Raw genomic sequence first — 236,267 nt, forward strand, 5'->3', positions numbered from 1 at the left:
CACTACTGCAAATGTCAAATGCATGTGAATAATGTGCTGGCCATTTCATTAGGTAAACCTTGTCAACAACTTATAAATATAAATTCACCCAGTCGCATGGAAACAACTCAGTGCATTCAGGCATGTAGACATGTTGAAGAAGAGCATCAAATCACTTCAAACTCAATGAGGAAGAAAGCCAATTTAAGTGTTTTTGAATTGGACACAGTTAGAAAAAAGAGAAAATATCCTGTGAGCGGCAGTTCTCTGGGTGAAAATGCTTTGTTGATGTCAGAAGAGAATAACCAGGCTGCTGCAAACTGCTAGAAAGGCAATAGTAACTCAGCCACTCATTACAACCAAGGTATGCAGAAGAGCATCTCTGAATGCACACTTATCATTTTGAAGCGGTTGTGTTACAGCTTTCAAGAACACACCAGGTGTCACTCCTGACATCAAGGCTCACCAAAATTAGATATTAGAAGATTGAAGAAATGTTGCCTGATCTGACAAGTCTTCATTTGGACAGTAGTGTCAGAACTTGTTGTAAACCGCATGAAAGCATCCATCCTGGCATGATGTAATGACATGGGAATATATTTTTGGCACACTTCAGGTCTCTCCGTACCAACTGAGCATTGTTCAAAGCCTACCTATGCACTATGACCATGCCTATCGCTTTAATAACATTAATGTACCTGGGTTAGAAAGTCTATGCATAAGATAACCTAAAATCTTTCTTGAAGCCAAACACACCTTTTCAGTACCACGTTGGACGGCCTTTTTACCTTCAGAACTGCCTTCATTCTTTGTGGCACAGATTCAAGAATCAGAATCAGAATCAGAAAGGGTTTTTATTGCCAAATGTTGAGCAGATTTACAACATTAGGAAGGTCAACAAGGTGTTTGTAACATTCCTCAGAGATTTTGGTCCATGTTGACATGATAGCATCACACAGTTGCTGCAGATATGTTGGCTGCACATCCGTGATGCAACTCTCCCAATCCACCACATTTCAAATGTGCTCATTGTCATGTTTCATTAACTCTAATCCAACGATCAAGTTTGGATGAACCAAAAATACAAAGAACTCGTTTTTTTTTTAAGAACCATTGACCAAACTACGGACAATGGAAGTGACCATACAAAATATACTACAGGAATACTTTTTCTACTTGAGTCATCCGAGAGATTTTATTTCAAATTAACTCTTTTCAGACACTGGATATGTAACATTGCTGGCTTGATGAATCTGTTAAAGTGACAACAGACTGCTACGTTCATTACAACACTGATGGGACAAGACACTGTACTTGCACAGTATTGCATACTACTTGCGAGATATAAAGATAAATCAATTGCCATACATAATGCACGAGGTTAGAGGCTTGTCATCAGCTCTTTAAAACAGAGGCCACACTGTATGTGCGATTACGGGACTTTAATCAATGGATCAGACAATCTTGACCAATCCTGTCTCCATTTTAGGGTAATTATTAAACATCAGATTAATGCCATTGTGCCACATTCATAAGTATGCATATATCTCTTGAAGCTCAGAAGTCAGATTAACAGAAAGGAGTATATGTCTTTGTTTAGGTTTAATAATCAAAGGCTTCTCAGACTGCTGTAAATGTTCTTGATCACATTACTGTTTGTTTACCACTATCAGCTGCTGTTTCGGTCTCCCCAAAGTTCTCATGGATGTTTTTGGCTTCTTGTCATGAATCTTCACATGCGCTTGATAGCCCTGATTGTAATAGAAACACTTCCCACATATCTTACACGCATACGGGTTCTCTCCGGTGTGAACTCTCAGGTGAACTTTTAGGGTATCTGCTCTGGAGTAACGTTTCCCACAGATCGAGCACAGAAAAGATCGCTCTCCGGTGTGAGTCTTCAGGTGCAAATTGAGGTTGTAAGATTGCAAAAATGCCCTCCCACACTGATCACAGTGGTAGTTCTTTTCTCCGGTATGAGTTAACTTGTGTTTTTTAAGCATTTCCATCGTGACACAAGTCTTCCCACACTCTGAACAGAGATAAGGTAAATCTCCTGAGTGGAGGCGCATATGCATTTTAACACTCTTATTATGTTTGAATCTCTTCCCACAGTCAGGACATGCGAAAGGCTTCCAGTGAATCTCGCGGTGTTCCTCTAGCTTATGTTTCTCAGGGAAGTCCATTCCACACTCCCCACACATGTGAACTGTAGCAGGAGATGCTTTAGGCTCGCTCTTCTCTTCAATTAATGTCCACTTTGGTAACTCTCCTGTGAAAAATACAAGCATGTACACAATTAAAAATAAAGTAAACAAACAAAAAAAACAAAACCTCAAGTTCACAGCCAGGTGAACTGAATAAAATTGCTCATGATGTTACACAGTGAGAGCCTCTGCTTGAAAAACTTGGGTCGAGGCATTGATTGTTTTGTTGAGTTCACACTAAGTTCTCATTACATTTGCTGAAGAAACTGATGACTCATCCTGCTATGTGGAAACTACCAACCAGCAGTTGGCTGAACGAAGATGATGTAATTGTTTTTAATTGGATGATTTTTTTTGTTTTTTTCCCAGTTGAATAAAGTAAGGGTACAGCGTGTAAAATCTCACTAGTAGATTGCTGACTGCAGTCAACTGAATTAAAAAATACTTTTTAAAAGTAGTCCGATATGAGTCAATGACTCATTGAAACTCACCTCTATACAATGATAGCAATACTTAGGCGAGTTGTTGGATATCCTGAACTTTTCTGTTGGTAAGCTGCTGCTGTTGTTAGCGGCTGTTAACCTCTGTTAGCTGCTGTTAGCCAGGATTAGTGAAACTTTCTTTGACTTTGTTGGACTCTGATGCTCAGTGATTGTGATCAAGCTGTTTATCAGTGTTGTTCACTGTCTGGAGACGGGAGGATCACATATTTAATCTGCTGACAATAATTAATTGTGACAATATTGAGAATAAATAAGCATGTTCACGGATATTTTCATGTGTTAAAAGGCCTGACTTCTGCTGACGGCTTAGAGGTCAGAGTTGAGGAGGAAGAAGATGACATTTTGTCCAGATGCTGATCATGTTTTCTCTTTCCTTTATGTTTTTGTTTCTTTGGCACCCTTTCTCAGATGATAAAACACAGTTATTGGATTGGATTGGATAATGCATTTGTTTCTCAGTTGCAGTTGCCTGCAACTGAGATAACAAACCTTGCCGACCGTACTTACAATACACAACTTCACGCTAGGGAGACAGGTCAGGCTAGGTAGCAAAAGGAAAAACAATGAAATGTATAAAACAAAAGGTCAGATCAGGAGAAAAAAAAGAATTTCTGCTCATACTGATCCTTAAAAGGAGTCAGCATGAGGAAAAGACAAAAACTCCAGCACATAAAAAGCACAAATATCACATCGTAACACCATAAAAACACAAGACAAGCAACATGGGGGGGTATGCCAATGTGCACAGCTGTTGGCATACCAGTTCAGCCTGAGAAAGTGTCCTTTCGCCCATTAGGCGAAGATCAACAGTCCGCAGCCTACGCAGGTGGCCTCGAGGGATTGGGCAAGAGAGACAGTTCGTTCTCATCATCATATCTCTTGGAAAATTGTTGTTGTTCTCGTCGGCAAGTTATGATGCTTTTTATCTTGAATCTAACGGTTGCAGACACCAATTAAAAGGACACCTATGAGTTTTTTTTCTCCCCGACTGTTGGCCTAATACAAATGTGGTTGGTCTCTAACAACATACAGCCACAATGAGATTAGGTGGAGCAGCGATGTCTATCTCGCCCACTATAGTCAAGTTGGTGGGGCAACATGGCGGCATCTACAAATCGGCGTCCGCTCTCATGCATTTTTAATGGATTTTTTTAAGTTTAGGAGAGTGCATCAATTTTTTGGAAGATGTTATTCTATTTATGAGTGAACACTATTTTTTTTTAATTAAACTGACTGTAATCTTTACACAGCTCATGCTTGTTCGACCAGTAGAGACTGCCCTCTGCTGGCACAAGCCGTGCAAAATGCATCACCTTAACATCAGTATTTGAAAGAGGAGCAGCTGTATTTTTGAAGGTACTGAAAACCATCAAAACATCAAAATGCCTAAACACCCAGGTATTCAACAAAACCGTGATACCAGTCGAGTCTACTCAGCAGTCCATACATTTTTTAACTGTTCTTTGTGCAGCTCGGTAAAAGATGAGTAAAGAGGATTTTCAACTGCCACAAACATCTAACTGAAACAGGTTAAAGTGTCCTGAGCACAGCGGGAGGTTCCTCTCACCTCTGTGAACTTTCATGTGTGTCTTGAGGTTTCCACCCTGGGTGAATCCTCTCCCACATATGAAGCATTTGAAAGGTCTTTTTCCCGAGTGAATCACGAGGTGTCGTTTCAGGGCGTTGTGCCGGGGGAACACTCTTTCGCAGGTCGGGCAGTAGTACGTCTTCTTTGGTTTACAAAGCTCCTGGGAGCTTTGTACACTGGTAGGTTCTAGAGTGAGAATTTCTCCTCAAAATACAGAAATATCAGTGTGAAGTTGTTGCACTGCATGCACTGTGTGTGTATGGTTTCCATTTATAATCAAATTATGATATTAAAGTGTGTGTAGATCTTTCTCTTATTTCAATAGTTTTCAGACATATAAAGCATAAAAAAAGGAGAAGACAGAAAATCGACTGTCTGTTACTTTTGATATCTTTCTAACAGAAGGCAAGAAGTTAAACCACAAATTAAATGAAGCTCAAAATAATATTCATATGTGTACCACAAAAAGAAGGACCATCTTTCATAATGAATGTTGGTGAAGCCCAAGACATGAACATGATTTTTAGCTTCATCTTATGCAACACATGTACTGTCTGTCAGTCTTTTTAATAACACTCCATCACCTGTGGGTGCCGTGCTGTGATCCTGTGTTTCAGGTCTGTGGTCTTCACTGGGATTTTCATCAGTGTTCGTCTCATTCCGGTTTATTTTCTTTGGCACGTTGTGATGTGAGACAGATGGCGTGAGCTCCAGCTCATACGACGGAGGTCTGGAGGAAGCCCCTGGTGTCCGGGAAGACTGATCTGCTGAACAGGTGTTTTCAGGTTTTTGCTCCTGATCCTGTGAACACACAAAGAGCTTTAAATTCTCTTGCTTGAAAGCAGTGTTTGCTGTGAAATGGTGGGATTTTAAACATCTACAGGATGCATTTTCTCCAAACCTTGTGTTGATTTCCAAGCAGATGGTAAGGCTTGTTTCCTATATAAACAAACCCATTATTATATTACAACCACTAACAAGGTTACACAGAAAACCTGACCGTTTTCCAGAAAATCATGACTAAATAATGAATCCAGTATGACCAGTGTTGCCGTCCTCACTCTGAACGTGGATTGTTTCTGCTCCTGGTGGCTGTTCTGTTTGTTCTGCATCTACAGCATCATGCACGGGGACCTGTTTGGTGACCGACTTGGGAGCACTCAGGCAGCCAGCACTGTAGGAATAAGAAAAGGTCATGAAAAAAAAAGTCATTTTTATTGATACAAACTTCTGGTTCAGAGCTTACCGAACATGTACAGGGGGAACGTAATCCTGATCATCGCTGTCATCATAGCAACCATCCCCTTTTGCCGTTTCCTCTTCTGATGTCGAACCATGTCCTTTGTACTCACATGGAAAACAAGTAATTTCCTCTGTCCTGTTCATATTTTGTAAAATGCAAAATATATTATTAGACAGTTACGACCCAATAAAACACTGATGAACACAATATACGCTGCTTTATACCCTGTTTCACATGTCAGTGCAGGCTTGCACACGCTGCTTTTCAACAAGCTGCACCCAGCATAAGTTAAATTAAAGGTGTCACGTTGTGTGCCATTTCCATGTGGTCACAGCTTCTGAAACCTTTCCATTCAGAAATACTGTCAATAAATTAAATCATCATTTTAAAACTGTGTTTTTATTAACTGAGGTTATCTTTGTCTAATATTAAAATGTATTGATGATGCAACTCTTCAACATTTGACAAATATGTAAAATTCTCAGAAATCAGGGAGGCGGCAAATACTTTTACATGGTACTGTAAATCTTGTAGAAGTGCAACATACATTTGAGGGTTAACTATTAACACAGCTGAAACCATCGCTCTAAGTTATGGAGGCATTTATTATGTTCTTTTCTCACAGCCCACATCAGAGCGAGACCAGATCAAAAACTACTACACTGACCAAATCTGGACTAGTTTATTTGTTTAAACAGTTTCTGATTTGTAAAGAAAGGCTGCTTAAAGACACACTAACAAACTGAACAAATGTTTCAAACATCATTCGGAGCTTTAATTAAAAAGTCCAACAGTGTTTTAAAGAAAAAAAAACAAAGCAATACAAAAAAAAATAAAAACCCTCACTGCTGTACTTTATTTGTTTTACTTTCTTTTCCGGTAACTGTTAAATCAGAAACTACCTTTGTGTGCCTATGTGCTTTGCAAGCCAGGGACCAATCACTTCCCTCTTCGCTATACCGTCTAGCTGTTGCGTCGCAAATCCTGCAGGACACACCCCCTGAGCCTAATCAGGAAACGCCCATCTCACAGCACTCGGTCAGTGGCTGCAGCTGGACTACTACCAGATACTCATAGTTAAAACAAAACCAAACCCCTATGCTACTCAGTGACTTTAGCTTTATGATGACGCTAACGTTAGCTTGACTACAACACGACAGTGATAGAGCACGGCGTGTTACATTTGACATCTTAGCTACCTTAAACACGATTCAAGCACAGGTAACTACCTGTCCAGCAGAAATGTGGCGAACTCTGCATCTGTTTTGAATCCTCTCTGTTCCCGTACGTGCTTCCACCTGTGAAAAACAGCTCCAATGTTTAGTCTGTTTTTGTCTCGGGCTAACGCTTTCGTTTCAGCTCGCTGGTTGTCGGGAACCTTCTCTTTAACTGGCTCTGTTGTGTTCGCTGGCATTAGGAGAAGGGGGACGGGCGTTTCGTCGCATGCTGGAGGTTGCTCCTCAGCCATTGTTTGTAAACTTTTCCCGAAGATTTGGAGCTATAGCGCATGCGCAAGGTAGAGGCGGTGCGCGGCGCGTTCACGAACCGGCGTTCTTCTCGCACTGCTGGTGTTCAGAGAAACCCCTGGTTAGAGAAATCGACGGCAGAACAAATGGGAGCTTTCAAGGAAATAAATATACTTTCTGGGTACCGGATAACGACAGGGTATTTTAAATTAAAAAAAAGAGTACAAATTATAACTATATTGAGAGCATACTGGCCAGCAACATGGAAGTAATCATGGCTATGGATGAAAGTGCTTCCCTATGCTCTAACATAGACTCTATATTAAAAGTGGATGCAGTCACTGTGACCCCTTTCAAGACATCAAGATGTACTGCATATTTTGAAACCTCAAGACTAGGTTTCAAAAGATCTATTTGGATAGGGTGACCATATTTTGATTTCCAAAAAAGAGGACATAAAGAACTTTAATAATACTTTTTGCTTAAAGAAAACTAACTATGTAAACAATGCCTTCTCTGTGCAGTTAATAAATGGTGAAATACAAAATGTCCCATAAGCTTTTACAAGTCAACAAGACCTGGTCAGAACCCCCTCAGGTAGGTAGATTGTGGTGTTTAAATGATGCTCACACCAGCATCCATCCTTCCATGCAAGGCAGGATGGATCCATGGTTTCTTGTTCTTTCCATCAAATTCAATCTACAATCTGAATTTCAAAGTAAAACTATTAGTCTTTTTAGTCATTTCCAGACAGTTCTCTGTAAACCCTAGGGTTAGATGTGTGGGAAAAGCCCAGTAGACCAGTTTCTGAACAAATTCGGACCAGTCTGTCTGGCACCAACAAGGACACAACATTCAAAGTCACTTAAATCACATTTCTTTCCTGATCTGATCTTCTGCAGGCCATCTTGACAAGTGTAAATGCACTAAGTTGCTGTAATGTGATTGATAAGCTAACCTCACGTTCAGGTGTGATTGGCTGATTGTTTCCAAGGACAAAAAACAAATAACAGTGATATTTCTAGCTTCACTGGATTAAGCTTTTGGCTTAATGGCAAATCCTTGTATCAGATCCACTAAGTCTCCAATATCTGGAATAATCAACATTAAGTTTAAGAGTTTGTTAAGACTACAATTACAAAACACACAGGAACAATTATTAGGATTTATTGTCTTCACAGTTCTAGTCACATAACAGCAACTGTGCTTAAAAAACACATTACATTTACACTGCTTCTCCAACCACTTCAGAAATTTCTCTGTAGAGAGTTAAAGGTATATTATATAACAAAAATAATTTAATATTTTCTTATTTTTCTAAAATCCCATTATTGATTATTTACCACTATCAGCTGTTGTTTTGGTCTCCCCAGAGGTCTTGTAGCTTTTTTGGGCTTCTTGTTATGAGTCTTCACATGTGCTTGATAACCCTGATAATAATAGAAACACTTCCCGCACATCTTACACGTGTACGGGTTCTCTCCAGTGTGAACTCTCAGGTGGGCTTTAAGAGTATCTGCTCTGGAGTAACGTTTACCACAGATCGAGCACAGGTGAGGTCGCTCTCCAGTGTGAGTTCTGAGGTGCAACTTTAGATAGGAAGAGCGTGAAAACGCCCTCCCACACTGATCGCAATGGTAATTCTTTTCTCCGGTGTGAGTGAGCATATGTATTTTAAGCATTTTAGCCGTAGTGCAGTGTTTCCCACAGGCGGAACAGAAGAAAAGGGAATCTCCTGAGTGGAGCCGCATGTGGATTTTAACGCCATTTTCCTGTTTGAATCTCTTGCCGCAGTCGGGACATGCGTAGGGTTTCTTGTGAGTCTCACGGTGTTCCTCTAGCTGATGTTTCTCAGGGAAGTCCATTCCACACTCCCCACACACGTGAACTGTAGCAGGCGATTCTTTAGGCTCGCTCTTCTTTTGAACTAAGGTCCACTTTGGAAGCTCACCTGTGAGGAGGAACAAATACAGTGACTGATAGATACAGATGGGCAATTAAATAAAGAAGAAACATCGTGATACACAAGAGGAGAAACTCAACGGATGCTTTCATGAGCACAACTGAATTAATCACATGACTGCTTGTGGTTAAAGTGTCCTGAGCACAGCAGGAGGTTCCTCTCACCTCTGTGAACTTTCATGTGTGTTTTGAGGTTTCCACTCTGGGTGAATCCTCTCCCACATATAAAGCATTTGAAAGGTCTTTTTCCCGAGTGAATCACAAGGTGGCGCTGCAGTGCATTGTACCGAGGGAACACTCTACTACAGGTCTGACACTTGTAGATCTTCTTCGGTCTGCGAAGCGCCTGCGGCGGTTTTATCTCTTCGGTCTTGTAAGCGAGGCCGGTGTGCTCACTGGTGGATTCTGAACTCGCACCTAAAAATTCTCCTGAACAAAAATAAATACCTGAAAATAATAATATTCAGAACATTAGTGTGAGTATGGAAGGCATCGAGCACTAGCAGCAAAACTCTGTTTAGATTACTGCTGCATTAAAGAGATAAAAACATTCTTCTGATTCAATCACGCTTATATGCAAAAATCAAAACATCAAGAGATTTTTCTGCGACCTTAAAAATCTTTTATGGCCAGCAGAGGATATTTTTATGTGTCTTGTGGATCGGATCTTATAAAGAAAAAATATGACATCAAAATAAAATAGTCTAACTTACCTGTAGGTGCTGCTTCATGATCTTGCTCCCGTGTTTCAGCTCCGTGGCCTTCCTCTGTTTTCCACTGTGAACACATGAAGTTTTAAACTGTCAGCATTTGCCTGAGCAAAGGCTCCACAGTGGAGTGGTTATCACATTTGCCCAAAAAACAAACAATGTCAGGAGGACTCACAGATCCTTTTGAGGTTGTGCATCTGGTACAAAAACTTCAACATGTAGAACTACTCGCTGTGGTGCGCTGCATGTTGAAGTTGCGGTACTTCAACATGTGGGTGTTTCCGAAAGGCACAATTCATTCTGGGTGATACATCTGGGTTTTGAACCGACATGCTCTCATATTTGCACAATACTCCAGGGTCTCCTCCCGTTAGGAGATACCCAAACCACTTTAACTGGCTCCTTTCTATGTGGAGGAGTAGCAGTATTGAATGACCGAGCTCCTTGCCCTACCTCTAAGGAAGAGCCCAGCCAGTCTTCAAAGGAAACTCATTGTGAAATGAGTTTAAATCGACACCTATGCTTTTACTTTCAGCTCTCCCCAATCTATCTGTGAACTGGTTCCAGAGCCTGAGCTATGGACTGAGGTGAGCTTGGCTACATCTAGTTGGTATCTCACAAAAGCGCCGGCTCCTTCCCCACCAGAGAGGTGACGTGCCACGTATCAGATTTGTAAGCCAAGGATCAGAGAGCCAGGGCCTCCGCCTCTGACTGCCACAGATCACCGAACACCTATGGCCTGCTCTGTGAGTTGTGGGCCCATAAGAGGATGGACCCACATCATCCTTTTTCAGGTTGAGCAACCAAATGCTTGTCCCCAAGCCTATACCCTGAGTCTGGATCCAGGTAAGACTTCAGTAAGCCTGTCCCGGGTACCCGGTTTAAAGTATAAAATAACAGGGATTATTTTGAACCATGAATCATTCCAAACTGTTCTATGAGAGTCCAATAATAAAACTTTGGAGCTTGTAATCACTGATAATAGTGTAGGTCCCTTTAAAAAGGTCCATCCTCTGAACAGACACATTAAAAATGCTGTGCAAAGGTTTTTAATGGATGTAGTTTTTCTGTGTAGCCCTGAATCACACCCCGCCTCCTTAAATAGGTGCACAGCTATCAACAGTTTAAGAAGTCTTAATCTATAAGGTGTAAATTTGCTCACTTGAAGGTGTTTGTTGGCAGCATTCCTTTCCTGGTTTCCAAGCTGATGATGAGGCCTGTTTCCTGTAGGAACAAATGACACAAAAATCAGCATAACATTATAGGCACCAAGTTACAGAGAAAATAATGACGACTTTGGTGCTTAACTTTTCTCCAGTGACTTGTGGGGATGTGTTGCCATCGTAACAAAGAAAACCTCAGGAGGATAGCACATGTCAACTTTTTTTTTTTTTGGAGAAATCCACTATCAGCGCTGTTAACAACTACAACTTCTTTAAACTACAGCATATTTAAATAAACCGATTTGCTATAGTAATATTGTTTTACTCAATACTTCAAGCAAACATATTTTAAAAAGAAAAATTAAAGATATGTAAAAAACTTTGTCAGGTTACATTAACTCAAGGCCTACTTGCCTTTCCTGTGTAAAAGTGTTCAATAACATTTTTAAAATACTGGCTTGAACTCTGTCGTGAATAAAGAGGCTGAACCAACATGGCCCCAGTGTTTTTAATTCAGAAGCAGCATTACATGACAGAAAGCTGAAAATAATCCCCATTTATTGCATACTAGGACCCAGTGCACCCACTCAGCCCAGTGACTCTCTGAAACTGTAACTTCCTTCCTTTAAAGATCTGTTAAATATTCTTTTGATCTTGAGAAAACTTCACGGGGCGATCTCGATATGGCGACTTAAAAAGCTAAATTCTGACCCACTGCACGTGCTTGAAAGGCTTGTAACTCAGACTTTTTTTCATATTGTCAAAGTAACACTTATGCTAAAGTTAAAAGACAGAGTTGTCAGAGATTTACATAATCAGTGTGATCTTCCGTTGACTTTGTTCACTGTCTTATTTCAGAGTTGCTGCCGGCAGGGATAGTAATTTCCCCATGGGGATCAATAAAGTATCCATTATTATTATTATTATTAACTTTGAAATGACAAATTTACATTGTGGTTGCTAGGCAACAGCCAAAATGACCTGGGCACTCACATGCTAACAGCAGGTATAAGTAAGACTAGGTTTGTTTGGTGGATGCTGTACACAATATCTATCCTACAAATTGGTCCAAACAAAAACTAAGTTATCAGTGAAGACCAGGCTTCATAACGATCTGTTGATGCACCCGACCCAGAGACATTTATATAAAATCCTTCTAATCTCACACAACTGCTGCTGGTGTTTAAATCAGTCAGCAGTAAATAATGGATGCGGGATAACCAGTTTTGTCCTCACTCTGGACTTTCGTTTTTTCCATGCCCCCTGGCAGCTGCTCCATTGGCTCTGCAGTTTCATGTGAAGCGTCCCCTTTGCTGATAGACTCTGGAGCATCCGAGTGCATGTTAGTTTTACTGGCACTGCCACTGCTGGAGGAACAGGGAAGACAGTGAGAAAAATGAAACAACTTTTCATGAACCTGAACTTTTAAATGAAGGGCTTACTGAATGTATACTGGAGGGATGTAGTCCTCATCCTTATTGTCACTGACGCCATCCTCATCCTCTGATGTTGAAACATCTTTGTCCTCGCCCGGAGAACACACCCAGTTCTCTGCACGGTCAACACTACAGCGAAGGAAAACGAACATTATTTCAATGACTTATAAGTTGATGTAAATATTGTGTGTATGGGAATTACGATGAAATTGAAGTCATCATCAAGTTTGAGGGATGACAAATAGCTTTGCAGTTTTATGCATACTTGTTTTGGACAAGTTGACTTTTCACTCATTAAAAATAAGCATTCCATTTACGGTAGTGTGAAGTTGTCCAATTACATATGAGACCTTGAAAAATACAAGACTGTATAGAAAAACTTCTGCAATTCTGCTAATGTACTACTTTTTAAAAAACCGTAAAAGTCTGCAATTCATTCAGATTATGACTGTTTTATTGAACTTTGTCTGTCAATACAGGATCTAACTGTACAAGGTATGCATATATGTCTGACCTAGAAATTATAATCTGTGACAACAGTATAATTAATAAAAAAAAAACAACTAATAAATACTATTAATAAAAAAAAACATATACCTTGACATTGAAACCTGAGCAGAAGGTTTTTCTGCTTCACTGAAACTCAGCTCTTCCTTTTCAAAGTCAGCATCTCTGCAGAAAATCAATTCATGGAGGTCAAACTAAAATCCAGAAAAATTACATCTGGTTACTAATTATTTAAATAATTGCACAAAAGCATAGTATGCAAGAGCTAACTCATAACATGGAAAACAAAAACATTATAACCTCACGTTTAGGCCTGGTAAACTCTCTCTTCTCTTTTCTAAATTTTCAATCACTCAGCATTTTACTTCTTCATAGGGTGATCACTGTCACACTACACGCTGAGGAAGGACAACTGTGTAGGAGGGATACCCACAATCCTTCACTTTGCATAGATAAATGCCCACATATGGGGTCAGTTGATGTACTTTGAATTCTGCTTTACATAATGATGGCCAAAGCGTTAACGTTGAGGCTTCAAAATGCAATGTTCCAGAGCACTGGGTGATGTGCTTACATCCATCTTTGATATACAGTCTATGGTTACAAACAATTACCATATTACAGATTAAGTGTGGGAAAAATATTTATTTGAATAACAAACATTTGCACAATTAATCAAATGTATTGCGGTTAATGAAATATTTATGTGCCATTAATTTGAGTATGATGTCAACAACTCAAAAACTTTCTTAGACTTCATGATGTTTTTCCAACTTGATTCATGTTCATGTTCTTTTTCCTTTTTCCATTTATTGAAACACAACGTGAGTGCATAAGCCAGTGTACACCGGTCCCAAGCCCAGATAAAGGAGGGTTACATCAGAAACATACAGATAATAAAGAATGAGATTTCCATACAGAGGATGCTTAGGTGAGATGGAGGGAGATGATCCACTGTGGCGACCCCTAAAGGGTGCAGCCGAAAGAAGGTCGTCTTTTTTAATGCAAAGGAGACTATTAGGGCTGGGTATCGTCACTAATTTCTAGAATCGATTCGATTCCGATTCACAAGGTCCCAAATCGATTCGATCCTCGATTCGATTCAATTCAATTTGCATCTGGGAAATTTTGCCTCAGATAGTCAGAAACATAATTCAGATCAGTACATTTACATATTTCTGTATCTATAAAAAGGAAGCTGACACTTGCAAGACTTTATCAAAGGTGTAATCATCACAGCAGATGCCTTTGTGTCAAATTAGCTGAAGATAAAACACAGAAAAACATGAAGGTGATTTTCCTGGCTTGGGATTTTATAAAAATATTCTGCAGTACATCAAAAACGAAAGAAAACCATTAATCAACATATGATTAATGGTTAGGTTCACTCAGCTTTAGCTCAGTGAACCTATTTCTAAAGCTCATGCTGCTCTTTATTCACATCTTGTAGCTCCACATGTATGATTTGGCAGTTTTGTTTTGTTTTTCACACCGGATGTCCTTCCTGACACAACCCCTCACACTCACGCGCTCATCACAAACCTCAGTACTGGGAACAAGCTAGCATTAGCCCACCGCAACATCACTCACAAGATATGCGTCATTTCAGTCAGTATGTTGTGTTTTATCTGAAGCAAAACGAAATGAAGCTGAGCTATTATTATTACCATTATATTTAGGGGTATTATTACCTGTCCAGCAGAAATGTCGCGAACTCTGCATCAGTTTTGAACCCTTTCAGTTCCCGTATCTCCCTCCACCTCTGAAAAGCGGCTCCGATGTTTATCCTGGCTTCATCTGACACTCCCTCCTCAACGCGCTCTTTGTCTGCGAGCTTTTTTCTCTTATTCTGCTGTGCCGTGTTTGATGTTATGAGGAACAGAGGAACGGGCTCTTCGTTTGATGTCTGAGCTTGCTCCTCAGCCATTGTGTTTGCAAACTTTTCCTGACGGTGCGATTAAAGAGAGCATGCGCGGAGAACAGGGGCAGCGGAGCGCGTTCACGATCAGCGTCTTCTTCGAGTGCGATATGAATGGGTTTTTTTTCTTTTTTAAAGTTCTAATATCTTTGTAATTACATGGATTTGATGTTAAATTTATGCAGTTATGTAGTTTTGTTTTTGCATTTAGTGAACAAATTAATAACGTTAGAGAGCTAAAATTGGGCAGTTTTTCTATTAATAAGAAGTGTATCATTATCCTGGAATGTTTTAAGCCAAATCAGAGATGGTGAGGCTGGGAATTTTTTTTAAAATTTGGTCAGCTGATATGGAATGAGTCTGTGTTTTATTTATGTAGATAAGTGTGTGTGCGTTCTCAGAATATTTATTGCATTCCTGTTACTGACAATAAGACCCCAAAAGTATAACTGTGTGGTGATTGCACTGTAAAAGTAATAATCATAAAACGCAATTAGCCAATCATGTCGCCACAGCTTGCATTTAAGCATGTACACATCATGAGGAAGAAAGGCGATTTAAGTGACTTCAAACCTGGTAAGATTGTTGGGGCCAGACATACTGGTCTCAATAAAAACTACTCATCTACTGTGATTTCCCAAACAGCCATCTCTAGGGTTTACAAAGAATGGTCAACTAAAGAGAAAATATTCAGTGACCAGCAGTTCTCTGACTGAAACTATTGTGTTGATGTCAAAGCTCAGAGGAGAATGGTCATACTGATTCAAGCTGGTGGGAAGGCAACAGTAATTAAAATAACCACAAATTACAACCAAGGTATGCAGAAGAGCATCCCCGAACCTTGACGCACAAGGGCTACAGAAGCAGAAGACCACAATGAGTGCCAGTCCTGCCAGATAAGAGCAGGAACTGAGACTACAGTCCAAAGAGGCTTCCCAAAGTTGGACAATAGAAGACTGGGAAAATATTGCCAAGTTTAATGAGTCATAGCTTCTGTTAACTAGGGATGGGTATCGTTTAGGTTTTATCCGATACCGGTGCCAAATCGGTACTTTTGAAACGGTGCCGGTGCTCAAACGGTGCTCAAACCGGTGCTTAAAGAATGGAGAACACAAAATTGGTCCAAAAACCTCTCATGTTCAGCTGGTTTTTTGTAAAAAGATAACAATGTTAGCCTTTTCTGCAGCTATGGGGCATATATGGTATCACTCTTGGCTGGAAGCAGTGCTTAAACAATGGAAAAAACACAAACTTTGTCCAAAAACCTCTCATGTTTAGCCGTTTCCCTCTTTTTCTTTGGTCATTTTAGCCTTTTTGGCCAGGGTGAAGGGAGTATCTGCCATCAAACAAGAAGACAGCCGCATGTAGCTATGATGAGATTTGCTAGTTCACTACCTGCATTAATGTAATAACGTGGTGAGCCTACTCAACGTAAATTACACACAAACAACATTAAGCTACTCATGCAGAGAAGCACGGCTGCTGCTGCATCATCATCCTCATCACATCTGCTACACTGGCAGGGCTAGGGGCCAGGACTCTCCTCTTCGTGTTTTTGGGGGATGCTGCTAAATCTGGGTCCGATAACAGGCACCACACCCGCAGTAGATGCGCTCGGTGTGAGGTCTCGCAGCAAGCTATCAAATACGGCGCATTTCTCGGCTTTTAAAAAAACGCTATGCGTCGCCATGTGTTTCATCGGATTCGAGGTGTTACCTCCTTTGACAGTATCACAGTATCAGCTTAAAGCACTTGTTGCTGCTGAGTTTGCATATTTTGCTGTGAAGTACAGCCAGACCTTTGACCGCTTCGCCGTGGGCATTTTTAATCTGTAGCTCTGCTCTAAAAGAACGAAAGTACCTGGACCCGCCTACTATCCTTGGAAACGTAAAATGATTGGCTAGAAGTGTATCACAGCTCAGGGAAAAAAAGCACCGAAAAAGCGCACCGAAATGTGCGCTGCTTTTCGGTCTGGTTACTACCGTTTATGTCAGAACCGGTGCCATCATGGCACCGGACACCGGTACCCATCCCTACTGTTAACTCATCCCTGGCTCACCCACTGAGCCAAACCGGCACCCTGGCTGGTGGAGCTTTTGAGAGAAACCATCTGTCTAATTCGGCCTGTAGCCTGATATGAAGATGCCATATCAAATACAGAAAACAAACAATCTCTGTTTCTTAAAAATGTCTGTATTCCATCAACATGGATTTTAAAATATCAAGGATATAGTGCATGATCTTTTTTTAAACATTAATTAGTATTTGGCATGCAGGTTACAAAGGCACTCAAATTTATACAGATGAGCTACAAGTGGTGGTAAATAAAAACATAATTAGAAAACATGGATAGAAGAAAAACCCACACAACAAACTGTCAAACTCTTGGCAACCCACAGGAAGTCTGTGGTGTACATTTTTTAGACACAGTAATCATCTTTTCTGCAGCTGTGAGGAATGGAAGGAAGAAAAACACAATTTACTGCAATACTTTCAAACACGGTTAACAACAAAAATTCATCGATAGATTAAGTGTTAGATGTCAAGCCTGGCCTGCTGTTTTGGTCTACCAAGCTGTCTGGTTGGCCCGATGCGTCTTCCAGCATGTGTGCGTTGATGCTGCCGAAGGCCCTGACGATAAATGAAACTCTTCCCACAATCCCCGCACTCGTAGGGTCTCTCTCCGGTATGAAGTCTGTGGTGCACCTTCAATTCCTCTGCTCTGGAGTAGCCTTTTCCACAAATGCTACAAATGAATGGCCTGTCTTTAATGTGGGTCTGGTAATGCGCTGTTAGGTAAGAGTTAATCCGAAATGTCTTCCCACAAATGGAACATGCAAACGGTCTCTCCCCGGAGTGCTGCATTTCATGCAGCTTGAGGGAGGAGGCAGTATGGAATCCTTTGCCGCACTGAGAGCAGAGGAACGGTTTCTCCCCAGTATGGATGCGCTGATGGATTTGAATGTAACTCTCGTTAATGAACCTCTTGCCACAGTCGGGACAGGAGTAGGGCTTCTCCTTGATGTGGGTCTTCATGTGTTCTTCCAGCTTTTCTTTTTCACTAAACTGAATGCCACAGCGGCGGCAGAAGAGAAGAGGTGGTGCGCCGGGCTTGATGGGGCCTGATTCAGAGACTGTCTGAGTGTGTGAAGTGATGTGGTGTGCTTGCAAAGCTGAATGACTGTCACAGTCTTTTCCACATTCCAGGCAACGGAGGGATGATCGAATCCTGGACTCGCCAGGCAGGGATTTTAAATATTCAGAGAGTTCTGACGCTATGGGATTCACCTCATCATCAAAATCCACAGCACCCTTACGACCTACAGAGAAGTGGAAGATTCAAACCATGTTTTACTCTTTTGCTTTGAGGTATAACAACCTCTGCAGTTCATAGAAGTTTAGGCTTACCTCACTTTTACATTGGGGTAAAAGTGCAAATAACTCAGGTCATAGGATTAACAGGTAGGAGATCAAAACTTAAATTGGTTAATTATTATATACTAATCATTACAATTTTCCTAGTTAATGACCAAGACAAATCTATCAGCAGTATAAATGGCAAATGCTGCTCTGAAAAACTATAAATCATGCATCTTCAGTTCCAAGATAAAAATGCATTTGGAGCAAATAAAACACAGTGCCAATGTTAAAAGTAGTGAAAGATGCCACCATTGTATTGCAACAGTGCAATGCAATGCTTCTGGCTTGTCAAGTATTATATTTGCGTTGTTAGCAGCTCTCACCTAAGTGGACTTTGTAGTGCGTTTTGAGATTTCCCTTCTGGTTAAAACCACGGCCACAGATGGAGCAGCAGTACGGTTTCTCTCCTGTGTGGATCAGCTCATGCCGCTCTAGTTTGTAGGCATGTGGGAATTCTTTGCCACACACTGAGCAGTGGTACTCCATTTTTTCTTTGGGTTTCTTCAGGAGCTCAGGAGGTATTTCAATTGGTACACAGATCATCTTTCTGCCAGGGCGCTTCTTGTCTATGGAGATGGAAAACAAGAGGAAATTACAAGGTGAGGCTTCTATTTTAAAGCTCAAACATGACGTGTAGCTCACAAACTGAAGTCTTCTTCAAAACGATCTGTTCAAAGTCAAACCAATCCTACATATCTGACACCTACAGGAATGAAAAACAGAAGCAGCAACATTTTGGCCCGAAGATATTTATATACAGATCTCATTACCCCTACACTCATTATGCATAAAAAGAAAGAGTAGAGACTCTAAAGGCCTGTTTCTGTTGCATGTTGAAGACATGTTCAGATAATATTCTGTCTTTAAATGCTTCCAAACTGTTTACACTGAAATTATCATTAGAAAGCTTATACTCTATACACTTGCCAGAATCTTTGTTTGATACATCTGTTCAACTGCTCCTTAATGCAAATATTTAATCAGCCAATCACATGGCAACAACTCAATGCATTTAAGCATGTAGACATCATCAAGAAGCCTTGCTGAAGCTTAAACCAAGCATCAGAATGGGGAAGAAAGGTCATTTAAGTGATTTTGAATGTGGCATGGTTGCTGGTGCCAGACTGAGTATTTCACAAGCTCCTGATCGACTGGGATTTATTACACGACGTGTATTTATTACACGGCGTGCTGCGGGGGAAAGCCTGTTCTAACGTTTGAATCTAAGGTTTATTTTTTAACACCTGGCGGCTCTTTTTTTACTTCTCATCCGTAAAAAAATCTGCTTTTTCACGTGATTCAGTTTATTTTGAAAAGTCTCAACAGGATCTTGAGCTTTATTGTGAAAGGTTTATGTGGAAAATAAACAAGCGGACATACGATGGTTTTACCATTGTTGTTGCTAACCACAACGTATAAATACAGGCGCTTGTCCGTCCGTAGTGTGGTTATATTAAGTATAAGAGAAAGAGAGAACTTAATTAATATAGCCACTACAGTGACCATCAAAAAGATGAAAAAATATTGCTGTAAACGGTTTATTTTGACACCACGAAACAAACAATAGCGTAAAATGAAACGTTAGATGTTTTTATATTGTCAGCCGATATATATCGTTATATCGAACAGCCCTAGAAAACATATCAAATGTCTCGAACTAAGGAAACGTATCATGTCAAGAAACATATTTCTTGAAATGATACAGTGGGAAACAGGGCTGTTTTTCCCACTGTGTATCATTCTCTCTTCTTTTAACAGAGTCTGGGAGCATGTGTGACCTGAGGTGAAATATGCAAGGCCTTCCCTCAAAACGATTTCTGGATGGGAGCGTAATTTGCTCTAAAGCCTGTTTATACCTTTCAGCACTGATGGTGCCCTTCCAGATGCACAAACTGACAATTCAACAGGTACTAATGCAGCCACATAGCATCACAGCAGGCTTTAAAACTGAGAGCTGATAACAAGCTGCCTGGTCCCTTTCCCTTAGTCCAAAGGACGTGGCATCTATATTTTCCAAAAGAACTTCATATTTCAATTTGCCTGACCACAAAAATTTTTCCACTTTTCCTCGGTCTTTGTTTAAATGAGCATTGAACCAGAAAAGCTTTTCTGGGTTTTCAGAAAACACCATTTTAGTACCTCAGCTGAACACTGAGCTGGTTATTCACTGATTAGGTAATTTTATTATTTCTTACCTGGTGAAACAGCCATGTTCTCTCCTTCTGCTTCACCAGATGTTTTGGTATCTTTCCTTTGTCTATACGGTCGCTTTGCTGTTGAAAAAATTAAGTCATAGATTTTAAGAATCACAGCATATAATTCAAATTCAAATTCAAATTTTATTTGTCACACACACACAACCATACACAGTATGACATGGGGGTGAAATGCTTGTAGCTGTACAATGCCCGACCATTAAATGACAGAAGAAAAGTTTTACAATATTTACAATTTACAGTTTACTACAAAAATTTACAAATTAACTTAGGAATTTACAGTAAAGAATGTGCAAATAGCAGAAGAGATTATAAAGATAAGGATTATAAATTATAGGAATTATAGGATATAAGCAAATATCTGAAGTTTGGACGTAATATTCAAGAGTCAGGCTTATTTTTTTCTTTTCTTACCAGCAGCACGGCGGGTATTTTTTGAGTTTAATTCTTCCGGTTCTGCTGCTGCATGCAAATTTCTCTTTCTTCGGGTACGCTGTGATACTTTAAGATAAAGAAAAAGACTAATTATGACTTATGAAGTCATAATAACGTAACTTCAGAGTAGTTAACATACGTTAAGCTGCAGTAGAAAACACAAGAATCACTCACTGACCTCCTGCATCTGCCTCTGAGTCTTCAGCTGGCAACAGTGGACTTCGAGAAATCTTTCTTCTGCCTCTTCGTTTTGCTTTCGGATGAAGAAAAAAGCGGAAAAGAAATCTATTACACTGATGGTCTCCTTCCATCTCTTCTGAATGTGCCACGAGTGCTACCTTTTTACTTCATGTCACTCACCAGCATTTGCAGGAACATCTAGCTCTGTGTCTGAGTTCTCCACATACACTACTGGAACCTTTTTAGTTCTTCTTGGTCTTTTTTCTGCTAACAAGTGCAAAACAAAATAACCTCAGGACCAAATGTGATGATTATTTAACAGTTTTTTGGTTTTCCTTCACTTGTGTTTACCACAGTATGAGGGGGAGGCAGCATTCATCTTTGCCCCTATTGTTTTTTCCTCTGCGTCCTCCCTTTCTTCATCTTCCCCCACAGAAACAACCTCCATGATGAGCGTCGGGCTGCTGCTGTCTCTCTGGCTTTGGCCTCGCAGCTGAGACTCCTGCATGATCACAATCATTAAAAAACATCAGAAGCCCACCTGTAAAGTCAGTTTTTAAACTACTGTATGTACAACATCCCAATTATTCAGTGGCAGTAGGTGTGTGTAGGGCAGGAGGCAACGAGTGGTGCTGCAGATGCAAATGAGCAATTTTGATTTGATTTATGACACCAACAGTCGACACTACAAGACTAAGCACTCCCGTGGTGACTGAGATGCAGTAATTACCCAATCTTAGACATTAAACTGATAAACTGTGTTAAAATGAATTACCTTGCTAGGCGGAGGACCTGCTGAGCAATCAGAGCCTCGGTCAGAGCTGCCTGCTGTAAAAATCAAAACAGTTACCTTAGGTTAAAGAAAAAACTGACAGTCTGCAATCCAGACAAAGAAGGAATGTCAATGTAGTGATAAACTAAATGCAAACTATGAGTGCTGTGAGTATCTGGGAAAGATTATTAATGCATTTCTTCTGTTATTTAAGATATTCTTTAGCCAATAAGCTTACAAATTCACATGAGAAACAGAATCAAGGAAGGACCCTTGTGTAAATAAATGAGTATTGTTTGCAGAAGTCGTGGGTTTTCATTAAACCCGCGGTGCTGATAACTCACCAGAATCCCATTCAACCACTTCTCCATCAGAGTTGATTAATCCTCCAATCTCTTCATCTTGTTCCTCTTCTTCTTCCTCGCCCACCTCCTCCTCCTCCTCCCCTGCATGCAGTCTTACAGTCAAATGTAGCGTTTGGTCGTTTAAGTTTTCAGATGCCATCTTGAGCCCGCGTGACTTTGGGTGCTCACGTTTAGGAGAATTCTAAAAACAGAAAACAGAGCTAAAAGGAATTCACGACGTCAGAGCACATCTGTCACAAGGAAGCGAAGAAGCTACTGAATGACAAAGTTATCTGCAGGTTCTGGACAATGAAACAGTTTTTGTCATGTTTACTCGTTACACCACTACTGGTGGATTTCAACTGAAACAATCAAGACTGAAGTACAGACCTGCAGCTTTAATTCAGGGGGTTTAAACCAAAGCATTGCATTAACCATGTAGAAATTATAGCCATCCAATTTTATACATTGTTTCCCATTGTCAGAATCTAAGAGCAAAAGGTCCATTATGTTGTTATTCCATGACAAATTAGGCAGATAAAGTTTCTGGAGTTGTTTATCATTGTTGAATTTGTATTTGCTATCCTTTTATTTGAGTCCAAAAGGGAAAAATGGCCAGCGCTACGCCTCAGCCTCCTGATAGATACACTTATGAGACGAATCCTTTCCTTGGTTAAGGCAAACAACTTCTGCCTACATGAATGCAGTGCAGAGGGTTTACAGAAAGGTGCAAACCACTGCTTACACTCACGAACAGGAAGACGAAATCAGCCAGAAAACATCAAAATGAGTCTCCACAGTTCCGAAAAAAAAGCTTTGAGTGAAACTTAGCTCAACTGGTACCAGAATGATAGGAAGAGAAAAGTATGGAAGAGAGAAGCAGCTCATGATCTGAAGCATACCACATCATCTATCAAACAATGATGATGGTGGAGACAATATTATGGCATTAACCAATGTAAGCAGGTGATTACTGATAATGTGACCGCTGATAGAAGGGGCAGGATGAATTGTGATGTGTGCAGGGCTACACTGTCTGCTCAGATTCACCCACATGCTGCAAAACTGACTGAACAGTGCTTTACGGTGTAAATCATTAATACTCAAAGCAAAGTGCAAAAGCAACCCAAATGTTTCTCAATGCAAATAAATGAAACATTCCTCAATGACCAGATTGAAACAAAGAGACCTACAAACAACCAACACCCGTAGGTGTCTGCAGTAAAGGCCAAGCAGAGCCTCTCAAGGAGGAAACACAGCATTTGGTGATGTCCGTGGCTGCCAGACTTCAGGCAGTCATGACTGCAAAGAATTGTTATCCAAGTATTAAGAACAACCATTAAATTTAGGATTATGTTAGTTTGTCAAATGATTTTAATCCTGCATTTCTTAAAGTTAAAGACATAATTTTGTTAAACTTCTTGAATTAAAGCTAAAACTCTGCACTTCAATCACATATTGAATGCTTGATTTCAAATCCAAAGGCAAAACTGCAAAGAATGTGTCACTGTCCAAAAACACCGGACCTCACTGGACCGACTGAAACAAAGGGCCTCACACAAAAACAACTTCCTATTCTCATCCTCTGCCCTAACGCATGTGACATTTCAAATTGGAGCCATCAAACATTCAACTGCAAAAACGCCAAGATTAATGAAGCCTCTTAGAGAGTAGCTGCATATTCGTGGAAAGTCATCATTAGTATTTTGAACCCAAAGGGCCAGATTTATGAGCGTGTTACGTCAGCGTGAGCTGGGTTTTGGAATAAAAGGAAAGTGTTCTCTGTATTTACACAACGTATAAAACATAGCAAGAAGAATATAAGTGCACAGATTTTCCAGCATTACCACTAATTTAAATATAACAAAATGCATGTCTTATTTATACAACTAACCACACTTATCACTGCTGTTTTCTCCCATCTAACCCAAAAGATCCAATTTTAGTTTCAAAAGTTAAAAACTATAAAAAGCAGTCTCACACTGGGGAACTTCCAAGTCATGCAGTCAAAACTTAGGACAAATAAGCATTTTATTTCTAAATTTTAAGGGGAAAAAAGGTAAAAAAAAACAAGGTCTGAAAAATAGTGGGAAATTCAAAATTCACTTTGTTTTTATACAGCTTCCAACAGAGCAGCACTACACCGTGACATTAAGAAGCAATCACTTACAGCATAGGTGTCAAACTCTGGCCCGCGGGCCAAATTTGGCCCGTAGCCTAATTACATTTGGCCCGCGAAGCCACACCAAATTACTATTAGAGCTGGCCTACTGGTATTATATAGCTAATATATATATTGTTTAGAATTAAGCTTTGCTTGTTCCATATTCAGTTTTTTAGCAAAATGTGTTTGAGTCCATAAGAAAAGATTCATTCTTATATCTGGAGGAATAAATATATTTCAATAAATATTAACGTTAGCCCGCGACTTTGTTCCAGTTTTGAATTTTGGCCCACTGTGTATTTGAGTTTGACACCCCTGACTTACAGAGTTTAAAAAAAGGGCACGAGAGAATTAAAACTGAAGAAAACACTGAGGATTTCTTCTAGCAACATTTTCTTGTACTTAACACAGCAGAGCTGGACCACTCTTGGTAGGGGAAAATTAAAAGCTACATTCTTTGAGTCAGTCTTAAAACAACATGTCATTCCTTTAGTATGCGCCACACAAAAACATCCCTTCCTAAAGTGTTTATAATGTAAGCAATGTTACGAAGTCCTCATCTTATCATCGTCCCTCCACTGCAGTCAAAAACGTAAAATATCAAAATATAGATTTCTTCCAGTTAAAAGGGAGTTTTTACTCCTGACTGTCACCATGTGATCGTGTCTAGCAGATTGTCAGATCTAAACCTGTGAGATCTAAACTGATTTGAGACGCACAGCACAAGGACTGATTCTGTACTCATATTCAAAAAGAACAGAATGTGATCTTTTAATGGGCAGCATGAACACGAGGGATGAGTTTTAATGGTCACATGAGTTTTAAGACCCGATCTTTAAGAACAAACATGTACACCTTCCTGCACGAGGCCGACTGGGACATTATAAATGCATTCACGAATAACACATAAATAAAATTTAGTAAGCTAGATGACTAAAAAAACAAACAATGAAAACTTCATGTGTTGATCTTTTCATAATATCTACAAAATCTAAAACAACATACAGTTTGGCAAGGTGCTGACGTTTCGGTCTGCTGTAGCTCTTCTTCTGTGTGTAAAGATGCTCTCTGGTCTCGGTCCCAGCGCTCCTGATGGGATTTCACGTTCCTTTTGTGACCGGGGGTCATGTCCCGTCCTGGACAGGAGAGGGGATTCTCTCCTGTGTTATTGCACTGATGTACAGTCACGTTTCCTGATGCCTTCCCACATTTGCAGGAAATCTGCGGTTTCTCATCGGAGCTCGCGAGCTTGTGTCTCTGCAGGCTCTCTGTGGCAGGGCAAGGCTTCTCAAACCGTTTCTCCGCTGCACATCCTCTCTGGGGTTTCTTTACGCCATATGAAGCAGAGCTCTCCACGCCACTCGCTTTCTGGTGGGGAAGGCAGCCGTCTACAGAAGCATCCTCTTTTTCTCTCTCTGAGCTGAGGCTCTCATCTGCGTGTAATATATAAAAAAGGTGAAAAATCACAAAGAGCAACAATGCGTGTATCATGTAGTGAAGAGAAGCTATAATTCAAGATTCTCCACTCACTATTCTCACTCACAGTCCAGCCATCCTCTTCCTCTTTGATGATTACTCGGATCTCTGGAATCTCACAGGTGTAGTCGGGGCTTGCTGGTGCTTTTTTGGGGGAAGACTGGTCACTGCAGTTTTCATTCAGACTCAGTGATAAAGGATCTTGAAGTTCAGGATCCTATTAAGATATCAAACAGAAGGAAAAACAGGTCATCTACTCTACAACAGCTCAAGTTTCACACAAGAAAAAAGAGCTGCTATATAAAGCCATCAGAAGTTACTGTTTATTTTTATATTACGCCTCTGTCAGTGCACCCCAGGGTGGCTGTGGCTACAATGTAGCTTGCCACAAACCAGTGTGTGAATGTGTGTGTGAATGGGTGGATGACTGGTTGTGTAAAGCGCTTTGGGGTCCTTAGGGACTAGTAAAGCGCTATACAAATACAGGCCATTTACAATAACTTAATCATTTTGAATACTTTTACTTGACATAATACAGCAGTTAAACATCCATTTTGGTCAATTATAAAACAGATAACAACTTTATACTTTCATCAATAAAGTGCAACTTATACATTTTGTAATATCCATCCATTCCTTTTCAGGGTCGCGGGGGGTGCTGGAGCCTATCCCAGCTGTCATAGGGCGAGAAGCGGGGTACACCCTGTACAGGTTGCCAGTCTGTCGCAGGGCTAACACACAGAGACAGACAACCATTCGCACTCACATTCACATTCTATGGGCAATTTGTATTAATCAATTAACCTATCCCCACAAGCTGCATGTCTTTGGATGGTGGGAGGAAGCCGGAGTACCCGGAGAGAACCCACGCAAACACGGGGAGAACATGCAAACTCCACACAGAAGGACCCCGGCCTGATGGTGGAATTGAACTCAGGACCTTCTTGCTGTGCGGCAACAGTGCTAACCACCGTGCTGCCCCATTTTGTAACAGGCTCTTCAATGCAAACATTAGAAGAGAGAGCGATGACACTCAAACAAACCTAGATTAAAAAGTCAGCGAACATTTTGAGCAGCTTTTATCAAATTTCATAACTGACCTTATATCTGCTTTTATGGCTAACTGACCACTGAAATGAGGTTAAGTTAATTTAATTTAGGTAATGCTTCAAAATATCTGCCCAAATGGATACCCAGAAGCATTTGAAGATGACTGTAATGTAAGTGATATTGCATTTTGTCAAGTGATTACATAATATGGCGTTACATCCTAGACTCGAGAGTTCAGGTTAAACAAGTAAAACTACTTAGATTAATGACGGCAAGAATAAAAAAAACTCTTACCACTCTTACAACATCTAATTGATACGCCAGTTTTAGCAAATTTACACTGGCTCCCTGTAAAATATCGTATTGATTTTAAGATTCTTTTACTTACTTTTAAAGTTTTAAATAATATGGCGCCTAGTTATTTAAACGAACTCCTCAACATGTATGACCCCAAAAGAGCAGTGAGATCATCTATCCAGTTGCTCTTAGCACAACCAAGGTCTCGATTGAAGCATAGAGGAGATCGGGCCTTCGCAGTAGCAGCACCCAGACTCTGGAATAATCTGCCAGAGGAGATTCGTACTTCAGAGTCTATTCAGTCATTTAAAATGCATCTTAAAACTCACTTTTTTAGTTTGGCTTTTAATTCGAGTTCAGTACGAGTACCATCAGGCCTGTTTTATGTTTTTATTGTTAATTCACTGTCTTCTTATTTATCTGTATTTGTTTCTAATTTATCTGTATTTGTTTCTCTATTGTTTTCTTTTGTTTTTAACCGATGAAACACTTTGGTCAACTCTGTTGTTTTTAAATGTGCTATACAAATACATTTTGTATTGAATTGAATAAACATCTGATATAATATGTTCTAGAGCCCGGCTGATATAAGATTTTTAAGAACAATACAGAAACCGATATTTGGTGCTTTTAAAAATCTGATATAAAAGCTGCTTTTTCTGTCAGACAGATGAAACACAGAGATTATATGTTGTGATTTGTTATTTATGAGTCCTTACTAACATAACCATCTTGTTTTATTGTTATAACAAGTCGTGGATAACTCGATCTGCTTTGATGGCTGCCGTTCCAAACACGTTACCAACATAGACGTTTCAGAGTGCCCCCTGTAGGACAAATTATGCAACATCAACAGTAACAACATAACTGAAATATGTCTCTTCTTGTATACTTCTCGTTAAGTGCAATACTGATATACTGGTACTAATACTGTGTAATGTAAACATTATATAATTGTGCATTAATTATATAATATAAAGAAACAATACACCTGAGCCACAGGCTGTAACCGCACACACCACGAAAAGGAAATCACCTCAAACATAAACTCTAAAAGTTCACTTTTTGTTTTTTGAACACAGATGATGAGCACACAGCCTCGATATGACAATGTTAGAGTACATTTAGCAGATATATTATGAAACATGTTAAAACTGGCCTAAAATCAACCAACCATCATCAACGAAACAACCACCAGTGAATCCCATTTAACTAGTTACCTTACTAATTTAACGTTTGTCTTTAACAACCATACCAACCAACAAAATGTCAAGAAACGTATTAAATATGCATTAAAATTACCAAATAAACTCGAGCATGAACTTGAATTGATTTGTATCCCAGCCTAAAAAGTTTAACTGACCCGTTTAACTGGACGTATGAACGACTTCAAGAATCTGCTGTTAGTTTCAACGTAACCCCCCCCCCCCCTAAATACTGTACGCTCCAAATATTGCCCCCCCCCCCCCTTCTCAATTAATTTAGGCTGATGAGGCTACCAAGTGGACTGCACACACATAATTCCCGACGACCCGGACCAACTCACATAAATGTAATGTGGTCTGTATTATTCCACCCTGGTAAAATTATAACCTTTCCTACCATAAAGCATTCATGCAGGATAATGTTAAACTTCTGTTTTAAGTGCTGCAGAATATTTTCTAACACAGTCTGAAAAATTAACCTGGATTTATTCTGATAGTTATATATTAGTGTCCGGGAAAAGAAAAACGCTTTCTCAAGTTTCTAAATTCACAAAAGTAAAAATATTTCTCTTATACAATTGTAAAATGAAAACAATCCATTTCAAGAGATTTAGATTTTGTTTAATAGTTTAGCAGCAAGTTCTGTTTAGACCTTTCTTGGGTTCCAAGAGTCAGCAACCTGAACAGCCTTTCAAAATAAACTTGTTTTGTCTCGTTTGCTTGCGTTATCCCCTGCAGGAAAATATTCTTGACTATTTCACTTGGCCGCTGAATATATGCCTCCACGTCTCCATCAGTCAGTCGCAGTGTATAAGTCATTGTACTATCGTAATGAATGCAGCTCTGCCTTGTTTAATAACAATTACCGTTTGCTAACCAGCTAGCTTTAAAGCTATAATGACATAATTGGTTCTGTGCATGAACGTAAGAAGGTTAGCATCAAGTCCACACCGGTGCACTCTCAAGTAATACGGTGTCCCTGACCTACGAGGATAACCTGTTTACGACGTGCATTTACCTAACTGGTTAGCTACAGCAAACTGCAGCCAGCTGCACAGTAACAGCCTGAAAGCAGCTACGCTGTCACGTTACCTCAAACATAGTGCGAGGTCGGAGCCGACTGTGAAGGATGTCATAGGAGAAACAGGGCTACACACGGGGTTAAGTACAAGCGTTATTCCGGATGGGAGCAGCTGTCATGAACTAACCGTGCACTCTGTGCTAGCTAAACTGTGTTGCGCCACCACTTTTTTCCCTTTTTTTCTTTTAAACAGCGGTTCTTCTTCTACTCCGCCTCCTCCTCTTCTTCTTCGACGCTGAAATTGCTGCTGCTGAATTACTGCCTCCCCGTGATTACAAGGTGTGCATCTCTACAGACAGATGACAAAATTAAATATCCATTTTCTGCCCTCCACTTTTTCAGACATCTTTCCTATTCTCATTCTTCTTCCGGCTGCTTCCTTTAGGGGTCGCCACAGCGGATCATCTGCCTCCATCTCACCCTATCCCCAGCATCCTCCTCTGTCACATCCGACATACCCCAACCCTTCACCACATCCTTCTTTTTATTCCTCCTGACTGCAGCTCCATCTTCAGCATCCACTATCCCCTCCTGTGCGCATGCCATCCTTGCGTCTCTAACTTTTTCCCCAAACCGCTCAGCCTGAGCTGTCCCTCTGATGTCTAATCCTGCCTATCCTCATCACTCCCAGTAACAATTCGGGCACCTTCAACTCTGCCACCACCAGCTTCACCTACTGCTTTTTTGTCAATGTCTCCAAACCGTATATTATAGCAGGTCTCATTACCATCTTAAAAACCTTCCTTTTAACTCTTTCACTTCTGCTCCCTACTCATTATAGATCACAATGTTGTCTGCAAACATCACAGTCTATGGAAACTCCTGCCTGATCTCATCAACCTGTCCATCACCATAAGCAGTCACACTGAAAGTGAAATAGATATGCAAATATGCATATTTACTGCTGCACACTTGCAGACTGAAATGTAGCCTGTTGAAATATGTGAGGTAAAACCCTTTCCCTGGTTCACTGACGAACCATATTTCTGATTGTTTCCAAAAGCTTTCCTACTTGACAATAATATTTTATGACCCCCAATTCCTAAAAAGCTGGGATGCTGGGTCAAATGTAAATAAAAACAGAACACAAAGATTTGAGAAATCCTATACACCCATATCTTCTTCATCAGAGAACATTGAAAACATTAGCATTTCATTTGTAATCTGATAGCAGACTTTGGGCGTGTTGGTGCAAAAACACGTTTATGCCTCTCAAACTACCATCTTTTGTGTTTTTTGTAGATTTCACTAAAGAAAATGCAACAAATGATGTGTTTTTCGTTTTGTTTTGTTTCTTGTGGTTGCAATACTTCAGCATCTACTGTAGCTAGGACTACAGAAGACGAGGAGCATAAAGGGAGTGACTTTTTTTTAAGTGTCAGGTGATTTTAAATGCAGTGTTTCTATCAGGTCAATAAACATCAGAAAACATACTAACTGTTTGTGTGCAGTGTGTTGCTAGCTAAAGGTCCAGCTGTATTTCACAGGGTATTTCACTCAGAGGTGGAGAAAGATAAGAGAGACAGGACAGGAGAGGGAGATAAGAAGTTACATTTAAAGGTAGGGAAATTAAAAACTTAAAGTCTTCATGTGTCTAAACCATTTACTGTGTCTGTACATGGGGCAATATGCTGCCAAACAAACTGAGGTAGACTAACTGTGATATTTAAGGCTACATGAAAATCCTCTGCAGGTTAGTGCAGGATAAACAGGTTAGTTTTTTGTACTGTGATGGGTTTAATGTAAAGAACAGTGTCTGTGACTGTTAATGAGAGTGTGGGGAGTGAGTTGGAGGGTGGGGTGGGCTGCTTTTAACTATGTAAAGCACTTTGTGCTACATTTTTTGTATGAAAAGTGCTTTATAAATAAAGATTGATTGATTGATTGATTGATTGATTGATTGATTGATTGATTGATTGATTGATTGATTGATTGATTGATTGATTGATTGATGCATGCACAGTGATCGTGGTTTCATGGTCAGAGTTAAGTTACATCAAGTGTAGCAGAGTATCATTGATATAAATTAACTAACCCTAACCCTGATGCTGATGCTGAGATCCACTAACATCTGCTGACATCTGGTTGAACATCTACAAAGAGGAGCAGATCAGCTGGTCACAGCTTGTACAATAAGAAAATCTACTTGAGCTCTCAATAGAAATGATTGTGATTTGTGATCCCCCCCCCCCACACACACACACACACTGAGTCATGAGTCATTACATCCAATTTTAGGGTCCCTCCACCCGCTGAATCCCACTTTAACTCCTGACTGTACACATTTTCCTGTTTAGAGGCGGAACCACCCTCTACAATGTAGACTGAAAATAGAGCTGTATTTTTTATTTTCCTCCTTTTTCCTCAGATTCAAGCTGAGTATAATTAGAATTAAAATAAAAGTTAGACTAGAGTTTGTATTCCCATCAACTGGTATTATTTTTTTTTATCATTATGATAATACTGTATTTAAACTTTTTTCTGGGAGTAACTGGAGTAAACTTAAGCATCCATTATTGAAAATGTCTCAGATCTCAAACAAAGTCAAATAGTATTCAAATCAGTTCAGAAGCTAAAATGAAATAAGACAAATTTTGATGAGAAAAAACTATGGGACAGGAAAAAAGATTATTCACGAGAGATTACATTGCCTAAAAAATAAACATGCATTTGCTTCCACACATGATCACAATGTAGAAATAAAACTCTCACAATTGATGTCTGAAGTAAAAGCACAAAAAGAAAGTAGTTACTGACTACTACTCAAAGTAGCAAGTAAAGGCTGTGACTAATTTGAAGTACTTTAGACGCGGATTGTGTTCGAGTTATAAAACTTATTCGCCGTCTGATTATATTCACTATTATTCATATTAATCTGCAAAATACCAGTGTTTCCAGGGAATAGAAGCACATTTATTTCCGGTTACTGTAGTAAAGCAGAAGAGTGAAAGCAGCATAAAATGAACCGATTACACTGTGCCAGGTACTTTCTGCCACTCTGCCATCATGATGGTGATTTAGGATAATATGAAGAAGCATAACACACTGTAAACTCGACAGGGTCTCTGTAAAAAGCTTGTGTGTATTTTAATGTTATAATGTGGTGCTGAGGAATAATAAAAATGAGCCTCAGGATCTGATCTGCGCTGAACTGACGCAGGTGTTAAAAAAAGTCACGTCTGCTGGATTGAGCTCTCACTCTACCCAGGAGGAGGACACCGGACCTCTTCCTCACCGGTGACGACATTGTGAGGTAGGCGGGTGGCAGGTACGCATTCAGGCGCATGCGTGGTTGTGGTTGCTTGCATGTGGGGGTTTCCACTGCAGGAGGAGGCTGTGAAAGAGCAGAACTGCTTGAGAACTGCTACTGTGTGTGGATACGTTGAGTTGTACTCGCGAAATGAGCCTGAAATCTAGTTATTAGCCGGATAGTCATGCCACTCTGCAGTCGGTCACCTGTCAGAGACCAGTCCTGAGGCGAGTAACAACTGTAGGTTAGCCAACTGAACCACACCAGTTAGCAGTTAGTAACTTAGCAATCAGCGCGTACTGTTGAGCTAAGTTTGGCTTACTAGCATGTAAGCCTTGAAGCTAACGATAGCGCAGTTTGGTACTAATAATTGTAGTTAACCCATGTTTGCAGATCAGCAGTAACCGATGTGCAACTAGCGCATAGCTAGCAACTAGCTAGCTAATTAGAGAGTGAAGCTAACGTCTAGGGCTGTTAAACTGTACCTGCGTGCTGTCACAGTAAGTGAGCAAACTGTTTTGTTTATGTATTCAGACTTGGTAATGGTTCACCCTTTGTTATTTGAAAATCAAATAAGTTGCACTGTTTGACAGAGTGCTGTCACGAGCCCCTGTTTGTATACGGAAATCAAGTGACTTTTAAGTACTTGTCATATTTAGCTGCCTTTAAGTCAGAAGTCGCGCTTTAATTGCTTGCTGACATCCTATCCCAAGTACCATAGTTTTGAATTAATTTCAATCATAGTTCCTCAGCCACAACTAATTATGGTTATGTTTGCTTTTAAATGCTTGCAGTATTACTTTAGATTTCAGATGTGTGGGGATATATTTATTTTTAGCCATTTACTGAGTTTTCAAGTTCACTTTTTTTGCAAGAATTTAAAAACGTGATATGGAAATGAAACGAAAGCTGTCAAATCCAGTGAAAATGCCAACTACTTTCTGTTTTCAGTTTGTACAGTGTTTTGAGTTTCGAGATGTCATGTCAGAAAAACAGATTCTCGTTTATAAAATATTTGTTTACTGAGCAAAAACATGACTGGTCGCTTTACCCCTTAAATCAAGCACGAGCAAAGCACAGGGCCATCCAGTTATGCAGTTTTGAAATGTTAAAAGAACTGTTGTTGGCAAATATATTTGGATTGTAGTGCCGAGGATAGGCTTGGTGGAAGCACTGCTATCTCTTTTTCTTCTTCTTCTTCTTTTTTTTTAAAGTAAACATTTTTCTACGTGACGCATTTAGAGCATGGGTCTGAAACTTAAATGAGCCGTGGATCACTGCTGGCACTGTCATCTCATTGGAGGGCCACTTTAGTGCTCAAGTAGTACGAACAAGAAAACACCGACACCTATTTCCAAAAAAGTAGTGTTTAATGCAGACATAAGTGTACACATTAGTGTTTGACTGCTAGTGAAAATTGTTTTCTTTACAAATAATTCTCTCACTGAACTAACACAGCCAATCCAACATGTTTGTACATGTTTATACAACTCAGTCCTCCCTAACAAAAAAACTTAACTTCAAGGGCACAATATATTTCTTGAGTTCGAGACCGCTGATTTACAGCTTGCACCCATATCCTACTTAAAACCTAAAATGTTATAGTTTCTGATTTAAGGCTTATTAACCTTGTGTCTCCTTCAGACTTGGATATGTTGCAGCAGATGAAGTTGAATTCAGCAAATGACAGTGTGGAGGAATTAATGGATGAGTCTTCTCTCTTATCCGAGTCTTCCGACCCTCCTCAGTTAAAGTCTTCAGCGAGCGGCATCTCAGAAAATGAATTTTCTTGTCACTGTTGCTATGACATCTTGGTCAACCCTACTACCCTGACCTGCGGTCATAACTTCTGTCGGCACTGTCTCGCTCTATGGTGGGAGTCCTCGCAGAAGAATGAGTGCCCAGAGTGCCGGGAGAAGTGGGAAGGCTTTCCTAAAATCAACATACTGCTGAGGTATGCTTCTCATAGCTGTGCCATATCAGTGGGTTAATGTTTGATATTCTGGCTGCTTTATTCACATCTCACAGAGACTTACTGGCGACTTCTACTAAGCTTGCTTAGTTAGCTTTATTAAGAAATGGAAAGTTTGGATGACCAGTAATGATGTGTGCAGTTACACCAGAAGCAGACATTCATTATTGTTTCACCATAACCTCTTATTGAAGAGCAAAGCACAATATAAGATTGGGAAGAAGCTAGCTGATATGTCATTTAGTAAATCCTAAAAATAAATTGAGTACATTAAGCCTAAAGTTTGATGCTTTTTCTTAGTGGTAGAAGATCCCCATTTCAGTTCTAGGAAACTCTAATCTCTTTAGGATTATGTTTCATGGAGAAAAAAAAGCTTGGTGATGTTTTCACCACAGCGAAATCCACATTAGAGGTGAACACTTTTACAATAATATCTGTGATTTGTTTCACTTTCACTCTCTCTCATACTCGCAGTCACATGACCGTTTTTTTGTTCTACTGAAAGACACGAGAGCAAATATTAGACACAAATATTTTGACATGAGAGTAACCAGGAACTAATGATCTGTGGTAAGGACGTGCGGTTTATAAGAAATGGATGACAACTGATTGACATACTGATGTTTCAACCTAAGATGTGGAAATGTTCTCGCTCAGATGCAGCTGAAAACAGCTGCCAAGATCGAAGATGTCGTTCAGACACTCGTCTCTCCATTGAATTTAAAAAAGAAAAGAAAAGAAGTATTTATCAGCTTGCCCACAAATTTTCCTTGACATTGCTGTGTCAAGATGGTTTATCTTCATGTGCTCCGCGGAGATAAGTTAGTCCTGCTTAGTTTGATATAGATATCAAACTGATATAATCATATGTAATCCTCTTCTTTTTAGGGATGCAACTGACAAACTTTTTGGTGAGGTCGTACAGCGGAGGAAAGCGGAAATCCAAGCAAACCCCAAAATCTCCCGGAGCTTGTTGGCTTTCCAGAGGTACTTTGATTCTCAAATATGTTTTGGTATATATATGTATATATTGGTGTAAAGTCCATGAAGACTGTCAATTTAAAAACAAGTCTAGCCATTTAGCAACTAACGTTTCACACCATGGGCAGTCTAACATTGCATGCATGTTGAAAAGCTGGGATTTCCAAAGACTGGGTTCAGTCTCACCTTCCTGTAATCAGAGGAAAGCTGCAAACAAACGTGAAGCATTTGATTCACTAATCCTTTTTGCTGACATCACAGCCTGCTTCAAAGACAGCACATACAAGCTGGTGCTCTCCTGAGGCTCAAAGCTAAAGCAGCCCTGAGAGTAAATGTAAATGCAACTCCAAGAAGTACCAATTCTGAATAAATTGTTAATTTACAAAGCTGACATGGCCTGGTGGTGCCAAAAAATCCAAATAAACACTGCCAAGAAAATCCTACAGGGAAGATGATACATCTGGAGGTGTGGACAGTGACCTGGTCTTAATCATGCTCACTGGGAAATCTGACCGGTTTAAATTCAGCTTTCCAGAAGCCCAAAGAGCTAACCCTGAGATATACACTAGCCACAACTGGCTGTGGAGCAGACTCACTAACTCAGCCATGAGTTGTCTGCTGGGTCTTTACCAGATACAGTGATTTAATTCCTCCATCCTTCAGTATGATGCTGACTGACTCAAAGGAAGCTCGTACAACAGGAGGTTTAGCCATGGATGATCCATCAGTCTGCTCCTCACACCTTCGTTTCTTAACTAAGTTCCAGATGCTGCAGTTTCATGCGTTACGCTTTGCAAAGAGATCTATTAACCCTGGAATGAATGAGACTCATGACTGGAATGTTTTGGGATTGAATTTTCAGTGTTGTAGATTTTCCACAGAGAGCAAATTTGCCCTAGTGGTTATCGCACTGCACACAGTGACGCCATACTTATCCACATAATCAGGCTGTGGGTCAGATTGCGTAATGTCACAGGAGTGAGTGCTGCTTCAGCACACAAACCAATCGTAGAAAATGGCTGTGAACTGGGAAAAATGCTTATGTGGAAAAAGAGCTTCCAATAGTCTGTCCTTCTTGTGGTTACCCTGTACTCCGATGCTCTGGAATAACCTTCCCCTCCAAATTAGACAAGCGTCATCAGTGCAGGTCTTTAAGTCCAGATTGAAAACCTATTTTTATTCCCTGGCGTTTAACTCTGTAGGAAACTGACACCTTCTTATTTATTTTATTGTATGTAATGATTTTATGGTATTTTTAATTTGGTAGTTGTTTTGATCTGTGTTGTTCAGCACTTTGGTCTGCCTGGTGTGTTCTTAAAGTGCTATAAAAATAAACGATGATGATGATGATGATGATGACTTGAAACACAGCATTGCACACACACCATTGTTTGGCACTGACTTTAAGTAGCTTTAAACTCAACGCTGACCCTTTGCCATACTGATCTCATCTTTGCCAACTTGCCTGACGTCTCCTTCATTTTTCACTTGTATTTATTTGCACGTACTTCATTTATTTTGGGTTTTTAATAAAACTGGGCCAGCTTTACAAAGCCCATCCTTCATGTTTGTCTTCCTCATCTTAGATATGGTGACAACCTGGGTAGATCCAAGACAACCCAGCACAAAGGAGCAGGCTTTTTCTTCTCTGGAGTCCTAACTGCACTCACATGTGTGGCTGTAAGTACACACAAGCAGGTTAGAAATGCCTCCTTGCTCTTAAACATTACCTTCTGGATTTTCTTGCAACGGCAATGATGAGTTGCCCATTTTATTAGGATTTGTGCTGATTTCATAAACGGTATGTGTAAGGTAGACACGGCTCTTCGTTTTGAAAGTGCCTTGTGTCTTACTTATGCTTTCGTTGAACATGTGTCTCCTAGTACCCTAAGTGACTAGCAGAGGGCATGTCCTCCTCAGTCTCAGTTGCTAGTGCCAAGTTACTTTGAATATAACCTGATTTTCCATCTCTAAATTGTGGACCTCTTTAGAATCAAAACATTACTACATTCCTAACCCTACATGTTGCAAAGCCTGTAATTGTTTAGTTTGTTGTCTTTTAACCAAAGCATCAAAATTATGTAATATTGAGGCACTTGGGAACAACGTCCCCCTGTGTTTTGCCACGTGGCTGAAAATGTATGTCTGAGTGTGTACGGTGCAGGGAATAAGTAAACAGATTACAACATAGTTCTGTTTTTGACCTCAGTTCATGGTGATGATTATTGGGTCGTCTTAGGTGAACTAAGTGTTGTCATTTCTGCAAAGCCTCAGTTTATTTTGGATGCTTTGGGCAATCTGTTGTGGAAATATAGACTGGGCCAACTCAGCTGCAGGTTCAAGTTAAACAAATGTAGCGACATCTGGTGAAGTTGGATTATTATTGCAAGGTGAGGTAATGGTTATACCAGGGGTGGGCAATCTCAGTCCACGAGGGCCGGTGTCCCTGCAGGTTTTAGATCTCACCTTAGGTCAACACACCTGAATCACATGATTAGTTCGTTACCAGGCCTCTGGAGAACTGCAGGACATGTTGAGGAGCTAATTTAGCCATTTAAATCAGCTGTGTTGGTTCAAGGACACATCTAAAACCTGCAGGGACACCGGCCCTCGTGGACTGAGATTGCCCACCCCTGGGTTAAACTATTCAGACCAGTGTTCCTGTGTATGTTTGTAGGTGATGGTGTTGGTGTATCACTGGAGCAGTGGTCCAGTGGATCAGCATGACCTGCTGATCACTAAGCCCGTGTCTCACTGGACACCTGAAGAGGTTGTATCCTGGCTCGAAAACCTGGGTCCCTGGGCCCAGCTGTACAAAGAACCCTTCCAGCAGGAGAACGTCAATGGAAGGTGAATTATTATTTATTTATTTTTTAAAGAAATGTATTCATTAATGTTTTTAAAATCAATATGATAATTTCTCTGGTTCAGGCTCCTGTTGATGCTGGGGGAAGAAGAGTTGTTGAAATCGCCTTACAGCATTGAAAATCCGGCTCACAGACGGGTTATTCTGGCTGAACTGGAAAGAGTTAAAGCTCTTGGGGTCAAACCTCCCCAGAACCTCTGGGAATACAAGGTGACCACACTTCTGCGTCAGAATGGCTGATGCTCAGTATTATTAACATCTTTACAAGTTGCACATTGTGTTTTGCTGGTAAAGCAGCACATCTGCATTTCCACAGTTAAAGAACCGTCTCTTTACTGTTTCTGTCAGGCGGCTAATGCGGGGAAGTCTCTGTTCTTGCTGTACGCACTGAAGCGCTCCCCTCGTCTCACAATCTTTTACTTGTATTTGTTCGACTACTCTGAGACCTTCCTGCCCTTCCTGCACACTTGTTGTCCAGCCGTCACAGACAGCGATCAACCAGTGGAGAGCAGTTTTGTCAGCTCACAGGTACAAACCAGACAAACTTCCCACTGAAATGACACATGAATAATAAATTGTAATATACTGTAACGAGCTGAAAATGAAAACACTGGGGACCTTTTGTAAATTACATACTGTGATTGCTTCTGGTAATTAGATGAAGACGGCGCTGTGAGCATGAAGATGTTTAGACTTCTTTAAACTTTGCTCCATGTGCAATGCATATGACTATTCAGGTTACATGTTTTGTTCCTGCCCCCCCCCCCCCCCTTTTTTTTTTTTTTCTCTTTTAAAACTTATTAATTTAGGTGGATCCCAGCTGGCAACAATGGGCAGAGTTTCTTGTGAAATACTGTCTGCTTCCATACCAGCTGATCGCAGAGTTTGCTTGGGACTGGTTGGCCGTTCACTACTGGACATCCCGTTTCATCATTGTTAATGCCATGCTGCTGTCTGTCCTTGAAGGTTGCGCCCTATGGAGACTGTGGATGAGAGCCAGGATCAGGTAAATGCAGTGTGAGGGTTGGGTGATTTTCTTTTTGCTCTTGTTTTTATTATGCAAACACTGAAATAGATTTTAAACTGTCTCAATCCAGATTAGTTCTGCACAGTTTGATAAATACTCTCTAATAAAAATCTAGTTATTAATACAGTTACGGTCATTGGGTATGTGTGTTATGGCAAAAAGTAAGATCAGATTGTACTTTTGTTATACTAACTTTGAGAAGGAAGTGATAGTCGAAATAAAAGATGTGTATACTGTGGTCACGTGGCATACTTTGGTCATCACAAGGCATATTAGTGTTACTGGGAACATTTTCTGGTGCCAAATTAATGGGTATGTGAACCTAGATAAAAATGTTTTTACTTAATTTCAGTGACTGATAAGACCCAGACACAGTAAGTGAATATTCCTGCCAGTCAGGAATATAAACACTGAAACTCAACAGCTCCAAAAGTCAATTTTTTATCCTAAAATGCTGGTTAAGTGTAAATATTATCTTATCTGAAAGACATGCAGTACGTCCCGCTGAAGGAAAACAGGACCTGCTTAAACATTCCTTGCAGTTCTGTGCAAACCATTGTATTAATGTCATGTTTTCTGCATTGTATGCATAGACTGTATAAAAGGTGGATGTAGTGATGGTGACATCACCTATTGGCTAATGAAAACAAATGGAGCACAGACTTCTCTGCAACTGCAAGTCTTTTTGTATCCAGAGTCGCCCCCTGCTGGCTGTTAGAAAGATTTCTGGCACTTCTGCCTTGGCTTTACATTTCAGACCTAGAGACTACGACCATGTTTTATACTGTCTGTTGTGTATTACCTGGAACTGGGTTTGGTATCTCCTGTACAAGATTACAAGATTTGGGTTGATAGCTGTTGAGTAGTGGTTGTAGTGGTTTTATGACACTTGTTTTCTCCCTCTCTTTGTAGGACTCTTCCACAAATGATGTGGAGCCACTTGTGGAAAATGCTAACTCAGGGATTTGCATTTGCCCTTCTTTGGCCTTTTGTCCCGCAGTTTGTGTGCAACTGCCTCTTCTACTGGGCACTCTACTTCAGTCCCATCATTAATATCGACCTGGTGGTGCAGCAGTTAATGCACCCTGAAACAGTAGCATTGTGACAGACTGCACTGGATGAGGAGGTGCCCAATTGATGTGGGACAATTTGCAGCAAATGAGTTGACGAGAAGTGTTTATTTTTAGCAGTAAACACATTGAAGACTGGCTTTATCTACTGTTGGGGAATTTATCTTGGTTCTTGATTTGTTTCTCTGTCTGCCGGATGGTTGCTGTGTTGAACAATAGAGGCACCGGACTACTGAAGGAGAAACAAAACCAATGAGGTGAGAAACGAGTAATAGTGTCTGACTTGGGTTGATCACTGCAGTGATCTTTTTGCATCAACAGTGCATTCACAAACCACGATGCCTAAACGGTCCGGGGTGGTAAGCGGAATGATAAGATGTGTTTAAACACTCGCTGGAGTAAAGATTGGAATCACGACGCGGTGCTGAAAGCTTTGTAGCCCTGGCATAGCTGTAGTCCAATAGAACATGCGTTTTTATGCTTATACAGAGTCAGTGAAGTTGGAACAAGACATGTAAGGATACATGTTTTTGCATCTGTTATCAAATATCATTCTGGCATGTGATCTACTTTTAGAAAAAATAACCTCAGGCTGCTTCAGGATTATCCATCCAGAATCTGAAGCAGTATTTATAACTCTGCATAAATTCTGATGCATTTCTTACATTTTCACTGTGAGTGTGATCTCGGTGATCTACAGAGCTGTGTGAGAAGTCATTCTGTGATGTTTGGTAACATGACTGAGTGTCAAATGAGGTTTGTAGTTCAGCAGTCTGTTTGCACTTGGAAGGGTGCTAAAGCCTGAGAGGCCAAACAGAGACAGTCTGGCGGAGCAAATGTTCTATGAAGTTTGTTCCAGCGGTTCCAGCATTTGCCTTCACAAGATTTGTGATGCTTAGATTTGAAATTTTTAATATTGTGGGGGTTTTTTTTTTTTAATTTGTTTAGGTAATGCATAAAACTTCTACTTTTTTTTAAATACTTTTATTTTATATATATATATATATATATATATATATATATATATATATATATATATATATATATATATATATATATATATATATATATATATAATTTAAAAATTTTTTTTTATTTTCTCACACTGCTGAGAAATATTGTTGCACTTTTTAAAAATTGTTCAAGTAAATTACAGTATACGTTTCCATTTCATGGGTGGACCAAGCTAATCAGAAATTAGGTTTTGGTCTTTTTGTTTTTTTTAAACATGTTCATTTGCACTGAAAAATCTTACACTGTGATGATCATTATTATTATTATTATTTGTGCTCTTTTGTTTTTGAATGAGACTTTACAAAATAAAGATTTATATTAAATCTGAAGGAGTATTCATAGCCACATATAAATTACTTTCTAAATTCTGATTCATTCTGAAAGGAGCCTCAACCAACTGCTGAGTGCAAAAACAACATTTTTAAAGGGTCTGGATTTAAAATCCTTTGCTACCTTAGGAAATATTTTAATAATGTGAGATACAGGTTTATGATTTTCATGAGACATAAGTTAATCAAATATCTAAAAATCTTTAAAATATTTCTCATCACATGAACAGAATATATCAAAGTGAAGAAATTCACTTTTCAAAAATAAATATATATATATTTGATGTTTTTGAGTTCAGTGCTTTTTGTTTTTTTTTCATTTTCTTTTGTTTTAGTCATCAAAGTTCTGATACAGACACAGACTGTATCAACAATCAACTATCAAAAGTCAGTGAGTAAAAGCTAAAAAATAATTCCATAAATTGCCATTAACATTAGGGGTATAACTGAATTTACAGTACTGTGCAAAAGTTTTGATTCACTCATGTCTTTATTTTGCTTTCAAGGCACCTTCTTGTAATTTTTAAAGGAACCTTAAGCAGTCATTCACCAGGCTTTCTGAAGATCTTTCAAAAACCTATTTGCAGTCCAGTCAATGTACCTGATCATTTTCAGAGGAGAATAGATTTTTTTGTTAAACCACTTATGGAACCATTCAAGGATTTAAAATGCATGATGAATCGGTGTTTCATCTACGAATAAGAGACAACTTAAATTGTGTATGTATGTTTTGGCACTTTGTTACTTCCTGCCTAAAAAAAAAAAAAGTGTACTTTATTGTCCTTTCTTTGCTTGAATCTGTGAAAATGCTTAAAAAAACCCCCCACCACTTTGAGAGATATGGAGGAGAGTTGTACATGTGCACCAACTAACTGAATCAAAGAGCTACTAGTTAAATACCTGGCATGTCTTAGCGTGGTGTGCTATTGGATAAAACTGGACAAGTGGAAGACAAAAACAGGAAGTGGCAGGCCTAATAAAATAAAGCAAGTGTGCACAGCCATCAGTAACACATGGTGGGGCCTCTGTCGTGGTTTGGAGCTGCATTTCAGTCCTTGGTACTCGGGTTCTTGTCAAAATTGAGTGAATTATGAACACAGAAAACTACCGTTTTGATCCACCATGAATTCCATCTGGAACAGATCTTAGCAATGCCTTAATTTTTCATGGTGACAATGATCCCACACACAGCTCCAGTGCAGTAAAAGCATACATGGATGGAAAAACACACAATGGAACACCATCAGTCCTCTATTCGTCTTCCCAGAGCCCAGACCTCAACATTATTGAAGGAGTGTGGGATCATCTTTAGCCAGAACAGAACAAGAGACATTGCATTAAAAAAATCAAGTATTTTTTTTTTTCCCAAATACATTAGAAATGTACAAACTCTGTTTTTGTTTTATATACTGGATGTTTCAATAAATCACTGTCCCCATTTCCCATTTTCATAGCAAAATATAATGAAAAGAGTAGTAGCTTGAGATATTTGCACAGTACTCTAGATCCGGATATTCTACAGACATGATATCCCAGATATGAAATGTCAAGCTCACAGCCTGAGAACTGTGATGCTCATGTCCTACATGTATTGTTTTAGTTGTATTATGAGCATTTGACATTTAAGACAGCCAATGTCTTAAAATTATATCACAATAATTAAGAGTAAGTAGTGATAAGGTAATAAAATGGTCTAACAATTTACAACATTACTATATTTGGATGAATAACAGAAGATTAATAAGAAAGTAGCTCTAACACTAAGACAACCCATTTTATCAGGTGATGTTTTACCTATAGAGACCCTTTTTAATAATAATAAAAAAATCTTACACACCCAGTGTTCAGTTATTTTAGGATAAACTGAATCAGTTTGATGCAGTGATTTTTATACGAAGCAAAGTAACACGAGAAAAGAGTTTTCTCCAGTCTCACAATCAGTCACAAGTCCCGGGCACTTTAAATAATTCTACTCTAGATGTAAATAAGCGGCTTTTAAATAAAGTTTTATCGATTCATTTTTAAAACAACCTCCCCCTAGTGTTTTACGACTGTCGTAGCAGCAGCGGCTGTCGCCATAACAACGTAGGGACGGTCTGAAAAGAGCGCGTTTTGCGCCATACGGAAAAAGGAATAAAATCGCTTACCGAGGACCAGTTTAAATATTGTAATTATTACGACTAGTGTCGTTCCTCTTTAACATCCGGTAAGCTAACTGTCAGTGACATTTTTTAAACTCAGACAGCCATTAAAGCGTTAAACGCACTACGCGTTTTATTCGCGTAGAGGACTTTACTTCCTGCCCCTGGTGTCGTTGTTGCGGAAGTGAAAAGTCTACGTGTGGAAGAAAGGTTGGCTTGACCGTATTTGAACACCTTACACACCAGCACTGCTCATGTCCAATCCAGGTTAGCTGTTTCCGTCGAACCAGTCTTCCTCACCCATCCCTCCTCCCCCCCTGTTAGGCAAATGGATGCTTTGAGCGGTAGTCGGAGCGTATAAATGGGACGGAGAGGTGACGACAAGCTGTAATGTTGCGCCGGGTGCGGCAGTCTCTCCGGCAGGTGCTGTTTCTGATGGCCCGGAGACCGGATCTGCTCTGCGGGGCTATCGTGCTCGGCGTCCTGCTCGTTTTGGCCGTCAAGTTCACGTGCAGGTAAACATGGGCACGAGCTTCTGTTTATCCTCTGACAGCGTGAGCTTGCTTGTGTGTGACCAGGCTAACACGAGACCCCTTAAAACACAAAAGCTAAGTGTAATGGTTATTTAGGTGAGCGAAGAGCGGCGTTGTAACAGTGTTAGGTCGTGAATGAACTACCGGTACTCGTTGTCTACAGTAGTTACAAACAAGGGCTTCATTATTAGTGCTGCTAATCTAAAACTGACGTGTACTGTAGACAATGAGATTAACTAAGGACATCGCCTTAATCTTTCAAGGAAAGGTTGGGCGTTTTTTACAGTTTTTTTCAGATAAAACCCAGAAAAGATTGCAGGGAGATCATAATGAGATTATTAATGTTTAAATAGTAATATCTGGTTACAGCCCTGACACACTGTGCTGTCATCATCTTGCAGCTTTGGCCTCTGCAACTTTACGGTTCTTCAAAGCTTATACCACTTGTCATTCAGTTATGGTGAATGAAAGTGCTGAAATCCTAAAGTGTAGCAACTGTTGCTGAACGATTGACTTGTTGGCTAAGCAGTTACTCAGTCGTCCTCTCGAAAACCCAGCTGAGACGATAATTGCCACAAAGACTGAAACTTGAAACCGACTCCACGCAAATTATACCAGGCAAATTCTGCTTCTCGTCATGTTGAGGTAATTTTGTTCCCCCTGTAACGATGTAGAGACATTTTTGCATAGCCTCTGGGGGAGGCAGAATGTTTAACACAGCACAGTTTTTCACATTGCTTTCTGTGGACGCAAACATATAGCCTTTCCTCCCCTCGTATGCAGCTTAGCATACCCTCCATTTCCAAATACCATTGCTTCTACTCTCATTTTCCAAATTTAACACATGCATATTCCAATATGTGCAACTCAGAGTAGTATGCAAGGCTGGAGGTTACCTGTAGCATTAACATCAACCGATGATGGACACACTGCCATGATCAGCGAATCTCGCGGAAGTGACACAGAGTTATAGCTTATGGATTTAATAACCTGGCAAGATCTTATTATGTGACCGTGATCTCTTTGCACCCCTCAGCGTTACTCTTCTCATTTATTTCTGTAGTCGTGCTAAGAATGTGGTGGCAGCAGCTCGGCCTCCGGTGCGTTTCTTTTCTCCTGACGCCCCGGTGGTGGATCTCTACTTGGGTCAGCTTGACCAGGTGAAATTCAAGGATTCAGACTTGATGGCATTCACTGTATTTTCCTTTGTTTGATACTTCATTTGCTCAAATTGTAAAAGAGAACAAATGGAAAGAGCTAAGAGGGTTTCTAAAGCTCCAGTTAAATGTTTTGGCATTGTTGTCATCAAACTTGTGGTGCTCTGTGAGATTGAAAGGGTTTTTTTCTTCACAGGTGGAGCGTCTCAGGAGTGTGGCCGAGGTGTCCTTTATTTTCTTCTATGCACCATGGTGTGCTCACTCTATGGCTGCGCGACAGGAAGTGCAGCAGGTCGCTAAGAAGCTGGCCAAACAGGTACAAGTGAACGGAACCTCCACCACTCAGGATTGTTTAAACATCAAATATTTAGATGTGCTTTACTGGGCAAAGACTAAGGAAGCTGGGGATTGTTCTTACGTGGACACGTGTTATGTTATCGCTTGTGACGCAAAGTGTTGGGAAGAGTTTATAGGAGCAGCTTGACAGACTGCAGTAAAGAGTGACTCTGACATAGTTGAGTTAATAAAATCTGTTCCCTTCAGCTTAAATACACACTCACACATTTTTAGCTTGTGTCTCTCTCTCAAATGCAAATTCATAGTCGACTTGTTATGGGCGTGTTTGTTAAGTACATGAGTCATTACAGTGTGTGATTTTACACCATTTTGTGTGTAGTCTACACATAATTTTGCTTATCTTTGTTTCTTAATGTGTCTCTTCAAACACACAAACACAGGTGCAGTTTGTGGCTGTTAACTGCTGGTGGAGTCAGGGGAAATGCAGGAGGCAAAACCGCTTCTATCACTACCCCGTCATCCATCTGTTTTATAGAAGGTGAGACGGTGGGCTTCTCTTCACTTATGGTGGGAATTTGCTTTCAATAGCTTTAGCAGACAAAGACGAATTGGGAAGCCCCATAAACGTTAGCTCAGAGAAGACGATGTTTGCACGTGGCTTCTTCTTTGCATGATAGATGGCACAGCCGAACTGTGTTCACAGACGGTGATTTCTGGAAGTGCTCCTGAGCCCATGAAGTGATTTCTTTGACAGAGTCATGCCTGTTTTTAATGCAGCGCCTCCCAAGGGCCTGAAGATCATGAGCATCCAATATTGATTTTTGGCTGTTTCGCTTGCACACAGAGATTTCTCCAGATTCTTTGAATTTTTTGAGGGTATCATGTCCCGCAGAGGGTGGGCTAGTGAAAGTCTTCACAGTATTATGTAGAGAAAAATTATTTCAGAAGTTTTAATAGCATAGGAATAGTAACTCTGCCTCTTGAAGATGCTCTTTCTTTTATACCTAATCATGTTGCTGACCTATTGTAAATTAAGCAGATTACAAAATGTTTTTGTTGTTGTTGGGTTTTTTTTAGTACCACTTACTTTTCCAGCTTCTTGTTGACCCCACCCTACTGATATGAGACCTGTTGCTGCCATCAAATTCAAAATGAGCTCATATCCAGAAATGATGAAATGTATGAGTTTAAGCAATCAGTATGTTTTGTTTGTTCTTTTATGAATGAAATAATTTTTTATTTACTTTTGTATTTGGCTGTTCATACACAACTTCAGTCATAGACGCGCATATTTAGAGAGGCTAAAGATGTATTTTAATGCAAAACTGTGGGAAACACTTTGAATGTTTTGTTTCTTAATTGTAATTTAATTATGATTTGTTGATATTTATTAGCATCTGTGTTTTCCACAGGTTTGGGCCAATAGAGTATAGAGGCCCATTTTTGGCTCCATACATAGAAAGTTTTGTACTCAGAGTCATCACACCACTGACTTACCTCCCATCAAGAGGTCATGTTGAAGAGTTCCTCTCCTATCACGAGGTATATTTGAGCTTTACACTTCTGTCACTGAATCACCCACAGAGTGCAGCCAACTGTAATGATCTGCGTCTTGTGCGTTTCTAGCCTCGAGTGGTGGGTTTCTTCCAGTTTAACTCTTCCCCCCAGCCGCCAGGATACATCACATTTCTGTCCTCTGCCCTGCAGGTCCTAAAAAGGGGTAAGAAGTAATCACGCAGCTTCAAGGCTGATTGTTAACATGATAAACATTTTGGCTTGTCAAGCATGGGATTAGAATTCGAGGAGAGGCTGCTGTTGACGAAAAGATAGCAGTGGTTGAAGCAGAGAGAACCTAAATGTGCATTTTACGATAAAGGGAACATAAATGGTTGAAGTCACAAGTTTCTCTTTTTTATGGTGCAGATTTCCGTGGTGTTGTACGTTTTGGGGTCGTGACCAACAAGCAGGTGGCAGGAGCCATCTCACTAACAGAGGATGAAACGGTTTTTCTCCACAGAAGATTTAACTCCTCTTTGGTAAGCAGCGTCAACGCATGTTGTAGATGTGGTTCTTCTAGAAAAAGCAATTAAACACTAATGACTTTAAAACTGTGGATGTATATGATGCTGTATGTTTATTCATCTGTTGTTTAAGATTTTTCCCAGGAACGACCTTAACTTTACGTCTGAGGCCATTTGTAGATGGGTGTTTGAAAACCGTGAGACGGTCCTCCAGTGGCTGCAGCCCCCGGGAACGAAGTCTCGCCTGTTAGAAGAGGAGCTGACTAAAGGCCCTGCACTGCTGCTGTTTGTGCCGCACGATCCTCTGGGATCACAGCCCAGCCCTGCGCTACAGCAGGTGAGCAGAAAAAATCAGACGAATATCATTTTCGAAATGACAGAAACGCTTTATTCTCTTACAGATTTGATTTGCAGCTATACTATTATTATACACTGAGCTAATGTCATCTGGCTTACCCATCTTCATTTAGCTGCCCTGTATTAAAAAAATAAAAAAGGTCAGTTTCTCTGATCGTGTAACTGAGACTTAAATAAATATTAAGTATGCTGGTAAAGGGAACTTTTACAGTGTAAGAAGCAGGAAAACGGGCAAGCATAAGGATTTGAGGGAGTTTGAAAGGGTGACATGGTGATGGCTATATTACTGGGTCTAAGCGTCATCTTCCTCCTCCTCAGGTGCTTTTTATATTAGAACTTATTTTGTATGTGTATATTCTGTAATTGTGTTGTTAAACACTGTATTATTCTCCTTAAGTTCTGCAGATTAAATCATTTTTAACCCATTTTGTTTTTCTAGGTTGCAGACATTGCTGTGCGTTACCACTCCTGTGACAACAGCCACCACTCCAGCTGGGACAAAAGTTTCTCCTTCCACTCACTGTGCTGCCAGTCAGTTGTCCTCCCACAGTCGAGCACAAGCGTGTGTGAGGTGTGCCTCAGCCTTTCGTGGCCAAGCTTCGCCACCTCACCTCTGCACTGCTTGTTCCCTCCCTCGATCCAGGGAGGAGACATATTTCAGACTTATCTCAGACGCTGCTGCCTCCACCAGCTCCCTTCCCCCGTGTCCATTAATAGTGCAACCGCAATGGGCTGTAGCAATTTTCTGGACAGCTACAGCCCATTTAGTCAATACAGTGCCTGCTGCAGAAAAGTAGAACCTCAGCTCAATGAATCACAAGCCAAAGAGGAGTCAGAGATGCAAAGCGTTCCTCCTTCCTTGATCCCTCCATTCTCTGTCCCTCAGCCGGAGGGAGACGGCATCACCGGGCTCCGTTGTCAAACCAACAGGACACTCAGGTTTTATGTGCTGGATGTTGCCCTGAACTGGCCTCTGGCAGTCAGGCTCGGAGCATCAGGCAACAGAAGTGCTTCTCTTGAGCAAGAAGATGATAGGGGCGGTGACGGGTCGTTTGCTGCTATTGTGAACCTGAAGGATGAAGTTCATTATGTTCTTCAGCACACTCCAGCAGCCACACTAACAGAGTCTCTGGGTAAGACATGGACAACTTTCATTCATGTAACACGGGCTGGTTTTGTTTTGTCCCAAAAGCTGGGAGCTCAAACGATTTGCAATTTTTAAGACATCTGGTGATTTCAAAATCCCATATTGTGTCTCTTCGGTCTCAGACTAGTGGGTTACTTGTGGTTCCCAGCATATTTAAAAGTAGAATGGGAGGCAAAGCCTTCAGTTTTTGGACCCTTCTTTGTGGAACCAGCTCACACTTTGGATCCAGCCAACAGACACCTTCTCTAATTTTAAGATTAAAAAGGTTTAAAACTTTGATTGTTGATAAAGCACGTAGTTAGAGCTTGATCAGGTGACCCTGAATCCTCCCTTAGTTTTTCTCAAACAGGTCTGGGCTGCTGGGGGTTTCCCATGATGCACTGAGTGGTTTTTCTTTACTCACCCTTTTCCACCCACTATGTGTTTATACAACACTCTGCATTCAATCTTTAGTTATTATTAGTCTCCCACTATCGCCAATTGCTTGCTGAAAGTGAGTTGTCTGATTGTTGGGGTTTTCTCTGTGTTATTGTAGGGTCTTTACCTTGCAATAAAAAGCGCCTTGAGGTGACTGTTGCTATTTAGCACCATATAAATAAAATTGAATTGTTTTCAGGTCACCTGGTTGTTGTGTGTGTTGCCAACAGGGAAGCTGCTGGAGGAGTGCCCTCTGTTAGACAAACTATACAGTGGCAACACTCATAACATGGTTAAAGGTTGTTGTTCAAGTCTCCTTGGCGTTTTTAATTTTCATTCATTGGCCGTCATAAATGGTGATACTGACACTGGCAAATAGTTAATATTAGCCGAAAATATCCACCTCCAATATATCAGTCAGTCACTGGTTTCTACAAATGTCTTTAGGGCCTTTGTAAAGATGAGTCATCTGTCCTTGATGACATTGTGATGGTGCATGCACACATCTGGCCAGATACAGTGTGAAGTTGGCATAAAAGTTATAAAAATCATTGAATTCAGGCCGTCTGGTTTGCAGGAAGTTGGCCTGTAACAACGTTTTAATCGTCCAAAAAAAACACTTTCTTTAAAAGATCCTCTTCCTTACTCTACTCAAAATAGACTCAAGCGGCTCTCTCACTACAATGTCCGATATTTAGAAATACTGAAAGAAATCACAAGTCATATTATCTCACATGACGAGTCAGGTTAATGACCAAAAGTCAAACATTTAGTGGCTGATAAATCAAAAGTATAATGAGGGCGCTGGGTCGAGTTCCAGCTTCTTCTAGTGAAGATTCTCGTCTCTGTCAGTGCTCCCCAGGGTGGCTGTGGCTACAATGTAGCTTGCCATCACCAGTGTGTGTGAATGGGTGGATGACTGAATGTGTAGAGCGCTTTGGGGTCCTTAGGGACTAGTAAAGCGCTATACAAATACAGGCCATTTACCATTTGAATCGTATTCTTGGGCTAATTCTGTGTTCATGTTGTGCGTTTCATTGCAGAGGCCTTCATTAGGAACTTCAGCGCTCCCTACAGCCTCTTGCAGAGACACTTGGTTGGAGAGGAGGACAGGAAGGGAGCTGAAGAGGAGGCGTCGCGTTCAGACGAACACACGCAGTCACCTCCACGCTTCCTCATCACAGAGTTGACCACTTCCTCCTTCCTGCCCTCCGTCATGGACCTTCAAAAGGTGACTAAGCGTTCTGAAACACCCTCAGCAAATCAAGGCAGTTTGTGAAATTCTGAATTTCTTTTAAGAATTTCTGTAAAGCAACTTCCATGCACCTAAAAATAAAAACATTAAGATATAAAAACAGCTGCTTTTTACAGCTGCAAGCGTGATTTTAATGGAGGCTTAGTATGCTGCGTGCTCTACTTATGGAAGCAGGTAGTTTGCTAAACTCCTGATGATGCCAATTTGTGTGTTGTAGGACGTGCTGCTGTTCTACTACACTCAGTGGTGTGGATTTTGCTCTGTTCTCAACCACATCATCATCCAGCTGGCCCGATTATTACAGGGAAATGGCACCATCACAGTGGCCAGGTACAGTTACTGTCTGTTTACAGTTTTTCTGCAGTCCCGGTTGTAAGTGTACCTTTGATGATAGCCTGAGTAAGAATTAAGGCAAGGTGTACCTAATAAAGTGTCAGGTTAGTGTATAATGTGTGATTGAGGTGTCTGTGTTTTGAAATGTAACAAAAAGCATATTTTAAAAACATTTCGGAAACCGGGTGACCTAAACACAGTTTCCCATATATTTATTTTATTAAGCGTGTAAAGCATACGAGAGAATATTAGCAGTGTGACCCTCATTTTTGAAGAAAAAAAGTGATGCCAGCTTTGTTTTTCCTTTGCATAGGGTGAATGTTGCACGTAATGACCTCCCCTGGGAGTTCATGGTGGATCATGTTCCCTCTATTCTTTTCTTTCCCAGATACAGGTAAGAATAAATGCAGAGAGGTGTGCACAAACAAGGGTGTGGCCAAAGGGGGGGGGGGGGGGGGTTGGATCTCATATTTCTGCAAAAAATAGCTTTGATCTTCACACTGCCTCAGTGGAACTATAACTGCAAATGATATAACTATAATGATATAACTTAAATGATACACACTGAAATGCCAAAGTGTTCATTCTAAATGTAAAACAATACATTTTATTGAAGTCCTACTCATAGTCCACATATGAGTGATTAGGTTTATGGCCTACTACAAGCTAGCTGCTTTACTTTGTATATCTCTCTGTTAATGTAGCTAGTAATTATTACATTGCAATAAGTTGCCTTTATTTTTTAAACAGTTTTCAAGTGGCTTCATTCATGTGTTTAAGACCTATTCGAATACCCGTCTGATTCTTAGTCCTTCTTGACACCTCAGTTAAAAAAACAACAAAAAAACTTTCATCAGTGAATTTCAGCAGAATATTTTTCACTCTTGTGTTCTTTTTCTCTTCCCTTTAAGAAAACACCTTAGTGTGAAGTTTCCTGACAACCTTCCCATCACATTACCCAACCTCCTCCGCTTCATCCTGCAGCACTCTGGCTCTTTGCATCACGTGCACAAACCGTCTGTTGAGACAGAAGGTCCCGGACACAGTCCTTTCCTTGGGTCAGAGTTTCTGACACTCCAGCGTGAAGTTCAAGCCCTGCATCACGCCCGGGAGCGTCTCTCCCAACAGCTCGCGCAACTATGGCGCGACAACCGACGACTGAAATTTGAGGCCCGCGCCTTAGAGACCGAGAACGCCGAGCTGCAGCGAGAGAGGCGGAGCTTAGAGGAGCAGCACCGGGAGAAAAGCCGGCAGCTCAGTGAGGCAGTGAGGCGGCTGCAGGAGCTGGCAGACGCCTCTGAAAATCTGCTGAATGAGAACACACTGCTCAGGGTCCTGCTGAGGGCGCTGACGGACAGGACAGAGGCTAGAGAGCAGGCGGAGGTGGAGAGGAAGGAGACGGAGCAGAAAAGAAGCCATTTGGCCTCCTGAGCACAAGCCTTATTTTCTGTGAGAAAATAAGGCTGACATGAGGAGATCCTCTTCAACTGCAAAAGGCAACGCCCAGTAAATTTTCTCACAAGCAAAAATAAAGAAAAGATGACAGTTACCATCTTCCAAGAAACACTGCTACTCAGTCAGGCAGGAATATAAGGAGAGATGAGTAGGACAGGTGGGAAGGCAGTGAAAGAAAAAACACGCAGCTCTTGTGCTGTGATCATATGAGCTCGTCCAACTCTTTAAAGTTCCGTGCCAACTTTCCAATTCAGACTTCCCAGCTGTGATGCTGCGCTTGCAACGATTTATCGACTGTTAATTGTGAAGGAATAACAAGAGAATCTGGACACACCCTGCAGCCAAATGAAGCTTCCTTTAATTACTGTAAACCAAGTGCAAGATAGTTTCTTTATTAGAAAATAAAAACACCATGGATGGGCTGGACTCACCTGTATCCAAAAGTCAAGGTTAGTACATTTGAAGAGCAGTGATATACTCTGCAGTGTGAGTTTAAGTGATTCACCCATGACGCAGTGTTTCGCATGGAAAACCTCGCTTGGAAAGGGAGGCTACGATACTCTTAATGTGAAAATCCCAGACTTCGTGACATTTGTCTATTTAACCTTTGGAGGCATAAATGGAAATTGTAATCAAACACTGAGGAAGTCTGGACTTGAAAACAAATAAAGCTCTGAAAGAAGGCCCCGGGCACTTTCCAAGAACTCGCAGGATGACCTCACCTGCTGTTCTGTGAGCTGAGAGTCACATGACTAACCTCCTGGAAACGTTCCCCATTAATTCCTAAAATTCAAGCAGCATTGGCTCACGTTGATTCATTATAGTTCATGTGACACGTTCATGTGCTTGATTTATTTTCATACTTGTAGTTCTTGTCTTTTTAAGTTGTGTGTGTGTGTGTGTGTGTGTGTACATGATGAACAGATTGGCTTCCTTAGTGTTTTATGAAACATCCAAATGATAAAAACATACTGGTAGGAATTCCTTTAAAGTACATACTTTTACACTGAATAACAACTCTAGCTCTGAATCTTAATTCCTATCTGGCATTTATAGTTCAGTGCTGGCTGACTTTTAGGAATTTATGAGTAGCTTTCATCACATTCTCCGGAAATCTGTAAAACACAGCTATGTTTTTCCTCCATTGTTTACTTTAAAATGCATTTGCAGTACTGGTGGTGCAGAATTTGGCTGCAGGGAGAGGGCTACTAATAAAACTGAGAAGTAATTTCATGCCGAATACATGCTCCCCTCGTTTTGTTTGGAGCTATTAAGTGGACTCGAAACAATCGGTAAGATTTTTTTTTTTTTTTTTTTTGTGTGTGTTTTTGAGGGGACACAGTTGTTTTGTGAAACTGATCTATTTTTACAAGAATCCTTGAATCACTAAATATTTCTATGTAACTATTCAGGTATTATTAACATGCTGCAATTGTTTACATGTGAAATATTGCACTGGTTTTTACTGATTAAAACTCTTCTTGTATTGATGTGCGTCTTTGTGTTTGAGCACAGTGTTGTGTTGAGATACAGTTGATATACCAGCTTTTACATGTAAGGACATGATAATAAATAAAATAATGTGGTCCTTTGTAGGACTTAAAATGTTAGATGAACAACAACACGTGACATGTGATGCTGTGTCATTGGTTATTTAACACAAATTAGGCCAAGATTGAGAAGCAGTGTGTGGGAAACTAACTTCATCCTTACTGCTTCTATAGGAAATAAGAAGGTGCTCGATTGACTGATCATGAACAGGTGTGAGCACCTCTGTGAAAGCTGAACGTCTGGCAGTTTGTCGGTCTGCAGCATTCTGGGAGGGTTGTGAGGCACTTTCCAAACAAACTGTAGTTCATCATTATGCATTGAAAACAATCAACTGGTCTTCCCAAGAGTGAACATCCTAGCAACCTTCGCCCATGGTCAGAGTGCAATATTAAAAGGAGCTGCTTTAAAAAAAAAAAAAACACCCCAGGAGCTTCATCTAAGACTATAGCTGTCGCTTAGATTCAGAGATGGGCAGTAACGCGTTACTGTAATCTGATTACTTTTTTCAAGTAACGAGTAAAGTAAGGGATTACTATTGCAAAAACGGTAATTAGATTACCGTTACTTTCCCGTAGGAACGCTGCGTTACTGCGTTACTAAAACCGTGATTTTTTTGCGAGAATGTCTCACGACAGTGACGTAAGCGAGTGCGCCGTTAGTGACAACAGCTGTGTGCAGATCAACAATGGATCACATATAGATTGTGGGAGAGAGTATGAGCGTGCAGCGTTTAAAGCGTGGAAGTACTGACCTTACTTTGAGTTTGATTCCATAAAAAGTGACAAAAACGTTAGCGTCCGTTGTGCGTGGGAAGAAAACTTCTTTTTACAGCGAAAAAAACCCCTAAACGTCCGAGCAAGCACCGAGTGCGTAACGACGTAATGGGAAACTCGCAGAGAAAGTCGCGGATTCTTCAACTGACCGCGGCACACCTGCACCAGGGTAAACCTCCGCCTACCCCACTCCTGCTTTACAGGTGAAAATAGAGCAACAGGACCGCTAAGTCTTTGACTTTATTTATTTTCTGCTGTGTTTTACTTGCATCTATTTGAAAGAGTGAGTGTAAACACAAAAAATATTTTATGTGCTGGAATGTGCAGAAAATAGGTTTAAATATTAAACAAATTTCTTCCAGTCAGAGAATGTTGCATATAATTAAATTTTTGCTTGATGCATAAAGTTAAAAGATTAAAACTGATAAAACAAGTTAAAAAAAGAGACTTTTCCATTGGATTACATTTTGTATGATGGATTATGTAGAAAAAGTAGAATTGGGCTGAAAGATCTATCGCTTTATCACCTATTCAGGTTGTAAATCGTGTTTTTAAAAAGTAACTAAGTAATTAATTACTTTTGAAAATAAGTAATCAGTAAAGTAACTGGATTACTTTTTGGGGGAAGTAATCAGTAATTAGTTACTGATTACTTTTTTCAAGTAACTTGACCAACACTGCTTAGATTGTTAAATTAGTTTTTAAAAAGTCTGTCACAGCTTAATTAGGAAACCTTGAACAAGTACGGCTTGTTTGGAAGAAATTTAGGTTTGTGAATTTGTATCTGAACAAGGCACAAGACTTCTGGAACAACCAAAAAGCTGATGTTTGACCATTATGCACTGAAACAGAAAACCAATGAGCACAAATACCTCATACCAACTGTCAAACACGACGGTGGAGGGTGATAATTTGGGCTCATTATAGAGTCACAGGACCTGGGCACCTTCCAGTCACAGTAGACCATGAACTCCTCTGTATACCAAAGTATTCTAGAGGCAATTATGAGGCCATGTGTGCAAACAACTAAAGCTTTGCCTATATTAGACCATGCAACCATCCCAAGCACAGCAGCAAATCTACAGAGGAACAGCTGAAAAATGAAAGAAAGTGTTGCAATGACCCTGTAACACGGTGGACTAATGTTGACTACATTGATTCATCTCCATGTTTGTTGTGGAAGTGGCACTGGTTTGGGACTGGTTTTGTGTGTCACATTTGCTCCATCAATGGCTGTGATGGGGTTGGATTAATTGAAGGTGTGTGTATTTGATTGCACTGATACTCTGGTCTACTTATAGCTCACACTACAAACACTGCTGTGATATTTTGTCTCTGTGCAGGTATGTCATATAGCCAGATATAAGATGACTTGATTGAAATATATTTAAATATATTTATGTGAGTTGTAAAATGAAGATGCGGTGATATTTAGTCTCTCTGTGGAGGCCAGGGCTTACTGTATGCCGCAGCCTAAAGGCAGAGTTGGGTTTCTGAGCCTGGAGTGATTACCAGCCTTCTACTTACAGGGTGGTGGGTCATGGAGGACAACTGCTGATCCCTGTTAACTGGTCAACATGTAAAGTGTAACTGACTTGTGGCATATCTGGCTCTGGCCTCGGACCGTGTGTTTTATCCCTTCATTTTCTGATCATTGTAGTAATAAGTGATTACTTCAGGTTATGGCTCCTTCATCCACTGTTTAACATTTAGAGTCAAGTTTGTGTTGGTTCTTGTTATTAGTGTATTATTTATTTCTGGATTGTTTTGTTTGACCAGCAATGACTAAAAATTTACACAAACATCATCTTTTATTATCCAAAGCTTTAGTACATGTTTAGGGATTTCATATCCTAGGATTTTTTTCCCCTGAAATTTCCCAAAAGTTGATGACTTTTTCCCCCCCTATTTGGATCGACCTTTCTCTTTGTGAAGACCCTGGTATGATTTAGAGGTACGTTGATCTGCTCGTGTGCTTCAATCAAGATATTTATTACTGCATTTTCCTCTTGAGATATTTCTAGTTGTTATCTAATTTGATAAAATCTGAAGTCTTTAAAAGTCTTTACTTTTTAATTTAAACTCCCTCTTGAGTTCATCAAAGCCGTTGTCAGTGTGTCCTGGGGTTAATCTGTAACCTGGACACGACTGATTCTAAATTTGGGATCCAGTGTTTGTTTGTAAATCCATATTTGTCCCAGATCTGGGATCATTTATGTGTTTTGATCACATTACTTGAATAACTGTTCAACAACTGATCATTTTTTATTTTTCGCTCCATCTACCTACTTGTTACACATTCAATCTGCATTTAAATTCTCTCAGTTTCCAATGACAACCACACGTGTGTAAGGGAACATTTGGCATGAAATGATGCTGTTGCACAAGTTTTAGAATGTGGCTTTATAAATGCAGAACAGATATGACACTGTATGAGCATGAATTCAACATTGCTGTGCTCACCAGTGGTTAAACGTCTCATTTAATTTGGAGCAGCGGGAACATGTGCTGCTAATTTCACTCTGAATGCAGGATTATGTGGCTTCAGTTACTGGTTTTGTGCAGCAGTCTCCTCAGAAATGTCTCTTTCATATCTTTTTGCATCGTTTAGCTCTCGTTGCATACTTTTGCACTTCGCAGCAGATATGATACACTACAGATACACTACAACACTACACCAAGTTATTGGTGTAGCAGCAGAACTGCATGTACACAGGAATAAGACTACACTGATGGTAGTCAGAAAAAGGGTGGGTCAGTGAGGCTCACACTGAGAGTCCAAGGATCTCATGACTTATTAAGTAAAGGAGGCTGACGGTGAAGGTAGCCCTTTCAGCTCTGCACTGAAACCTCTTCTCGCTGTGGTCACATATCCGGCCCCCCCCCAAACTGTAAGTACTCTGCTTTAACTCACAGATCAAGTCTAACACTGAATATCTTTGTGTTATTCAGACTTTTTTTTTTTTTTTACATTTAGGACAGCTTTGATCATTTTCTTAAGTTTTTATCTTGAAATGCACATTTTTTAATGTGTGTACACAGGAAAAATGGCAAATGCACAAGTTCCTGTTGGTGAGTTTGTGCCATACAGTCTGTATTTATGTAGTCCGTGTTACTCTTAAAGCTGAGCTCTAATTTCTGGTGATTTTATTTAAAAGCCTGATTTGTTTTTGCATTTGCTCTTTTGGTGCTCTCTATCCTTGTTTTTCTGCAGCTACGGTCGGTCCACTGGGAGACAGCCCGGTTCAGATCGCCTGTCCTAACTGCCATCAGATAGTCCTCTCCAAGGTGGACTACTCTGCTGGTTTGCTCACTTACATTTTCTGTGGCGGGCTCTTCTTCTGTGGGTAAGAATAGTTCAAGCATTGTTTGCTTCACTATGCCAATAAAATAATTTTACAGATTTCATACAGCTCCTCACACTGTGGCTGGAAAACCTCATGGAAACTGTTTGGAAGTGAAAACATGCAAAAGCTGGACTAAAGATTAATGTCACTGCAGTGAGTGAGTGAGTTTTTAGCAATGGATGGTATTAATCTGTCAAGCCGTTGAGCTCTCACAGATACAGTGTTTTTTAGATCAGTGTTGGTGCTGGAATCTGATGCTAGTCTGATCCTATTCATTTCATCTTAAAGGAATCTTTCCTGTAATTCCTCTAGTTGTTTAGTACATGAATGCATAGGGAGAGCAAACATTAGCATTAGCTGTTTAAGCTAAGCTAACAGCCTCCAGCTGCAGATATGCAAGTTGGATCAATCCTTCAATGTTGTTTTACTTAAATTACTGAGTGATGTAGAATTACTCTCCCACTATGTGCATATTAAAATTTATGCCAACGTGCACAATACTGAAATAACACTAGACTTAAAAACATTGCTATAGCACCACAGTGCCACAGCTGGTGGTGCAGTGATAGAAAGAAGAAGGAGATGTTTGGTTTTAGTTATTAAACTTCTGTTGGTGTGCCAATATTTTTTTTTAAAGTGAGCACCACACGTTGAAAACCCTGGCGAAGTAAAGGTGATTCCTCTTCTGTGGATGGTTGCATGTTTACTGGTGTCCCTATGTTTTTTATTTGTCACAGTTGTGGCATCATACCAGTGGGCCAGCATGTTTAAACTAGCTGCTAAAAATAAACCAAGCGTAATTACGAGAAACTGACTGAAAAATACACAAAGGCTGGATGCACATGTGCAGATACTTGCTTTTAAACTGAGGTCCAAGCTCTTGTTTGGGATACATTTTTAATTGATCCTAGCTGTTTTGAATCTGTCGGTTCCTGATAAATGTAAAAATGACAATTTCATTTTTTGAAAAGTATGTCCAAAAACTGAAATATGATATCTGCTGCCACATGTCCTGATATGGTGACAAAATATGACCTTACATGAATGAATGAATGAATGAATGAATGAATGGATCTTTGAAGGTTAAAAAAAAAAAGAAAATAAAAAGGATATGAGTAAATAAATCTGACCATCGCTGCTGTCATTTCCAGCTTTGTTTTAGGCTGCTGCCTCATCCCATTCTGTGTGGACCGCCTGAAGGATGCCAAGCACACCTGTCCTATCTGCAAGACTGTACTTGGGGTGTATAAACGCTTATAACTCAAAGACCTGCATCAATTTATACATGGCTTTTTGCAAACAAAACACACTTACAAAAGGTGACACTAATGAACATTTCCTTATAATTGAATAACTGATAATCTCGTGACTAATTTGCTGTTGGTGTACAAATGAAATTAGGCGACCTTTTTAACAATTTCTCTCTCAAAACCTTTGAATATTAAAATACTGACACCAAATAACGAGCTCCAATGACTGTTTTAAGGCTGTTTAAAATGTGTTTATTATTGATCTCTCAAATACATTTTCATAGTAAGACTGAATAAAGAAAGAGCTATCATGAAAACTGTTACCCGTCACCCGAACCTGTCATTTTTCTGTTGAGTCCTCATCCTTTTAAATATCTTAATTTAAATGGAGCAATAAAAAAAATAGAAAACAAATAAAGCAAAAATATGACCTTAGAAATAGTTCATGAAAAGGTTTCAGGAAGATTTAGTAATCAAAAATACATCATTTACAATTTGTCTTATTGCACCTGCACTATTTTGTTCATAGCGAGCGTTACAAGGAACGAAGCAAATGCCCTTCTGTTTAACATTATTTCCTTCTATTAATGATAAATTAAAACAAAAAAATTATTTCAAGCCTTTATCCAGTTATCTACCATTTTATAATTCATATTCCAATAATCTTCCATGAGAAAAGTTGTCTTTACATTACAACATACTGAGAAGTGATGAGGAGTACAAGAAGAGCGAAGAAAGAGAAGCCAGCGTCTCGGACTGGAGGAGCATTGCCTGGAAAGAAACGTACAGTCACATTAGAGACCAATAAAACGTTTTGCCCTTGATTTAATTTCTTTATCTGAATTATTTGTGGAACACTAGCATATCAACCACACAAAAGCCTCAACAAGTGGGCTTTTTAGAAAACTCTGACACTGCTCGATTAATCACTGCCAGTTCTTTTTAAGCATCTTTTATAATTTATTTATTTATATGGTCCAATTCTGTCTAAAGGTAGAACAATATTTTGCATAGTATGCAAAACAACTGTCCATCATTAAAAATATATAAAGAAAATTTTACTATGATACACCAAATCTCTGTCTGTCTGCAAATTCCTACATGATCAGGAGTTGAGTAGCTAAAATGGGCACACAGGCACAACTCAGACCCTTTAAGGTTCTTATCTACATCATGTCTTTTGTTGTCATCATGTTGCCTAGCAGCCACATACCGATGGTTCTTAGTGTTTGTGCACCTATAACACCATTTAAAAATGTATCATTTTCATTTCACAACAGTGGTATGTAGTCAACCAAATATTTAATATCTTCATTTTTCATATCAAGTTGTGATCTTTACACTATCAATATGTCAAGTTTGCTGTATTCAGAGCTGTAGTGCGCGCTTGTACTAGTTTTTCTGACTTGGGATTTTTTTTATAATATGAAAATATTAAGTATTTACTGTATTTCATGCTGCCATCATTAATCACACTGCAGATCTCGCAAGTAAAAACCAAGTTCCCTTTCACCACCAATGTGTTTTTTGTTTTGTTTTTTTTCTTGTCAGTGCTTCTGATGTAAGATGATCTTTACATACTCATAACAAAACAGCAGGATATGAGACAAAAATGCTTAAAATGAGCAATTGAAAGATTTCATCTGCAGCAGAAGGTCCACCGCTAGCTTAACATTTCATGTTTTCATGCTTTATTTTGGTTTCCTTTACTTCTTGTAACACAAATCCCTTCCTGCCCACACTCTTCCTGCACAAGAATGCTCTATGTGCAGACAGTGTGCTATATTAAATGTTGAAATGTGGTACTGCTGCTTTATCTGAGGTGTTGTTCTTTGAATGTTTTAACCCAATGCTACCTTTTGTAATACTTACCCGTGGTGCTGTTGGATCCAGTTGTTGATTTTGTTGTTGAAGTTGTCCCTGATGTTGTTGTTGAAGTTGTCCCTGATGTTGTTGTTGATGATGTACCCGGTGCAGTGGTGGTGGGGCTAACCTTGCCTCCTGTAAGCCCCACTCCCAGGCCATTAAGTTCAGACTGAAACTGTGAACTGATCCAGGTTTGCACCACTGTCACATTTTCATATGACTTCAAAAGTGGGAGGTTGGTGCCAAGAAGACCTTTAACATCACTAACAGTCAGGTTCTATGGAGAACAGAGCAGACACATTTTATCGTATGAGCAAATAAACACACTTACTTTAATCTTTGACAGAAAAAAAAGGACAATTTAGTTTTACAACTTATCAGCCCCGTCTAATGGTTTGAGCGAAGTAAATAAATTGAGGAACTATAATGCAAGACCCCTCCACCCCCACCCCACAAATACATAAATAAATAAACTTTTTTTTTTTTTCAAAATTAGTCTAAAATTCAGAATTCAAAGTGCAGACATGCAGCACTGACCTGTATAACACTCTCAAGCAGCCCAGTGAAGGTCGGGATGTCCATACTGATATTGGCAGACACTAAGTCTTGGATAAACCTAAAATCTGCACCCGCTGCAAGAATGGAAAAAAATTAATAAAAATTTAATTAATTAAATGAAAGTTACGTTAACTTTCAGCTGTTTAAATGATGTTTTTTGTGAATGTGGGTCTGTTTGCTTACGTAGGTAAGATTGTATGAGCTGGTAACTGGTAGTGGAGATAGTGCTTGAGCGGGTGATTGGGATAAATGCTTCATATGCGAGGGAAAACAGTTCTTGCTTTTTCTCAGTGGTGCAGCTGGATATGTCCAGAGCATCGGCGTTCCTGCAGGAGATAAAACACACAGGAATGGTGTGTTGAGTTTATGGAATTCATTTAACATTATTTATCATTAAATCAGACTTTTTTTTCTAGTTATCTAAATAATAATTTAGAGATTTATGTGGGTTCACCTGCCTTTGTAAGTACAGGATCCCTGACAGACCTTTAGCCAACATGTTCTTGTTCAGATATTACCTGCTGCTAATGTGATGTAAAAATAACCTCCAAACACACACACACTCATGCACAGTCACAGCTCTGACGCCTTACTTGATGCTTCCAACCGAAATGTTCCTGATAACAACAACATCCAGGGCGCACAGGTTTGGTCCTCTAAAGACGTTGAGCTCCACACTGCCGAGACTGTTCCCCTTTACACTCAGATACTTGGAGATGATGGCTTTGGCCTTGATGAGGAGAACCAAGCATCGGTGTGAAGACACAAGCATGTAAAGTAAGCTCACGTTCAGATTTTTTCTTCTGTTTGCTCACCAGAACCGGGTCCCACGGCCCGTTTGAAGCATCCATCAAAGAAGCGAGTGTGTCGATCTGAATAATACTCCACATGTTGATGTCTTCCATTGTTGCACTACGGGACATTGCTCCTAAGATCTGAACCTGATCTTCTGGGATGATGCCGCTGGCATTGTAAGCCTATAAATTTAGGAAGGTCAGAAGATATTTAGACTCAAATTTAGATAGCAAACTATTCAAAGAGAAAAACTGCTGAGAACAAACAAAACAATGCAAAAACACCTCAAAAACAAAACAAGGATTTAGGGTTTGAAAAAAGTATAGACTCATGCTTAACCGTCTAAAAGATCGTCAGCAAAAACTGTAAACTCTAATCATTTAACTTCCTCACGTGTTTCTGTGGAATTTTAAAAATAAATAGCCACAAAAAGTAAGAGACCAAGAGAGAAGAAACCCCAGTCAGATGCTGATGATATCACTTAACCTTGTAAAGCCCGAATCATGAGGTAATTGCCAGGAAATTATGTATATTTTTTTAAAGTGGAGTGTTTATTGAACCTTCCATTTGGATCATCTTTGCTACATCTGACATTCCTCTACAATTTATTTAGGTTTATCAGCAGAAACAAAATTGACCTGGTGATGTTGAGGTCTTAAAGACTCACAAAAGCCATGTATGACACATGGTATCACAGAGTTAAAATTTAAGGCTTAAATAATGGAAGTAGTCAGTGCTGTGGACTTTGCATGCCCTCCCTGTGTCTGTGCTGGTTCTCATGCTTCGTTCCAAAGTCCAAAAACATGCACGGGGTTTGGTCGAATACTGATTTTAAACTGACCGTAGGTCAGAATGTGTGTTATGTTTTTCTGAATGCTTCTGTGTGTTAAACCTGCTCTCCAGGAGGGGCCTAACCTGCCTCTAAATCTATGCCAGCTGGGATAGGCTCCAGGAGTTTTTTGCCACTTACCTCTTGCAACTTGCTGAGAACAATCTTTGTGTAGTTCTGCTCCTGCACCTGGTTAACGAGGGCATCCAAGTTGTCTTTGACAATGGTGGAATTGAGGCAGCTGGTGAACTGACTTATATCATAGTTTAAGGGGAATGTTAGATTAACGATAGTAACACGGGTTATGAATCCCAAAGTGCAGGCTGAAACACAGAAAGAGAAACAATTTTTGGTTAAACAGTAAATTCTCTCTGGATTCTAATACAGGGGTCGGCAACCCTGAGCATGCGTGCCAGAAGGGTTAACTGATGGCACCATCGCTGGACTGGTGATTTTTCATTTTTATGGGCCGATGATTTTTTTTTTGTCAACGCTATAAACAGTGAAAGTGGTGGATTGGCCAGATGCTGGTCGATGTGTAAAAATAACTCAGTTGTTTGGTGGCTATGACGGAGCTTCCACAGAGGCCAGCAGGTGGATGAGGGAAAGGGGAGTCAGGAGGAGGAGAGCCCCGAGGCGGCCGCCGGTCCGAGTGTCAGGTGAACTGAACTTCAGGTAAGAAGTTATGACCTGCAGTCTATCTGGGTCAGATATAAACCAAGTTTAGGTGCAGTTTATTTTCGTTGTGCTGACTTTTTACCGTCAGTTGCAATAACTCGTACTGTGTACTAGCTAGCATGACGGAGTTTTTATACAGCTGAGTGGGTGCTATGATGTTACTGATAGTGAACTTTATTTTATTCATAAGTAGAGATGGGTATTGATAAGATTTTCATGATTCCGATTCCATTTTCAATTCTGTTCCACCTTTGTGGGCGACCGTGGCTCAGGGGGTTGGGAAGCGTATCTGTAACCGGAAGGTCGCCGGTTCGATTCCCGGGCTCTCTGTCCTGGTCGTTGTGTCCTTGGGCAAGACACTTTACCCTACCGCCTACTGGTGTTGGCCGATGGCGCGATATGGCAGCCTCGCTTCTGTCAGTCTGCCCCAGGGCAGCTGTGGCTACAACCGTAGCTTACCTCCACCAGTGTGTGAATGCGAGAGTGAATGAATAGTGGCATTGTAAAGCGCTATATAAATCCAATCCATTATTATTATTACAAACCCAACAGCGAGATCCTAAGAGATCCACAGCCTATGGCTCTTCAATGGGGTCTCACAGGTCACTCGGAGACCTGTGTCTCTGAGTGGGAGACCAGAGATCACATTAACATGTGTATCCCTGTATTAACAAACATGCCATATTGGCCCAGTTTATTTTTCTTATCATTGTTGTGAGGAGACTATAAATAGCATTTGCATTTTCTGTTGTACAGTTCATTTACTGTTATGGATAAAAAGTCTTTTTTTTTTGTTTCAAAATACCTGATAACTATTCGCTGATAGCTGCCAACATCTGCGACAAAATATAATTGTATAAAGTTGTTCTATATAGTGTGTAACTGTTAATATAGAGTGTTATTAAATTTATTGCTAATGCAATCATATGGCACACTGACTTCTGAGGGAATTTTAGATGGTACTCATCATCAGAAAGGTTGCCTATCCCTGTTCTGATACATGGACCGAGCAGTTGACAGAAAGAAACCAACCTGGAGATCGCTTTGACTCATCCGGAAGGGACCTCTTTATTGCGCTCTTCAGCTTCCCGATCTTCTGACTGTCCACGTTGTTTTCCTTGAGAACACCCAGGAAGTACCTCAAGTAGTTGTTCTTTGTTTTCTGCTCACAAGAACAAAGGGAAAGAAGGAAATGCGCATAAAGAACAAGGTTAACAGCAAAAAACAGAAACCAAAATCAAAAAATGTAAATGTTTGCGGTCATGTATTACTCACAGTGTTGAAGTGATCATAGAAGGTTGAAGACATATACAGCGGCAGCATCCCGAGGTCTTTCAGAGTTTGCTCAGTCCACACTGAAGGAGCTCTGGTTATCACGAAAACAGAACGGTGATTATTATTATGAAGGACAGAAAGGGCCAAATGTAAAAATGTAAATCTGCTGACAAGGAAACAAACAAACAGGAATGAAAATCTGCCACAGCGGTGAAGCGTTTTGCGTACCCATATCTTGTGTTGCCATTAGTTATTCGAGCCTGAACAGCAGCTGCTTGAGCAGAAGTGAGGCTGGGGCAGCTTTTGAGATTTTCCAAGATGGATGAATCTGAGTTTAGGATGTAGGACGCATCCAGGATGCAGCACATGTTTCCCAATACTGATATTTCATCTTTAGTTAAGCTTGTGTTTGTTATGCCCTTTGAAAATAAAAGAAACAGAAATTCATTTCAACTCAAAACATTAAACAAAACCTTGGTGTGATGACAGTTATTTCCATTTCATGCAATTATTAATACATCTAATCTTTAGAGCTCAAGAAGTGATGTGTGGTTCGAGGACTCACCAAGCAGCTCTTTGCGTTTTCAAACAGGGCAGTGCGCTTGTAGCTGAGCGCTGCAGAGAAGACAGAGAAGTCTGCATTTCCCAACTCTGTGAAATAGGCCCTGCAGCTGGCCTGCGGCACCAGTGAGTAACTGCAAGAGGAAACACAAGTGTGACAAGCTGTAGCATCCACCATTCAGCTTTAATTCAGAACAAACAGACAGGATTCTTACTCATAATACAGCAGCACATCTGGAGGGTAGAGGTTGAAGTTGGCAGCATCGTCTTTAATGTAAGTGTACATGCAGGTCAGCTGTTGATTAAAAAAAAAAGGCAAAATAATTAGCACCTTGTATCGTCCCCGTTTATGACGGAGAACATGTGTAAGAAAGCTCCATGACTTGTTGGATGGTAACGCATTTTTGTAATTTGCCTTCTCCACCAAAGCTGGAAGTCTGCACTTTAATCCACTGTGGTGGTGTGCAGCTGCAACATGCAAAAATTGCATCTTTGTTCAAACATTTATTACCCTAACTCTATGTGCCAGAGTTATATACGGTGTAATCTATATAACCCGATTCACAGGGTATGTATATATTGTTTTAAGTGTGTTTTAAACAATTGTTATTTACTCCTTTGATGTCCAATATGTTCACTTTTTAATATTTGAGCAGATATGAAGGAGATTTTAAATATCCCATAAATGCCTTGAACACTGTACCTGAGACTCCACTAGTTTAACCTTCCTGCTGCCTGACCTCCGACAGGCTTTGATCAGGTTCTTGACTTGCCCATTGCCAATGTTCCTCGCTCCAGTGCATGTGAACCCTTGAAGCACAGAGGATGACAAACTACACACACACACACACACACACACACACATATACACTGTTAGCTCTACTCAAACCCATTTGCAGGTTGTTTTGATTGATTTGATTGATCTCCCAGACTGATTTGAACTCACTTGTTTGGACCTCCCAGCTGTGCAGAGGCGCTCTCTGTAGCTACCGACTCAAAGAACAATTCAGCCTAACAAAACAAACAAACAAAAAGAGTCTGTAATAACAGGCATGTAGCACAACACGACAATAAAAACTAAGCTGAGGGTTTCATCTTCTACCTGCTGCGGTTTCCATTCCTTTCTGTTGAGTATGGTTATAACGTCGTTGCTACTGGAGAAGCCCACCAGCAGGGATCGAGGGATCTCAGTGGCCAGGTCATTGGGAACGTTCTGGATCACTTGCACGCTGCTGGTGTTCACTGATATGATCTGAGAGAAGATGGAAGCATTGTGAGTTAACTCTCTGTGGAAAGCTTTCTATCTTTATCCAAAGCAGCTGATGGAAGTGTGCAGTTCAAATCATGCTCAAGTTATAACAGAAAACCTGTCATACCTGACTGACAAAGACCTGCTGGATGATCTGAGGACCAGAAAGGAGGTTTGCCACCAGTGAAGGAGTTTGGGAGGCACTTATCAGCTGATTACCAGAGATGCTCAAGAACACTCTGGAAGGTACACCAATGATGAGAGTGCCCAGACTTATCAGCGATGATGAGCTGTTGATCTGGTGGAAAGGATGGAAGCAGCACACGCATAAGTGAACATGACCACAAAGATGACTTTGATTTTTCTAAAGTCAGGATTCAGTCTAAAATCTGCAACCTGTATGATGCCCGAAGACAGCAGAGACTGGATGATGGTCATGGCCTGGCCTTCGCTCCAGCCCGTCACAGTGGAGAGAGTGCCGATGGAGTTTATTAAGTCCTGGGGTTTGATTGAGCTGATCTGATTCAGCGACATGCCAGTGCTTTGGCTGCCGAGGGCAGAAATGACTGTGGAGTCAATGTTCTGACCAAAGTTACCTGCCAAAGCAGCTGTGACCTTCACACGTGAGAGGAAAACTTTGTCAGTAGAGTCAAATTTATGTCTACAGTGTAAATATTCTGGGGAACAAAACTTTATCAAGTTAATAAAAGGAGAGCTTAGTGCTCTTTTATTCATCTTTCCATTTCACCCTTCTTAAAATCACATACCGCCAGAACAAAGAGCTCTACACCACTCTAAATAATAAACATCAGATTCAAAACAGGAGCCTGCAAGTGAAACTAAACCCAATTTTATGTGGGTGACAAATTTAAGGAAATAATAAACTACTTTTTACCAAAATACCAGGCAAGATGCTGAATCTCTGAAAGATTGAAATCTTATAACATTCATGTCTAGTTGACCTTACCTATCCTGTATTGAATGTAGGTATGTGCATTTCTTAAGTTAGGTTCCCTTTCAGTCGAATCACTCGGTACTAGTGATGGGAATTTCGGCTTGGCTCACCAAAAAGAGCCGGCTTTTTTTGGCTCTTCAGGTTGTTTTGCTACTTTAAGTAATTTATTATCAACAATAATATAAAATTACGCACAAAAGGAATTACTAATGTTACAGAAATGTGGTTTTATTTAGGGTTGTTCGATATAACGATATATATCGGATGACGATATAAAAACATCTATCGTTTTATTTTACGCTATCGTTTGTTTCCTGGTGTCGCAAAATAAACTGTTTATGGCAATATTTTTTCACCGTTTTGATGGTCACTGTAGTGGCTATATTAATTTCTTAAAGTTCTCTCTTTCTCTTATATTTAATATAACCAAACTACAGACGGACAAGCGCCTGTTTTTATGCGTTGTCATTAGCATTAACGACGGCAAAACCATCGCATGTCCGCTTGTTTATTTTCCACATACACCTTTCAGAATAAAGCTCAAGATCCTGTTGAGATTTTTCAAAATAAACTGAATCATGTGAAAGATGGTGAAGGATGAGAAGCAAAAAAGAGCCATCAGCAATGTTAAGCTGCGCGCGTGCGCAATTGCGCACTGCTGGCACAGCCTCTGCACACAGAAAATCTGCGTTGCGCACAAAAAAATCTAACTTGAATTGGAATTAAAATTAAAACTTTAACAATTCTGTTTTGCAGTGTTAGTCAGTAAGTGACTGGCTGCTACCATATGGGATTAGAATGATGCCACCTTATCCCATAGTCCAGCCAATGATGCGATTCACATTCGTACATACGCAGCTAATCAACGTCATTGACAGGCTATGACAGCGTCCTTATGTGGCGACACTGGTGTTCCAGCTAGCAAAGCGGCGTGGCTGATGTGGAGTAGTGATGGTAAATTTGATTCTTTTTACTGAATCGAGTTTTAATGAGTCACTCACCAAAGTGAATCGGGTTTTTTGAGTCATTTGATTCACTGAGTCAGTTGACCAGAGAGTGCAAAAAATGTACATTTTCACTCAGACTTAATTTGTTTCTCTTTTCATGTAAATCTTACTTCTAGGATGAGTGATTGAAAAAGAAAAACAACTATTTTTAAAGAGCAAAAAATATATATTTCTAAAGGGAACATTTATTTTATTTATTTTTATTTTATTTTATTAGTATTTTCCTCAAATGTGTCAAATATATATTTTCTCATCTAAATGTCCACTGAGCTGTGTGCCAGGGGGCGGTAATGCCCCTTAACATTGGTTGCCAACCAAGAAGAAGAAGAAGAAGCTATGAGCCAGGAGGGAGGGGGTGAGTGAGTCCTGAATGATTCGCTTACGCTACAATTCAGCACAGGAAGGAGGGGGTGTCAGTGGAGTCAGTGGATATGAAAATTAGTGACTGTTGCTGGTATTTGTGCAGCAGCTAATTGGGCATCACCGCATACTTTTGTGCGGTCTTATCGGTTGGACGTTACAGCCCCTTCGGTGGCTCATACTGTTCTTTATGCTGGGTCTACCGCACACTAAGGTGGTGGTGGTTCAATTCTGGTTGCTCTGCAGGGCGTGTATGTATGTCCCATGTGTTGTACCGAGTAAATCGACTGAAAGGGAATGAATAGTTGTCTATAATTTCTGTTCCCCGAAGGAGAGGAACAAGGTACAACACAAGGTGGCCCCACTGAGCAGTTTGGGTCGGTGAAGAGCGGCAATCAAACTGAGGGATGACTGTGATGACAGTCCAGGCGGCGTTGTGCACATGTCACCACAGGCGTGAATAAAGGTTTCTTCAGCCAGGACATGCAAGGGCGTGATATCCTATACTTATGTGTTGTACCTCGTTCCTCTCCTTCAAGGAACAGAAGTTATAGACATAACTATTCATTTTAGCAGCAGATTGCACACATAGCTGTTTTTCTTTTCTTTAAATGTTTCTTACTTGTGGGTCCAGGTCCGTACAGAGAACTGTGAGATTCTTCAGAACTATCATACTGTCGCTTGGACTCAGTTGGGTAAATGCTGGACCAGGAGCGACACACCGAAACAAGATAGGAAGGCTGCAAAGAAGGTTAAACAACACTTACAGAAAAATGCAGGATTTGTGGCTGGAGAACACAACATATTGTATAGATTTAAACTCACAGTAAGGGGTCAAAGTTGCTGTCCTGTTGATATAAAAGGGTGGTGTAGTACTTTGTGAGGTTTGCAGGTAAGAAAGAGGTGTTGAAAAGAGCGATGTTCTGAAGGTTCACTGTGAAGATCTGAATGACCTGCAAGGAGGGGAGAAAAGCACGTCTGTAGGTCATGAAATGAATCCAAGTAGAAAAAAAAATCAGCGTCAGTTCAAAATTTACGCCAATGTTGATTCTTTACCGACTGAGATCCAAATGCCACAACATCGTCCAGAGTGAGGAAAGAGACGAAAGACCCGATGTACTGAGCAAACCAAGCTGTGGAATTCAGTTGTGGGTTGCTGGGGAAGTAACACTTTGGATTTGAGGCTAAAAAAAAAGATGTTAACAATAAATAATAATGATAAAGTTCAGAATAAATAAAAATACAATCTATTAGGGCTGGGCCATATCATAGCATTCACGGTAATACCGGTATAATGTCAGGCAATGATAAGAAAATTAAATATCGCAATAGAATATGGGTAAAACGCGCATGCGCAGTGCCTTTTTTTAATACGCACATGGCGGAAAAAGCGTGCCGCCGACAGAGAATGAGAAGGGTGAAAGCGGATCGTTGAATGAAACGGATAAACCAGAATTGGTTTGTAAAAATGCTGCAACTTCAGTGGTGTGGAAATTGTTTAGCTTTCGTCCGTCAGATACACAACAAAGCACTATTTTTGGTAGAGCATGCTAGCAGGCTGTTGTTATTACCGTGTTTTTTGGAAAATACGGCACACTTAAAATCAATCCTTTTCTGAAAATCTTTTCTGAAAATCGACAGTGCCCCTTATAACCCCATGTGCCTTATGTATGAATTCTGGTTGTGTTTACTGACCTCAAAACGATTTTATGTGGTACATGGCGCTCGAAAATCTGTGAAATGTTTTAGTACAACTTTGCTAAGCTACGAACCCGCACCGCTTGATGGATTGTTGGAGCATTACGGCTATCGTAGGCAGGAGCCTCGCGGAGTGATATGTACTGTGCTTCAACATAATATTACCGTATTGTGTGTGTATAACCTCTTTTTAAGTTTTGTGGATATTATACATGGTTATGCTGAGGATATGTCGGCCAATTTGTACTGGAAATGCCTTTTGGTTAAACTGTCAGCAAGGAATTTGCATTTGCACTGTTAAATTTTTATATAACTTTAATGCTCATAAAAAACAGCTGCTTGTTTAAGTGAAAATACGTTGATTTGTTTTTTTGCACGAATAAAGTCGTGGACTTATAAAGTATTTTGTCAAGTGTCAATTATATCGTCAGTTATATTGTTATCGCAAATTTTCAAATGTATATCGTGATAAATATTTTTGATCATATCGCCCTGCTCTACAATCTATAATCATTTTACTCCAGCGTAGCGTTTTTTTAATTGCTGTGAATTCTTGAAGTCAAATGTAAAAAGTAAGCAATAAAAAATGATGACCATAACAAACTGTTACTACAGTAGCTGGCAGGTTTTACTGGAATTAACATTGTGATCCAACAGTTTGCCGATTGGTCTAAATATAAGCAAATCGAAAATAAGATGTCCTTATGGTTTATTTAAAATTGAAAAATATTAAAGCAGGACAAAGTTATAAAAGACAAAGTCTTTGAACCTTATTAAGAATGATGACGGGGACAAGCATCAGTGAAAGATTGATGCTGTCTTGCTTTTAACGTAGTTATACTGTATGTGTACTCTATTGCCATTTTGTACTACCACTGTTCTACCTACTAAACTGTCTAAAGTCTTTCATCTTTAATAAAATGATCAGCGTTCTGCTCTACCAGGTGTAACAATTGAGTTTAACATCCAGGCATCCATGAAAATGGAATTTATGACATTTAACGGAGTTAGAAGTTAGCAGGAAGTTAGCTCGCTAGCTTCTATCTAAATCCAATATAGCATGTCCTGACTGCGGGGTTTTGGAAACAAATTAAAACGTACAGCTCTGTTATCACTTCCAACATAAATGAAGACAGAAAACTAAACAGCAGTGACATTTGTAGGGTTACTGAAGTAACCCACACTATGTAACCCGCTATGTTAGCATAATATAAACAAGCTAACTTTTTTCCACTCAATAAAAGTTAACGTGAGTGTTCTCGGTGGTCAGTAACAAATGTAATCGCATGGCAGGATGCTGTAAAAGGACCAAACTTCAGCCAGGAGAACAACTGAGATAATCCATCCACAATACGAGGTTAGTCATTCGTATACTGCTGCATGGGCTGGGCTGTAGTTACATCCTAAGGTTTTAAAAACTGAGCTTAAATAAATGATTAGTGGTAATAAAAGCCGAGGGAGGTCAACAGGGATCACTGACTGTTTTAGGAGATTTTTGAGATTAAATAGAAGAAAATACATTAAACATGTTAACAACACAAAAGCCATATTAAACTCAGACTACTTTAGGCCCGGAAGTAGGATTCATCACGTCATTACTTAACGACCGGATACCTTTTCTCTACTGTTACACAAAGATGAGTATTAGGTATATACAGATATATCCAAAGCACAGCAATCTATGGTGCTGCAAAATGAAGGGAAACTGAAAAAAATTGCAATTACCTGAATTTTGTGTACAACTAAATTTTCCTTTTAATTTAAATTGTGCTCAGGCAGTTGTGCTTTTAGGTGACATGTGGTTGCTGTTCAGTTTCATGTAGAATATCATTTGATCAATGTCTTTTCCCCCCACTTGAATTAGCATCCCACTTGATCCTTGACCCTGGCATTCTTGAAAGACTTACTTGAGCCGACGTAAAGGTAAGTCCTGATGGTGTTGTACACGTCTCCCCTCACAAAGTCAGCAGTAGTGTAGTTGTATACCCCAAGGACTGAGACACTGAAACACAACAAATTTAAATCAGAACACAAAACAAAAAAACATATAAAGCAGGATTTAGTGCTGTAGTAAAACACACAGTTTTTGGAAGGCCAGGCAGGAGGTGCTGTTTATGACACTGGGACTGATCAGGCTCTTTGTGAGGAAGGGCAAGTAGTTCTTGAGGCGTTGGTCAAACCAAGCATCCACCTCCAACGTTTGGGTGCTGCTGAGGGCCATGGGCCAGACGCAGGGCAGGATGGAGCGCCTCACCGCTTCCGGCAGAGACTCCTGGAGGCAATGCACAGATTAATGTGTTTAATCATTGCATTGTGTTTGCATTTCTGCTTGTGCCTTGGGCTACGTACAGTTTCTAGAAACTGTGGTGTCTGGCTGTAGCTGTTGAAGAGCATGCAGAGCTGTGCGTTGTTGTCGACAACATTAGGACGTCGTAGATAATCCCCAAGCTCCGATGGAGGGATGGAATTTATGATCTAGAAGATTAGAAGACGAAAATTAAGACATTCCCCTCTTGCTTTATCATATTTACTCCTGATATCTTTCAAGTCAACACACCAGACTCATTCTGTCAGGAGGCATGAGCGACAGGAAGGCGGTGAGGTTGGGAAACTGGAAACCCATGAAAGATTGCTCCAGGAAACCATAGAAACTGGTGTTGTAGCTGTCACTGTAGCAGCGGAGAGGTGTTGGACCTAGAGGAAAAGGTGGAGACACAAACTAGGTTATAATATTGGAACTTTGCCTCATGCTTTGTTAAGCCATCTGGAATAAAATAAATAAATAAAGTTTTACTTGTTGTTGTATTCACATAAAATGTGACAAACATACATGTTTAATGAAAAAATAACAAGAGCGAGCATAGGAGAAAACTCAATGTCTGACTCCTCTCTCACTTTCACAAGGCTGGCAGCCATTATGTTAAGAAATGTGAATGGGCTACTCGCTTACAGGAATGTTACAGCCCAATTTCATAAAGCATCCAACAAAAAAAATTAAAGCTGAGTTTACTGGTTTCCTGGGTTAGCTTTACCTCCGAGGGTCTGGAGGATTTGATCATAGATTTTCTGCTGTGTGTCTGTGCTGAGCGTTGAGATAGTCATGTTCAGGTTCAGTACACTGAAACAAAAAAATGCAAAGGTTTATTTCCAGTCAGATTGCTTAAATACTTCCATATATGGTGCTTGAAGCTTTGTGCTCACCCCAGCTGCTCAATGCTGCAGCTCCGTCCTGCGAGTATTCCGAAGTAAGGTGCAACTTGTCCTGGTGAAAGTTGTACCAGCAGGGGTGGCAGCCGGGAGGTAAGCCACACCTCTACGTCCGCATCACTCATCGAAGGAAGGGAGAGGTTTGCACGATCAAACACAACTTGCAACATGGCTGACCTCACGACTGAAGGCAATGCGTCTTCAGGAGCCTGTAGAAAAAACCAAAAGTAATAATCATGTTTTTTAGATGTAACAGGTGTAACAGGACCTTCTTCAACTTCTGTGTGAGAAGACTAACCAGAAAAATGTTAGAGTTTACCATCATTGCAAACATAAACACAAAACGTATGAATGTTTTACATGTGATGAACAGATAAACTCAGCTTGACTTGACCTCTAGTATCAACAAAACACACCAGGTGACTTTATAACATGATGTATGCTCACCAGGAGAACAGATGAGAAATCATCAAAGAAGGCAGCCAGAGACTGGTCAGGCACATATTTCATCACCATGTTGACTTGCTCAGAAGTTGTGAGCTGTCCAGGTGTTGTGGACACCTCGGCTAGCTGTCTGACCGTGAGCTGTGACAGGGCTTCCATCTGCATATGCAAACACACATGTTGTCAGTGACAGTTGTGGTTATCACAGAGGGAAACCCCACCCCACAAGAAAACAGATGTAAAGACAGAAAATGCAGTGCATCATAACGCACCGCTGAGAAGTTGGAGTAGATCGTCTGAATGTCCTGGAACGTCGCAAGATAGGCAAAACCTCCCATGTTCACCTGCAGCCATTGTGCACTGGTGGCAATGCCTGAGCTGCAGGCGGGGTCTGAACCACAAACACACACAGAGGAAATTCAGCTTTATTGTGCTGAAGGAAAAGCATCTATCATACATTGTTATGTCACTTTGCAATACACGTGACCACCCTGGATTACTGTATTCCTGAATCCCACCAATTCTATCAACATGTGTGAATGTTGGATTAATTCAGATGTGACGTGAACAATACATAGACTGTAACTGTTAATAGGCTGCCATTGATTGTTACTGGGCTGTAATACAGCAGTGTACCTGTGCTGTTGTTCCTGGTCAGGAAAACCTTAATGAAGTGCGTGTAGACAGACATCTGCCTGGCAAACGTCAATTGTGGCCGGAGTTGACTCAAAATCTGCTGACTGAATTGAAATTGGGATTAGGTTAATTAAAAAATGGCAGGCTTTTGGTATACCAAGAAAGGCAGTCACATTTGATGTAATTTTATGGTCTTAATTTCTTACATGGCCTGGTAGGAGCTGCAAGTAAGTTCCCTTGTGGCCATATATGAAAGGAAGTCAGGTGAAACAGCTGGCAGAAATGGGAGAAGGCGGCGGCCAAACCACGTCTGGATGAAGGTTAGATTATTGAGGGTGGCCGTGTTGACAGTATCTATTCGGAGTTCTTGTATGGTGTCCAGAATCACGGACACTGCTGGGTTGTTGGCGTCCAGAGTCTATAACAAAGATCAAAATGTGATGTAACTACTGACGTTTCTTATCTTTCAACAACAGACGGTTTGCAGAAGGTTCTTCTCGTCTTACAAAATATTGTGTAATGCTTTCATACCGTGTTGACGAGCAGATCCAGAGCCTGGTCCAGGACCTGAGAGGTTTCGGAGAGGACAAGTTTCCAGACAGATTTGGACCCACTCGAGCTGGAGTAGCGGTTGCACTTCAGTATCATTGCCAGCTGTTCTGCTGTTATTGTTGACAGCTGCGTGACGACAGAGAGCAGTTTAGACTCCACAGTGAAAGTGAAAACGAGCTTAATCACAGACGGCTGTTGACTTATGTGACGCTCTTACCGAGGCACAAGCCAGTTGCTCAACGGCCAAGTCACAGAGGTTTCCGCTCGTCTGTGCACTGGTGAGTTGGAGCTGAACTGCTGTTCTGTGGTTTCAAAATAAAACATGTGATTGGTACTTTGTTGACATCTGGGACAACGTTGCATAAAAAGTAAACTCTCCAACAGGTTCGTGTAAATCCTACCTGTTCAAACCGATACAGATATCTGTTGCTGTACCACAAAAAAAAAAGAGAGAAAAAAAGTTATAAATTGACAAAAAATTACATTTTATGCATCAACACAGCAGGATATGAGATTTCATGCTGCCATCATTAATCACACTGCAGATCTCGCAAGTAAAAACCAAGTTCCCTTTCACCACCAATGTGTTTTTTGTTTTGTTTTGTTTTTCTTGTCAGTGCTTCTGATGTAAGATGATCTCTACATACTCGTAACAAAACAGCAGGATATGAGACAAAATGTTAAAATGAGCAATTAAAAGATTGAATCTGCAGCAGAAGGTCCACCGCTAGCTTAACATTTCATGTTTTCCTGCTTTATTTCGGCCTCCCTTACTTCTTGTGCTCTCGATTAACACTTGGGCCCTGCTTGGGTACTGCTGCTTTATCTGAGGTGTCTTTGAATATTTTACCCCATGCTACCTTTTGTAATACTTACGCGTGGTGCTGCTGGATCCAGTTGTTGAAGTTGTCCCCAATGATGTCAATGAAGTTGCCCCTGATGTGGTTGTTGAAGTTGTCCCCAATGATGTCAATGAAGTTGCCCCTGATGTGGTTGATGAATTTGGCCCCGATGTTATCGATGTAGTTGCCCCTGATGTTGTTGATGAATTTGGCCCCGATGTTATCGATGAAGTTGCCCCTGATGTTGTTGATGAATTTGGCCCCGATGTTATCGATGAAGTTGCCCCTGATGTTGTTGATGAATTTGGCCCCGATGTTATCGATGAAGTTGCCCCTGATGTTGTTGATGAATTTGGCCCCGATGTTATCGTTGAAGTTGCCCCTGATGTTGTTGATGAATTTGGCCCCGATGTTATCGATGAAGTTGCCCCTGATGTTGTTGATGAATTTGGCCCCGATGTTATCGATGAAGTTGCCCCTGATGTTGTTGATGAATTTGGCCCCGATGTTATCGATGAAGTTGCCCCTGATGTTGTTGATGAATTTGGCCCCGATGTTATCGATGAAGTTGCCCCTGATGTTGTTGATGATGTGTCTGATGTAGTGGTGGTGGTGGGGCTAACCTTGCCTCCTGTAAGCCCCACTCCCAGACCATTAAGATCGGACTGAAACTGTGAACTGATCCAGGTTTGCACCACTGTCACATTTTCATACGACTTCAAAAGTGGGAGGTTGGTGCCAAGAAGACCTTTAACATCACTAACAGTCAGGTTCTATGGAGAACAGAGCAGACACATTTTATCCTATGAGCAAATAAACACACTTACTTTATTCTTTGACAGAACCAAAAAACAATTTAGTTTTACAACTTATCAGCCCCATCTAATGGTTTGAGTGAAGTAAATAAATTGAGGAACTATGATGCAAGACCCCCACCCCAAAATAAATAAAAAAAATAAAAACCTTTTTTCAAAATTAGTCTAAAATTCAGAATTCAAAGTGCAGACATGCAGCACTGACCTGTATAACACTCTCAAGCAGCCCAGTGAAGGTCGGGACGTCCATACTGATATTGGCAGACACTAAATCTTGGATAAACCTAAGATCTGCACCCGCTGCAAGAATGGAAAAAAATTAATGGTACGTTAACTTTCAGCTGTTTAAATGATGCTTTTTTTGAATGCGGGTCTGTTTGCTTACGTAGGTAAGATTGTATGAGCTGGTAACTGGAAGTGGAGATAGTGATTGAGTGTTTGTCTGGGATAAATGCTTCATATGTGAGGGAAAACAGTTCTTGCTTTTTCTCAGTGGTGCAGCTGGATATGTCCAGAGCATCGGCGTTCCTGCAGGAGATAAAACACACAGGAATGGTGTGTTGAGTTTATGGAATTCATATAACATTATTTATCATTAAATCAGACTTTTTTTTCTAGTTATCTAAATAATAATTTAAAGATTTATGTGGGTTCACCTGCCTTTGTAAGTACAGGATCCCTGACAGACCTTTAGCCAACATGTTCTTGTACCTTCCAGATATTACCTGTGTTAGGTTTAATGTACGTGTTGTAGGTTGCCATTTAAAAACCTACACAATGCCATTTAGAAAGCTAGAATGCTTCTGCTTGCTATCTAGGTAACCTACGGATATGACTACGTGCATGACATTGATAAAGGGAACAAGCAGCCTTGAGAAGAACAGATTCTACCAACAACAATCTGGGAGAGCTGCACTCCCATCATATAACCACACACAATGTATAATCACGCTTGCACAACACAATCACACTTTGTAACCAGTTATAGTAATTTCTCATAGGTAATACAGCAACAAGCTCTATGAATATTCATGTGTGTAACCAATAAAAACAACCTACAGGGGGAAAGCAAGTTGAAGTGTGTTGGAGACAATTGCTTCCCTGTCGCGAGTGAAAATTTGAGCTCCGTGTGACCTTGTTCCTGAGTGAGTTTCTGTTTATCCAGCAGTATTAGGGGTAAAACTCTGAGAACCTGCTGCTAATGTGATGTAAAAATAACCTCCAAACACACACACACTCATGCACAGTCACAGCTCTGACGCCTTACTTGATGCTTTCAACCGAAATGTTCCTGATAACAACATCATCCAGGGCGCACAGGTTTGGTCCTCCAATGGCGTTGAGCTCCACACTGCCGAGACTGTTCCCCTTTACACTCAGATACTTGGAGATGATGGCTTTGGCCTTGATGAGGAGAACCAAGCATCGGTGTGAAGACACAAGCATGTAAAGTAAGCTCACGTTCAGATTTTTTCTTCTGTTTGCTCACCAGAACCGGGTCCCACGGCCCGTTTGAAGCATCCATCAAAGAAGCGAGTGTGTCGATCTGAATAATAGTCCACATGTTGATGTCTTCCATTGTGGCACTACGGGACATTGCTCCTAAGATCTGAACCTGATCTTCTGGGATGATGCCGCTGGCATTGTAAGCCTATAAAAAAGTCAGAAGATATTTAGACTCAAATTTAGATAGCAAAAGCTTAAATAATAGAAGTTGTCAGCGTTGCAGACTTTGCATGCCCTCCCTGTGTCTGTGCTGGTTCTCATGCTTCGTTCCAAAGTCCAAAAACATGCACGGGGTTTGGTCGAATACTGATTTTAAACTGACCGTAGGTCAGAATGTGTGTTATGTTTTTCTGAATGCTTCTGTGTGTTAAACCTGCTCTCCAGGAGGGGCCTAACCTGCCTCTAAATCTATGCCAGCTGGGATAGGCTCCAGGAGTTTTTTTGCCACTTACCTCTCGCAACTTGCTGAGAACAATCTTTGTGTAGTTCTGCTCCTGCACCTGGTTAACGAGGGCATCCAAGTTGTCTTTGACAATGGTGGAATTGAGGCAGCTGGTGAACTGATTTATATCATAGTTTAAGGGGAATATTAGATTAACAAGAGTCACACGGTTTATGAATCCCAAAGTGCAGTCAGTGGCTGAAACACAGAAAGAGAAACAATTTTTGGTTAAACAGTAAATTCTCTCTGGATTCTAATACATGGACCAAGCAGTTGACAGAAAGAAACCAACCTGTAGATTCCTCATTAGGAATGGACATCCTTATTGCGCTCTTCAGCTCCCCGATCTTCTGACTGTCCACGTTGTTTTCCTTGAGAACACCCAGGAAGTACCTCAAGTAGTTGTTCTTTGTTTTCTGCTCACAAGAACAAAGGGAAAGAAGGAAATGCGCATAAAGAACAAGGTTAACAGCAAAAAACAGAAACCAAAATCAAAAAATGTAAATGTTTGCGGTCATGTATTACTCACAGTGTTGAAGTGATCATAGAAGGTTGAAGACATATACAGCGGCAGCATCCCGAGGTCTTTCAGAGTTTGCTCAGTCCACACTGAAGGAGCTCTGGTTATCACGAAAACAGAACGGTGATTATTATTATGAAGGACAGAAAGGGCCAAATGTAAAAATGTAAATCTGCTGACAAGGAAACAAACAAACAGGAATGAAAATCTGCCACAGCGGTGAAGCGTTTTGCGTACCCATATCTTGTGTTGCCATTAGTCATTTGAGCCTGAACAGCAGCTGCTTGAGCAGAAGTGAGGCTGGGGCAGCTTTTGAGATTTTCCAAGATGGATGAATCTGAGTTTAGGATGTAGGACGCATCCAGGATGCAGCACATGTTTCCCAATACTGATATTTCATCTTTAGTTAAGCTTGTGTTTGTTATGCCCTTTGAAAATAAAAGAAACAGAAATTCATTTCAACTCAAAACATTAAACAAAACCTTGGTGTGATGACAGTTATTTCCATTTCATGCAATTATTAATACATCTAATCTTTAGAGCTCAAGAAGTGATGTGTGGTTCGAGGACTCACCAAGCAGCTCTTTGCGTTTTCAAACAGGGCAGTGCGCTTGTAGCTGAGCGCTGCAGAGAAGACAGAGAAGTCTGCATTTCCCAACTCTGTGAAATAGGCCCTGCAGCTGGCCTGCGGCACCAGTGAGTAACTGCAAGAGGAAACACAAGTGTGACAAGCTGTAGCATCCACCATTCAGCTTTAATTCAGAACAAACAGACAGGATTCTTACTCATAATACAGCAGCACATCTGGAGGGTAGAGGTTGAAGTTGGCAGCATCGTCTTTAATGTAAGTGTACATGCAGGTCAGCTGTTGATTAAAAAAAAAGGCAAAATAATTAGCACCTTGTATCGTCCCCGTTTATGATGGAGAACATGTGTAAGAAAGCTCCATGACTTGTTGGATGGTAACGCATTTTTGTAATTTGCCTTCTCCACCAAAGCTGGAAGTCTGCACTTTAATCCACTGTGGTGGTGTGCAGCTGCAACATGCAAAAATTGCATCTTTGTTCAAACATTTATTACCCTAACTCTATGTGCCAGAGTTATATACGGTGTAATCTATATAACCCGATTCACAGGGTATGTATATATTGTTTTAAGTGTGTTTTAAACAATTGTTATTTACTCCTTTGATGTCCAATATGTTCACTTTTTAATATTTGAGCAGATATGAAGGAGATTTTAAATATCCCATAAATGCCTTGAACACTGTACCTGAGACTCCACTAGTTTAACCTTCCTGCTGCCTGACCTCCGACAGGCTTTGATCAGGTTCTTGACTTGCTCATTGCCAATGTTCCTCACTCCAGTGCATGTGAACCCTTGAAGCACAGAGGATGACAAACTACACACACACACACACACACACACACACACACACACACACACACACACACTGTTAGCTCTACTCAAACCCATTTGCAGGTTGTTTTGATTGATGTGATTGATCTCCCAGACTGATTTGAACTCACTTGTTTGGACCTCCCAGCTGTGCAGAGGCGCTCTCTGTAGCTACCGACTCAAAGAACAATTCAGCCTAACAAAACAAACAAACAAACAAAAAGAGTCTGTAATAACAGGCATGTAGCACAACACGACAATAAAAACTAAGCTGAGGGTTTCATCTTCTACCTGCTGCTGTTTCCATTCCTTTCTGTTGAGTATGGTTATAACGTCGTTGCTACTGGAGAAGCCCACCAGCAGGGATCGAGGGATCTCAGTGGCCAGGTCATTGGGAACGTTCTGGATCACTTGCACGCTGCTGGTGTTCACTGATATGATCTGAGAGAAGATGGAAGCATTGTGAGTTAACTCTCTGTGGAAAGCTTTCTATCTTTATCCAAAGCAGCTGATGGAAGTGTGCAGTTCAAATCATGCTCAAGTTATAACAGAAAACCTGTCATACCTGACTGACAAAGACCTGCTGGATGATCTGAGGACCAGAAAGGAGGTTTGCCACCAGTGAAGGAGTTTGGGAGGCACTTATCAGCTGATTACCAGAGATGCTCAAGAACACTCTGGAAGGTACACCAATGATGAGAGTGCCCAGACTTATCAGCGATGATGAGCTGTTGATCTGGTGGAAAGGATGGAAGCAACACACGCATAAGTGAACATGACCACAAAGATGACTTTGATTTTTCTAAAGTCAGGATTCAGTCTAAAATCTGCTACCTGTATGATGCCCGAAGACAGCAGAGACTGGATGATGGTCATGGCCTGGCCTTCGCTCCAGCCCGTCACAGTGGAGAGAGTGCCGATGGAGTTTATTAAGTCCTGGGGTTTGATTGAGCTGATCTGATTCAGCGACATGCCAGTGCTTTGGCTGCCGAGGGCAGAAATGACTGTGGAGTCAATGTTCTGACCAAAGTTACCTGCCAAAGCAGCTGTGACCTTCACATGTGTGAGAAAAACTTTGTCAGTAGAGTCAAATTTATGTCTACAGTGTAAATATTCTGGGGAACAAAACTTTATCAAGTTAATAAAAGGAGAGCTTAGTGCTCTTTTATTCATCTTTCCATTTCACCCTTCTTAAAATCACATACCGCCAGAACAAAGAGCTCTACACCACTCTAAATAATAAACACCAGATTCAAAACAGGAGCCTGCAAGTGAAACTAAACCCAATTTTATGTGGGTGACAAATTTAAGGAAATAATAAACTACTTTTTACCAAAATACCAGGCAAGATGCTGAATCTCTGAAAGATTGAAATCTTATAACATTCATGTCTAGTTGACCTTACCTATCCTGTATTGAATGTAGTTAGGTTTTTGCAGCAGACTGCACAAATAGTTGTTTTTCTTTTCTTTAAATGTTTCTTACTTGTGGGTCCAGGTTCGTACAGAGAACTGTGAGATTCTGCAGAACTATCAAAGTGTTGCTTGGACTCAGTTGGGTAAATGCTGGACCAGGAGCGACACACCGAAACAAGATAGGAAGGCTGCAAAGAAGGTTAAACAACACTTACAGAAAAATGCAGGATTTGTGGCTGGAGAACGCAACATATTGTATAGATTTAAACTCACAGTAAGGGGTTGAAGTTGCTGTCCTGTTGATACAAAAGGGTGGTGTAGTACTCTGTGAGGTTTGCAGGTAAGACAGAGGTGTTGAAAAGAGCGATGTTCTGAAGGTTCACTGTGAAGACCTGAATGACCTGCAAGGAGGGGAGAAAAGCACGTCTGTAGGTCATGAAATTATCAACTGTTTTTTTGCTGCATTTGAATCCAAGTAGAAAAGCGTCAGTTCAAAATTTCCACCAATGTTGATTATTTACCGACTCAGATCCAAATGTCACAACATCGTCCAGAGTGAGGAAAGAGACGAAAGACCCGATGTACTGAGCAAACCAAGCTGTGGAATTCAGTTGTGAGTCGCTGGGGAAGTAACACTTTGGATTTGAGGCTAGAAAAAAAAGATGTGAACAATAAACACTAATGATAAAGATCAGAATAAATAAAAATATAATCTATAGTAATTTTACTCCAGCATAGCCTTTTTTAAATTGCTGTAAATTCTCGAAGTCAAATCTAGAAAGTAAGTAATAAAAAATGCTGCCCATAACAAACTGTTACTACAGTAGCTGGCAGATTTTACTGGAATAAACAATGTTATCCAACAGTCTGCCGATTGGTCTAAATATAAGAAAATATAATTTCCTTAAAGTTAAAGCAATCATTAACTGTCCTGTTTTTTTAGTTATTTAAAATCCAAAAATGTTAAATCAAGACAAAGTTACAAAAGGCAAAATCTTTGTGTCATGGTCCAGAGTCTGTGACTCCGTGTTTATGTTTAAGTTTATTATTATTCTGTGGTTTTGTTTATTCTGGGTTTTTGTACTCTCCTTTCATTTCATGTTCCTGTGTTCTGTGTCCCCCAGTCTGTGTTAAGTTTGTGTGTTGTGTTCAGTCTTTGTGTTTCCTGTTTTATTTTGAAGGTTCGTGTCTTTTAACCAAGATGGTGCGGCCACGTCCAGACGCCTTCCTGACCGCTCCGCTCCGACTATCCACTTTTCTTGTTTTTTACTTATTTTTTGCTCTGGTTTACATCCCAAAATCCTCTAGTCTTATAGTATACGACAGCGGATCACTTGTAAACATCGGTGACAAGGTTGCACATCTAATCTTGGACACTTTTAAACCTGACCCTTCCTGGCTGCCAGAGATTCTACGCGGCGCGGAGAACAACAAAGGACGGGCCGCTCATCTGAGGCGTAGAACAAAGAAGCGCCGGGGGAAACGCGCTGGTATTAGGAACAGACTGAGACAGCAGGCGCATCGCGCACCACTGCCCAGTATCCTACTGGCCAATGTACAATCCATGGAGAACAAGCTTGATGACCTAAGAGCAAGGGTCACCTTCCAACGTGACATGAGGGACTGCAACATTCTGTGCTTCACGGAGACATGGCTGACCCCCACCGTGCCGGACCAGGCCGTAACTCCGTCGGATTCATTGTTTGTGCTCCGCGCGGACAGAACAGCAGAGTCGAACAAAACCAAAGGTGGAGGAGTGTGTTTCATGGTAAACAGAAAGTGGTGTGATGCCAGGAGCATTTCTACGCTTTCCAGCGGCTGCTCGCCACATCTGGAGTTCCTGAGCATTAAGTGCCGCCCTTTCTATCTGCCCCGTGAGTTCACCTCGGTCATCACCACGGTGGTCTACATCCCACCCCAAGCGGATATAGGTATGGCTTTGTCCGAATTACATGATGTGCTGAGTTCGCTTCAAAACAAGGACCCGGGCGCAGCCCTCATTGTAGCAGGAGACTTTAACAAAGCGAACCTCAGACAAGTCATGCCAAACTTTTACCAGCATGTCTCGTGTCCAACGAGGGGGGATCGAATTTTGGATCACTGCTACACGCCATACAAGCAGGGCTACAAAGCTGTAGCCCTGCTTCCCAAACCAGAAACCATGGATGGACAGATCGATCCGCACTGCAGTAAACGCCAGGACCGCCTCCTACAACGCGGGTCTTGCCACTGGCGATATGAGCGCCTACAAAGCGGCCTCATACGGCGTGCGGTGCGCAGTGAGAGATGCCAAATGCCGATACCGGGAGTACCGCTTCCACCAGGGCGAAACACGGAGTATGTGGCACGGACTACGCACCATTACGGACTACAAAGCCAGGGACACTGCGCCGATCAACGCCGACTCTGCATTCACCAATCAGCTGAATCAGTTCTATGCCCGTTTTGAGGTTAGCCAGGCGGCTAATGCTATCTACCGCCTGACTACCAAGGACAGTGACGTCATCAGCGAGAGACCGGTGACCAGCATCGCGGAGCATGACGTCCGAGCGGCATTGAAGAGTGAACACAAGGAAAGCGGCGGGGCCAGACGGCATCACCGGCCGTCTGCTGCGCTGCTGTGCTGACCAGCTAGCAGGTGTGTTCACTTATATCTTCAACAAGTCCCTGGCGAAGTCTGTGGTCCCCACATGCTTCAAAAGATCCACCATCATCCCTGTGCCCAAGAACAGCAAACCCTCATCCCTGAACGATTACCGGCCAGTTGCACTGACCTCGGTAGTAATGAAGGTGTTTGAGAGGCTGCTGAAGAACATCATCTCCTCCTCCATCCCAGACACCACAGATCCGCTGCAGTTCGCCTACAGATCCAACAGATCCACAGAGGATGCCATCGCCCACGTCCTACACACCACTCTCAGCCACGTGGACAAGAAACAGGGTAACTATGTGCGAATGCTGTTTGTTGATTACAGTTCAGCGTTTAACACAATAGTGCCCTGCAGACTGTTCCCAAAAGGATGAGGGATCTGGGACTTAACAGCCGTCTGTGTGCATGGGTGTTGGACTTCCTCACTGGCAGAACTCAGGTGGTGAGGGTGGGTAGATGCGTCTCTAACAGCATCACCATCAACACAGGAGCACCTCAGGGATGTGTCCTCTCGCCACTGCTCTACTCCCTCTACACTTCAGACTGTGTGGCCACCCATGGCTCCAACACCATTGTGAAGTTTGCTGACGACACAGTGGTGTTGGGTGCCATCTCCAACAACGATGAAGCAGCCTACATGGACGAAGTGAAGAATCTGGCATTATGGTGCCAGGACAACCACCTCCAGCTGAATGTCGGCAAGACCAAGGAGCTGGTGGTGGACTTCAGAAGGAGTCAGCACAGAGACTACAAGCCCATTATCATCAATGGAGCTCCAGTGGAGAGGGTGCAGTCCTTCAAGTATCTTGGTGTCCACATCTCCTCAGACCTGACATGGTCTGCCTACATTCAGGTCCAGACCAAAAAGGCTAGGCAGCGCCTGTATCACCTACGACAACTGAGGAAGTTCAGGGTCTCTCCAAAGATCCTCAGGATTTTCTATACAGGCGCTGTGGAGAGCATCCTCACACAGAACATGACATCGTGGTTTGGGAACAGCTGTGTGAAGGACCAAAAAGCTCTCCAGAGAGTGATCCGTACTGTCATGGTCCGTCGTCCTGTGTCTGTGGAATGCGTGATGCTCGGGTAGCCACACCCCCGGGCCGGGCCAACACCGACACACCTGCTCTCCATCGCGGTGATTACATGAAGAGCTACTTAACCCGGCACTGACGGATGCTCCACGCCAGTCTGTTAATCACCTCACAGTGGTAACTAGACTTCCACGAAAGCGTGCATTCACTTCTGGTTGGAACTGTGTTTAATCCGCCTACTTGTGTCCAGGTTTCGACCCGGCGTTCGGCGTCTGCCACCTGCCTGTCATCCGGCTCAACTGGATCATTTGGTGCATCATCTTGCCCATTCGCTATCTCCACGGACTTCCTGCTCACGGACTGCCACACTTCCCTCCCGAGCTCCCACGGTCCCGCTCTATCGTAAGCCCCCTACTCTAACTCAGTCCTGATGTGTTTTCCCCGCTTCCCGGCTCCCTAGTAATCCTCTCCCCTTTCTATTGCAGCCTCCCACGGTCCCGATCCCGGCTTCCTTGTGTCCTTGTTTCCCTGGGTTTTTAGTTCCTTGTTTTGCTCCCTAGTTTTCCCGGGTCGCCTTTCGTTATTATAATAAAGTGTCTTTTCTGTTAGCGCTGAGTCTGCGTCTGGATCCTTTTGTGCACGCGCGCCGCGGCGCATGACAGGTACAGCAGAACGCTGCTGCAGGATTGCTCTCCCCCCGCTTCAGGACATCTACACCAGGAGATGCCGGACTAGAGCAGCGCAGATACTGAAGGACCCGTTCCAACTTCTGCAATCTGGTAGTGTGATAGATTGATTATTTGTTGAAGTCCATAATGGAGTAAAAAGTTGTGGTTAAAAGTTACCCAATATATTATTCAATTTATTTCAAATATGTAAATGTATAAACAAGGGTAAAAGAAGTCCCATTAAGAGACGTAATGTAACACAGGCTAAAATAGTTAAAAGAGTTCATGACTATGTTCAACCGGATAATAATCCTTAATGTGACTACAACCTGTGTAACATTCAATCTGTGATCTACTTGTCGAGCCTGGGGAATAATCCATGTGATTTAGTGATCGTGATTGATTAGTTATGCCTGCTGTTGCCGGAAGGGGGAGCTCTGGCCACGATGCCTCATTCGCAATGAAGCTGCTGAAAGAGAAGCATCGTGTCTGAGCGTCGTCATTGACTTATCCCCTTTTCAGGTAATAATTGTGCAATTCTGCTGTTGGACTTTACAAATATGTATGTTGAGTTGTACTGACCGTGTTTCCAAATGTACCAAGAGGTTACTAGGAATACTTAGATGACCTGTGTTAACTGTGATGTTAGGATAAGCTATAAGCAGCAAGCTAAGCTAAGCGCTCTGTTGGTGGCTAGCATGAAGCATTATCGTGCCAGACTGTGTATGAAACATACATTGTGTGCATTTTGCATTTGATCTGGACGAAGAACATGTTTATTTTGTATGAAGAGACAAATGCCTATTAGTGTTTTTATATGAATATTTTGTTTATTTTCTGTACATTTCAGTTTAATGGTCTAAGTTTGTTTATTGATTCATAAGCTGTTTTTGTAAATTCTTACATTCAATTTAATCCGTAACTTAAAGAAAAGGAAAGAAAACAGTCTTGAGATATATTGTCTTACAACTAACAGAGACTGTACATCGTTGTTAGGATGTTTAATACTTTTGTATGTATGTTTATATTTCTGAATCATTCGCAATGAAGCTGCTGAAAGAGAAGCATCGTGTCTGAGCGTCGTCATTGACTTATCCCCTTTTCAGCCCCTTTTCAGGGTGTAACAGTAGAAGGTTCCGCATCATCCGGGCAAGGACAGAGAGACTCAAGAGGAGCTTCTATCCCCAAGCCATCCGGGCCTTAAACACACACACCCTCCCTCTCACATCATCTATAATTGACTGAGACAGGACTCTCTTCCAAACACTCTAAACCCAGGCACAATGTACATTCCAAATTCCTTTAATTTTAAATATGGTTCGTCTGCGTTATTCCCCTCTGTCATTCCGTGCATCTTCCTCTGTCTGCCTGTGCATTCTCCCCGCGCTGTCCTCCCTGCTAGTTACCCTCACTCATGTTCAGGTTTTGTTGTTTAAGTTTTAGTTTTTCCCCAGTTTAGAGTGTTTTCAGTTCTGTTTCTTGCCACCCTTTCCTTTGTTTCGTACATCACTGTCACAATAAAGCTCGCTCACTTCAGAAGCCACCTGCAGTTTGGGTCCTTTTATAATTCAGACGTCTTGCCCTGGCAACCCGTGACACTTTAAACCTTATTAAGAACGATGACGGGGACAAGCATCAGTGAAAAATTGCTGCGGTCTTGCTTTTAATGTATTTATACTGTATGTGTACTATACTATGTGTATGTGAATAAAATTTATTTTTTTTTTTTTAAAGAAAATGACTCTAAAGGAAAAGCAAGTCCTGAATAAAGGGTTGCTAACTGCAAAAAATGAAGATCTACCAGTGACAGCAAAGGAGCTAATTACTTTGTATGTGTATGGTTGTCTGAGCTCTTTGTTATCATGTTAATACTTTGCTTCTTTCTCGGGTATTAATGTAGCAAGGCAGAGAGTGACAACGTTGGCTAATATCAGCAAACCTTAAGAGATATACTGTATCCTCATAATTCACATTACTGAGTGTATTGACTTTGTTCTACTGTTACACACAGTTGAGTATTAGATATATACAGATATATCCAAAGCACAACAATCTGCTGCAAAATGAAGGGAAACTGAAAAATTGCAATTCCCTGAATTTTGTATTGTTGGAATTAAATAATGTGCAGTGCCTCAATAATGCTATGCTTTTTTAATAATAAGTGTTATAAAGTTATATAGTGTATTTTAAGCGGACACAGCCCTGAAAAATAAAGGCATGAGACCAGGTGTCCTTGGGAGTAGAAAGCTGCAGACTCTCGCTCATGTTTGCCTGTAGATAAGAGGGGACCATCTCTAGTGGAAAGTTACTGAGACACTGTTGTTTAGACTAGAATGAGAGAGCTTCTATAATAAAACTGTTAGGGGCACAGCAGCATTTTGGGATCGGCAGCGTGTCATGCAGGATGCATCTCCCTTCTAGAAGTAATAAAGTATTAAATGGTCTACTGAGCAGTGTTTCGTCTTCCATCGGATGCCTCTGAGGAATCAAAAGAACTCGGTGAAGTGTTGTTATTAACAGTGTACAACTAAATTTTCCTTTTAATTTAAATTGTGCTCAGGCAGTTGTGCTTTTAGGTGACATGTGGTTGCTGTTCAGTTTCATGTAGAATATCATTTGATCAATGTCTTTTCCCCCCACTTGAATTAGCATCCCACTTGATCCTTGACCCTGGCATTCTTGAAAGACTTACTTGAGCCGACGTAAAGGTAAGTCCTGATGGTGTTGTACACGTCTCCCCTCACAAAGTCAGCAGTAGTGTAGTTGTATACCCCAAGGATTGAGACACTGAAACACAACAAATTTAAATCAGAACACAAAACAAAAAAACATATAAAGCAGGATTTAGTGCTGTAGTAAAACACACAGTTTTTGGAAGGCCAGGCAGGAGGTGCTGTTTATGACACTGGGACTGATCAGGCTCTTTGTGAGGAAGGGCAAGTAGTTCTTGAGGCGTTGGTCAAACCAAGCATCCACCTCCAACGTTTGGGTGCTGCTGAGGGCCATGGGCCAGACGCAGGGCAGGATGGAGCGCCTCATCGCTTCCGGCAGAGACTCCTGGAGGCAATGCACAGATTAATGTGTTTAATCATTGCATTGTGTTTGCATTTCTGCGTGTGCTTGTGCCTTGGGCTACGTACAGTTTCTAGAAACTGTGGTGTCTGGCTGTAGCTGTTGAAGAGCATGCAGAGCTGTGCGTTGTTGTCGACAACATTAGGACGTCGTAGATAATCCCCAAGCTCCGATGGAGGGATGGAATTTATGATCTAGAAGATTAGAAGACATAAATTAAGACATTCTCCTCTTGCTTTATCATATTTACTCCTGATATCTTTCAAGTCAACACACCAGACTCATTCTGTCAGGAGGCATGAGCGACAGGAAGGCGGTGAGGTTGGGAAACTGGAAACCCATGAAAGATTGCTCCAGGAAACCATAGAAACTGGTGTTGTAGCTGTCACTGTAGCAGCGGAGAGGTGTTGGACCTAGAGGAAAAGGTGGAGACACAAACTAGGTTATAATATTGGAACTTTGCCTCATGCTTTGTTAAGCCATCTGGAATAAAATAAATAAATAAAGTTTTACTTGTTGTTGTATTCACATAAAATGTGACAAACATACATGTTTAATGAAAAAATAACAAGAGCGAGCATAGGAGAAAACTCAATGTCTGACTCCTCTCTCACTTTCACAAGGCTGGCAGCCATTATGTTAAGAAATGTGAATGGGCTACTCGCTTACAGGAATGTTACAGCCCAATTTCATAAAGCATCCAACAAAAAAAATTAAAGCTGAGTTTACTGGTTTCCTGGGTTAGCTTTACCTCCGAGGGTCTGGAGGATTTGATCATAGATTTTCTGCTGTGTGTCTGTGCTGAGCGTTGAGATAGTCATGTTCAGGTTCAGTACACTGAAACAAAAAAATGCAAAGGTTTATTTCCAGTCAGATTGCTTAAATACTTCCATATATGGTGCTTGAAGCTTTGTGCTCACCCCAGCTGCTCAATGCTGCAGCTCCGTCCTGCGAGTATTCCGAAGTAAGGTGCAACTTGTCCTGGTGAAAGTTGTACCAGCAGAGGTGGCAGCCGGGAGGTAAGCCACACCTCTACGTCCGCATCACTCATCGAAGGAAGGGAGAGGTTTGCACGATCAAACACAACTTGCAACATGGCTGACCTCACGACTGAAGGCAATGCGTCTTCAGGAGCCTGTAGAAAAAACCAAAAGTAATAATCATGTTTTTTAGATGTAACAGGTGTAACAGGACCTTCTTCAACTTCTGTGTGAGAAGACTAACCAGAAAAATGTTAGAGTTTACCATCATTGCAAACATAAACACAAAACGTATGAATGTTTTACATGTGATGAACAGATAAACTCAGCTTGACTTGACCTCTAGTATCAACAAAACACACCAGGTGACTTTATAACATGATGTATGCTCACCAGGAGAACAGATGAGAAATCATCAAAGAAGGCAGCCAGAGACTGGTCAGGCACATATTTCATCACCATGTTGACTTGCTCAGAAGTTGTGAGCTGTCCAGGTGTTGTGGACACCTCGGCTAGCTGTCTGACCGTGAGCTGTGACAAGGCTTCCATCTGCATATGCAAACACACATGTTGTCAGTGACAGTTGTGGTTATCACAGAGGGAAACCCCACCCCACAAGAAAACAGATGTAAAGACAGAAAATGCAGTGCATCATAACGCACCGCTGAGAAGTTGGAGTAGATCGTCTGAATGTCCTGGAACGTCGCAAGATAGGCAAAACCTCCCATGTTCACCTGCAGCCATTGTGCACTGGTGGCAATGCCTGAGCTGCAGGCGGGGTCTGAACCACAAACACACACAGAGGAAATTCAGCTTTATTGTGCTGAAGGAAAAGCATCTATCATACATTGTTATGTCACTTTGCAATACACGTGACCACCCTGGATTACTGTATTCCTGAATCCCACCAATTCTATCAACATGTGTGAATGTTGGATTAATTCAGATGTGACGTGAACAATACATAGACTGTAACTGTTAATAGGCTGCCATTGATTGTTACTGGGCTGTAATACAGCAGTGTACCTGTGCTGTTGTTCCTGGTCAGGAAAACCTTAATGAAGTGCGTGTAGACAGACACCTGCCTGGCAAACGTCAATTGTGGCCGGAGTTGACTCAAAATCTGCTGACTGAATTGAAATTGGGATTAGGTTAATTAAAAAATGGCAGGCTTTTGGTATACCAAGAAAGGCAGTCACATTTGATGTAATTTGTATGGTCTAATTTCTTACATGGCCTGGTAGGAGCTGCAGGTCAGGTTCTTTGTGGAGATACATGAAAGGAAGTCAGGTGAAACAGCTGGCAGAAATGGGAGAAGGCGGCGGCCAAACCACGTCTGGATGAAGGTTAGATTATTGAGGGTGGCCGTGTTGACAGTATCTATTCGGAGTTCTTGTATGGTGTCCAGAATCACGGACACTGCTGGGTTGTTGGCGTCCAGAGTCTATAACAAAGATCAAAATGTGATGTAACTACTGACTTTTCTTATCTTTCAACAACAGACGGTTTGCAGAAGGTTCTTCTCGTCTTACAAAATATTGTGTAATGCTTTCATACCGTGTTGACGAGCAGATCCAGAGCCTGGTCCAGGACCTGAGAGGTTTCGGAGAGGACAAGTTTCCAGACAGATTTGGACCCACTCGAGCTGGAGGAGTGGTTGCACTTCAGTATCATTGCCAGCTGTTCTGCTGTTATTGTTGACAGCTGCGTGACGACAGAGAACAGTTTAGACTCCACAGTGAAAGTGAAAACGAGCTGAATCACAGACGGCTGTTGACTTATGTGACGCTTTTTTTTTTTTTTTGCTTGGTCAGGCCTCTTCCGGGGCAAAGGGGCCCTCGGGCCTCCGGCCTCTGGGCCTGCGGCTCGGTTCACTCACACTCAAACCTTTTGAATACAAGCACGCTGATCCACACAGGTGTCCACGCGGGTGTCCACTGTTCATAGACATAGACTACACCTTTATTGGCTGCTACTTCCAAGCACATTTTGCGCTGTCGGTCCTGCTTGCTGCACAACAACATTCAATATTTAGTATTTACTGCTGTTTACACTTAGCTAGATTAACGTGACGGTGTTGTGTTTAGTATGTTGCTCTGGTTTTTTGCTTGTTTTCTCTTCTTTTTCTCTCAACAGGTGATCCAGGAGATTTTTTTTCTCTTCTTTCTCTTTTTAAGTGCCCTTCCTCACTGTCCCTCTTCCCTTCTGTTTTTCTTTTCCTTCATCTTTCTTTCTCCCTTTTCTATCCCTCAGTCATGTCTGTCTCGTCTGTAACAACTGAAAATAAAATAAAATAAATGATAACAACAAAGGTCGATCAAATGGACCAATACGGCAAGGCCGTGATGATCCATTTGGCAAAGTAAATCCGTTGGGTATCCTTGCTGGTCTTCAGACAACAATTCTGACGGCTAAAGAACCAAATGGGACAGGCAAAAAAATAAATAAATTAAAAAAGATTATGTGACGCTCTTACCGAGGCACAAGCCAGTTGCTCAACGGCCAAGTCACAGAGGTTTCCGCTCGTCTGTGCACTGGTGAGTTGGAGCTGCACTGCTGTTCTGTGGTTTCAAAATAAAACATGTGATTGGTACTTTGTTGACATCTGGGACAACGTTGCATAAAAAGTAAACTCTCCAACAGGTTCATGTAAATCCTACCTGTTCAAACCGATACAGATTTCCGTTTCTGTACCAAAAAAAGGAGAAAAAAAAGTTATAAATTGACAATAAAAAAAATTGCATTTTTATGCATAAAGAAGTGGAGAACTTACCATTTGCCGTGCTGACATTACACTTGTAAGAGAAACAGACACAGAGCACATTACAAATCTACTATATTAAGACTAATGTAAGACAAAACAAATAATCTAAAACATACAATTACCTCTCCAATGATGCAGTCTGAAATAAAAACACAGGAAATGCAAATCAGTTTAATGTATTTAAAAAAAAAATCAGTTCAGTAATAAGCTACAGTTAGACTGGATGTTATTCCTGACGCTTGCTAATTATTGACAATTTACATTTAGCGTGTCCATAGAGTAGGTGGTGTGTGGAATAAGATGAAACAGTGAAGAGACAAAGCTGGATATAAGACTTTGAGAATTAGTGTTCTAAATCTTTATGTTGATGTAACACTCACCAGGTGGTAGTTGGTGGGATAGAGCCTCTTTAGTCTGTGTGATAGTTGCAACAATGCCAAGAGAAACCACAGGTATGGCCAAGTCCAGTCTGGCAAACCTGTAACATGTAAACACACAGATTTTAATCATAGTGCCAGATTATATAAAAAAGTTTAACCACTTCAAAAGTGCCGAGTATAAGTAGATGTGAAACTCACAGCGTTTTGTATGAAGAGCAAGTGAAGTTTTCCTTGGAGGAGAAAGAAAGCAAACATCATTCATTACTTTAACAAGCACAGGAAAGTAAAAATGATGACTTAACAGGAAGGCAGCTGCTCTTTTTACCGGGTGAATGAACACGGTGAGGTTGGTCAGGAACTCTGTGAATTTATTCTTTTCAGCAGACACGGTCAGGTAGTCAAAGAGCGCGTTGATGATGACAGCTTTGTCCGGCAGATTTGGAAGCGACAGCGACAGCAGCTCTGCGCTCTGTTGTGCAGTCAGGAGTGTCAAGACTTCAATCTAAAAGGAAATACGAAACAAGTGAGAGTTATTTCTATTAGTTCCCAGCTTTGTTTGTTTGTATTTTTTAAAATCGCGTCAATTAACCGAAGTCCCATCTCACAGGGTTGAATTGTGGGTTGAGATGGATCAGCTCAGTGAGCGACAGAAGTGCTGAAAATGGACCGAAATTCTGCTGTATCCACACTGCAGTGCTGTTGGAGGTGGACACACAGCTGGAATCTAGAAGAAGTTTTGAAAAAGTAGAAATAACTGTAAATGATTGATTTTTAATTTTATTTTTTTAGTTGTTAAATTAAAATACGAAGCATGCGCGTACCTGAGCGTGGCTGCGTCAGGAACTGCAGTATGAAATCCTGCAAGACCAACTGCTGCTGGTTTGAGGTCATCTGGTTAAACTGGCTGATAAACGTCTGCAGTCTGAAAATGAAATCACGGCAAAAAGAAAAAAGAAAAAAAAAGAGAACTAACTAACCAATAACATTTTGTAATTGAAAAACAAATTTATATTTGTACTGCATGGATATAACAGAGAACCCTTTGGATTTTTGACTAAACCAACCGTTGTTGTATTGTTGTATTTCGACTCTTGATTTAGTCTCATCTGCGTGCCTTCTACACTTCCTGTCCTACTTGTCTTTTTGTTCTTGATGTTACAGCGAAGGTTGGTTTACTTTCATGCCATGTGCCAGCTTTACTGACTTGTTTGTGATTTTCCAGACTGTTTTCATCTGATAATGAATCGTTATTATCGCTTCCTTACATTTACGACTGATTTTTTTTATGTAATTACTCATCTTAAATATGAAAAATAGCAAACTAACAGCTAACTGAGATTTCATTGTAAGTAAAACTGTGAACTTTTGCAGATTAATTCTCTCTGCCATGCCCTATGATTTGCCATGCCCTTTGCGTCTTTCTTTAACAACTCCACACTCCATTCGCTGACAGTTTTTTTTTATTAATGGATACGACACGAAATATTCTAGACCTGAATGAAGTTCAGATCAAATTTAGAAATATTAATTGCAGAAATCCTCTGAAGGGTTCATCTTCACAGATGAATCTTGGAAATCAAAACGTGAACTGTGAACCACACTGGATGCATGCTGTTGGGCGTGTGCAGCAGCAATTCTGACAAATACTCACATTTCCTGGTATGACTGACAGGTCAGGTTTGTGCTGCTGAGACAGCGCAGAAACATTCCTGATGCGTAAGGCAAGAAGCTCCTCAGGCGGCCTGAGAACCACAACCTGATAACTTCGCTGTTCTGCAGCTGCTCATCTGTCAGCAGTGACACTCTGATCTCTCCAATCACATCCAAGACCTGTGGCGCTGATGGAATCACGGGCATCGGCTAAACAAGAGATAATTGAGTTATTTTAAAGGCGGATTAACTTTTCCCCAGGTCACAATTCTTGTAACTTAGTGTTTGAATGATTCATTTCATGAATCCTTATTTGTTTGTTAAAGCTTATTAAAGTCATTAACCATGTTAGCCAGGATGTCCAGGGCTGGGTTTAAAACATTGGAGACTTTAGTGAGCAGGATTTTCCACAGAGTTTTGGAGTGGGCGCTGTTCCCAGAAAGATTACACATCAGAAGAGATGCCAGTTGATTGGCTGTGAAGTTGTCCAGCTGGATGTGTGAAAGAGACAGAGGACGTGTAGTTATTCTCTGCAATAAACAGTAATGAGTCCTCACCGGCTCTGTTAAAGTAAATCATTACCTGTGCACAGGCATATTCCTCCAAGGGGACGTTGCAGGGAACTTGATTAAAGGTGTCCAAGTAAGACAGCAGATCAGAGCTTTGGGTCACACAAGACAGGAAATACACGTCAGAATAGAAAACAACTGCAGTAGCATTGCTTACTATGTAAATCCTATTAAAAGGGTTACCTGTTGACTCCTGCACAGCTCTGAGTTTCTGTCAAAAAACAGAAAATTATTTCTTTTCAGAAATCATACAAACAGAATGTATTAGTGTTTACGCTGGCAACAGTCAAAAAAAGTCTTACCATTGAGCGGGATTACCGGGCACTGTAAAAGACGGGATTAACAAATTAAAACAATGATTGAAATATTATTCAAACCGTTGTGACAACCACAGCTTAAGAGCATTCAAATTAAGATGTGATATGAGCAGAAAAGACAACAGTTGTTGTGATTTGTTAGGATTTAAACTAAATTGTATAGAAGAAAAAATCTCACCCTGAGGTTCGCCGGCACGCACTCTGTCCAAATCAGAAAATAAAAAATATTCAGTCAGCAAAAGCACAGGTTTAGGTCTACTTACATGGACTAGCTTAAGCCATTACATTGTGCACTCAGTCGTTTTTTGTCTTTGTGTTTGTGAGGCAGTGAAACGTACCGACAGGTGCAATGTTTATCAGGGCTTCTATAGTGGCCCAGGTGACTGGTTCCATTTCTGGAGGCAGAGATGGTATGGCTGCATAGAGCTGTGTAAAGCTGGAATACAAAAGAACACAAAACACACATGTAAATAAAGAGTATATAGAGAGCTACCCAATCAGACCTTCAGACCTTGTTTTTGTGATGTCCACTATTGAAAGCTGAAATTAAATCTGCATTAAAAATGACTACCTGTCATGTAATTAATTTTCTACATTATCCTGTATTAATCCAGTTAATAAGCTATATTAATGCCACAATGTATATTGTAATCTCATTTCTTTCTCTTTCTGTTTTCATTTCTGAATTAATAATAGCAATAGCAGTGGTTCAGTTTTAGCCATTAATGCATTGCTACGAAGCCTTAGCTTGAACATGGTTGCAGGTATAGTCTGCAGTGAGAGAGTTCTCCTGATTCACTGAACAAAACAGCTTGGAAAGAATTGTGAGGTTCATTTAGTCAGAAAACCGGTTAAAGTTACTCACATTTGTTTGTAGATGTCGCAGGAAGGATTGATCTGAAAAATTGCATATTTTATGATTAATATTTGAGAAAGGCTAAAGCATGCTCAACACCTATCACAGCAAAATCTCCAGTGTTAAATTAACACTAGAGAGTGTCTATATGGGTCCACTCCTCTGGGTGTTAAATACAACACTGTTGAGTGTTAAATTAACACTTTTGACAGTGTTATATGTTTAAAAGTAACCTAGTCAGTTTTGAAGATTAACAATGACTAACACCGAGCAGTGCTGATGTTCTAACACTGGAAAATAACTCAAAATGTTAGAAATATTCCAGTACACTCTCTAGTGTTAATTTAACACGGGAGATTTTGCTGTGTACACATCTCAGCCAAAGCTGTTACCTCTCCAGCGAGCCTGACCAAAGCGCTGAGGACCTCTGGGTACTTCCTGGCTGCAGGTGACTCCGTCAGGAAGTTAAACACTTGGCTGATGACAACGTCTTTCTCTGGTGGAGTTGGGAGAGTCAACAGCAGCAACTCTACCGTCTGATTTGGAGTCAGGAGGTCAAGAGCCTCCAGCTGAGCGGGTTACAAAGCAGAAGAGGAGAGCACAATTACTGTATAGTAAAATTACTGCTTCTGTTAAGTCTGAGCACATCTGTGTTTTGCAAACTTACTCCAGAGAAATAAGGGTTGAGTGCGTAGAAGTCGAAGATAGAGGCAAAGCTCGAGAAGAAACCAAAGTTGAGTTGCAGCCATTCTGCGCTGTTATTAACTGCAGAGACACACTGGGGGTCTGAAGCATTTGTACAAACATTAACATAAATGCCAAAGGAACTGGTTTTGTAGTATCTGTGTGTTAATCTGTGTTGTCTGTGTCCTCTTCTTACCCGAGGTGTTGTGATTTAGCAGGAAGGGGTAGATGAAGTACTCGTAGATGTTGCTGCTGTACATCGGATCAGCATCCAAAAAGTTCATGCGTTCACTGAGCGCCGCCACACTGCACACAGCAGGGCAAAGACAAAGTGAGAACGACTGCACCAAACCACGTTCTCGTTAAATGAAAGAGAAATGAAAACGGTTGACTCACAGGGTTTGGTAAACGGGGCAAGAAAAGTTCTTGGTGCTGAGGCAGGAGAGGAGCTCTGGCTGTACGTCGGGCAGGAGGGGCAGCAGCTTGACCTTGAACCAGAGCTGGATGAAAGCTGGGTCCGTCAGGTGCCCCTGGGTCAGAGTTGCTGAGTTTGACTCGCTGAAGATCTGCTTAAACTCGGATTCCAACTGCGTGAAGTTCTACAGAGGATGAAGAACGAGGAAGCATTGATTTGCTGAAGCTGCAATGTGTGTAGTGAAAACACAAGCCTATGAAAGCAATGTTGTGAAGCTATAAGTCACCGTGGAGCTGTTGGACAGTACTCACTGCTGTGGAGAGCTCCTTGATCAGCAAGTTCAGACGTTGAGTCAGCTCTAGAACCAGCTTCAAGACGACGGCTTCTGTCATGGTCAGGTTGTTACGAGCAGCGCAGTGCAAGACATGAGCCACGTTTGCCACCGCGTCGGTCAGCTGACGGCACGGAAAGAAAAATCATCGGCACAGAAGTTAGAAAAACTTTTGACATTCAATTTTTTTTTATATGTCAGGAATTTAAGTGAAGAATTCAAAACATTCGAGTGTCAATAATCAAAGGTAAATAAAACCTCACCCCGCAAGGGCTCTTATCAAGGGTGATGCTACAGACATCCTGGATTTCAATCACCGTCATGTTGTCCATACTGTTGTCCAGACGGCTGCACAAAAGTAAAGAACACGCTTGAACACAAAAGACATAGTGATGCATCATCTTACAGCACAGCAACGTTCACACTGACCATGCTGGCAAACAGACACATTTTAAAAGGTGTTCTAGCACATGTGAAATTGACAAAAGTTCCTCAAAGAGTGACAAGTACGAAGGTTCTACAAGGAACGTAAAACTGCAAATTGTAACATTGACTTAGTGAATTTCTTCTGACCTTGAGTGACTATGAGATGCTCTTATGTATATTTCTCCTCACATTTTGAAACCAGATAATTACTTAATTAGAAAAATAATCATTCCTAAATGGTGCTAAAGCCTCTGACTGCTAATTACTGTGGTATTTATTTAAAGATTTGTTTTAGTTGCAGACTGGCTTTCTAATACCACTCTTAGCTTAATTTCAGTCTGCACTAATACGTAAGAAGAAATTGAGCTTTTAAAAGCACAGCAAAGAGAATGGGGTCACTATACAGCATAGCAAACCAAAAAAACAAGCTAAAACAGGCTTAACAGAGCGTTGCTGGATAGAGCTTTAGAGCCGCTGATGTGTCTACATCACTGATGCATTATTGATAGTTTTCCTATTTTCAATGGAAACCATTAATGTAAATGAGGAATTCCGACTTACAACACTTCGTGGAAAGCGAGCGTGATGTTTTCATGCATCAGGAGTTCTTCATCGGGCAAAAACCTCCGTAACAGCGGCTTTACAACGTAATGATACCAGTCTACTACATTTGTCACATCAAACTTAGGTCCCTCTGGGACCTCAGGTGCGCTTGGCTGGTATTTGCCAGCCAGCTCAGAAAGAGTCCAGTTGAGCAGGAACTGGGTCAAAGTGGTGCTTCTTATATTTGACGGATTTCTCTGGAAAAAACAGGTCAGGGGTCATTTTTTCTAACTGGCTGTAGAGCTGTTTAGACAGCTTAGAGAGTGGCAACACATGAGTGTGCGCGTGTGTTTGTGTACCTCACGTGTGAAGGACACAAAATTATGAACAAAGCTCCCGATGGGTTTGAAGGCTGACATGAATCCATTTACGACCTGGATGTGCAATGAAGCAGAGGCTGTTAAATTTTACTGAATTAAATTTTTTATGAATATTTTTTCTAGAGATGAAAACATCTTCAATTATTTTGCAGGTGGATGCGCACTCTGTTACTGTACCTGTTGGAGGCCTGGCTGATGTGACAGCTGTACTGGATAGGAGGGTGGGTACCCAGGGGTTGTCCAGTTGGGGCCCCATCCAGGGCCAGCAGTGGGTGATGGGCCAGATTCCCCTGTTAGCAGACTGTGGAAGACCAAGGCTAATGTGCCATTGTCTAAACTGGCAACATAAGGGCTCATGAGCAGCTCGGCCTTTTGTGCTGGAGACAACAAGTTAAGAACCTCCAGCTGTGAATGAAGAAAAAAAAGGAGTAAGAGAAGAAGAACAGGAAGAAGTGTGGAGCAGCGATATTTGTTGTGGTGGAGTTCTCTGTAGTGTCCAGATTGCCATAAAAACAGCTGTATAAAATTCATAAAATCTTAATTAAGGCTCAGTTTAACTCACTCCATTGAAGACCACATTGAGCTCTGAAAAGTCCTTCAAGCGGGCCATGACACTGAAGGCACCAAAGTTCTTCATCAGCCACTCCGCACTGCCCTCATCTGGCCTCACACAGCCTGCACACAGATCACACATTGACCGACTGTGTACATACTAGCAGTTAGCTCCAACATTTGAACAAACTGAAGCTTTAATTGTGACTTAATGAATTTCAGTCTGTCTGCAGACAAATGCAGATTGTCAAAGATAAAAACTGCAAACATATTTTAGTAAAACATAGCACTTGATTGGTTCTGATGCTTTATTGTCTAACATGAGAACTTTGCTTCTTCTTTTAAATTTGATTTTATCCATTTTAAAAACCCAAATAACTTAATTAAGAACAAAACACATTATTAGCCCTAGCTGCACTTTGACCCTGTCCTGTGTTGTTTAACTTCTGGACAATGATTTTCCTCTTTGTCACAGAAGAATGCAATCCCCACCCCATTCCCTGCACAGTGTTCCCTGTCGGGGTTTTTGTGTGTGTGACTGCTCCAAATCTAGTAAGTTTGGTGCCTCCTTTTTTTTTATCAAAGCCTCTAAACACTTTAAAAGCTATTTCTATTTGTTTTTTCTGTCTACAAATGTTGTTTAATACCTCAAAACCCACCAAATAAAGACCTCAAGAAAGTAACACAAGTTGTTGCAAGAGGCTTATTTGGACGTTATTATGCAAACAGGCTTTTTGCATGAATGACATTTATAACATCGTTGGCACCTTCAGTTAGTGACAGCTGCTAATTTGGTACAGAAACATTCAAAACTTTTGAGAAAACCTATTTATTTGTTGTTTTGAACACATCCACACACTGTTTAGCAAACCTCAGTAAATGATTAGATGCTTAGCTGTGTGCTGTGCTGTCTCCATGCCAGTACAAGCAAGAAGCAACTTTGTTGCTTGTGAAAGAGTTGTTGAGGGTCACATGATAATGAGAGACACTTCTAGAAAAAAGTTGTAGGAAATACCATTGCATGCCTTTGAGTTGTAAATATGTAAATATTAAGATGATGTTAACATGTTTGATCTACAAAGACTGGCACTGTAACTTTCATGTAAAGGGCCACGGTGTGAGTGTCTGAAAGGCGATACAGATACATTTCCCGGCACACGGTCATTTCCAAATCTGCTTGCAGTACTTTAACAGCTATTAGATAACACTTTGATAACCTGTGTAAGTACAATTTTGATAACACATGCACAATGCAGCGCTTAGGCCTATAGCAGCAGTTACGATAAATTAAGGTTTAGCTGGAATATGAATGTGAAACAGTTTCTATTTTTGACCTTAACTTGCAAAGAGTGATTAAATGCTAACCTCACAATACCGTGTGACATATTTGTACTGAAAGTAAAGTCTAGTTTATAGGAAGAAAAAGTTATTGGTATTAGACACGTTACCATCAACTGTTGCCGAAGACAGGAACGGGTACATAAAGAATGTGTAGATCCACTTTTGCCTGACTGGATCCATCTCAGAATAGTGTTGACTGAGCTCCTCCACTCTGCGAGGAGACGTGGGATGTTGGATTATTATACTAAAATCTCAAAATTACAGAAATAAAGATGAGGACAGTAAGAGGCCTACACAGTCTGGTAGGTGGAGCAGCTGAAGTTCCTGGTGCTGAGACAGGACAAGAACTGCTTGGTGATGGATTTCAGGAGCGGTTTCATGTTGACCTCCAACCACATCCTGACCAGATCTTGATTTTGTAGAGCGTCTGCAGTCAAGTCTAATTCCAGAGCGCCCTCCACACTCAAAATTGGTCCTCTTGTCATGCTTGATTTCTGCGGCAACAGTGATGGAGAGGCTTTATACTCACACGTTTCACCAATAAGCTACTCAGCATTCATCTGCTTACATGAAACCTACTGTCAACAGGATTTATAAGTTAGTGACCAACAAATAATGTCAGTGTTGTGACAGAATAAAAAAACAAACTTAGTCCATCCCTGACTGGTCATACTGGAATTTGTAACATCTGTTCTTCTGCTGAATGCTTGTTGAAGTCATACCATAAACGTGTACACATCCATTGTGGCTTCAAGAATTCCTTTCAGCTTTCGCATTTCATCTGCGCCCGTGTCTGTCGAAGGCAGGCCCACACACTGTAAGAAGTTCGAGGTGGCGTCTGGGACCTTGAAATTTATGACAAGTGGAAAAATTACTAAGATGGAAACCAAAAACAACAATAATATTTCAATAACTAAAAAGCAAAAGCAATGAGATTAATTGTGCCTGATTGTCTGATTGTGATTTATTACACTGATTGCCTGGTTGCATGATTAATAATTCCTCTCATATAGTTGTACATATGAATACTTTACTGATCCCGCAAAGGAAATTGCTGTATTATGGCAGCAGCATAAAGAATAACAATAAAAACATCATTGTTTAAAACACCACAGCACCACACTGAAGGCCTTATTATGTGAAATAACTGTTAAAATAAAAAATAATAAAATAAGACAATAAAAATGATCTGAATTATTATAGCAAGATATATAAAGAGTTTGTTTTTAAATGTGACTATGTCAGAAGTCCTGAAGTTACTGTTGTCATTTAGTTTAAACAACAGGTTCACACCATAGATGACGCAGTTTTTATGGCAAGTGTATCTGATTTAGGTGTGCTGATTCTATGCTGATCGTTGTTATATACATATACACATATAAACAGCACTTAGTTTGTTTCCAGTTGCCCAGGGGAGATTTTGTTCAGATGCATATCTTAGCGAACTTTGGGCTGACACTACAAATCGGAACAATATTATGCTATGCTGTGAGATTTATGCCACTTGAATTAATTTCTAAACTGTCTCCTGTTCTTATAATAAGGTAGGTGTTGTTAATTTAGCTGCTAGCTAGCTAAATTAATCTTTTTACAACATTTGCTTAATGCTCTTAAAACAGGATATGTCACAAAATAAAAGTTATTAAAGTAGAAGTGATTTAATTCCGAAATAAAATGTATTCATAGATAACACAGAAAAATATTTTCAATATTAAAGAAAAATCTTTAATATTGAAAATATTTGTCATGAAACATAATCTTTCATCTTCTTAACGTGATAAAGCATTTCGCCATACTCGCATCAAATACTGGGAAATCTATTGTTTGACATGTTTACCCACACCAGTGCACTACCCAGTGTTTTCACAGTCACTCTTCAAAAGTATTTAATCAAGCTCAGTGAAAAAAACGATGTGAACAGGTCATGAGCTAATCTTGATCTTTTTGGTATGCGTTTTGGGCAGTTTGACAACTTTAGTCATAACAAGAATCTCATGACGGTATTTGTGATCTCACAACCACGCTAACGAAATAATATCCTAGCCATACTGACTGTTTGCATATATTCAAAGTCAGCTCAACATATGTTGCATGAAAAAATGTTTTAAAAGAATAGAAAGCAATAACAATATGACGTTTGTACTTGTAGCTTTGTGTTGTGTTGTGCTACAGTTACACTAACCTGTGTGCAGGCATCTTTTGTGCATACTCCATTACTGCACGATCCACCAATTACAGAAAATAAAGATTATACAGGTTATTGCATTTAGAAGAGTGTAAAATTTACAAGTGTAAATATTATGTCTGTTTCTGTGTCCTGATCTTACCTCTGTGCACTGGATCCTGCTGTTGGGATAAGACAGAGTTGCATGTTAGAGCTGAATCTTACCAATGCATTTCCCCAAAACTTGTTTAAGCAGCAGAGTTTGGAAATTATTTAAGTCCTATTTTTAATGCAAAATTAGCCAGGAAATAGCATACCAAATGTTTAAACTCTTTTCTTGTTTTTTAAATTGCTGATTTAAAGGCTGTGTGGGGCTAATTAGTGACATGATTTAGTATAAATGATTTGGTTTGAGTTTTTCAGAAGCATACAATCCACACCTCTCAGTTACAATTTTACACAAAGTCCCAGCTTGTTGTTTAATGAGGTTGTAGAAGGGCATCAAAAACCACCCGGATTTGTATATTTGTAATAGTAAAATGCTTTTTTCTCTCTCTCGAGTGTATATTATTAAAATGCTGATGCTAAAAAGAAGCTCCTATTCTATTCTAAGAGACTGGTTACAGAGAAGTGTTGAAACTGTCAACAATACTGGCATCATATACGGGAGAAGATGTCACAAAATGACCAAGAAGGTACACGTAGCTTTAAAATTGTGCTGCTGAAATAATATTTGGTCAAAATGTTTCTGGTTTTGTAATAACAATAATAATATTAATAATAATAATTTGGTTTCTGGACACCTTTCTAAAGCCCAAGGCCACCTTACAAAGCATAAAATATAAACAGTAAAAGGATAAAAACATTTTCTGTAAAACCAGTGGTAAGAATTGATTCTAAGAAATAACCCATTGTTATTTATCTGCTTAAGCCCGTTATTGTTGTCTAGAAACTACCTAAACACACCCATGAACCGCACCATTGTTGCACCATTTTGACTCATTTTCATTATTCATGGCTTAAATAAATACTGGTGTCATGAAAAAACAAATATGTATAAATCCACAGCTGAAAGTAGTCATCATCAAAAGCATCAAAAGCAAAGTTGACAGTTACGAGAAGTTCATGAGCCACCTGAACACGAGTGGGTTTTTAAAAAAAAGAAGTATTAATATTATCTTATAAATATTAATACGTTAATTTTAGATTATAGTATTTAAAGTGTATCATGTGTAAGTTTCTTAATCTACTGTCCAAGGCAAAATGGCCATTGGTCTTATGTGAGTGTCAGCAAAGCACATCAGCTGAGTACTTTCCCTCCACACTCTGGCAAGATTTTAATCAACATTAACTGAACCTGAGCAAATAAAGCTTGTGTGGATGAATGCAGATTTATTGTTCTAGTGCGTATTTACAGCAGCAGAGTAATGTTTGTGGGGCTACAATAGTCATGTTCCTTATGATTCATAGGTCATGGGAATAAAGGGACATGAAAATATCTCAACAACATTTGTAATGATGTGATTTTATTGTCAGTTTAGGAGATTTTTCCCCCAATCATGCCACCGGTCTTTCCTTTTAATGAGCTGCTGATTCTTATACATATATACATTAAACACACAAAACTTCCTCTTACCAAAGGAGCTCCCCAGTAGGTAAACCAATAGGAACAGGTAGCGAGCTCTCATAATGCAACCAGTCTCATGAGATGTGAGGGCTTTGTGTTGAAAATCACTGGGGAGAGAAGAAGAGAAAGCAGCTGACACAGTCATCCAGGCATTACAGGAACTACAGGCATCACATAACTAACAGGTGGATTAATGATCGGGCTGTCTAAATAACTGGCACTCAGTATCAAAGTGCTATATATCACATCTTGGTCAGACATCATCAAATTAGGGGCGAACCGCTTGTGGCTCAAGCCATCTAAAGCTTTAAACATTATATAACCAATCTTTTTAGGCAAACAATGAAAAGTCAGTCTATTACTGACCTTTCACTCGAATGCCTGTGTGTTTAGTGGCTGAAAGGAATCAGGGAGTGGCTGTTAGATGTCTTACATACAGCCACCTAAAGTAACCCATAACAAAGTGACATTAAAGCATGATGGGAGAACTGAAGCATTAGTGGAAAGAATGCTGAAACCCTGCCTCACACGGCTTATAACAATGAAAACAAAGATAACCTTCACATAACCCTGCTCATAAACCACATTGCAAATTGTCATCACTAGTAGAGTGATTCCTTTAACAAACCTTCTAATTTTGACTTTTGTGGCACTTTCCTTCAGAAATGACCTAAAACTTTATCCAAATCTGCTGCTGCTGCTTTTCACAGAACTGTCCGTTTGTTTGAGTACAGTGAAATCACGCAATGCACCGATGACTTCATCGTTACGCTTGGCCGTGGACACCATTGTCACAATGTTAGGCACTTGCTTCTGTTCCTTGAGAAACATATAAAGAAGTACAAACATTCTCGCACGCAATATTGAGAGTCATGCTGGTATCTTGAAATGCTGCTCCTTTACACGTTAGTCACTCAAACCAAACATGGGCCTCCACCTACATGTCAATTCTTTTGTAAGGGGTTTGATATGGTGACCAAAAGCTTTATCAATATACATGTGATTACTTTATAAGGAGCAGCTTTGATTTGCATTTGGGAGGTTTGTTTGTTTCCACAAAGCGGCCACACACTCACGAAACATACAAAACCAACATGACTTATTTAGCTTTTTGAGTTTTTCCTCAACTGTTATTTTTTATTTTACAAGACTTTTGTAAAAAAAATTTAAAAAAGAGGTCAAATTTGATTTTTACTTATGCCACACACAATGACCATTTCTAATCCAGCAACAGTCAAAATGTAATCATTTACTAAAAGAAGAGAAAAACCTATAATGTTATAGATAAATTGTGCAGTTCTTATCATACAAATATTTTACACATCGGCTCCCCCCAAAACTCTCGCCCTGTTTATGCCTCATCATATGTTGCAACAGCGAGAACAAATAATTATTTAAGGTTAAAATGTTTGCTCAGTATCAGTCCTCCTCCTCCTCGGCCCTTTGTACGCCTGTCGGATGAAAGACCAACACCACTGAGACACTTTGTGAATAATTTGCCATTTTCAAAGACAGAACGTGTTGGAAAACTTTAGTACTTTTAATGCTGGTTACACAGCATAGCCAAATTTGCAAACATTTCAAAATAAACACATGTAATATATATATATAAAAAATGACATTTCAGAGTTGTTGTTTTTCTAAATTTTAGCTTGAGATATATAAAGCAAATAGTACTGCATTGTTACTGGCAGTCATCTGAACTGTCAGTTTGTGGAGAATAAAATAGAGAATAAGAAAACGTGAAAAAATAAAACAAGCCATCCCCGCTAAAGACGCCTTTTATGTTCGAGTAAAAATAAGTAAATATAAGAAGTACTTTATTTTTTATGCTTTACTTATAGACGTGTAATAACTTGTACTATTTGCTGTATGCACTTTGAATTTAATATTTTCCTGCTTCTGTGTTTAAAGATTTTTCAGTGTAGTATATTTTCTTATGAACAAGAGTAAAATATTTTGATCTCCTTTAGAAAGTCATATTTTTTATTGGTACCACTGTAAAGAGCACAGTGATGCCATTTCTTCGAGGATAACACACCAACCTGAAGACTCTTGGTTTAATAAGGTAGCTGTTATTCCCATGCATGCAATCCGCAAATAGCGCGTTGTCACTGGAGGTAAACCCTCGCAGGGCAAGAAAGACCAAATTATTATGAGCTGAAGGGATTTTCTGCTTTGTCTGCGTCTGTTTGCTACTGAATAACAAGCCTACATGCAGCAGTGATTAAAAACATCTCTTGAATAGAAGTAGATCTATGAGTTAAGTCTGTGATAAGCTTTAAAATGAGCAATATGTCCTTTTGATGGAGTTTCAAGGCTGAGTAGGAACTTAAAATGATAAAACAGCAAATCAAATCAAAGCCAGATTTCTTACCAGATCACGTCTGTAGGTAGAGTTGTTCAGGTCTTGTAAATCGCCTCTGTTAAACACTGTCTTCTGACACTGGAGGCACCGGCGCACGAGTGAAGGGTGTGTTTCCTTGTGACTGTGACACCGGTGATGATGGCTGAATCCTACCTGTTGCTCAAGAGGGCTGGCCCTTTTTCTTTTTTTGTAGGAGTGTATCATATTGTAATCAGAGCTTTTATGTAGATGACGGCAAGGAATCTGCTGCTTTGTCTGTGAATGTGTGTATAAAGTGGAGCAAGAGACATACAGCATAAAGTTATTTCTGAATAGCAGGTTGCACTTCCACTTTGTTTTTTGGATTTCTTGGCAACTTGTTGTAGACACCAAAATAAAGGCTGACTTTTTTCCCAATGATGAAAAAGAGATTTTGTCAGTCTTCAGGCTTTCCTCTGTCATTTAGTAACTTTTGTCGTTCGCTCTGTAAAATCAACATATCTACAGTAAATGCTGCGTCCAATCATTTTGAAAACAAGTTATTTTGGGTTTTGAGAGGCTTCATTTGCCTGTTATCATAAACACGTACACAGCATGGCATGCACACGCAGATCCAGTTAAACTGGTTTGCTGCTCTGGCTGAAAAGAGAAATGAATACAGGTTTTACCAGAGTGAATCGATTCAGGAAAAATGGTGTCCGACGGGTGCAGTGAGAACATACTTCAAAGTTATTTCACAATATGAAAAAGGAGAAGAAATCACGGCACGTCTCCATTACCTTTTTGTCTCACTATAATCAAGCCATTTTCACACACGCAACGCAACCTTGAACTACTTTTGATGTCACGCACCAGGTTCTTATTACAACGTGATGTCCAGATGTACTAATTTAAGCCGGTGAATTAACGGCGAGTTAACATTAGTTCATTATTAAGGACATATGAGAACCTTTAGACAGCCTCACAAATCTGTCCGCAGTTCATCTGTGAGTGACACACTCTTGAGCACTTCAAGAAAAACAATCCTAACTCACACTCGCTGGTGTATAACAAGTCTTATTGCTCCTCTTAAAGTTGACGGTTTGTTTATGCACATTGTTTGTTTTCAGTGTATCGTATTACATCTCTCTAGCTACTTATGAAAAGAACATGGCTATTGATATTCATGGATGTTTGGGAGGCATTGGGCTATTTATTTAATGAATCACAGTCAGATGTTAGGGTTAATTAACACATTGCTTTCAGGTCATGTTCAGCTCTCCCGTAAGTTTCTTTTTTTCTTCCCATTTAACTTTTCCACTTGTCATAAATTTGAAGGTCCCAGATGCTATCTTGAACTTGTTTTTCTTGAACACAACAGACACGTGCATCATTTATGGTATGAATTCAACAAGCTTTCTTCAGAAGACCAGTGAGGGATACAATGAGTTTTTCTGCTCCTTCTTTTTTTTTTGCTGTGTCACAACATGGATATTTTCCATCCCATGATATGCTAACTTACTGCTCTAAACATTAGGTTATATGTAACCATATGAATGCTGATTAGCTTTTTGGTGAAACACATGAATAAAGCCTCTCCTTCACTGCTGCCACAGACATCAAGCATGACTGTCGGGACAGTGTTGAGTGTGGAGGGAATTAGACTTGGCAGCAGTCCCTCTGCAGCAGGGTGTCGAACTCCAGGCCTCGAGGGCTGGTGTCCTGAAGGTTTTACATATCACCCTGGGTCAACACACCTGAATCAAATGATTAGTTCATTACCAGTGCTTGGAGAACTTCAAGACATGTTGAGGGGGTAATTTAGCCATTTAAATCAGCTGTATTGGATCAAGGACACATCTAAAACCTGCAGGACACCGCCCCTTGAGGCCTGGAGTTTGAATCAAGATCTGTTCAAGATGTGGATGGAGGTCAACATGAAACCGCTGCTGAAATCCATCACCAAGCACTTCTTGTCCTGTCTCAGCACCAGGAACTTCAGCTGCTCCACCTACCAGACTGTGTATGTCTCTTACTGTCTGCCCAAAGTGGATGTACACATTGTTTATGTACCCGTTCCTGTCTTCGACAAGAGTTGCTGGTAAAGTGTCTAATATAAACAACTGTGACTTACTCTAAACTAGAATTTACTGTCAGTGTGAAACCTGTTATGTTGCACAATCCTCTGAGGTTAACATTGAATCACTTTTTGCTAGTTTTGGTCAAGACTGCGAGCAGTTTCATGTTGTAATTTAACCTAATTTGGTCCTAAATGCTGCTGCAGGTCCAACATCTGCATCTCAAAGTGCATCCATCTATGAATCATGACATTTGGTTGTAAGTATACAGGTTAACCATGAGATGTGGGATTGTACGTCTCTTAGGTGTGACTAAGAGATCTGTTGTTGACCTACATCACCTGAGTGATCCCTCGGCATACGGCCTCATGATTACTCCCCAGCCGTTTCTCATCTGACTTACAGTGGTGTCCCCTGCTATCACTTTGTTTTGTTTGCTGGTTCACTTCCCAGTGTTCCCCGGCTCTCTGTACCCTTGAGTTTTTTGATTCATTTTTCATCTGCCAAGCTTCTTCTGTGGTCTCAAGGACATTTGCAAACATTTGTATTTACCCCAATGTTTCCATATTCAAACCCATTATCAGTCTTGATGCTTGTTTTCTTTAAACATCACTTAACTGGTGTTTAGATGCTTTAGAAATTAAGATATTCCTCCTCAGAGAAGCAGAAGCGCTACTAAATAAACCATATTTCAAAATTATTATGATAATGGAATAGGCAACAAACAACAAGGGTCCACAACTCAAGAGAAATATTTATAAATATCACTGTTACGTCACAAAGAGTCACTTCAGGTTAAATGATTTCACTGTGTGCTCAGTGTGGTCACCACGAGCTGGAAGGAGAGCAAATAAAATTGTATTGCGAAAGTTTTGGCTCATGTAACAGTACATGAGTATTTGCTGAATGAATTAACAAAAAGTTTAATTTACTATTATTATTATTATTATATTTCAGTATTTGTATATAACAATACTTATAACAATATAACGAACTGTATATAGGAAATGAGAGAAGGGTTTATTATATCAGCCACCCTTGAAGGTAATAGGATAGGGAGGACATGTGGCATATTTTCTAATTATATATTGTTGCATGGAGCCTGTAAATATCTCTAAAGTTTTTTGTTGTTGTCTTTTTTAATCTTTTGCAAAGAAAAAAAAGTGTTGGCATATGACAGAGGTGTAAACATAAGGCTCTGGACTGCAACTTAAGAAAATACCAGCAAATAGGAAAATGTTGCAAAAACACACAAAACACAAAGAAAGACAATAATGTGGCAGCTGTGAAGAACTGCCCTCAGGCACGCTTGAAAGAACTGAGCATTTATCTGTGTAGTGGGGAAGAAAAAGATGCAGGTGATGTGTTTTTTAACTGCATGGTTCATTTCAAACTGTATATACATGTTTGGTATTAACCTTTACTGTTAGTTCACTGTCCTATGACTGCTCCCTCACAATATTGTCTCACCCAAATCATGGAACAGTTATGTTTTGTGAGTTTTCTTTTTTTGTATGTGTGCTTTTGTGGTGTTTTATTTTCTCTTTCTGATGTATTTTATGTGCTTCTGCAACTTTTTAAGTTGCAGTGCATTTGACCTTTCAGAATCGCCCAGAAAACACTTTAATCTGACCCAGACGACAGCTTTGGAAAATGTAAAGGCGGGAATCAATTTTACACATTCACATATATTTTCATAATCTTTACAGCTTGTCCTGATAAAGGAATCCCTTACAGCCATTCATATTACACCAGAAGTAAAGTTATACAGTAGATTTAATTAAATGACAGAAACGTTCCTGTTTTTTCATTATCTAATATAGATAGATTTTTGTTTTCATTTTTATTTATTTATTTTTATTATTATTTCCTAACAATATATCCACAGTAAAATAAATAAATGTGCAAATAAAGTAGGACATTTTCTGGTGATTAACAAAAACGACGACAATGGCTTACCAGAACTTTTTCTCTGATTTTACATGTTTATTTCATACAATTTAATTGTGCTGACAGAATTATTTTATGTATTTATTTTATTCATTACATTGGATTTTTTTTTTTTTTTTAGCAATTAGAAAAACTCCTTTGAAATTGGACTTTTTTTCTTATGTTGAGAAAAAAATATAAGTAAGGCTTCTTCACACTGACAGAAAGGGTATTTTCACTGGTCGGGCCAAGTTAATATTAAAGTAGGGGAGACCGGGGATAGTTGTAACGTGGGTCAGTTGTAACACTTCCAATTTCTCCAATCAGGGCTAAGTTTCAAATGATGTGACTCATCCTGTACATGCCCAACTCAGTTTTGCTATCACATGTGAAAAATCAGCACATTTTGTCAAACACAGACAATTTAACATGAAAAAAAGTAATTTGTATGGCAAAAAGTAAGTTTTTCTACTTTATTTCAATTTCTAATAGCATTATCTGCTTTGCAGCTAAACTCAAACTTAAATTATGTTATTTGTATGTCTATGGGGATATATTCTGTGTAGGTCTTTAGTGCTAATGTTTTAGCCGTTGGCTGTAATGTTAGCTAGTTCATGGCTATAGGAGTCTGGGTCAGTTGTAACAGTAACAGTCTGGGTTAGTTGTAACAATAATGCAGATGTTACAACTTACCACACTATTACTTTAACTTATATTAAACAAGTTGGGGCAACGACATCAGCAGAGAGAGGTTCACTGGTCGCATTTGTATATGCGGTTAATGCCATTGACAACACAATTCCTCCACTGTTTGTGTTCCCACACATACATTATGCAGACCACTGTGTCAGAGATGGGCAGTAGGAAGTATTGGTTGTGGAAATAAATCAGGATGGGTGCACGAAACAGATTTCCTCATCTTTCTGAAGCACTTTGCAAACCACACCAAGGTAAGCCATGATAAAAGTAATGGAATTGCGATGCTGGTGAACAACTACATTTTTTCAGCTTCATTGTTATGTTCAAATTGGTGCAAGAGTTGTAGGTTACAATGCCCACTGAGCCAATGAGGCCAAACTCAAGGAAGACCAACCAAAATTAATGAAATATTCAGTTGCAGAAAATTCCATAACTTGTCTTTTTTGGGGGGGTTGGAATATGTTCAAAAGCTAGATTTCTGCATTCTGTCACACACACACATAGCTACATAAATGGCTCTAAGTGCATTCATGTGTTGAATAAACAAAGATTACATGTTAATATTTTGTCAGTACCCTTATTTCATTGTGTTACATTTCACCCCAGGATATGTTACAACTAACCCAGACTATGGGGTTAATTGTAACATTTCACTCTTTGTGTTTGAGGCCATACCATGCAATGGGTAATTGTGCTGCAGAGAAAATAGCTGCACTATGTAATAGCCGAGACATGTAAATACTTTGCATTACATTTTGAATCCACTACCTTAAAAGAGCTTCAATTTATAGACAGAAATGTCAAAAATGTTACAACTATCCCCGGTCTCCCCTACCATGTAAAATGAGTCGGACATCAGTAGAATAAGACAACCAAACAACCTGGATGCACGAGATAAAATAAATATTATCTCAAGTATAAAAGCTACCGGCTCTTATTTCGTGTGGCATCCAAATGAAACGATACTGAATTATACACAGAGTCAGCTGTAGAGGGCAGTACTGCCACCAGGAAACCTAAAGGAAGAAGCGATCGCTCCTCCGACAGGCGGCGGTAAGCAGGTTTACGTCTGAAGGATTCGTTTCCGGTTTAGTTTCGACGAAGAAGAACGTAACCTACGTAATAAACACGGTTTAGCATTTGCACATGTGAGGACAAACTTTGTCTTTTTGCTACTGTTGTTACTGTGTTGCTGTTTTTGTGCTTACTGCGGTTTTAGCAACACTCGTGGCTAACTGTGCCTAACCGCGGCCGGGTCAGCGCGCGAGGGAGAGCGTGAAAAACCCTGGAGGATGCTGCTCGTGTCCTCGTGACCTGTCATCATGTCGCGGTGGTTTAAAACCTGTACGCGGTCTTTTCTGCACAGTTTGGAGGTCCGCAGGGGGTTTCGCTGCCTCACGTCGGACGGAAACAGACGGACGGAGCTCCAGCTGCGTGCAGCAGGCGACAGGTGCTGCTCAACGGTGCAGGGGGAGGTGAGGGTCAGGTTTGCCCCCAGTCCCACAGGTAAGGTCTTTCGGTATCCTGCACGACCTGGCTGTAAACATGTGTTACGGTAAATTTAGTTGAAAGAATTATGGAGAAAAAAAAACTGTCAACAGCCCCCAAAATCCTTTTAGATGGATATTTTTATGCTTCAGTTTTGTTCGTCTAACTTGTGGTCTGATTGTGGTCTCATGGCTGTTTTTTTGATACTTTCTTTTTATTGTTTTCTTTAAACATTATACAGGGAGATGGAGTGTAACAACAAAACGGAACATAAAAATAAAAAATAATAAAATATTATTATTATTATTATTATTATTAATAATAATAATAATAATAATAATAATAATAATAATAATAATAATTTTTCAAAAAGGTGAAAAAATAACGTGTTGGGTCACCATGTTTCTACAATTTGATCGTTTCTCATTATCAATGTGATGGTCTTTGTCCTGTCGAGTTTATGTAATCAGTCCATTTCTCCCCCTTTTCAATGGTATTGATCTTCCTGAGTCCTTATTTTGTAAGTCAGCTGTTCCATAATTTGTATTTCGTCTATAATATTGACCCATTCATCCTGCGATGGTGGGTCTATCTTGTTCCATTTCCTTGTGATTGCCTTTTTACCGACTGCAAGCATAATTTTCAGTACGTTTCTATCTTCTTTCAACACATTTCCCGTAATGACACCAAGATATAATAATGTACAAGACTTAGATACAGCACAACCCAGAATTTTACCTATAGCTAACTGAACATCTTCCCAAAATTTTGTGATCTTGGGACAGAACCAGAACACACTAAAGTGTGAAGGAAGTGTGTTTGTTCCTAATTTTGGGTGTTATAAAAAATCGAATTACATTTTTCCAGCAATGCAATCTCCAGACACGTGATGATGATGTTGTTGCCTGCTGTGTTTTCCAAATTTGTGACTATTCCTCATCAGATATGTTCACTCCCAACTCTCTGTGCCACAGTTTTACATACATTGTTGTACACCCTCTTGTCTCCATTATATGCTCGTAAATTGTAGAGATTATTCTAATTTTTTTTGCATTGTGGGCTTCAGTTATGGTTTTGATTATTGAATTTTTATCCAGATTTACACTACGTTTTACTTCTTTATTAAAAAAAGTCCCTAATCGGCAAATATCTATCATGATCTTGATTGCTTAGATCATATTTTGTTTAATCTCCTGGAAGTTCATAAAATTCCCATATTTAATTAGTGTACATATTGCTGTTAATCCATTAGGAATCCACTGTTTAAATCTTTGGTTCATACAACCAATAGAACCCTTATCATAAGCTGTCCATCGAAGCAGTCTGAGCTCTTTTTCCAGTTTGTATTTTCGTACCAGATTAAACCACATTTTTAACGTAAACTGAGTGACTTAATTCAGCTGTTTAATTACACTCATTGCTTCTTCTGTCTCCCATAAGGCTTTGCATTTCTCTTCCCTGTACTGATTTTTCTAAATTCTTCCATTTGGCTTCATAATCATTGTCACACCAACAAATTATATACCTGATTTGTGCAGCATGAAAGTATGCTTAAAGGTTTGGGAGTGCCAAACCCTCCTTATCCTTTCTTATCTGTAGTGTTTCAAATTTGATTCTCAGTCTGTGACCGTTCCATATAAACTTGGAAAGGATTTTGTCCCATAATCTGAATTGTTTTTCATGTATGTCAATGGGCAGTGACTGAAAGAGGTAGGGCAGTGACTGAAAGAGGTAGAGCAGTCTGCTGTTTTTAGTTTTGGTGTTGATCTAGATTTGTGTATATATATATATATATATATATATATATATATATATATATATATATATATATATATATATATATATATATATATATATATATATATATATATACATCATTTTAGAGTTAAATCTTAATCAACAATAGTCCTGGTTATAACTGCCAGATATTCAGTAGCTTTTGCATTTTTAATGTCAGATTATTTAAAACATGCTGCAGCTATTCTTTTCAATAAAAACACAATTTTCTATTTACTAAATGCTACACATGGGATATATCAGTGATTACTGACATAAATAAAGGAGTATTCATTAGAATTTATTTATATGATATGCAGTCTGAGTATTTTTCCATTTGTTATACGGTGCTTGGTACTGTGGAGGACAAAAATATGCATATATGAATGTAATTTTCCACTTAAACTGACTTCAGTATTTTTTATTTATTTCCATGTGTTAAAAAAATGTGGGTTGACAGTGACTCTGGCAAAAATGACTCGTGTGTGGGAAGTGTTTGCACTGCAAACCTAGACAAAGCAATAATAGGCAATAATAAATGTTACATGGTGTTTGCTGGCATTCGTGCAAAGAAGCGTGGATATGGTGCAGCGTAAGCCTTTGCGTGTTTTTTGCTTCAGCTTATGTCAGATAGTTTTGTTCAGCACAAAGTGTGAGTGCAGCTGCAAGTTTTATCTGATGTAAGTCACAAGATTGATAACGATTAGGGTTTTTCTTGTGAAAGAGAGTAGTTCCACATGTAACATTAGTGATGCATTTTCTGGTTCATTTTTAGTGTTCTGGTGCTGTGTGTGTGCTGGCTCTCTCTCTCACACACAACCTTCAAAACTGCAATCGGATGCTGTAACCATTTAATGCTTTGTTCTGCAGGCTTCCTACACCTCGGCGGACTTCGAACTGCTCTCTACAATTACATATTTGCAAAGAAGTATGGAGGTGTATTCATCCTGCGGCTGGAGGACACTGATCAGAGCAGACTGGTACCAGGAGCAGCAGAGTCCATAGAGGACATGTTAGAGTGGGCTGGTAAGAGACACTAGTCCAGAAGGATTGACTCTGTAATACGTAGCTCTTTGTACACAATCATGACCACTTCATTTTTTTCATCTAATGTGGCTCCCAAGTGAAGAATCTACTTACATCAGTAAATAGAAAATGAACCTAAGATAACAACATAAGAAATAAGTAAACATTTCCTTTTATTTTTCAGTCTGTACATATATCGAACATTTATATAATACGAGATATCTCTAAGATGTCTCTTGAAAAAAACAAAGTCTGACACAAATATGGGCCGTGGTTCTCCATTTCTTTGTTTTTCAAAGTTTGTTAAAAGTTGTCTTTAGATCTGCTTTTTGCACACTGTGCTTTCTTGAGTGTTTTATTAATATGAGGTAATGGCTAACACAGAAGGAGGGATCAGTTGATCTGATGCTTACACAGAAACTACTGGCTGAATTTTGAATATTGTTGAAAAACTGAAGCGCATTAAACAGTTCTTACAGAACTGCTAACTTCATTCTGTTTAAAACTGTGTTGAAAATTGTGTCTTTCCTCAGGGTTGATCTGCTGAATAACACTGGGTAAATGGATCAATGCAATCACTGCATTAGATCCTAATAGAGTCGATCCCCGTCTATTCGCAGTTCATGGATTTTATTCCAAATTATTTGCTGATTTATTGCATGATACCGAAATTACAAACACAAAGATCCCGGGAAAATTAAAATAGGCAGTTCTAAGCGTTTTTAGAGGGGGTCTCAAGGTTTTGAGGGCAGGTGTGGTCCCTAACCCCCACAAATACCGGGGATTGACTTTAAAAGCGTTTGGCTAAGTTGTTGCCACCATCTAAGCTGAATTTTTCACACAGGTATACCTCCAGATGAAAGTCCACGTCGAGGTGGCCCGACAGGTCCATACCTGCAGTCTCAGAGACTCGACCTCTACAATCAGACAGCCCGGCAGCTTGTTGCCAGTGATCACGCTTACTATTGTTTCTGCAGCTCTCAGAGACTGGAGCTGCTCAAAAAAGAGGCATTAAGGTCGGGGCAGACTCCAAGGTAATTCAGAACACAAATCAGTAAAAAACTTTATATTACCCACTTTTTTTTTTTTTAATGTATCATCTTCAAACTTCAGACGATACACTTCACAGCAATATACTAGGCCATGGGGGACCTGAGTAACATGTTGGCTAAGGATTGCACCTTGACCTTCATCGTTAGTGCCAAGGTCAAAGTTGGCCCTGAAAAAATTCAAGAAATATATGATATGAAAGGGTCTGGAGAAAACTGACAGCAAACCTTTAATTTTTTCAATAAGACGCGCTACGACGACACAATGACACCATAAAGTTTCACACAATCAAACATTGCATGACTATATCTTAATATAATAGAGAGTTGTGCTCTCTGAGTGCTTTTGTTTGTCAAGGTTCTGACAGCGTTTGCATCTCTCCAGGTATGACAACAGGTGTCGTCACCTGCGGGCCGACCAGGTCCAGGAGAAGCTGGCTCAGGGAGCCTCATATGTGATCAGGTTTCGTCTGGAAGAGGGCGTTGAGCCTTTTCAGGATCTGATCTTTGGATGGAATCGGCATGAGGTTGCACAGGTTGGGCTTTTCACTGGGCTTCATGCTAAACGTGTAACCATGTCTAATAAAGCTAATGTTTTTGTTGTTTTTTTTTAATGTTTGACTATAAATATTCTTGCTTGATTGAAATAAATTTAAAATTTCTTGAGGTTCAGATTGTAACTGTGCTTTTAAAACAAGCGTAGTCCATATAATGAGCTGTTAACAGTGGTACTTGAATGCAAAAACCTGCCTTTAGTTTTCAGTCTATCTGCCAGATTTCTTCTGGCTCCTCTCGTTTTTAAACACATCCTCTGTCACTTTTAGGTGGAGGGGGATCCCGTGGTGATAAAAGCAGACGGTTTCCCCACCTATCACCTCGCCAACATTGTAGATGATCATTACATGAAGGTCAGCCATGTCCTGCGGGGTTCAGAGTGGCTGATCTCCACCTCCAAACATCTCCTCATGTACCGGGCTCTTGGATGGCAGCCGCCCACGTTCGGACATCTGCCGCTGCTGATGAACAAAGACGGCAGTAAACTGTCAAAGAGGCAGGGGGACATATTCATCGAAACATTCAAGAGAGACGGAGTCCTGCCAGAGGCTCTGTTGGATACAACAACCAACTGTGGATCTGGATTCAACAGTGAGTGATGGGAGACTCTGCAAAACTGTGACTATAAACAGTGAACATTATATCAAAGTCCAACGTCTTGTGTTTCCATATAGCTAATCGAATGGGGAGGAGGATAGATGAACTGATTTCTGAGTTTAACCCTTCAAAGATCACGACTCACTCTGCTTTGTTAGACCTCGAGAAGCTGCCAGAGTTCAACAGGTGAGTCAGAACTTTATACGTCCTGGTTTTATTGCCTAGGTTCTGTTTATTTAGGCCTTATTTCATTTTTAAAGCAAAAGAGGAAAGATGCATTATGTCTGTTCATTCTTCAGTCTGTTGAAGTGATCGTGTTCTATCATGCAGACGTGAGTCACTCTAACTTTCACATGATAATGACTGAATGAGCCACAGAACTATGTACTCGGTACTCTGAGAGTGCATCAGTGCAGATTTTTCATCTTGATCTTGATCTTTGATAATTAAAGATGCCGCATCCTGGACTGGTTCTTATACAGCTGTTTTTATATTTTTACTGCAGTGAACATGAGCGTGTTCATGAAGACCGGCTTTGAGGCTTCAGTACTGTTAGTTTGGCCAGTGTGAGGCCATGAGACACAGATTGAAAGGAGTCGTCTAAAACCCAGTGCTTTTTTTTTTCTTTTCATGTTATTGCCAACAAATGTCCCAACAAAAAACATTTGCCTTTAATGAGCAATTCAAGATACAGAACAGCCTATTTCAGACTTCCTCTGGTGATGATAAATGTTTCCAACTGCAATTTTAACGCAGTGTAGATTTCTTTCTACTGGAATTCATTCCTGCTGATTGCTTTAGTTTAAGTGTCTAGAGTTTGAAATGTCTGAATCGAGCGCATCACAGTGAAGCTCAATGGATCTTTGCTTAACTCAAGAACAGCAAAACATTAAGTTTAAGTAATCATTCCCCAAAATGTCACCTTGTTGTTAAGAGTAATCCAAAGTGTCTGTTTTTATGTGGAACATGAGGAAGTCTTATTAAAAAGAAGAGATGAAAAGGAATATATAAATACATATTCGTTTTACGAGGTAAATGAAACTCTCTGTGATTATGACAGACTTCACCTGCAGCAGCGAATTGAAGATGAGCAGCAGTGTGATTTGCTGATACAAGATCTGCGGGAGGAAATCTATCAGGCCTTCGCAGAACAGATCCAGGATAAGGATGTGCTGCGCGAGGATTACATCAGGCGGGTTCTGCGTCTCCGTAAGGTAACCATGACTTTACTCTGGTTTAACTCTGTTTTCCTCTGCTAATTAAAAGGTTCTTGGCCTTTTTAGTGAAGATTTAAATTATATAGACCTTATAGTGACTGTAGTGCGTTTGTGTGCATTCCTATCATTTGATTTCTGGTATGTTGAGGATATGAAACCAGCTGTTGTCAGTTGTTGATCTGTAGTTAAATACTGTCCTACACTGGTGTGGCTTCTAGTGTGATGTCCAAACAGTGTGCACTATTATGGAAACAATCCTCTTCTCTCTTTAACAGGGTCACATATCCTTCCTGAAGGAGCTTGTAAGCCCCACTTACTCTTACTTGTGGGTGCGTCCTTCCTTTTCCAGCCAGGAGGTGGCATCACTCACTGGAGAGGCCCAGCACATTGCTTCATTAGTGCTGAAGTGTGTACAGCCTGTTTCATTCATCTTTCATCTTACAGTTTCAGTCTCTCAATGTGATTTTAAACAATTGAATTTGTGCTTTTAGGCTGATAGAAGAGCGAAGCGAGGAGCTTTCGGTGGATCGACTCGGTAAAGACTTGAAAGCTGTGGCTAAGCAGGCTAAAGCCACCAAGTACAGGGAGGTGATGAAGCTGTTACGTCTGGTTCTCAGCGGTCAGCAGGTACTCAGCCTCGTCCTGTAGAGTGTTTTCATTACAGATAGTGCGAACTCTGTTTTCATCTTATACACTATCTGCATATGTGGTTGCAAAGCAAAAACAAATATATACACTGCTTAAAATATAAAGGAACACTTTTTAATCAGAGTACAAGATCAAGTCAGTTCTTCTTCTCAAGCAGCAGTGGGGGTTGTTAATCAGTTTCAGCTGCTTTGGTGTTAATGAAGCTAACAACAGGTGCACTAGAGAGGCAACAATGAGACAAGCTTCAAAACGGGAATGGTTTTACAGGTGGAGGACACTGACATTTTTCCCTCCTCATCTTTTCTGACTTCTTTTTGACTAGTTTTGCATTTGGCTAGGGTCAGTGTCACTTCTAATATCATATCTTCTAATATCTGAGCTATAAAATGACCTCCAGCAGGCCACTGGTGTGAATGTCTCGAACCAAACAATCACAAACTGACTTCTTGAGGGTGGCTGAGGGCCCAACATCTTTTAGTGAGCCCTGTTCTCACTGCTGAGCACTGTAAAGCATGTTTGGCATTTACCATAGAGTACTAGAACTGGTGGGTTCACCACTGGCACCTTGTGCTTTTAATAGATGAGAGCAGGTTCAACCTGAGCATTGGACAGACGTGAAAGGGTCTGGGGATGCCGTGGAGAAAATAATGCTGTAACATCGTTCAGCATGACTGGTTTGGTGGTGGGCCAGTAATGGTCTGGCGAGGCATATCCATAGAGGGACACACACACCTCTATAGGCTAAGCAACAGCACCCCTTCTGTTAAGTATTGGGATGAAATCCTTGGACCCACTCAGACCCTACGCTGGTCAGAGCACCTCTGGGACATTATGTTTGGCTCCAGTCTAAGCTACCAGACTGTCCAGGAGCTCAAATGAACAATGTCCAGATCTGGGAGGAGATCGCCATAAGGATATCAACTTCAGTCTTTAGGAGCGTCCGCCAACATTGTCAGCCACGCATACAAGCACGTGGGGGCCAAACAAACGACTGAGTGTCATTCTGAGTTGCTACAATGCAATTTAAGCAGAATGGAGTAGCCTGCTGCATTATTTTTTACACTTTGATTTCTTGTGTGTATTTGAATTCAATGATCTGTAAGGTGATCATTTCCAACAAACAATGTGCCATCTTTCATTCCTAAAACGTTACCCAGTCTATAGTCATTATGTGTTTTGAAAATGTTACTTTTAATTTTTTAAGCAGTGTATAAATAAAGTCGTATCACCTTCTAAATGACCTGCAGAAATTTTATCAAATATCACTTGTTGCCATTTGAGTTGAACTCTGTCAGAACTGGAAACCACAAGTCAGGTGTGGGAGTAATGTGCGCTGCAGCTTGTCTGAAAAAGAACACACGGAAATGTGCAAAATCTGTGAAGTAAAGCTAGTTCTGAATTACTATAGTGCTCGTCTTTTCTCAAACTTGTCTCCCAATGGGTTCTAAAAAGTCAATAAGTATTTGTAGTAGTTAAAATAGAAGTCCACAAGCAGAGGTGGTCACTAATTCAGTGGTGACAGTTCAGCTCTGACCCCAACTACATTTAATTGATGTTTTGACCTTTTCTTGCAAAGTCATCCAGTTCCCATACTGATCACAAGACTTTGTTAAAAGAAGTTCCTGCAATGATGTAATACTGTTTTTTTCCAGCGTCAGATACAGACTGCAGTCTTTAATGAAGAGTTGTAGATACAAGATTTGTTATAGCAGTTAAAAAAATAACGAACATATTTTAAAAAAGCTTAATAATTTCATAATAAATATAACAATTATATGTTCTTAAAAGAGCTTTTATTCTGCACGTGTCTTATTGTAGCTGCCGGCCTGATTCTTCCTATCTGAAAGGTTGCATATAGATGCCCATATTTGTCAGAAGTACACACACACACACACACACACACACACACACACACACACACCTGCATGTTAATGAGGTTGTGAGGTCTGTGGTTAAATTAATCAAGCAAAGATCAGTGTTTGTCGTTTTGATCTTTACTTTAGAGGTCACGTTTGCTCATCCTTAAGAACACTGTGTGCTTTAGAGTAGTGACAGATAAGTAGCATAATACGAGGAACTTAAAATGTCCATCGGTCATTTTTTAAAGATCACTTTCTTTTCTGTAGTCTCATTTCTAAAATTGTGTTTGTCAAACTGCAGATCAGCAGATTCAATCATGTCTAGCTGCTGAAATCAGAAAAATACTCATAGCACGTGCCATATGTTCATTTCCTTATGTGAAATGACTCAACTGAACTCCACAATACCGTTTTTGAAAGGTGGCAGTAATGACAAACAGTCGTCTACTTAGTCGCCACGTTGGCCCTGCTTACTTGGTGAGGGCAGGCATGAAGAAAGAGGAAGCTGTTTCTTGATTGTGTTTCACACAGGATGCTGGCTGGGTTGATTGTGTCAACTTTTCTGACCCCTGATCCTCTCTTCCCCTCTGACCTGCAGCAAGGTCCCAGTGTTGCTGAGATGATGGTGTCTCTGGGCTCTGCAGAGATCATCCATCGATTCCAGAAACTTCTGCTGCTTTCAAACGAAACAGATTAACGACTAAACTACCCGCCACCACGTCACCCTACAGTCACCGCGCCTGAAGAAAAGAGCTGCTGCTGGACTGGTTGGCCTGAATGTTGACAGTTGATCTCACACATGCTGATTCTGCCACCTTTAAAATAAACTGAATGCCGATTAATACTCGAAATATTAGAAAAAGGTGCAGAAAATTTTATGCACTCAGACTGTGTTATGCAGTAATGTGAGACCTTACACCTGTTGCTGTGCTCACACATGGATGGGAAGTACCTTGATATTTCCATGCAAATATCAAGGTACTTTACTGAAGAAATTTTAATGAACTGGTCCACAGATGTACAGTCACAAGTGTTACAACTTCAAGGGCAGATGTAAAAGATGAAGATGAAAACGTCAATAAATAAATACCCCAGAGACCGATAGATAAATATATTTAAATTTAATACAGAGTTTCTGCTCAGTTGTTCTCCTGTCAGTTAACAGCTTTTTGTTTTGAATGTGACATAATATATTCTTTTATTATATGCTTTTCTGTTTTATAAATGATGTAAGACTTGTGTAATTAAACCATTTAATTTAACTACTTTTCAAAATGTTTTTGTTTATGAAAGATGGCTTACAGAAATTCTAGGGTAAACATTTTGAAATCACATTCTGAAGTACTTCTACTTCCCTTCATTTTCATATTATTGAGTATTTATTTACTCCACCACACCAGTGTGATAACTGACATTTATAATGCTGTTATATAGAATAACAGGCAGTGAAATAATGCTTCTGCTTCTATAATCCTGTGACATCACAGGGTTGACTGATGTGTGAAGTACCGTGAAATCTTGTTGCAGAGTGACCTTTTGTTATCATGCACCCTCTTTCACTACTGAGCTTTATAAAAAAAATCTGGTTGTAACCAGGTTTTAAAATAATAAAAATATAGGTGAATATTACCTGACATGACAAAAAATGTAAAAATTACACTGTTATTATTAAACAAAGGGAAAATGCAGAAGCAGCATGTGAAAAACTGAGCACATACCATCATTGGGTAGTTCTTGTAGAACCGCATTTAGCAGCAATAATTTGAAGTCATTGTTCATTTTATGACTATTAATTTTTCATTTGTTGTGAAGGATTTACTTTTGTTTTTTTGTTGTTGTTTTTTTAATCACATTGCTTCAGTGCATTGAGGTTTTTGGGGCATTTTTTATGTTATGCATTGTTCCCACCACAACATTTCAATACGGCTGAGGTTTGGACTCTGGGCCATTGAGACAGTTTGAGTTGTTTCTTTTTCAGATGTAGAGTTGTTGCTGTGTTTGTGATCATTGTCCTGTTGCTTGACCCTGTTTGGGTCAAGCTTTAGCTGTTGTGCAGCATATTTGGCTCTAGAATACTTTGGTATGCAGAGGAGTTTATGGTCGACTCAGTGACTGCAAAACAAGCCCAAATCATCACACCTCCACCACTGTGCTTGACGGTCTAACGTGTTTGGTTTTCTCAAAGCATAATGCTGTGCATTATAGCCGCACATCTCCACTCTGCTCTAATCTGTTCAAAGGACATTGTTCCAGAAGTCTTTCGTGGGTTTTGCCAGATGCAAATTTAGATCTGAACAGTCTGTACTGTCATGAACTTTAACATTGGGCCTCATTTAGCATGTTTATAGAGTCTGAAACAAAAGACTCTCTTAAACGTTCCTTTTTGTGAATGATCTTTCTCAGTGTAGATACACCCCTGAATACTTTTACAGAGGTCCTCACATTTGCTAATGATCAATTAGTCTTTGACTTTTTTGGTACAGGGAGGGTTAAATAGTGAGATACAATTATTTTAAGAACATGAACAGCAGACTCCATGAGGCTATCATGAGGGCCTTGAGTCCTTTAGTAGTACCTGTGCTTGCAGTTACTGTCAGCTGAGCTGAGAGAGTGATGATCTGTGGCCATCACCTCCAAAACCATTTCCTTTTTGGTGGTTATGTTTTTGTTGCTTCTCCAGTGCTCTTGGTGACACTTACATTTGCATCAAAGCCGGTGAAATGCATCCACAATGGTTTATGGATCCTAACTGGGCAGACTGTTGGAGACAATTCTGAGAACTGCATCGCAGATAATGGACTCTTAGTTGAATTATCAAAGCACGTTTTTTGTTTTTGTTTTTTTTTAAATTTGAGTCAGATTATATTTAGAATAAATATTTTTACAAGAAGAGGTGAAGGACGTTTGAACTTAATACATTATGAATTAAGCATCATAAGAAATGCGCTATGAAAGTACTAAAAGTACTCCAAACAATATAAGCAATATAAAAATATCGATTCCTAATGAATTCTTCTGTAAGTGGAAAGAAGTTTGGGTGATCTAACGAAGTAAAAGCTTTCCGTGTGAAATGTGAAGAAGTGTGCATGTGCCTGAAGTGTGTTTTTGAGTCCCTTCTTTCCGCCGCTGCACTGACAAACACGACAGAGTTGAAGATAAGCAGATATGTGTGTGAGCGCGTGCTGATGCAGGCAGTGAGGGGGTGTAACGTGGTTGGTGTGTCAGGGGCGTGAGTGTCACATGTCAGCGTACACAGACGGCAGTTTGACACCTCCGCTTCTCCGCCAGAGAGAAACAGTCAGCAGCTAAGCGGCTCTGGACCGGCAGGAGACGGACGGCGATGGCGAGCGGTGACAGCCAGGAAACTTTCGAGTCATGGCTCAGTAAGTGAACAAGGAACAGAAAAAGTTTGTGTTGTTGTTGGCGTTCAGCTGCGAGTCTGCAGAGCTAGCGTACTTCTCATTGGCGAGACGGTCCGTGCTAACGTCCCGTCAACGGTCGGCTCGTGACTTCAGTTTGACTCCATCACCGCACACACTTTTTATGCGCGAAACAACGCCCTGTTTTATTTATTTAACTTAAACTACGTTTTGGTATTCTCTAGAAACTCTCAGCTGGAACAGGAAGTTGTTCGCTCGTGCGTGTGCCTCAAAGAGAGCGAGAGAGAGAAGCGGTGTTCGCGTGTCACCTGCAGAAGTGCGCGTGCTGTCACAGGTTTTTTATGTAATAAAAGCAGGCGTGTGACCAAATAAGTAGCTGGTATTGACTTTAGACCTGTGATGAAGTACAGAGCAGGTTTTTATAGGTTTTACTGCAATAATTCAGCCCATAATGCATCTCATACTGTATTCAGAGCATTACTTAAAATAAATAACACAAGTAGACACCCAGACAGGAGAGAGGTAGTGCTGAAGCAGTCAGTTCATAGCATGGTCATATTGTACTGTATAGTTTTTATTTTTATGATGGGTTTTATCTTTATTTCTTTTTGACTTTTTGTTTAGTTTAGTTTTTAATTGGCTCAATGTTAGGTTTAGTCTTAGTATCATTGTGTGGAGGACATATATCAGAGTCACTACAGGTGTTTCAATAAAAACACAGAACATTTTAAAACCAGTCGACTTTCAGGCTTGTAGACATCCAGAATCTCAATTAAAATGTGCGTTAAAGCCTCGTCGCCTTATTGGATAAGCTCCTCTGTATATTTCTTGTATTCACTGTACTGTGCAAAAACCTTGAGCTAACCCTCATTTCTTTATATTTTGCTTCCAAGTAGCCCTTCTTGCTTGTAACTTTTTAAAAGTGGTCCTAAGTGATTGGCTTTAGCTGAATCTATGAATGGAATTTGTAAGAATGGTGCCTTTTGTGCATGACTGATTCATAGGTTAGTGTTAAGTGGCTTCCCACATACGCAAAGGTCAGGTATAGGAACTGGACTGAAAATCAGTAAAGAAGTAGCCAATGTCCAAACTTTGAAAGACCTTCAGAAGGCCTGGAGAACTATTGCTCAACACCACTTTAAAAATAATACGAAGTCTAGTTCCATGACAGCAAAATATAAAGAAGTGATTTTTTTGAATGTGGTTTCAGGCTTTTCTGTAAATGAAAAAAAAAAAAACCTCCCCTACCCCTGGTTATGTATTTCATCAAAAAAAAATTGGATCTAGAAAATTATTAAATAGAGTACTTAAAGGAAAATAAAACACAGTTTCATCTTATATGGTGGGGATAGTGCACAAATATGTGTGCTAGCTAGCCTCCACACATTAGAAGCACACTTGGTGCAACATAGGCTTTGTTTCCCCTTTTTGTGCAGATCTTTAATTTTCACTTCCACAGAAAATCATTTTTTCTTCTTCTTCTGTGTTTCACTCTTTCTGTGGTCTGATTTTTTTTTGTCCAGATCAGGCCACGGACCCAAATAATCAGGAGGACAGATGGGACTGTATTCAGGGTTTCTACGAGCTTGTCAACCAGGAGACTAACGGGTGAGCAGAGTGTTGCTTTCTTCAGTCTTACCTATAATTTAAGCACCTGTAAAACTTGTATACTTTCCCTCTTTATTGTAGTTAGTATAAACTAAAGTTTTGTAAGCAAAGCCACTTGGTTCTAAAAATGACTTCAACACAACTCAGACATTTGGGAAATAGTTGCTTCACATCCATGTTGCCATCACAGTTTGTCAGTTACACCATCGCGCAAGATCAAGAGGGAAGTCTGTGACACCTTTTCCCCTTCACTCTTCCCGATATGATGCAGCATAAAGTGTAAAGGTACTTTCACGTAAAGGCAGAGTCCTGTTTTATTTGAAGCATTTCAGTGGATTTCTGCTGAGGCGGGCAGAGCGCTGTGTGGAAGCTGTGCAAACACTACGTCTTCAGCTGTTTGCACGACATGTTTGCTCGCAGTTCACTCAGATGATTTGAGATTTTTCTGCCTTTCAGGCCGCAGGTAGCCGTTCGTCTTCTCGCACATAAAATCCAGTCCCCACAGGAGAAAGTGGCTCTGCAGGCTCTCACAGTGAGTAACCAGACTAATGTCACGGCATGTATTTATCTCTCTTGTTTTGTGGTGCTTTTATCTGCAGACGTCTGAATTTGAATCAGATTTTTTTAACACGGACAAGTACTATAATTCTGTATTGATTTATTTCTCCTTCTCAACGGTCATACTCGGCATTTGTCACAGTATTTTTGTCGACAGAGGCCATCACAGAAAAACAAATGTGTTTGTTGTAACTCTGTGTGTGGGGGTGGGGTGAATAATATCCGTGACTAATATTTATCACATGGACGAAGCGACATGAGGCACTTAATCCAAGTTTGAAGCTGCTGTGAGGGCACGCACAGCTTGTAGCCAGTGTTTCGCTATGAGATGCGACTTGGAGAAGCTTCTCGAGGACCATGTGCCTCAGGACATGTGACATTTTAAATGTGGTTAACCACAAATATCAAAGATGAAAATCTCTTCTCTCTGTGCTGTGCTGCGTAAATGTTCTTCAGTTTCTAGTGGTTAGGATTGAGTTTTTTTTCTTGTTGTTTTTTTGGTGTTTTCCAGATTCTCGAGGCTTGTATGAACAACTGTGGCAAGCGGTTCCACAGCGAGGCTGCCAAGTTTCGCTTTCTCAATGAGCTCATCAAAGTCTTAACACCAAAGGTACTGCTTATCAGACACAAAAATGTCAGTGGTAGTTTTTAAAGCTGTGAGAACAGTCTGAAAACCTCTACATTTGGTAGTCAGACTTCCACGAAGTAAATTATTTAAGAGTTCAAATGAACTGCAGTGAACTTTTGTGAACGTGGAAAAAAAATAGCCTCCATATATCACAAGGCTCAGTCGAAAGTTCAATAAAAAAAAAGGCATATAGAGATTCATATTATAAGAATGAAAAATGTACTTCAATTAATATGTTTAGACAGTTACTGCAGGGATAGAGTCACAAAAGTCTCCGTGTTCCCAACTGTGCAGCACGTTAGTAAATCTGCTCCAATCTAATCTAAGAATCTGACAGCGTATAGATTTAAAATTAGTCCAACATCCAAAGGTCCACGTTCTAGACTGTGGGACCAGGATATTCTGGAAATTTCTAATGAGCAGCTTTTTCTGCAGTAACACTGACATGTGATCCATCTTTCCGAGCAGTATTTTGGCTCGTGGACTCCACAGAAAGTCAAAGACAGGGTGACGGAGGTCCTCTACGGCTGGACGCTCTGGCTTAAAGATGAACCTAAGATTCAGGAAGCTTACAGCATGCTCAAGAAACAAGGTGAGGAACAATGCAGATACAAAACATGAAGTCTGTGCTCAGAAGCTCTACCTGAGAATCCCTTCATTTAACACTGAGCACGTGATACGTAACAGTTTAATCATTTCTTAGTTGTTCTGTTGTGTTCAAGTCTCGATGAGAGGACGTGTTTTGATTTTTTCTTTGAGTGGGTTTCTTTTTCTGATCCTAGGTATTGTGGAGAAAGATCCCAAACTGCCGGACACGGTTATAATGGCTCCTCCACCACAGAGAACCACAGAGTCTGTTTTTGACCAGGAGGAGAAAGCGAAGGTGAGCATGTGTGTTTGTCTACTGAGGTGTGCGACTGGTTTCATCCTGCTTACATTTTTTTCTGTGCTTATAGCTGTTGGCCAGATTATTGAAAAGTGGCCGTCCTGAAGACCTGGAAACTGCCAACAGGCTCATTAAAAGCACCATCAAAGAGGTGAGGAGTGCTGCGGTGATCAAAGATGATGATCGTGCTTTTATATCAATTTAATATTGACCTTTTTTTCCCTGTGTATGTGCTACATTAAGGAGCAAGAGAAGGCTGAGAAAGTGTCAAAGCGTGAGTCTACTCTGCAGGACGTGGAGAGCAACACTAAGCAGCTCAGAGAGCTGCTGGAGCAGCACGCTATCACTGGAACTTCATTACAGCCCAGCGACGACATGAAGGTATGTTACTACATGAAATACACACTCCGCTTGGGAAGTCCTGTGACTGTTGTGTCTTTATTTGCTTTGCAACTGCAGAACTGTTTTCTTTCTTTTTTTTTTTTTTTGTGCAGCGTTGGGTGTGTTTGAGCACAACATTTGATTGCAAGGACTAGAATTCACTTTTGGTATTAAATGAAATGCACTGTGGTGGTTTGAATCGTATCTATCCAATAGATTCCATTTTGTTCATATAAACATTGAGTCTTCCTCACATGCCAAAGTCATTCATGGAGTTCCACAGGGCTCTGTGCTGGGACTGAGGCGTTTTACGTTACACATGCTTCCATAAACAATATTATTAGCAAACACTACCCAGTGTTAAAACGGAGGCAATCGGTTCGATCTTTCACACTGAGCGTTTTTTTCTTTAGCATAAGTAATACCAGACTTTATCCTACATTTATTTGTAATGATTCCATAACACTCTTCTACATAAAATCAATTATTTTGATGCGTTAGATATTGCGTTATTTTACCTTTGCTCTATGTTATAAAATAATCTAAATAATTTGTAAAATGAAAAAAAAAACTTATAAATTTAGTCTTGAATATTTATTTTAAATCAAAAATCTAACTTATAATTGGGAATTTCTGAAAATATGTTGAAAATTAGTTAATCATGTTTTGTTAATTGGTGATTTTAAACTGCCCGTAGGTATGAACGTGAGTGCGAAAGATTGTCTGCCTCTCTGTGTTAGCCCTGCAACACACTGCCTTACCCTAAGGCGGGGGTGTCAAACATGAGGCCTGAGTGCCAGAATCGGCCCAGCCAAGACTGGAATCCAGACTCAATGGACGGGTTAGGAAATGTGAAATGGGTTGAAAAGTTTCGACCTTTTAACCGTATTGTCACGAGTGTTAATGCTTTATGTTTTCTGATGAATGCATGCACAGGATACACTGCATACCCTTTGGACACATGGATACACTGTTTCTGCAATTTTACACATTTAACCTTTTTTAATCAGCTCGATGGAGCTGGGATACATCGATATGTCTTTGAGCTTCATTTATCATTACAGATCTTTCTATCCCTGTTTTGGTCATTAGTGTTTTGAGTAACCTGAAGCACTGGAAGCTGAACTCATGCTTTAATGACCCTCAGCAGTTACATTTGTTAGTAGCTCCTGTCCTTGTGGACAGGATGTTTGCTGATTGAAGTCTTGTGATCTTTATTTAGTAAAATCTGTGTCTGTGATGAAGTCGCTTTTTTCCACCCTTAGTTTATCTCCTTGGATACAACTGATCGGTTTTAAAAACTTCACTCAAGCTGTGATGTTGAGCTGGTAGAGCCAATTTTCCCACTATCACAATGCTGGGAAACGATGTTCTGCTGGTGGAAACTTGAGGCACAGTGTCTGACAGTTGATTTACTTGAATGAGAAATACACCTCAAAAAAATAGGACCTTTTGTACAAAGGTCAAAACCAAGCTTTCTTTTTTTAAATGATCCATTTAAAAAAAGAAAAAAAAGAAAACATTAAATTTTTATTTTTAAACCTTTGCAGACGCTGTATGAGCGCTGCGACCGGCTGAGGCCCAGCCTCTTTCGACTAGCCAGCGACACGATGGAAGACGACGCTGCTCTGGCGCAGATCCTGGCAGCTAACGATGACTTGACTCTCGTAGTGAACGCTTACAAAGTCCGGGTGGTGGGAGCAGAGTGTAACGGAGAAAGAGCACGAAGTAAAAGTGAAGAAGTGACAAGTAATACGGGTAGGCTTCATTTTGTTCACCTTTTAGTCCTCGTGGAAAAATCTTGTTTGCGAACCTCTTTTCTCTCGTTGGTCCAGCTCCTACGAGTCACAGAGAGGTTAAGAGCTACCACCTCATTGATCTGTCAGCACTGGACTCTCCGCAGACTCACAGGAAAGCCGATTCCCTGCCTGTATTCGAATCTTCGTCACCAGTCTTCACCTCTTATCTGGAAAAAGCTTTCAGCTCAGAAGACGACCAGGACTTAAACGAATTAGGTGGGCCTGCTTTTGTTCTTATTTCGCCGTTATTGTCTGTAACACTGACAAATACGCTTCATAATGTAATGACGTCCTGTTGTGTGATTAGATCTGGTCTCAAAGCAAAGGACTCAGGAGAATTCCAAGTCCTATTCTGAGGAACTGATGCAGGTGAGGCTTGAATGGAAGATTTAAACATGCATTTTATTTGGAATATGCGATTTAACATGTTCTTTTACTTTTAGTTAAATGGAGACATTTTTAATGCTGAGCAGAACGGAGGAGGGGGGCTTTTACTGAGAGCCCGTGGATGTGGGGGCAGCAGTGCGACAACTAACGGGACAGACATTTGGTAAGATAGCAAAGAAATTTCTAGCTTTTGCATGCACTTAGTCAGAGTTGTAAACAAGTAAACAACCTTTTGTTTTTAAAAATCTGTCTTTTGTCCCGTTAGGTCTCACCCTCAAAGTCAGCAGTTCAAATGGTCGGACAAACCATCAAATGAAGGCTCAGGTTCTCCAGTGAAACTAGAGGACTCATGCCCCCCACACCTCCTGAACAACATCTTTGTTCCAATGGAAAGCATCAAATCCAGTAAGTCGTCTGAAGCGAATCGTCCAGTGTTTGCCGCGAGTTTTGTAGCTGTGAGGAAGTCGTTCCTCAGTATCAGCAGATACTTTGTTTAATTGTTATTTTCACGTGTATGTTAGGTCAGCTGGAGCCGATCACGTTATACAACCGGGCCGGTTTCCACGTATCTCTTCATTTCGCTAGAGACCCTCCGCCAGGTCATCCAGGTGTCGCCGTGGTCGTCATGTCTGCAGTGAACACATCTGCGCTCGATGTGAGAGACTTCCTGTTTCAAGCTGCTGTTCCAAAGGTAACAAACTCAGACTGCAGGGTGATGTTTTTAAAATGTGGACGGATGCACTTTTGAATCAGGAAAACTTTTGAAAATATCTTTAGGACGTGTCGACTTCAAACCTCTTTAATCTTGAAACAAAAAAGATACAACAAAGAAAGCAGGCTGGTTCAAATGATGTACTTTTTTCACAGTTTTGCTTAAAAAATGAAATAAAATGTTGAAATTAGTGCTAGAATTTCTGAATTTTAAATAGTGACTGGTCAATAAGTCTAGGAAAGTGCTGTATAAATGCCAGTACACATTTTTCTCACTTGCAGATGTTTTTTCTTAAGAAGTAGGTAGACACGGGTGTTACTGATGGAATGAATTATGTTACGCACTTGGCCTTCACCTCACACACAGGTGGGATTGGTAACACCTCTGTGTGTGTCTATTTGATGACACGAAGGCTTTGTCTGTGTAAAAGGGAATATTAAACTGTAGCTTCATTGTGGGTCTAAAAATATTACAACTTTGTATATGTTTAGATGGAGAGGAAGCTAGGTCATTGGCCTGTGACAGCTGTTACACCAAGCTCTGTGCAGTTAATTGTAAGGCTCAGACTATCAAATCACAACAAAATGTATCTGGCGCCCCCTGCTGGAGTCGGGTTGACAGTTCAAATTTGTGGGGCAGTCCCTGTCAGTGTTTTTCTGTTTGAAACCACTTCAAGTGTCTGCCTGCTTCCTATCTGAGTTGGGCACACAGCTCTTTCTTACTTTAATCACTGTCACACAGACGATGTTAGTGAAACTTCAGCCTGCCTCAGGGACACGCCTACCTCCATACAACCCTGTCCTGCCTCCACCTGCTGTCTCCCAGGTCCTCCTGTTAGCTAATCCTCAGAGGGTGAGTTATATGCATGTAACTGTTACTACCTGTCTACCTTGATTAAAGTTGTCAGCGTCTCTGCATGTGAGTTTGTTTGTTTATACTTGTTTTTGTTGTATATTTCCACAGAGCAGGGTTGTTTTGCTCTTGCTATAAATTGTCGGATCCTCAGTAAGATGCTTTACACATTTCCTGTACATGGCAGGAATGGTTAAGAGAGTAAAGCTGTAGATAAACACCATACTTTGTTTTATATTACAACACAACACAAAAGATAATGCTGATAATATTTAAAATATTTGTTCTTTATTTCTTTCTTTGGAGAAATTCAGCCAATTTCTTAAGATGTCCCTTATTTTTTCCCTCAGCGTAAAGTCCGCCTGCGCTACAAGCTCACACTGATGCACGGAGACCAACATCTGAGCGAAACGGGAGAGATCGACAACTTTCCTGACTGGATGTCTTTGACCGGCCACTGAAAACTTCACAAACTCGGATTTGTACTCTGTGCTGGGTGTGAAATTAACAATTGAAAGAAGAGAGAGTGATAGTGAAGCCAGGGAGGAAGAAAAACTCAACCAGAAGATGGAGATGCTTTCAGGTTTGGACACTTCATGAAGTAACACCAAGCAAGTTTGTATTTTTGAAAATCCTACTTTGTGTGCGTAGGTTTTTTTGTTGTTTTTTTTTAACAATTTGCTGTGATTAAAAAAAGTAGCAACTGTGATTCAGGCAAAGAAAAATGTCTTACATTATTTAAAAAAAGAGTTGAAAGTCTTACATTGCACATGGAATCCGTTACTTCCAGTTCCTTTATACCTGGTTGGTATTCCAAAGAAACACCAAGCACTGACACTGGAGTCACACTATGGTAAACGGTGGCTGGACACAGCAGTGCAACTAAAAGTATTGTGACCTTGAGATCTTGTTGCCTTTTGAAGATCTAGTCTAACTACTCGTCAGTGAGTTGTTGTGATCTGTATTCCAAGCTTGATGCATCAAAACGCGATAAAACGGCAATAAGAGGCGTCAGTCTGCAACTCGAGGGGGTACATACAATCTGTTTGTGATCATTTGTGATAATGCAGAGATTCGCTATGAGAAATCACAAATATGTTGCGGTCAGAAATTCACAGAAAGTGCTGAACGTCAGAGTCTCACAAATAGGAAACAGAAAGTTCCTCCACAAATACTGACGCATGGCTGCAGGGCTGCGATTTAACTACAGAATGACATTAACTCTGCTACCTTGCTTTTATTTAGGTACATAACAAGAATACAACCAGTTGGCAACCAGCTGACTTGAGCCCCTTATTGCAAAGAGATATGACGTGGATGTGTTGTGCTCACTTTGGAGTGACTGCTTTGGACACAGTTTGTCTCCCACGCACCTGTGCACCCGTGTTTATGCTCTGGTTAGCACTTAATTGCTGCAACCACTTTCAATCAGTCACTGAATTCTAAAATACTCAGTTCAGTCAACAGGCCAGTGGGATGCACGCACACACACAAATAATGAGCAGCAAAGGCAGGAGCTGTTGCTCTGTTTATTGTAAAACCCAAACAGTCCAAGGCTTTAGTAGTTATTGTTGCTTTAGCTGTGCCGTTAAGAAACTCAAGTACAACAAAATCTGTGGCAAAAATAAAACAATCTATTATTCATTCAGAGGATTTTACAGTTCTTTTACACTTTTGTGTGCATCAGAATATTGTATTTCAAATCTAAGCATTTGATGTAAGGGTGTTCAGGTGGGTTCAGCACATCCCCGACTGGACCCGATTCACGTGTCAGATGCTCTGCTGTCATCTTATTTCGCTGCCTCGTGCTGTTGTTAAACCACTGAGGTGCAATCCAGCGTAAGCTGACGTGTTGCTGGTTTCAAGTCTGCATTTGAAAAACTCTTCTGCTTTTCTGACATCAGAACTCCCGAAGCACCTTGAGATGTTTTTAATATGTATTTATCTTCCAACTAAGATTTCCTTTCCTTACACTTAAAGTGTGTGAGTATAATTATATAATTGTGTTACTGCATTTCGGATCTGCTTGTTTGTGTATCAATTAAAAGATTCAAGAAAAAACAAAGACATGTAGCAAAGCTGATAAAAAAATTGTTTACATCTGTAAACACTTTCCCCCCACTCTGTGGCTGAAAGCAGGACAAAATAACTGATGAATGTGTTAAATACACTTTAAAATAAATCAGTTACTACTCTTTGCTGTAGCTTTTTGTAGGGTTTGACTCTTAGTAGCATGCTTCATTTTGTTTCTCTGTGTGAAGTTGTTTCCAGTTTGTTTGTGTTTCATTTTATTTTATTTAGTTTTCTTTAATTACAGACTGTGTGTTGTTTCCTCAGCTTCAACCACTTTATGAACCCCAAAGAAGACATTCAGGCTCAGTTTTACCTGCTTCCTCCTGTGTGACTGTGAAACAGGAAATGCATGTCTGTCATGTGTCAGTATTGAGTTCTTTAATAAATATGGATTCTGTTACAGTTGTGTTCTGGGATCTGGGATCAGTTCTGTGGCTCTTTTACATATGCAGGGGCTCAATGTGGTATCGTCAAAAGACAATAATATAAACACAAAATGAACAATGGATATTTTGCAGTGTTTTTTAAAAGTTTGTCTCTACATCCTCCAGCTGTGAAAGTATGTAGCCTTTACACTGAATTAAAAAAAGAAAAAACGTTTTCACATGTGCTTCATCTCCTTCGTCTAACACGTGTTACTTCATTCTCTTGTATTTGCCGACCTCTACAGCGATGATTAGCTCGGCTGAATACACATAAATGTTTAGTCTTCACCCTCCGTTGCTATGGATTCCACATGCAGCTGGGTTTAAGTCAAAGAACTGAAAACCTACCTTTTTATATAACTTTTAAAGCTCTTGGACTGCTACATTTTGACTTGATAAATTTCTACAAACAGAAATAAATCAAAGCTCTGCAGACCACTTTGTAGTTACTGTTTCACAGTAGGCCTAAAAATGCTAATTTTTGTCTCTCCACTTTACAGTTGTTACTGAAGTAAAACAGTAAAATTATATATATATATATATATATATATATATATATATATATATATATATATATATATATAATATTCACTGATCCACACTACCAGGCTATACTGCAATGACATTGGACATTGGACTGGAGAAGTGTAGTCGGATGGTATCAAAGAGAGGGAAGGTAGTCAGAACTGAGGGGATTGAACTACCAGAAGGCAACATTGCAGACATAGAGGACAGTTACAAGTACCTGGGGATCCCGCAGGCAAATGGGAACCATGAAGAGGCCGCTAGAAAAGCTGCAACCACCAAGTACCTGCAGAGGGTCAGGCAAGTCCTGAGGAGTCAGCTGAATGGTAAGAACAAGATCCGGGCCATCAACACGTACGCCCTGCCCGTGATCAGGTACCCTGCTCGGGTAATAGGCTGGCCAAAGGAGGAGATAGAAGCCACTGACATAAAGACAAGAAAGCTCCTTACCATGCATGGAGGGTTTCACCCCAAGTCCAGCACCCTGAGGCTGTACGCTAAGCGGAAGGAAGGGGGCCGGGGACTGGTGAGTGTCAGCACCACAGTCCAGGATGAGACAACGAACATCCAAGAATACATTGGGAAGATGGCCCCAACTGACCGAGTGCTCAGTGAATACCTCAGGCAGCAGAAACCCAAGAAAGAGGAGGGAGACGAGGAACCATCATGGAAGGACAGGCCCCTGCACGGTATGTACCACCGGCAGATAGAGGAGGTGGCTGATATCCAGAAATCCTACCAGTGGCTGGACAAAGCTGGACTGAAAGACAGCACAGAGGCACTAATCATGGCAGCACAAGAACAAGCTCTGAGCACAAGATCCATAGAGGCTGGGGTCTATCACACCAGGCAAGACCCCAGGTGCAGGCTGTGTAAAGATGCCCCAGAGACAATCCAGCACATAACAGCAGGGTGCAAGATGCTAGCAGGCAAGGCATACATGGAACGCCATAACCAAGTGGCCGGCATAGCGTACAGGAACATCTGTGCCGAGTATAACCTGGAAGTCCCGAGGTCAAAATGGGAGATGCCCCCAAGGGTGGTGGAGAATGACCGAGCTAAGATCCTGTGGGACTTCCAGATACAGACGGACAAAATGGTGGTGGCTAACCAACCGGACATAGTGGTGGTAGACAAACAGAAGAAGACGGCCGTAGTGATCGATGTAGCGGTTCCGAATGACAGCAATATCAGGAAGAAGGAACACGAGAAGCTGGAGAAATACCAAGGGCTCAGAGAAGAGCTCGAGAGGATGTGGAGGGTGAAGGTAACGGTGGTCCCCGTGGTAATCGGAGCACTAGGTGCGGTGACTCCCAAGCTAGGCGAGTGGCTCCAGCAGATCCCGGGAACAACATCGGAGATCTCTGTCCAGAAGAGCGCAGTCCTGGGAACAGCTAAGATACTGCGCAGGACCCTCAAGCTCCCAGGCCTCTGGTAGAGGACCCGAGCTTGAAGGATAAACCGCCCGCAGGGGCGTGCTGGGTGTTTTTTATATATAAAACTTTTTATTTTAGTTCTGTAATAATAAAAAATGCACTAAAAGGAGAATAACTATAATGAAAAGGCAAATTTAAATAACCAGGTAATGATAAATAACGTACTGCAGAGTAGTTATGTGATAAAAGATGTTAATTATTTACACCTGTTCATTTGGATACGCTAACTTATAATTATTAGAGCCTGTCATCTTCATTGTGAGGCTTCAAAGTTTGGCAGTTGTGTTTCTTAGTAAAGGTTGCTGAGCCCAGGTCTGGTCCATCTTCATGCTACTCTGTGCTGCAGAGAGAGTGAGATCTGTGCAAGTAACAGAGTGGGAGATCCACTGCTGGATAAACTGAGAACACTGTTTCCAAACATCTTTCATCTGTAAAAATGGCTTCATAGTGTAGTCATTTAGCCTGACAAGCAAAAGGTGTCCAGTTTGATCCCAGGAGGAGACACAATTCCCTGCAGAGTCGCATTAGGAAGAGCGTTAAAAAACATTTGGCAAGACACACGCCAATACCAATACATGTCTGTCAGGCAATAATATTGGTAATTGATATATATATTAAAAAAAAAAAGAATTTTATCCTTTTTCCTTAAATGGCTTCTTGTTTCAGCTCTTGTGCAATTAGAAACTCCAGCCCATCAGCTGCATTGATCGTATTTATTATATGACATCAGCAGATTAAAATACATGTTTACTATGTACAGATATGTAACAGGGGTGTTAGATAAAGTGCCAAATACATTTTCTTTTTTTTTTACAAAACCAAACAATCAAAAAAATCAAACAAAATCAAACAATGGGATTTGTGGAAGACCATCACACCTGGTGGCCGGGTCCCACAGTTTCATTGCTTCGTGACGAGTAGCCCCCTCATTCGGAGGCTGAATTGCTCAGTGCTGGTTGTGGGACGGTTTGGCACGATTCAGGTGAACCTGTCATGATAGGATGAATACTGGGTGTTCTTTAATTATTATTATTATTATTACTATTATTTTTAAAACATTAACCAACATCGACATGTACAACAGATCAGGCTTCTGAGCTATAACGGTCCACATATTACTCAGAGACAGTGTCAGAAATCCAGCATTGTTGCATTAAGGTTAGTATGTGACGAGGTTAAACTGTTCCTGGACCACATCCCTGGAGGTGTACTCGGCATTCCTGTTCACAAGTGGAACGTTTTTTTCTAGTAAATGTGAGATGACAGACTACACTTTCCAGACTTTTTTTTTTTTTTGCATTATTTTTTTCTGTTTTCTGACAAACGGAGGAAGCTGACATTCTTTTAGCATTTGATGCTCACTGTGTGTGTGAGATGTTATCTTCCTCATCAACGGGACTGAGACAGTGACCGAGAGACAGCGGAGGGTAGTCTATAAGAACAGAACAGGCACGCACTTGTTTGCATGTGCGTATTTCAGGCTTTGTTAGATTTCCAGGAGCTACAAAAAGGTCGACAGAACAAATCCCTTCCCTTTTATTATTATTATTGTTATTATTATCATCATTATCATCCCCCCAGTTCATCCTCCATGGCAGTGATGGATTTACAGACACCAGGTGAAGAAGACTCCAGTCTGTCACTACCGGCTCCTCAAGTTGCGTTTGGGAAGATCCAGAGAGGTTTTGTTTTCGGTGTACGGTTGGTCTTTCAGTGTTTCTCTGAGTGTTTTAAGGATGTCCGGAGCAGACAACAAACTGCTCCTCAGCTACGATGCTCACAGGACAAAGTGGTCAGAGCGCGTTATTTGGAAGGAAGGGCGTCATCAGCTATTTATCATCCTCTACACCCACTCGCTGCCGTTGTGGCCTCTTTCTGGCCCTCTTCATCTCAGTCTTTCCTCACTGACCCTGTGAATTCACCTTTTTACACCTGGCTAGCTCTCCTCTTCCTCTTGTACTTCTTCCTCTGCCTCCTCTGGTGCCTCCTCCTCTCCCTGCTCTGCTGCTGCCTCTTCCTCTTCCACATTTTCCTTTATTTCCTCCTCATCCTCCACTTCTTCCTCCTCTTTCCCCTCATCCTCTTCAACATCCCCCTCCTCCTGTTCCAAAGCCTCCTCTTTTTCCACTTCTGCTTCCTCATTTTCAATGTCCTCTTCTCTCTCATCTTCTACTTTTTCTCCATCTATTTCCTCTTCTACATATGCAGTTTCTCCACCTTCCTCGCAGTCTCCCTTCTCCTCTCCCCCTTCCTCGCCTTCTTCTTCTTCAGCTTCCTCCTCCCCTTTTGTTTCCTCCTCTTGTGCTACATCATTGGCTTCTTCTTCTTCCTCTGTCTGTGCTCCTTCTTCTTCAAATTGCCCTTCTTCCTGCACCTCCTCTGCCTCTTTCTCTTCCTGCTCCTCCTCTTCCTCCTCCTCCTCCTCTTCCTCCTGGACTCCATTCTGTTCACTGTTGTGATTTTCCTGCTCATCTTTGTCATCTTCTGCATGATTCTGCTCCTCTCCGTTTGCCTCCACCTGGCCGTCCTGCATTAAGTCCTCGTCGTTGTTATCACAGATGGCTTTCCGGCCACTCCTCCCGCTGCTGTTTCTCATGTGTATGTGGTTGTGGTTGTTTTGCTCTAGGTCCTCAATAGTGATCTCAAACTGGAAGCGGTCATGCTGGAGGTGTCTATCTGGAGGAGGCGAGGGAGACTGGGGCATGGTGTTCAGGTACCACTCCCTGTTCTCTTCCAGCGTGTCCAGCAGCTCCTGAGCATCTGGATGAACCAGGTCGGCCCACGTTTCCCACAGCGGGTGGACGATGTAGTCGATGAAGCCCACCTGGGAAAGAAAAAGAAGATGAAAATACTTCAAATACTAGACGAAGCCACTTTAATGTGTGGTGCTAAAGGAACATGTCAACACTTTGGAGAATATGTTGATTCACTTATGGTTGACTTAGCTGAGCATAAAAACTGAGTTGACCTGATTCTGTCCTTACATCACAAACTCCATGTGCCATAACCATTAACGACTAAATCACACATTATCTATTCAATGCCTCAGCTTGCACAAACTTACAACCGCAGTCATCTCAAGGTATATTGTAAGACATGCTTATAAGCACGTCTCCTGTATGTTTGACTTGTACAAAAACCCAAGTGATACTTGTGCTTTTATTTCAACTCTGTAAACTGTCAATTGCTGTTAAATTGTAACTGCAGCTGCTTTATTAGGCCACAAGGTGGTGCCAACTTTCTTGCTGCTGTGTTGCACTTAGGTTGATAGTTATACAAAGAAAAAGTCAGACTGCTCTGACACCGGTGTGAGTCTCCACTGCCATATCTGACAAATATCTGAGACAAGTCAGAGCAAACCCAGGACAACACTTGAATGCCAAAAACTGCAGTCCCCTTAACGGCCACTTGAGGCTGATTGAAATCCATTTAATTCCCATGGTAACATCACTAACTTCACAGCACAAGGTTTATAGCCAAGAAAATGGTTTTGGTCTGTACATCTATTTGTAAAATCTGCAGTGGTAAACTTTTATTAAGCAGAAACCTCCATGGCTGAAAAAGAGTGCTGGTCCAAAGACTCCATATTACTCAACTATGGTGCCTTTAATTCAGCTCATTTTAATGAAGGAGTGATGAGCTCATGCAGTGCCGAGGCATCTGTCGTCTGTCTGTTTACAAGTCACAAGAATCGCTCCTCTGTGAGAGTATTGGTAAGATTTTAGTGAAGTTGCACTCAATCATCAGCAGATGGGTCTTCACCCAAACTGTGCTCAAGGTCAGGGTCACATTAGTGATTTTAAGGGGCACTTTTCCCCACATTTTCAGAGAAAAACCTCCATTCACATTTCTCACAGATTCACAATTCTTGCTCCTGATGTATTGAACAATATTGAGACCAAAGCAACTTAACAAAGTAGTTCACATCAGATTCTCAGCTTTGAGAAAGAAAGAACTTCATGAAACACCAAATGATGCGACAGCTTAAAATATGGTTTTAGGGTCGGGGTTTTCTGATCTACATTATAGTAAATAATAAAGTGCGTGAAATGACACACTGATGCATTATTGCATATTTCCATGTTTTCATGGTCATCATTGATACTGATGATTGTCCATGTAATACATAATTCTTTCAAATAACTCCTGGCAAAGAAAGCAAATAACATATGTCCCTTAAGTAGTATTTTACCTTTGCTAGAGCTAAATCCAACTGGCTGTACATTAACAAACACAAAACCATTTTACAAAGTGCAGAATCTGTGACCACAAACTTGACGCAGAATGATGTTACTGTTTCTCATCGTGAAAATCAGAAGAGGCATATCTCTGTAGCTGCTTCCAGCTGGACATTGACACAGGAATACATTTCTCACACACGTATCCAAAACAGATTTACTGACTGAGAGTTTAGCATAAGTTATTCCAGTATTAATTGTGCTGACAAATTTTGGGGGACAAATAAAAGTGCTGCACAATCAACAGTTTGTCATTCTGTCACAACGCAATATAAAACGCAATTTTTAGTTTTAATTCTAGTTGCGTCGTGGCCCGAGGTTTGTTGGTCTCTCCACGTCACTCAGCAGCCAGCAGTTGGACTGCTTTAAAATTTCATGTCTCCAGAGGATGAACCTTACTGACTTTTGTGTCTCTGAGTTTTTTCTTTCCTTCCTGTTGCTCTGAGAGAAAGCAGATGCACCGACTAAAATGTGGTTTTAAAAGAAATAATCTGTTCCCCCACAGTATATGAATTGGAACGATCTTAGCTGGGCTTCTGTCCTAATAGCCACCATCCAAACAAACATGTTTAAATAGCCCAATCCACAACTGTGTGTAAATCACAGCCACACACACACACACACACACACACACACACACACACTTTCTCTTGATCTAGTCTTGTGCAAATGGTTTGTACATTTGATGGACATTTGTCACATATTTTGATTTTTTTTTACTGGTTTGAAACTGACACTTCATAACCCAGTATACTTACACCTGAAGCTTTATTGTCAAATAACTGCAACCAATCTGCGATTTTGGACTTGTGATCTTGTGGGAAGGAAAAAGGGAGTTTTTCCTTCCCACTGTCGCCAAAGTGCTTGCTCATAGTGGGCCATATGATTGTTTTTTTCTCTGTATCTATTATTGTAGGGTCTACCTTATAATTTAAAGCGGCTTGAGGCGACTGTTGTTGTGATTTGGCGCTGTATAAATAAAATTGAATTGAACTGAATCTAATCGAATCTTGTAGGATCAAGTGAATCAAGCCCAAATCAGTGGTAACCATCTGGCAACCGCTGGTTGCTAGGGAAAAATTTGTATTGTGTGCAATTCTTTGGTTGCTACCAAATTGCTCTCTTCCATAGCACACTTCCTCCCCTCACCCACAATTGGTCATATCAGAGGCTGCCGCTCCCTGAGCCTGGTTCTGTTGGAGGTTTCTTCCCGTTAAAAGGGAGTTTTTCCTTCCCAGTGTCTCTAAGTACTTGCTCAGAGGGGTTGTCTAATTGTTTGGTGTTTCTTTCTAACACTGGCTTTTTATCTTACAATATAAAGCTCCTTGACGCAACAGTTGTTCTGAATTGGCACTATATAAATAAAACTGAATTGCATTTGTGCATATATTTACCACTGCTTGTCGTTTTGTGTTCATTTTATCATTATCAGATCGGATACTTTCCCCACACACTACCAACTCCCACATTTGCGGTGTTTGTGAATGACCTGCCACAGACAGAAAAATGCTCATTAACACTTTCTCAGAGTCTCAGCATAAACTGAAGATTTAACAGAGTCTATTTCAGGGTTGTTATTTCACACTGCTCTGTGTTTCTGTTGTTTTATCCACCCTTGCTATCATAGACACTTTAAAGTTGCTTGTTTGTGGCTCATTATCCTTTCTGTGTGCACATTTAACATCTTCACTATATTAATGACGCTGTGAGTCAGAGAGAGCTTTACCTGACTTTTCTCCACAGACGCAGTGTGTTTGTCACACATGGCGCTGATCTCCATCCCTCTCTCGCGTTCTTTGTCGCCCTGCCGAAAGAACTCCTCCATGATCCGCTCTGTCCACTGTCTGTATAAAGGTAAGTGCTTGGTGGGGTTGCTCAGGTCTGCACAGTGCACCATGTTCCTCAGTACCTACGATCATACAAGAATATTTAATGTTATGTATGTCATTCTCTCTCTGCGGGGTCAAACGTTACTGATCAAGTTACCTGTATTCGTTCTGTATAGTGGTCCAGAAGTAGCACGCCAGAACTTGTCACCTTCTTGGTCTCCACCATTGTCTTTAAATCAGCCAGCAGTGTCATGTGTTTGGACATGTCTGTGGCCAACACCTGCAGAAAACGACAGAAAGAAATGCAAACTACTTTCTGCCCGAAGCTTTTATTTTGCATCCTTGAACCTGTAATATGCTCTACGCCCTGTTAGGAATCAACCCCCTTCTACTCCTGTGTGATTATAAATTACTCTGAAAATATATAATGCAAGAATCAGGGATGAAGTCAGTCCACTTTTTCTCTAAAGGGAACCTATTATGCTTTTTCTTTATTTATCACAATGTTGTGTGCTCAAATCTTTAAATAATGACCTCATTATTTAAAGATTTGAGCTTACAGTTGTGGTCAGACGTTTGCACACATTCATCATGGACATGAATGTTCTCTTTGAACTGACAGTGGACCCCGTGGTAATCGGAGCACTAGGTGCTGTGACTCCCAAGCTAGGCGAGTGGCTCCAGCAGATCCCGGGAACAACATCGGAGATCTCTGTCCAGAAGAGCGCAGTCCTGGGAACAGCTAAGATACTGCGCAGGACCCTCAAGCTCCCAGGCCTCTGGTAGAGGACCTGAGCTTGAAGGATAAACCGCCCGCAGGGGCGTGCTGGGTGTATATATGTATATATATGTAATATGATTGACTATAGCTGATAGGCAATGCAAACATTAAAAATAATTTGTTTAACAGGTCTCATTCAGTATTCAGAACAATGGGTCCAAGAAATGCAGTACAAAGCACAGAGTACAAAGTTGCAAACGTTTTTGGAGGCATTCTACACTGCAAATTCCACAATCATCAGTTCAAACACTAATATGATTTTCAGGAACCAATCAGGCCTGGCATGAACTGGAAACCGCTGGAACACCTGGATCACTGTCCACAGTGACTCGAGTTCTACCATCAACATTTCACCATGGGCCGAGAGGAAGAAGACCAGGAAAGAAGCCCCCACTCCTTGGTGCAGGAAGAATTGACACCTTCAGACTCAACTGAAGTGTGGCGCAGTCTACATGGACAAGCCATTCTCCATGTAGACAGCTTTACATTTTATGATCAGATGAGACAAAGATTGAAGTATTTGGCCACAGTGACAAGAGGTATGTTTCAAGGAGTAAAGGTGAGGTTTTGTACCAACTGTCAAGCATGGTGGTGGTAGCATCATGTTCTGGAACTGTTGTGCTGCCAGTGCAGCTGGTGCATTACACAAAGTGGATGCAATAAAGAAAGGAAACACCTCCACAAAGATAATGATCCCAAACACACATCAATACTGGTTTCAAAATGGAGCAAGCAGGCTTCCCAAAGTTCCAACCTCAAGGCTACGGAAAATTTCTGGACTACGCCGAGTCAGTGCCAGGAAACCAACTAATTTAAATGAACTCTACCAATTCCACCAAGAATAGTAGTCAAATATTTAGCCACAATTATGCCTGAAACTTGTTGATGGCTAACAAAAAGGTCTGGTTGAAGTGTAACACATTTACCCAAATATTAGTGGGTATACTTTTGACCCTGTGTTGATTACCCCCCACCCCAACATGAATTCAAATGCTGTCAACCATTCCACCCTGGAAAAAGAACATTCAGAAATTACAATGGCATTTATCCCCATGAGAGCGGATATGATTCTGACACACAACTGTATGTACAAGTAGTCCCTGTAAATCAAAAGCTGTATTTAAAGCACCTCATCTGTATCTTTAAGGCATCATATGTGAGCACAGCAACCCCACCCAGTGCAAACCTTGTGTTTGCAAAGCTCAGCCAGTCAGAATAAGGGTAGCTTAAATGAGAAGAACCAAAACAGATACATTCAGTTTCCTGTTCAAGGTGTTTAAATATACACTTAAGAGAATCTTAAGAGAATACAAATCTTTAAAACTAAATAAAATATGACTAAAACTAAAAATGATAAATTAGATTCATACATCATTTGCATGATAATAGAAAAAAATGAAATTCTGTTAGGTTACTGCTACATTATTTTAAAACTAGTTCCCTACCATATCGATGACGAGCTTGCGAAGGCTCTGGCGCTGCCGCTTGGTAAGGTTCTGGAAAATGTCACAGTTTTCTTGGTGCAAAAGCTTGAAGCCCACGGCGAGGTGGTGGTTCTCCAATACTGACTCGTCGTTATACATTAGGGCCAGCTCTGAGTCTGAGCGCAGAGGAGGGGGTGTGAACACAGCGTGTGCAAATATCAAAGCATGTGTGTGAGTGTGTGAGCGTATGTGAACTCACTGGTGTTGATGAGGAACTGATTGGAAACTCCGGGATGGTCTACATCGTGGATGGCTGCAGCAAATAGAGCGGCGAGGATTTCCAGGTCAGTGAAGACAGCCTGAAATGACAAGAAGGGCAGGAGACAAAAGTCAATACCTCTGACAGTTTCAAAACTAGTTTCTGTGCTAATAAAATGCAAAAAGGTGCGTCTAATAGCAAAGAACATACTGCAGTTGAAGAATATGGATAAACGTTTTTACTGTCTTTGCAGACGTGACCATACCGCAGCTAAATGTGAGACGGTATGGGACAAAATTATATCTAACTTAAACAACAAACACACACAAACTCTGTTCTAAGAGTTTGTGTCTTCTTATTGCCTTTTGCAGCAGTTTTCTTGGAGTCATATTTCCCCTTTTTGCCTTTAAAAACTGTATAAAATGTTTTAACGCCTTTTCTTGGGATTCATTCTGTAGACTTCACGTCACATCATATTCTTCCCTCTCTGTAAAACTTAATAAAAACTAGAAAAAAATATTGGGTCTTCCAGTGGTTTCACCCAGTTTCCTGTTTCCAGTCATTTTTATAACCGCATTTCCATATTCCGCCAAAAACTGTGCAGCTTGTAACTTTGTAGTTCCCTAATTTTATGTATTGTGTAAGCAGCAAAAGCTCGTGGCGGGTTAACCTGCACTTGACCCACTAGAACAGCCTTTCCTGCTTTCTTTGCAAGCCAGACAGAAAAGCAGCTGTCCTGCTGTCCTGAAAACTAGAGCTACTCAAAATATGGAACACTGTCTCAGTGTGTGGGAGACAAATGCATTCCCAGATAAAGTCAGATGTTGTTCTTTTATTTCCAGTAGAAAAAACAGCAACCACAGTGACACTGAACCCAGCTCCCATTGTTTGTGTGTTTGAATCTGTGATCAATATCAGCTCATAGATTTACTTATACTTCATACTCAAGTCATAATGCTGTGAAAATCTTTTAAACTTAAGATTTCTTTGTTGTTACATCACGGCATAAGCCATGGTGTAATAAGGGTCACATGGTCAGTCTGCTTTGGATCCAATGTGACCACATAAAAGGGCTCCAGCTTTTTATGCAACACATTAACAAACATGTGACAAAAGTAAAAACACTCTCTCCAGCTTTTTATCTTTTTTAAATTGTTATTATTTTTCAGGGATGTTTCTCAGGTGCAGCTTCTCCATAGAACCATGTGTGTTAGATCAGGTACACGTTTCTTTTCTGTTGATAATCTAACACCTGGACCCACAGTTGAATCCCCTCACCCACAACAAGTTGTGACAGATGTCTGTGTTTCCCTGAGGCTGGGTCTGCAGGAGGTTTCTTCCTGTTAAAAGGGAGTTTTTCCTTCCCACTGTCACCAAGTACTTGCTCAAAACAGGATCCTCTGATTGCTGGAGTTTTATTGTAGAGTCTTTACCTCACAGAATAAAGCACCTTGAGGCAACTCTTGTTGTGAATTGGCGGTATATAAATACAACTGACTTTATTAAATTAAACAGTTGTTACTCTACTAACCCGTAAAGACTGGTACTTGTATAGCACCCTTCTACTCAGCCCTCAAAGTCCGCCATACAGCACTTTCATCTATGCCCAAGGGATTTTCTAACATAGACATACACACTCAGAGCTGGATGGATGCATCGGGGGCAACTCACTGTTCAGTATCTTGCCCAAGGATCCTTCAGTATGTGGACTGAGGAATCAGAGCAGCCACAGGTGCAATTTAGAAATGTTGAACAGGTCAGTTTGAGGCCTTGGGCCAAAAGTCTGAGGAAGCTCAAACATATTTTTTTTGTCTAGACACATGAATAATATGCATTTTAATATATAATGTATTACAACATGACACACTTATTTAAATAGGTCTATTTGTTTGAGAAAAAGTTAATTCATGTTCAACTATGAAAGTACCCAGATGTTTCAGTTAGAAGATGTTTGTCTTTCTTTGCTTTGATTTTTTATTCTCTCCACCTTTTCTTCACGCCTCTCTCCTTATGTGTGAACGGACATCAAAAGTGTGTGTGTGTTTGTGTGCGTGTTGACCTACATCAAGAGCAGGTGTGGAGAGAAGAACATGTGTGGACTGGGTGACATCTGCAGCATGGAGGCTGTTGTGGTACGCTACGTTTCCATGGTAATGGTCCTCCAGGGTCATCACGTAAGTGACAAAGGTGTCGACTGGGATACGAAATGTCTTCAACAGCTCTCGCTCCTGAGGAGGAGCGAGACAAAAGAAAAGGGAGTACACCGTGTACATGAGCACAGACACGAACAGTCCACATTTATACGATTATTTTCTTTACCTGGAAGATGGCGTACATGATGCAGCTGAGAGGTCTGTTGTTGGAAAACTCTGCTACTCTGAATATGTTAAAACTCCACTTGTCCAGATCCTCCAGCTCCTGTTTCAACACACAAAGTAAAGCGAGCCATAGCTTGAAAATCACACTGTTTCAAAAATGTTTCATCAAAACTTTCAGATGGTCGTATTAAAGTCCTCCTTACAGTGCAGTGCGCTGTATACTCTACTTTCAAGGGGCCAGACTTTCTTGTAACTTTTAACAGTGGTGTAGAGCAACAATTCTCCAGTTTTCTGAAGATCTTTCAAAGACTTTCTTTGCACATTCTCTCATTTTCAGTCCAATTCTTGCACTTGACCATTTTTAGAAGATGTTTAGTAAGTCATTTAAAACTGACCTACGAATCACTCAAACATAAAAAAGAACCTAACTCAAGGTATGAACAAGTGTTGTGTCTACACATTACAGACAACAAAGAACCCGTTCCAAATAGTATCTTTAGTCACTTTGCTACTAACAGCATATTGCCAAAACACATAACTTGTTCTTAAATGAATTTTAAAAATTCAAAAGAGAACACACAACTGTCATTAATATGTACAGAGGAGGTCAGCAGAGAGGAACAACAGAGAGCCTTCAGCCTGTGGTGTCGGGGCTCGCAAAAATGATGGAATATTGAACCCAGAAACGTTTATTCTGACTGGCAGTGGCTTCATTTTTCAGCATGAAAATGATCTTAAGCCCACTGCTAATGCAGTAAAAGCATACATGGATAGAAGAACACACAGTAGAACCCTATCAGTCATGGATCGGCCTCCAAAGAACTCAGACCTACACATTACTGAAGCAGTGTGGGATCATTTTGACCGAGAACAGAACAAAAGGCAACGAAAATCCAAAGAACTCTTCCTGAAGACTATTTAAAGAAAAGAGTTTCCCAGCAAAACAGATAAATAAATGGCCTGTATTTGTAAAGCACTTTACATATCCAGTCATCCATTCACACACAGGTGATGGCAAGCTACATTGTAGCCACAGCCACCCTGGGGCGCACTGACAGAGGTGAGGCTGCCGGACACTGGCGCCACCGGGCCCTCTGACCACCACCAGTAGGCAACGGGTGAAGTGTCTTGCCCAAGGACACAACGACCGAGACTGTCCAAGCCGGGGCTCAAACCGGCAACCTTCCGATTACAAGGCGAACTGCCAACTCTTGAGCCATGATCGCCCTGGCTAGATAAATACATGGATGGTAGTTTAAGACTTTAGCACCAGACTTTAGCCCAAAGGTCAAACACATGACTCTAAATCAAGTCTAAGGTCACTCTGTATTAACCTACATAATGTTTCCTGACAAGACTTCATTGAGCAAACAGCTGAAAGTTCAAATCATCCTCCATCCCAAACATGAGCAGACTTCCAGTGCTTCCATCTTTGAGCTCTGGCACCATTTCAACACTAATCACACAGCAGACACTGCTTTGATGTCTCTCAGCATAACCTTGACAGTTGAGCCTTAGTGGTAGGTGGTCCACAGATGTATAGAGAATATCTGTCACCTGGTCCAGTTCTTAATTACAATGGCGTAGGAACAAAGCTTTATGTTTGTATCTAGCATACTTTAATGTGATTTATGTGCTGCATGACCAAGCAGTCAGAGACAGTCTCCACCCCACTGTGGACCTTCCAAAAAAATGTGGTGCTAAAGACTGGATGGAATTAAACAAGCAGGCGTCAGGCACTAGAAAGCAGACTAAAGGATTAATAAAAGACTCCAGCTGGTATGTGAACAGACATAAACCTAATAAATATATGAGCACTTTTTTCTTACAACAAGTCAGTACTTGCAGTTATTTTCTGAAAAGCCAGGCCAAACTTTCTCGATTGCATAAAGTATACAGTAACGTGGGATATAATCATGTTTGCTTATGTTTCTATCAGATACAGGGTACGTGCGTACATCTGTTTCTTGCTGCTAGAAGGGAAAAACAATGCCAAAGCCATGAAAAATAATATCATTTTTCAGAGATCCGAGCTCAAGTCTGAGCAAAGTTTGATGGCGAGTGTGAATAACGCAGATAGAAAACAGCACCTTGGCAAGCTCATCCTCGTGGTCCGTGTTGACGCCGAAGCGAGGCATGGAAGCGCTGGAGAGGCTGGAGCTGTGAGACAGTTTCCTCACTCCGCTGATGTGACTCATGGATTTATCTTTCAGAGTGGGAGACGGGATTTCCACCTCATTCTGCTTGTCTGAAGACACACACACACACACAGTGGATTTATAGTTTTTAATTTGGATAAGGTCATAAATGCGATGTGGACAGAAATCACATTCTGGTCCCGCTCACCCATGAAGGTGCTGGAGATGTACTCAGACACCTGGTTCCCGGAGCGACTCATCTCTGACAGGTGAGAGAGCTCTCTGTTCAGCATCCTCTTAAACTGTGGCAGAATGAGAACAAAACACAAAGATGGTGTGAGTCAACCTGAGGCTTCCCTCAGGAAACTTAGCGTTATTATTCAAAACAGAAGGCCTGTTTGGATTCTGGGCTTTGAGTGAGTCCAGAGGTTTAAGGAAACAGTAAAACGACTGAAAAAAAAATGTTGGAGATAGATTTTTACATTTTCTGTTTAGTGTCCTATAATTATTACTTACAGCACAGAGGCACCAATTCATGTATTAACTGCTAGCAAAAATCAAAATGTAATGATTTGAGCTAAATATTGAAAACATACATAAAGGTTCATCTGCATGGTTATGAGCTGATCTACAGCTGGTGACATGTTAATACGTTTATACGGTGTTAGTTACAAACCTTGTTGGAAGCCATCTCGCTGACAGAGCGGTGTGTCTGGATGGTCTCCAGCTGGTCTAAGCACCAGTCCAGCTCCTCCAGTGTGTCCAGAGCGAGCTGCTGGTACTGCTGGTCTGATAGTGTCGCCCTAGGACTGACGCACACTCCACCCAAAGGAGACCTCCTAAAAAAAACAGAGTAGTAAAATAATTAGGCTTTTAATAACCCAGTACAATCCACAAGTATCTGTAATCACAAATGTGTGCATGGGTGTTAAACTGCATGCTTTTTAAGCATGGATACTACCTAAACTGTAAATAAAAACAGAATGCTACAATTTGGACGTTATTTTGAGCATACATTTAGTTGGAAACAGCACAAAGTCAACATCTGAAATGTTGAAACTGAGATTTTTTTTAACTTGCTAAAATTTGAATATGGTGCAAGCAACATGTTTTGTTTTGTTTTAAAAAAAACTGTAGGTGTGTTACATTACATGTTTTTAGCAATGCTCTGTAAGGAAACAGACTTCCAGTACTTGTGGTTACTGTAGTTCAGTTGTTTGATGCTGACAGAAACAGTGGTTGGAGACTACAGCAAGACCAAAATCATCAAAACACAATAAACCTGAAGCTTTCGCGCCTCGCTGTTTTAAAGAAAGGAGCAGGTCTGCGACCACGAGCAGTCAGTTACCATCTTCAAAACAACGTTTGGGCATCAAAGTGGCAATAAAATGACAATAAGATGGAGTCAGTCTGCAACTGAATAGGATCAAGTTGGGGTCTGTTTGTAGTGCATCTATTAAATGTGAAATTTGTTTAAAATAAATCTTTTGCTGTCTACGTACACAAAAATTCACATTGAAGTTTACATTCATTACTTACATTTAGAGTCCTGACAGAACCTCGTATCTACAGGGCAGCGATTTAACTGCAAAATGACAGGCGCTCTGCAAACTTGCATTTTTACAGGTTTTTACTGATTTTTCCAAGGTGCAAGGAGCTTGCTGTCCTACTTTGTTTGTTTGTTTGTTCGTTAATTTATTTCGATCATGTAAACAATATACATAAGTTCATTTGGCAAAGAATAGAAGATAAAAAATGCTATACAAAATAAAGCTAAACATGTGTGACTGAGCTGTAACTGTCTGAGGAGTTTTTCATACTTTTGCTTTCAAATGTATGTTATAAGGCACTGCTGGTCAAATCAGGCACCTCGGCTACTTTCCTATAGCAATGTTGAGCTACTGTATGGTTGGAATACATGCAGAATGTGGTTTGATAAAATAAGTAAAACCTTCTTGCACCGAACTACTTTTGCATTCTGTCTTTATTTACATTTTCCCTAACATCCCTTTTTTTATTGGTAACAGGTCTTATAAACTCCTGTAACGTACAAATGGTCCTTTAACTTATGCAACATAAACTCTGTGGACAACAGGTGGTGATACTGACTTGACGGTCGGTGTGGAGACGTTGGCAAGGATGGTGAAGTTGCTCCGTACCGATCGCAGACTAGCCAATACCTACAATGATCGCACAGCATCACAGGAAAACAGCATAAATACAGAACAAGCTTACACAGATGTACACATATTACTGAGAGGTGAACGCTTAATAACGTGATCAATCATTTCTGCTGTTTCAATAAAAACTTCGCCTCCAAATCCTATAATTATATTGAGTGTCTGGGCACACTGGAAACAGTATGAACCAGTTTTTATGACTACTCATGAAGATAAATGAATCTATAAAGTCAAACTCACTTGGGCAAAAGGTGTGACAATAAAATCTTCTGCAGTATGCCTAAGACAGGAAGAGTTGGAAAATAGAGAGAAAGCTGAGTGCAACATTTCATACAGCCATGGATAAAGTCATCACTAATCTCATCTCTCTCTAACTCTCACCCTTCGCTGGCGAGGGAGGAGTTCCGTGAGACCGTCTTGGGGGACATGTCGTAGTCCGAGTCGGAGCGGTACAGGAAGGACTCTCTTCTCTGGCCCTGGGGGAAGGTCGTGGGGAGCGTGAGGCTCGGACTCTGGGAGCCCAAAGGGGTGTGACCTGGGGACACGCCATTTTCTGCTTCGTAACTGGAACGTGATAGCAGTGATTAGAGAACGACAGGAAAGCTTTCTGCAAAATGAAATCGGTGATTTGACGAGGGCTTAAAATGTGTGTGAACCTGTCAGAGTCTGCTTGTGTGATGGAGATGCGAGGCGGGATACGAAGGGGAAGAGTTGTGGGACGTGACGCGTTGCCCAGGACTTCTGGTGACCGGGTGCGATCTCGAGGTCGCAGCCAGCAAGGTACCTGGTGAGGTAAAACGTAGGTTCAGTCCGGCACAATGGGTGTGACTCAATCAATTACATCAGTCAACGATCTGTGATTCTAGGCACAATTATGGGCAAAGCTACTGTTTGGGAGCAGTGGCGTGTCTAGAAATTTTTGTTGGGGGGGCCAGGTAGGGGCACAGATTTGGAGAAGGGTGGCAGATGTAATTGGCAGATAATGTTTAAAAAAAAAATTCTACCAACCGTTAACCATAATTCAATAATCCTATACACCTAATAACCGAATGCGCTTTTAACTCTTATTAGAATGAGATTTTAACCACTACGGTGCAAAGTTTTTAGATACTGCGTTGATAAAGTACAAGAGATACAATCAGTGCTTTGTCAGTGTTTACTCAGCATTCAAGGACAGAAATATTTGCATAGTATTTTTACTGACATGTAGTGCACATATGTTTTGGGCAAAAACATTTTTGAATATTAAAATACGAACATTTGTAACAAACAATTGACAAATTAGCCATTCCAATGCAAAACTTTATCTGCCTGTTAAAAAAAGAAGATAATCTTCTCACAAACTGGTGTTTGATTTTGAAACAGGAAAAAAGTGGGGAAACAACTGAAAAGACTAACATTTGAATAAAACCTGAAAGCAAGTAAATACTTTCTCTGCTGCCTTATGGTAAACTTTGGTAATATTGATAAAGAACAACACTGGCTGATGATGAAATACAGTCAGCTGGCATGGTGACACTGCCAGTATAACCTGCAGGGCTGGACCGGGACAGAAAATCGGGCATTTTGACTACAGACCGACCCACCAGGTATTAAAGCCATAAAGCCTTTGAATGAAAACAAATGCTGTTGTGACAGTGATGTACAGTCTTGTTGGTATATGTATGATTTCTATACATTTTACGTCAGATAAAAACTTTGGTTGTAAGATTTAGATAATTATTTTTTAAAAGCTAGATATTTTAAATGAGAATAAGAAAGAAAAGTATTTCTTTGTGCCCCCCTTTCCCTGTTAATGCCCTACCTGGCCCCCTGGCAACACTTTCCTAGACCCGCCCCTGCACAGTTACCAGCTGTCTGCTACATAAAAAAGGATCCTGGTGCTATTTATCTCTCAGAAACAGTTCATAACTTCCCTTCAACTCATTCATGTCACCTAAAAGGTAAACCTGTTTCTCCATCACCTGTTCAGCTCTGATGATTCAGTAAGGACATCTCCTGGTTTCATCTTCACGTTTCCCTCTCATCACACATCCAAACCGACATCATGACCAGCAGCTTTACAGCTGTGGCTCCAGCAAACATCAGCTGATATTAGAAATTAATATTAAATAAATTCTAACAACAGCTGGTCAAGCTTAAACGTGCTGCTGTTGTTTAGCACGACATCTGCTGGTTTCCTCTTTCTGGCCCAAAGTGGGCGATAAATAAACAAGAGAGAAAAGCTGATCAGCTGATCATTGATCAGTTTCATGATTGAATTAGCAACAGGAGAGGCAGGGGGAGAGAATGAGAGAAGAAGAGGCAGCTGTGCAGCGTAACGACAGAATAACTCCAGCTTTGTGTTTTTTCCATTCTAGCTAAAGTTCGGGACAAACTGCGTCTCTTCTCAGCTCAATACGAAACGTGTAATATTTTCTCTGAATGAGGGACCATTCCATTTTTTTTAAGGAGCCGTTGGCAACTCTACTAACTTTATGAATAAAATAAAGTTCACTATCAGTAACATCATAGCACCCACCCAGCTGTATAAAAACTCCGTCAAGCTGGCTAGAACGCAGTACGAGTTATTGCAACTGAGGGTAAAAAGTCAGCACAACGAAAATAAACTCCACCTAAACTTGGTTTATATCTGACCCAGATAGACTGCAGGTCATAACTTCTTACCTGAAGTTCAGTTCACCTGACACTCGGACTGGTGGCCGCCTCGGGGCTCTCCTCCTGCCTCCCCTTCCCTCATCCACCTGCTGACCTCTGTGGAAGCCCCGTCATAGCCACCACCAAACAACTGAGTTATTTTTACACATCGACCTGCATCTGGCCAATCCACCACCTCTCATTGTTCATGCCGTTACAAAAAAAAAAAGAAAAAAAAATAAGTCACCGGGCATATGCCCGGTATGCCCGATGGCCAGTCCAGCTATGTTAACCTGCAACCAAATCTGCAGCTCCATACAGCAATGTTACGACTTAGATTATATCTTATAACTCATAACTCTTATGTTAGCTGCCCTCAGTAGCATACTGTCTGAAATATTTGATGGCAGCAATAATTCTTTAAGTGTTATTTTTTCTTTGGTATTCTAATTTCACCGAAGTTTACTAAACTCAACAAACTTAATATTACTTACCGGGACATTTATTCTGTCATTTTCTTTCACCGAAAAATTGTTTCCTGCAGTGCCATCTTTCGTGCTTGGCTCTCCTACCTTTGCTAACGTGATGCACATAGCGCAGAAGCCGATGCTGCATTCACTTACACTTGGATATCTGAGCTTCACCGTGAAAACATAATCGGACATTTGATATTTGATTGAATTTTATTGTTTTGCCTTTGGGGTGGCACCTGGGGTGGCCAGTCTGGTTGGGGGGGTGGCCTGTGCCCCCCCAGGCCACCCCGCTGGACACGCCACTGTTTGGGAGATATAGCTTGCCTAACCAAGGTTTTAACAATAGGTGGGTGGAGCTTATGTGCTTAAAGCTAGTACACCTAGCTGATGAGATGACCAGTCAGTGTCACTGACATCATACAGAGGCAAGGGTAGATTTAGAGCAGCGGGAAGGCTGTGCTTTTTATTCTCACACATATCTCACAATCAGGTGCACACGAGGGTGTGATTAAAATTTTAGGATTAGGGTGAAATGAATGAATGATTTTTTAGCTGTAAATACTTTTGGTGATTTTCAGTGTGAGAGGTCAAAATTTGCCCATCTAGTCCACATTTTCAAAATCTATTTGTCAGCAGGTAAAAATATTTTGACATGAAGTGCTATCAAAAAAAATTTTGTTTTGAGTTTTTCCTATTGTTTCCTTGGCAGCAGGAGAAAGCTGTAAATACACTAACATTTTAACTTCTCGCTAAGTGATAAACCTATAAATAATTTCCTATAGAAAACACGGAGCAGACAAAGCGTAGCATATGTATTTGTTTTGCATGATATTTATTGCTGAACTGAACCCTTTGACCATGTTTGTGCACTTGGTGCCTTTAGAAACATTTTAATGCAATTATGTGTCAAATTATACAAACTGCTGTGTGGTTAATAATCTGCACAGCAGCCCATTTTATCACAGTCCAGCAATCTTTTATTTTATTTGTATGTTACTTAGCACTAATTAGCAGGTGTCTCTCATCAGCATTGTGAATTGGTGTAGGAACTTTTTGGGGCAGTTTTCATTGATCAGCGGGACATGAGAACTGCTCGTACAGGAACACCAGTCACATCTGATTAAAAGAGACGTAAACGGTTTGGTGTATTTGCTCCAAACTAGAGTTTTAGAAAGCTTTTCCTCCCTGGAAATTATAGTTTGACCACCATCTTTGCTGTTATAGAATTCTCGCACAGATTCAGCTAAGCTTGCAATCATTACCTCTGTCCTCTGATACAATTTGGCTTCATAAAACCAGGATCGCTATAGCCTTCTAGGGTTCAAAACAGGTGCCCACAATCAGTGGATGAACTCACGGTAGCTGCTTTCATCTATTAACTACAGTCTATATGTCTAAAAAGGGTAATTTCCTGCATTATTCAACTTCAGATAAGTTTGAAGTATTGCTTGAAGTAACAGAAGAAAAAGGGACAGATCTTGGTGGCTCACCAAGGTGGTCCTTATAATTCAGTGACCTGTTGTGCTAAAGTGTTTGTTGCTATCAACAGTGACTTCAGGTGTTACCAAATCAACGGGACTGGAACCATTCAGATTGCCACTTTAACATGCTCATTCCATCTTCCCATACCTGGAGACTTGGCGAGAGTCTTCTGCTCCTCCCTCTGCGTAACTCAGCCCCCAGCGTGGACCCGGACGTATACGATCGGCTGTAGCGAGATGACTCCGCCTTCTCCCCAGCACCTGTTATATCTGTGTCATTTCCCTGAGAGACAGAAGGGAGGCAGGTAAGGGAAATGGGGATATGGAACAAGAAGGTGCATCTTCAGAGGATTAAAAGAGAACATATTGTGTCTTTCACAAAAACACTGCGTTGCGTGTGTAATGATTAAAAAAACCCAACACATTCAGTAGCAAAAATGGAAGAACGCAGTTGCTGTTTTGGCTCATGTCCCAGGCTGTGTTGTTTTGCCATATTCAAACAATGACGAGCAAAGAAACTTGTACAGAAACACAGACTATAAATTATTGATGTAAGTGTGTGTGACTGTGCATGTGTGTCTGGGATAGGGCCTCTACAGACTGAGCTCTTAGAGGCTGATCTGCACTGCAGTACCGTAGCAACAAAACACTGGGGGAATGGTAGCAGTTGCTAGGCAACAGTGCCGTGTTGCTTCCATGCTGTGTTTGATGTCATCCAGACCCAGATGTGGGGAGATGCTCGCATCCACACACGCACGCATGCACGCACGCATGCACGCACGCATGCACGCACGGACACACACACACACACATGGACGCATAACAAAATGTATAATCAATAAAAGAGCTCCCGATTAATGCATGCTGTTATGTCCTTTGGCCAGGACTTCACCTTTAAACGGAAATCACTCATTTACATAGAGCACTCACTTAGCTGCGGCTCATTTACATAGAGGACTGGGACTGAGTGGCTCCTGCTGGGTGAGTGTAGGCTGGAGGATGCAAACTGTCCACTCGGACTTCTGAGTGTGTGCGGGAACAAAGAGAGCTTGGATGTGTGAAAGTCATGGGGCGTTTATGTGACGGTAGGCATTCAAGTTGCACACACACACGCACACACACACACACACACACACACACACACACACACACACACATACACACACACACACACACACACACACACAGAGTTCAGTGAGACAGTCTGCTACTAGGCCTGGGATCTACGGTCTCTGTGACTGTGACAAGGTTAGCAGATTTTCCCTGATTGTTCAGATCTTCCTCCTCACCTCTTCTCCAGTCACCGACAGCACGCTGCGGCTCTTCTTCATTCTGATTGGCTCGTTCTGGGCCCCAGGGCGGAGCGTTCCGGAACCCAGGCAGCAGAGCAGGTGGAGAGCCAGGACCGGAGAGGTCAGAGGTCACTGCAAGGTCAAACCGGGGTCAGACCGGGTCACAACCGGCCCCCATTGGAGCGGATTCGGCCAGCCAACCGCCTCACTCGCGCTCCCTCTGCACCTCAGTCTTCAGGTGGTTGAAGTAAAGCGTGGTGGAGAACAGTAAAGGAGCATTTACGCAGCCCTCAAAGGCTGCAGGTTCAGACCGAGGCCGCTGACCTTTGTTTGGATCTGTCTGTTTTCCAAAGTCAAAGGCAGAAGAAAGAAAAAAAGTCACTCCATGTTGTCTTGCTTTGGCCAGATGAGCCAATGAACATCTCAGTCAGGGTTCATGATGCCGTTGCCAAAGGAAACCCCTTTCTCTAAAACGTCTATCCAGCTCTGAGAGTTGTCTGCATGATGTTCCCCAGTTGTTAACCTGATTCCACATGAAGGCAATTTCCCAACAATTAAGAATCCAAACTCCAAAGAGATTACAGAGAAATTTGGTCCTCTCCTTTCTCAGGTCAATCATCCACAATATGACTGGTCATGGTCTGGATCCAAATCCTGCTTAGGAAGACGTGTCAAGCATGACCTCGTCTGAGAAGTCCAAACATCCTGGTTTGATCTGCCAGAGTCAATCCTGGAAAAAATCTTCCTGTGAGAAAACAGAAATTAAGTGTTAGTATGTACAGACTTTAAAAAACAAGAACAAAACAGAAATACTCTTTCCTGTCTTATTTCAGTGAATTCATTTGATGTATCATAAAATTGGAAAAACTTGTCCTCATGTATACAGTACTACAGAAGATGTGAGTGGTTTTCCATGATACAAATTTCATATATGAAAAAAAAGCCTCCAAACAAAACTCTCAAGACATGGCTGGTTGACTGGTAAATAACTCAGAGCGAGGACAACGTGTTTTGATTGGCCTTGCTGGAGCCGTACCTACAGTGTGGCTAATTCTGAGCAGATACTGCAACACCAAAAAGCTCTCTGATGTTATATAATTACTCTGAGCAGTTCAAACTGACCTAATTCTATTGGATGGGACAGATTCAGCATATCAGAGTGTTTCTGATGGAGCTGGTACACACATAGAGAGCTGCTGGAGAAGACTTTCATCAAGGGTCACCATGAACACACCCTCTCAGCGATGGGTCTTCCACACAGCAGCGTCCACACAGATTCACACGGGTAAAAAAACAAAACAAAATGAAAGAAAAACATACCCAAAACAAAAGAGGAGAAATCATCAAATGCATAGTGACACAGTGACATATATATGCACAGACAATCAAGGCATTTGAGCCTTTACACACACACGCAATAGCTGCAAACCAATACCACCTCCACTACAGATAAAGCAGCTTATAAAACCAAGCAGCTATGCATCAATATGCAGCTCAACCACCAGCCTGCTGTTCTCTCACAAAACACCCAAATACATATATAAAGCGAGCGCGCACATGCTGAAAACATTCACATATGAGGAATGCCCCTGCTGTCATGACTGTTTGCACACACTGCATGAGGTATGTGTCACACACACATACACACACATGTCCACATACACTGGCACACACAGACTGGAGGATGTAGGAAAAAAAAATCACACTCACCTTGATCGCCTGAAGATCAACAGCAAGATGGGCTGCGCCTCCTCTTGCTTTCACTTGTCGCCTTCTCCTTCTCTCCCCTGCTCCCTCTGTTTTTCTGTAGACATAACGGTGTATCGCCACGGCTAGAGGGGGAAAGAAAAAAACACACACACACTTGCTGTTTTCATGAATATCCGTAGCTTTACCAGCTCCCCTCCCTCCCTTTCTCTCCTCTCCCTCTCCCCTGCCTCAGTGGTCTCCCCCAGCCACCCCCCCTCCCACCACCGCCACAGCCTCCACGGAGAAGCCCATCTTCCCTCCTCTCCCTCCTCCTGCACAGACGCACAGTATGTCCATTAATCCCATACAACACTCTCCGCTCCTCTCCTCCTCCTCTCTCCATCGGTACTCCTGTCTATTTCTATTTTTTCCATCTTATTAGCAGCCACACACTGATCCTCTGTTTCAATAGTCAGTTTCATCGCTCTCCATCACACCCACCCACGACACAGGGCACATTTTTATTGGAACAAACCACTCATATTAAAAAAAACAACAACCCACAGATCACAATAAGCATTCATTTCTCCTTTTTTCCTCCCACGCCTCTTTGCTATTTTTACAGCCATTCAAGGGCATGCAGCACAGTTCTCAATACACTGTTTCTGTATCTTTTGTATTTATTTAACTTTCAACCAAGGTTTATTTATAAAGCACCAGCCAACAAACAGCCGCTTTATATTGTAAGGTACAATATTATATCATAAGATTGTTATAGTATGCATAAGCAATCACACTTTATAGTCTGAATACACTCTACCCTTCTGCACAGTACTTGCTTTGTTTATTTAATTTTTCTTGTGCATATTATTTTTCTATTTTTGTTTATTTAAGTTATGTATTGGTGTGAAAGGAGCCCACATAACCACTGTGTTTTACAGCATATATGGCAATAAACGTCTTATAGATAGATAGATAGATAGATAGATAGATAGATAGATAGATAGATAGATAGATAGATAGATAGATAGATAGATAGATAGATAGATAGATAGATAGATAGATAGATAGATAGATAGATAGATAGATAGGTAGGTTTCCAGGGGTCATCACAATGCATGGTATTCAATGCCTTTTGTTCTAGGACAAATTAAGGCAGCAAATTCACACGTGAGAAGCAGGAAGGAGAAACACTGAGCCAGTGTTTTAGTTTTTCAGATAGACACTGATACTCACAGAAACTGTGAATAGAATAGCTTGAGCAGATACTAAACCTGTGCTGCCTTTTGTCATTGAGAGAGGATCTGATTTGTTAGCATTACAGCCAAATAATAATAGAAATTGTCCACGCACACACACACACACACACAAACATTTTTTTTTCCATGACGCTGCCTTGCTGTTCTGTTATTCTCCCATCAGCTTTTATAGGCATTATCTAGATTTGATTCCTCCCCAGGACCTGCACTGATTGTTCCCTATTTGCAAAAGTGACAGCGCAAAGACGCTTTGCCTCGAAAAAATTGATTTAGAATGCTAAATCAAACCCACCAATTAATTATGAAGGAGAGAGAGAGAGAGAGAGCGGCCCAGCAATTCATTATGCAAGTGGCAGGGAGCGAGAGAGAGAGAGAGAGAGAGAGAGAGAGAGAGAGAGAGAGCACTTAGAGAAAAATAAATGGACAGTAGTTAAGCTCAGTTTATTGTAAGAGAGACTTCCAGGGACAAATACAGCATAAGAAACTCCAGAGTAGACACAAGCAGCAAAACCCGAGCTGAAATGTCAGTTTGTCAAAAAAGAGAAAATGATCTGAATGGGCTGGAGACTTTATTCAACATTTTAATGACTAAAACATCAAATCGTTGATCAAGCAAACTGTTTACTTAATATATGTCCAAAGCGGCAATGTTGTGTTCAGCTTTGTGATCATAAATAAAAACAGTTGCCAGTTTTAGTCTGAAATGTCCGCACCTAACCACAAAAGCCCACAAAAAGCAGCAATAAACTGATAATGTTTCCACAGATTTTCAGGCGCTCAATCTGAATTGTTTCAAACATAGCTGGATAAGAGCCAGCATATTTGGCTCAACTTACTTATAATATGGTGTATTATGGTATAAGGTGCATCATACCAATGATACACTGTCATAAAAACAAGCATATATGCATAAAATATTGTGTCTTGTGTCCGTCACTGTAAACTGGAAAAATCATAGTAGTAGCAAGATAAACTTACACCAGCTTAAACACGTTCTAGTAAACTTTTCTTTATTTTTAAAGTGATTTTTTTCTATTTTTCTTGTTTCAGTGTGTCCATCTGATGTCACTTTGGGTGGGGTGTGGGATAACAGTGAAGCATCAAAGTGCCCTCTGTCATGCTATGAAGGGTATTACACAAGCTGCGATAGACTGTGTGAAGTAAAGATGGAGAAAGAGGATTAAAAACAAAGATGTTGGATTCATGTCACTGAGTTAGCACAGATGGCTGCTGATGTTCTCAAGAACTATAAAGCCCTAAACTTAAATTTATCTGTATTAAAATTTCATATGATGTCATCAGTGCATAATAAGCCTGCTCACTGTTAAACGTCTTTCTTTAAATTCAAAGCAGCACACTTTTTTATGACCTAAACTCAATACTTGTTGAGCTTGAGTAACATATAGTGTAACTTCCTTTTCAGTCACTGGAATAAATCTATAAAATGTGTGTTTGTACAGGATCTTTCTTTTTGCTTTATTCATTTAACTTGTGCCTTTAGCTTGATATTTAAATTCAAATTTAATCCAGTCCAATGGTGCTTCACTGGCACGACAGTTTATCAAAGCTATGTTGCCAAAACATAAAAAATTTTAATGAAGTTTCGCAAGAATAAAAATAAATAAATAAATCAAAATAATGCAACAATCGACACATCTATTAATGAATTAACTTTATTTCAAGTTAACTAAATAATAAAGATTATATGCATGTGTCCAGCTCATTCTCTGTTGATATATTATTTAACAGTTACATCTTTAATGAACTTAAGATTCAACAATCACAAAAAAGCTGTCGACCACACAGCCTCGGCCATCTTTCCCCAAATACGACTTTAGGTGGCGCTGTTGACCACAATGGGACAACAGACACAACCAAGCAGAAAAAACTGCTCTTTACGCCTGACATGGACGGTGACATGAAGCGTTCATACTGAGAGAGAAGAGTGTTTTTATAAGCTGCAGAGAAACGTGACCCAGCTACAACTGTGAAACTAAAAGTACATCCTGAGTAACTATAGAGTTTCAAAACATAGATTGTATTAACATGTTTGAGAGAACTGGCTTTTTAAAGATGATTAACAGCAGGGATAAATCTGTCAATACTGTCAGTAACAATAATAAGAACTGATTCATAAAAATACTTCTTTAAAACTAACCTTCAAATACTCCTTTATTAAAAAATATACAATGCACATTTCACAGTATATGTATATGCAGTTAATTGACTAGATTTAGTTTAACATGGAGACATTTAAAAACTAAGCAGCCAGAAACAACACTTATATAACAACACACAGTCGGTACACTGACTAGGTTTATAATAAAGTATTATTAATCCTCTTCCTGGTCCCCATCTTCCTCCCCATCCTCATCCCCTCTGGAATCAGGGACCCACAATCCAGAGTCAATACACCTCTTCAGGTGGTATTTTCCTTCCTATAGACAGAAAAAACATGGTGACAACAGTTTGAGACAGCAAGAACAAACACAGAAACTTTCTGATCAGGCTGCTTTTAATGACTATAAATTATTTTAGGCAGAGACACACACACACCTCAGGGTCCAGCTTGCTCATAGCTTCTTGCAGCATCTGAATGTTCTTCTCATGAAAGCTCCTCTTTACCTCCTATGAGACAATAAATTCATCACTCTTCTCCTTTTATATTAATATGAACTTGCTTTCTTGAACAGAAGGAAACGTTAGCATAACTTATTTGAAGCACATATGTAAACCTGCTAGTGTTTACCTTGCACTGCACACACGTCTGACAGGTGGAGTCCACTCTGCTGACCTTTATTCTACCGACTCACCTGATTATCCAAATGGCAACACGATCACTTGCACAAACTACACGATTATCAAAGTAACAAGGCTTTTCTTTTTTATGGCATGAGATGAGAGGGACTTTTAATGACCTTTCAGTCTTTGAAAAGAAACCTTGGCTGTGAAACACAACGTCAGTGAAGCTAAAGTAAAGGTGCATAAACAATCCATCCAATGAGAACGCCGGAACAATACATGCAAGTTAAGATTACCAACTAAGTCCCCCCGAATAACATTATATAATGTTGTGTGAGTTCAAAGTAGAATCACTTATCAAGGTTAGGTTTAATGCTGAAGTCTGTTTGATTTAAAAAGAACAAAAAACAAAACGAGTAAGAGAAGAATATTCCAACAACAGGACTGTAATTATCTATAAAAAACATAAACTGCATGGATAATTAGGCCTTTACTTTATGACTACAACAGGGTTAGCATGTGTCAAGTGTAGCATGAAGGAGGAGGAGCTCGTCTTTGTTGTGTGAATGTGTTAAATTTTAAATAGTTAAGGAGAAGCTATATTCTCTAAATATATCTACGTTTAAGAAGACTGCATCGTCCATCCTTCAAAAGCCTGTTATTTCTTCTTCCACTTCCTAGCCACTCCTCACTGGATAATTACAGCTTCTCTGAGCTAATTTGTAGTTTTGACTTTTCTGGGCTTTTAGCTTCACCTGGTATACCAAAACAAAGCGTCTGAGCTACTGTGTACAGTTAGGACACTTTAACAATGTTTAAAAGTTGAGGCAATTTAACAACAAGACAGTGAGGTGTTTAGCTGCAGTGTGCGATTGCATAAAATGTTGCAGAAGCTTACAGTGTGTGTAGGAACCTTTGACTTTCTAAACACGCCCCATGAATTATTCTGAAAAACAAAGAGAGTGTGCTACAAACTCTGGGATACGAAAACAGAGAGCAAGGAAAGAGACTGGGGGCGGGAAGTTTGCATGAAAAACTGCTGTTCCAAAACTCTCTCCAGAGTGTGTCTGCATGTATGGCCTACCTTTGGTAGCGATTCATAGACCTCTACAGGGTCCAAACAACCTGGGCCCAGTCTCTTCTGTATTTCCTCCTCCTCCAACTCTTTCACAGCATTCTCCATATGAGTCTGTGCAGAACTGCGGACCCGCTCCTTTAGCATCTCCAGCTCATGCTCAAATGCATCTTGGTACGACTTATCTAGAGTCTGACATGGACATGCACACATATGACAATGACTGAATTCTCTTGAGCATAGCGACTGCACAGTAAGGCATGTTTAAGTAGCATACCTTGATCTTTGAGAAGAACTGTCTGAAGCAGCCTCTTGGGTCAACTTTCAGCGTCCGAGCCAAATCCAAGATGAACTGCATGACGATGGCTTGGTGGGCCACCTGCTCCATCAGGGCGTGTTTCTGCAAGCATATTGAGAGTTTTGAAGGCTCTACCTGCCTGAATTTCAACCTCAACACGCACTCACACGCTCCTCACTGCACTCACCTCATCTATCTCATACTCGATACAGATGACAGCAAGGTAATTAGCAGTCTCTTCGCACACCAGGTGCGGGTGGTCTGACAGATACTGCTGACTGTCATCCCAGCGCCGCAGCATCCCTGGAAGACGCCATCGTATTGAGCATTATGCTGAGCACAAGCACATCTCCTGAAGTTATATGATTGAAAAAAGAATGGAAATAGAGATCAGCTTCAATATTTTTAGATCTTACAAAATGAGATCTTGGACTTCTTTTCATTGCTTTGTCAGTTCTCAGGAAAATTCTTCTCACCCACTGTCACCACCATTAAAATGCTCTTTCCCCTTTATTTTAGCCAGCTTCCTTTTGAATAGCTGCTCTCATAAACATAGCAGCTGGTTATTTCTTCTGCTCACAGCCACTATTGTGCTCTTAATAAACAGTATTGGGATATCCGCTGCCAGTGACATCAGGAGCAAGAGTATGAAAAATGTTCAGAGCAGCGTAAAGCCTGAGCTTTTTTCCTATGCTAACTTCATTGTTTGAAACTTTGTCCATGTTTATTATGAATACCCACTACAGTAACAGTGTATACTGTGTATAACAGTGTGTATAAGGACTTACAAAGCAAACACTTTGTAAGTCCTTTGCTTTCAGTTACTGAAATACTGGCTCCAGTTGCGAAATCACTGCTGTTCTTGGTACTCAACTCATCCCTTTTTTAGAAATATTTGACTGCTTACACAACCCATTTTAAGGGGAACTCCATTAAGTCTGTGACAACAATAATAATTATTAACATTAATATGGGCTGATAAGATAAGTCGTAAAAATCGAGAGCTTCTAAGATAGGAAAAGGGGAATCTTTTTAAGAAAGTGTGTGGACACACTAAATTTTACTCTTTATCCGTTTCTATGTGACGCAGTTAAAAACATACTCCCTCTGTTAGAGTGAATTGTTAAATGATTGTCATTTTTATGTTTACCATTTGTACATTGTTTTAACTATGATGAAAGAAATTCTCTAGAATTAGCGGGGCTTGTGGAAACACAGACCCAACACCCTCCTTCTCCATGACCCCTCCCCAGTTTGTTTAGTTTCAGAAGAACTCTGGCACACAAAAGCTGAAGGCATTTAATCAGCAGGAAATCTGAGCGAGTGGAAGTCCCTTCAGGATATATTTTACTGGGTGTGGTCCTGTTAATGTCACTCCAAGCATAATTTTACAAACAGGAAATCCACACTTAAAAAAATTTAATTGGAAAGAGGAAAGAGGTTAAAGATATTTAACCAGCTTAAAAAACTACAGGCAGATGTTGTTTTATTACAAGAAACTCACAGACCTGTCACAGGTTTAAACTAACTTCAAACACCTGAGTTTCCTAACGTGTTTGCAGCCTGTTATAATTCTAGACAACGGGGAGTAGCAATTTTAATACATAAAAATGTTAATTTTACAGTACTCGATACAGTTATAGATCCAGAGGGTAGATTTCTAATTATTAATCTATCAATATTGAACAAAAAACTATGTATTGAAAGTATATATGGTCCAAATGTTGATGAACCCTCATTCTTCCACGGATTTTTTAGTACACTCTCTGAACACCTCGATTGCACACTCATTCTTGGCGGTGACCTCAACCTTGGACTAAATGAAGACATGGATAGGCTCAACACAACAGGAACTCAGCGCAATTGTCAATCCACAAATATAATCAAACAGTATATGAGCGACTTTGGCCTTCGCGATGCATGGCGCTCCCTTCACCCCAACAGTAAGGAATATACTTTTTTCTCGCATGTTCATCACTCTTACTCTCGTCTGGATTATTTTCTGGTCAGCAGCTCACTGCTGTGTGACATTTCAGACACTGAGATTCATCCTATAGCTGTCAGCGATCATGCTCCTGTATCTTTAACACTAATGCACAAGAATAATACTACGCCAAGTAAAAACTGGAGATTTAATGCATCATTGCTTAAAGATGAAGACTTTATTAAATATTTTAAAAAAGAATGGACTTCATATTTAGACTTTAATGACACTCCCGGAATATCTGCTTCTGTTCTATGGGAAGCAGGGAAAGCTGTGATGAGAGCTAAAATAATTTCTTTCTCATCACACAAAAAGAAAGAAGAAAACAAAAATATTCAGGAATTAGAAAAAACCATCAAATCACTAGAAGAAGCCTACGCGTGCGACCAAGATCAGGAAACATTGAACAAAATACGCAAAACAAAACTAGAATTAAATGAAACTATTAATAAAAAAACACAATTCCTTATACAAAGACTTCGCTTGCAGAATTTTGAACACAGTAACAAATCAGGTCGATTTCTAGCTAACCAGTTAAAAATAAATAAAGAAAAAACAACTATATGTGCTGCTAAAGATTTATCGGGGAACACAATATATGATCCTGGAAGAATAAACAACATTTTTAGGGATTTCTATGAAACTTTATACTCACCACAAATAAACCCATCTAAAAATGAAATTGATCTGTTTCTTGACAACGTAACTCTTCCAAAATTACTAGACAGTCAAGCAATGGAACTGGATTCGCCACTGACGCCAAGTGAACTCCAGGAAGCCCTGATAAGTATGCCCAATAATAAGGCTCCAGGTCCAGACGGCTTCCCTGCAGAATTCTACAAAGAATTCTGGACAATTCTGGCACCAGTATTCCACGGAATGTTGCAGGAAATCGAGGAAAATGGCAGACTACCACCAAATATGAATTCTGCCAACATTAGTCTCCTGCTAAAACCAGGCAAAGACCCTTTATTTCCCTCAAGCTATCGTCCAATTTCTCTTTTAAATGTAGACCTTAAAATAATCTGCAAAGCTCTCTCAAAGAGATTAGAGAAAATGACCCCCCTCTTAATTCACCCTGACCAAACTGGTTTCATAAAAGGTCGGCACTCCTCAACAAACACTCGTAGATTACTTAATTTAATAGACTACTCATACAATAAAAACATCGAAACCATAATATTATCTCTAGATGCAGAAAAAGCATTTGACAGAGTTAACTGGAAATTTTTATTCGCAACTTTACACAAATTTGGTTTTGGAAACTCTTTCATAAACTGGATAAGAATATTATACAATTCCCCAACAGCTCGTATCAGAACAAATGACCAGACATCCTCCAGCTTCTGTCTCCTGAGGGGCACCAGACAGGGATGCCCACTCTCCCCTTCACTTTTTGCAATTTTTATCGAACCTCTAGCAGCAGCATTTAGACAGGCTACAACAATTAAGGGCATAAAATGTAAGAACATAGAACATAAAATCAGTCTCTATGCGGATGATGTGTTGCTTTTTCTGCAAAACACACAAACCAACCTCTCTGAGGTAATTACTCTAATAAACTGGTTTTCAAGAGTTTCAGATTATTCAATTAACTGGCCAAAATCTACAGTTCTCCCCATTAACTGCTCCTGCCCCACTGCAATCCGGAAATATTAAATATTTAGGTATTAATGTTTCTCCTAAGCTTTCAGACTTAACTAAATTAAACCACATCCCACTTCTAAAGAAAGTAGAAGGCGATCTGACTAGATGGAAATCTTTACCCATATCACTCATGGGAAGGGTCGCCACTATAAAAATGATGATCTTGCCAAAAATAAATTACTTATTTTTGATTATCCCTAACAAACCATCACAAGATTGGTTCAGATCTCTGGATTCATATATTTCTAAGTTCCTTTGGAAAGATAAACCCCCGCGTATCAGCTTAAAAACGCTACAAAGAACCAAGGATAGAGGAGGATTAGATCTGCCTAATTTTCACCAATACTTCTTAGCCAACAGGCTTCAGTTCATCTCAGAATGGTCAAAACATACCTTCTTAGATGAGCCCTGGCTAGATGTTGAACAGGCACTATGCAAGGATCTAGAGATTTCAGACCTACTATTTATTAGCTCAAACATCAAAAGACATGAATGCTTTAAAAGTATCAACATCAGCTTCTCTCTGACAGCATGGTGGGAGTTTCTAAAAATAAAGGAGTCTTCATTAATCCCATGCAAACGTACACCTATCTGGAATAACCCTGACATATTACAAAACAATAATATGATTAATTTCCCAGAATGGAGTTGTAAAGGAATTAAATACTTAGAACATATATTAGAGGGAACAGAATTTATCCCATTTGACAGACTAGTTGCACAATATGGGATCAACAAGAAAAGATTTTTAGAATATCAACAAATTAAATCCATAGTAAAAAAGACATTTAACCTCAGTCAAGTTGAATTACAAACACCACCAAGTGCGGCACATTTCCTTACTCTTAAATCCCCCAAATTATTATCTAAAATATACAGAACACTTTCTAAATTAGATGAATCAATATCCCTTCCTATTGCAAAGTGGGAAGCAGATTTATCAGTCAGCTTAGACCAAAACTTCTGGTCTCAGGTATGCTTAAAAACCTTTAAATTGATTAAAAATCCCAGTCTACAATTAATACAATACAAAATACTACATAGAGTGCACTATACAGGTCATCGGATGTTCAAGATGGGCTTTACATCTTCCAACAACTGCTCACACTGTCAAGGCAATACACCAGACAATTATATTCACGCTCTTTGGTTCTGTCCACCAGTGCAAAAGTTTTGGCGCGAGATATGTGAAGACTTATCAAAGTGTCTGAAATGTAACATTCCAACTTCCCCCTCAGTGTGTTTGTTGGGCAGCTTAGATAATGTCACTTCAGATAAGAATATCGCCCATATGGTTTCCACTGCCCTATGCATAGCCAAGAAAACAGTCCTCATGAACTGGAAAAATAAAAATAATCTTAATTCTAACCAATATAGAAATTATCTATTAGATTACATTAGTCTTGATACAGCCTCTGCCACCACATCAGATCAATTGCTCTGGGCTCCTTTGATCAGCTCCATCACCTAGTGGGGGTGGGGGGTCATAGTTTGGTCCCACCGTCACTGTTGTGATTGGTGTGGGGGTAGGGACAAGCTTAGGGCGTCGGGGGGTTCCCCGGAGGCATCTTCCTTGGGGGGCTCAACCCGGGGTAGCGGTCATGTCCGGTTGGGGGCTCTTTTGGCTCTCGGGTGACTGTTTCCTCGTGGCTGCGTGCAGCGGGGCTAGGGGAGGGTCTGTGCTGATGGACGTGGGTTACTGACCTGGTAGCCTGTCTGCCCCTGGGTGGGTCCGGGATGGGCGTGAGGTTCTGGGGGCGCTCCGTCTCTGGGCTGGGGCCCTGGCCGGGCTTCGGGGCCTTGGGTCCTGGTTTGTGTGTTGCCGGTGTTGTGGGCGGGTGGGTGCATGGGGGCCCATCCCTGGCGCAGGGTGCCGCCGGTGCGTCGAGCCGCCAGGGGGGCTCTTCAACTGGTGGGGGAGATTGTCACACCTTGCAGGAGCTTTCCTCTCCTCAGGAACTCTCTGCAGGAGGGGGAGATACAGGAGAGGTGGAGGAAGATCTCAGCCTGGGCGTCTATTGTCTCATGTAGTCTGGAAGATGAGTGGATGGTGGGGTGGGTGCAGTTTTCTCTGTGGTGGGGTTGGGTGGACTGTCCCGGGCTCTGTGGGGCCGGGGGGCGCTGCTGCGCTGGGCCCCGGTCTGGATGGGCCTGGGCCCCCTTTCCCTGGCGGGTCGCGGAGTATGGGAGTGCCTACTGGGGTCAGCGGGGGAGCTGGCCCCAGGGAGGGGTCACCTGCCCCTCCCTTCCTTCCCTCCCCATCTCCAGCTGCCTCCCCCTTCCCGCTGCACCACAACCACCCACACATGCAGGGCCTTGGAGTAGGGGTATGTCACCAGGGTGCAGAGGAGGCTACCCCCCCCCTCTGTCCCCTTCTGGCTGCCTCTGCCTCAATTTTATCCCACAACTTAGACATTCACATTACTCACACTCTCATTACACATACATATAGGATCTTGGGGGTGGGCACGATACACGGAGTCCAAATTACCATCAGGGTGTACACCTCACCCCTGGCGTCGTTGCCCACCTCTCAAGGTTAAATACACGTAGACATTGAGGGCTAGCAGGAGGGACCATGCGCTTACCTGCTGCTCTCTGGCAGGTAGCTCCATGCCCTCCTGGGTTTTAAATGCACCTTAGAACACACATGCATCAACACTACAATGAGCGGGCGGAGGGAGGTTTGGAGTCTTCTCTCACCCCCGTTCTCTGCGGCCTGCTGGAGCGGGGGGGCTAGGAGGAGGAGTTGGCCGTCCGACTGCGGTCTGGAGTGTGGGGCCTCCCTGCTGCTGCGGAGTCGGGGCGGTCTGCCTCTCCCCACCGCAGGGAAAAGGGTAACACCACCTGGGTCTGGGTGCAGTAAGTGCATATGAGAGCATGAGGGTGGGAATGGATGTTTGTATCTGTGTGTGCCTGTATGTCTGTGTCTATATGTCAGGTTGGGTATCAGACGCCACCTCTCTGGGGACATCTCAGGCCCTCCAAGGTTTGGAGGCCTATCTCCACCCACCACCACTTCCCCTGCCAGTGGCGGACTCCCTCAGACATCGGTGCGTTAGTGGTTCTTTGTGTGTGGGGGTGGGCGTCCGGGTACACACCGGCTCACTCCTTGACGGCCGCTTATCGGGGCCTGGAGCCTGGGGCTCGCTCGGGCCACTTCAGAGGTGGGGTGCCCCCGGCCTCTCGGCCTGGGGCTCGGTCACTCAGGCACGGCTGGCTGCCGGCGGAGCTCATGGGCGCGTCACTGCAACTCCCCCTGGCTTCTGCTCCGCGGCTGCTGAGTGAGCCCTCATCTGGGACTCTCCTCAGCTCTTTCTGGGACAGTGGCGCGGCTGCCCCTCTGTTGGTCTTCCTTGGTCTCTTGTGTTCTGGGGGCCTCTGGATGTCTGGAGTTTTGATCTCCTCCATACCTGCTTCATACCCTGGAGGACGGGGCTGTGGCCCCCCCACACTCCCTAGCAGATCGTTACATGGAGAAACCTTTGGAATGCAAGCATGCTGATCCACACAGGTATGCACACAGGCGTACACACGGGTATTCACAGACGCGGACTACAGCTTTCTTGGCTGCTGCCTCAAAGCACATTGTGCGCTGTCTATCTTGCGTGCTGCACAATATCGTTTATTATTTAGTATCTACTGATATCTGCTGCTAGCTAGTTTATTGTGATGGTGCCGTTTTTTTTTTACTATGTTGCTCTTTGTTGTTTGCTTTCTCTTCTGTTTTTTTCTCCATACAGGTGACCGAGGTGTTTTTTTTTTGTTTTTTTGTTTTTTTGTTTTTCTTCCCCCCCTTCTCACCGTCTCTTCTCCCCTTTGGTTTTCTTTCTCTCCCTCTCTTTCTTTCATTCTTTCTCCCTGTCCTGTCCCGTTTGTAGCAACTGAATATAAAATAAATACATAATTCTAATAAAGGTCAATCAAATGGACCAATATGGCAAGGCCATGATGATCCACTTGGTAAAATAAATCCGCTTGGCATCTTTCTTGGCCTTAAGACAACAATTCTGATGGCTAAAGATCCAAACGGGACACAAAAAAAAAAAAAAAAAAAAATTTTATTGGTTATATCCTGTTAGTAAACTGCAAGTAAAAGCTGTGTCGGTTTAGAGCAGGTCACATCCGGCTCTCTGTGATCTTAAGTGGGCCAGACCAGTAAACCATCCCCTTTTTTGTCACTGTAAAGAAGCTCACTCATTCAGTGTTTCTTAGAGTAGAAACTGCACGTTACAACACATTTAACAACTTGTAGCTACAGGACTGTCCAGAGCCCATGATAAATTTAGTGTCTTTGAAACCTCTGGGACAATGAGTAAAAATGTATTTGTAGACTCCGAATGACACGTATTTTCCACCGGGTGGAGGAGGAGAGCAGTGGAAGAGAGCGAGATAAGGGAAGTAGTGAGGCAGAACATTGTGTGGGAGTATAGGGGGAAACACAACAAACACAACCAGCTCACTTACCAAAGAGTTTGATTTCTTTCCCATACTTCCTCAGAAAGTTCTTGTGGTTCCCCACCTTTTCCTCCCCAGTTTCCTCCTTTGATAAAGGCTTAAAGTTCAGCACACTCTGCAAAGTAAGATAAGACAACATGTAAATCAGGAAACTGAAAAGTTGACAAATCCTGCGGCCCAGATGGCCTGCGTTACCTTGCTGAAACCATCCTTGCTGATAGTGTCTACATTCCAGGGCAGCTTCTTCTCTTCTTTTTGGTGTTCTTCTAGCAATTTCTCAAAGGACTTCTCATCCTGTTTCAGTTTCTTTATTTCTGTCTGGACTTTTTTCAGCTCAGCCTCCCTCTCCTTATCCTCACCTCCTTCCCTCATTCTTTCTTCTAGGTATGCAAGTCGTCCCTGGGCTTCCTCTAATAGCCTCCTGCATTCTGCAAAGCTGGTTTCCAGGTCTTCCCCTCTCTGCTGAAACTCTACCATTTTCTCCAGCCGGCTCTGTTGTGGAGGTCCCGAGTGGACGGGAGCAAAGAGACAAAAGTAAAATAAACATGAGGCAGAGACCGAGCTGAAAGCACAAGTGATTTAAAAGTGAAACAGGGACACCAAGACAAGAGCTATATGGACACTGTGTAGGGAGAAAACATACAATAAGTATATTTAAATAAGAAGTATCCTGTTTAATGTGTCAAATTTAATGTTGGCCCACTGTGAGTGTATGTAACCCAGAGAGCTGACACGCCTTTAATCGCTCAATCTCTGGCAGTTTTTTACTATACTTCAGACTGTTTGTTATCAAAGACAAATGATATCCTAATATGGTTACCTCAGGCATGTAGGTTTGGCAGTGAGACCATAAGCCCCACCCACCAGCTATTTAAACCTTCTGCTTTTAATGGTGCAGCCAATCAGATGAAATCTGACTTTAAAGCAAGGAAGTGGACGCAGTGAGGTGCTGTTTATGGTCAATGAGAAAATTTTTAATCTATGAATCATGTCAAGCTAGTCTTCCAAAGTCTAAGAATAAAAAGCTGAAGCTGAAAAAGGGCTTTGCAGGCCCACTTTAAAGATGGCATAATAGGAAAAAAGTACAAATGCAGTTCCCTGCATCAGGTACTGCTTTTCTGTAGTTTTAAAGAATTTTAATGAATTTAAAAACTACAGAAAAAATCAATACCTGATGTAGGAGAAAGATCAAAGGTCAATAAGTTTAAGTTGCCTCACAATATTTTCTCTGAGCCACAAAAAAGAAAGACTGAGCTGTGTTATAATAGATTATAGATTATATTATTCTTGACCACTTCTGGTAGTGAAGTGGTCAAGAATAACATCTGGTACTTCTGGTAGCGCACGACTGCATTTAAAAAGAAGAGCAAACGAGCATGTTTGTATGCTCTTTGACTGACCGCTGCCAAAAAGAATATCATTGAGATGACACGGCCGTGCTTTGGTTGCTACAGTTTTGGCTTTGACACGTTTCTTTTTAGTATATCTAACGTGATATCTGTAGTGCTTGTGTGTATGCACTGATGATTTGTTGGTTGACCGTTATATTAAAGGTACTGTGTGCTAATAACAGGCTTAAAAGAACAGTGAAAAAAGTGCTGGGCTACTACTCTTTTCTTTATGTTTTGCTTCCAGGGGCCAGAGTTTCTTGTCCTTTTTAAAAGTGGTCTTGAGTAATAGCTCTTCAGGATTTCTTAAAGGTTTAAAGGATTTTCTTAGGACACTAACTGCTTTTTCACTCATTTGCAGTTCAGCTATCGGCTTCATTTTTCACCACGACACTGATCTCAAAAACACTGCCAGTGCAGTAAAAGCATACCTGAATAGAACAAAGGCACAGATTCAGACTTTTGCTCAACACTGCACATAGAAACAGCTGGATATATTTATAGCATCACATTATTTTGTTTTATTTCTCCCTGTGTGAATCTACCGTTAAGAGTTGTTATTGTGTCGAAGGTGGTGCTCTTCAACCAAGCTTTATCACCATGGTAACTCGTGTCCAACAGAACATAATATCTATGGAAACCTGTTGAGTGGTACTTTAGTACAAGGTTGTACTGCAGCCCAAACCTTACAGATGAACTGCATGTGCTTGGGTTTTTTTTTTTTGGCAGCGCAAGCAGTCACATTAAAAATAAACAGCAGCACAGAGTGCACTGACTGCTGAAATGTTCTATTTACAGAAGCTGTGTTGCCATTTTTTTTTCACATATCTCATGTGTCTCCATGACATGTTCCTTCCTGACTGAAAAAGGTAGCACATGATTGGCTCAGCTTACGCAGAAGAATGAAATCTACAGAGCGACCAACAAGGTGACAAATAACCGCAATCATGAGACCTCAGAGCTTGTTTCACAGCCCTTTGGCCTCTTTTAGTTTTAAATGTGTTTGCAGTGCAGACGGGAAAACAAGGTCATTGAACTCCAACTGGAGTCTGAGTTCAACAGTCTCTGAACAAATTCTTGCCTTGACTTTTGGGAGCTTTATTGACACTGTGTAAGTGCATGAGTGAGTTTACATGATGTGGTCACATTTATACAGTCGCACAGTTCAAAAAATCTAACTGGAATTTTCTTCTCCACAGTTAACATTTCAAACACAGTGGTATTAATGTAAAAACTTTCCCGTTATCCTGGAAAGTTTTTATGTTTCAAACTGTAAAGTGTTAAAAAAAACAAACAGGTGACACAATAGGCAACAGAAGCCAGGGAAATACTGAAATGAAAGTTTCTCTAGAACCTTTCACTTTCTACGGTAACAATGAGATAAGCTTATCAGAGCCAGTTTCCACAGACAGACACAGTCTGACCAACAGTGTTACTGTAGCAAACGCACTTTAATCTTACTTACACAAACTCCTTTTTACCTTCTAACTAATGTCATTTAGATTAATTTTCTTCTCAAAATCCTGGCATGCGTTTCAAACTTAAAATGAAAAGCAGAGAAGTAAAACTGCTGTCGAACATTAAACATGTGACATCTCTTCAGTGTACAATACACATTTTAGATGAGCATACTTTTAATGTGTTTACCATTAAAGAGATGAAGACTCTGAGAGTGCATTAGAAAGCTCAGGAAAAGCTCATCAAGCAGAGTGTAGGAGGGGACTGAAAGCTCCAGGAAAGCCTATTATTACTTTGGAGATCAGGAGCAGATCTTTACATGCTACATGTTACATTTCCTGTTAAATGACACTGCAGGTTTCATTTGTATGTTTTGATCATTTAAAGTAAACTTTTAATCTCTTCTAGTGGTTCTTTTTTTGACTTTGGAAACATTTTTTGTTGTTGTTAATTTGGCAGTGGACTTCTCTTTAAGAGCTGTCTTCCTCTTTTAGTATTTTTTATTTTTTATTTTTGCCTTCTTCCTTCAAATGCCTTGTTGTTTACCATGTTTCAGATGCTAAAGGATTTCAAGTAATTTCCCCTTTTAAAATAACCTGATGTTACCCAACAGCAAAGTATATGGAAACCCCCCAAAACTTTACAGAATTACCTCACTATCTCACACACAGCGTTGCTTTTTCTTTCTCTATCGGTGGCTGCCTTTACGAAACTAAAGGCTTAAAATAAGCCTGCAGCCGAATTGCGTATATCCGCTGTATATTTACACATAAGTAACACCGGCTGCTCAAACTGTCTACTCCCTCTCGGTTTGCTACTACAGGTTTACTAGTGGGAAGACTAACCAGGTGTAGCACTCCAAACTTCACGGCTAGCACTACTGTCACTGCTGACCCGGTGTCTCATTCTGAACAAGCTCGGAGTGTCCACGAACGGGCACGTGACATCTTCATCGTCTGACACGTAGATGTGGTCCCACACGCTGTAGTCGATACCGCTCATGCTGTCCCACTCCTATCAGTTATACTAAGAGGCAACTTCTGTGAGCCTACACCGACAAAACATCAGCCAAGCGAGCAAAGACGGAGTCCAATCTTCTTAGCGAAACAAGCTAAGAGGAGAAATCCCGTATCCAAGGACAACGCCAGGCGCAATGCAGCCACTTACGTCATCAAGAAGCGCTTGTTGAAAGTGTAGCGTTTACTTAGGGTTGGATTAAAGGGGGTGTGCTTACATTGTTATAATATATTATTTATAAACTACAGGGCTGCGCAAGAGACCTGAACTACACATATTTATATTTTATATATTAATGATAAATAGATGCAATGATTTATTGAAACGTGTGCAAACATACTTGGGCATACACTGTAAGGAAAAAATGTGTTTGCAGAATTCCAGTGAACTTGAAAGTTGACATTTAGTGTCGCCACATTTATTCCTCAACACAGCCTGAGCTCCAGGCAAGTTTTCATTGTCATTTCTATAAATAGATTTTAGGAACAGTCTTCTTGAAGCTCTTCTTTTGACACTTCGGTCAATAGTATTGGGCCACACCTCTTAATCTTTGCCACCGATTCAGCACATCAGTTAGTCTTCCTTCCTATAACACCATCAGCTCTACCAAAGTGGAAGTGTTTTTGTTAGATTTGTATTGTTGGATTGTCATTTATGCCCAGAAATATATATTTATATATATGCTTAGAAGTATGTAACCATTTGTAGATTGAAAGAATGTCTCATCCTAGGAGGTCTGTAACAACTCTGTGTAACATGAAGAGGGGGGTGCGTTCACTCCTCTTCATTGGGTTCTGGCATAGATCACACACCTTCTAGGAGAGGTCGTATCTTCTCTTGCTGATATATGGTATAGCAAACACACGTATATCTGTTTAAGTATAAGAGCCTTTTGTTCAGATGGACTGCTAGACTCCTGGCACCAGTTTTGGGAAGTCTTCACAGGGTCACATCTTGACATTTGTTTACAATGTTTTCTTGAAAAGACCGTTAGATCTTGTAGTCATGTAGTTTTGAACTTATTCAAGCAGTTTTGCTGAGTTTACCAAATAAAAGGATATAAAGGAAATGAAACACCATGTTGAACTTGTTTTGAAAGTTTTGCAGTTCATCATGAACTCTTGTGACCATAAAAAGGGCAGATGTTTCCTCTGGAAGTGTTTTTATATGCGCAGATTTTCCCCATGGCAACTTGGAAAAAAAGCGTGGTGTCAGGCTTGTTCATCGGAAGTTCTTGTTGTGCACATGACTGTGGGGATTATGCCATAAAGGAAAGGCCTGCTCTAAGCGCAGCTTCACAGGAAAGCAATGCATTCCTTCCAGTAAGAAAAGGGATTTAACTTCTGATTTTCAGAATGTCCAAGATTTCCAAATCACATTTTTTGACGAGTCAAGCTACTTTGATGATTTATTAATTTGTTACATCATAGCTATTTATAAACATCATAGAAGAATATTGTTTTGCTGAGAAAAATGGTTACATGTGTTACTTTTTATCCATTCATCCAGTAATTTGAATTTGAATTTGATTTTAGCTCAAGATAATGGAGATCCTATCAGGCTTGCGGGTGGCTGCTGGAGCCTATCTTAGCTATCATGGGATGAGAAGCGGGGTACTCCTGAACATGCTGCCGGTCTATCGCAGGGCTAAAAGTGTACAATATGAAAGGTCTTTAAAGAACAGCTAAACAGCCAGCCTCACACACTGAAGTGATTCCAACAATAACAAACACAAGGGAGGACATTACACCAGCCTTAATTATGTTTAGCACAAGATATATATTTTAAGTGGTTTACAAGCATTACTTATTTCATCAGCGGGGGAGAAACACTTTCTACTGGGGCTTACACAGGACTGAGACAAGTTTAATGTAAGAAGACAAGTTGGATGTTAAAGGAGGTTTGGGTGTGCTTTTTTTTTTTTTTTTATCAATTATGATGTTCTTTCAGTGAATAAGCATGACATGATAAGAAAAACCAGGCTTAGTGCCCTCTTTTTTCCCTTACTCCTTTCACTGGAAATGTCTTCCTGTGAAGGAAGCAGGGGGAGGAAGCACATTTACTCACTCATCCTATGTACAACTTCTGCAGCGGAGTTTCCCCTGAAATCCAAAGACATTCAGAAGAGTGCAGGAGTTAATCTGGCGTTGAAGAATCTTATAAACAGGAAATTCGTAATTACCAGTTCCAGTTCTCTCATTACTTGTGTTTATTGTTTTCACAGTGAAAGAACATGTCAGGTAGACTTTGATATACATACAGAAATATTTCACATACAAGCTCTTGAACAATCAGGACCCGTCATTGTACCATATCACTCCATTAGTGCTTTTCACTTTCAGACTGCTCAAAGCTTACTTCAGCTTTCAGGGCCTTCTTCTGTGCAATCAGCTCTTAAAAGACAAGCACCCTCTTTAATTTCAGTTTATAGTTAAGTCTAGATCAGGTAAGCCTGAACTGCCCATTAGTAGGCCTAGGATCCTGGAGGGCTTCCCATGATGCTGTCATGGTCCCTGTGCCTCCCCGGCCAGCCCAGTGTGGCCACAAGTGTTTGTTGTTTTGCTCTCTCTGCTCTCCTCGCCATGCTCTCTCTCTTGCCTGTCTGCCTGGGCGGAGCTCAGATTGGGCTCCCGCCCTTGGCCTACGCACCTGCAGCTGATCACCGGTGATTTGCAGTTGATCTCTGGCTCTTCTTAAGGCAGGGGCTCTGAACTACTCGCCGCTGGAACATTGAGCTACTCTTGTTAGTATTGCCCGGCTCTATAGCGATTCTGTTGTTCCCGTACTTGCCTTTGACTAATCCACGTCTCTGTAAATAGGTTTATCTGGATCTGCCCTCTTTGTGACGCCTGGGGTGAGTGAAAGTGAGCTGCTTGTGTGGAGATTGTTCGGACCAGGAGAGGAGGGAGTACGAAGACGTGTGTTTCCCCAACCTGTTGACCCTCGGGGCCCTGGTGTTTCCACCCCTTCACATGTATATAGCGCACCAGTGCCATTAATAAAGAACTGTTTGAACCGTGCTTCCTCAGTCCGCGCCGAGTCCGTTACACTGCCGTGACAGATGCGCTGAGTGTTTCTTCCACACTCACCTTTTTTCACTCTCCACTAAAAATGTTTTTAGTAGTTTAATTATTTGAATTGTTTAGTTATTATTACTCTCTGGCTGTCTTTTGCCCTGTCTCCCTTCCCCTCTGCTCCAAACATTTGCAGTAGATGGCTGCCCCTCCCTGAGTCTGCTTCTGTCAGAGAATTCCTCCTGTTAAAATTGAGGTTTTCCACCCCCCCCCCCCCCCCCCCCCCCCGTTGCCAGAGTGTTTGCTAATAAGGGTTCACCTAATTGCTTTGGTTTTCTCTGTAGTGTCTTCACCTTACAATATAAAGCACCTTGCGTTATCCTGATTTAGCGCTATATAAATAAAAATGAATTGAACTGAATGTAGACAAATAGACAAGGTGAGATTTTTCCACAGGATAAATAGAATCAGAAAAAAAAAAAATCAGTATACATGTTTCTCTTTTTTTTTTTTTTTTCAAAAAAGGTTCTGTAATTTATTTACATTTTAAAAATAAACACAAGCTCCAGTGTGCACTGTATTATTACAACTTAGCCTTTTTCACTAATACCCACAATATAACAAATAATCACACATACTATACACAAACATACATGGATGTGGCAACCGTTGGTAGGTCACTAGCTGTTTGTTTGAATCGTAGATAATATATGAAAGATGGGGGTTGCTACAGGTCAGAAACATGACGCCTAACATGTCTTAGATGGTGTCAAACCTGAGGCTTCAAAACCTCAGCCCACAAGCCAGTGGGTGGTGTCACAGAGACCACTTATTTTTTACACTTTAGACTTTCTGAGGGTTTCAGGGCTTCAGTGGAAATTTCATAACGGATGTGAACAACAAAACACTTCAGCCTTGTCTATTTCCCATCAGCCGGTAGAAGCATGGCTCTAAGTTGGCACGATCCTCTTCCAGATTCCTGGCAATGATGGGAGCTGCAAGTCTGAGGCAGCGTGCTGGCAGAGCCAATAACCTGCATGTTTCACATTTCTCCTCTGATTCTCTACAGTGGAGGTCAGGAGTGCAAAGCTAGCCTGACACAATTGCAGCCACTACACTCGTTGAAGGAAGCAACAGAAATTCTCCTTTAGACTTTAGTACAAAAAAAGCACATGTCTAAATAAACATACAAAGTCATTTAAATTATTTTTATACAAACAAAACAGTTAAACAGCATGTTCATCCACACAGCAGTGATAGTGGATATTCAGCCCTCTGCTTGCATATGGATTTGATAGCATTAATTTACTTTCACATTTGCCAAAACAAATTGAAAAAAAAAAAAAGTGTGCAGAATCTTTAAGTTAGTGTCCTGTTAGTCTTGAGTTTGTACTTTTACAGTCACCAAATACTGAAAACATAACTTAAAATAATATCAAATATTTCTCATAGAACTCGATTTTCTCAGCAGTCAACAGTCAAAATCGCGAATGTTTTACATCTTGCTTCTAGTTCAAAGTAGTGGCAGAAATACAGACAAAGGCCAGTAAGCTGCTGCCATGACAACAGTACTAAATTCCAGGCTGTGTAACAGTTAAAGGAAAAAGCTGGTGACATCCTATGTTTTCAGTCTATATCGACACGGGAACTTTGAATTCCACACTCACTACAATGAAATCTAGAGATCACTCCTTAAAAGCTGCAACCCAAGACCTGGATTTAAGGCAGCATATTTACAGGAAGTGACTGCAGAACTGCTGCTGACTGTGTTACAGTACCTTAAAAGCAGAAGCTTGTTAAAAGAGAAAGAAGCTTTTTTTCCATTCAGTATTTAGGTCACCGGTCACGTCACTTAAAGCCTTCATTTCATGCTGTCATTTTTGTTGTTTGGTGTCATCAGATGTCATCAGTAGAGGAAGGTAACCACTACCTCAATCAAACCGGGATGATGTCAAACTTGACAAATTGACTTGAAGAATTAGACAGCACCTAATGTCGAAGAAACAGCTCCAGACTGTTTGTCCACAGTTCAGATATTCTCGCAGTTTTGCAGAGGCAAGGCAGTGCGCATAGGAAACCGTAAAACATCCTTTAGGTTGTAGCTTCCCTTTCGGTTTTGTTTATAGAAAAGACAACATAGCACACAAATGAGGACAAACAGAACAGCCACAGATACCCCAACTATTATCCATATCCAGGGGAAAGCTGCAGAGTTGGGAATAGAGGCTTTGGTAAAGAAAACAGAAAAAGAGAATATTCAAATTAGTCAAACAGAAAATATCCAAACACTGCTTGAATTGAAACTGGATGTGAAAAACAAACTAAAATCTCACCTTGTACATCAACGTTAAACTCCTTGGTGACATTCCCTACTGTGTTGCTCACAGTGCAGATATACTGTCCTTCATGCTCAAAGCCGACAGAACTGATAGTGAGAACGCTGCCAGTGTAGGAAGATGAGCTATTTTTTGGGCGTGTCCAGGTGTATGAGGGGCTGGGGTTTCCCACAGAGGAGCAGTTCAGGTGTACAGTGTCTCCTTCTTTGACTGTAATCACATCTGGATTTCGTGGCTCATTGAGCTCAGGCCCATCTGTGTGATTATTGAAGGAAAAAAAAGAACAAAAGATTTAGCAAAACAAACAATTTTGGAAGAGAAATTCAATATCGGGAAACATGGGCCTGTTTTCACAGTCGCGCAATTTTGTTAATCTCTGTAACTTTTCATCTGTGATAATTGACAGAGAAAATGTTTAACACGTTGGAAATGTAAAACAGATTATTCACTAACATAATATACAGCAGAAAGTGGAAAGCACTGTCCACAGTTCAGCCCATTTCGCTTAATTTCTACTCTTTAAGATTTCAAAGGATCATATTTTACCAGTTTGTCCACTTCATGATGTTTAACTGCTCTACTTACTTTGCAGGTTAATGCTCACCGCACTAAACATCTGACATAAAATTTATATTACATGCAGTGTGACATTAATAGGTCAGTCTGACAGTTCAGAGAGTTATTCTAGCCATATGGCACTCTGAAAGGAGTGGATGAGTTTTTCTGGAGTGGCTTTAACATAATAAAAAGAACAGACTTTTCTTTCTTGAAGATTTGTTGCAGTCAATTGCTTCCAGATTTAAATTGATATATACTAAAAAAAATTTCATTTAGAGTTTAAACACAATTATTATTATTTTTTAAGGTTCACAAACAAAGTGGAGTTCTATTTTTGGTCTCTACAAACACACTGAGTGTTTTAGTTTTTAGCAGCTAAATCCTCCACTATGTTCATCAGCTTGTGACAGTCAACAGTTTGTTGATGATGCTTATTAGAGCCTGTTCATTAACAGTGATGAGAGGTGTGAGGAAGAATCAAAACAGTAAAGTAATGGGACATAAAACTAAACCAGTGACATGAAACATGCTCAAAATGTTAAACTCTGAGGAACAGAACAAAGAGCGTCTTTATTTCTCTCAGACTCACAGTAGACTGGAGGAGCAGAGAATTTTTCTGATGTCACCACTGGAGGGCTCTGTGGTCCAGCTGGTCCCAGCTCCAGCTTGGCTTCGCACCAGTACTGGGCTCCATCATCTTTTCTTCTGGGGGTGATGTCCAGAGTGAAGGTCTTATTCACTGGTTTCTTCTGTTCACTGTTGGACTGTTGGTGACCCAGTGCTGTGTTTCCTCTGTAGAAGGTCACATTGAGCTTTTCAACAGGAGCTACGTTCTGTACGCTACACTGCAGGGTGTACTGCTGATTCTCAAACATCATCTCAGTGTGGTTTACAAAGCTGATGGAGACACTTTCTGGAAGCTCTGTGAAGACCGGGAAAGAAACAAAAATGTAAAGAACAACATAGAATGTAAGCTAGAGGTTGGTCTGCAGCAGCTGAGAGTATGAATCCATCCAACTGTATGTTTCCACAAATAAAGAAGTTTAATTAATCTATGAATTAATAAATATAATAATAAGGTTATAAAGCAATTTTCACTTTAGAATTATAACTAAGTATAAGTGATGTAAAATTCACTAATGCGTCTCCTGTTATAAAGTAAGCATACTTACGATAAAGAGTTGGATTCAGAACGGTAGTACACTGAACACCAGCATCAATTGTATAATAGCACTGTAGAGATATGCCCCATTCAGTCAGTCTGTCAACTGTCCAGAACATCGTGGTTCCACTTTGTGAAATTTTTCCCACAGCGTGCTCTAAACCTGAAGCATCTCCACTGCAGTCCTTCTGACATGCAACACATGTAACATTGGCTGGGTCACCGTACTTCACTACCAGCGCAGATGGAGTGAACACAGGATACTCTGTGCAGTTAGAACCTGTAAGAAACACATCCAGTGTTGTTATTTGGTAGATTAGCAGATACACTTCATACACAGTGTGCACTATTTTAGTCAGACATTACTGTATATTTTGTATCCTGTAAAAGGTTTTGCAACCCAATAAAATCTTTGTACATTATATGGCTCTGCTGTTCTCTGTGTGTATATGTTTATTTAAAATCAAACACAAAATTAATCAGCAAGATTATACAAGTAGATTCAACTTCTCAATTGATATCAGAACATTTTGTACAAGGTTTATATATAATAAGAATTAGAATAAGGATTAAGAAATCACAGAGACGTTGTTTGCATAGTTACACACTCTGGTGACAAGTTAAAGGAAAAATTTGAACAGTTGAACCCTGCAGTGGGAAGTTTTGGCCCTTATGTGCATCTTTCCTTGAGGCACAGTCAGAGCAAATCAATCATAAAGTTGTTCTGAGTGATCAGTCGATCCTGTTCCATCCTAATTGGTCTCACTTTCATAAAGTGTGAGTTAAACCAATCAGTTAAACCAACATCAGTTAAACCAATCAGAGACCCGGGTCTCTGATTGGTTTAATGACTATAAAAAAGCATGTAAATTATATGCTACAGACCTCGCGGTCACTATAGATCTCAAATCAGTTTAACCGGTGTGGGTTAGCCTGATCAGATCCAGATATGTGAAAAAGAGTAACTGTAACTGTGCAGGTTACAGGCTACTGTAGTTTATTTGAATGAAGTTTTCCTAAGTCTCCTGCTAAGCAAATATATTCATCACAAATGGAAAATGTCTGACAGTCTTTGTAGGAAAGCTACTTTCGGCTGCTCCCAACAACAGATCACCACAGCGGGAAGCTTGATGAAGTTTGATGTGGCAGATTTTTAGGTCAGCTGCCATCCGGACACAGTCCCAAATGGATCAAAGCGGAGAATTTGTAAATCCCTACGCCATGGAGCCACTTTGTAATACATTTTTATCGCTCTAGTTTATACACGTCTGGTTTCTCAGCCACCACCAAAACACCAAACGAATGAACAGCTTTAGGAAGAATGCTTTTCCATCGGTAGAGGGGTCCGGAGATTTTGGAGGTCGATTCTAAGAAGCACTTTGCTAGTAAAACTTTATGTTGACTCCTTTCATCCCCCCCCCCCCCCCCCATCTATTTAATAACATGAGACATAATGAAATAATTCAATCTCTGAGTCTCATAATAAAAACACGAAGCATCAAACTGTTGTATTACTTTGAAGCAGCAACACTCTACCCCCCAAAAGTACGGGGAAAAAAAATCTCTGAGCACAACAGATAACGGGACACTTACCAGAGGCGGACACGCGGACGTCTCGGAAGGAGATCATCAAAGAAATAACGAGGAAAAGGTAACAGGAAAGCATCGTGTCCAGATAGTTTCGTTGGGAAAACGAAAAAGAAAAAACGTTTGTTAATAAAAAAAAATCTCCGAGCCCAAAGTTTGTTGGCCAGATGGTGTCTGTAATGAACTGAGAGCAGAACAGATAGCAACATGGAGGTCCACGCTCCTTTATAAGCTGTGGGCGTGGATCAGCGGGCTGGTCTTCTCTTTGGGAAAGTGAAATCGAAAACATCCATCCGGGAAATCTGAATTTTCGGGGAAATCCCATTAAGAAAAATAAGCGATGAGCTCATGTCAGCCTCATAGCAGTCAGGTCCTCTGAACACCACGACCCCCCCCCCCCCCCCCCCCCCACACACACACACACACAAAGGGGAGAGGGAGGGGAAACAACAGGAGGACAAAGGAGGGGGGAACAACTAAGCTGTAGTGCCTCTTCACCTCACTGTGCAATACCTTTTGTGCAATACTTTTGTTAATAGTTAATGGTGCAATAGACTCCATACTTGAAATGTGCAATTCACTTGTATTTTTATTTTTATTCCTATTTATTCTATTTATCCCCTTCGTATATTTTATTTATATGTCTCTGTATTTATATGTGTGTGTGTGTGTGTGTGTGTGTGTGTGTGTGTGTGTGTGTGCATATATAATATTCTGTAACTGTAACTTCTGCCGGTGCTGTGCTTTTGGAAACCGAATTTCCCAGAGGAACCCACCCGAGGGATTAATAAAGTTTTATCTTATCTTATCTTATCTTATCTTATCTTATCTTACACACACACACACACACACACACACACACACTGGTAAATGAAAACGTGTATGTAGTCTGACTGATCTGAGTGATAAATTCTAAAATGTGCTTTCTTAAAGGAAAGACAATAACAGTTTGCAGTGTTTTGCTTTTAAATGTATAAATTAGAAATATTTAAATAAACTCAAAAACTTCAGCAAATATACTTTATGTCCCTTCCTGCTGGTCTGCACACACAAATGCTGAGGCCTAGTTATTTCAGTGAAGCAGATTTCCCTTATCTCTTTCCTGTGAAGCCTTCCTCCAGGACAAAGTCGTGCACAGGACCAGCTCTCAACTGCTAAGACTGAAGCATTAAAAGCCCTTTAGCCTGTCTTCCTATCTGTTTCATTCCTTCACACTTCAGAAATGATCTACAACCTTGTTTAGTCACTCCTCCTTAGTTATTTTTAGTCTGTTTATTCTCGCTCCCCCTTACTCCAGCTTGAAGTCATAAGAGGCACGACTACATATCAGAACATCTGGAAGTGCAGCAGCAGAGCCACACGAGTGAAACAGAGAGACCAAGCCATCTGAAGAAAACTTGTCATTCGTTCATGTCATTCATTTGAGTCAGGGACGAAAGTTTCATAATCATAAAAACACAGTGTTGTGAAGTTTAAATCTCCCCAAACGAACTGATTTGTCACACAGACTAGATCAAACAAATGCATTTATCCATTCTCCAATTAAAAAAAAATCACAATATCAGTGACATTGTCTAAAGTATACTATTCTCTTTATAGCTCCTTTAATATTTTTATATGTAACAGTAAAAATGAACAAGTGTTAGTGAAAAGGCTTTTGACTCGGGGGTCACTGGTAATCGTGCTGAGCCTTAAGGAGTGTAAAGACAGTTTACATTCCCAACATGCTTCTGTGTTTACTAAAATCTTGCCTCCCTTTGCTTTTTGGACTCATTTTAATGCTTTGGTTTTCATTTTTTGAGGCAGATACAAAAATGTTGGTTGTGAGCCAACCACTGAAACCATGGCAACATTAAATGAGGAAATTCTGAAGGTGTTAGTCATTTATAAAAAGTTTTCAAGTCATGCTGTTGGTATAGTATGAGCTACAATTTGTTATTCACACCAAACATCTTTTTTAATATTAATCCAAGTAAAAGCACTGATATGAATCTGTAAAATGTTTGTGCTACAGACACTAAGGCATGTAATATGTTACTCAAGCAAAAAAATTTAACTAGAAGTAGACAAATGAACTTAAAGTAGTAACACAGAAGCTCTCAATGCAGAAAATGCTGGCTAATGCTGGAGTTTGCTGTTGTAAGGCTGCCATCCCAGATTCCAGTTACTTAGCTTCATTTTAGATTTATCTTCATGATGTTTGCTATTGTATGTAAAATGCGTTATTTAAATAGAGTGGACATGAACTGAACATTGGTTAGATGGTTGTGAAACACGTGGATTTTATTTGATCATCAAAAAAGAATCAAAAATAGTTTTAGAAAAAGAAAATCATAGTTCTGACTAAAGTGACAGGGGAGGTGCTTCTGTGCATGAAGACTTGGAAAGCCTCAAAGAGACCAATCAGGGCAGTGAAGGGAAGAGAGAACGAGGACTGTTAAACATCTAATGGTGAAGGAGTTTATATTCTGTTTGACTGGAGCTTCAGACAAAACTTCCAGATAAAGTTAAACTGGACTCTGTGAGCTTTCTGGTTAGACCTTATCTCTCTGCTTCTCTGTGCTGGGACAGTGCCAGACACGCTGGTGCCATTTGTAGTGTAAAGGCATGCGGTGGTATTCTCAGTGCGATCACAGATTTTAGGGATGTGAATTCAGTCTTGTGTTTTTGTAATGTGTAGTAACTGAAATGTGGGTAAGCGAGGGAACAGCTAAATAGATGCAGTTCATAATCCACATATCAGAGACACTGGATTATTATTAGATTTTTAGAAGCAATGAATGAATGTGAGATTTTAATCAGTAAATATTGCTACTGGATAATATTGGATAATTGAATAATTAACTCAAAGTGTTTAAATGATGGAAGAATCACAAGAATCAGAATTATAACAACAGAATCAGCCTCAGTCTCACATAAACTACCAGACAAGTTGGATCACATCTACATCAGTAGAAAGAATCCATAAGCAGGATCTGAAAACATGAGATTAAAAACTCAAATTCACGTCATTATTGTGTGAACTGGGGCTAATTAAACTGGGAAAAATAATTAAACTGGCTTTAAAATACATTTCTCTTACTTTAGTTAAGTTTATTCCTTATTTTAGTTAGTTAGTTGTTTATTTAGTTGAGTGAAGGGAACTCGCAAAGTAAGAATTTCATTGCTCTGCACGGCCACTTGTGTTTTGTGGTGTATATGACAATAAACTTCTTGAATCCTGAATCTTACTGAGCACATTCCTAGAATACTATACCCACAGAATTAAGGAGTGTAACATCTGCCCAACATCTCCTTTCTCCAGATCTATTAAACTGTGGTTATCAGATAACCATAGTTTGAAGTAGAGTCACTGAAAGTCTGTAATGTTACAGGGCTTTTTCAGTAAATACCTCAGACAAGGAAGTTATGTTTTTGGTAGCATTGGATGTTATTCTGTTGGTAAAAAGAACATTTTGAAAAAAATTATGAAATCTTGTGGAGTGGAGTCATGGAAATTTGTCTGCAGTCCACTCCGGTCCTGCTCCTACACAGTGTTTGTGAAACATAATGAAACGTGGACATGACAACACAAGCTTGAGAACACAGGGAGAGACACACGGGAACAGATAAGGGAGACGAAAGCATAACTAAGACAGACTTACATCGAAGACAGGAAAGACTCATGAATACGGAGACATGGATAAAAACATACTAGAATAAATCACTCAATAAACCCTAACTAAATTACACAAGAACTTAACATTGATGCAATCTAACAAAAGAAAAACAAAAATACAAAATAAACTCAAAACACTGGGTCACAGATCCAGGCCCTGACAATTCCTTTGGACCTCTGACGGCTTCTTTGAGGTCAAATAAGGTTAAACTTTCATAAAATGTCTTTTATCTTTAAAACTGTGGTTAAAATTTAGTGCCTTTGTTAATATTGGCAACATTTATAAAATGATAGTGGAGATCTTAAATATGACATTATAGTTTACAATCAAATATCATGTCACAAATGATATCAAACCTGATTTATATTTTACATCAAGTTGAATCCAAAGTTTGTTACATCTTTAAAAATGAGAAAGACAATGACTTGTTAGTTAGTTACTGTACTGTAAATATACTGTAGCATAATATTATATAATAGGCTGAAGTTGTTCACATCCAGTTATTTACAAATCAATACCTTGTCCATTACCTGCTCCTACATAGTGTATGTGTATAAAATACAATACTATTCCCTAAAAGTAAACACTGCTCAGAGACTGAGCTGCATTAGCGGAGGTTTGTGCTTCATCTTGTTAATATTTTTCTGTGTGTTTGTGAGTTTGTATAACTGCTTTTAAAGTTTGATTTGCCACATGGATGTGTGGTTGTTTTTTTTTTGTTTTTTTTACATATACGTGTTTCTGTTTAAATTCACAACACATTAAACAGTATAATGAATCAAATCAGAGCATTCATTGTTTCAGTTTCCCGTTGGTAAAGAAGAAATGAAAGTAAAGGTGGCAAAAACCGTGGGAATGGTTGGAGTCATACTTTAGTTAGCTTAGCTTCACTAGTTTGTTTGTCAGCCTCCAGTGACCAGAAGAAGAAGAAAAATGCCCATGTTTTGCTTTCTAGCTTTTCCACTGATTGTTATTCAGGCTCAGTGAAAGGTTCTCCTTATAACTCGAGCTAATCTCTGATGTTCATTCATGAGGTTACAAATTGCCAACAGAGAAAAAATGCTTTAAAGTAGCTTAAAAACCTTAAAGATGTCTAGTTTTGGACAGAGCCAAGTCATTTCTGGACTTCGCCCTCTGCCTGTTCCTCTTCTGGTTTGTTTTGATTATCTGACTGCTTCCACATCTGAGTCAAGCTCTGGCATGAAGATTTGCATTTTACAGTTTTACCCGTCTGCATCCTCTTAACCTGTCCTCCTGAAACTTTTAAATAAGAAACATGCACACAAACACACAGAGGGGAGAAAACACACACGCTGGAGGCAAAACTGAGCAGCCTTTAAATTTCACCAGGACTTTGTTGATTGTTTGGAAATGAAAATGCTAAAACATAAATGCATATTTCTACATTCAGATTCCACTTAACAGTACATCTATATACTTCAGCTTTGACCTGTAACAGGCCTGCGTCAGATTAGCTAAAACTGAGTTTTCAGTTCTGCAAAGTTGACAGAAGTGGAAAAAATGAAGCAACAGTGGATTGATGAGTTTCACTGAGGAGTGGATTACGTTTGCATCCTGACGGGACTTTTTTTCTCAGTACGGCTAATTTTAACACTATGACTTTGATTCAAAGAACTGGCAGCTAGTCATACTGCCAGTACTCCTATGAGAATATAAAGAAGTCACAGCTCTCTGAGTGATGACTGATACCTCTTACAGACACTGAAAGCTTCTACAAACAAAAAAAAACAGAAATAACAGCTTGACAGGATCGATTCTAGTTTGCTTTATTCTAAAGTTTAACTAACTGGTAGGCCCTGTCATCAAATTACACTCTGCTGTCAGGGTTTTCATGCTTTTACGCCTTTCTTCGGCCTCATTAGCTTATTTGTTTTTATGTGTACACTCATACTATTTATTTTATATGTTTTTATTCTTATAGTTAATCTGCTGAATTCAATTATATGAAGTGTTTCCCATTTTTCTGTTTTGTTTCTTTTTCCCTCTCCTCGCCTGCAGCACACTGTCCTCTTACGACAGCTGGTCAGGTGAGAAGTGTGTGAGGCTTGTGCTGGTTACAGCCTGTCCAAACACATTAGGCTCATCTAGTATTAAAATATACTGATGCTGTATGGTTTCAGTTCAAGTTTGTTTCAGCAATAACTCATGTCCATCTTTTCTCACTGAATCAGAGTCAGAGAGACTTTATTTATCTCCAAGGGGCAATTAACAATAGAGTCCCCACTAATAACCCTCTATTCACAGTTATTTATATTCAGGGTCAAAGTGAGATACGTATAAACTACATAACTTTGTGAAAATGTCTTAATCAGGTAATATTCACATAAATAATCCAAGTTTGATGTGTGTGTGTGTGGTGTTATGTGAGAAAAGAAAGGTCATTGTTATTACATTACATGTTATGATTGTCTGACATGGGAATAGCTCAACCTTTAAATAACAGGAAATAGGCCTGGAGAATTATGTCACTACCATAGTAGCTCTGACTGTGATCTTGACTGAAAAGTTCAGATTCATGCAGATCATCAGCTTTTTCATATTAACTGTTGCTCACACTGCCTCCAGTATCTCAGATTATTATCTAGCGTCTTCTAGTGGTAAAACACAAGTATTACATTATTAAAGGTCCTCAGGAGGAGCTCACTAGTCAAACCTTTGGGCCCAGCGACCCCCTCACAGGTGAGAATATTTATCTATTATAATCTTGACACCATTTGTGCTCTTAGATGCAATTATTTGTTTAAAAACATTGAATAAAGACTAATTTGTCAGTGACATTGGTAACATTTTTAGTAAATTAATGTTAGTAAATTATTTTGCAGACTGGGTTTTAGGATCTTGAACCCCACTTTGAAATCCACTGCTCATCAACAGCTGGCAGAGCACAAATGTAACATTAAATCAGAGATGAAACTAATGATGAGTATAAACAATGAACCTTCCCTTGCAGATGTGCTTTGCTTTACAGCAAATTCACTTGCAGAAGTCAGACAGACAGAGGCTATGACAGGGAGGGATTTGAGTGATTTGTTCAGATAAGTGCGCTTGGATAGGCTGAGGATGAAATGGGACAAACAAAGACTTTAACAAATACAAACACGGATCCTTAAACGTACTCGTTCAAGACTCAAACATTATTCACTTCTCTCGCTGAACTAAAAAAAAGTAAAAAATGAAATAAAAACTGTGGGTGAATAAACTGCAAGCATAACAGTGACAGCACTTTGTGTGAAGTTAAAAGTCTGTATGTTTGTATCTGTTTTCAGTGATATCAACTCTATTTTTCAAGTCACCTATATTTGACAACAGCATAATAAAAATGGAAATATGGCCACACCAATGAAAAAATCCTGGAGGCGCCGCTGATCTGAAGACCCTGTTGCAGCAAATTTGAAGGACAATAATGTTTGTTTCTTAAAAGATGTGACCACCAGGGGGCATCAGTTACAAAGTATTGATATGATAGCTCGTTAGTCTGTGTGTGTGTGTGTGTGCTTCTGTAACGAATAAATAAATGTCATTATGAATGCAGGTTGTTAGATAATTACACAGTGGCAGCTGTTGCTTAAACATAAGAAAACAAGGATCTAACATGAAATAATAATTAAACCACAGCTCTGAAATCTGTACTTAAGCTGAACAACAACAACAAACTACTGTAAATGCAACAAAGAGACATCGCTAACATCATGTAAGAGTTTTGATCAAGGAAAATAAGTCAGTTAAGATGTTGCCCGAAGTATGCAAAGAATAATAACATTGCAATAAATATCCAGTAAATATCCACACATACTGGTCACCTGCACACACTCAGTGATCTTTGACAGTGATCTTTGTCCCACTGATATCACGAGGGAGTGAAGAGGACACCATGTGGTTGTTTTGTAGACAAAATGACACCCAGATGTTTTTGTGATATAACAAAGAAATTTGTTTAACTGATAGTAAATTATTTTGCAGACCCTATGGCCCTACTTTGAGACTAATAATAATAATAATAATAATAATACATTTTATTTTAAAAGCGCCTTTCAAAACACTCAGGGACACTGTACACAGCAGAATAGAGACAAGCAATAACAACAACAAGCATAACAGTTTACAAAGTTATAAAGATAAAATGTGGAGTAAATTTAAAAAGCAGAATGGAAAAGCTTATGTGGAATAGGCTATTGTGAACAGGTGAGTTTTGAGTCTAGACTTAAAAAGAGAGAAGGAAGTGATATTTATCATATCAGGAGGAAGGGAATTCCAAAGTCGAGAAGCAGAGAAAGCCCTGTGCCCCATGGTGGCTAACCGAGGGGAAGGGACAGAGAGAGGAGCCGAGAAGGAATGGTGATCTGAACCAGATCAGAGAGGTATGAAGGGGAGAGATGATGAATAGCCTTAAATGTATACAAAAGTATCTTGAAATTGATGCGGTATTTGAGCGGAAGCCAATGAAGCTGCTGCAGAGCAGGGGTGATGTGGTGCATAGAAGGGGTCCTGGTGATAATACGAGCAGCAGAGTTCGGGACACGTTGAAGCTTATGGAGAAATTTTTGACTAAGACCAAAAAGAAGAGAGTTGCAGTAATCGATCCGGGAAGTGACCAGGCTATGAACAAGAACAGCAGTGGCATGTGGGAAAAGGACGGAGACGATTAATGTTACACAAATGGAAATATGCAGACCGAGTAATGTTATTGATGTGTGAGTTACAAGAGTACTATCGAGGACGACACCCAAACTTTTCACACATGGAGAAACAGAGACTGGCCAGTTATTGATTGTAATTGAAAAGCTATTAGTTCTGGATAGTGTTGTTTAGTGCCTACCAGCAGAAGCTCTGATGTGTTACTATTGAGTTTAAGAAAATTGGAAGGGAACCATGAATTTAGTTCGGCTAAACAGAGAGTGAGGGACTACAGCTCATCAACAGCTGTATAAATATCTGTAATATTTAAAGAAAGAAATCAACTGTTGATCAGAAATGATCAGAAATGTGAAAGCTTGCCTTGCATATGTGCTAAACAGGAAGTTTGCTCACAGAGGATAGACAGACAAGCTGCTAATCAGAATCAGGTGTTAACCATTCAGTCATTTCTTCAGCTGTCAATAACAATAATTTTACTGAGTTTGTAGTTTCCCCTTTGCTTGCGTTTACAGTAGCATCCCAGTGACAGACCGACAAGGACCAGAACTCCCAGTAAGGTTCCACGTATTATGTATGGGATGGAGCTGACTGTAAAAAAGAAAAGAAGAATAATATACACGAGGCAAATTAAAAACACCAAAACAATCACAATGAATTTAATTCTTGGATTAAAGATTGGATTATTCTCAACTGCTGTATCATTTCTAGAGGAAAATATTGTGATTGATCTTCAGTGACTCATTTTCCAGGAAGTATCTGACAACACTCACTTTGTACGTCAATGTTAAACTCCTTGGTGACAGTCCCTACAGTGTTGCTCACAGTGCAGATATGCTGTCCTTCATGCTCAAACCCAACAGATTTAATAGTGAGAACGCTGCCACTGTAGGAAGGAGAGCTATTTAATGGGAGTGTCCAGGTGTATGAGGGGCTGGGGTTTCCCACAGAGGAGCAGTTCAGGTGTAGAGTGTCTCCTTCCGTGATTGTGATCACATCTGGATTTGGTGGCTCATTGAGCTCAGGCCCATCTGTGTGATTATTGAAGAAGAAACAGAACACAATATATTAGCAAAATCAACCATTTTTAATTTAAAAGAGGAATGTTCACTGATGAACACATGAATTGTTTTGACAGTCAGACAATTCCTTTAATCTCTGCTGAACTGTGTACAATTAGCCTCTGAGGCTTTCTGGAGTTATTACTAAATGTTCTCAATTAATGTTATCCCCTCTAGGTCATATGATGCACATATACGTATGGTGGTTTCTGGATCCAGATGTGAGTCAGAGTAGCGAGTTAACAGTTGTGTCTGACATCAGACTCCTTTGTTTGGATAAGTTACCTGCTTAAATGTGTTCATGTCACCGGCTCACATCAGTGATCAAACTGTGCTGTTGATTGTGATGATTTGAGAATCATGTTCATCTTAAATATGTTACTGAGGGGGTCTTAAATTAATAACAAAAACATAATAAAGGTCAAAGGCAATATGACTATCACATAAAGACTGAGCATGCCCCTTGTGTCCACACTGAAGTGGAAGCACATATTCATGGAGAGTGGAAAGTATCAAATTACTGTCTCTAGTACACTATACTATACTTCACTTTCACCGTATGCTAGTATACTTAATACTTATTTTTCAGTGGGTAATATTTTACTATTTATTCCACTTCATTATATTTAACTGCTGCAGTTACCTTGCAGGGTGTTGCTCTTTATACAAAACATAATATACAGTATACACCAAAAAACTACCAAAAGTTTGTACACATAATCTCGTTTAATGTTTTTTCTTTATTTTTACTACTTTCATTATTGTAGATACTTACTGAAGACATCAAATATATGAAGCAAGATATATGGAATTATGTAGCAAAGAAATAAATGATAAATAACTCTAAAAATAATGTCTTATATTTTAGATTCCTCAAAGTAGCCACCCTTTGCTTTGTTAACAGCGTTACAAACCCTTGGTCTTCTCTCAATGAGCTTCATGATGCTCACCTGTTTGTACTTCACAGGTGTGACTTGTCATTTTTCATTTGTGGAATTTCTTGTCTTCTTAATTATTGTTGGGACCATCAGTTGTGTTGTGCAGAAGGTTGGTACCCAGCTGACAGCCCTATTTGACAACTGTTAGAATTCATATTAGGGGAAGAACCAATGAGCTAAGTAAAGAGAAATGACAGTTCATCATTACTTTAAGAACTGAAGGTCAGTCAGTCAGAATATTGCTAAAACATCAAGCACTACGAGGAAACTGGCTCACATGAGGACCACCCCAGGAAAGCAAGACCGAGAGTCACCTCTGCTTCTGAGGATAAATTCATCCGAGTCACCAGCCTCAGAAATCGCAAGTGAACAGCACCTCTGATCAGAGCCCAGATAAATGCCACACAGAGTTCCAGTAGCAGACACATCTCCACATCAGCTGTTCAGAGGAGACTGCGTGAATCAGGCCTTTATGGTCAAACAGCTGCTAAAAACCACGACTAAGGAAAGGCAACAATCAGAAGAGATTTGTTTGGGCCAAGAAACATAAGGATTGGACATTAAACCAGTGGAAATCTGTGCTTTGGTCTGATGAGTCCAAATCTGAGATCTTTGTTTCCACCTGCCGCGTCTTTGTGCAAAGCAGAAAAGGTGAACGGATGGTCTCTACATGTATAGTTCCCACTGTGAATCATGGAGGAGGTGGTGTGATGGTGTGGGGGTGCTCTCCTGGTGACACTGTTGGGGATTTATTCAAAATTGAAGGCACACTAAACCAACATGCCATCCTATCCAGTTTGCATTTAGTTGGACCATCATTTATTTTTCAACAGGACAACGACCCCAAACACACCTCCAGGCTGTGAGAGGCCTATTTGACCAAGAAGGAGAGTGATGGAGTGCACAGTCGTCTGACCGAAACCCAGTCGAGATTGTTTGGGATGAGATGGACCACAGAGCGAAGACAAAAAGACCAACAAGTGCTCAGCACCTCTGGGAACTCCTTCAAGACTGTTGCAAAAACATTTCAGGTGACGACCTCATGAAGCTCATTGAGAGAATGCCAAGAGTGCGCAAAGTAGTAATCAAAGGAACAGGTGGCTATTTTAAAGAATCTATAATATAAAACATGTTTTGAGTTATTTCACACTTTTTTGTTTATTACATAATTCCATACGTGTTCATAGTTTTGATGCCTTCAGAAGAATCTACAATGTAAATGTTCATGAAAATAAAGAAACGCCATTAACTCAGAAGGTGTGTCCAAACTTTTGACTGGTAGTGTACAGTGGGTATGGAAAGTATTCAGACCCACTTAAATTGTTCATTCTTTGCCTCTCCTCAGTGCAAGACACATGAATGCCCTCATGGAGTTTGCTAAAAAAAACAAAACAAACAAACACCTGAAGGACTCCAAGATGGTGAGAAATAAGATTCTCTGGTCTGAAGAGACCAAGAGAACTTTTTGGCCTTAATTCTAAGTGGTATGTGTGGAGAAAACCAGGCACTGCTCACCACCTGCCCAGTACAGTCCCAACAGTGAAGCATGTTGGTGGCAGGATCATGCTGTGGGTGTGTTTTTCAGCTGCAGGGACAGGACGACTGGTTGCAAGTGAGGGAAAGATGAATGCGGCCAAGTACAGGGATATCCTGGACGAAAACCTTCTCCCAAGTGCTCTGGACCTCAGACTGGGCCGAAGGTTCACCTTCCAACAAGACAATGACCCTAAGCACACAGCTAAGATAACAAAGGAGTGACTTCACATCAGCGCTGTGACTGTTCTTGAATGTCCGAGCCAGAGCCCTAACTTAAACCCAACATAAAAATGGCTGTCCACCAACGTTTATATCCAACCTGACAGAATCAGAGAGCATCTGCAAAGAGGAATAGCAGAGGATCCCCAAATCCAGGTGTGAAAAACTTGTTGCATCTTTCCCAAAATACTTCCACTAAATACTGAGTAAAAGGTCTGAATACTTAGGACCATGTGATATTTCAGTTTTTCTTTTTTTAATAAATCTGCAAAAATGTCAACAATTCTGTGTTTTTCTGTCAGCATGGGGTGCTGTGTGTACATTAATGAGGAAAAAATGAACTTAAATGATTTTAGCAAATGGCTTCAATATAACAATGAGTGAAAAATTTAAGGGTGCCTGAATACTTTCCGTACCCACTGTATATTAGATATATATTGATATTAAAAGATCAGAGTCTCACTGGTCAGAGATGTGTCTTCAGTCTGAGACTTAGGATAGAAATTGTATTCTCGTCATAATCCGATGGAAAATTGAACAAATGGGGAAAATGATTTGAGGCACTGAAACCTCTTACATTACATAAAGAGCCATGAAAATTACACATGTAAATGTAAATCTGTTTCCCCCCCTCAGACTCACAGTGAACTATAGCAGGGAGCTTTTCTGATGTCACCACTGGAGGGCGCTGTGGTCCAGCTGGTCTCAGCTCCAGCTTGCTTTCGCACCAGTACTGGGCTCCATCATCTTCTCTTCTGGGAGTGATGTTCAGGGTGAAGGTCTCATTCACTGGTTTCTTCTGTTCACTGTTGGACTGTAGGTGACCCAGTGCTGTGTTTCCTCTGTAGAAGGTCACAGTGAGGCTTTGAACAGGAGCTACGTTCTGTACGCTACACTGCAGGGTGTACTGCTGATTCTCAAACATCATCTCAGTGTGGTTTACAAAGCTGATGGAGACACTTTCTGGAGGCTCTGAGAAGACAGGGAAAGAACGAGTAACACAGGTAGATGTCAGTCAGTAACCGCTGAGAGTATGAATCCATCTAACTGTGTATTTACACAAAGAGATTAAATTTAGATCACAGATGATGTAAAATCCACTAAAAAGTCTCATTTTCTAAAGTAAGCATACTTACGATAAAGAGTTGGATTCAGAATGCTTGTACACTGATTGCCAGCATCATTGTTATAATAGCAGTGTAGAGATATGCCCCATTCAGTCAGTCTGTCAACTGTCCAGAACATCGTGGTTCCATTTTGTGAAACTTTTCCCACAGTGTGCTCTAAACCTGAAGCATCTCCACTGCAGTCCTTCTGACATACAACACATGTAACATTGGCTGGGTCACCGTACTTCACTACCAGCGCAGATGGAGTGAACACAGGATACTCTGTGCAGCTGGGATCTGTAAGAAAAAAACATTACATGCAATTATTTGCAAGGAAAATATTTACCATCCATCCTGCTCACCTCAGTTGCTTTCAATGTATAAGTGTAGCAGGTCCAATCTGAGCCCGTCACAAATGACTGAAGCCTGCACCCTGTCTGAGGATGAGCTTTTTCATGTACAGGAGATCATGATGGTGTCCATGAAGCAGGTGGGAGAAATTCCCATGAAAGTGAAAAGTTAAGAATATGATTACAATTATCGATCAGCTGTCTGTGACAAATATAAGGATGTAGAAAATATGCGATCGCTTCAACTGTGATAACGTTTGACTATATTTGAAACTGTCGATCTCCTGGGATTCACATTTCAGTAACTCTGAAAGATGTGATAAACCAAAAGCATCCAGTGAGCAGCACTTCTGCAGAGACAGTGGCTTGTTGAGGCCAGAGGAGAAAGGACAGACTATGGTCATTTAGATTTCACCTGCAACTGTGCTGGACAGAAAAGCATCTGTCCTCGAGGCTACAGCAGCACAAATGCATGTTGGGTTTCAACAAGCCAAAACAGAAATCAGAGGCTGCAGAGAGACAGGCTCCACCAAATCTGGACAGTTAAAGTTTTCCAACATCTTTTCTCACAGGTGTCTCCAAACCAAAAACAGACTGACTGAATTAGAGATGGATCTGATATTACGTATCGGTATCGGTCCGATACTGACGTAAATTACTGGATCGGATATCGGAGAAAAATAAAAAATGTAATCCGATCCATTAAATATCAAAAAAGCACCTCACAAAACTTTCGACACGGCGTAACCCTCCTCATAACCGTAGCACATCGGAGCAGTGTGCTCACGTGATAGAGCGGCTGTGTGTATTTGTAGCCTCGCTACCAATCCTGCATTTCATCTCAGAGGAAGTTATCCCAGAGAGAAGTAAAGCAAGTGTGTAAGTTCATCTCTGAATGTTTGTAAAGCATTCCCACGTTAAGCTTAACAACCGATATATGGAGGACTGCCTCTTGTCTCCCCCTCCCTCTCCTGCTGCTACTTCAATCGTGAAACTGATCAGTGATCAGCTGATCGGCTTTTCTGTCGCGAGTCCGTCTCTCTTGTTTGTTTATCGCCCACTTTGCACCAGGAAGAGGAAACCAGCGGCTGAACAACAGCAGCACGTTTAAGCTTGATCAGCTGTTGTTAGAATTTATTTAATATTACTTTCTACACCAGGATCTTTTTCTACTAGCTGACGGCTGGTAACTGTGCAGGGGCGGATCTAGCAAAGTTTAGCCAGGGGGGCCGATAGGGCATGAACAGGGAGAAGGGGGCACAAAGACATACTTTTCTTTCTTATTCTCATTTAAAATGTCTAGCTTTTAATAAATAATTATCTGAATCTTACACCCAAATTTTTTAATCTGATGTAAAATGAATAGAAGTCCATTAAGTCTAATACACCCTAGTAAGCTACTTTTTCCTTTGGGAAGGTACCATCTGTGCAGTCTGCAGTTCTGTTGAAGAAAGATGTTGAATCTATTTAATTATTCTTGAAAAAAAAATGTATTTCTGTGCATTTTTTTTCACACTGCATCAAATTAAACTTGATTACGTCGATTAAGCATCATGAGGTGGAGGGGGGGGTTCCCTATTTTATTTTATTTTTTGCTGGGGTTTGCAACCCTATTAGTTAGGTTGCTTACTCTTTAAAATACCAGAATAGGGAGGATGGAGTAGGTTTAAGTTTATTAGATTGATCAGTATTGCTGAACTATGAAATATTTTGGGTGCAGTGCATTTTTTGCATACAGGTATAACAGAATAGCTTTAGTGGGGTTTTTTTGGTTTTTTTTTTTACTTGAGTATGAACTTATACAAAAAGCAGCAAGATATTTAAAAAAAAAACAGTTATATTGATTAAAAAACACACTATATCAGATTCATATCGGCCGATATCCAAATTTATGATATCGGTATCGGTATCGGGCATAAAAAAGTGGTTTCATGCCATCTCTAGACTGAATGGGACAAATCTGTCAACATCTTTTGGACTCAAGAGCAAGAAGAACTGAGGCTGTTTTAGAGCAAATTGAGGCCCTGCTAAGCATTTAAATGATAACTGACTTTGCAGTTAATAATGATAATTAATCATTGATTGTCTTAAAGTAACTTTTAGATTTGACTTGAATCTTCCAGCTTTGTGCGTCATAAAGACATAGTCACCCTTTCCTACACAGTAAGCGACAGAGAGAGATGAGAAATTCTGATGTCGGACAGTGTGGAGAGATTATGAGGACCCAAATGCAGACACTTGAAAAAGGGAGTGAGTTTAAACAAAAGGCGAGCCGTTTATTTGGGTTGAATGAAAATATAAATAAGAGGCAAATGAGAACAGAGACTTAACTAACAAACTAAACTGCATGAACTAAAGCTAAACACTAAACACAGAACACGGAACACAAGACCTGGATGTGGGAACATGGAGCGAGAAGGCGGAGCTGGAGGAAGGAACGCAAATGGACACAAGACAACTGCGGAGACAAAGGAAGGACACACAAAGAGGGAAACATGGAAACAGTTACGGGAGACGAGACACGGAGGGAGCAAGACCAAAACACAGACATGACTGGGGAAACACACACAGAGGACATGGCAGACTCTCACAGGAGACACAGGAAAGAGACAGAGCCCAAAAAACAGATACAAATAAACTCAACAGCATAAAAAAACTGAACTCAAGACTAAACTGAATGAAATTAAAACATCTTCACAATGTAACGGAAGGAAACGTGAACACAAAATAACACAAAACATTAGAGGAGCAAAACTCTGACCTAAACATCCTGATAAAGCAAAGCATCATAAATCAAAAGGAAAACTCAAAACGCTCAAAACACTCAAACCATGACATGTGAACGTTAAATAAACCAACAAATTGATACATGATGCAGAGCCTGCCTGAAGTAGCTCCCAGGCTTTGCTCCATTAGCTAAGAAAGTGGTTAATACTGTACTACACATATAGTTACAGTATATCACTTCATATGTTATGCACTGTCTGGCACTGAAAAGGATATAGATGATAACTATTACACAGAAAATAAGGAAGGCACAATACTGAGAAAAGTAAATTAAGAAAATTACGATAAATATATATATATATTGTGAAACAATACATGTGAAAATCACATAATTTAATCGTTAAATATATTGTACAGTAAATAAGACCATTGCAAAAAATAGAACTGCCATTTATAAACACAGTAACAAAACTCCACATGTGTGAGAACTTACCGTAGCCTGACACATGGAAGTGACACAGAGAATGCAACAAAGAAACAGCCAAAAATATGCAACAGCAAAACATGATGTTCAGCTGATGTCGTCCAAAAGTGAAGCTGATCAGCTCAGGTCTGAAATTTAAAGGAACTGCTGCTCTGTGTGTGTGTGTGTGTGTGTGTGTGTGTGTGTGTGTGTGTGTGTGTGTGTGTGTGTGTGTGTGTGTAGGTGTGATGTGAGACTGGGTGGGAATATCATAAACAAGTGGTGCTTTTACAAATACCAGATACAAAATGCAAACTAAACTTCTTCATCAAAATAATTTACATGATAGGTTTACACACACACTCATCGTGGGTGTGAAACTTTTGGTAATTTGTGGGTTTTTAATCATTTCTTTGAACTATTCTTTTTCCAGGGTGCAATGACTGTACAGCACACGCTGTTAAAAAACACACAAACAAGAATTGGGTCACAAGTTTGAATTTATTTTAGACTTTATTCAGTCCGCACTGGGCCAGAGTTTACATACAAACAGAAATATTCTTATCTATATATCTCTACACATCATTGCACAAGCACTTAACAACAACAACAACAACAATGTACTTCAGTAATATACCTCATAACTCATAACTGTTCACTGTCAGTGTGCACACTGTTGATTTGCACACCTTTTTAATTTTGATTTTTAACTTTTATACTTGACTTTTAAATTTAGTTTTATTCTTTTATCTGGTCGGCAGTTGCACAGCTATAAGCATCTCTCTGCATGTCATATTGTGTATGATTGTGTATATAAAAAAATGTTTTTTTATTTGATTTGATATATACACACTCACATCTGTAATAACTGGTTCTGAAGGTTATACAAAGTATTTTAACTTGACAAGGCCTATCAATGTCTCTGGAAAGGTCGTCATTTTGATGCAGGGAAAAAGAGCAGTTCAAAGAAATCGTTAAAAGTCCCAAAATACAATGGCATTAATGCCCATGATGAGTGCTGTCAGATGAGAGGGAACATTTTATTAAATTAAAAATCACACAGAACAAAAACTAAGGTAATATATAAATGTTTTATGTAAAAAAACAAAAACAAAGTTATCTAAGTTCAAACATTTTCACTTTCTAAAAAGTGCGTTCTGTGAGGTGTCAAGCACTTTTCACACATGCGTCACACATGACTGAAGCTGATAAGGCAAAACCACAGGAGGGGTGTTTATGTTCATGTACCAGTTTTGTCAGCATTTGAATTTCTTTTTAGAGACAGCTCATGAAGTTCAAAAATATTTTAGGGAGGGCCAACACCAAAACAGCTAAGCAAACAAAACCAACCAAAACGTGCGAGAGCTCAGAGCAGAGGCCTGTACCATGAGTCAGGATTTGGAGATTAGCGTAACATCAGCTTTAAGCCTGGTTAACATTGCTGCAGACAGGCTGTATATTTTTAAATGTAACATAAAATGAACAAGAAAAATACATATATTGCAAACAGGTTAAATTGCGGTTTATCAGACATATGTTATTTTCAAAATAGAATAATAATGTTGGTTTAACCTAAGGTAACTAAATACACTCAAGATAATAAGTTTAATGAATTGTCTTAATCTTATCTAAGAGATATTTGGGCAATATCTCTAAAATTAGAAACATCCTGTAGCAGAGTGAGGCTGAAAAACTAGTTTCATTATTATCAAGTTGTCCTAAAAACAGCTGAAAAGTCTTCCGTTGATCCAAAATTCTGCAGTAAGAGTCCTTCTCATCAAATAATCAGACCCCATCTTTTCTTAAAAACCTTACAGAACTGTATCACCCCATTACAGCACTTGCTCTCAGACTTAGTTCTGGTTCCTCGAGTATTTAAAAGTAAAATAATAATATGCAGTTGGTATTTTTGTTGATCTCAAAAAGGCCTTCGACACAATCAGTCACTCAATATTATTGGATAAATTGGAAAGATATGGTATTCGAGGGAAAGCTGGTAACTGGTTAAAAAGTTACCTAACGGGTCGGGAACAATATGTTAGCATAGGGCATTACCACTCAGAGAAACTTGGTATTACATGTGGTGTTCCCCAAGGGTCAGTGTTGGGACCAAAACTTTTCAATGTATACATAAATGATATTTTTGATGTTTCTCAAGTACTTAAACTCATACTGTTCGCAGATGACACCAACATATTTTTCAGTAGCGATGATTATACTGATCTTGTAATGACTGTAAACAGGGAGCTAAAATTAATAAAAAAATGGATGGACATAAATAAATTATCATTAAATATAAATAAAACTAAAGCAATGTTTTTTGGTAATTTAAACTATAATGTAGAATTACCAATTATCATTGAAGGTGTACCAATTGATAATGTGAGTGAAAAAAAATTTTGGGAGTCGTAATTGATAACAAAATTTCATGGAAACCCCACGTCAGACACATAAAAACCAAAATTTCCAGAAGCCTCGCAGTTTTGAACAAAGTGAAACCATACCTTGATAAAGATGCACTTCGTACTCTGTACTGTACTCTGGTTCTTCCATATCTTACATATTGTGTGGAAGTGTGGGGAAATACATATAAAAATACAACTAATCCATTAGTCACAGTACAGAAACGAGCACTGCGTATTATTCACAAGGCTGGTTATCTAGATCATACTCACAAATTCTTTCTTCAGGCAAAGTTACTTAAATTCCAGGATCTGGTTAATTACAATACATCCATAATTTTGTATAAAGCTTTTACTAAACTTTTACCGGCAAATTTACAAACTAGATTTGAAATTCGAGAAAAGGTTTATAATGTGAGAGGCTTTGGAGAATTCAAATTACCCAGAACTCGAACAACCCGTAAAGGCTTTTGTGTGTCTGTATGTGGTGTGAAAATCTGGAACAGTCTGAGTTTACAATTGAAACAATGCAAAAATATTCATAGATTTAAATTTCTCTACAAACAGTTGGTCTGGTCACAGTATACTCAATGATGCTTTTAGTGTGCTCTGTAATGTCTGTCCTCTTACCATTGCTGGTATGGATTCCAAAATAAAAAATAAATAAATAAAGTGTGCGTATGTATGTACACATATGTACATGTGTGTGTAGATATATATGTATGTATATGTATGTGTGTTTGTTACTTGTAGTTATTACTGCCTGTTACCTGTGGTAATCCAATTTATAATTTATATATTCTGTATTCAGTTATGAAGGCTCTAATTGTTGTTTGCGAGCTGCCGTTTAGATGCTTGTATGTGCCCGGGGCTGTTGATGGGTCTGTATGTAATGATGGGCGTAGCTGCGGGAAGTTTGTTTTTTTTGTTGATGAGTGAGTATAGGGGTGGGATTTAATAAGTTTTCTTCGTCCCACTCCTTTTTCAGGCAATTTTTGTTTTTTGTTTTGTGCATTTTATGTTCAATATAGGTATTTGTTGTGCCTGAAAATGAACAAATAAATGAAAAAAAAATGAAATGAAATGAAAATGGGAGGCAGAGCATTCAGCTTTCACGCCCCTCTTCTGTGGAACCAGATTTGGGAGAGAGATACCATCTCTACTTTTTAAGATTAGGCTTAAAAGTTTCATATAGTTAGGACTAGATCAGGTGACCCTGAAGCCTCCCTTAGTTATGCTGCATTAGGTGTAGGCTGATGGGGGATTCCCATGATGCATTGAATGATTTTCCTTCTCACATCCATTTTACTCTCACTATGTGTTTCTACACCTCTCTGCATTTAATTATGAGTTATTGTTAATCTCTGAGTCTCTTCCACAGCATGTTATTTGTCTTGTCTCCCTCTCCCCAAACCCTACTGGCTCCTGAGCCTGGTTCTGCTGGAGATTTCTTCCTGTTAAAAGGTTTTTCCTTGCCCCTGTCAGCTCCCATTCCATATACTTTAAAGCTCATTGCTCTTCTGTCATCCTGCCTGTCAGACTCTCATTTGTGTAACCTTTGTCTCACCGCTTTCCCTCAGAGCTCCATCCAAGCCTCCATCTGCATCTCTGGGGGAGTCCCATCCTAACTCCTATCACTGCTGGGATCCTGTTGTGATTTGATAGGTCATTGGCATTTAATCATCAAACTGCACGTCTCTATAGTATGTCTAATTTTTATGTATTCCTCCCGTTTGTTATTTATTCCTGCTGTCTTACTATTTATATTTTATTCCTGTGCAGTTGATGTGGAAATCCCAGTCGTGGTACATGTACAATAACAATAATGGGCTATTCTATTGTATTATAAAGATTGTCATGTGTGATATAAACTATCTTTGAATTTGTTCTAAGGTAGCACACCACTAATACTGCTGGGAGAAAAATCATACAGTAAGTGGAAGGACAGCGGACCGTGCTTAGTTATATCATTTTTTTATTTGTTCTCAGATTTTGTATGAAGTTCCTTCCGCTTCTCCAGGGCCGGGTCTCGGGGACAGCAGCCTAAGCAGAGAACCCCAGACCTCGCTCTCCCCAGCCCCCTCCTCCAGCTTGTCCAAAGGAAAACCAAGGCTTTCCCAGGCCAGCCGAGAGATATAATCTCTCCAGTGTGTCCTGGTCTGCACCTAAGGGCCTCCTCCTGGGGGGACATGCCCAGAACTCCTCTCCCAGGAGGCGTCTTGTCAGATGCCTGAATCACCTCAGCTGGCTCCTTTCGATGTGAAGGAGCAGCGGCTCTACTCCAAGCCCCTCTCAGATGCTGAATTCCTCACCCCATTTCTAGGAAGAGGCCAGTCGCCCTTCGGAGGAAGCTCATTTCCACCACTTGTATTGATGATCTCATTCTTTCGGTCATTACCTACACCCGTGACCATAGGTGAGGGTAGGGATGTAGCGCGACCGGTATATTGATACGATCTGGTGCAGAGTCCGCATCACTGCACCAATCCATTTGTCCATCTCCTGCTCCCTTCTCCCATCACTCGTGAACACATCCATGATATACAAAAAAAACTTCTTCACTTGGGGCAGGACCCTGACCTGGAGTGGCACTCCACATTTCTCCAGTTGCACTGGAGGTTCTCATTCCCAGCGCTTCGCACTCGGCTGCAAACCACTCCAGTGTGAGCTGGAGGCCGTCACCTGATGAAGCCAATAGAACAACATCATCTGTGGAAAGCTAAAGTGAAATTCTGAGACCACCCAAGTGAAAGCTTTCCTGGTCTAGAAACATTTGCTTCAGCTTTGTGAAAAGCTCTGATAGTTTTAAATGTGAATACTGGACACACAGAGAGGTGGTGTTTATGGTGTCCAAGATAACAGGACCTATAGCTTCTCATGCCAGTGAAGGGTGCACAGTCTGAGCAATTCAGGTGAACCTTGGAAATGACCAGAAATCTTCATTATTCTGATCTTTGGTGTCAGCAGACCTGAGTCAAAGTGGTTCGGGATTCATCTCCCAAACTGACTCTCTAGTCAGTTTCCAGAACATACGGCTCTGTCTCTACACATCCAGCTCAGCGCATGCTGTGTATGTCTAATTTTAAGATTTACTTTTTTAACAGTCAGATTACTTTCATAAATGCTTTGTACGTCAGAGGGAAAAATGGATTTTAATGAAGCTTAAAAGATGAGATATAAGTGATACGTCTGCAAATCTGCATATTTACTGTGAACCCACTGTTTGTTCATTTTATCTTGTGTTTTTGTTTTATTGTTCTTCATTTTGTCATTTTTCCATTATGTGTTTTATCCTATTGTAAAGTGTCCTTGGGTGTCTTGAAAGGCGCTTTATGAATAGTATTGTTGTTATTATTATTATTATTATTATTGTTATTGTGTGAGGGTCTTTCTATTCTAGTAGTGTCAGCATCTGAACAGACTATAACCAGTCAAGGGCTGACTTACAAAACTCTTGTCCTTACTTTTCCCTTAATGCCCTGTTAAAAAAGTGCAACGCTCCATACTTACTCACATTATGTAAGGTCAGTTGAAAAAATATTCTGCAGAGGGATGCACGAGAACCTCCCCAGGAAGCAGACCTGACCTGCTTCTGTCATGCCTCCTGTTTGGTGATTTTACAACACCCACTTTCACTGAAGGCATGGCTGTTATAACAAAACGAGTGGATGCAGCGCTGAGGGAGAAAGAAAACAAACACAACACAGCCTCCACTGTCACCATTGCTCTCTGCAACAGAAAAGCAAAACCCATTCCCTTTCCATCCACGTTTGGACTTCATGTTTGATCATTTTCACACATTTGATTTCCAAAAATCTATCTGGGACAATGTTTTTCCATTTTATTCTTCTGGTTTTCCTACTCACTTTTCTGTGCACCCATCAAGTGTCCAGCTTTGGTAAGTGAAATGTTTTCCAGCTATAAAAAGATATACAGACTGTTTATGGCATAAACAATTTATTGCTTCTTTCGTTATTTCATATCATACAGCTGCTAAATGTTAGCCTGATGAACTCAGAGGCATTTTTACAAGTAATCTAATGCAGAAGAATTGCATATTTATTTTCTTCTATTTTTTCTATTTTTCTTTTGAAAAGATGATCGAGTGAAATAGCCGAAGTCCCACCTCATCTTCAGGTTGCTGCTCTCTGTTGGCCCCTTTCAGCTCATATTTGGATGAAAGACTTTATAATAAATAACTTTAAGCATTAGACATAGGACATAAACTGCAACACAGGCAGCTGTGATTAAAGTGTACACGGGCTCTTTCACAAAATCAGGAGGATGTGTGCTCATCTTCCAGCACCACACAGCACAGAGGACACAAATATCACTCAGTATAAACCAGTGAAACGGCGCAGTCCTGTACCGCGTCTTCACCTCGGCAAAATTAAACCAGTCGAAATACCAAATGAGGCCAACAGTGGCTCGATGAAGCCATTCTCCACAAGGACTTTCCATGAAGTTCGTCTTGGCTGTGCAAGCGAAGAATAAAACTAGCCAAGTGCAGATGAAGTGAGCGAAGATGAACCAGGGGAGCACGGAGGCGAAAAGAACGAGGGCAGTGAGACGACAAGAAATGAGTACCAGTGTCACGGCCTTTTAAGTTCTGGCGTTTATTTCGTTGAAAAATATAAACAAAAATCAACCCAATAATTTCAAACATAAACGAAAGTTAACTTAATCTTGGGGCGATCGTGGCTGAAGAGTTGGGAGTTCGTCTTGTAATCGGAAGGTTGCTGGTTCGAGCCCCGGCTTGGACAGTCTCGGTCGTTGTGTCCTTGGGCAAGACACTTCACCCGTTGCCTACTGGTGGTGGTCAGAGGGCCCGGTGGCGCCAGTGTCCGGCAGCCTCGCCTCTGTCAGTGCGCCCCAGGGTGGCTGTGGCTCCAATGTGGCTTGCCATCACCAGTGTGTAAATGGGTGGATGACTGGATATGTAAAGCGCTTTGGGGTCCTTAGGGACTAGTAAAGCGCTATATAAATCCAGGCCATTTACCATTCAAAATAAGAACACCAGGAAGGGATAACAGAAACACTAAACACAAGACCCAGCCCCTAAGAGCGAATACAAAAACAGAAGAAACTAGAAAATAAACTCAAAACACTGATTCAGCAACCCAGGACCATGACAATTACAAATTTTCATAGCAAAACTAGGTAAGCATATTCTTACTGTTATAACAAACATAACTTTTTAACAAATCTGTATTTTTATTGCAGCGAACAGGTAAGGTTAAAGTTTAACACTCACTTTTGAGATTTGCAGACAACATGAAAAAACGGGGATCCAAACACTGTCTCGCAGCCTTTTCTATTAAAATACCACATGTAGCACTAAATCCGGTATCTGAACATAGTGAAATGTCTTCATTTGTAACATATTTATGGCTGTGATGAACCAGCATCTCTCTCATGTGTTCTACTACGTGTGACATGACGGTCATGAGTCTGCACACAGACGTCGTGTCGATGGCGCTGTGGTGAGGTCAGAATAACTAAGAGCTGATTACGCTCAAAACTGAGACATTTTTTTCTGATTGTAAACAGCCTTGAAAGTTAAATGTTGCTACCAGGGGCGTCATAGTGGAAGCAAAAGTGATGCTCAGATAAAGACACCCAAGGAGCCAAAGGAAGGAGGCAGCCGCAGGTCTCTCTCTCAAGGATGTAACACAAGATGAGCTCATACAGTGGCAATTAAACGTTATTAAAACAGCAAATATATTTTATCGGTGTGGTTGGTTTTAAGGCTGATTTAAAAAAAATTGCAGTTCAGCTTTTTTCATTATATATATATAAAACACAGAAAACGAAGACGTCATTTATTCATTGTTGAAAATCAGCGCAGTTTCAAGTAAACTGTGTGTCGGAAACATTAATAGATCAGTTCGCCCGCTTGTTTGAAATATTATGAGTAAGCCACAGGACCACAGGCAATAATCTGGGAGTGGGCAAAAAGACGTGATAGAGGCGGATGGAAGTGAAGAGAGCTGGAAAATAAAGGTTTTCTACCACAGAGAAGAGCTTTTGCGTAAGTGGTGAAAATGGTTTTCGGCCTTTTTCAAACATTAAAGGAAAGAGAGAATCAGGCCATGACGTCAGAAACGTTATTTGTGGGCGTTACCTATTTTCAATGAGCCAATATGGAACGTTGTTGTGGGCGGGGCCTGGTTCAAAGATGAAAGGCAAGAGAACCAGGCCGTGACGTCACAGTCAACTCAAGTCTATAAATTGCAGGTGAAACCCACACTGGACCAGCACGTTTCTTACAGTCACGAGCGATTCACTGGATGAGATTTTGTTCTGCGACCCTCAGTCTTATTTGAATGTCTGATTCATTGTAACATCGTAGCTTAAATGTCAAAAACGAGTGACCAACAAGCAAAACCAGAATTAGTGTGCACTCTGCCAGAGAGCACACTGGGCGACCTGGAGGTCGAGGAGGAAGAAAATTTAAAAGTCCTGGAAGAACAGAAAGTGGTGAAGGACACGAAAGAAATGCAGAACAAAGTGGACGAGCAGACAGAGCCATTAGCCGAGGCTAAGACAGAGAAAAAAGACACGGCAACCCCAGATTCCTCCTCAAAGTTGTGTGTCAACAAAGTTGTTCAGTTGATGGTTTCAAACGCCACAGAAAAAGCTGAACTGAACCAAGTGAAAAATGCACTCGAAGAAACGACCAAACTGGCAAAGAAAGAGTGTGAAGAGGCCAAAAAAGCAGTGAATGAAGCACAGGCAGCACTGTCAGAGGAGAAGACAATGGTAGAGGACACAAAGAGACAAACTGAACAGGAAAAACAAGTGTTAGAAGAAGTGCAGTTTGTATTAAAGGATGAGACCAATCGGGCTTCAGCTTCAGCTTTGGAAAAGACACTGAAGTTGCAGAAAAAGGTGCGCGTCAACTGGGTTATTCAGTTGGTGGTTTTACTGGCCAAAGAAAAAGTCTCCTCCAAATACAAGATCTTCACAGAGCGCCTCACTCCTGACTGCATCAGCCATCGTCTGATTGAGAAAATCTGGCCTGAAGTTGAGGAGAAACACTTGAATTTATCCCACGACAGCATTTTTAATGTGGGCAAGGCCATTCTCAAGGATCTTTGCAACACACACAACTGCAAAGAAAACCTTTTGATTTTTAATCTGAGGGAACAGCTTGACAATATTACTGTCTCAATCTTCACCAAACACCTCTTGGCATTACCACCAAGAGTACTCAGTGTCTCTAAAGACAGGCAAGAGTACAAGGAAGTTGTAAAAAATGTGACCAAAGATCTGGTAATGCACGCCATGAGCGAAGGAAATGAGACGATGACACTGAATCCAGTAGCATCCGAGTTTATTGTAGAGAGGCTTTTCCAGAAGATCTGGGACAAAATTTTGTCAAAAAAGTACAAAATGTCCTTGGAGAACATTGGAGAACTCGCCCTGACAATATACAATGAACTCCATGACAGGTGGGATTCTCCAATACTCTTAATGTGGTCAAGAAACCCAGTAATGGATGAAGCAATCGTCAGCAGCTTCAAAAAACATGCAAAATTGAGGAGCCAAAACATCATCTTTAGGGCTTTCTCATGTGCACGCTAAAGTCGAACCAACACGTGCATGTGAATATTCATTTCAATTGGGCTTTCTAAATTTAATTTTGAAACCAGAGTGGTTAAAAATCACTACTCTTCTTCTCCCAACTTCCTTCCCTCATCACCAACTGGCCGAGGCAGATGGCCACCCCATCCTAGAGCCTGGGTCTGCCGGAGGTTTCTCTCTTTTAAAAGTGAGTTTTTCCTTCCCACTGTCGCCAAAGTGCTTGCTCTAGGGGATTGGAGTCTTTGTGCATTATTGTAGGGTCTTGACTTTACATTATAAAGCACCATGAGGGAAGTGTTGTTGGGATTTGGTCTGTTTCTTAACTCAAAAAGTCCAGTTACAACAGGACACTTTGAGTTAAAAAACAAAAATTTAAAATAATAAAAATGAAAAAAAAAACTTTGAATTTGTGCTTTGTTTCATTTACTATTTAAGAAGTTTGTTCTTCCTGCAACTTTTAAAAACAACAAACAACAAATAGCTGAGCTGTTGGGTTTACTAAGTGCATCCAAGAATACAAACAAGCAGTCCTCACACACATTTGAGAAAAACTGAGAGACCTTTGAATCTTTATAGCTTACTGAATATTCATCTCTTTACTTTGTCTGCATGTGTCCACTTTTTTTCTTTTTCTATTTGTATTATTCTCATTTCAAAGACATTCAAAGCTGTTTGGAGACATGCAGAGTTCCTTAAAGATGAACCTAATATAATTACACGAGTTGTTTAACTGAGGTAATCACTCTTTCCCCCACAGTCCTACGATTTTTCCCTTTTTCTGTAAAGCAATGCAAATACATTTTTAATACTTTCAGTCAAGTATTTAACATTCATACAGGAATAAACTACAACAGAAACACAGTCACAAATATAGGCATTAAATATACAGACACCATATTTACATACACATTTAGTACAAATATAATGTTTAAAAGGAGTCTGATTCTTCAACTGATAAACATTTGTGTAGAATATATATGTACTGGAAGTGCTGGGTATACAAGTCTGGCCCAAGTCTTGGGTCAGAAAGACTGCAGCAGTCCAGGAGTTTAGTTCACCGTCTTTAATGAAGCTTCACAGAAGAACTGGTTACAGCAGGGCTTGCCATGATTAATCCAACCGTGATACAGCCAGATATGCGCTTATAATTGTGGCAGATGCAGTATAGGTGACTATAAGCATGGTTGTCTGGAAACAGAAACAGGTAATACTATAATTAGTAGGGTCCACAAGGGGTCGCTGTAAGACCAGAAGTTGGCTAAATAGCACATATCTTCCCAGTTGCTAGTACTAAGGCAAGAATGTGGCAAGCTAACAAGAGTTAAACTAAACAATAAACAACAGAAAAATCCTTTAACCGCGGGATGTAATCATTGGAGGAGATTCTGGCAGCAATAATTAAAGCTGACATGGGCTCTTTCACAAAATCAGGAGGATGTGTGCTCATCTTCCAGCACCACACAGCACAGAGGACGCAAATATCACTCAGTATAAACCGGTGAAACGGCGCAGTCCTGTACCGCGTCTTCACCTCGGCAAAATTAAACCAGTCGAAATACCAAATGAGGCCAACAGTGGCTCGATGAAGCCATTCTCCACAAGGACTTTCCATGAAGTTCGTCTTGGCTGTGCAAGCGAAGAAGAATAAAACTAGCCAAGTGCAGATGAAGTGAGCGAAGATGAACCAGGGGAGCACGGAGGCGAAAAGAACGAGGGCAGTGAGACGACAAGAAATGAGTACCAGTGTCACGGCCTTTTAAGTTCTGGCGTTTATTTCGTTGAAAAATATAAACAAAAATCAACCCAATAATTTCAAACATAAACGAAAGTTAACTTAATCTTGGGGCGATCGTGGCTGAAGAGTTGGGAGTTCGTCTTGTAATCGGAAGGTTGCTGGTTCGAGCCCCGGCTTGGACAGTCTCGGTCGTTGTGTCCTTGGGCAAGACACTTCACCCGTTGCCTACTGGTGGTGGTCAGAGGGCCCGGTGGCGCCAGTGTCCGGCAGCCTCGCCTCTGTCAGTGCGCCCCAGGGTGGCTGTGGCTCCAATGTGGCTTGCCATCACCAGTGTGTGAATGGGTGGATGACTGGATATGTAAAGCGCTTTGGGGTCCTTAGGGACTAGTAAAGCGCTATATAAATCCAGGCCATTTACCATTCAAAATAAGAACACCAGGAAGGGATAACAGAAACACTAAACACAAGACCCAGCCCCTAAGAGCGAATACAAAAACAGAAGAAACTAGAAAATAAACTCAAAACACTGATTCAGCAACCCAGGACCATGACAATTACAAATGTTCATAGCAAAACTAGGTAAGCATATTCTTACTGTTATAACAAACATAACTTTTTAACAAATCTGTATTTTTATTGCAGCGAACAGGTAAGGTTAAAGTTTAACACTCACTTTTGAGATTTGCAGACAACATGAAAAAACGGGGATCCAAACACTGTCTCGCAGCCTTTTCTATTAAAATACCACATGTAGCACTAAATCCGGTATCTGAACATAGTGAAATGTCTTCATTTGTAACATATTTATGGCTGTGATGAACCAGCATCTCTCTCATGTGTTCTACTACGTGTGACATGACGGTCATGAGTCTGCACACAGACGTCGTGTCGATGGCGCTGTGGTGAGGTCAGAATAACTAAGAGCTGATTACGCTCAAAACTGAGACATTTTTTTCTGATTGTAAACAGCCTTGAAAGTTAAATGTTGCTACCAGGGGCGTCATAGTGGAAGCAAAAGTGATGCTCAGATAAAGACACCCAAGAAGCCAAAGGAAGGAGGCAGCCGCAGGTCTCTCTCTCAAGGATGTAACACAAGATGAGCTCATACAGTGGCAATTAAACGTTATTAAAACAGCAAATATATTTTATCGGTGTGGTTGGTTTTAAGGCTGATTTAAAAAAAAATTGCAGTTCAGCTTTTTTCATTATATATATATAAAACACAGAAAACGAAGACGTCATTTATTCATTGTTGAAAATCAGCGCAGTTTCAAGTAAACTGTGTGTCGGAAACATTAATAGATCAGTTCGCCCGCTTGTTTGAAATATTATGAGTAAGCCACAGGACCACAGGCAATAATCTGGGAGTGGGCAAAAAGACGTGATAGAGGCGGATGGAAGTGAAGAGAGCTGGAAAATAAAGGTTTTCTACCACAGAGAAGAGCTTTTGCGTAAGTGGTGAAAATGGTTTTCGGCCTTTTTCAAACATTAAAGGAAAGAGAGAATCGGGCCATGACGTCAGAAACTCTGACAGCCCGTTCTTTGTGGGCGTTACCTATTTTCAATGAGCCAATATGGAACGTTGTTGTGGGCGGGGCCTGGTTCAAAGATGAAAGGCAAGAGAACCAGGCCGTGACGTCACAGTCAACTCAAGTCTATAAATTGCAGGTGAAACCCACACTGGACCAGCACGTTTCTTACAGTCACGAGCGATTCACTGGATGAGATTTTGTTCTGCGACCCTCAGTCTTATTTGAATGTCTGATTCATTGTAACATCGTAGCTTAAATGTCAAAAACGAGTGACCAACAAGCAAAACCAGAATTAGTGTGCACTCTGCCAGAGAGCACACTGGGCGACCTGGAGGTCGAGGAGGAAGAAAATTTAAAAGTCCCGGAAGAGCAGAAAGTGGTGAAGGACACGAAAGAAATGCAGAACAAAGTGGACGAGCAGACAGAGCCATTAGCCGAGGCTAAGACAGAGAAAAAAGACACGGCAACCCCAGATTCCTCCTCAAAGTTGTGTGTCAACAAAGTTGTTCAGTTGATGGTTTCAAACGCCACAGAAAAAGCTGAACTGAACCAAGTGAAAAATGCACTCGAAGAAACGACCAAACTGGCAAAGAAAGAGTGTGAAGAGGCCAAAAAAGCAGTGAATGAAGCACAGGCAGCACTGTCAGAGGAGAAGACAATGGTAGAGGACGCAAAGAGACAAACTGAACAGGAAAAACAAGTGTTAGAAGAAGTGCAGTTTGTATTCAAAGATGAGACCAATCGGGCTTCAGCTTCAGCTTTGGAAAAGACACTGAAGCTGCAGAAAAAGGTGCGCGTCAACTGGGTTATTCAGTTGGTGGTTTTACTGGCCAAAGAAAAAGTCTCCTCCAAATACAAGATCTTCACAGAGCGCCTCACTCCTGACTGCATCAGCCATCGTCTGATTGAGAAAATCTGGCCTGAAGTTGAGGAGAAACACTTGAATTTATCCCACGACAGCATTTTTAATGTGGGCAAGGCCATTCTCAAGGATCTTTGCAACACACACAACTGCAAAGAAAACCTTTTGATTTTTAACCTGAGGGAGCAGCTTGACAATATTACCGTCTCAGTCTTCACCAAACACCTCTTGGCATTACCACCAAGAGTACTCAGTGTCTCTAAAGACAGGCAAGAGTACAAGGAAGTTGTAAAAAATGTGACCAAAGATCTGGTAATGCACGCCATGAGCGAAGGAAATGAGACGATGACACTGAATCCAGTAGCATCCGAGTTTATTGTAGAGAGGCTTTTCCAGAAGATCTGGGACAAAATTTTGTCAAAAAAGTACAAAATGTCCTTGGAGAACATTGGAGAACTCGCCCTGACAATATACAATGAACTCCATGACAGGTGGGATTCTCCAATACTCTTAATGTGGTCAAGAAACCCAGTAATGGATGAAGCAATCGTCAGCAGCTTCAAAAAACATGCAAAATTGAGGAGCCAAAACATCATCTTTAGGGCTTTCTCATGTGCACGCTAAAGTCGAACCAACACGTGCATGTGAATATTCATTTCAATTGGGCTTTCTAAATTTAATTTTGAAACCAGAGTGGTTAAAAATCACTACTCTTCTTCTCCCAACTTCCTTCCCTCATCACCAACTGGCCGAGGCAGATGGCCACCCCATCCTAGAGCCTGGGTCTGCCGGAGGTTTCTCTCTTTTAAAAGTGAGTTTTTCCTTCCCACTGTCGCCAAAGTGCTTGCTCTAGGGGATTGGAGTCTTTGTGCATTATTGTAGGGTCTTGACTTTACATTATAAAGCACCATGAGGGAAGTGTTGTTGGGATTTGGTCTGTTTCTTAACTCAAAAAGTCCAGTTACAACAGGACACTTTGAGTTAAAAAACAAAAATTTAAAATAATAAAAATGAAAAAAAAAAACTTTGAATTTGTGCTTTGTTTCATTTACTATTTAAGAAGTTTGTTCTTCCTACAACTTTTAAAAACAACAAACAACAAATAGCTGAGCTGTTGGATTTACTAAGTGCATCCAAGAATACAAACAAGCAGTCCTCACACACATTTGAGAAAAACTGAGAGACCTTTGAATCTTTATAGCTTACTGAATATTCATCTCTTTACTTTGTCTGCATGTGTCCACTTTTTTTCTTTTTCTATTTGTATTATTCTCATTTCAAAGACATTCAAAGCTGTTTGGAGACATGCAGAGTTCCTTAAAGATGAACCTAATATAATTACACGAGTTGTTTAACTGAGGTAATCACTCTTTCCCCCACAGTCCTACGATTTTTCCCTTTTTCTGTAAAGCAATGCAAATACATTTTTAATACTTTCAGTCAAGTATTTAACATTCATACAGGAATAAACTACAACAGAAACACAGTCACAAATATAGGCATTAAATATACAGACACCATATTTACATACACATTTAGTACAAATATAATGTTTAAAAGGAGTCTGATTCTTCAACTGATAAACATTTGTGTAGAATATATATGTACTGGAAGTGCTGGGTATACAAGTCTGGCCTAAGTCTTGGGTCAGAAAGACTGCAGCAGTCCAGGAGTTTAGTTCACCGTCTTTAATGAAGCTTCACAGAAGAACTGGTTACAGCAGGGCTTGCCATGATTAATCCAACCGTGATACAGCCAGATATGCACTTATAATTGTGGCAGATGCAGTATAGGTGACTATAAGCATGGTTGTCTGGAAACAGAAACAGGTAATACTATAATTAGTAGGGTCCACAAGGGGTCGCTGTAAGACCAGAAGTTGGCTAAATAGCACATATCTTCCCAGTTGCTAGTACTAAGGCAAGAATGTGGCAAGCTAACAAGAGTTAAACTAAACAATAAACAACAGAAAAATCCTTTAACCGCGGGATGTAATCATTGGAGGAGATTCTGGCAGCAATAATTAAAGCTGACATGGGCTCTTTCACAAAATCAGGAGGATGTGTGCTCATCTTCCAGCACCACACAGCACAGAGGACGCAAATATCACTCAGTATAAACCGGTGAAACGGCGCAGTCCTGTACCGCGTCTTCACCTCGGCAAAATTAAACCAGTCGAAATACCAAATGAGGCCAACAGTGGCTCGATGAAGCCATTCTCCACAAGGACTTTCCATGAAGTTCGTCTTGGCTGTGCAAGCGAAGAAGAATAAAACTAGCCAAGTGCAGATGAAGTGAGCGAAGATGAACCAGGGGAGCACGGAGGCGAAAAGAACGAGGGCAGTGAGACGACAAGAAATGAGTACCAGTGTCACGGCCTTTTAAGTTCTGGCGTTTATTTCGTTGAAAAATATAAACAAAAATCAACCCAATAATTTCAAACATAAACGAAAGTTAACTTAATCTTGGGGCGATCGTGGCTGAAGAGTTGGGAGTTCGTCTTGTAATCGGAAGGTTGCTGGTTCGAGCCCCGGCTTGGACAGTCTCGGTCGTTGTGTCCTTGGGCAAGACACTTCACCCGTTGCCTACTGGTGGTGGTCAGAGGGCCCGGTGGCGCCAGTGTCCGGCAGCCTCGCCTCTGTCAGTGCGCCCCAGGGTGGCTGTGGCTCCAATGTGGCTTGCCATCACCAGTGTGTGAATGGGTGGATGACTGGATATGTAAAGCGCTTTGGGGTCCTTAGGGACTAGTAAAGCGCTATATAAATCCAGGCCATTTACCATTCAAAATAAGAACACCAGGAAGGGATAACAGAAACACTAAACACAAGACCCAGCCCCTAAGAGCGAATACAAAAACAGAAGAAACTAGAAAATAAACTCAAAACACTGATTCAGCAACCCAGGACCATGACAATTACAAATTTTCATAGCAAAACTAGGTAAGCATATTCTTACTGTTATAACAAACATAACTTTTTAACAAATCTGTATTTTTATTGCAGCGAACAGGTAAGGTTAAAGTTTAACACTCACTTTTGAGATTTGCAGACAACATGAAAAAACGGGGATCCAAACACTGTCTCGCAGCCTTTTCTATTAAAATACCACATGTAGCACTAAATCCGGTATCTGAACATAGTGAAATGTCTTCATTTGTAACATATTTATGGCTGTGATGAACCAGCATCTCTCTCATGTGTTCTACTACGTGTGACATGACGGTCATGAGTCTGCACACAGACGTCGTGTCGATGGCGCTGTGGTGAGGTCAGAATAACTAAGAGCTGATTACGCTCAAAACTGAGACATTTTTTTCTGATTGTAAACAGCCTTGAAAGTTAAATGTTGCTACCAGGGGCGTCATAGTGGAAGCAAAAGTGATGCTCAGATAAAGACACCCAAGGAGCCAAAGGAAGGAGGCAGCCGCAGGTCTCTCTCTCAAGGATGTAACACAAGATGAGCTCATACAGTGGCAATTAAACGTTATTAAAACAGCAAATATATTTTATCGGTGTGGTTGGTTTTAAGGCTGATTTTAAAAAAAATTGCAGTTCAGCTTTTTTCATTATATATATATAAAACACAGAAAACGAAGACGTCATTTATTCATTGTTGAAAATCAGCGCAGTTTCAAGTAAACTGTGTGTCGGAAACATTAATAGATCAGTTCGCCCGCTTGTTTGAAATATTATGAGTAAGCCACAGGACCACAGGCAATAATCTGGGAGTGGGCAAAAAGACGTGATAGAGGCGGATGGAAGTGAAGAGAGCTGGAAAATAAAGGTTTTCTACCACAGAGAAGAGCTTTTGCGTAAGTGGTGAAAATGGTTTTCGGCCTTTTTCAAACATTAAAGGAAAGAGAGAATCGGGCCATGACGTCAGAAACTCTGACAGCCCGTTATTTGTGGGCGTTACCTATTTTCAATGAGCCAATATGGAACGTTGTTGTGGGCGGGGCCTGGTTCAAAGATGAAAGGCAAGAGAACCAGGCCGTGACGTCACAGTCAACTCAAGTCTATAAATTGCAGGTGAAACCCACACTGGACCAGCACGTTTCTTACAGTCACGAGCGATTCACTGGATGAGATTTTGTTCTGCGACCCTCAGTCTTATTTGAATGTCTGATTCATTGTAACATCGTAGCTTAAATGTCAAAAACGAGTGACCAACAAGCAAAACCAGAATTAGTGTGCACTCTGCCAGAGAGCACACTGGGCGACCTGGAGGTCGAGGAGGAAGAAAATTTAAAAGTCCCGGAAGAGCAGAAAGTGGTGAAGGACACGAAAGAAATGCAGAACAAAGTGGACGAGCAGACAGAGCCATTAGCCGAGGCTAAGACAGAGAAACAAGACACGGCAACCCCAGATTCCTCCTCAAAGTTGTGTGTCAACAAAGTTGTTCAGTTGATGGTTTCAAACGCCACAGAAAAAGCTGAACTGAACCAAGTGAAAAATGCACTCGAAGAAACGACCAAACTGGCAAAGAAAGAGTGTGAAGAGGCCAAAAAAGCAGTGAATGAAGCACAGGCAGCACTGTCAGAGGAGAAGACAATGGTAGAGGACACAAAGAGACAAACTGAACAGGAAAAACAAGTGTTAGAAGAAGTGCAGTTTGTATTAAAGGATGAGACCAATCGGGCTTCAGCTTCAGCTTTGGAAAAGACACTGAAGCTGCAGAAAAAGGTGCGCGTCAACTGGGTTATTCAGTTGGTGGTTTTACTGGCCAAAGAAAAAGTCTCCTCCAAATACAAGATCTTCACAGAGCGCCTCACTCCTGACTGCATCAGCCATCGTCTGATTGAGAAAATCTGGCCTGAAGTTGAGGAGAAACACTTGAATTTATCCCACGACAGCATTTTTAATGTGGGCAAGGCCATTCTCAAGGATCTTTGCAACACACACAACTGCAAAGAAAACCTTTTGGTTTTTAATCTGAGGGAACAGCTTGACAATATTACCGTCTCAGTCTTCACCAAACACCTCTTGGCATTACCACCAAGAGTACTCAGTGTCTCTAAAGACAGGCAAGAGTACAAGGAAGTTGTAAAAAATGTGACCAAAGATCTGGTAATGCACGCCATGAGCGAAGGAAATGAGACGATGACACTGAATCCAGTAGCATCCGAGTTTATTGTAGAGAGGCTTTTCCAGAAGATCTGGGACAAAATTTTGTCAAAAAAGTACAAAATGTCCTTGGAGAACATTGGAGAACTCGCCCTGACAATATACAATGAACTCCATGACAGGTGGGATTCTCCAATACTCTTAATGTGGTCAAGAAACCCAGTAATGGATGAAGCAATCGTCAGCAGCTTCAAAAAACATGCAAAATTGAGGAGCCAAAACATCATCTTTAGGGCTTTCTCATGTGCACGCTAAAGTCGAACCAACACGTGCATGTGAATATTCATTTCAATTGGGCTTTCTAAATTTAATTTTGAAACCAGAGTGGTTAAAAATCACTACTCTTCTTCTCCCAACTTCCTTCCCTCATCACCAACTGGCCGAGGCAGATGGCCACCCCATCCTAGAGCCTGGGTCTGCCGGAGGTTTCTCTCTTTTAAAAGTGAGTTTTTCCTTCCCACTGTCGCCAAAGTGCTTGCTCTAGGGGATTGGAGTCTTTGTGCATTATTGTAGGGTCTTGACTTTACATTATAAAGCACCATGAGGGAAGTGTTGTTGGGATTTGGTCTGTTTCTTAACTCAAAAAGTCCAGTTACAACAGGACACTTTGAGTTAAAAAACAAAAATTAAAAATAATAAAAATGAAAAAAAAAAAACTTTGAATTTGTGCTTTGTTTCATTTACTATTTAAGAAGTTTGTTCTTCCTGCAACTTTTAAAAACAACAAACAACAAATAGCTGAGCTGTTGGGTTTACTAAGTGCATCCAAGAATACAAACAAGCAGTCCTCACACACATTTGAGAAAAACTGAGAGACCTTTGAATCTTTATAGCTTACTGAATATTCATCTCTTTACTTTGTCTGCATGTGTCCACTTTTTTTCTTTTTCTATTTGTATTATTCTCATTTCAAAGACATTCAAAGCTGTTTGGAGACATGCAGAGTTCCTTAAAGATGAACCTAATATAATTACACCAGTTGTTTAACTGAGGTAATCACTCTTTCCCCCACAGTCCTACGATTTTTCCCTTTTTCTGTAAAGCAATGCAAATACATTTTTAATACTTTCAGTCAAGTATTTAACATTCATACAGGAATAAACTACAACAGAAACACAGTCACAAATATAGGCATTAAATATACAGACACCATATTTACATACACATTTAGTACAAATATAATGTTTAAAAGGAGTCTGATTCTTCAACTGATAAATATTTGACTTTGATTTCCATGAATTTTCCACTGTGAGATTAATGGAAAGTGTACATTGCACACAGTGACAGTGAATGACGGACCCGACCACACAGATCGCACTTTACTACACTTTTTACTCATTTTTTGTCTCTTCCAACCCTCAGCCCCAGCTGCCAGCTACACACACACAACAACAACACAACCTCAGGTCCCAGCATGTCTTATGCAGGGGAGGGGTGATGAACTGATGGAGCTCCGCTGTGTCAGCCTCCCCCACAAGCGTGCCACAAACCAGGTCCTGCTACACACATTATATGTCCACAAACACAGATCAAAGTGAAGGAATAAAAAAAGCAAACTAATCATGAAGCTACAGAGCCCCTTTACTGATATGGGTAAGGAAGGGCTTTATTGCATGGCCACATGTTGATGTGTCACGGCATTTAACATGAAACTATGAAAAACTAGGTACAACTAAGACAGACTGTGAAAAACTATAATCAACTATGAACACACTGGATGTGTTCAGGGGAAGTGAAAACACATGAGGAAAACAGCTGACTGAAATGAAACATGACGTCACAGGGAAAGTCAAACTAACACCAACGAACAAGAACACATCAGACTCTTTCAAAATAAAACAGAAACATGGAGAAAAATACAGTTATCAACAAAAAAAAACTAAAATAGACAAAACACTGGGTCGCAGATCCAGTACTGTGACACATATACAGCAGTTTACACAGTCAGATGCCTGCCATCTACCAGCTAACTGTGTGAAGAGGAAAAATTGCTATAAACGTCTGTTTTTTGTTGACACGCATGCTCAGTGTTTAGTAGCAGTAAGTTATTCCAGTGCTAATCACAGTGAGACTGATCTCATGGACAGTCATATAAACCTTCTTTCTGGTAGGTGGGATGGCAGACTCAGTCACTGCTGACAATAATTTTATCCTCATTTAACCTGTTAGATTCTTTAGAAAAGATGATCCAGTGAAATAGCCTTTGAAAAAGGATCTCTTCACATGTAAACAACAACTATTTAATACAGATTTAATAATTAAAGCCTCTCATTTAATTTAAAGACTGATATCTTGAAATGGTTTGACACACAGTGAAATGATTTAATGCACAGCAGAAAGTGCATATTCAATTTCATCTCCACATTAAGATGAGTAATGCCTTGAGACATTATATCTGTGGCTAAATCAGACAAAGGTCAGAGTGCTACAAAACTCAGCCACGTGATCTAGATGAAAACATTCTGCATGACTCGATCTCTTTCTAGTCGTCCTGTGGATGTCAAGTGCACGTCAGCAGTAGACGTTCTCAGCCAGCTTCCTCATTCTTTTATTGCAGTGTGCTGATGGGGAGGATGGACGGTGGTCTGCAATCTTTGGTGCAGGGACAAGCATACAAAATCCCACCTCATCTTCGGGTTGTTGCTCTGTGTTGTCTTTTTCGGGGTTTGGATGAAAGACTATAATAAATAAATTTAAATATTAGACATAGGACATAAACTGCAACAACACAGGCAGCTATAATTAAAGCTGACATGGACTCTTTTACAAAATCAGGAGGATGTGTGCTCATCTTCCAGCACCACACAGTACAGAGGATGCAAATATCAGTCAGATGAAGCAGAGCAGCACGGAGGCGAAAAGAGCGAGGGCAGTGAGACGAGAAGAGAAGAGCACCAGGTTCCACATGAAGTAGATGACTGATGAGGTTATTTTCTGGTTTTCTTTGGCAGGCAGGAAGGAGCGCAGCGAGCGATGGTAGGCCGTCACATTGAAGGCGATAGCCGAGGCCGAGCCGACGGCTTTTAGAACTGACGAAGAACGAGAGGCAGCGTTAGAACAAGCAAAGAGAAATGTTGTAAAGTGTGCCACTCCACATAAAGACAAGCAAATCTGGAAAAGTCCCAAAATCAGCAGACTTTTAATGCATCATAACTTTGGTATATTAAGAGAAATTTTAGGTTCAGGTTGTGAATATTTTGACCTTTGAAGTACATAAAAAATAAAGAGAAAATGATCTAAATATCCTAGTGTAATGACTGTGTGCTGTACCAATGAATAAAAATATCAACTAAACATAATTACCTGGCACATAGGTGTGGAAACTGACTGGAATTATCTATGGAGATTTGCAGTTATTAAATAAAGAGCTAAATTGGTGCTGGGCTAAGATATTTAGATCATTTTCTCTTCACTTATCTTAGTAAAATGATCAGGGAAGCTGCTGCAATTTTGCCTGACCACATTTTTATGACAGCTATAGTTACCTGTTCTTTCATAATATAGCATAATATAATGTGTTTCATGGGCAAATGTTGTTCACAATTATTTGGGTGAATACTGGTTAACACTGTCTGTTTTATCTTTAATTGCCTAACTGTGGCCTCGACTCTCACCAACACTTTGAAAAAAGATCAAATTAATATTGAACAGAACTGAGTTCAGCTTAGTGATGCGATCCAGTTTGTCATGTTAAATTAATTGCCCAACTCTGCTTTAGATGGTCTCTAGAAACCTTATTGCATGGATTTAAAGGACTGTGCACTTTTGCTGGTTTGTTAAAAATGATGTAGCCACCAGTGGAAAATATGCATCGTCTATTATAACCAAAGGTTGACATTGTTTGAACATAATGCCCATCACAAGCAAACACCAGAATCTGAAATGAAATAACTAAACTAGAAATTTGAAATTTGTACTTAAGCTAAACCAAATAAACCAAAGGCATCAGCAAGACATTTATTGAGGCAAAGATACAGAGATGCACAGTTTGATGATTAAATGCCAATGACCCATCAAATCACAACAGGATCCCAGCAGTGATAGGAGTTAGGATGGGACTCCCCCAGAGATGAAGATGGAGGCTTGGATGGAGCTCTGAGGGAAAGCGGTGAGACAAAGGTTACACAAACGAGAATCTGACAGGCAGGATGACGAAAGATTAACAAGTCGTTATTATTCGTTTAAGAATCAAGAGTGTGAGAGGCAGGAGGTGCTAATCAAATGCACCTGAATATTTGATCATCAACACGTGGGATCACCTGTGTAAAAGCAGAAGCTTTATGCTATATGTTAGACTCTACAGGCCTTAGTTAGAACATTAAATCGCTTTGCAGTCACCGTGAGCTCCTTTGTATACTCTGACCGCTTGGTTGAAAAATACCTCTATTGGAGTAAAGTCACTTAGACACATTTATAAATTTATTTGTGTATGATTATAGGTAGTCCAGATTTAGAGGCAACAATACTGAATGTTTGGTAGTTCAGGCTTAAGGAAGAAATTTATGTGCTCATAAGTCACAGTAAAAATGAATGGGCGGTACATTCCTTTCCTCTTCCCTTCCTGGAGACCTTTATCACTGTTTTCTAACACTCCTCGGATGCTGCCTATTGTAAGTACCAAGTTCCAGCCTTGCATAACAGTAACAACTGTATCAGTTGTCCAAGGAGCTTGGAAAGAACAGCGTCTGGACTTCTCTAAAGGGGGTCCATGACCGTCTTGCGGACACTCCCGTAGGGCTTAAAATCTGGGACTCTCCACCAATTGCACTTAGAAGTGAAGAAGCTTCTCGAATGCGAGGTGAAACCTCTTCAAGGAACTTAAGGATGTCCAGACGCTTTTTTTCCAAGCTCCTTAGACTACGATAACCTTTATTACTGAGAATCTTCACAGACAACTGTATCAGTTCTGCAGTTCCTCTTTTCACCCCCCATTCTCTGTACGTTTCAACCCATGTACAAGCATATGAGGGCAGATCATTGTAGTAGAAAAGAAATTGTATTTCAATTCATTTACCATATTTTATGCACTATAAGGCCCACTTAAAATCCTTTAATTTTCTCAAAAATTGACAGTGGCCTTATAATCCGGTGCGCTTTATGTATGAATTCTGATTGTGCTTACAGACCTCGAACCGATTTTAAGTGATACACGAAGTTCAAAAATCTGTAAAGAAAATGGTTTAGAACAACTTAACGGCTTTACGGCTACTGTAGTCAGGAGCCTTGCGGATTTGGAGTAATCTGGGTCCAAAACTCCATCCGCTTCAGGTCCCAAAGTCAAATGAACACTGCTGCATCACTGAGTTAAAAACTGTCTAAAGTCTTTCATCTTTAATAAAATGATCAGCGTTGCAACATTTACCAGCTGTAACTATTAAGTTTAACATCCAGGCATCCATGAAAACAGAATTTATTAAATTTAATGGAGTTAGAAGTTAGCAGGAAGTTAGCTCGCTAGTTTCCAAACATTATATGTCATGTTCTGACTGAGAGATTTCTAAATTTAAAAAAACTAAAATGTACAGCTCTGCTATTACTTCCAACATAAATGAAGACAGAAAACTAAACAGCAGTGACGTTTGTAGGGTTACTGAAGTTGAACTAGCTGGTATGTAATGATGTGCTACGTGATCGCTAGCAACACAGCTATGTTAGCATAACATAAACAAAGTGAAGCTGGAGGATGAATGCTAACTTTTTCCACTCAATAAAAGTTAACATGAGGGTTCCTGATGGTTAGGGACAAATGCGATCGCATGGCAGGATGCTGTAAATGGACCAAACTTCAGTCAGGAGAACAACTGAGACAATCCATCCACAATACGAGGTTAGTCATTAATAAACTGCAACAACAACCCTTATGTATGAAACAGACCCATTTGTTGATAGTGCGCCTTATAATCTGGTGTGTCTTTGGGTCCAAAAAATACTGTAACCTTTTTGTTCTATTGGTGTGTGACTTTAACATTCTTGTTGAAAAAACGTGTGACTGAAAGCATGTAGGAATTTCACTCTGGAAATATTTAGTTCAAGACTGTACCCATCACCAAGAAGGCAATCTGACTGTCTGAGTCTGTTTTATGTGATGAAGTTAAACTTACCCTTATGTTTCAGAGGTGGGACTTTTCCTCAGTTCTTCACCCTTTGGCTCCACGCACCTTGAGGTGTACTGGTTCTCATCTTTGCGTTGTGTTTTCAGCTTTCTATTCATACCTAAATAATAAGAAAAAGATCATATGAGTGTCCTCATCAGGACAGTAATTTGTGTTGGAGTGTGGGGCTGTAGCTTATAGGAGACCTTTGGTTGAACTGTTGTGAACCTTTTGTGTAAAAAAAAAAATCAGTTAAGCCTCTTTTACTGTATTTTAATCCAACCTACTTCTGTGACTGAGACATATAATGATAATATATCTGGTAACTTAAGTTTTTCTGGACAGAACAGTCTGTTGATCCTTTTTGTTTTCATGATACATGTCATATTTGTCTATATTATGAGATAAATGATGGAAGAACTCCAAGTCAGAAAGAGGGATAGTACCACAAAAGTTGCAAATTTATTATCAAAAATTTTGCAAATCTTTAATGGTTTGTAGAACTAATAATCCAGGTACAGGTATCCAAATTTTACAGGCAGCACATTCATGTCTGGATAAGTCTTTTGATCATCTCCAAATGGACTTGATGTGATGATAAAACATATTACTTGAAGTTTAGTGCTATATGAAATTGGAGGGAGCTTTTCCCGTCTAGCACACAGGATTAAGACTCAGTAGCCAAAGCCCTGCTAAATGAAGAGAATCATCTGTAAGCAGAAACAGTTGTAGGGATCATTCCAGGTTCTACAGGGTGGGCCATTTATATGGATACACCATAATAACATGGGAATGGTTGGTGATATTAAAGTCCTGTTTGTGGCACATTAGTATATGTGAGGGGGCAAACTCCTCAAGATGGGTGGTGACCATGGTTGCCATTTAGAAGTCGGCCATCTTGGATACAACTTTTGTTTTTTCAATAGGAAGAGGGCCATGTGACACATCAAACTTATTGGTAATGTCATAAGAAAAACAATGGTGTGCTTGGTTTCTACGTAACTTTATTCTTTCATGAGTTATTTACAAGTTTCTGACCACTTATAAAATGTGTTCAATGTGCTGCCCATTGTGTTGGATTGTCAATGCAACCCTCTTCTCCCACTCTTCACACACTGATAGCAACACCGCAGGAGAAATGCCAGCACAGGCATCCAGTATCTGTAGTTTCAGGTGCTGCACATCTCGTATCTTCACACCATAGACAATTGCCTTCAGATGATCCCAAAGATAAAAGTCTAAGGGGGTCAAATCGGGAGACCTTGGGGGCCATCCAACTGGCCCACGACGACCAGTCCACTTTCCAGGAAACTGTTCATCTAGGAATGCTCGGACCTGGCACCCATAATGTGGTGGTGCACCATCTTGCTGGAAAAACTCAGGGAACGTGCCAGCTTCAGTGCATAAAGAGGGAAACACATCATCATGTAGCAATTTCAAATATCCAGTGGCCTTGAGGTTTCCATTGATGAAGAATGGACCCACTATCGTTGTACCCCATATACCACACCAAACCATCACTTTTGTTGTTCCAACAGTCTTGGAGGGATCCATCCAATGTGGGTTAGTGTCAGACCAATAGCGGTGGTTTTGTTTGTTAACTTCACCATTCACATAAAAGTTTGCCTCATCATTGAACAAAATCTTCTGCATGAACTGAGGGTCCTGTTCCAATTTTTGTTTTGCCCATTCTGCAAATTCTGTGCGCCGATCTGGGTCATCCTCGTTGAGATGCTGCAGTAGCTGGAGTTTGTAAGGGTGCCATTTGTGAGTAGCTAATATCTGCCGAAGGGATGTTCGACTGATGCCACTCTCCAGTGACATGCGGCGAGTGCTACGCTGTGGGCTCTTGCTGAATGAAGCTAGGACAGCCACTGATGTTTCTTCATTAGTGACAGTTTTCTTGCATCCACATGTTGGCAAATCCAACACTGAACCAGTTTCACGAAACTTAGCAAGCAGTTTGCTAACTGTAGCATGGGAGATGGGTGGTCTCGTAGGGTGTCTTGCATTGAAATCTGCTGCAATGACCCGGTTACTGCGTTCACCAGATATCAACACAATTTCGATCCGCTCCTCACGTGTTAACCTCTTCGACATGTCAATGGCTGTGAACAAAGAGAAACTTGTAACTAACTCATGAAAGAATAAAGTTACGTTGAAACCAAGCACACCATTGTTTTTCTTGTGACATTACCAATAAGTTTGATGTGTCACATGGCCCTCTTCCTATTGAAAAAACAAAAGTTGTATCCAAGATGGCCGACTTCTAAATGGCCACCATGGTCACCGCCCATCTTGAGGAGTTTGCCCCCTCACATATACTAATGTGCCACAAACAAGACTTTAATATCACCAACCATTCCCATGTTATTACGGTGTATCCATATAAATGGCCCACCCTGTACTTTAAACCCAGACAGCAGGTAAGGTCAAAGATTGCGCCACTTGGATCCATGTCAGCCATTGCAAAGAGGATTCCAGAACCACAATAACAACACAAAGGGTTAAACAGATTTCCACACAGACAAAGACATCGAGGGTGTACATTGTGCTCTGCCATTTCAATTTACAGAGCCAGACTGTCTCCACATGAGGCACCGAACATGAACACAGGAAACACAGGAAAAAGTGTTTTGTTAAATCACTCAGATGCTCCCTAGGGACGTGTTTTAAAGATTACTCTAGTGTGTCATATTAGCTTAGAAAGTTGTGTGTGAGAGATGTTGTGCATTCATTCTTAACAGTATTGCTGCTCACAAACTGGAGACATTGGCTGACAAAGAGAGTTTTGGATAGAAATAAAAATATTCTTTTAATGTCCCTGATAACAAGCGTCATGGTAGCTTTGGCTCTCCTAACACTGTGTGTTTCCTGTATCAGAGACCTGGTTGATAGAACAGCTGATAACGCTGATAACAAAAGACTTCCTTAAATGAACAATGGCTTCTTGTGAATGAACAACTTGATTTAATTCCTGTGCCATCTCAGTACCTTCCTATCAATATAGAAATTCCTCAGTCAGTAAGAAAGGAAGATTTTGTGTACATTTTTAAATCTCTTTACACTTTGTAGCCATCAGGATGCCTACGAAAAGAATAAGGCAGGGCTCGCAAAATTGCTAGCCCAACGTCCCAGGGCTAGCAATTTTTCCAGTCGGGCTACCAAAATCTATCTCTGCCCTGCCCGTCGGGCTATCATAGGAAGGAAAAATATATGTCAATGCTTTTGCATTCTTTTGGAAATGTAGCTGGGTAATTATGTCATTGGCATTGGTGAGCCACTGTCAATATGTGACATATTGAAATCGCGTTTGAATTTGGGCTTCTGCTGAGCCAAATAAGACAGGTCAGGGTGAAGAAGTGACAGCCAAAGAAAAGCTTACCACAAAACAGAAAAGTTATGACAAATCAGACTATGAGGCAAAAAGAAAGTGCAGCTTTATGGTTTCATGGACAAAAGAATTTCTGTGGCTGCAACATGACGAGCTAAATAATAACCAGGGCTGCACATAAGTGGTCCGCAGGTGCGCATTCGCTGTCAAAATAAAAAAAACACGCACAAGATAAGAAGTTGCAACGCGTGTTTGCGTACATAAGATTTTCTGGAGGAGGACAGACATTTGTTTAGAACTCTTAAAGATGTCGAAGAAGCAAGCTCCTTTAAGCAATTACTTTGGTGTTCCTCCACCTCCAAAGAAATGTCAGGAGTCCAAACCACAACAGAAGCACGTATTCTCGGAAAAGTGGTTGCAGGAGGTGAGCTGGCTTCAAACAAATGATGAACGCACAGAGATGTGGTGCAGAATGTGCCGTGAAAATCCCACTCTAGCGGACAGAAACAGTGCCTTTTATATGGACGCGCGTTGCAACTTCTTATCTGGTGCGCGTCTTTTATTTTGACAGCGAATGCCGACATGCGGACCACTTATGTGCACCGTGTAAATAACGTAATGTTCTGCCGGGTGTGTTGTTGGTTTTCCCTCGATTTCTGAGTCGACAAGCGCCTTTGTTACTGGGACCAGTAATTTTAAGAAAGGCTCCCATTAGAACCCATGAGAAATGCAAGAAATGCATTATTGCTCAGTCTGCAATATCTTTCCCAGAACAAACACCAATTGCAAATAACATACTAAAAATAAACCTGAAAAATCTGTTTAGAACAGCGTACTATGTTGCAAAGAGTGAACTACCACTGGCACAATTTAGCAGTCTTTGCAAACTTCAAAAAGCAAATGGCCTCGATCTTGGTTCCACTTGTCTCTTACCCGTGACTTCAGCGGAAATTTCAAATTCAGGATCTGACACAGACTGATTCATGTCCTACACAGTTCTTACAAGTTCATATGTCTGTTCAATTAGAACCAAGTATTTGAGTTGATGATTGTAATTTTTATACAATGTTGTAATTTGTGTTTCAACAATTTTTTGATTAATGTTTTGTTTCCGTTACAATATTATACTTTAATGGATAATATTGTAAAGGAAACAAAGCAGGAAACAAAACATCAATCAAAAAATTGCTCTCTTTTTTATTCGGGCTACTTAAATTTATTTTGGGCTACCAAAAAATGAAGAGTCCCTGCCCGAAGGGCTACCAGGGACTTTGAAATTTTGCGAGCCCTGAGATAAGGCTATTTAATTTTTTGTATGTAATGTTCACTCAGCCCCCATTTGTTCAGGCACTGATATTTTCGGAAGTTTCTTTATTGGCACTATGGTTTATTGTAGGGCTGCCACGATTAGTCAACTAGTCACGAGTACGTCGACTATCAAAATCGTCGACGACTGATTTAATAGTCGACGCGTCGTTTGAAGCTTTGTAAGATCACAAAAGACGCAGGAATAAGTGGCAGGATTTAAGAGTGTAATAACGGACTGAAACAGAAGATGGCAGCACTGCATGTACAAGGATGCCAGCTGCCGTTAAACCCCGAAGAAGAAGAAGCTGTGTCCCAGAATTCATAGCGCAGCCCAGCTCAGTTTCCAACAATGGCGGCAGCTAGTTAGTTTTAATATTACTCTTATTATTCTTTCTGGGTCACAAAATAAACGTTTAACATATTTTCAGGCGAGAATGTAGCTGTGTAAACCTCAAATATCTGCTCAGTTTATCAGGACACCACATATTTTCAAAAGCGCTCCGACGTTTTCGGAGACATCTGTTACCCACTAGCTCGATAGCTAGCCGGGGGCTAGGCTCACTAGAGCCGTGAGAACACCGGACTCCTGGCAAATCATTTTCAAACCCACCGCCGTCTTTCGCTACTCAGGTTAAACATGATATATAAGTCACTTAGATAACTTAAAAATGTTATTGTTTGGCTTTTTTCAGTATTTTATTTGTTCCTGAGTGAATCGGTTTGATTAAAGTTATAGTTTCTACACAACTGAATAAACGTCAAGCAGACAGCTGATTATCAGAAGTGTGAGATGCTCGAGAATTTACTCCGGTGTCCTGTTATATTTTAGATAGCAAGGAGTTTATTAAATTTTAATGAAATTTGCAGATTGTTTCGGTGAAGTTTAATAAACTATCATCTTGTCTTTATTTTTAGTTAGCACAGATCTTAAACACTTAAAGCTGTAAGCTAATGATAGTTATATAAGAGCAGATGCTGCTGGTGCAATAAGCTGTACGCTGTACGTCCAATGGATGATGATCTGATTAGTCGACTAATCGCAAAAATAATCGGTGACTAGTCGACTATCAAAATAATCGTTT

At 40.5% G+C, this 236,267-nt stretch overlaps 11 protein-coding genes across 30 annotated transcripts; 4 read left to right on the forward strand and 7 right to left on the reverse strand.

The window, feature by feature from the left end:
* Positions 1-814: 814 nt before the first annotated feature.
* LOC101463996 (uncharacterized) lies at positions 815-7,042 on the reverse strand. Of its 4 annotated transcripts, none has more exons than XM_076884697.1 (7): positions 6,750-7,038; positions 5,524-5,655; positions 5,321-5,451; positions 5,179-5,216; positions 4,862-5,078; positions 4,257-4,481; positions 815-2,251 (listed from the first exon to the last, which is right to left on the reverse strand). In XM_076884697.1, exons 1-7 carry the CDS (start codon positions 6,986-6,988, stop codon positions 1,629-1,631), a joined length of 1,605 nt encoding a protein of 534 aa, XP_076740812.1. In that variant the 5' UTR covers positions 6,989-7,038; the 3' UTR covers positions 815-1,628. The 4 variants fall into 4 exon arrangements, with proteins under 4 accessions (XP_076740812.1, XP_023009904.1, XP_076740813.1 ...); XM_023154136.2 differs by having other exon boundaries at positions 4,257-4,463; positions 6,750-7,037; XM_076884698.1 differs by having other exon boundaries at positions 5,339-5,451; positions 6,750-7,036.
* Positions 7,043-8,137: 1,095 nt separating this feature from the next.
* Positions 8,138-16,791, reverse strand: LOC101477814 (uncharacterized). 4 transcript variants are annotated; one of them, XM_004569055.2, is made up of 8 exons: positions 14,456-16,791; positions 12,855-12,929; positions 12,264-12,386; positions 12,058-12,185; positions 10,821-10,882; positions 9,662-9,725; positions 9,114-9,395; positions 8,138-8,937 (listed from the first exon to the last, which is right to left on the reverse strand). In XM_004569055.2, exons 1-8 carry the CDS (start codon positions 14,689-14,691, stop codon positions 8,315-8,317), a joined length of 1,593 nt encoding a protein of 530 aa, XP_004569112.1. In that variant the 5' UTR covers positions 14,692-16,791; the 3' UTR covers positions 8,138-8,314. The 4 variants fall into 4 exon arrangements, with proteins under 4 accessions (XP_004569112.1, XP_004569111.1, XP_023009903.1 ...); XM_004569054.2 differs by having other exon boundaries at positions 12,058-12,188; XM_023154135.2 differs by having other exon boundaries at positions 12,058-12,188; positions 12,855-12,958; positions 14,456-14,592.
* A 66-nt stretch (positions 16,792-16,857) lies between these two features.
* LOC101477338 (uncharacterized) lies at positions 16,858-29,695 on the reverse strand. 2 transcript variants are annotated; one of them, XM_004569053.5, is made up of 12 exons: positions 29,334-29,695; positions 25,744-25,906; positions 25,219-25,646; positions 22,050-22,251; positions 21,709-21,761; positions 21,285-21,435; positions 21,114-21,197; positions 20,932-21,006; positions 20,733-20,819; positions 20,298-20,375; positions 18,426-18,668; positions 16,858-18,002 (listed from the first exon to the last, which is right to left on the reverse strand). In XM_004569053.5, the coding sequence occupies exons 1-12, from the start codon at positions 29,340-29,342 to the stop codon at positions 17,218-17,220; spliced, it is 2,358 nt and encodes a 785-aa protein (XP_004569110.1). In that variant the 5' UTR covers positions 29,343-29,695; the 3' UTR covers positions 16,858-17,217. The 2 variants fall into 2 exon arrangements, with proteins under 2 accessions (XP_004569110.1, XP_004569109.1); XM_004569052.5 differs by having other exon boundaries at positions 21,114-21,200; positions 29,334-29,694.
* A 2,847-nt stretch (positions 29,696-32,542) lies between these two features.
* On the forward strand, positions 32,543-41,450 carry LOC101475806 (bifunctional apoptosis regulator). Of its 5 annotated transcripts, none has more exons than XM_004569048.3 (9): positions 32,543-32,575; positions 34,217-34,526; positions 35,433-35,531; positions 37,112-37,205; positions 38,203-38,375; positions 38,457-38,601; positions 38,740-38,919; positions 39,201-39,397; positions 40,331-41,450. In XM_004569048.3, the coding sequence occupies exons 2-9, from the start codon at positions 34,225-34,227 to the stop codon at positions 40,521-40,523; spliced, it is 1,383 nt and encodes a 460-aa protein (XP_004569105.1). In that variant the 5' UTR covers positions 32,543-32,575; positions 34,217-34,224; the 3' UTR covers positions 40,524-41,450. The 5 variants fall into 5 exon arrangements, with proteins under 5 accessions (XP_004569105.1, XP_004569106.1, XP_004569102.1 ...); XM_004569049.3 differs by having other exon boundaries at positions 32,567-32,590; XM_004569045.3 differs by lacking the exon at positions 32,543-32,575 and adding an exon at positions 32,616-33,072.
* A 2,434-nt stretch (positions 41,451-43,884) lies between these two features.
* txndc11 (thioredoxin domain containing 11) lies at positions 43,885-54,434 on the forward strand. 3 transcript variants are annotated; one of them, XM_004569051.5, is made up of 14 exons: positions 43,885-44,182; positions 44,297-44,487; positions 45,569-45,665; positions 45,859-45,978; positions 46,400-46,497; positions 47,372-47,501; positions 47,586-47,679; positions 47,883-47,995; positions 48,114-48,317; positions 48,777-49,470; positions 50,945-51,132; positions 51,374-51,486; positions 51,803-51,883; positions 52,401-54,434. In XM_004569051.5, exons 2-14 carry the CDS (start codon positions 44,363-44,365, stop codon positions 52,918-52,920), a joined length of 2,577 nt encoding a protein of 858 aa, XP_004569108.1. In that variant the 5' UTR covers positions 43,885-44,182; positions 44,297-44,362; the 3' UTR covers positions 52,921-54,434. The 3 variants fall into 3 exon arrangements, with proteins under 3 accessions (XP_004569108.1, XP_076740817.1, XP_076740816.1); XM_076884702.1 differs by lacking the exon at positions 44,297-44,487 and having other exon boundaries at positions 43,886-44,182; XM_076884701.1 differs by lacking the exons at positions 43,885-44,182; positions 44,297-44,487 and adding an exon at positions 44,926-45,150.
* A 5,656-nt stretch (positions 54,435-60,090) lies between these two features.
* Positions 60,091-109,354, reverse strand: mslnb (mesothelin b). The gene is made up of 97 exons (XM_024802912.2): positions 109,254-109,354; positions 106,886-106,983; positions 105,413-105,431; positions 105,268-105,301; positions 103,808-103,930; positions 103,380-103,579; positions 103,193-103,296; positions 101,755-101,867; positions 101,370-101,597; positions 101,172-101,246; positions 100,831-101,069; positions 100,107-100,191; positions 99,824-99,967; positions 99,494-99,696; positions 99,294-99,403; positions 99,081-99,199; positions 98,806-98,982; positions 98,423-98,454; positions 97,896-97,993; positions 97,736-97,758; positions 97,543-97,564; positions 97,424-97,451; positions 97,254-97,332; positions 97,016-97,162; positions 96,673-96,881; positions 95,843-95,943; positions 95,627-95,745; positions 95,347-95,523; positions 95,220-95,251; positions 95,022-95,119; positions 94,764-94,780; positions 94,651-94,672; positions 94,538-94,565; positions 94,354-94,438; positions 93,435-93,581; positions 93,110-93,321; positions 92,904-93,007; positions 92,540-92,658; positions 92,271-92,426; positions 91,818-92,032; positions 91,649-91,734; positions 91,174-91,310; positions 90,966-91,091; positions 90,692-90,882; positions 90,518-90,612; positions 83,995-84,122; positions 83,747-83,874; positions 83,544-83,661; positions 82,893-83,111; positions 82,624-82,794; positions 82,350-82,499; positions 82,190-82,254; positions 81,933-82,062; positions 81,446-81,525; positions 81,235-81,364; positions 80,898-81,088; positions 80,670-80,760; positions 80,433-80,556; positions 80,151-80,338; positions 79,682-79,843; positions 79,460-79,596; positions 78,578-78,720; positions 78,398-78,492; positions 77,412-78,150; positions 76,937-76,964; positions 76,753-76,837; positions 76,515-76,661; positions 76,190-76,401; positions 75,984-76,087; positions 75,620-75,738; positions 75,351-75,506; positions 74,898-75,112; positions 74,729-74,814; positions 74,254-74,390; positions 74,046-74,171; positions 73,778-73,968; positions 73,604-73,698; positions 71,055-71,182; positions 70,824-70,951; positions 70,621-70,738; positions 68,073-68,291; positions 67,804-67,974; positions 67,530-67,679; positions 67,374-67,438; positions 67,131-67,260; positions 66,643-66,722; positions 66,432-66,561; positions 66,095-66,285; positions 65,867-65,957; positions 65,624-65,753; positions 64,055-64,236; positions 63,105-63,266; positions 62,883-63,019; positions 62,473-62,615; positions 62,269-62,363; positions 61,738-62,008; positions 60,091-60,636 (listed from the first exon to the last, which is right to left on the reverse strand). The coding sequence occupies exons 2-97, from the start codon at positions 106,935-106,937 to the stop codon at positions 60,551-60,553; spliced, it is 12,627 nt and encodes a 4,208-aa protein (XP_024658680.2). The 5' UTR covers positions 106,938-106,983; positions 109,254-109,354; the 3' UTR covers positions 60,091-60,550.
* A 5,630-nt stretch (positions 109,355-114,984) lies between these two features.
* Positions 114,985-125,385, forward strand: ears2 (glutamyl-tRNA synthetase 2, mitochondrial). Of its 2 annotated transcripts, XM_076884703.1 has the most exons (11): positions 114,994-115,027; positions 115,128-115,414; positions 118,043-118,198; positions 119,043-119,232; positions 119,633-119,783; positions 120,072-120,393; positions 120,477-120,585; positions 121,460-121,613; positions 121,892-122,022; positions 122,108-122,243; positions 124,722-125,385. In XM_076884703.1, the coding sequence occupies exons 2-11, from the start codon at positions 115,231-115,233 to the stop codon at positions 124,818-124,820; spliced, it is 1,632 nt and encodes a 543-aa protein (XP_076740818.1). In that variant the 5' UTR covers positions 114,994-115,027; positions 115,128-115,230; the 3' UTR covers positions 124,821-125,385. The 2 variants fall into 2 exon arrangements, with proteins under 2 accessions (XP_004569100.2, XP_076740818.1); XM_004569043.5 differs by having other exon boundaries at positions 114,985-115,414.
* Positions 125,386-127,264: 1,879 nt separating this feature from the next.
* Positions 127,265-137,787, forward strand: LOC101474926 (ADP-ribosylation factor-binding protein GGA1). The gene is made up of 16 exons (XM_004569042.5): positions 127,265-127,506; positions 129,027-129,111; positions 129,568-129,643; positions 130,181-130,279; positions 130,766-130,889; positions 131,080-131,180; positions 131,254-131,334; positions 131,427-131,564; positions 133,115-133,322; positions 133,400-133,579; positions 133,671-133,732; positions 133,807-133,913; positions 134,016-134,155; positions 134,272-134,441; positions 135,204-135,314; positions 135,665-137,787. The coding sequence occupies exons 1-16, from the start codon at positions 127,464-127,466 to the stop codon at positions 135,773-135,775; spliced, it is 1,836 nt and encodes a 611-aa protein (XP_004569099.1). The 5' UTR covers positions 127,265-127,463; the 3' UTR covers positions 135,776-137,787.
* Positions 137,788-140,472: 2,685 nt separating this feature from the next.
* Positions 140,473-162,743, reverse strand: LOC101487999 (3',5'-cyclic-AMP phosphodiesterase 4C). Of its 5 annotated transcripts, none has more exons than XM_076884705.1 (18): positions 162,534-162,743; positions 162,009-162,073; positions 160,821-161,568; positions 159,680-159,814; positions 155,597-155,724; positions 155,322-155,504; positions 155,181-155,220; positions 154,870-154,940; positions 153,437-153,599; positions 152,969-153,062; positions 152,713-152,870; positions 150,624-150,722; positions 150,368-150,532; positions 148,305-148,404; positions 148,067-148,221; positions 145,998-146,120; positions 145,738-145,920; positions 140,473-142,597 (listed from the first exon to the last, which is right to left on the reverse strand). In XM_076884705.1, exons 3-18 carry the CDS (start codon positions 160,860-160,862, stop codon positions 141,710-141,712), a joined length of 2,727 nt encoding a protein of 908 aa, XP_076740820.1. In that variant the 5' UTR covers positions 160,863-161,568; positions 162,009-162,073; positions 162,534-162,743; the 3' UTR covers positions 140,473-141,709. The 5 variants fall into 5 exon arrangements, with proteins under 5 accessions (XP_076740820.1, XP_076740819.1, XP_076740821.1 ...); XM_076884704.1 differs by having other exon boundaries at positions 161,946-162,073; XM_076884706.1 differs by lacking the exon at positions 162,009-162,073 and having other exon boundaries at positions 160,821-161,564.
* A 2,687-nt stretch (positions 162,744-165,430) lies between these two features.
* On the reverse strand, positions 165,431-179,981 carry cdc37 (cell division cycle 37 homolog (S. cerevisiae)). Of its 2 annotated transcripts, none has more exons than XM_004569040.4 (8): positions 179,716-179,981; positions 176,171-176,467; positions 175,985-176,090; positions 168,074-168,189; positions 167,866-167,988; positions 167,598-167,780; positions 166,328-166,399; positions 165,431-166,209 (listed from the first exon to the last, which is right to left on the reverse strand). In XM_004569040.4, exons 1-8 carry the CDS (start codon positions 179,821-179,823, stop codon positions 166,105-166,107), a joined length of 1,110 nt encoding a protein of 369 aa, XP_004569097.2. In that variant the 5' UTR covers positions 179,824-179,981; the 3' UTR covers positions 165,431-166,104. The 2 variants fall into 2 exon arrangements, with proteins under 2 accessions (XP_004569097.2, XP_004569098.2); XM_004569041.4 differs by having other exon boundaries at positions 179,667-179,980.
* A 4,011-nt stretch (positions 179,982-183,992) lies between these two features.
* LOC101473668 (MAM domain-containing glycosylphosphatidylinositol anchor protein 1) lies at positions 183,993-205,317 on the reverse strand. Its single transcript, XM_076885377.1, has 10 exons — positions 205,241-205,317; positions 201,698-201,967; positions 201,204-201,533; positions 197,581-197,838; positions 197,267-197,398; positions 188,502-188,840; positions 186,919-187,188; positions 186,336-186,668; positions 185,186-185,443; positions 183,993-185,078 (listed from the first exon to the last, which is right to left on the reverse strand). Exons 1-10 carry the CDS (start codon positions 205,311-205,313, stop codon positions 184,882-184,884), a joined length of 2,460 nt encoding a protein of 819 aa, XP_076741492.1. The 5' UTR covers positions 205,314-205,317; the 3' UTR covers positions 183,993-184,881.
* Between the last annotated feature and the right edge of the window lie 30,950 nt (positions 205,318-236,267).

This window comes from Maylandia zebra, linkage group LG6 (assembly GCF_041146795.1).
Source record: "Maylandia zebra isolate NMK-2024a linkage group LG6, Mzebra_GT3a, whole genome shotgun sequence".
Classification (NCBI taxonomy): domain Eukaryota; kingdom Metazoa; phylum Chordata; class Actinopteri; order Cichliformes; family Cichlidae; genus Maylandia; species Maylandia zebra.

Coding starts and splice junctions, on each gene's coding strand:
- LOC101475806 (XM_004569048.3), top strand. CDS start 34,225: ATGTTGCAGCAGATGAAGTTGAATTCAGCAAATGACAGTGTGGAGGAA. Junction 35,532..37,111: donor AGCTTGTTGGCTTTCCAGAG/GTACTTTGATTC, acceptor TCCTCATCTTAG/ATATGGTGACAACCTGGGTA. Junction 39,398..40,330: donor TGGATGAGAGCCAGGATCAG/GTAAATGCAGTG, acceptor CTCTCTTTGTAG/GACTCTTCCACAAATGATGT.
- LOC101477814 (XM_004569054.2), bottom strand. CDS start 14,691: ATGGCTGAGGAGCAAGCTCAGACATCAAACGAAGAGCCCGTTCCTCTG. Junction 12,387..12,854: donor GCTCAGGTTTCAATGTCAAG/GTATATGTTTTT, acceptor CCTTCGCTGTAG/TGTTGACCGTGCAGAGAACT. Junction 9,396..9,661: donor TCATGAAGCAGCACCTACAG/GTAAGTTAGACT, acceptor TATTATTTTCAG/GTATTTATTTTTGTTCAGGA.
- ears2 (XM_004569043.5), top strand. CDS start 115,231: ATGTCGCGGTGGTTTAAAACCTGTACGCGGTCTTTTCTGCACAGTTTG. Junction 115,415..118,042: donor GTTTGCCCCCAGTCCCACAG/GTAAGGTCTTTC, acceptor TTTGTTCTGCAG/GCTTCCTACACCTCGGCGGA. Junction 122,244..124,721: donor TGGTTCTCAGCGGTCAGCAG/GTACTCAGCCTC, acceptor TCTGACCTGCAG/CAAGGTCCCAGTGTTGCTGA.
- cdc37 (XM_004569040.4), bottom strand. CDS start 179,823: ATGAGCGGTATCGACTACAGCGTGTGGGACCACATCTACGTGTCAGAC. Junction 176,468..179,715: donor TGTTCAGAATGAGACACCGG/GTCAGCAGTGAC, acceptor CCTCCACAACAG/AGCCGGCTGGAGAAAATGGT. Junction 166,210..166,327: donor TGAGCAAGCTGGACCCTGAG/GTGTGTGTGTGT, acceptor TTCTGTCTATAG/GAAGGAAAATACCACCTGAA.
- mslnb (XM_024802912.2), bottom strand. CDS start 106,937: ATGAGAGCTCGCTACCTGTTCCTATTGGTTTACCTACTGGGGAGCTCC. Junction 76,965..77,411: donor TGGATCCAGCAGCACCACGC/GTAAGTATTACA, acceptor TTTGTGGTACAG/CAACAGATATCTGTATCGGT. Junction 60,637..61,737: donor TGGATCCAACAGCACCACGG/GTAAGTATTACA, acceptor GTTTCTTTCCAG/GCAATGCTCCTCCAGTCCGA.
- LOC101463996 (XM_076884697.1), bottom strand. CDS start 6,988: ATGGCTGAGGAGCAACCTCCAGCATGCGACGAAACGCCCGTCCCCCTT. Junction 5,656..6,749: donor GCCACATTTCTGCTGGACAG/GTAGTTACCTGT, acceptor AAATATGAACAG/GACAGAGGAAATTACTTGTT. Junction 2,252..4,256: donor ACACATGAAAGTTCACAGAG/GTGAGAGGAACC, acceptor TATTTTTCACAG/GAGAGTTACCAAAGTGGACA.
- LOC101487999 (XM_076884706.1), bottom strand. CDS start 160,862: ATGAAGAAGAGCCGCAGCGTGCTGTCGGTGACTGGAGAAGAG. Junction 155,505..155,596: donor ACACAAGCAGACTCTGACAG/GTTCACACACAT, acceptor ATCACGTTCCAG/TTACGAAGCAGAAAATGGCG. Junction 148,405..150,367: donor TCTCCACACCTGCTCTTGAT/GTAGGTCAACAC, acceptor TTGTCATTTCAG/GCTGTCTTCACTGACCTGGA.
- txndc11 (XM_004569051.5), top strand. CDS start 44,363: ATGTTGCGCCGGGTGCGGCAGTCTCTCCGGCAGGTGCTGTTTCTGATG. Junction 45,979..46,399: donor CTAAGAAGCTGGCCAAACAG/GTACAAGTGAAC, acceptor ACACAAACACAG/GTGCAGTTTGTGGCTGTTAA. Junction 51,884..52,400: donor CTTTTCTTTCCCAGATACAG/GTAAGAATAAAT, acceptor CTTCCCTTTAAG/AAAACACCTTAGTGTGAAGT.
- LOC101473668 (XM_076885377.1), bottom strand. CDS start 205,313: ATGTTTTGCTGTTGCATATTTTTGGCTGTTTCTTTGTTGCATTCTCTG. Junction 197,839..201,203: donor GCTCCCTGCTATAGTTCACT/GTGAGTCTGAGG, acceptor ATAATCACACAG/ATGGGCCTGAGCTCAATGAG. Junction 187,189..188,501: donor CGTCCGCGTGTCCGCCTCTG/GTAAGTGTCCCG, acceptor TGTTTCTTACAG/GTTCTAACTGCACAGAGTAT.
- LOC101477338 (XM_004569052.5), bottom strand. Junction 21,201..21,284: donor TGCCTCCCCCTCATACTGTG/GTAAACACAAGT, acceptor TGCACTTGTTAG/CAGAAAAAAGACCAAGAAGA. Junction 21,007..21,113: donor AGATGTTCCTGCAAATGCTG/GTGAGTGACATG, acceptor TTCATCCGAAAG/CAAAACGAAGAGGCAGAAGA.
- LOC101474926 (XM_004569042.5), top strand. CDS start 127,464: ATGGCGAGCGGTGACAGCCAGGAAACTTTCGAGTCATGGCTCA. Junction 133,580..133,670: donor CCAGGACTTAAACGAATTAG/GTGGGCCTGCTT, acceptor TTGTGTGATTAG/ATCTGGTCTCAAAGCAAAGG. Junction 134,442..135,203: donor TTCAAGCTGCTGTTCCAAAG/GTAACAAACTCA, acceptor ACTGTCACACAG/ACGATGTTAGTGAAACTTCA.